This window comes from Ochotona curzoniae, unplaced genomic scaffold (assembly GCF_017591425.1).
Source record: "Ochotona curzoniae isolate NIBS_2020 unplaced genomic scaffold, NIBS_Ocur_1.0 contig_883, whole genome shotgun sequence".
Taxonomy (NCBI): Eukaryota; Metazoa; Chordata; class Mammalia; order Lagomorpha; family Ochotonidae; genus Ochotona; species Ochotona curzoniae.
Genome location: NW_024466599.1, coordinates 5,076,950 through 5,358,315, shown reverse-complemented (window position 1 = coordinate 5,358,315; position 281,366 = coordinate 5,076,950). Strand labels below are relative to the sequence as shown.

Sequence of the window (281,366 nt, the reverse complement as noted above, 5' to 3'; positions counted from 1 at the left end):
ATTTACTGTGCTCTTCACTCTCCTCCCCCCCTTCTTCTTTCTCTGTAATTCTGATTCAGACAGAAAGCAAATCTTTACCCAAAAAAGGCCCAATATCTTTACCCTCTAAAATACAGCCACATATGGCACATTTTCTTTAAAAGTGCAGTGTCTGGGCGAGTGTTGTGGCACAGCACTTGAAGCTGTCAGTCCCAGCCCTGATTTCAATCCTGCTTCCTGCTAGTGCACACGCTGGGATAAGGCACATGATGACTCAAGTGCTTCAATCCATGCCCACCGCCTAGAAGACCAGATGCAGTTCCTGGTTCCTGGCTTCAGTCTGGCTCAGCATCAGCTACTCGAGAAACGTGTAAGCCAGTGGATATCAGATCCTCCCTCTCTTCCCTCTCAAATTCCTTTTTAAATAAGTTCAACATGTGTCTGAAAAAGGAGGTCCAAGTGCAGGAAAAGAATAATGAAGGGCACTTAGGGAGGGCTCTGTCATTGCCCTCGCCGGGCATGGAGGAGGGGTGGGGGAGCAAAGCTTTCCCGAGCCTGGACAAACCATCACAAACCTTCCTCTTGGGATTGCCAGGTTTCGGGCTAATGCTGAACACCTCAGAGGTGCTAGCTCACTTCTTCCTGGCAGGCACCCCAGGAGGCAAGTTGGTTTCCAGATGGGGACGTTTAGGTGTGGAAGGTGTGGCTGCTGAGGTCTCCCATGGATGTGGGCACCGTTCTAGCAAAGCCAGAGCTAGATACTCCTGATGACACAGCCCAAGCCCCCGTGGCCTGCACCTGCAGCACGTACCTGACCCACCTGGTATCTGCTGCCCTGTGAGTGTGACTGGAGGGGTCACCAAACTGGATCATTTCAAAAACAAAGGCTTCCGAGAAAGGAACCCTTTTTATGATCTCTTAACTGGTGATTGGTAGAGGGAACCTGGCATTGCCCACCAGCCCCTACCACTAGGGCCCCAGGAGGCAGACCTGTTTGGCGATTTCTGCTCTTCTCTTCTGTTTTTGCAAATCCCTCCATACAGAGGATGGGGGATATTGTGGTGCAGCAAATTAAACCTCCATATCCGTATCTGCCTGGTTCAAGTCCCAGCCACTCTGCTTGCAACCCAGCTTCCTGCCACCGCACCTGGGAGGCAGCAAATGGTGGTTCACTCAGCTTCCTGCCACTCATGGAGGAGACCCAGCTGGAGTTTCTGGTTCTTGGCTTCAGTCTGGCCTGGCCCTGGCTGTTGCAGATATATGAGCTAAAAGATTCTTTCTCCCTCTGTCTCTCTCTCTGTGTATGTGTGTGTGTGTCTTTCTGCCTTCACTCAGTTCTCAGAATTTCCCAGGAAGGCGGAAGCACACAGTTTCCAGCCTGCCAATATTTGCCAGCTCTGCAGCCTGCGCCTGAATGGAATACTGATGAGCTCGGTGGCCTCTGAAGGTGACTCTCAAGAGCAGGAGCGATCCAGGAGCAGCTCAAGCAATGACAGTGACAGCAGGAAGGGAGTCTGGAGAGGGTCCCATAGCCTGCAGGTGGATGTTTGTCACCTGGATAAACCACTGAGCACCTGCCTGGCCAGCCTCAGATGGGGAGGGGGCTTCCATGGGGACACAAAAGGAGGCCTCGTGGCTGAATTCTGCTTGTGCACGTGTAAAGGAAGTCCACAGCTCCCCTAATTTTCTGGAATTCGCAAGGGAGTCCTGAGTATGCTTTCCTAGCCCACTTTAGTTCTAATTCAACTGCAGTTTAATTCTGCCTCTGGAAGGTTTGCTTTGTACACACTGGATGAAGCCTAGAGATCTGCATTCCAGTCTTGGTGTTGTCACTAACTAACCCAGAGCTCTCTGAAACCATATCACGAGTTGATCCACTTTATTCTCCTAGAAAATAACTCCAATTATGTGTGGTATCCACGACTTGCTTTTGAGTTAGCAGAACAAAGGGGCATGCTGTTGTGGAGTGGGTAATGTTGACACCTGTAATGCCGACATCCTGTTTGGGTACAAGTTCAGGTCCCTTCTGATCCAGCACCCTGCAGAAATGCCTGGGAGGATAAAGGACTTGGGTTCCCTGCCTAACTTTCATGTGAATTTTCATGAGCTTTTTTTGAAGATTCTTCATGTGAATGGAGTTCAATGTTTTCTTTTTTTAATCAAACTGATTTTTAAAAAATGGTCTTTTAATTCGATTTGCAGGAATTTAACTTTTTAAATTTATTTTCATTTTATTTCAAACGCAGATACAGAGGCAGACAGAGATCGTCTATCTGCTGGTTCATTCTCTAAATAACAATAGCTATGAAAGGGCCAGACGAAGTTGGGAGTCAAGAACACCTCCATCTACTGGTTCACTCCACAAATGGTCACAACAGCTGGGATTTGTCCAGTCCAAACCCAGGAGCCAGGAGCTTCGTCTGTCTCTCCCGTGGGTGTGGGGGCCATCTTCTGCTGCTAACACACACCTTGAGAGGCAGCAGGTGTATGCATGGGCCCAGGCTCCTGGCTTTGGTCTGTCCCAGCCCTGGCTGCGGTGTGAATCAGTGGACAGGAGGTCTCAGTCTCTCTTGTGTCTGTTTCAAATAAAATGAAAATAAATTTTAATATGGTCACAAGAAGTCTCGTGGTCAATAGAACACATTTCGGAGCAGCCTCTTGCTGTTGGAGAATCTTTGGTTAATGCAGGTCACCTACACAGAGGCAAATTTCTCTTACAAAGGGACAGATTTTTAGAGCTGCTCCTATGCAGCTTCTAAGAATAACCCACTCAAAATCCACCTGAGGGGCCTGTCACAGTAGCCTAGTGGCTAAGGTCTTCACCTTGCATGTGCTGGGATCCCATATGGGCACTGGTTCACATCCTGGCTGCCCCACTTCCCTTCCAGCTCCCTGCTTGTAACATAGGGAAGCAGTTGAGGACAGCCCAAAGGCTTGGGACCCTGCACCCATGTGGCAGTTCTGGTAAAAGCTTCTGGTTCCTGGATTGCAGCCACTTGGGGAGTGAACTAGTGCAGTGGCCATAGCTGAGCTGATCCAAGACCAGAAGCTTCTTCTTGGTCTTCCACATGGGTGCAGGGTCCCAAGGACTTGGACCATCTTCCTTAGCTTTTCCAGGCCCTTAGCAGGGAGCTGGATGGGAAATAGAGCAGCCAGGACATGAACCACACGGATGCTGGCGCCAATTGATTAGCTAACTAAGACATTGTCCTGATATTTTACCCAGAAGACCTGTCTACCACCAAAGGGGAGCTCCAGTGAGAGTCAGGGAGAGCAGACACAGGAGCTGCAGAGACGGGGTGCTGTGGTCGCAAGGAGAGATGGGGTTCAGCCCTTCTGCACTGCCAGATGCAGCAAGAGATTCTGGCAGTATAAGTGGGAAGGAAAGCACACAGCTCCTGAGGAAGCCTGGAAAGCGTGATGTGAGGCCAGGGAAAGCTGGGAGAGGGGAAAGGGAGGAGAATAAGGCTGTAGAATAATCAGGGCCAAGGCTTTGGGGATCCAGGGGGAGGCCACAGCAGCAGGAAGGGTGGGACACTTTCTTTCATTCTTTTAGATTTTTAGCTTTTTTTTCTTTGACACTTTCTTTCAAACACACCCCACCCCTCAGGCACACTGCAAGGTGCAGGTGTCAGCACTGGCCGAGGCCTGGCCTGTCAACACAGCACAGCAGCCAACACGAGCATAACGCTGTGGCTTAGACCTAACGCTCTGTGCTTCTTGCTTCACCCTCATTGGTCACTTTGCTAAAGAGGAAACAGGTGCAGCAAGGTGGGGTCTCTCCCTGGGGTCACATGGTGGTAAGCAGTTGAGTTGGGCTGAAAGCCAGGTCTCTGGAGATGCACCTCAACTTCCACCCCAACTTCCACTGCAGCCAGCTCTCCTTGGAACACAACTACAAGTACTTTTCTTAGCACAGATACAGTTCTGAATGGCCATTACACATCTAACAAACATAAACTCTTCAAAACAATTTATTTTTATTACAAAGTCAGATATACAGAGAGGAGGAGAGACAGAGAGGAAGATCTTCTGTCTGATGATTCACTCCCCCAAGTGACTGCAACGGTTGGTGCTGAACCAATCGGAAGCTAAGAGCCAGAAACTTCCTTCAGGTCTCTCATGCAGGTGCAGGGTCCCAAGACTTTGGGCCATCCTTGACTGCTTTCCCAGTTCACAAGCAGGGAGCTGGATGGGAAGTGGAGCAGCCAGGATTAGAACCGGTGCTCATATAGGATCCTGGCTCGTTCAAGGCAAGGACTTTAGCCAGTAGGCCACTGTGCCGGGCCCACGACCATAAACTCTTGTCAATAAATCCTTTATGAAATAGATCAAAATGTGTAGTGATCAAATCTGCCCCCCCCCCGATTGTCTCAACATTGCACCCTAAATATGTGGGGATGTTTTTTTTTCCATCTCAGTAGGCTGTAATTCTGAGAAATCTGTGAGTAAGTAGGGTCAGAGGATTATTTAAAAATCAATTTGGCAAGAAAACAATTCTTTCTCTTCCTTTCACAAGAAGGGTATAAAACAGGAAGATTCCCTGGAGTCATATCGAACGGCTCTCAAATCCATCCCTAATCACTGCACTTGCCCTCACCCACTGCCTTGGGCACAGTCTCCACTCGGCCCTTCTGGAGTTCTCAGCAGCCACTGTCCACCCCATTCCTCCCACCTCTGCTGCCCCGTGCAGCCAGAAAGAGTCTTCTAAAACTTCATCACCCTCTTGCCTTATTAAAAGTCTCTGATGAGGACAGAACATAGGCTGGAGTTTGTCAGGGACCAGGGGAAGAAGACAATGGAGCAGGGAGGATGTTTAAGGGTTCAGAGTTTCTGTGTGGGATGATGTGTGATGGTCAGGCACCACAGTGCACATGCCTTAATGTGTCTACACCTGGCAGTGGCTACAATGGGGGCAGGCCAGGGGATACCATCTGGGACACTCGAATCAGAGTGTTCTGGCTCTGCTTCCAATGCCAGCTTCCTGCCAATCACACCCTGGGAGGCTGCAGGTGATGGCTCAAATCATGGAGTTCCTATGGTTCAAGTGGGAGACACAGCCTAGCCCAGCCCTGGCTAGTACGGGCATTAGGGAGCGAACCAGTGGACAGAAAATCTATCTCTGTGTGTCTCTATTTTTCCACTTCTGACTCTGCCTTTCAATCTCTGGGCTGCACCCTGGCTGGAGACTACCCTCTCAGTCACAGCAGTGGCTGGGTGGAGAGCACCTCATGGTATACCACTAGCTGAGCAGGGTAGAGACAATTCCTCTCTCCCCACGGCTTCAGATGGAACAAGCTTTTATGTATTCTGTTTAGGTATTTGAAACCCCTGAATTTCTTACCTGGGCTAATCATGATTCAAGGAAATCCAGGAGAGAAATTGCCCAGCTAGATCTAGGGAATCATTCACATTCAGACAGCTCTTTCTTTTGCAAAACTTTGCTGGGTTCCCATTTTGTTTGCAAACTTGGCCATGACTGAGGGGGAGGACCATTAGGGACCACCTGCGTCTTCCAGCTCCTCCCAGCGACAGTCACAAGTGTTCCAGCTATGAGCTGGGCCCCAGGACAGACCCTGGAACCCTCCAGCCAGCAGCCTTAGCTCACCCTGGCCTTGAGGCCCTACACACTGACCAGGACTCCTCTGCCCAGCCTGGATGAATGTATCTTTCAGCCATGCTTTTGTCAGCATCTGGCGCATCTGCCAGGCACTGGGGCCACACATGCCAGTGGCAGAGACAGAACGCCCTGTTTGTTGTGTCTTCACCCCGGTGGGCAGACAGATCAGGAAAATTGGGGACAGGTGTCTTATTTACTAGGGGAGCATGGGACACAGGGAGCTCACCTGGCTTCCTGGAAGAGGTAGTGCTCCCCAGTAAGATTTGCAAGATGAAAAGTAGTCAGGGGAGGATGCGACCAAAGTAGGCAGCAGGAGCAGAGCCCAGAGCAGGCGGAGCCACAGAGGAGAGTGCTTGAGGGGATGTGTCCAGGACAAGGTGGCCAGCAGGACCCCAGGAGGTAGCCCTCGTGGCCGCAGGGCAACTGAGGCACAGGGCAGCCAACTAAGCTGCGTCCAGTGAGTGGTGCAGCCAGCATTTGAACTCAGATCCTGCCTGGCTCCTGAATCTAATAGTGCTAGGTTACTGCTCACTGATGGGGGAGGGTTTTAAGTAGTAAAGTCACATAACCATCTGCCATTTTTCACAGGATGGCCCCTGACTGCCAAGGGCAGGGCATGGTCAGTCTCTCCAGCATGGCCTTAGGCACTTGGTGGCCCAAGGGCCCTGGGTGGTCAAAGAGGGAGAACAGAGGCCGCCCGCTCCTATGGGGTGCTCACTCCCACATCTTACCCCAGGGCTCAGCTATGTCCCCAACCAACTCCAGGCCCTGAAGGAGCACCCATGGCTTCCTCTGCTTGCACCCATGACTGCCAGGAGTGGCTGGCAGGGTACCAATGCAGCCCTATCAGGCCAGCAGCCCCACCCCCCCAGCCCCAGGTCTTGTACAGCCACCACCCTTCCACTGTGCGGCTTCTAATGCCTGAAACCCACCCGCAGCAGCCCCACCCACGGCTCCCATCTTTCCCTTGCCCCCCGTGGTGCTGATGCCGAGTGGCACACAATCTGCTCCAGTGTGCATTGTTCTCGGGCTGTTTTGTATTCATTCACCCATTCAGTCATCCTGAATTGTCTGGAGATGACTCATAGCTTGGGAGATGGTAAAAGGTTTATAGTTTATGTGCCGAAACAAACAAACAAAAATCCCAACACTCTGTATATTAAGTATATGCATGCACATGCTGGATTTTTTTCAATAACAACCAAAATAAAATGAGAGTATAATAAATACTTCATGTAATGAGAAAGGCCCATGGCTACGTGGAAACACACAGGCCATTACCTCTACATGAATGGGTGCCTGCTCCTTCTCTTTGTCTCAGCTCCCCGTAGGTTTGCTGTCTCTGCCCAGTCACGTGATGGCCCTACATTGGCTAGGGAAGTGTCTGCATCTCAGGTCAGCCCGTAGCAACCCGCCTGGGCTGGGTCCAAACCCCAGCTCTTCCTCTCCTTAGGAAAATCTGTTGGCGAAGGTGACTGGTTTCAGAGCACAGCCTGGGGTGATTCTACCTGCCACATAACTTTTCGAAACCATGTCTCAAGCATCGTGGACTACAGAGAAAGGGACCTCCTCGGCCCTTCCCTGGCATGCAGGCCACATCCCTCCCTCTACGCTCTGCCAGGCTGGTGGTGGGCAGACTGTATCTTGGTCACTCTGGGAACTCCAGCCCCTGAGATGGCCTTGGGCACATGACGGATGTCAAGCACTATGCTGAATGAATGAACAGGAAGTGGGGTCTGGCTTAGGGCTTGGAAAGTACTCCCCAAAGTCTGCTGTGTGTGAACTTTGAGGTGCTTTCCTGATGGTTCTGGGGCCTTCTGTTCGACTTTGAGGATCTGGGCATGCTCTTGTGAGCAGTCCCAGGCTGACTTTATGGAGCGTCTGTCCCCTGCTTTGTTCTGGACACCTCTGGGCAGGTTTGCCACTGGCCTGGAACTCTCCATAGGAGAACATGCCAACAGCCTTTTTGTGGGAAACGCATCCTGACAGCACTTGACTCATTCACAGACTCAACCTTGCCTGCATGCCTGCTGCCGTCGGCACAGTCCCCAGGGTCATGGGGATGAGCTGCAATGTGTGCTGTGCCCAGATTTTGTGATTCCCCAGAAAATCATCAGGAATTCATAAGGGCTAACCTAGGCTCCTAGCTGCCACCTCTGCCCAGCAGGACGGGGAGCAGTGACAGCTGAATCAGCATCAGCGACATAAAGGGCAGAAGAAGGACTTGGGTTCGAACAGCATTGGGTTTTTATACATTTCAGGCCAATTCCATATAATTATTTAGTCATGATTGGTCAGTTTATCTGCTAACTTTTAAAAAGAACAAGTTGGCAGGCTTCTATTGGTGGGTTTGACGCAAGCGACTTTCAAATAGTAAAACTGGTGGGCTACAGGGCAGTGAGCAGCTTAGCTGACGAGCACACCTGGGGTCTCCTTCCTGAGGCGTGCTCTGCACACGTGGCCCGCCAGGTGTCACCTACACTGTCAGGCTTAGAGTCGAGTCAGCCCCCAGCCAAGTGAGCAAGGCAGAAATCACGAAAGCAGAAAACACCTAGGTTCTTCACAGCGCTCCCTGCCCACGAGAGGTTGGTAGAGGAATGCGGGCCAGACCCAGGGCCTCTTCCGTTGTCAAAGGCTCGAGCCTTCCACAGGAAAACATCAGCCGTTGACTCACTGGGAGATGCATGCTGCTGCCCACCAGCTCCAGTAACTCGACACTGCTCCCGGGCCCACGGACCTCAGAGTGCCTCCCTTCCATGGCGGGTGGCACAGCGTCTCATTCGTGCTAGAAGAGGATGCCAATTAGGCAGACAGGCAGGTTGTGAGCCTGAAATCCAAAGCTCTCCTACTTCACCTCCAAGCCCCAGCCCAGTTGGTTATCAGCGATGGCAGTTCATCTCGGCCAGCTGTTGAGAAGTCTGGGCAGACAAGATCAACAAACCCTCGTCACTGAGAAGGCTGCAGTCAGCTAAGGGAGAGAGGAGAGACCACCACACAGAGGAACATTTTAGGCCAAGCCAAGATCTTCCTCTCTCTCGTGGAGGGAACGTATTAGCTGTGGGTGCTGCAGCCGAAGTGGACAGCCATCTGACAGAGAACCCTTTCTCGTTCAGTGGAGTCCAGCTTTCATGTTCTAGCTGGGCCTTTGACTGATTGGATATGGCCCACCCTTGCTAGGGTGGGCTATCGGCTCTACTCAAAGTCCCCCCGACTTCAATATCGATCTCATCCACAACACCCTCCCAGGAACAGGCAGCACTATATCTGGCCACATGACCATGGTGACCCAGCTAAGGGGACACAGGAAGTGAAGTGAACCATTGTATGGAATGAAAGGAATCTGATTTCAAAACTGGGGGGTTAATGGGGTGACATCCCTGCTCAGGATGCTTGAACTGAGCAAGATTCCCAATTCCACAGACCCCCTCCCTTCGGCACCTGCTACCCCCACCCCGGCACAGCTGTGAAGTCCATGGGACTTTCTCCACTCATTACAGCAAGGATCCAAGAGGCTCGCTGAGCAGCCCAGGCTCACAGCTGCCAAGCGCTGAGGCTCGCGTTCGAACCCAGGCTGCTTGGCTCCAGAAGGGGTGAGAGCGAGATGGTGACGGGAAAGACAACAGGTGTGCTCCCGTCACCAAGCCAGGAGCAGCGCCCATCACGTCCAGTGGTGGGCAGCCTGGCCTGGAGGGAATGGTCCCGATTACAGAAATCTCTAGTCAGGGGAGCCCGCCCTGCTCACAGTTGTCCCACTCAAGACTCCGTCTGAACTCTGACTTTCTCATCACAGCTCCCAGAGATGAGGCAACAGACAAGAGGTGCAGTGAGGATGTGACTTCTGCTCCTTACTCCTAAACAGCACCAGAACTGAGCCCCCTCCAGGCACATCCAGCTCCTCAGGCCCCTTGCTCTACCTGGCCCTTCTTGCGAAGGCCACAACCCCGTGCTCATTCACCCAGCACTGCCTCTGGCAGGGACCCCGAATACATTCTCATCATGTCTGCCTCTTTGTAACCCCATGGTAACAACTGGTGAGGTGCATTTAATGAGACTCTCAAAGTTGCGCTCACCCATCCCTCAGTAGAGGCAAAGACTGCTGACTGACACCCAGGGTTTGCCCACATGGCAGCTCCCTAGACAGCTGCCAGGAGATCTGTCTGAGGTCCCAAGGACACCAGGCACGCACCGTCAAGTAAAGAGCAAAGTGTTCTCTCCGACTTCAGCAGCCGTTTTCTCAGGTGAGGCAGAAAACACGAAAAGAACTTCCAATAAATATGGCGAGGACTTCTCAGTGGCTCCTTTGTTAGCTGCCTGCTCCCTGGAGCTCTTGGCCGTGACCTTGAACATCTTTACTAGGCTGCAACTCCTGGAGGACAGACAGCGAGAGCTGGTGGGAGGCTAAGCGAGGCAGCCAAAGAGGAGGCCCAGAGGGAAGTGTTGGCATGCCGTCCACTAGCCCCGCAGCCACATTCGTAGCACAGCTGCTTGCTGGCTGTGTGGACCAGTATGCCACAGTTGGCCACCCATGCCTCCACGTCCTCATCTGCTCAAGGTGATCGTCATGGGCCTACCTCGTCATGGCATTCTGCACTCAAACGTGGCCATCCTGGCTGAAGGCTTAAACTGTGCTGGACACGCCCGATTGTTCAACCACCATGAACTCATTCTGCACCCAGTGACCTCAAGTTCCCAGAGTCCTTTGGGATGCAGGTGCCTCTCAACAGTCGTAAGGTCCTTCTGGAACTTTCTAAAACGTGGGTCTGCACCCTCATCTGAAGGTAGCTTCCATCCATGACGCTTCTAGACCGTCACAGTGGTGATGAGTAATATTCAGTCATCTGATGAAATGAAAGCAGATTTCAGGGACTCTGGGACAGACAGCGGCAGACAGGAGCCCAGCACTGCCACAGCAGCCTGAGATTGTCACCACACCGGGGAGTTCAGCCCAGTGTTCCTGACAAGCAGTGGCCACTGCGAGCCCCCTCCTCCCTCCCACAAGGATTCAAACCCCCCACCTAAAGCAATTCACCCTGAGGGTCTTTACACCCCAACGACCTCTCCACCCCCACCCCCACTTTGCTTGGGACTGTCTAATTTTGACAAGCTCCAAATCCACCGGTCATACAGAAGGCGTTTTATCTGAACGTCCCCCATGCACATTCCTTCCACTGGGATTTCTCAGCATCCGGCTGCAGCCCAGCCCACAGGACCATAAACACTCATGTGTCTGCAGTGCAGCCCCGGGGATTCCAGAAATAACAGCAGGGCCCTCCGGTGGAACGCCTGGAGACAGTGAGGCATTTCTGCGCGGAGACGTGAGCCTCTTCCAAGCCGGGCGCTCCCAGCTCTCAAAGCACAAAGCCACCTTCACCAGCGCGGCAGGGAGGGGCCGCGCGAGACTTTCTGGAAAGAGTGCACCCCCTCCCATCTCCCGTTCCCTGTGGTGCTCTGGGTCCTTGCACATCCTAGAATGGGGTCACAGAGCCTGGGGTGGGGGGAGGACATTAAACACTCCCCGCCCAAGCCAGCCACACAGTCACCTTCTGCGGAGTGGGGATGCTGGCAGGAGGGGACAGGGACAGGATAGCGCTGGAGAGGACCCTGCAGTGGGGAAAGCTGCCTGGCTTGCTCACTGCCTGGAGAGAAACAGAAAGCAACGTGCAAGAGGGCCTTTCTAGCTCTGCAAGCGTTATTCACCACCAACTGCCGGCGGTCACTGACCCATCCTACAGACCTCGGCACCTGGCCTGGCAGGACACCGGCCAGGAGGTTCCCGGCTCCACCTTCCGGGCTTCAGGCGCCCGTCCGAAGGAGTCTGCGTGGGAACAGCCAGGCAAGGACACTTTCTCCACGCACTGATCCCTCCTGAATGGGGATGGGATTCTCCCTAACCGCCACGTCACTACTAAGGGCCGGGGTTAGCCTCTCCAGCTCCACACCGCTGTCACGAATAGAAGATGGAGGAAGGACAGGCAGGGCCGCTGAGGGGTCACCCTTCCTCGGTCCAGCCTCTTCCCGGAGCCCCGACCTGACGCCGCGCCTCTCGTGTGCCGCGCCCAGCAGTGCCGGGGCCGGCGGGGAGGAGAGGCGGGTTGGTAACAGCATCGCCATGGCAACAGTGACGTCCTTTTACCCTGGATCTAATTGGAGGAAACCCCGTGGCCGGAGCCGCAGCCTGCCGGCCAACCGAGCTTGGCCAAGCCGACCCACCCTCCAAAGCCTCCGCTTCCTTTCTCGCCCCGCCCCTCTCGCCCCCTTCCGCGCGCTCAGCTCTCATTGGTCAGCCGCGGGGCCGGAGGCGGGACTCTCTGAGGAGGCCCGGCTCGCTATTGGGCGGCGACGCGCCCCTCGGCTCCGGAGTAGGCTGAGACGGGAGGGTCCTCGGCTAAAGCCCCAAGCCGATGCGAGAGGTGGGACTCGCGTCGCGGCCGTGGAGACGTGAAGGTGAGGAGCGATGATGGCGGGGCGACGGCCCGCGGGCCTGCTGCGGCCGGCCGGGCGGGGGGCCGGGGCACGCCGGCGCGGGAGCGGCCGCCGGGCCACGCCGTCCTCGGCCGGGACGCTCCGGGCGGGAAGGCGCGGGGCCAACGGCCGCTTCCCTGTCGGGGCGGCGGGAGCGGGCCGGGGGCCGCGGGCCGGGGGGCTCGGGCGGCCGCATTGTCTGACGCGCCGGCCTCGCTCCTCCCTGTGCCCGGCGCCCGCCGCGCGCAGCTCTCGCCCTAGGCCTCCCTGCCGACCCGTCCGCGCGGCGCCCGCCATGGAGAAGACGGAGCTGATCCAGAAGGCCAAGCTGGCCGAGCAGGCCGAGCGCTACGACGACATGGCCACCTGCATGAAGGCCGTGACGGAGCAGGGCGCCGAGCTGTCCAACGAGGAGCGCAACCTGCTCTCGGTGGCCTACAAGAACGTGGTCGGCGGCCGCCGCTCGGCCTGGAGGGTCATCTCGAGCATCGAGCAGAAGACGGACACGTCGGACAAGAAGCTGCAGCTCATCAAGGACTACCGGGAGAAGGTGGAGTCGGAGCTGCGCTCCATCTGCACCACGGTGCTGGTGAGTGCCCGACCTGGCCCTCTGCGGGGCGCCGTCCCGGGACACGCGTGGGGTGGCGGCTGGGGGTCGCCCTCCCCGAGGTGAGACAGGCCTGTGATGCAGTGTGCCCCCTCGCCCCGGACCAGGGGCTGGTTGGTTCTCACGTGTCGGTCCCACGTCGCGTTGGGAGGGCTTTGAAGACAAGCATGCCGGATCGGGGGTTTGTTTCAAAAGGGAATCGAAGCAAAACAGCTCCGTGCCCACGAGCCTCTCGGTCCGAGCCGCCCGGGGACGCGGCCGTGTCTGCTTCCCGCCGGCGGGCACTGCCAGTCCCGGGGCGGCGGGCACTGCCAGTCCCGGGGCGGCGGCGCTGCGTGCTGTGCCCTGCTGCCGGAGGGACATTGCACAGGAGAGCTGGCAGACTGTCAGCTTGCTCTGATGGTGATTAACATCGTCTATCATTGAAAGAAGCATCCCATCGGTTAACCACATTTTCTGTATTCGCTGGCTTTGGGCACTCCCACAGCATGTTTAAAACTCCGTGTAGTTATTAGTTTACTGTTTGTTCGTTCTCCTGCCACGATTCAGCTGGCCCTATATTTTTCCCGTTTGAGCAAGTTCGCTTTGAGCCAAAGCAGCGCTGGTTTTGTGGCGCTCGTGGCGTGGGGTCGCGGTGCTGGGGGGCTCGGTGGGCGTGGGGTCGCGGTGCTGGGGGGCTCGGTGGGCGTGGGGTCGCGGTGCTGGGAGGCTCGGTGGGCGAGTGCCCTGAGAGCCCAGGTGTGACAGCAGGCCGGCCTGTGCGCGGTGGCGACTGAGAACATCCGCGAACATCCGCAGAGGATTCCTCCCAGGCACCAGTGCGTGAAGAAGATGCTTGCAGTTAACACACTCATTTGGCTTGATGGCCAGTCTATAAAAAATATCCTAGGAAAACACAGCTCTTGCATTGGCAGCTTTCTTCTTGATGAGAGGAGAGTTTGTTTCAAAAAGCTGGTTTCTTGGTAAGAGATGCCTCTGGAGCTCCCACGGCGTGCACAGCCCCCGGGGAACTTCCTGTGTGGGAGGCGGTGAGGCTGAAGGCGCCCTTTGCTCTCCGGGAAGAAATTTCCCAGGGAACATAATACAAGGTGATTCCCGTCAGATGTGCTGAATGAAATGCTTAGTGTTGGAAGGCAACAGAGACCTCTGGGAAGGCTTCCTGAGAATAGTGGTTTTGGGGGTGATACCCTGTGGGCGGAGGCTGGGGGGCGGCTGAAATATGCAGGGGTGGAGGTGTGGGGAGAATGCGCAGTGTGAGCAGTGGGTGCTGAGGGGCTCCTGGGGGGACAGCAGGGTCTGGGCGGTGTGTAGCAGCAGCTAGGATTTGCAGTTAGTTCTAATTTAAGTAGCCTGTTGGATCTTTCAAACAATGGACTGATGTGTCAGACTTGTGAACACGAGTAATAATTGGCATTTTGGCAGCTTAGTAAAGGGTCTGTTGAAATCAAGAATGAATAAGTACTCCTCAAGTTCTAAGCATACATGCTTAAAACAGGTTTTTTTTTTTAAACAGGAAGGAGGATTTGGTAAAGGAAGTGGGTATAACTGACTTTGTAGGAGACTGAAGAGTAGCTTTAAAGGATAGTGAAATTTCACCAGAGATGGCAAGAGATTCTCAACTCTCAAATTGGGGATATAATATTTGTATCACTTAATCAAAGTGACTCTGACTGGTCAACTCAGACCCTTTGCATAAACACCAGGTTGATGTTATTGAACTGTAGAAGTGAAGAATGTTTCACTCTCAGTGAATGGTTTTTACATGGAAAAGGGAATTGAGAGCACCACAATGGCCCAAACCACCAACTCGATGGAAATCTGGGAGAAGTTAGCGATTTCCCCAAGTTGTCTGTTCCTCGCTGTCAATTGTAAAGCCAGACGTTGTACTGAAAATTTCTGCACCTTTTCAGGTTGAAGAATGTGTTGCCAAGCAGTAAATAAGTTGTTGAAAAATTGGTGATATTGGTGAAGTGAAGTGATGTAAAAGTCATGTGTTATCTTATGGAAAAGCACTTTAGGGCCTGGCATCATGTCCTGGTGCCTAAAATCCTTGGCTTGCATCTTCTGGGATCCCACATGGGCACCTGTTTGTATCCTGGCTCCTCTGCTTCCCACCCAGCTCCCTGCTTGGGACCCTGTACCCATGTGGGAGACCCGGAAGAGGCTCTGGGCTCCTGGCTCCAGATCAGCTCAGTTCCAGTCGTTGCGGCCAATTGGGGAGTGAATCATTGGATAGAAGATCTTCCTCTCTGTCTCTCCTCCTCTCTGTATATCTGACTTTCCAATAGAAAAAAAAAATCTTGTGAAAGAAATACAGGTCTGGTTCTACAACCACAGTGTAAGCCCCCACTTACTTGCCCAGCAGTGTCCCCTCCCCAGCATGTGAGTGATGCCTGCTGATGTGAGCTGGGGAAAAGGACCCCAGCATAACGGCACAAAAGGAACTGAAGGTTTGCTGCCAGGCCTGCTTTGAGCCGTCCTCGACTGCTTTCCCAAGCCACAAGCATGGAGCTGGATGGGAAGAGGGGTCACTGGGATTCAAACCAGCGCCGATGTGGGATCCTGGCATGTTAAAGTGAGGACTTTAGGCACTAGGTTACCGCACTGGATCAAAGGTTAGCATTTTCATCTCTTCCTAATACCAAGGCAGAAAGCGGAGTTGTCACGTGTGGAATGCTTGCATTGTGGCCTTTCAGGTTTAAAAAGCAGACAGCTCTCGGAGACAGTAGGTCTAATTAGCTGATGGCCAGAAGTGGTTCAAGAACTGTCTGTGAACCTTACTTTTCCACAAATCTTGGTTCCCCATTTATATTTTTTTCTCTCCACGTGAATAGTATTCCATTATTTCTTTGTTATCTAGATCTTTAAGGATTTATTTTATAAGAAGCAGAGTTACAGAGAAGGGGGTCAGATCCAGAGAACTAGGAAGAGCTCTTCCTTCCACTGGCTCACTCCCCAAGCAGCTGCAATGGCCTGGCTGGGCTAGGCTCCAGTCCTAAGTCAGACACTTCATCCGGGTCTTTTTTTGTTTACTTGTAATGCTTTTTTTCCCTTCCTTCCTTTGCTTCTTTTTAAAAAGCCTTTATTTATTGAATGTGCAAAGTCAGAGTTAACAGAGGGGAAGAAAGAGAAGGAGAGAGATCTTCCATCTGCTGGTTCACTCCCCAAATAGCTGCAGCTGGGCACCAAGGGCTTCTCTGTTTCCCATGCAGGTGCAGGTCTCAAGGACTTGGGCCACCTTAACCACTTTCCTAGGCCACTAGCAGCAAGCTGGAAGGGAGTGGAACAGCCAGGAAATGAACCTGTTCCCTTATGAGATGCCAGTGCTACAGACAGGATTAGCCTGTTATGCTTCCGTGCTAGCTCCTGCAATGTTTTTTTTTTTTTTAAAGATTTATTTTTATTATGTTTTTATTGGAAAGGCGGATATACAGAGAGGAGAGACAGAGAGGAAGATCTTCCATCTGATGATTCACTCCCCAAGTGAGTGCAACGGCCAATGCTATGCCGATCCGAAGCCAGGAGCCTCTTCCGGGTCTCCTACATGGGTGCAGGGTCCCAAAGCTTTGGGCCATCCTTGACTGCTTTCCCAGGCCACAGGCAGGGAGTTGGATGGGAAGCGGGGCTGCCGGGGATAGAACCGGTGCCCATGTGGGAACCCCGGGCGTGCAAGGCGAGGACCTTAACCACTTGCGCCACCGCGCCGGGCCCTCCTGCAATGGTTTTAACATTGTGTATACTATCTCCGACAATATATGATCTGCAAAAAATATTTTTTTGCAGCAAAATAGTTCCTCCCCCCCCCCAAGATTTCTTATTTGAATACCAGAGTGATGATTCACATCCCAAATGGACACAATAGTAGGTTCCCAAGAACTTCATCCTGGTCTCTCATGTGGGAGGCAGAAGCCCAGTTCTTGGATCTCCTTTTGCTGCCTTCCCGGGCATGTTAAAGGGAGCTGAACAGGAAGAAAAACATCCAGGATTCAAAAACTTGCTCCAGTATGGGATGCTGGGGGTCACAAGTGGTGGCTTAACCTACTGTGCCACAGTGCCAACCCAAACCATATTCTATCTAGTAGTTTTATTAGGATAGAACAAGATTTGACCCATATGTGTAAGCTAGCAATGCAGTTTTGACCTGTTTTTAATTAATAGAATATTCTTCTATTATAGATCAGTTCTTAAGCCTGTATGATTTGATTGTTAATGTTCAAACCAGGATTTAGCTTTCTGTTCTCCCTTTTTCCGGAAAATACTTGGTTAACATCCTTTACCTTTCTTTCACAGATCAGTGACTGAGTTAGCTTCTTGATCTGATAAACTAACTGCAAGTTTTGAGGCAGGAGTTACAGGTTGACAGATTTTGAGGATACTGCATATAGCGTCACCAGTTGACATAGTATAACTGTCTCTTTAAACTTGCTTACCCTTAGCAACCTTTGAGCAAAAGGTGTAACCTTTTTATATTGTGGTTGTGGTCACTCGGTACCCAGCTTTAAAAATATAATTGCAGACAGAAGTCAGAGATTGGCTATTACTTTTCTTTACTTTTATTTCTTTTCTTTTTTTTAAGATTTATTTTTATTATTTTTTCATTGGAAAGGCGGATATACAGAGAGGAGAGACAGAGAGGAAGATCTTCCATCTGATGATTCACTCCCCAAGTGAGCGCAATGGGCCGATACTATGCCGATCCTAAGCCAGGAGCCTCTTCTGGGTCTCCCACGTGGGTGCAGGTTCCCAAAGCTTTGGGCCGTCCTCGACTGCTTTCCCAGGCCACAGGCAGGGAGCTGGAAGGGAAGCAGGGCTGCCGGGATTAGAACCGGCGCCCATATGGGATCCCGGGCGTGCAAGGCGAGGACCTTTAACCACTTGCGCCACCGCGCCGGGCCCTACTTTTATTTCTTTTTAAGGATGGATTTATTTGAAGATGTCACTGTGTCTGAAAGGCAGATGCAGAGAAAAGGAGAGGCAGAGTTCTTAAGTCTGCTGATTCACTCTTCAAATGGCTGCAACAGCCCGAGTTGAGCTTTCTCCAAGTCTCTCACTTTGGTGCAAAGTCCCAAGGACTTGGACCTTCCTCTACAAGCGGGGAGCCGGATGGGAAGTGGAGCAGCTGGGACACGAACCAGCACCCATGTGGGATGCTGATGCCACAGGGTGGAAGATGAGCATGGTACACCACAGCACTGGCTCCAATAAGTAAATCTTTAAAAATAATAATCATTGCTTAGAGCACTCTTTAGCTTTTTTTTTTTTTTAAAGATTTATTTATTTATTGGGAAGTCAGATATACAGAGAGGAGGAGAGACAGAGAGGAAGATCCTCCGTCCGATGATTCATCCCCCAAGTGACTGCAATGGCTGATGCTATGCCGATCCAAAGCCAGGATCTAGGAACTTCTTCTGGGTCTCCCACACGGGTGCAGGGTCCCAAAGCTTTGTGTCGTCCTTGACTGCTTTCCCGGGCCACAGGCAGGGAGCTGGGTGGGAAGTGGAGCTGCCAGGACTAGAACCGGCGCCCATATGGGATCCCGGCGTGTTCAAGGTGAGGACTTCAGCTGCTAGGCCATGCCGCTAGGCCCTAGCTTATTTTTTTTTTAAAGATCTATTTTTTTTTATTGGAAAGGCAGATTGATTTATGGGAAGAAGAGACAGAAAGATCTTTCATCTGCTAGTTTACTTGTCATTCTGAATCCAACAGCCTTTTCTGGGTCTCCCACGCGGATGCGGGTCCCAAGATTTTGGGCCGTCCTTGACTGCTTTCCCAGGATGGAAGCAGGGAGCTGGGTGGGAAGTGGAGCTGCCGGGATACAAGCGGGTGCCCACATGTGATCCCAAGACTTGCGAGGTGAAAGTTTCATCTTTGTGTCGTCACGCCGAGCCCCTCGATCGCTTATTTTTATTTTTGCTATGACTGTAGTGGTACATGCCCCATTGACTCTGTGAAGTTTGTGTTAATACTTACTCTGGAATTTTCCCTGTCCAGTCAGAATGAATAAGCTACAAATAAGCATTTCTGGGTGCCCTACTTATACAGTAGTGTAAGTTATGGCCCTAGCTGGTGGACTGTGAGAATGATGGATTCGTCATGATCTGGCCATATCTGTTACCCTTGGGGATTCACAGGAGCACTCACCTCGTAAACACAGCAGTGGCCAGAGGCTGGACGTGGGCCAGCCCCTATCCCTGCTGCTGCAGGCTCAGTGCAGCTGGCCCAGCGTTACGGACTGTTGTGGACTCCTCCCCCCGCTCTGAGTGGGGCTGCACATCATGCTAGTGTTCATCTTACCTTTCTCCTAGCTATTGCCTGTAGTCCTGGTGTGCTACTGTCACAGTGCTCTGTGTGTTGGGTGCTTGGAGTACCACTTACATGTGCGAGAGGCACCTTACTGTTGGCTTACGCTCCTGATAGAGGTGAGGATGGTGCTTGTCAACCTCTGCCTATGTTTTTTTCTTTCTTTCCTTTTTTTTTTTTAGGATATATTTATTTTTATTGCCAAGTCAGATATACAGAGAGGAGGAGAATGGAGGATCTTCCGTCCAATGATTCACTCCCAAAGTGGCTGCAGTAGCTGGTGCTGCGCTGATTCATAGCCAGGAGCCAGGAGCTCTTCTGGGTCTCCCACATGGGTGCCGAGTCCCAAGGCTTTGGGCTATCCTCAACTGCTTTCCCAGTCTGCAAGCAGGGAGCTGGATGGGAAACAGGGCTACTGGGATTAGAACCAGTGCCCATATGGGATCCTGGTGCATTCAAGACGAGGACTTTAACCACTATGCCAGGCCACCAAACTGGATCCAACCTCTGCCTTTCAAATCAGTAAAGCTAGAGGGTGAGAGAGACAGAAATGAATGTCTTCCCTCCTCTACTTCACTTCCCAAACTGCTGCTGTTCCAGTCTGGAACCAGGAACTTCTTCGGGATCTCCCACACGGGTTTGGGGAGTTGGATTAGAAATGGAGCAGCTTGACATTGATCTAGTGCCCATTTGGGATACCAGCACTGCAGGGGGTAGTTTTACTGGCTCTACCACGCACTGGCCCCACTCAGTAGAAATTGACAGCATCATGGGACAGGGAGTGAGTGAGGAGGAGTCAAGAGGTTGCAGGGGGCCTGGAGAACCAGGAGTTCTTGAAGAAAGAACATGGTAACTGGTAGAAACAAGTCATAGACTTGAAAAACAGGTTTGCAAGTTAATTGATTTCTGTTTAGGGCATATCGAGATAAGCATATCCACTGTGTTGTAAAATGCAAGAGGATACTTGGGACTTGTGTTGTGGCTCAGTGGATGAAGTGCTGGTTCAAGTCCCGTCCTTCCGAAGGTAGCAGAAGATGGTCCAAATGCTTGAACCTCTGCCCCTGCTAACCACTTGGAGAGACACAGCCACGGCCATTTGGGAAATGAAACAATGGACAGAAGATATTTGTCACTGGGCCCGGGTACGATGGCCTAGCGGCTAAAGTCCTCGTATTAGACACACTGGGATCCCATATGGGCACCAGTTCTAATCCCGGCAGCTCCACTTCCCATCCAGCTTCCTGCTTGTGGCCTGGGAAAGCAGTCAAGGACGGCCCAAAGCCTTGGGATCCTGCATCTACGTGGGAAATCTGGAAGAAGTTCCTGGCTTTGGCTTTGAATTTGCACAGTTGCAGTCACTTGGGGAGTGAATCAGACAGTGGATGCTCTGTCTCTCCTCTTTGTATATCTGACTTTTTGATAATCTGTCACTATCTGTATGTGTCATTCTGCTTTCCTAACAAATCCTGAAAAGGAGGGGTGGGGCTGACTCAGGTTGGTGGGAAGAGATTGCCTTTCTCTGTGAGCTTGTTTTAGCCTTACGAACTTGTAGAAAACCTGGGTACAGCCATTTTGCAAGTGGGACTGGTATATAAAACCTACAGTTTATTTGCTTGTAGCAAAGAATGACCAGCACAGAGCTTGCGATGTTCCAGTTGGCGTGATTTGTTCATACTCTTTCAGAGGCTGTTAAGCTCATAGGAATCGAGTCCTGACCAGGATGTTGCTTACTAAATGTGGCATCATAGCAATGGAGAGATGGCTGTGCAAGTATTTAATGGGCATCTCCACAGCAGGAATTTGTTGGATTGAATTGCACCTAGACCCTATTGGATCTTTTTTCTTTCACTGTGTGTCCCTTTTTGTTTCTGTGCCTGTGATCAGTTCATTCTTGTCTTTTAAGACATATTTAGTTCATACTTAAATCTTGCATAGGTAAGTCTTGCATTTTGCAGTGTCAGAGAGGGCGGAAGAGACAGGGACAAAAACTTCCGTTTATTGGTTCACTCCTCAAATGTCAACGATGGCCTGGGCTGGGCCAGGCTGAAGCCAGAATTTTCGTCCAGGTCTCCCACCTGGGTGCAGGGGCCCAAACGCTTTGGCTGTCTTCTGTTGCTTTCCCAGGCATATTGGAAGGAAGCTGAATCAGAAGTGGGGGATGGGGAAAGGGGCAGTGCTCAGATTGGAAAGGTAGATTAACAGAGGAGAGATAGAAAGAAAAATCTTCCACTGCTGGCTTACTCATGAAGTGGCTGCAGTGTCCAGAGTTGAGTCAATTTGAAGCCAGGAGCCTCCTCTGGGCCTCCCATGCAGGTGCAATGTCCCAAGGTTTCGACCCGTCCTCTATGCTTCCCCAGGACATGAACCAGTGCCCAATGGGATCCCGGCACTTGCAAGGTGAGGGCTTAACCAGTAAGCTGTTATGCTGGGCCCTGTCTTGGATTCTTAAACCTAATATACAAATGCTTAATCTGGGGAGCCTAAAATCTTTTCCTTGAGTGACTTATAATTGACAGAGCAATCTGTTCCCATTATACACTGTACTTATCTGAGAGATTTCATAAGTGCATTCTTGAGTTGCTGGAGAGATTACTTGTAGGAATTTGGGTGAATACATCCAGAAGCCAAGGAAGTGGTGGGGTGACTGTTTGTTTGTTTGTTTGTTTGTTTGTTTGTTTAAGATTTATATAATACAGAGGAGGAGAGACACAAAGATCTTTCATCCAATGGTTCAGTCCCCAAGTGACTGCAACGGCCGATGCTGCGCCGATGCAAAGCCAGGAACCAGGAACTTCCTCCAAGTTTCCCACACGGGTGCAGGGTCCCAAGGCTTTGGGCCATCCTTGACTGCTTTCCCAGGCCACAAGCCAGGGAGCTGGACAGGAAGTGGAGCTGCCAGGATTAGAATTGGTGTCCATATGGGATCCTGGTACATGCAAGGCGAGGACTTTAGCTGCTAGGCTGTTGTGCCGGCCCGCAACTGGTTTCTGTATGGGCAACTGGATTCTTGTCCTGAGACATTTGTAGGGGAGGAGGAGAAGCAATAGTAGATTGTTGGAAGAACAAATTTAATTTTTTTTTTTAATGAGTGAAGCTTAAAGTCTCGCTTCATGCAGTTATTATGGGAGGCACTTGCTCTGGTCTGGTGTGGAAGAGAAGGAGCTGTGTCATAGTAGGTAATCCCAGCACGCCGAGGCTCCCGAGATGGTTGGTAAGTCCTTATCTTGGAACAGCTCAGTCTTCCCACATAAGGACTGTTGTACTTTTAACCATCTCAGGTAATGCTTTTTGCAAACATGAAATAGAACCTGAAGTAATACCAAGCTATGACTTTTGGGACAGTGGCAACTCTTCACAGATTGTGACCAAGACAGTCTCGGTAACTTGGTGTTTTAGTGACTGTTAATATTGCAATTGGTGGCTTCCTTCTCTTTATTTCAAGTCTGGCAATGTTCTGTTCGGTAAGGATCTGTGAGTGGGAGCTTTTGTCTACCTGGCAATGTCTGTCTGGTTTTTTTCCCTTTGTTTACGGAGGGTGGGGAGTGGGTCTGCCACCCACTGCTTCGTCTCCTGTAGGAGATGCTTTGTCCGCATGCCCCATTGGCAGCCCCTGTCCTGGTGTACTGTGGCACTTTAACTGGTGGTAGAATTCTAGCTGGCAGGTGTTTTTTTCAATACTTTGAAAATACTTGTTTGTTTTCTGATGAAAAATCCACTGTCAGTCATATTGTTGTTTCTTCCTTTATAGGTAACGTGTCATTTCTCTGGTTGCTTTTAAGAATTTTCTTGTCTTTGGCATTCTGCAGTTTTACCATGATGGTCTAGGTATGGATTTATTTTTTTCTTTCATTTTGTTTGGGTTTTTGTCTGCTTTTCAAATCACAAGATTATTATCTTTATCATTTCAGGGAGATTCTGAACCATTTTTTCAAACGTTTCTTCATTTTTACTCTCTTGTCGAATTCTTATTGGATATTTTCTGTTTGTGTATTGTAATTTGCCCCCATTCTTTTCACCTACATTTGTCTAGATTTTTAGGAACTTCTTCAGACATGCATTAATTTTTTCTTCATCTGTCTATAATTTTTTTTAAGTGACTTATACAGAGAGGAAGAGAGAGAGGAAGATCTTCCTTCCGTTGATTCGCTCCCCAAGAGGCCCCAACAGCCAGAGCTGAGCCGATCCAATTTGAAGCCAGGATCCTGGAGCCTCTTCTGAATCTCCCAAGCGGGTGCAGGGTCCCAAGGCTTTGGGCTGTCCCTGACTGCTTTCCCAGGTCACAAGCAGGGAGCTGGATGGGAAGTGGAGCAGCTGGGGCCCAAAACTGGTGCCCATACGGGAGCCCAAGGTGTGCAAAGTGAGGATTTAGCCACTGTGCCATTGCGTGCAGGGCCCGGATGCTGGTGACATCTTAAGCAGTGGTCTAATCTCCAGAGCCAGAGTGCTGACCCTTGTTTTATTATTTGCTTGGAAGAAGAAAAGGAGAAACAGAGAAAGATCTTGCATCCAGGGGTTCGCTTCCTAAATCCACATTAGGAATCCAGGACTGAATTTAAAGTACCTTCCAGGATGCAGATAAGCAGAAAGGCAGAAGTTGGACTCGCACCAGTCTAGCGCCCTCTATGGGATATAAGTGTCATGTTAACTACTTCAGCATCTGCCTACAAGGCAGTTTTCAAATTCTTGGAAACATGGTTCTTTGCTGATGGCACACCTGGGCCTGCACGGTGGTGACCTAGTGGCTAAAGCCCTCACCTTAAACGCGGCAGGGTCGCATTTGGGCACTGGTTCTAGACCCAGCAGCTCCACTTTCCATCAAGCTCTCTGCATGTGACCTGGGAAAGCGGTTGAGGACAGCCCAAAGCCTTGGGACCCTGCACCCGCGTGGGAGACCTGGAAGAAGTTCCTGACTCCTGACTTCAGATGGGCGCAGCATCAGCCATTGCGGTCACTTGGGGAGTGAACCATCAGATGGAAGATCTTTGTCTCTTCTCCTCTGCATATCTGACTTTGCAATTAAAAAATAAATCTTAAGAAAAATAGTAAAGAATCAGAACCTGAGCAACTTTGTCATTTTTAATAGGATGGAGATAATTTTTCTATGAATTGTGGCAGTATCTAGCTACCTAACTCTAACTTTCTTTTTTTTGTTGTTTGTTTGTATTATTTGAAGTAAAACCTCTCTGTTGAGGTTTACAACCCAAATGCCTGCAGCAGCTTTGGTATTATTGTAATGTGACTGTTGAGTTTGGTGGTGATCCTAGCACAGGACCATGCTAATTTCTGTATCGTTCCCTTTTAACCACAAAGCCAAATAAATGGCCTGCATACTTGTTTTATTAGCTTTCACGTCTTGAAATACAGATATTTTTGTTTATGTGGATTCGTAGTGTATCCAAAATGAATTGAAAGTTTGAATAGCACCTTCACTGAGCATGGATTTGGATGTCAGTTTTTCCTGGGAACTAAACAGTCTCTCCTCCCAGAAATTCAAGAAGTAGATGACTTGTTGGTCACCCAGATCGGGTTTTCTATTTCTGTTAGCATTTAGAGTGTGTGTTTTGTGGAAGGGATATTCTGCTTTCTTTCATTCTCCCTGTATTGCAGAAGTAAAAATTTATGTTTGTACAAATCTGTTTTAAGATTGTGAGTTTTATATCGTAAATAACCCTAGAGTTGGAGGTGTATATGTATTTTAACATAAACCAGTTGGTGTTCTGAAAATGACATTTAAATGTCCTAAGCATTTGCAGTGGCCAGGTGGGCAGTACACTATACACAGATTTGTTTATTTATTTATTTCTACTGGAAAGTCAGATATACAGAGAGGAGGAGAAACAGAGAAAAAGCTCTTCCATTCTCTGGTTCTCTTCCCAAACAGCCGCAAAGGCCAGAGTTAGACTGGTACAAACAAAGCCAGGATCCAGGAACTTCCTCCAGGTCTCCCATGTGGGTGCAGGTCCCAAAGGCCCTGGGCCGTCCTCGACTGCTTTCCCAGGCCAGAGGCAGGGGCTGGATGGGAAGTGGAGCCGCAAGGACACAGACCGTTATGAGATCTGGCACGTGCCACTGGGCCATCGCGCCGGGCCCCACAAAGGCACTTTAAAAGGAAAGGACATGGGGCCCTGGTGTGGTGGCGCAAGTGGTTAAGGTCTTCGCCTTGCACGCCCGGGATCCCATGTGGGCTCCAGTTCTATCCCGGCAGCCCCGCTTCCCTTCCAGCTTCCTGCCTGTGGCCCGGGAAAGCAGTTGAGGACCGCCCAAGGCTTTGGGACCCTGCACCCACGTGGGAGACCTGGAGGAGGCTCCTGGCTTCGGATCGGCATAGTATCGGCCGTTGTGGTCACTTGGGGAGTGAATCATCGGACGGAAGATTTTCCTCTCTGTCTCTCCTCTCTATCTGCCTTTCCAATCAAAAAAATAATAAAAATAAATCTTAAAAAAAAAAAGGAAAGGACATGGAGACAGCATTGTGGATTAACATGTTAAACCGCTACCTGCAATGCCTGCATTCCATATGGGTGTTGGTGTGAGTCCCAGCTATTCCACCTCTGACTCTGCTGGTGGCCATTTGGTTCAAAGTTCAAACTTCCTGGGATTCAGAAATAGTAAGATACATATTCAGAAATAGTAAGACCTGACTTTGCCTTCAGGGATGACAGTTTAACACTTTGTCCTAAGGAGTAAACGTATACTTTATGCATCATTAGAAATAACCAAAAAATGGAAGCAACTTAAGTACATATTTAGCAGAGGGGAACAAATGATTGGACCGCCCAAACAGTGGGCTGCTGTGCACTGTTAGGTGTTTAGGGTGACACTTTAACAGGTGGTCTCCGAAAGGTTATTAAATGGCAACATTCCAGTGAAGAGTGATGTGGCACACTCAGGAAAAGGGAGATGTACATGGGAGGGCAGTGGAGGATGAGCCAGGGCCTTGGCACCCACAGAAACTTCTGGCGTTGGATCAGCTCAGCCTTGGCTGTTTGTCTCTCCAATCTCTGTAAATCTGATCTGCTTATCTTCATCCACTGATTCTTCAAACGGCCTCTATGGCCAGAGCTGGGCAGGTCTGAACCTGGGACCAGGTAGGTTCTTCCTGGTCTCCCACGTGAATGTAGGGGTCCAAGGACTAGAACCAGTGCCCATGTGTCCATATGTATGTAAGCACCAAAGGTGGAGCACCAGCTTGATGCCACCCTGCATGGGCCACGCCACCCCTCCCCCACTGCAGTTTCTTTTCTTTTTTTGTTTTTAAACATGCTTACATAGTTGGCCAGGCCAGGGTGAGACCATTGTTTCCAGATATTTCCCTTCTTCCTCCCGAATCTGACGAGAGGAAGTAAGGGGGAAAATTATGGGAGAATCCTCCCCGCCATCGCAGTACCTCAGGATGGGGAATGGCCACCCAATGTGTGCTACATTTTATGAATAGAAAATACTAAGGAAGCTTTTAATTTTTAAGAAATTTATTTTCATTTTATTTGAAATGCAGAGAGAGAGATTTCTCATCCATTCCTTCACTCTCTGAAGTACCTACAGTAGTCGGCTGTGTCAGGCCAAAGCTAGGAGCCCCAAACTGTATCCCTCTGTGTCTGAACGCGTCCCCGAAGTACCTGGCCAACGTCACCGTTTCCTCCTAGCATGTACCTTTGCAAACAAGTGGCTCTAACGCTGTGATACCTGGATTCAGACTTGCTTCTCTTAGAGGGAATTGTGATTGTCCCAAATGGGAACTGCACCCCAGCCTCCAGTGCTTCATCCTGTTAGGAAAGGTTCTTATCTAGAAGTTGGTTTTCCTAGCAGGCTATCGGGCTATCCTTTTCAGTTAAATTGCAATTAGTATGAATTCCTAAGCTGGAATGTATTTTTGTTATTTTCTAGATGAGGAAATTAAGTGAGGGAACTTGATGTAGACTGTAGAACCAGGTTACCAGCCAGTGCCCATTCCACTGAAACATTCAGATGTAATTCAGAATGAATTTTTAAAAATTTATTTATTTGATAAGCAGAGGCCGAAGTAGTAGGGCCTGCTTCTGCCTCACTGCATATGTTGGCAGGAAAGTGGACCGTGTGCAGAGCAACCAGTCTGACATGGAATGCTCCGAGAAGAGGGTGACATTGATACTGAGTGGCCTCAAGTTAGTGACATTGAATGTTATGACCGAGAGCTCTCTTCCACCGGTTCACTTCCTGCAGGGTTCTAACAGCCAAGGCTGACCCAGATACACCTGGGGGGCAGGGGCCCAAGCACTGGAGTTGGCATAGAGCTGGGACTTGAACTCCTGTGATGGTAACAGTGCCTCATCTAGCCTCTAAACTGCTAGTCTGTATGTTTCCCTGGGTATTTAGTGCAAATAGATGTACAAATTGGTATAGTCTCCAAATGATCCTTCATTTAAGTAAACATTTATATTTATGAGGCCAAATCACAATTTGATTTTAAACAAAAACTTTTATCATGGTTTTAATAACACGGAGAAAAAACCAGGAATGCAACTGAAATGTACAAATGCCTGACATATCTCAAGGGAATATTGTCTAGATGTGTCATTTTTGATGTTTGAACAGACTGTAAGACTATGCAAACTTGTTTTTGCCTTCCTGGTAATTTTTAGAGGCAAACATGTAACTATATTATATTTACCCTTTAAACACATAAATGATTATATATTGAAATACATATTACTTTTCTGTAAATCCCTTTGACTCCTAATAGGACATTAAGTTAAATTTACATTTTACTTAAAGATTCGTTTTCATTTTATTTGAAAGGCAAATGAAGACATATTAATCTTGCCTAAGCAGCCCATGCTGAGACAGGCTGGATTTAGGAGCCAGGAGACTCAGTCTGGGTTTCTCACGTAGGTGGCAGGGGCTCAAATGCCTGAGCCAGCCTCTGTTGGTTGGGATTGGGAGTGCTTCAATACAGAAAGCAGACATCATAGGTGCTGTCGTAAGCGCTATGCCAAAGCGGCACCCCCTTTGACAGACAGGACTCAAAGGAACTGTCCTTCGTGAGAGACAATATTTCATCACAGGAATTAGAGTGATCTTGGTGTGAACACTAGGTAATGTGACAAGTTTTAGTTGCTTATCTTCTAAATATTGAAATAATACTTTGAATTATATTAACTCTCCTTATCTGCAAGGTGATCATATGTTATCTTCCAAAGAGGTGGTTCTAAAAATAAAAAATGACCCTAATAATTATACTGGGACAAGTTTAAACTGGGACAGTCCTGGGGAGGACACAGAATCAACTTCTTCAGCATACCTAATTGTTTAAATTGATTTATTTGTGCAAGTTTGGAATTTGGTATAGAATTAAGTGAAAAGTTTTAGCCTTGCATGTATATAATAGGAGGATGCCACTGTGCCACAGCACTGGCCTCTCAAGTGCACATTTTGTGTGGCATCAGGGACAGAAGACACAGTAACTGAGTCTTCTGAGTACGTTCAGTAGATGCAAAATTTTTCTGGCAAATTGTGCTGTTGGTTTCTGTACCTTGTATCTCTTTGGCCTTTGTTCAGTTGGGCATCTGAGTGCAGGGGGCACTGCTGGCTGCTTTAGGCCATGCTAGGTTATTCTTTCTACTGTTTTGTTTTTTAAAATTTACTCATTTTTACTGGAAAGTCAGATTTACAGAGAAAGATCTTCCGTCTGCTGTTTCGTTCCCCAAGTGGGTGCAACAGCTGAAGCCAAGCCAATCTCAAGCCAGGAGCTTCTTCTGGTTCTCCCACGCAGGTGCAGAGTCCCAAGGCTCTGGGCTATCCTCGACTGCTTTCCCAGGCCACAGACAGGGAGCTGGATGAGAAATGGCGCGGCCAGGACACGAAGCAGCGCCCATACGGGATCCCGTGCAAGGCCAGGACTAAGCCCCTGGACCATCGCCTGGGCCTGCTGCTGTTCTTCAACTGATGTCTTCACGCCTCGTGATGTGGTTGCATATCTCCGTTTTTTTGCCCTGTGCATTCTGCTGTGATCTTTGACAACTCAAATAGCCTTTCGCTGCATGTCTGAGCCAGAGGCCCCCTCCAGCAAAGCCAGATTCCCACTCTGTGCTTCCGTGGCATCTTGTTCCTGATGTTAGGGTATAATCAGTGATGGGTGAGTTCTTGAGGGCTTCTGCAGACCTGCTCTAGCCAAATACCTGATGCTGGCAGGGGTCAGCACACGTTTGTTGGGTGAGCACGAGTCCTTTGAGATGGTGGTGTTCATGTAGTGTGACCTTGCCATTAGAAACAATGTGTTACACCTTGTCTGACCCTGCTGCTTAAGGACATGTTTCAAGTCCAGGTTGGCAAGGTGCATACAGTGTTGACTGTGATTCAATTACGTGATAGGCAGAAGCTTATCATTTTCAATTCTTGTTCATAATTACATAGCTTTTACTAGTACCTATTTTTTTTTATCTCATTTCAGGAATTGTTGGATAAGTATTTGATAGCCAATGCAACTAATCCAGAGAGTAAGGTCTTCTATCTGAAAATGAAGGGAGATTATTTCCGGTACTTGGCTGAAGTTGCATGTGGTGATGATCGAAAACGTAAGTATGTTTGATTTCTGGTGGAGTCAGAATAAACAGATGGCAACTGAGAAGGTGGAATACTTCAGCTGTTCTATACTCCCCAGATTGGTTGTTACTGAAGAAAAAAACCTGTAATCTGTGCATCACAGAAACAGTATCCTTAACATTCTCAAATCAAAATAAGCATACATTTTGGCACAGAGGACCCAACACGGTAGCCTAGTGGCTAAAGTCTTCGCCTTGCATATGCTTGGATCCCATATGGCCACCAGTTCTAATCCTGGCAGCCCCACTTCCCATTCAGCTCCCTGCTTGTGGCCTGGGAAAGCAGTTGCAGACTGCCCATCCCCTGGTTTACTCCCCAGATGACCACAACAGCCAGGGCTGCACCAGATCAACACCAGGAACTAAGAACTTAATTTGAGTCTCCCACACGATCAGTGGCCCAAGTATTTCACTTTTCCCAGGCATTAGCAAGAAGCTGTATCAGAAGAGGAATAACGAGGAGATAAATCGGGGCCCATATGGGATGCCGGAGTCACAAGTGGCAACTTTTCCCAGCATGCCACAACACGAACCCCTGGGTTCAAGTTCTCATTCTTCCAATTTCAACTTCCTGCTTTTGCATATCCTGAGAGAGAGTGTTGATGGCCTAATTTTGGGAAAGTGGGAAACCTGCGTTGAATTCCATGCTGCTATCTTCAACCTAACCCAGCCCTGGCTGTGGTGGTCATTTGGGAAGTGTACCAGAGGGTAGAAGATCTCCCTCTGTTACTTTGCAATTCAGTTAAGTAAAAATTCATCCAAAATATAAAATCTGACTATGAAATATATATACCCAGCTTGTTTGGGCTGGTACTGTCACCGTAGGCTGGGCCTCTACCTGCAGTGCTGACATCCCGGATGAGTGCCGCTTTGAGATCCAGCTGCTCCACTTCCCATCCAGTGCCCTGCTGCTGTGCCTGGGAAAGCAGTGGAGGCTGGACCATGTGCATGAGCCCCTGGACCGTGTGCATGAGCCCCTGGACCTGTGTGGGATACCCAGGAGAAGCTCCTGGCTTTAACAGGCTCAACACTGGCTGTCGCAGCCAAGTGGGGAGTGAGCTGGCAGATGGAAGATCTCACTGTCTCTCCTATCTTTGTAAATAAATTGTTTTTCCCAAAAACAATAAGTGAATAAATATGTGTGAGTTTATTAAAGATTTAGGGCTTGGCATTTGAAGTATTCTGTATATGCCGCATAGAAAGAAGTTGTTGCTTTCCCCATTTGTTGTGTTAAATTCATTGTTGCATGTTTTTAAGAGTCACAGCATTCCCAGCTAATTACATGGAATACCCAGGATAAAATAGATGAAATAATAATCATCTAAGATTTCAGCAAACAAAAATATTTTAAACTGTCATAGAAAATATAATAGGGGACAGATAATCAAATCATCTAACTTGGTTATTGAAAATAACTAAAAGTCTATTTGTAGTGAACTTAAATCTCCTAGAGTGTAGTAACATTGTACAGATCCTAATAAATTTTTGTATGTCCCTTTTATCAGACTTACCAAGTTCTAGGTGCAAGTACTCCTGAACTTTAAACCTTCCCCTGCCCCCCGTATTATTTTCTAGGTTCTCAGTTTTGCTCCTACTAAAAAATAGATACTCCAACTTGAATACTGAGTTACTAAGAAGGGACAGTTAAATATTTAGCATCCTGAATATTGGTATGTTTGCACTCTAAAACTGTTTTACCTTTAATGGGAAAATACTGACCCAGAAGTAAACATTTACATGTCAGTGAATCTGAGGACTGTTTGGGGGAAACTGGAGCAAGCTCTGGCTTTGTTCTGCTCTTGCTGCTTGTGTCTCATTGGCAGTTGGTTGAAATTCCATTGTCAGTCCTTCAACGGGACGAGTTGTCTTCACAGCCCATGCTGTGATCCTCCCTGGGTGTCAGACAACAAGAGCACCTACTGTAAGAGCTGTGATTAGATTAATGCCCATTACAGAGCAGGGAAATGTGTGTTCAAACCGGTAAGCTGGATTTCTGCTGTCATTGTCTTTAAAGCTGTGTGTAGGTCCAGTGCTGTGGTACCAGATGGGTACCTGTTCTGGTCCCAGTGCTCCACTTCCCATCCAGCACCCTTGCTGATGTACCTGGGAGATTAGAATGCTTTTTTTAATTTGTAATTTATATAATGTAGGGGCTGGTGTGGCATAATGGGTAAATTTACTGTGGTGCCTGCATGCCATGTGGAATCCAGTTCCTTTTTTGTTCCAATTTTAGTATATGTGCTGCAGAAGCGAGCACTAGTTCCTTGCTAATGTGCTGGAAAAACAGTGGAGGTGGGCGGAGTGCTTGGGCCCCTGCACCTAGGTGTGGGAGACCTAGAAGAAGCTCCTGGCTCCAGCTCAGCCTGTTACCACCCTCTGGGAGCAAATGAGCCAATGGAGAGCCTCTCTCTTTTCCCCACCCCAGGCTCTTGCCTGACTTGTAAAATGAATCTTTTTAAAGACAGGTGCTTGATGTTTTTGCAAGTTTAAAAAGAAAAAACTGTTGAATCAATGACTGTAAATTAAAAAAAAACTCCTTTTTTTCTTTACTACTTTTTTTTTTAAGATTGATTTGTTTTTATTGCAAAGTCAGATATACAGAGAGAAGGAGAGACAGAGAGGAAGGTTTCTGTCCAATGATTCACTTCCCAAGTGAGCGCAACAGCTGGTGCTATGCCAATCCAGAGCCAGGAACTCCCTTTGGGACTCCCATGCGGGTGCAGGGTCCCAAGGCTTTGGGCCGTCCTTGACTGCTTTCCCAGGCCACAAGCAGGGAGCTGGATGGGAAGTGGAACTGCCAGGATTAGAACCGGTGCCCATATGGGATCCTGGTGCGTTAAAGGCGAGGACTTTAGCCACTAGGCCATGGCGTCGGGTCCCTCTTTATTGCTTTTATTCAGTAAATTAAGCAAATTTTAAAATCATTGTACTTTGATCAGAAGACAGCCATTTTCAAAGCACTTATAGTCAGAAGGATGCTGTTCATGCCCCCTAAATGTAGTAAGTCAGTATTGCTCGGGGCATATTTTGTGTTTATGTTATTATTGATACTTTATATTGTATAACACAAAACAGCAAACATCTCAATACCAATTATGGATTTTTTTTTCAGAAACAGTAAATAGCAAATATAGAGAAAGTTTTGTGATTGTGGTCTTTGTAAGATATTTTCAGTTAGGGAGCATTCCAGGCAAATTTTTTTCTCAACACTGTATTTCCAAATAATGAAAGATATGAAAAAAGAAAATAGTTTAGCATAATTGGTGGCAGTATACTGTCTTTAACCGATAAGCAATCAGCGGTTACAAACTAGTTGTAAGTCCAAAGCAGAGTAAATGGTTTTAGTTTGCTGCTATTTTGGAAGAAGTTGGAAAAGAGCTGGTCTGGTTGAGGGGAAGGTGATTGAAAGGATTAAGTCTCGTGCTCTTATTTAATTTCACAGAAACGATAGATAATTCCCAAGGAGCTTACCAAGAGGCATTTGATATAAGCAAGAAAGAGATGCAGCCCACACACCCAATCCGCCTGGGCCTGGCTCTCAACTTCTCCGTCTTCTACTATGAGATCCTTAATAACCCAGAGCTTGCCTGCACGCTGGCTAAAACGGTAAGGTGTTCGTTCTTGATTTTGTTAGTTGGATGCCCAGGGGTGGTTGTGTTCTGTGATTATTCACTGTCTGCCCGTCTCAACACCTCACACTTCCATGATTCCAGTAAGCAGCAGTGTCTAAGGAGCATATGGGCAGAGTAATTGTAGAAATATGAATAACTTTAAGAGGGAAATGTAAGATTAGTAAGTTGTAGCGGCCAGCTTTGGTCACAGCTGTGGCTGTTTTAGTTGTGTCCCTCAAGCAGGAGTGTTGTGGAGGGTTTTGCAAATACCTCCTAGCTCTTAGTGGTTACATGTATGTTGCCCATAACTGCTGTATTGCTGGGAAATGTCTGGCCTAGGAACCATTTGGTTCAGCCCTGACATGGCAGCCTCAGGCAGAACGTGAAATTATTTCAATTTGTAATAACTCAGATTTTTTTTTAGATTGATAATTTTGTCTAACTAGGAGTTTTATCGTAAGTAATCAAATAGCCCTTGGCAGGAAAAAATTTTCTCTACTCCTGCTAGAAGAAAGAGAACCAATAAATCCTTGCTTTTTAAGTTCGTGCGGCTTTATAAATTTCAGGTCACATAAGTTCTTAAACTTGTGATCTGGGAGAGTGGCTCTAAGGAGTTCAGTGTTGACTGATAATGAACAGAGTGAACGCTCGCCTGTCTCACAAGCGTGCTTCCTGACTGGGCTGGCGTTTCCTGTTGTCATTGCTGAATTTTGTTATTCATCAGGCTTTTGATGAGGCCATTGCAGAGCTTGATACACTGAATGAAGACTCCTACAAAGACAGCACCCTCATCATGCAGTTGCTTAGAGACAATTTAACAGTGAGTTGTTCACCTTTTTTCTTTTTCTGTCTTTTAGGGATAGTTACATAATAACTACACTCTTAGAAATGATTGAGTAAACAAGTTAATGGAAATATTAAATATCTTAATATTTTGTGTAAGTTAGCTGTTTTGCAATCATTAGAATTTATGTGATTTCTGTATTTTCTTTCTTTGGACAAATAAGTTACAGTGAATTAAGGATTGTAAGCTTTTAGACTCATAAAATTGCATGAAATGCTAATACAGAACCAGGAACTTCTCTTACGTGGGTAAAGGAACCCAAGGTTCTTCCACTGTTTTCCCAGTCTGTAAGCAGGGCGCTAACTGAAAGTAGAGCAACCAGGACACGAACCAGCACCCAGTGGGCAGAGGATTTACTTGTTGAGCCACCATGCTGATAAAAGCAGTTAGTTTTAACCTCATAATTTAAGAACCTTTTGCATTCACATGTGTATTCACATACATACACATTTTGTTCCCTAGCTTCTGTCACTCAATTTTTTTAAAAGACTTTTAGTAACATAAAATAAGTCATCTTTTTCTGTGTGGTAGTCTTTTACATACTTGGAAATCACTACCATGACCATGAATTTTCTTCTGAATAATATTTGGCCTTTCGGTTGGAACCACCTTCTTCCAGTCATTTTCCAAAATGAGGAACACAGAGGCAAAGAGGAGAGCCCCCTGCCCTCATGCATGTTCTCCAGGCCTTTCAGAGAACCAGGGAACTGTTCTGGTCACCACGGAATGCCCCGCCAGTGTCGCCATGGCAACACTGGAGGAGTCTGCTGTGTTACCCAGCATGCCGCTGGCGCTGGTACAGCCAAACCAGGGCGAGTCCTGCCAGGAGAGTGAATGTGTGTGTGGGGCATAGTCAGCAACTAAGAGCTGTGACGGCTTCCTGAGGCAGCGAAGGAAGATGACCAGGAAAGGAAGCAGAAAGAAAGGTTCCAGGGTCGGCTGCAGCACCAGCCTGCTTGGCTGGAGAAGCCCTGATGTCTGGGCTGAATGAGCACAGCAGCCACAGGACCCTGCCTACACAAGCATGGTGGAAAAGTAATAATCTCCTGAATTATATTTCATGGTGTTTTCAAGAAGAGCATCATAGTGCTAAGAGTGGAGAAAGATTTAAATTCTAAGGATATCAGTGTTTTTAAGCTGTATGAATGCTCATAGTGTATGTGTATGGAGTGTGGCAGAGGCTGTTGTGAAGAGGCCTTGCTCGCTCCTGTAAAGAACTTACTGCTTTCGGAATTAGCCATAATTGTCTGACTCGATGCGATTCTCTTCCTAGTTATGGACGTCAGACAGTGCAGGAGAAGAGTGTGACGCAGCGGAAGGGGCAGAAAACTAAACGGATACAGGGTGTCATCCTTCCCTTCACGAAACCTTTTTACACATCTCCATTCCTTCCTCCACTCGGATTTCCTAGAGCAAAGAACCCGTTCATGTGTATGGGATCAACTGTTTATAGTCTGTTCACACTGCAGCTTCGGGAAAACTCCATCCCTTGGTTTGTGTTTGTCTGGGCCTGCTCGGGGTGCAGTTACTGCTGTAGGAGAGTATTAACAGCTTCATTTTATGTAAACACAGGTAACTTCCACACTTATGTAGAAGACTAAAAATGTATCTGGTATTTAAGTAATCTGAACCAGTTGCAAGTGACTGTGTTTTGTATTACTGTGAAGACATGAAAGTGTAGTTAATTGCAATTGAAAGAATGTTCTACATAATTCTTAGTTTCTACATTCCCTTTCTTACTCTTTTTCAGGGGTTTCCTTTCAGTAAGCAACTTTTCCATGCTCTTAATATATTCCTTTTTAGTAGGAGTCCAGAAGTATTAGGTTGAATGGAAAAGCACTTGACAGTTGTGGGATGGGGGGGGGCGGGGTCCACAAATTGGAATGCCTCTTGTATCATATCACAGAGGTCACGGATAGGTGACAACAGGGAGTTTCCTTATTCACTCTTTGTTTGCTGCTGTTTAAGTTGACAAATTCTCCCCCAATAAAAATTCACTTACACCTCCTGCCTTTGTAGTTCTGGTGTTCACTTACTGTGTTTTAGAAGTAGCATGTCGCTGCATTGCTTTGTCGGATTAAAGTGCGTGACATCTCAGACATGCTAGAAAGGAGAAGTGAAGTCCACCAAGTCCAATTCCAAACCTTTAGTGCTTTTCCATGCAGATTCGTGCATGTGGGAGGAGGTGTCCAGTTGGTCCTAGTGATTGCTGCTTAGAGTTGGACCACTATTGTGTGGCTAATCATTGACTCTGGTCCAAGAAAGAAGCCTTGTGAAAATGTTATGCTCTATGTAACAGCAGAGAAACGTAAAATAAAATTACGTTTTATAAACCATTTACTATGGCTTTGTAACAACTGCATACCTGTATTTTAAGAGACAGGTAAATTTACAACTTTCTGAAATTTATTGATACTTCTCTCTTATGTAAAATGTAATGATATCCATATTTTTGCATTGTGATACACTTGGTTCGGTACGCCTGGAAATTTGTATAGAATTGGACTGCATTTCTTAGAATGTTTTCCCATAGGTCAGTTTCCTGGGCCATCTGTTGCTCAGATGTAAATGATATCCGATTCAGTGTTAGGGATAAAGTGGACATTTTAAAACTAGAAAAGCTAATTGTGTGATTGTGAGTGCCTTGGCTACTGTTAGAATGATGTTTGGATATTCAAATGGAAAAAAATATGCATTTGAGAGGTGGAAGCTAGAAGATTGTTCTGCAAGAAGGATACATTGGCCAGTACTGAGTTATTAGCTACTCAAGTAGCCACATTTTGAAAGGCAGATTTTTCATCTGGTTCACTGCTGACCTGGTGACAGGCTTATTGCCTCCTCTTCCCATGATTCACGTTAGGAACCCAGAATCAAAGGTGAAACTAGAGCTCCAAACCAGGCACTCCAACATGGGCTGCAGGGCACCTAGGCAGTAGAACTGCTGCAGCCCACTGTCTTGCTGTGCCGCTAGCTGTGGGGGCAGCCTGTGTCGTCTCCTTTTGACACTTGTTGGGCCTCCCTGCACCAGCGCAAGGACGTTGGTAGAGCACAGCCCAGAACTCAGGAGGAGTCGGCTCCTTTCCTCGGGAAGAGTAAGTCAAAGAATTGGTGGTGAAGGCACGATTTAAAACCACATCGGAGTTCTGTTTATGAGAGAGTCATACAGATCTTACAGCCACTACTTCACTCTTCAAATCCCTGCCAAGGTCAGACAGACCAGCATGCTACTGTTTGGGACATCCGTAATGGGAGCTTCTAGGTTCAAGATCTGGCTGTACTGATTCCAGCTTACTAAGGAATACTCTGGGAGGCAGCGCATGATGGCTGGAGTTCTCGGGTCCTCCCTGCCACAGGAGACCTTGAGGCAGCTCCAGGCTGCTGGCTTCGGTTTGGCCGAGCTCTGGATCCTTGGAGGGCAAACAAGAAGATTAAGAACACAGTCTTAGGGCCCAGTGCGGTGGCCTATCGGCTAGAGTAATCACCTTGAACACGCCAGGATCCCATATGGGCATCAGTTCTAGTCCCAGCAGCCCCGCTTCCCATCCAGCTCCCTCCTTGTGGCCTAGGAAGGCAGTTGAGGACAGCCCACAGCCCAAAGCCTTGGGATCTTGTGCCTTGGTGGGAGACCTGGAGGAGATTCCTGGATCCTCCGGTCACTTGGGGAGTGAATCATCTGACAGAGGGTCTTCCTCTCTGTCTCTCCTCCTCTCTGTATATCTGCCTTTCCAATAAAAATAAATAAATCTTGAAAAAAAAAAAACAACCCACAAGCCTCTGCCTTAGACAGGAGCTAGTGTTTGGTGCAGTGGATTAAGCCACTGCTTGGGACACCTACATCCCATAAAAGTGCTGAAATGTGTCGGGGTTTTTTTTGTTGTTGTTCTGTTTTGTTTTGTTTTGTTTTTACATTGCATTATGTGACACAGTTTTATATGCTCTGGGATTCCCCCGAAAACCCGCCCCCCCCCATGGTGGATTCTTGTTGCATTACTGCAGTTCAGATTCAGTTGAGATTCTTTCCTTGCAAGCATCTACAAAGCATAGAGTCCAGCATCTTATTTTCCAGAAAAGTTCAACAGTTTCTTGGGGAGACCGTCTCTGGTCTGAAGGTAGAGCCGAGAGAGTATCATCCCAATCAATTAAAAACCCCGACATTACATCAGTAACAATTTATAACATAATGGAATTAGTTGACATGGTATTGTGTAACCAGCATGTTAAAAGAGAGAGAGAGAAAAAAAAAAGTGCAAGTTCTGAACCACATCCTATGACTTCTACGTTGACATTACAATTATTTATATACAACTGAGTTCTATACACCTTAAACTGGCTATAGATTACTATTCAGCTGTCTCATGTCTATTTTAATTTTAGTATTTAGCAGTTCATAGCGTTGATGCATGATTTTGCAGAAAAAGTGCTGAAATGTTCTTGCCTGATCCTTGTCCCCACCCAGCTTCCAATCTAGCTTCCTACTAACGGTGCCTGGTTAGCAGCTGGTGGGCCAAATACCTGAGTCCCTGTCACAAAAATGGGAGATCTAAATTCAGTTTATGCTTTGTGACTGGCCTGGCATAATTTGAGGCATGAACTGGCACATGGAAGATTTTACTCTTTCAAAATAAAATGGACATAAGCTTTTTTTAATGGACCAGTATTGTATGCTTGCTGCTTTAATACAGTGTCTCAGGCTCCAGGCCATGCTTCCATGACCAGGCACTGAGTCACAGCTGTGTTAGCAGGCATTGGTTTTTGAACATCTTTGAAGATAGAAGTCAGTTCCATGTTTCTCCTGGTCTGTGGGTGAGGAAATGGGTGCAGAAGTTACTGCTTCTGTCCTGGGCTTCAGGAGTCAAGGATAGCACCAGAATTTGCACCCAAGTCCTCCCTGCTTTAAAGCTGTTAGCTCTTACTATGTGTGCTAACCCTTTGTTTTATTATTATTATTATTTTTTTTTAGCTTCAAGTAGTAATACTAGATGAGTACTTGAAAAATTCTAGGTCATTCTCAGTGGACACTTAATGGGTTGCAACTAGCTTTTAACATTTTGAATGGAATGGGAAGTACGTGTACAAGGACTGTATTCTGTTTAAACAGTTCTGCTGTATATGAATGGTGGGTTGTGACGTGGAATTGGTTTTGGGTGAGCCTGAGAGTTGTTTCCTGTTGAGTGGTCTTGTGAGGGTTCCTGCGTGCCCGCTGTGTTCTCAGCCTGCCGTGTTCTCAGGCTGTCAGGTGGTGTTGGGTCTCTGAACAATGCTGTGTGCCTTGCAACCTGACACTGCTAGTGAGGAGGCGTCTCACGAGGACCTTCACAAAATGCGAATCGGTAAGCGGGGCTGTGACTGGATTTCAGCTTGAAGTTCCAGAGTGCTGAATTGTTTATGGGCGCAGTGGGGTTTCCTACTGGGTGCTCATCAAGAGAGCTGTCTGGTGACTGGTGTGAACTGAAGCTTGTAAGCACTGTCTTGTACTTAAGGGAGTGAGGTTGTGTGCAGTATGGGTGGTTGCAGTGCTGGCTGTGATGAGCTGACAGTCCCTTTCCGTCGGTGTTGGCTTTGTTCTCATTCCCTGCGCATGCTACAGAAGATAGTAGCTGTCCCTAGTTACTCATTTTTAGCAGTAGAAACTTGCCCATGGGTAACACCATTTTTTCCTTGACAGCTTACAATGAAAACTAGGAAAGTTTTTCTTCATTCCACTAGAGGTATAGAGGAGTTGAGCCACATAATAAAATCTGGTTTAACCTTCCCATTGTTTTTAAGTCAAATTATTTGTATATATTTGAAAAGTAAGAGTGATGGATTTTCCAGCTGCTGATTCATTATCCAAATGTCTGTAACATCTGGGGTTGGGCTAGGCCAAGCTCGAAACCAGGGACTTGATTCGGGTCTCCCCTGAGGGTGACAGGGACCCCAAGTATTAGGTATGGCTTCGGGGTATGCATTGTGTGCATTGTCAGGAAGCCAAAAACAGTAGGCACTGGGACTGGCCAGATGGCTGTGCAGAGCGGCATTTTGACCGCTATGCCACACCTGCACGACCAACCTCTTTCAGTGTGCCCCACAGTGCCTCGGAGAGCCAGCCTCCAACCAGTATGTTTGAATAGCTTGGGTCTTTAAAAGGGACCAGACTGCTTGCTTTTCATTTTTGGCCACATTACAGATGTGTGGAGTTAGGCAAATACCAAGTGCTCTTAGCAGGCCTGTGGGTGAGGATGGGGATGCGAAGAGACCAGGTCCTGGGTTGTAGCCATTGCGGCCATTCTTTGAGTTAGCACCTTCAGAGAAGCCACAGCAAAGGCACACCACAACTTGGGAACTAGGAAACTAGTGGAATACAGTTAGTGACCCTTCTTGACGATAGATTTGTCTGCAGTGAGCTAACATGAGTGTGACTGAGTGGCAGGAAGAGGATTGGGGTAGATGACAGGTCTGCCTTCCATGTGCATTGATTATAAGTTGGGTCACACTAGGTTGCAACACCTTTGAAAAATCTATTCATTTATTTGAAAGGCAGAGAGAGAGGGAGATCTTGAAACAGCCCAATCTGGGCCAGGCTGAGGCCAAGACTGGAACCCCAGTCTGGTCTTCCAAATGGTTACAGGGGCCTAGTAGTTGGGTCCACATCATCTGGTGCCTACCAGGCACATGAGCAGGGAGTTAGATCGGCAGTGGTGTTGCTGGGCCTCGAACCTGCACTCCAGTAAGGGGATGAGGATATCACAAGCAGGGGCTTAACCTGCTGTGCCTCAGCTGCCACCCTCATGCCAGGTACTCACCTGGTTCTGTGATAGGTACATGGACTCTTAGTGTGAGTCGGGGTGAACATGTTTCTAGGCATAAAAAGTTGTGGAAGAGCAGGACAACCTAATTTTGGAACTAGAAAGTTGTAATAAGGAGACCAGTCTTGCGGGTAGGAAAGCCAACCACCCTACGAGCAGACCTATTGCCCTAGATTTTCAAGGACATAGACACAAAAAGAAAATGACAGTGTGACTTGGGAATGCAGAGTTTAAAAAACTATTAAGCAATGACTTTTCTTCTAATTAGCATCCTCAGATGGAATCCATTGGGGAAAGGTCACTCTGTTGAAATAAGAAAAATTAGACCCAGAGAAAACAAGCCAAGAAGGATATGCCTTTGTTTCTAGTTGGTCAGGAGTTATCCTGCGGCAGTAGTTCTCAGGCTTGAGCATGCATCAGAGGCACTTAGAGGAGCTGCTGCAGTGCACCCCAGGTTTCTGATTGAATAGGTCTGGGTGGGCCTGCCCGTGTGCATTTCTCCCAAGTCCCTGGACCTGGCCCACCAAGGACTGCCGCTTTAAGGAGACGTGGATAGTGAAGGCCAGAGAAAAGATCTACTGAGTGGGACCCAGCACAGTAGCCTAATGATCCTTGCCTTGCACGCCTGGGATCTCATATGGGTGCCGGTTCATGTCCCAACTGCTCCACTTTCCATTTAGCTCCCCACTTGTCCCTGGAAGTGCAGTCAAGGACAGCCCAAGGCCTTGGGACCCTGCACCCACGTAGGACACCAGGAAGAGGCTCCTGGTTTCTGGCTTCTGATCGGCACAGCTTTGGCCGTTGCAGTGGCTTGCAGAGTGGACCAGTAGATGGATGCAAGATCTTTCTCTTTCCTTCTCTCTGTGTATCTGCATTTCCAAGAAAAATAAATAAATACTTAAAAAGAAGAAGATCTACTGAGTGGAGCCAATGATGCCAGCATTCCATAGGAGCCACTGATTCAAGTCCCAGCTGCTCCACTTCTGACCCAGCTCCCCACCAAAGCTTCCGGGAAAGCAGTGCGAGATGGTCCCCGTGCTTGGACCCCTGCCACCCTATGGGAAGTATAAATGGAGTTTCTGGTTTCTGCTTAGGCCTAGCCCAGCCCCTGCTCTTTTGGTCCCTTGGGAAGTAAGCCAGCAGATGGAAAGAGCTGTCTCTCCTCCGCACCTCTCAAATACAGTAAATCTATAACACACCAGCTGATGGGTTTCATAGCAGAGCAACACCAGGAGGTTCACATTAAAACTGCCTATTTAGGCTTCTCTTGGTTGTTTTCCATACTCATTATTTTGCACTGAAGTAAGGAAACTTTATTGAAGTCCTGACCAGGCAGGTTGCATGGTATGCCAGGGACTGAGACGATGGCTTGAGTTCATACTGATCTTAAGACCTGGTAAGGGGCTGTAGATGTTGCTGGCAGATGTATATGTGGTCCAAGATCTGCCTTCAGCTAGTGTTGATACTGGGGACCAAGTGTTGATGGGAGACAGGACCAGAGCTTGGGGCAGGAGGCCAGGGGTGTACCCTGACAATGGGCAGGAGGCCCAAAGGTTTGAAGCTGGAGCATCCTGAGAACTGAGCAATGGCCTTGGAGGTCATGTGGATGGAGCCAGAGCCCCAGTAGTCCTGGTGTGAGTTAGGCCATGTGACATCATCACTCCATGACTTGCTGCCAATCCCTTTAGTTCCTGAATTGTTGAACAGAAGCAAGCACTTTTAAAAATGTAATAAAAGTAGCACGTAACCGTTTTGTGTTGAATTGACATAACTTTGTTTGCTCTTAGGGTTCAGGGCTATGGAAGGATTTTCCAAGAGTTGCATAAGGACAAACCCCAAGTATATAGGTAACTTGGATTATCTCTGCAAGTATTGTTTAAATTTCTTTTAAAAACTATTTTTATTGAAAAGGCAGATATTCAGAGAGGAGATACAGAGAGAAAGATCTTCCACCCACTTGTTCACTCCCCAAGTGGCTGCAACGGCCAGAACTGAGCTGAGCTGATTTGAAGCCAGGAGCCAGGATCTTTTTCTGGGTCCCAAGGCTTTGGGCTGTCCTTGACTGCTTTCCCAGGCCACAAGCAGAGAGCTGGATGGGAAGTGGAGCAGCTGGGACATGAACCAGTACCCATAGGGGATCCTGGTGTGTGCAAGGCGAGGACTTTAGTCACTAGGCTACTGCACCAGCCCTAAGTTTTGCTTAAATTTCTAACAGAACAGATAATGAATCGGTGAAAATGATGTTAAGGTGTTTATTGTTAACCACTTAGTACTTTTCCAAGGCTGAGTCTGGCAGTGAAGGGTGTAAAGAGGGGCTGCCTTTGGAGCTGCAGGTTAAGCTGCCACCGTCGGTGCCAGTTTCCCATCCTGGACTACCAATTTGAACCCTGGATGATATAGTTATCATCCAGCTTCCTGCTGAGGCATCCAGGAAATCTGCAGAGAATGGGTTGGGAAACCCAGATGAAATTCCTGGCTTCCAGCTTAGGCCTGTCCCAACCTGGGTTCTTGAGACCATTGGAGGGTGAACCAGTGAGGGTAGGAAATCTGTCTTCCTCCTGTGGCTCTGCCATTCAAGTCATTTTTTCCCCTGAGATTTATTTTTTGTATTTGAAAGGTAGCTGGCTCACTCCCCAGATGACTGCAATGGCTGGAGCTGACCTATCCCAAAGACAGGAGCTTCTTGTGTGTCACCCACGTGGATCCAGGAGCTCAGGCATGTGGGTCATCTGCTGCTTTATTAACAGGGAGCTGGATTCAAACTGGCACCCCTGGCACCAGCGCCTGAAGCAAATCAGTCTCAAGGGCCAGTGTGTCGTTCTTGCTCAGAGCAACTGTGTAGGACAATGCCCTCGCGTCTGCCTTGAATGTTGCTGTAGATGCTCAGCTTGAAAACCATGTCATGGCAGCTCTGCAGGGGGCCCTCCAGCTGTCCCTTTGAGCCTGCTCTGCCTGTCAGGTGGCAACCAGAAACTAGCCTGCCTCCACCGTGGCTCGAATCCAGGATTGGTGAGAAGAGGAGCCAGACTTGGTGAGATGGAGGAGCCCTGGGTTGTCTGTCCTCCTGCCACTCACTGTGGCATCAGGACAGTTCCTGAAGCTTTTTTGTCTAAACTCCAGGGAGATGCAAGGGCCTTACTGGCACACTCCATACCCCATGGATTGGCATGGATAGATTTTATGAATGATACTCTGCAAAATCTTGTGGAACTGGGGTATTACATACAGGTCAAACCAAAATCCAAAACGGAGCTGGAAAGCCTCATGGGACTAGATGGCAGTCATATTCATGTACATTTCTGCTTCACATCTGCCACCGGCTGGATGACAAAAGGGTGTCTGCTTTGAAATGATTTCTGGAACAAGGCACAAGATAACAAATCCATTGCCATGGATACAGTGCCAAGGGCCTGCCAAATCCTGCTCCTGTATCCGCTGCCTTGTTTGATGTGCACTCTTGCTGAGGAAGCTACTAGGCGGCTGCTTAAGGTTCTGGCTTTTGGGGGCAAGCAGTCCCTCAGAAGAAGCAAAGCGGATGAGCACTTGGGGACATCTAAGCCCCACTCTGTACCCTACTGTGGAGACAGGCACAGGTGTCTGCATGTCTCCCTCTAGCAGTGTGGAGTGGGGAGAATGCTCCTGTGGTTCCTGTGGTGGAAGCTGTTCTGAGCAGGCCTCATGGCTCACTGGGGACCCCTCTCGCCTCAGCTGAGGCTATGGTGTCTGCTGGGGCAAATGATCCGTTCTTACGTAAGGATGTCCAAGCCCAGGGACTGTGTGCCTCCTAGTTCAAATTGCTACTGAGCACACTCCATCTAAATGAAACACCACCCTTGTTGCCCCAGATCAGCATCTCTGCAGGTTGAAAACAGACCACTGCCCCAAGATCCTGCCCTTTGAAGGCCCTGAGTCCCCAGGCGTGGCTGCTACATGATGGCTTGGCATGCTGCTGAGCAGGCCCAGGGAGAGAGTAGGACAGAGCCAGGCACATGGCTCTTGTCCGTCTCAACAAAGTGAGCCAACAAGGAGGTCAGCTTGCCTGGCTCAGGGGACAACTGGGAATTGCTTGTGAGTTTTACTGTTCTCCCTGATGGCCAAAGGCAAAGAGCAAATCAGTCCAGACTATTAGCGATTTTGTTTCCCTGAGACAGACTCTAGAAATAACATTCCTCAAATGGAGTCACTTCCATGCCAGCCCCAAGCCATCTGACTGCTGACTGGCCCAGGACGGGGCCAGCCTTCCCCCAAGTTCTGAACACAGGCGGAGAACACGGGAGGAAACGAATGCCCAGCTGGGTCCACCCACACTGTGCCCTGACTTCAGGGGTCACAGTTGTGGAATAATGATCAGATAGCCACAGATCGAACAGATATAGACACAGAAGAAGAGGGAAAACGTGAACATTCCTTCCCATTGGTTGCTCTGCCTCCGAGTGTTCTGTGGCCTCAACAAATAGTTATTATTTAAAAAATTTTTTTTAAAGATTTATTTATTTTTATTGGAAAGGCAGATATACAGAGAGGAGAAGGGACAGAGAAGAAGATATTCTGTCCGATGGTTCACTCCCCAAGCGGCCACAATTACTGGAGCTGAGCCAATCTGAAGCCAGGAGCCTTTTTGAGCTGTGCTCGACTGCTTTCCCAGGCCACAAGCAGGGAGCTGGATGGGAAGTGGAGCTGCTGGGATTAGAACCTGTGACCATATGGGATCCTGGTGCATTCAAGGTGAGGACTTTTTAACTGCTATACTATCATGCCAGGCTGTTATTTTTGTTTTTTAAAAGATGTATTTATTTTTTATTGGAAAGGCAGATTTACAGCAAGGAGAGACAGAAAAATCTTCCATCTGCTGGTTCACCCCCCAAGTGGCTGCAACAGCTAGAGCTGAGCTGATCTGAAGCCAGGAGCTTCTTCTGTGTCTCCCATGTACGTGCAGGGTCCCAAGGTTAACATGCTTTACAATACCACCTCTACTTCCCCACATCTCTGCCTGCTGGAGAGGTTAAATGATGGTGCCAAGTCTCTGGCTGCCAGGCCCCATACCCACACTCTGGCTTCTAAACCGTAGGGCACCCACAGGAAACAACAGAAAGCAGAACTGGGTGGTGTGCCACAAGGACAAGGCCCAGGGCCTGGGCCAGATGATGGCAACGCCCCTGCCATTCTCTCCCAACCCCCCCATTGCTAGGAGGGCTCCCTGCTGTGGGGAATGGCAGAGTATTTGGCAGAAACTGGGTAAAATACTGAACAGAAGACAGAATCTGCAGGAGGGGCTCTGTGTATTGGGCTTGGAATAGGGAACTGCCAAATTCCCTGGCTTTTGCTTAGGAAAAGGGACAGGCTGCTTTGGGCGGTTGGCATCAAGCTGCCACTGGGACATCCACTGCTGGGGTCAAGTCCCACCTGTGCTTCCAGTTTACCTTTAGACTTGCATGTAGCGCTGGAGGCAGCAGGAGATGGCTGCGCTACGTGGGTCCCCGATGCCATTATTCCCGTTAGAGGTACTAAAACCTAATAAGTGGGCCTGGCGTGATGGCTCAGTGGCTAAATCCTTGCCTTACACATGCCAGGATCCACATGAGCACCGTTTTGTGGCCTGACTGCTCCACTTCCCATCCAGCTCTCTGTTTGTAGCCTCGGAAAGTAGTAGAGGACGGTCCAAAGCCTTGGGACCCTGCACCAGTGTGAACCAGCACACACCAGAGCTTTCTCTCTGCCTCTCCTCTCTGTAAATGTGCTTTTCCAATAAAAGTGAATCTTAAAAGAAAAAAAAAAAGCGTGAAGCCAGGAGCCAGGCACTTCCTTCGGGGCCCAGAGGACTTGGACCATCCTGAGGTGCTTTCCCAGGTGTCAGGGTGCTGGATGGGATGTGGAACAGCCTGGACTCCAACTGGCATCTCTGTGAAATGTTGTGTCCCAGGTCATGGCTTTACTGCAGTATGCACAGCTGTGGTCCCAAGAATGTATTCTTTAATTATGTAATCTATATTGTTTACAAATTCAGAGAAGAAATGTCCATTTTGTTGTCTATCAGAGAAACTGAACACATCGCCATGTTTTGCAGATTTACTTGTTTGAAGGCAGTTAGAGGCCTTCTATCGCTACTCTGCAATGGTCCAAACAGACGATGCTGCATCAGGCCAAAGCCAGGAGCTTCTTCCCTATCTCCCAGAGGAGTGCAGGGGCCAAGCACTTGCGCCATGGTCAGCTCACTTCCCAGGTGCGTTAGCAGGGAGCCAGATCTGAAGCAAAGCAGCCAGGATACAGCTTGGCGCTCCCATGGGATGCTGCCATCTCAGAGGCTTATCTCATTGCCCAAGGCCCCCACATGCTTAAGAAAACTATATACAATGTTTGTACTTTCTAATTAGTTGTACCATGGACGCGTCTTTAAGATGCATGCCATGTTCAGCTGGTATAAGACACCCAGCCAGTGATTAGTATAACTGTGAGGGAAAAAATGCTGAGAACTGAAGTCTGGCCTGGTACGGTGATGTATTCTCAGTTTACACCATTCCTCAGAATATGGCTGTCCTACTGCTCCTAGGAGCTGGTGTGTGTGTGTTTTAATTAACACGATTACTTATTTGAAAGGCAGAATGGGCGGCTGAAGTTAGGCGCAGGGGCTGTGTCCTTTCCCCTGAGTGGACCACAAGCGTCTGCTTAGGTCGTCGTGACGGGAGGGGCTGGAATCTACCAGAACCTGCCCAAACCAACCATCCCGGAGGCGCCACCACACGGCCCCCGCGTAAGCCTTATTGTAATAAAAATAACAACTTGCATCCAAAGTCGTTAAGTTTTATTTAGCACCACACACGGTAAAGCCACACCGAGCTAAATTCATACAAAGCACTGCAAAAAAAAAAAAAAAAAAAAAACCCACAAACTGCCTTCTGAAGTTTCTGGTGAAATGGAAGTTTCTAGCGGAATGGACCAAGACGACTGAAATCTGGTTTTTGGATTCTCGGCTTACCTGCCCTACAGCGGGGCCAAGCAGTAAACAGGCATTTGGGGGAGCGCCTTTTCCGTGGACAACGGCCAAGTGGACATTCAGCCCGCAGCGGCGGCGTGGGGACACGACTCTCGGTAGCCCTCGCTCTCCCACCAGAAACACGGGTTGGGAGCAGGTGGGGTCCGCCCATGCCACCCCTCAAGGGCCCTCCTCCTGCCCCAGGCCGACCAGGCTGGGCACTGCAGCGTCCGCTCCCTGCGGCCACCCGGGACAGAGGCGCGGCCAGACCTGACCGGGTCAAGCGAGGACGTGGCCGGGCCGCGTCCAGGCAGGGGCCGGCCGGAGCCCCACGGGCGGAACGGGCGGGGGCAGCACAAGATGGCGGCCAGCCTGCAGCCGGGGCCGGGGCGCGGCCACCCCGAGCTCCCGGCGTGCCGCGCGGCGCCTGCCTTCCGCCGTCTGAGCCGGCCTCTCCGGGCGCCGCCTGCACTTCCGGGGGCCTCGAGTCTGGCCCGAGAGGGAGCCTTCCCGGAGGCGGCACGGGCGGGAGCCGGGGTCGGAGGGGCCGCGCCGCGCGGGGACCTGCTAGTCCCCTCCATGTGAGCAGTTCTCCGCAGCCCGGTCAGGCGAGGTCTGCCCGCAGAGGGACCATGAGGCCGCGGCTCCTCTTCCTCACCGGCTTGGTTCCTTTGGTGTTGGCGCCGCGACCTCCGGACGGCGCGGGGTTCGACTCCCACCCGCGACTCGGTAAAGCCCGGGGGCCGGCCGCCGGGGACGCGCCGCCGAGGGTCGGGCTGGGACGGGGAGCGGGCTGGCTGTGGGGTTTCTTGGGGGCGGGGTCCCCAAGTTTTGTCTGTAGGAAGGGGGTGTGGCGCTCTGCGTTTGGGGAAGGAGTTGGGGAGACCGGGGGCGGCTTGTCTCTGGAAGGGAAAGGGAGTGTCCGAGGGGGCCGAGCCGGGGAGCGGGGTGTCTGCCCCCCGAGTTCGTCGTTCTGGGGTTCGGAAGGCGCGAGGTCTGGGGCTGCCCGGCTCCGCACAGCTGTTCCCGTGGGGTGTGTGTTCCTGCGAGGAGCGAGCTCGAATTTCAGCTGTAGGAGGGACTCGGGAGGCGGCGCCCGGCGGCTTTGCTGCACGCGCCCCGCGTGGACGTGGGGCCGGCGGTGGGTGAGGGTGGCGGGGCGCGCCGGCGGCAGCTCGGCCTCGTAGGGTGCTGGGGCCCGGGCCGAGGCTGCCGCTCGCCGGTACGAGAGCTTCTCGGGCTGCGAGAGTTGCCAGGTGCCACAGTTTGGTTAATTGGGAGCAGAGCGCCAACAGTGGACTCCGCGGTGTGCCAGGCGGCGGCCCTGCCCTGTGCCGGCGTCGCCTGGGTGCCTGGCTCCCTTCGTGCCCCCAGGGACATGCAGCGCAGTGGTGTGTAAGATGCTTCCTTCTTAGTTTGCCTGTTTTCTTGCTCCGTGGACAGAGCTGTACTTGGCTGACGAGGGTGGCAGGGGTGCCCCTGGTGCTGGTCTTGAGTTGGTGGGTGACAGGCAGCTGGCGTGGTGAACGGCGAGGGCTGAGTCCATGGGGACTGAGGGTCTTGAAGCAGGGCTGCTCTGGAGGGAGGAACGTTGGTGGAAAGCGCCATGTTGGCGCCTATGTATTGAGGCGCTTAAGTCCCTTTTTCTTAAAGATTTGTTTAGTTATTTGAAAGAGTTACAGAGAGAGAGAGAGAGAGAAAGATGGAGAGCTTGGGTTTGCTGGTTTGCTTCCTCTGGCCAGAGGCTGGAGCCAGGAACTTCCTCTGGATCTCCCACGTGGGTGCAGCTGCACTTGGGCCATCCTCTGCTGCTTTCTCAGGCACACTAGCAGGGAGCTGGATGAGAAGTGGAGCAGCCAGCACACGAACCCGTGCTTCTATGGTTTCCCGGTGCGTGAAGGGCAAGGACCTCAGCCGCTAGGCTACCATGCTGGGCCCCATTTCTGACCTTTTTTTTTTTAAGTAGATTTATTAATTTGAAAGGCAGAGTGACAACGAACAAAAGATATTCCAGCCATTGATTCATTCTACAAATGTCTATGATAACCAGGGGTGGACCAAGCTGAAGCCAGGAGCCTGGAACTGAGTCTCCCATGTGGGTGGCAGAAGGCCAAGGACTTAAAGCATTGGGTGCTTGCTGCCTTGGCAGGAGCTGGGTGGGAAGTGGAGCAGCGAGCTGGGATTGGCACTTGCATGTGGGTTTCAGGCCTCCCCAGGCAGCAGCTGCACTTGTGCTAAACACACTGGGCAGCTGCTGCGCCTTTTAGAGATTTATTTACTTGAAAGGAAGTGTTAGAGGAAGGAACGCGGAGATCGCTCACCTGCTGGTTCACTTCCCAGGTGACCAGAGCAGGCCAGCGGTAGAAACCTGGGATGCTGGCCAGAGCTCGTGTGGCTGCAAGCACTGGGCCGGCCTCTGCCGCACTCCCCGGCCGGGAGCAGAGCTGTGTGGCTGCAAGCACTGGGGCCGGCCTCTGCCGCACTCCCCGGCCGGGAGCAGAGTCGTTGGGATTCTGGCACCTATGTGGGATGCTGCTGTTACAGGTGGTGGCTTAACCTGCTGAGTACTACCAGCCCCCCCCCCCCCCCCGCCATTCGTTTGTAAAGTGGAGTTCATTTGTGCAGGAAAATTTGCGACTTATCTGTTTAGTCATCAAATGTTTGAGGTTCACACGCTACCTGCCAGTTGTGCATCTTTCAATGCTGATGACTTGGGCCTGGTACGGTAGCCTAGTGGCTAAAATCCTCACCTTGCATGCATCAGGATTCCGTATGTGCGCCACTTTGTGTTCTGTCTCTTCTTCACTCTGTAAATTTGACTTTCCAATAACTAAATCTTTTTGAAAAAGATTTATTGTTTTTTATTGGAAAGTTAGATATACAGGAGGAAGAGAGACAAGAAAATCTTCTGTCTGTTGATTCACTCCCCCAGCAGCCAAAATGACCGGAGCTGCACTGAGCCAAGCCAGGAGCCAGGAACTTCCTCCAGGTCTCCCACACAGGTGCACAGTCCCAAGGCTTTGGGCCGTCCTCCACTGCTTTCCCAGGTCACAAGCAGGGAGCTGGATGGGAAGCGGGGCTACCAGGATTAGAGCCAGCGCCCATGTGGGATGCCCATGCAAGGCGAGGACTTAAGTTGCTAGACTATCGCACCAGACACAAAATAAATAAATCTTAAATGAAAACAAGTGTCAGAATTTAAAAGAATAAAAAAAAATAAATGCTTGTGGCTTAGTGGGATAGTGATCTGTACAGAGATTTAAACAACAGGAAGGAGAGCTTAGTGCCCCGAAGGTGGTGAGGGCTTCCTGGGAGAGGTTATGAAGAGACAAGGACACGCCTGGTGGGGACACGGTCGGGAAGGATGTGGGAGGAGTTACGGGTCCCGGGAGGCTCCGAGGATGCGGATTTACAGAGTGAGCAGTGTAGCATGCTTGCTAGGCGTTTGAAAAATGCCTTTGTGTGTTTTACAGCCCAGGACATGTGTTATTCAACCCTGCTGCCATGTTTGAGTTGACAAGCAGCAGTGGTAGTTTCTGGTTAGAGTGTGGTTTATCTTTTGCTAGCCTACTTGTTCTGCAGCTCCCATCATGGCAGCACTACGTTCTGACTAGGCACGTGGCAGCCTTTTGCCGAAGGCCGTGGCACGTAGCGCGTGCGTGCTGGCGTTGGAGCGCTCCGTGGGTCGCCAAGAACGACTTCCGTGAGCTGTTAGCTGTTGCATAATTCAGGAAAGTTGTGAGTCATGCCAGCTTCGTCATGATGGTATCCTGTGGAAGCTGCAGCTGGGTGTGGAAGTCTCACTCCGATTTCAAAATAGTTTCCCTTCTGTTACTTTTAATGAAAGAGGATGTAGTGGGTGGAAAAAAATACAGGTCAGAGAGGATGGATTAAAGTTTGTGTTTGAAACGTTTTGAAATGTGCCTTGAGATGACTGACATGGGGGTCCTCCACGTTACAGTGCGCAGTTCATGACCCGAGCACCATTTAACGCAGTATTGCAACATCTGGCTTTTGATATTACATTAACTTGTAGCTACATCTCTTTGAAACCCCAACTCTTTTTTTTTTTTTTAAAGATTTATTATTTTTATTACAAAGTCAGATACACAGGAGAGATAGAGAGGAAGTGGAGCGCCAGGATTAGAACCAGCGACCACATAGGATTCCGGCTCATTCAAGGCGAAGACCTTAGCCACTAGGCCACGCCGCTGGGCCCGAAACCCCAGCTCTTGAGCACATGTTCCAAGTGAGCCTCAGTGTGTGTGTGAGCACTGTGTGTTAGAGGAAGAAGCGGTCTCCAGTGTGTGTGTGTGAGCACCGTGTGTTAGAGGAAGAAGCTGTCTCCAGTGTTGGATGAAGCGCTCCGCCGAGCCCGTGACGGGTCACTAGAGGACTTCTAGACTACAGCCAAGTGTAACGGACTTCTGGATGCTTCCGGGGTTTGTATTAGATGGTGAGTGTCTGCAGCTGGAAATAGAGGCAGGCAGCCGGCGCTGAGTAGGGAGGTGAAATTCGTGGCTTTTCACGTGCTGAATCTCCGTTTTTTCCTGTCAGCTTAGGAGGAGGGTGTCTCCACCCCTCCTTCCACTCCTCCGTTTCCTTCTTGCTTCTTTCTCTAACCTACGCTGTCGACTCTCAAGACCTTGTCGCTTGCCTGGACTCCCTTACTGTCCGCCAGCTAGAACATGTGTTCCAGCTTCGGTGAGGAGCTCTTGAAAGGGGATTATGTGAAGTAGTTCGTAGCCTGTCCTCCCTTACTGAGTTTATGCTTCATGTTATTTTGTAGAAACTTTTTTTAAAGATTTTTTTTAAATTAGAAAGTCATATTTATAGAGGAGGTAAGACAGATGACAGATCTTCCATCGCTGATTCACTCCCCAAGTAACCGCAGCAGCCGGTGCTGCGCCGATCCAAAGCCAGGAGCCCGGAGCTTCTTCTGGGTCTCCCACTTGGGTGCAGGTCCCTAAGGCTTTGGGCCGTCTTCAACTGCTTTCCCGGGCCACAAGCAGGGAGCTGGGAGGGAGGTGGAGCAGCCAGGATACGGACTGGTGCACATATGAGATCCCGGTGTGTGCAAGGCCAGGACCTTTGCCACTAGGCTACCACGCCGGGTCCAGAAACTTTTTTTCTTAAATTTGGGGAGGGGGGAGGTTGGGAATTTTTATTTGAAAGGCATAATTACAGGTAGGAGAAAGAGAAAGAGATCTTCCATCCACTGATTCACTCCCCAAATCACCACAAAAGCAAGAGTTGAGCCACTCGGAAGCCAGGAGCCCGGAGTGTCTGCCTCGTGGCAGCAGGGGCCCAAGGACTTAGCTCATTCTCTGCTGTCTTCCCAGCGTATAACAGGGAGCTGGATGAGTGGAGCAGCCGGGACTAGGCCTGGTGCCCATGTAGAGTGCTGGCGCTGAAGGTCGGGACAGCCTGTTATGCTACCGTGCCTGTCCATAGGAACGTTTTGATTTGCCTATTTGGAAGCCAAGAGTGACAGAGTGAGAGCGAGATGTCTTGTATCTAGTGGTTCAATCCCCTGCAATACCTAGAGCTGGGCCAGACCAAAGCCTGGAGCCCAAACACTTTCTGCATCTCCTATGGCAGTGGCAGGGACCCAACTACTTGGGTCTATGGCTAGTGCCTCCGCAGCTGTGTTAACAGGAAGCTGGATCAGAGATGTAGTGATGGGGGTGAATGGCACACAGCTGTGGATGCTGTTGGCTTCACCGCTGCTCCACATGCCCTGACAACCTCTTGCTTACAGAGAGGTCTTCCGTGCAGTGGTTCACTCCTTAAAGGACTGCAACAATTGGAGCTGAGCTGCTCCAAATCTGGGAGCCAGGAGCTGCTTCCCCGTCTCATGTGGATGCTGGGTCCCAAGGACTTCGGCCGTCTGCTGCTGCTGCTTTCTTAGGCAATAATAGGGCTAATTCAGAGTTGGTACAGCTGGAATGTGAGCTGGAACCTGTCAGGGATTGCCAGTGTTAACAGGTGCCACCTTGGCCCATATATATAGTTTTTTTAAAAGCCTAAAAGTTAGATTTAACTTAAAAATGTTGACTCTGAGTTTGGTGAAGGAATTAGAAGTCATTGTACCAAAAAGTCAGTGGCCATAAAAGCTTATCTGAGACAAACCAGTTCAGGTGTCAGGGTGAATGGAAGGGTTATCGGGCTCCTGTAGGCAGTCCACATCCTCCAGCAGAAGGCAGGACTATTGGCAGTGTGGAGGTCAGGCTTTCTCTTTGTGTTTAAGAACACTTAGAGCGGCTAGTGCTGTGGTGCACTAGGCTGAGTCTCCAATGGTGGCACTGGCATTCGTCTGGATGCTCATTCATGTCCTGACTGCCCTACATATGGCCTGGGAAGGCAGCAGCACCCGCGTGGGGACCTGGAAGAAGCTCCTGCCGATCCTGCTTTTGGGCAGTGAGCCAGTGGATGCAAGAGGTCTCTTTCTGTGTCCCTCCTGCTCTCTAATTCTGCCTTACAAATAAAAATAAAGTGAGCTCCCCACAGCCCCCCAAAGAACATTTAGAAGGCTCAGGGTATTAGCTGCTTTTTCCAGTTGGTGTTTAAGTTTGCTCTCCTTGCCAGAATTCTAGCTTTTCCATAGCACAGCTGCAGACAGGCGATGACACGGTGCACAAGAGCTTTGTAGGTCAGTGTGCCTGCCAACAAGATGGAACAGGACGTTTTAGGATCCAGCGTCCTGCTGTCCTGTCAGCCCCTGCCCTCAGCTTTTGTTTGTTTCTCATGGAATGAGACTACTCTCCACCAGTCTGCACGCCAGAACCCCAGATTCTTTTAGTGATTTTTACCTGATTTGCTCAGTAAGTGATAAGCTGATATCCTGTTCCACGTTGCTGTAATAATGAGAATTACAACTTTACCTCTTGCTGTTTATGCAGTCAGAATTCTTAATTTTCTTTCATGGCCTTTTGTGACCTTAACATTCTTAATTGTTTTATTTTTTAAGATTTATTATTGGGCATGGTGCGTTAGTCTGGTGGCTAAAGTCCTTTTCTTGCATGCCCTGGGATCCCGTATGGGCACTGGTTCATGTCCCTGCTGCTCCGCTTCCCGTTGCTGCCACTTGGGGAGTACACCAACGGATGGAAGATTTTTGTCTGCCCATCTCTCTATACAGCTGACTTTCCAATAAAAATAAATAAAATTTTTTAATTGCAAAGTCGTATGTACAGAGAGGAGGAGAGACAGAGAGGAGGAGAGACAGAGAGGAAGATCTTCCGTCCCCACTTTAGAGAATCCTCTGGGTGCTGATCTCGTGCCCAGTGTGACAGTATGGGAAATGCTGCTTTTTCACTAGTGCCTGAAAAGTAGGCGGACCTTAATATTTGCTAAATAAATGAGTAAGGAGGTCTGGTAGGAAAAGGAGGAGGAAGGGGGCAGGGGATGGAAATGGCACTGGGAGGGCAATGGGCATTTGGTGCAGTAGTTAGAACCCTGCTTGAGGGTCCATGTGGGAACCCTTGGATTCACCTCCACTCGGTTCCGACTTCCTGTTTAGATGCTTGTGGGAACAGCTGATGGCTTTGGTTCTTGGATCCTTGCTACCCACGTGCCTTGCCTGCACCAGGATCCCATGTGGGTGCTGGTTCTAATCCCAGCGACCCCACTTCCCAATCCAGCTCCCTGCTTGTGGCCTGAGAGGGCAGTCGAGGATGGCCCAAAGTCTTGGGACCCTGTGCCCATGTGGGAGACCCTGAAGTGGCTCGTGGCTTGGATCGGCTCAGCACTGGCTGTTGAGGCTGCTTGCGGAGTTAATCATCGGACGGAAGGTCTTCCGCTCTGTCTCTCCTCCTCTGTATGTTTTTCAGTTAAAAAAAAAAAAGATTAATAATAAATAAAGCAGCAAAGAAGTAGGCTAGAATCTCTAAGGACCACTAGGCAGAGGCCAAGGGGGGAAGCTAAAATGGAACTATTGGTAAGAAGAGCAGGGTGGGGTGGCCAGGGGCAGGTAACCGAATATTCTACTCTGGCCATTTGACTTGAATTATATCTGCTTTTTTTTTTTAAAAGTATTTTTCATGGAAAGAAAGCTTGCTTTTATTTTTTCTAAGCCTATTTTTATTGTTCATTTAACACTTATTTTGTTTAAAAGGTACACAGATTTTCCATCCGTTGACTCATTCCCAAATGCCTGCTGTAGCTCAGGCTGTGTTAGGAGCCAGAAATGCAGTTTGTTTCCCGTGTGGTGGCAGGGACTCGAATCCTCCATCCGTCACCTGCCGACTCCCAAGGTGCACAGCGACAGGAAGCTGAAATTGGAAATGAAGTGGGAGTCAAATCACTTTGCCAAATGCCCGCCCCGTAGGCATGTGTTACTCCTGGAGAAGAGCATGCAATGTAAATAGCTTTTAAAACGTACCTTTGTTTAGATAACATTACAGCATTTCCCTGTTCCTAAAAAGCTGTTGCAAACTACATTTTATATCTTTTCAATTTTTCCCCTATCTTATCTAGTTATTCCTCTGTTAATAATTTATCTTGTTTCTAATTTTCTTAAAAAATAATGCAAGGCTGGATACTTTGAGCCCTTTCTGTTAGCTTTGGTTGGTGCTTTTCAGACACCTGGGAGCCAGCAGACTGCCAGGCCTCAGCCTGAGGATTTGATTGAGCAAGTCTGAGCGGAGACCTGCAGAGTTGCGTTTCTCGCAGGTTCCCAGGTGTTGCTGTGCCGCTGGGGTGAGCACCTCGCTCTGAGAACTGGCTTGTGTCACTGACACCGAGACTACAGTATTGAGGTTAAGTGTTGGCAGTCGCAGTGATTGGGATCTTGCTGAAACTGAGCTCTTGTACCGACCTGCAGCGGGGAAGTTGGAGAGCTTTCTGGAAGCGCTGGCAGCTGTGCACTGAGAATTCGTGTAGGTTAGGAACGCGAGTGCTGAAGTGAGCAAGGCTCTGAGCTGGATACGCAAATGTAAAGAACCTGCTGAGGACAACAGCACCTTGTTGGCCATTTGATAATCTTGTGAGATTATATAACTGAAGAGTGACAGCAGAAAGGTGTGCTTCAGAAGTCAGAGGGAGACATGTCGAAGTACTAACTCAAGGTGTAGAAGCTCACAGAACTAGGACTTTTTAAGAGATTCAAAACCATGACATTATTTAAGGTTGGGTAATTCAATCAAACAGGTCCAAGTTGAGAACCTCATTCAAGGGCTGATGTAAAACAGTAGGTAAAATGTCTGCCTCATGCCAGCATCCCATAGACTCGCCCATCCTAGACCCAAGCTGCTCCACTTTGAGTTCAGCTCCCTGCTAACATGCCTGGGAAAGCAGTGGGAGATGGTCCAAGTGCTTGGGCCCCTGCACTCACGTGGGAGGTTTGGAGGGAACTCCTGGCTTTGCCCGAACACGGCTCTGGTCATTGTGGCCATTTAAGGAAGGTGTAGGATGTCTGCTTCAGTCTCTCTCTGTCTCAAACTGTTTCAAACAAAACAAAACAAAAAGCCCCATTCAGTACTCTACTAGCTTATGCTATTGGACAAATTCCTTGGTCTATTTCTTCATGTATGAAGTGGGAATAATACAGCAGGGAAGTTTGTGGAGATGCTGTAATAAAATACCTAGTCCAGTACCTTGCAGGGAACAATGAAACATTGTTAAATGGTTAGCTTCCTGAAAATTTCTATTGGTACCCGTGGCATAAAAGTGCCTTCTGAGACAGCTTGCCATGGATTAAATTTTAACAGAAAAGGAATATCTTCTGAGTGTGAAGCTGTTGCCATTTTATTTAATCTTTTCTTGAGTTAGGACCTTGGACATTGATAAGCATACCACATGCATGCTTCCTCCTGGCTTTCTGCAGCCTTGCCAGCTTATTACAAACACTGAGGCCGTTTTCCTTCCCACTCCCTTTGGTTTTTATCTTGCTTTCACATCCGTGCTGTGACACATTACACACTTTCTGTGCTGTATTTCAGCACTTAGAACAAGGCCTAACTCCAAGCAGTGAGTTAGAACTAAGAGAGTATTTGGCAGAAAGTGGAAGAAACATATTGGGTAGATACCATCTTTTTAAACTGTTTTCGTGAGCACATTTAACATCAGCAATAGACATGTATTTTAAGCATCTGCTGCTGTATGGAGAACGTGGGAATTCCTTTGGCGTGTTTTGAATACCTTTTCAGTGATATTTGTTAGAGAAGGAAGATATCTGTTCAAATATTTTTAGGCACCTTTAAAAAAAAGATTTATTTATTTTTATTGCAAAGTCAGATATATAGAGAGAGAAGAGAAAGAAATATCTTCTGTCCGATCATTCATTCCCCAAGTGACTACAATGGCCGGTGCTGAGCCGATCTGAAGCCAGGAGCCAGGAGCTCTTCCAAGTTTCCCACATGGGTGCAGGGTCCCAAGGCTTTGGGCTGTCCTCACCTGCTTTCCTAGGCCACAAGCCAGGGAGCTGGATGGGAAGTGGAGCTGCTGGGATTAGAACCCATATGGGATTCCAGCATGCACAAGGTGAGGACTTTAGCCACTAGGCCACCGTGCTGGGCCCTTTTAGGTACCTTTTTAAAGACACTCAAGTCACACAGGTTTCTTCTAAAAATCCTGATTGTAGAGGCAACAGCAGTGCACCTTTGATGAAAAGTGATTTTTAGGTATGACATGTATTTTGTTGTGTTTACTCTTGGTCTGCACCAAATCAAAACTTGCTATTTTTCTGTCTTGGGAGACAAGTCCATCTTTTCCTGGGTGCTGACTTGGTCTGGTCAAGTGCTTTGTGCTGTTGGGATTTTCTGTAGTAGAGGTTTGTTGGTTTTGTCACTTCTCAGTGGTGTTGATGGCCTGATGCCCTGTGCCTGCTGAGGGCAGCAGAGATAAGCATGCTACCACGTTGCTGTTCTTTAATTTGGAAGATGTGACTTTTCTAGAAAAGATTTGTTTTCCTGGATTAGGTTACTTGGGCATTTGTTTCCCTCTTTGTGACACATCAGCCGATAAGGAGTTGCTATAACAACATTTTGGCATCTATACCTAAAAAAAGAGGAAACTACACTTAAGTGTCTTTTAGAGGTTATCCTAATGCATAATGTACTCTGAGAATTCCGAATGACTGGTCTCTGCCGGAATAGTCCACACTCACACGTCCCTCTCCCTGTCTCCCCATAGCTCGTTTATTTGTCCTGGAGTCCCAGAGGTTCACACACTGCGCTTGCGTGTGTTCCTGCACCTGTCGGGTTTCTGCCCCTCCCTCTTCCCCGTGCCTCCTGCTTCCTGAAGAAACGGGTTGTTGGTACTGTAGAAATTCTGGTTGTTATTTAGCTTGGCCACATCTGATCGTTCATGTCCCAGAAACTGGCACTTGGGTGCTCATCAGACTCAGGTTCTGTTTCTGTAGGGATGCTCCGTATGCACTGCGTCGTTCCGCAGGAGGGTTTGGTGTCTGGCGCTTCCCCGAGTGGTGGAGTGGTTGGTGAGTGGTTTGCATGCTAACAGCCTTTTCACCTTTGTTTCAGAGAAGCTTGATTCTTTGCTCTCAGACTACGATGTCCTCTCTTTATCTAGTATCCAGCAGCACTCGGTAAGGAAAAGGGATCTACAGGCCTCGGCACACTTAGAAACACTGCTCACTTTTTCAGCTTTGAAAAGGTAATTGGGGTTATTTGTAGAATGTTAGGCAGATGGGGGCTTGGTGTGGCAAAAGCAGAAAAATAGAGGTATCCTCTGGAATCTTTGGTAGTAACACTTTAAAGGTAATTGATATAGTCCTTCATATTTGATTGTTATATTAAGACTTCTAAAACGAAAAGGGACAAGTATTTTAAAAAAGTAAATGGGTTTGCAGTTTTTGTGATATCAATGTTTATGAATTTCATGACTGCTTCTAGAACCGTAAATTTTTGGTGCTATTTTAGAACCATCAACTTTATGCTGAATGTGTCTTTCTTTTGTGTGTGGAGATGCTGAGGTGTAGAGATGGAGCTTTTGTTCAGGATCCCCAGTATGACGGCAGACTGTCTCTAAAATTTAATATGCTTGGAGTTGCCCTTCCTTGCTAAGATGCGTTGATTGGGCAGCAATTTTTTAATGATTTATTTGATTGAAAGGCAGAGTGACAGAGTGAGGGAGGGACAGACATCTTCCAGCTGCTAATTTGCTGTCTAAGTGGCTGCAGCAGCCAGGGCAGTCAGAAGTATGACAGGTGCAAGACAGGAGCCGGGGCCTTCATCTCTGGTCCCACGTGGGCGGCCCGGTGGTCCCAGTCAGTTGCATATCCTACCTCCCTGCAGTGGAGGCAGGGAGACCGAGGCTGGGCCTGGGCTCTCACGGGGTGTTGGCGTGAGGCCCATGACAGTCATGGCAGTACTGCTCTAGTTGCATGACCAACTTCAGTCTGTTCAGTCATTCTCTGAAGACTTTTTAGGAAACATCCAATAGCAAGGACAGAAGCTAGGAAGGGTATGAATGGGCTGAAGTATTCTCTGTTATAGCCCTTCCCCTTCTTAGAAAAAAAGCAGCAACTAGTATTATATAGAGTAAGTTATTTTTTTTTCCCTTACTGACTTTGAGTTCCTAGATCTAGAGAGGTTTCCTTGGTTAACCTCAGGAGTAGCTGATGTATATTTTTTGCATGTAGACTTAGGAATATATCTGCAGCTATCTGCCTGTATTCACGAGCTCTGCATTTGTGGATTCAACCAACAGTTGACTGAAAGTATTTTGGAAAAAAATGCTGTCAGACTATTTTTTTCATAATTCCATAAACAATATGGAATCAGCAGTATACAGAGTGTTTATGTTTTACTAGGTATTGTAAATAGTCAAGAGACATTTCAAAGTATGTGGGTTAAGTGCCTAGCTTACATGCAAGGACGACACCATTTTATGTGCTGGGTTTGAACAACCGCAGATTTTTGCTATCCAAGAAGGTCCTGGAACCAGTCCCTGCAGTCACCAGGGCTGGTGAAACCAAAGTGGGGAACATCACACACTCAGACTGGCACTCCAACGTGGGATGCTGGTGCAGGCAGCAGCTTAACTGTGGCATTCCATTGCCAGCCCTCCATCTGAAATGTTTAATAGGAAATGCACTTACTAGTCTATGAGACTTTTGTGGCATGTGATGGTTTCATTTAACTCTTAAAACCATTGAGCAGGTAGGCAGTTTTATATCTGTAGCTGGATAACTGTGTTGTGAGATGATGACAAGGTGGGAGGGGCCTGCATTGTGGCGCTGCAGGTTAAGCAGCCACCTATGAAGCCAACATCCCATGTAAACACTGGTTCCAGATGCTCTGCATCCGATGCAGCTTCCTGATAACAGAAGATGGCGCAAGTCCTTGGGCCCCTGCCACTCCTATGGAAGACCTGGGTGGAGTTCCAGTGTCCTGTTCTGCCTGGCCCAACACGGATGTTGTATCCATTTTGGGGAGGGTACTGTGGATGGAAAACCCTTGTCTTCCCCTTTGTCTGTGTAGCTCTGCCTTTTAAGTCAGCCAGTCAACCAATCTGTCTACTGAAGACCAAGATGCAAGGTTTGAGCAAAATTTGTCAGACTCCAAATCCCATACCCTGCCCCACATTTTCTTCCTTCCTTTACGAAAAGATTTATTTTTATTTGAATAAGTTACAGAGAGGAGAGGCAGAGAGAGGTGTTCCATCTGTTGACTCACTCCCAGAGTGGCAACGGTGTCTGGAGCCGTGCAGATGCGGAGCATTCCCTCCTGGGCGCAGAGGCCCAAGCACTTGGCCGTCCTCTGCTGCCTTCTCAGGTGTATTAACAGGGAGCTGGATGGGAAGTGGAACAGCAGGGACAGGAACTGGCGCCCACACTAAATGCTGATGTCTCAGGCAGAGCATTAGTCTGGTATGCCATGGTGTTGGCCCCTAAACCCTTCCCTTTCTATTATATTGTGTAAGGTTTTTTTTTTTCTTTTAAAATATTTTTTGGAAAGCAGAAAAGAAAGAGGGAGAGATAAAATGAGGTAGCTGAAACAATTGGTTTATATTAGGGCTGCATTTACTTGTCTGAAGCCACTCATGGTTGGAAAGGTGGAGGGGACGTCTGTTTTTGGATAATGGGGGTAGTGTGGGGCAAAGTCATTTAAACCAGATCGAAGATGGACTCCCAATGAAACTTTTAACTGTATCTTGACAATAGGATGCTGGACTCTTTGCCATTGTCCATGCCTGCGATGATGAAAATATAACCGTTTTTAAAAACTATACTATAGTAATAATACAGGGGAACTCAGTGGCAGGGGTGGGCAATTAGGAAGGGATAAGGGAAATCCGAGGACCTATGGGAATCATAAAATGATAATAATAATTTAAAAAGGCAAAAAAAAAAAAAAGAAAAGAGGCAACATAAAGACATTTTCAGACAAAAGAAAATGTAAATGTAAATGTAAGGTAATTCTTATTGCTCAGAGTATAAATTATGAATGTATTTTTTTTCAGACATTTTAAATTATATCTGACATCAAGTACTGAACGCTTTTCACAAAATTTCAAAGTCGTCGTGGTGGATGGCAAAAATGAGAGCGAGTACACTGTGAAGTGGCAGGACTTCTTCAGCGGACACGTGGTTGGTCAGTATGGAGCTGATGTCATTGCCTTACGTGGGTGCTGGGTCCTTGAGGCTAACTTGATTGCATATTCCGTTTTAGTGGTGGTAGGGAAATGGTTCCATGTAGGTGCTGTTCTTTGATGGTTTTATTTGAGCAATGTAAATTTGGAAGAGGAGATATTCTCGAAGGAGGCAATAGACCTTATCTAGCAAGTCATACTGGCTGGCTGACTTAATGATTTAAAATTTCCGCTCAGGTAGTAAGAATTTAACCTCTTGTCTTCAGGCGGGCTTCTAGGTTTTCTTTAGAGATTAAAAACATGTTCACTTTATTTGTATCGAAGAGAGGGAGAGATTGGGATTGTCCGTCTGTTGGCCGAGAGCAGATGGAAGCTAAGGGCCCGGAGCTCCAGCTGATGTCTGGTTGAGAGGAGCGCCCCTCTCTGGGGCCTCTTAGTAGGAAGCTGGGAAATTATTTACCATGTGAGCCGATGATGTATTTCTGTGAGAAGATGCATGCCATACCTGCAGTTTGCTTTTTAAAGTTTTTATGCAGTAAGAAAAAAGAAATGGCACTGCAGTCCCCAGTACAGCTCAAGAAGTGCATTGTGTGTGTTCTACACGCATGCTTCCTGCTTTCTCTTAGTGCTTTCCCACTGAAAGCAGGGGACATGAATCCGTTTCAGATGCTTGGGTCTGCAGCTGCTCTTTGCAAGGGGATTGCCTAGCTTCTCTCTAGGGCTTTGGTTTCCTGATTGCAGAGCACCAAGGAAAATTCTGTTCTGCTGGCTTTGGTTGATTTATTGACAATAGTGCATAGCTTACTTAATGGAAATACTTTTTAATTAAAAAAATTTTTTTTCTCTAAAGGTGAGCCTGATTCTAGAGTTCTAGCCCATATCGGAGATGATGATGTTACAATAAGAATCAACACAGATGGGGCAGAATACAATGTAGAGGTAACCGCCTGTGATCTTCTGTTTAGAAGCTGTCTCCTCTGGTTTAAAGGTTGCAAGGATGAGTATTGATTGTATTTGTTTTCTCTTGTATTTGGTTTTTTAAGGAAAATCCGTGACTTTCAAAGGAATAATACAGTTACATCTTTGAGGAGTTGACCTGAGATATCTTATTATTATTGTTTTTAATATTTGATATTGCTTTTCACTTTTTCTGACTAGGTTCTTTTTTAAAAAATTTTATTTAATATTTATTTATTTAATAAATTTTTATTTATTTTTGTTGGAAAGTCAGATATTCAGAGAGGAGGAGAGACAGAGGAAGATCTTCCATCCATTGACTCACTCCCCAAGTGCCTGCAACAGCTGGAGCTGAGCCAATCCAAATCTAGGAGCCTTTTCCGGGTCTCCCACATGGGTGCAGGGTCCCAAGGCTTTGGGCCGTCCTCCACTGCTTTCCCAGGCCACAGGCAGGGAGCTGGATGGGAAGTGGGGCAGCTGGGATTAGAACCAATGCCCATATGGGATCCCAGCATGTACAAGGTGAGGACTTTAGCCACTAGGCTGCTGCACCAGGCCCGTGCACTGTGTATTTCTAACAACCACAGTTGAATCACCTGTGTGGTACGTAGAGGTAGAGAAACTTTTTCTCCCCAGATTCATTTTTTCTTTGTCTTCTATTCCTACTGTTTAGTGTAGCCATTCCCAAAAATGAGGGTGAGGTTTATCTTCTCCATTTCTCTCTGTGCTAGACAGAAATGCTGGATCAGTTATAGACATAGTTTAGGGCCAGAATTGTGGCATGGCAGATAAGGCTAGCATCCCATGGGGGCGCAGGTTCATGTCCAACTGGTTCAGTTTTGATCCAGCTCCCTGCCACTGGCCTGGGAAAAGCAGATGATCCAAGTGCTTGGACCCTGCTGTCCATGTGGGCACCCTGCATGAGCTTCAGTCTAACTCAGCGCTGGCTGTTGCAGCCATCTAGAAGTGAGCTAGCAGTTGCAAGATTTCTCTTCTCTAACTCCTTCAGATAAGCAGATTTTTTTTCTTAAAGATTTGTTTATCTGGGGTCCAGCGCTGTGGCCTAGCGGCTAAAGTCCTCGCCTTGAACGAGCCGGGATCCCGTATGGGCGCCGGTTCTAATCCCGGCAGCTCCACTTCCCATCCAGCTCCCTGCCTGTGGCCTGGGAAAGCAGTCAAGGACGGCCCAAAGCCTTGGGACCCTGCACCCGTGTGGGAGACCTGGAAGAAGTTCCTGGCTCCTGGCTACGGATTGGCACAGCATCGGCCGTTGCGCTCACTTGGGGAGTGAATCATTGGATGGAAGACCTTCCTCTCTGTCTCTCCTCCTCTCTGTATATCTGACTTTCCAATAAAAATAAATAAATCTTAAAAAAAAAAAAGATTTGTTTATCTGAAAGGCAGTTAGAAGGAGAGTGAGAGCGGTTAATTTTCCTCTGTTGGTTCTCTAATGGCTGCATTGTCCGCAGTGGCTGGTCGGGCCGAAGCCAGAAGCCAGGGCTTCTTCTAGGACTTACACTTGGGTGCAGGGGCCCAAGCACTTGGACTGTGTCCCGCTGCTTTGCTAGGAACATTAGCAGGGAACTAAATCAGAAGTAGAACAGCCGGGACTTGAATGGTGTGCTTTACCTGCTGTGCCACAACATTGGCTCATAAGTCATTCTTAGGAAAAAAAAAAAAAAAGCTGTGGCTAGCATGGTATGGGTTCCAGTTGGTGTCCCGGCTGCTCCACTTCAATCCAGCTCCCGGATTATGGCCTGGGGAAGCAGCAGAGGGTGGCTACTCATGTGATTTGTTTTCACATTTTCTATTCAGCCATGTAATTGTGAACATCTTTTCATGTTCGTATAACTCTTTTAGTCTTTAGTTAAACCACTTGCTAGTTGGTTGTTTTCTGATTTCTGAAGTAAATTCTCTGGTGGGGCTAGTGCTGGTGCTGCATATTAAGCTGCCGTTTCATGCCTGCATGTCTTCTCCGAGTTCCTGGAATCGGGTCCTGCCTCGGCTTCTGATCCAGCTACCTGTGCGTCCTGGAAGGAGCAGATGATGGCTCAAGTGCTTGGGTTCCTTCCCCCCATGAGAGAGACCCAGTTGAGTTGTGTTGACTTGCTTGACAAATGTCTGCAACAACCCGGGCTAGCCTAGTCGGAAGCCAGGAGCCTGGCCTATTTTGTACCTTCCCAGGCAGCAGCTTCACCCACTGCATAGCACTGTCAGACGCTAACTGTTGATTCTCAAGTCTGTCTCTGTGAATTATACAAAAAGTTGGACATGCACAGTCTCCAATGTAAGTTTCTTTTTTTTTTTTAACTTGATAACAGTGTGAAAAGAATGTGCATTTTGTAGAAATGTACTTCAGAATGTAGCCGCAGATGCTGTGGCGGTGCGGGCAGCAGCCCGAGGTGCAGCAAGGGAAGGTGCTCAGGCACACGGGAGGGGAGGCAGAGCTGCGTGTCGTGGCTTTCAGCTTAGTGTGGGCTCCTTGGATCCCAGCCACAGGAGCACATCTGTGTGCGTGTGTGTGATAGCTCTGTGAGATAAAATTTATATACTTTACTGTTTACCCATTTAAATGTACAGTTCCTTGGGTTTAAGTGTATTTGTTGAGGCATGCTACCACCACCGTAGTACATTCTAGAACCTTTTCATCACCCTGGATCCTTTAGCCAGCCTTACTCTGTTTCTCTGTAATGCTCCCAGCCGTAGGGAATCACTAACCTGTCTGTAATTTATTTTGTTTTGGATTTATTTGAAAGGCAGAGACACAGGGAGAGAGTGAGCGAGGAGGGGGAGAGAGACAGGGGTAGATGCTGTGATCTCCCGTTGGCTGGTTCACTCCCCAGATGTCACCAACAGCCAGAGCTGGCCAACCTGGCCAGGAGTTGGGATCATCTGGGCCTCCCGTGTGGATGGCAGGGCCTTCACCTACTCCCTCCCTGGCACCCTGCAGGGGACAGAAAGGAAATGGAGGAGCTGGGGCTGGAGTTGACCTTCAAAGGGTGTGGGTATCCTGTGCAGTGGCTCAGCCCTCTGGCCCACAACATCTGCCCCTACTGTCTTTCTAGATTGGCTTGTTTCAGTCATTACATATAAACAGAATAATATAATATGGACATTTGAAAAAAAAAAGAGAGAGAGAGTTTCCATCTACTGGTTCACTGCCTGGCAGTCTGCACTGGTTGGGGCTGGGCTAAGATGAAGCCAGGAGCTTCATCCAGTCTCTCACTTAGGTGGTAGAGGTCCAAACTCTTGGGCCATCTTCGGCTGCTTTTTCTGGACACTTAGCAGGAAACTGAATTAGAACTGCATCAGCTGGGACTCGAGCTGGCCCCAGATGGCATGTTGACATCACAGGCAGTGGTTGTGCCTGCTACACCACAATGCTCACCCCAACATTTGAGCTTTTCTGTTTGACCCCTTTCACTTAGAATAATGTATTCATCATTCATTCATGTTTTAGCATGCATGAGATCTTCCTTTCTTCTTATTGCAAATAATACTCCATTGTTTGGAATGCCACATTTGGTTCATTAATTGATATATATTTGGGTTGTTTCTACCTCTGGGATGTTATTAATGATGCTGCCGTGAACAAGCTTCCATTTCTCTTGGGTGAATGCTTGGAACAGAATTGCCGCTCATTTGGTAATTTTGTTTAACTTTTTGAAAAACTGGCAAAATGTGTTTCCGAGTGATGGCGCTATCTCATGTTCATGTCAGTGCATGTGAGACTTCCGATTCCTGCACTTCCTTACCAGAGTTTGATGTTGTCATCCTAATAGATATGAGTAAGTGTCTCAGTTTGATTTGCCTTTCTCTCACGAAGCAGGAATACAGAACTCTTGAAAACCGATATTGAAAAACAGAATTAAAGTTTATTTTGGTGCAAAAAAAGTTTTGAAATCCATGCATAGTTTCTGTCATAATGTACATTATCCCTGAATTTTTTGAAGCCTATGTGTGTAAACTCTTTAGTCTTACAGTCTGACTCTGATGAGACAGTTCACTACAGAGAAGTTTGTTTTATAGCGACAGAAATGTCCTTTTGACTTGAGTGACCTTGGGAGAACTTTACTTGTGTTTTATTGTGGCTTTGCAACAGGGTGAATGCGTGGTTTCAAATTACTTTTGGGGGCTGGTGCTGAGGCACAGTGGGTTAAGCCAACGCCTACAAACATTAGCATTCTGTACGGGCTCCAGTTTGAGTCTTGGCTGCTCCACTTGCATTCCAGCTCAATGCTAGTGCCCCTGGGAAAGCAGCAGGTGATGGCTCGTTAGATTGGAACCCTGCAACACATACGGAGACCAGAAGTAGCTCCTGGCTTGGATTATACCCTGTCCGAAGCCTTGTAGCTGTTTGGAGAGTGAACCAGTAGGTGCAAGAACTCTCTCCTCTCTTTTGTTCTCTGTAATTCAAATACGTAATTAAATCTTGAAAAACAAACAATAACAGCTTGCTTTCCTAGGGCAGTTTTTTAACCTGAAGGTTAGAAGATAGCCACATCCTAGGCTGGTGTTGCAGTTCAGCCGTTGCGTGCAGTACTGGCATTCTGTGTGCGTTCTGGTTCAAGTCCTGCTTGTGTTACTTCTGGTCTAGCTCCGTGATGATATAACTGGGAAAGCAGTGGGGGATCCCCAGGTATTTGGGGTCCTGTCACCCACATGGGAGATCTGCGGGGAGACCAGCTCCTGGCTTCAGCCTGGCCCAGCACCCATCCCATGTGGCCATTTGGGGAGTGAGCTCACAGAAGGAAGATTTCTCTCTCTCCTCTATATTCAAATAAATAAGTAAAATCTTTTTTTAAAACGTTGGAGAAAAATTCTGACCACATCATATATTGGGATGCTTTGCTGCCCTGTGCACAATGGGAAGAGGCAGGTGACAGCTCGAGCGGCTGGGTCTCTGCTCCAACCCTGCTAAAGGACTCCTGGGTCCTTGCTTTGGCCTGGGTTCTTTGCACATGGCAGCTCATGCTGCCTGGCTGTCTGTGTCTCTCAGCTTCTCCCCCAAAACAACCAAAACAACCAAAAAAATTGTTTTTTTTCTGAAACCAGTAATAGATTCCAGGCAAAGTGTTGCAAATATTAGGTCTTCTGTGAAATGCTTATTCTTTCTTGTACTTAAAATCCAGCATGGCAAAAAGAAGTCAAACACCTAAATATTAAAGAAATTAGAATGGAAATATCACTTGAACAAGAAACTTCTAATCCTGGTGGTCCCACTTCCATCTAGCTCCCTGCTTGTGGCCTGGCCTGGGAAGGCAGTCGAGGACGGCCCAGTGCTTTGGGACCCTGCACCTGTGATGGAGATCCAGAAGAGACTCCGGGCTCCTGGCTTCAGATTAGCTCAGCTCTAGCGGTTGTGGCTGCTTGGAGAGTGGATCAAAAGATGGAGATCTTCCTTTCTGTCTCTCCTACTTTCTGTATGTCTGACTGCCCAGTAAAAATAAATAAATCTTGGGCCCAGTGGCGTTTCCTAGCGGCTAAAGTCCTTGCCTTGAATGCACCGGGATCCCATATGGGCGCCAATTCTAATCCCAGCGGCTCCACTTCCCATCCAGCTCTCTGCTTGTGGCCTGGGAAAGCAGTCGAGGACAGCCCAATGCTTTGGGACCCTGTGCCCGTGTGGGAGACCTGGAAGAAGTTCCTGGTTCCCAGCTTCGGATCGGCACAACACTGACTGTTGTGCTCACTTGGGGAGTGAATCATCGGGTGGAAGATCTTCCTCTCTATCTCTCCTCTCTGTATATCTGACTTACCAATAAAAATAAATAAATCTTAAAAAAAATTTAAAAATCTTTTAAATATATAGATATACACATTCTAAAAAATTCAAAATGGGGCCCGGCGCGGTGGCGCAAGTGGTTAAAGGTCCTCGCCTTGCACGCCCAGGATCCCATATGGGCGCCGGTTCTAATCCCGGCAGCCCCGCTTCCCTTCCAGCTCCCTGCCTGTGGCCTGGGAAAGCAGTCGAGGACGGCCCAAAGCTTTGGGAACCTGCACCCGCGTGGGAGACCCGGAAGAGGCTCCTGGCTTCGGATCGACATAGTATCGGCCCGTTGCGCTCACTTGGGGAGTGAATCATCAGATGGAAGATCTTCCTCTCTGTCTCTCCTCTCTGTATATCCGCCTTTCCAATGAAAAAATAATAAAAATAAATCTTAAAAAAAAAATTCAAAATGTACACAGTAAATCTTTTTTAATAGATAAAATAATGAATAAATAATCCATGTATTTATTTACCAGCATAAAGATTCCATGTGGTAAATATTGAAATGTTTATTTTAGATAACATGACTGGTCAGTATACCTAACCAAGAAAGGAATGTTATCTAAGAACAAGCAAAGATTATTGCAAAAATTTAATATACTCTTTAAGAATTGTATTTTATATCTCAGCCTTATTTCCCTTTGTAGCCACTTTGGAGATTTGTTAATGATCCTGCCGAGAAAAGAATGTTAGTGTATAAATCTGAAGATATTAAGAACGTTTCCCGTTTGCAGTCTCCAAAAGTGTGTGGCTATATAAAAGTGGATGGTGAAGAGTTGCTTCCAGAGGGGCTCATGGACATGGAGCCCCCTGAAGGTAAGACTGCAGTGGCACATTGTGACTGTTTCAATCTAAGGTTGTACTTATTTGGTTTAAAAAAAACCCAAAAAACCATGTAGGGCCTAATGCAGTAGTCTAGTGGCTAAAGTCCTCGCCTTGCATGCCCAGGACCCCAATGGGCGCTGGTTCGTGTCCTGGCTGCTCCACTTCCCATCCAGCTTCTTGCTTATGGCCTGGAAAGCAGTGGAGGACGGCCCAAAGCCTTGGGACCCTGAACCCACATGGGAGACACGAAAGAAGCTCCTGGCTCCTGGCTTCAGATCAGCTCAACCCTGGTAGTTGTGGCCACTTGGGGAGTGAATCATCAGATGGAAGATCTTTCCTTGTCTCTCCTCTCTGTATATCTGACTCCCCTCTGCCCCCCAAAAAAGTAATCAAGGAACTATATATTACATGACAGGAAAATGATTTGATTTTGAGAAATTCTTTGTTTGTAACGTGTGAGCTAAAAACTTGTGGCAGAAAGGAATTCAAAAGAAAGTGTTAACGGAAATTGAATAACCAGAGGAAGTCGTACTGCAGGCATTTCGAAATGACAGTGTTGTTGAGGTCAAGATCATTGGTCTCAGGACAGATGTGTTTAGGGACGTTTACAAAGCAAGTGTGGAGCGGCTTTCTGTCTTTTTCGAAGACCTTAGAGCATATGACCGTTTATTATAAAGACAAATACAGTCTGGTTGAAAGAGTTCCTGTTCATTTTTAAAATTTTTATTTTTGATGATTTTTACATAATTGATTAGAGTGATAAGGGTCAAGGGCTACAGGAAGGTGGGTGAGAGCTCTGTTTCCACATTCTCATTTTTTGGAAGGAGAGAGAGAAAGGGAGAAGCCACTCCCAGCCTCCCAACCACCCCAGGGTCCCCAGTGTGGAGCATGCTCCGAGGGTCCTGCTCAAGAGGTTTCGATAGTTCAACAGTTCTGAATTACTGCCAGTCTCGCCACTCCAAGCATGAAAAAAATCTCTCCAGAATCCACTGGTTGACATAGTCCACCTTAGAGTCTCCGTCTGCCCAGATACTCACTGCTAGTGCTTGTCTGGGGTAGTTGATTTGGGGCAGGTGAATTGTTCTGTCCTCCATCCTCTGTTGTGGTACCAGGTGTCCTCTGCAGGTTCCGATGGACTGTCATATCCTCCATATGCACCTAAACATGTCATCCTCTGCTCCATTTGACACTGAGGAGGCCCAGCTCTGACATATGCACTCCACGGTCAGACCATGGAACCTACAATTCTCTCCAAGGTTGGGTTCTGAGTCCAGCAGTTCAGCTGGGGGAATCCCCAAAGAAATTTCATCTGAGGTGATCCCAGACCTGATTCTTGTGTGTGCTTGCCAGCACAGGGTCCGGCACAGTCCATTGCCCCATTCAGCTTATGCATGTGCTGTTAGTTGCAATTGCTGGGTCACTTCTACTTCCAGCCCTGACTTCTGTGTAAACCAATGGGTGTTGTAGCCCAGCCCAATCGGCCCACCACACACTCAGCCTTCACGTACACCAGTGGTAGCTGCGGCCTAGTTAGAGTGACCTGTGGTAACCCCCATCAGGCCCGCTCCATGCCTGTTTCTTTTTTTTTTTTTTTTAAGAGTTATTTATTTTTATTGGAAAGTCAGATATACAGAGAGGAGAGACAGAGAGGAAGATCTCCCATCTGATGATTCACTCTCCAAGTGACTACAACAGCCAGTACAGGGCCGATCTGAAGCCAGGAGCCAGGAGCTCTTCTGGGTTTCCCACGCGGTACAAGGTCCCAAGGCTTTGAGTTGTCCTCGACTGCTTTCCCAGGCCACAAACAGGGAGCTGGATGGGAAGTGGGGCAGCTGGGATTAGAACCAGCAGCCATATGGGATCCTGGCATGTTGAAGGCGAGGACTTTAGCCACTAGGCCACAGCGCCTGGCCCATGCCCTGATTCTTGTGCTTACCAGTATATACAGCTGGCTGGTCCTGTCTGTCCCACATCCCTTCAGCTCTCACGTGTGTCAATGGGCCTTGAAGCCCAGTTCAGCCCAACTAGCTCCCCTGTCCAGCCCATGCATGTTCCAGCAGGTGCCACTCTCTGTCTAGCCATGCCTGCCCAAGTCCTGGTTTTTATGCTTACCAGTTGGAGTGGTTACCCAATAAGGAGGTGCCCTCTCTTTCCCTACCGGGCCCACTCCCACTCCCGGATCCTGCACTCTGCAGGTGGTTCTGCAGTTTAACTTGACAGAATTGGCCCCCTGTGCCAGCATCTGCCAGCTAATGCTGTGGCAAAGCCCAACCAACCCACACCCACTCTCACTTGTGCTTGTACCAGTAGGAACAGTCAACCTAGTCTGGCTTTCTCCTGGTCTAGCTCACATGAGGACAACAGGTGTTGAATCCCTGCCTGGCCTGGTCTACCCCCATCCCAGTGGGAGTGGTGGTCCAGCAGGTGGGCCCCATGCAGCCCCCCTACCAGCTTCGCCCCTTCCTCCGTGTCTCACGTGTGCGGTTGAGTGCTGCGGCCCGGTCTGGCATGGCCTGCCTCACCTCGGCATTTGCCAGTGGGTGCTGTAGCCTGGCCCACGCCAGCCCTCCCCCAACTCCAGCTCACACTGGTGGGGACTGTAGCCTAGCCCAGCCCATCTGTTCCCTAGTCTCAGCCTTCATGTGAACTGGTATGCGACCCAACCCAGCCTGACCCACCCTCCAATCTGGTGCTCAGATGTGCCAGCGGGTGAATTGAACTGGCCCAGCTTGGTTCACTCCCAATCTGTAATATAATCCCGGTTTTCACAGAGAACCTTGACCTTTGAGCTGTTACTTCAATTCATGGCTGCTTTTAAAGGAGCACACCTGCCGGCTTCATAGCCCACTAGTAAGCAGTTGTTTTACTTTGTTAAGCACTTTTTAAAGCTTCTGATTTTAGTAATTAAGATGGTGATTGCTTTTTGAATTTCTCATTTTTTATTTTCTGTATTCCTCTAAGATTTTTTTGTTCAGATTTTTTTCCCTTAAAGATTTATTTATTTTTATTGAAAAGTCAGCTATACAGAGAGGAGGAGAGACAGAGGAAGACCCTCCGTCTGCTGATTCATTCCCAAAGTGAGCGCAACGGCCGGAGCTGTGCTAATCCAAGCCAGGAGTTTCTGGGTTTCCTACACGGATGCAGGGTCACAAGACCCTGGGCCATCATCCATCGCTTTCCCAGGCCAAGAGGAGAGAGTTGGATTGGAAGCAAGCCATCGGGACACAAATTGGTGCCCACATGGGATCCTGGCTCGTGCAAGGCAAGGACCTCAGCCACTAGATACCGTGACTGGTCTTGCTTAGATTTTTGAAAAAATGATTGTTTGAAAGACAACATTTACACTAAAGGAGAGAGAGAGAGGGAGAGAGAACCTTTCATCTGCTGGTTCACTCCCCAGCTGGCTGTAACGGCTAGCACTGGGCCACCTGAAGCCAGGAATCAGGAGCTTTCTGAGGGCCTCCAGGTGGGTGCAGGAGGCCAATCACTTGAGCCATCCTCTGCTGCTTTTCCAGGCTGCTGACAGGGAGCTGGATTGGAAATAGAGCAACTGGGACTCAAACCAGTGCCTGTATGGGTCGCTGGTGCTGCTGGGTTACTCCCTCAATGGCTACAATGGCTAGAACTGGTGTGGCACGAATGTAGGAGCCTCTTCCAGGTCTGCCATGTGGGTGCAAGGGCCCAAGCATTTGGGCTATCTTCTGCTGCTTCCCCAAGTGTATTAGGATGGATGGGAAGTGGAGCAGCTGGGACAGAAAGCAGCACCATTGGAAGTGGCTTTATCTGATTTGCCACATTCACAGCCCCTCAAATAACATGTATTTCAGAAGTATACTGCGGTGTTATGTGAAAAAGAAAATCTGCCTTGTTGCGATGAAATTTGATTTACTAGTGCCTACAAATTCCTTTAGGGCTTGCTCACCGCGTGAAGAGGCGAGCTGAGCCAAACCCCATGAAGAACACGTGCAAACTGCTGGTGGTCGCCGATCACCGCTTTTACAGATACATGGGCAGAGGGGAGGAGAGCACCACCACCAACTACCTGGTGAGCACTGGCGGGGCGGACTCCCTGCAGGTGGGTGGGTTCTTCTAAACCTGAGACCACAGCCATCACCCGTGGAATGAAACCCAGTCTGTTCGGTGCTCAGATGTTTCTGAAGCATTTGAGGGACGTTGTCTGGTTCCCACGTTACTGTATGGAAACTGTAGTTTCAAATTTCTAAAAATGTACTTTATATTTGAAGTAATATTTTCTGTATGTTGTAACTTTTATGCTAACTGGGAAAATTTGTGATGCTGTCCTTTATTTAAATGAGGGAGCTCTTGAAGAACGTGCCTGCGCCAGTGGCCGTGACCCTGTGGTGTCGTGACCCTGTGGTGTCGTGACCCCGTGGTGTCGTGACCCTGTGGTGTCACGTGTGCGGCTCTGCTCCCTGGTCGGACAAGTATGTCTTTGTGAAGCTGTGTGTTTCAGAGAACAATGGCCGTGTTGGTCGGCTGTGTTAGCGAGCTGAGCGTTGGACTGTCCAGCCAGGGGCAGAGAGCTTGTAGGAAGCATTGGCCCTGCAGCTTTAGGCATGTGCTATTATAATTTTTAAGGTTAGGGGAGTAATTTTTCAGGGAGATTTTTGTTACTGTGGCCTCATTGGTCATGATAACTTGGCACCGACCAAAATGTTATTGAATGAATAAAAGAAAATGGAGCTATTCATGCCCACCGCCTGGTACAGGACAGTCGCCTGTCTCGGTGACTTGCTTTCCCCATTCTGCCGCTTTTATTGGCACCCATCACCCTTTTTTCCTCCTGCTTTCAATGATTTTATTATGAGGATTGTGGCAGTCACTCTAACTCTTGTCCTGAACTGACATTCTTTTTGGCAAAGCTTCTCTGTCTCTCCTTCTCTTTTTTAAAAGGCAGCCTCTTTTTTTTTTTTTTTTAAGATTTTATTTATTTTTATTGGAAGGTCAGATATAGAGAGGAGGAGAGACAGAGAGGAAGATATTCTGTATGTTGATTTATTCCCCAAGTGGCTGCAATGGCCAAAGCTGAGCCAGTCTGAAGTCAGGAGTCAGAAGCTTGTTCTGGGTCTCCCACGTAGGTGCAGGGTCCCAAGGCTTTTGGCCGTCCTCAACTGCCATCCTAGGTCACAAGCAGGGAGCTGAATGGGAAGTGGGGCCACCGGGATTAGAACCGGCGCCCATATAGGATCCCGGCGCATGAAAGGTGAGGACTTTAGCTGCTAGGGTATTGCGCCAGGGCCAAAGCTTCTTTCTTAGTACGAGTTTTATATTGGGGGACCTGATATGTTACTTCTTTGTTCATAACACTATGAAAATAAATGTAAAGAAAAATCTAGTTTGTTTTTTTAAGGAATATGTATTTTTAAAAATATTTTTATTTGAAAGGCAGATTTTACAGAGAGAGAAGGAGGGATAGAAAGATCTTACATCTCTGACTCACGGTTGACCACAGTGATCAGAACTGAACTGATACAAAGCTGAGCCAGGAACTTCTGGGTCTTTCCATGTGGAATGTTTTTGGGACCCTGTACCCAGGTGGGAGACCTGAAGGAAGCTCTTGGTCCCTGGCTCCTGGCTTTGGATTGGCTCAGCTCTGGCCATTGCAGCCATTTGGGGAGTGAAGCAGCAGATGGAAGATCTCTCTTTCTGTATCTTCTTTCTGTAAAGTTGTCTTTCCAGTAAAAATAAATAAATCTTTTTTTTAAAAAAAAGTATACGAGTACCTGCCGCCCTGGTGGGATATCCGGATGGAAGTTCCTGACTGCTGGCTCCTGGCTCCTCCCTGGCTTAGCACAGGCTGTTGAGGGCATTTGATGAGTGAGCCAGTGGGTGGCAGGGCTCTCTGCCTCTTCTGTGCCCTGTCTCTGCTACTTTTTCAAGTCAGGCCGTAAATCTCTACACTTCCCTATTTGGTGGACTGTGTGTTAAGCAGGCCAACGGCCGCCTCCCCATCTGGAGCCTGCTCGAAGCCCTGTTCTTCTCATCTCACTTGTCACACTCTGTTGTTCTTTCAAATAAAAATGAATATTTTTTAAAAGAGTGATAAAAATTTTAGAAGTCTATTAGAGAATATTTTGGTCTCAGATGTAGTTGATTACCCAAAATTTACTTGGAGTGGACTGTGACTTTTGGTAATGACATTCTAAGTTTGTGAGTAGGAGTAATTTCTTTGTGTCATCAGTGATAGAAGTTAGTATTTTAATGATAGGTGTTATAATTAGGACCTTGGGCCAATTACGTTTTTCTAAGCTGAGAGTTTTGTGTCTGTTTCCTATTACGTTACGGGGTGGTAAATGCGCACTGCGTAACGGCTGCTTCCTTTCTACACAGATAGAGCTGATCGACAGAGTGGATGATATCTACCGGAACACCTCGTGGGACAATGCGGGGTTCAAAGGTTACGGAGTGCAGATAGAGCAGGTACTCACCCACAGAGGAGGCTCATGTAGTTGGTGACGTGGCGCCATGTGATGTTGGTCACCTCGGGCGTGCGTGTTCTCAGATGCCGCCGGGATTCTCGATGAGGTTACGGCGGTTCTAGAAGATGAAGTTTTCGCTGTCCATCATTTATCCTGCTCCCGCTCCCCCCTTTCAGCTTGTGATTCTTTTATTCTCTCAAGTGTTTTCCATTTATCTGAATTTAGTTTCAGTTCTCAAAAGTTTTGTTGAATCCTTAGAAAATTTACTCAAATACACTGTGCAAGGCATTTATGTATGCAAAACTGTTAGGTTTCTTGCCCTTAAGTGTCTCCTGATTCCTTGTAATCTGTTAATAGCATGTCTACCATTGATGTGTTAATATTTTCTTGATTCTGTCTCAAAGCAAAATGATTCCGAATTGATTAATTAAAGAGACTTGAAATCACTTTGAACAGAAAGTAGACATTTTGATATGCAGATTAGTCATGTTATAGGTTCTATCAGATGGAATTTAGAGATGTAGGAAAAACCTTTTAATCACATATCATAAATATTAAACCTTGATAGTTCTCATATGAAACTAAGAGAATAATTTTTCCCTCCTTTTTGCTGTTTTGTGTTTTTTTAAGTTATCACTTGTTAGGTAATACATACACAGTACAAAACCCAGGGAAAAGTAAGTGCACGTTCTCTGTCCATCGTCACAGCCGCTCCTTCCGCTGCGCGCCCCGAGCTCCGTGTGTCTGCGAGATGTGTGCATGCACGGCCATGTTTGTGCACGTCTGCCTGTGACCCAGTGCTGGTGCGGTGCTCCTTGGCGTCTTGGAGATTATTCCCTGTTGATGCGTACAAGCCTGCCTTACCTTTGAAATGCCTGAATCAGGTTTAGGGGGGCCACTCAAATCCCTTTCTTCCTTAGGAGCGTGGAACCAGTTGAAAATATAGAAGTAATTTGAGAGGTAGAAGCTTTAGTCCTTGACATGTGGTCAAAGATGAATTGGAGGGTGTGGTCCGGGTGTGCAGTCATGGTGGGCTTCCAGGTGGTTCCCTCCAGGATTGGCTGGACCACCCACCAGCAGGACTACTGCGCCTGCCCCACTGAGCCTATTGCTGGGTAGCAGGGCGGATTGGAGTGGGCCCTGCAGGCAGAGACTTCGAAACTGCTGCAGCGGGGACAGCTGTGGGAAGCCTCTGTCACCGCTCCGGCTTTGGGGTCATACAGATCTGCCTGAAACGCATGTAGGACATCCCTGCTTCTTGTACTCTTTTATTTCTGTGATGTACAGAGTGATTTATCCGTTGTTACTCTTTATTTCTAGATCATTAACTCTAGTTGTAAATATTTTAGGCTCGTGTAACTCCAAGTCTAATGTTTTCCAAGTAAATGTGGAGGATATGAAACTATAGCACATTTGTACCTTTATAATTTGTTCACATCCGTGTTTTCCATACCATATTCTTTTTAGTTTGTGTTAAATATTGTGTACCAATGCTGAGAATGTGTGGCATTTCGGTGCTAAACTTTTTTCTAGAATGGCATTTTTTTTTTTTTTTTAGGATAAAACAATGTGATTTTTTTCTGGAAGTGTTCTAAGTGTATTATCTCTTTAAGTATAGATTCGCATTCTCAAGTCTCCACAAGAAGTGAAACCTGGAGAAAGGCACTATAACATGGCAAAAAGTTACCCAAATGAAGAGAAGGATGCTTGGGATGTGAAGATGCTGCTGGAGGTGGGTCCTGGGACTCTGGGGTGGAGTTGGCTTTGACATGGCTTGCACCTGCGTTAATGCAGGGACATGTTAGAGAAGATGCTAGAAAGCCGGGGTGTCTGCCCAGCGCTGAGCCCATCTTCAGAGCAGATGGCAACTGGCAAAAAAAAGTAAGGGGAGGGAGGGGAGGAGAAGAATGTGAAGAATTTCATAAAACAGTGTTTCTTTATCTTTTCTATTTATTTAGTCATTAATAAGGCAGAGTGACAAAGAGTGGGAGAGATTGTTCGTCTGTTGGTTAGCTCCGCAGAGTCTACAGCAGCTGGAGCTGGGCCCGGCCAAAGCCAGATCTAGCAACTCCATGTGGGTCTAGTACTTGAGTGTGTGTGGGCTGCTCGAGTGCCAGTGGGGCAGGCTGCACCGCAGACCCCCTGGCATGGGATGTACCCAGCACCCACTCCTACAGCAGTGTTGCCTTGCTGGGTTTGGATCTGAGCATCTGCTGGGCGGGAACATGAAAGTCCTGTCCATGCAATCCTTGCACACTGGTTTGTTAGCTCGGGTCTCTCTGAGGTTTTACCAGTGAATCTCTTTGTTTTTCTAGAGATTTATTTGTTTTTATTTGAAAGGCAGATATTCAGAAAGAAGAAGATACAGAGAAAAGTCTTCAGCCCCCAAGCGGCTTCAATGTCCAGAGCTGAGCCGATCTGAAGCCAGGAACCAGGAGCTTCTTCTGGTGTCCCATGTTGATGCAGGATCCCAAGGCTTTGGGCCGTCCTATTCTGCTTTCCCAGTCACCAGCAGGGAGCTGGATGGGAAGTGAGGCAGCTGGGACACAAACTGGCACCCATATGGGATCCCAGCACGTGCAAGGCCAGGATTCCAAACACTAGGCTACCACGCCAGGCTCCTCAGTGAATCTTTTAAGACAGTAATTATTAAACAGGCTATGAGTAATTGGAGAGTTGAAATGTAACTGGGAGGACTCAAAGTTGGAATTTCAACTTTTTCTGTTTTTATTCTGGTATTCATGAAAAGATCGTAATTTGGAGTCTCAGTGTGTAGTGCTGCCTCTTTGTGGCGTGATCTCCGATGGGTTCGCGTTCTGCTGTGCTGCTGGCAGTCAGCACAGAGAGCTGCTTGCAGCTACACCTGGTGTTTCTCGCCGAGTTCCCAGGGCTCGCTCTAGGCTTAGTGTGACTCATCTGGATTCTGTCTAAGGTCTCACAAGGCCACAGCCAAGTTTAAGCCTGAGAGGAATTAAAGCAGGTTCTCAATTCTTTATCCGTGAGTCTGTGTGACACTGACACACCTCGTCTGATTTCCTGTGCCAGGCCCCCTGAGGGAAGCTGAAGAGGGTGCGTTAGTGTGGTGGAGAGGTCCACTGAGGGGCGTCGGTCAGCGTGGGCTGCCCTGACGCAGGGCCACAGTCTGGGCATTTTTTCCTTGCACCCCTGGAGGCTGTGAGTGATGCTCAGGTGTTGGCCAACCGTGTGTCCTTTATGGCTTCTCTCCTGGGCTCAGAGTGGCTCCCTCTCCCTCTGGCCTCACCTGGCCGTCCCTGGGTCCAGGCTGCACAACTCTGCCCGTGGGTGGCAGTCATGGTGGATTGGGTCCATCCAGTTCAGATGGCCTGTTTATCTGAGTTACTTGTATAAAGACCCTTACTCTAGACGCAGTGGCCTTCAGAGCTCTGTGAATTTTTCTCAATTTAAGACTTTTTATTTTTACTTGAAAGACTGAGAAAGAGAGAGACCTTCCATCTGCTGGTTCACTCCCCAGATGGCTGCCACGGCCAAAGGTGGGTTCATTGAGGTAGAAGTCAGGAAGTTCTTCCCGTTCTCCCATGTACGTACAGTGCCCCACGACTTGGGCCATTCTCAGCTGCTTTCCTAGGCCACAGGCGGGGAGTCGGATGGGAAGTGGAGCAACTGGGACATGAACGAGCGCCCGTATGGGATGCCCGTATAGGATTAGCATGCTAGTATAGGATTAGCATGCTAGTCCACTGTGTAAGCCCTGAGGTCTATGAATTGGGAGTGTCATTGTTAGACCCTGACAAGAGGGCTCAGCCACAGGGTGGGGTTGGTTACCCAGCCAGCAGTGCCCGAGATAGAGCCATGTGTGCCAGTTCCCAGGACTGCTGACCCGTGCGGCCAGGCTCTCGGGGGGCCTCCCTGTGACTGTCGTGGGAGGAACCGAGTGGCGAACCGCTGCGTGCTCCTCTGCATTCGTCCCTGTGGCTCCTCTTCCTGACACCGCACTGCTCACCACTCAGCTGCCAGCGTCGGACGGTGGCCGTCTGCCATCCCGGGAGCTTCAGACCTCTCATGCTCAGTCATTGAAGTCAAGGCTGGGCCCGGTGCATTAGCCGATCCTCAGCTGGCTAATCCTCCACCCCGAAGCGCCAGTGTCCTGCTTGGCTGCTGGTTTGTGTCCCGGCTGCTCTGCTTCCCATTCAGCTCCCTGCTGCGGCCTGGGAAAGCAGTGGAGTGTGGCCCAAGTCCTTAGAACCCTGATCTACATGGGAGACCTGGAGGAAGCTCCTAGCTTCAGAACAGCTCAGGTCTGGCTGTTACGGCCATACCTTTCCAATAAAAATGAGTAAATCTTAAAAAAAAAAGTCAAGGCTTTTTTAGTGGGAGTACCTGACCTGTTATGGATGAGATTTTACATATGCAGCCCTTTGAGGGGCAGGAATGTCTTTGTGAACCTGCAGTATTGTAAGTGATGTGATTTTCCAAAAGTTTGTTTATAGCTGCTGTATATTACCAAGTTTTAACATAAAATTGTCAGGCCCGGGCCCGGCGCGGTGGCGCAAGTGGTTAAAGGTCCTCGCCTTGCACGCCCGGGATCCCATATGGGCGCCGGTTCTAATCCCGGCAGCCCCGCTTCCCTTCCAGCTCCCTGCCTGTGGCCTGGGAAAGCAGTCGAGGACGGCCCAAAGCTTTGGGACCCTGCACCCGCGTGGGAGACCCGGAAGAGGCTCCTGGCTTCAGATCGGCATAGTATCGGCCCGTTGCGCTCACTTGGGGAGTGAATCATCGGAGGGAAGATCTTCCTCTCTGTCTCTCCTCTCTGTATATCCGCCTTTCCAATGAAAAAATTAAAAAAAAAAATTGTCAGGCCCAGCACAGTGGCCTAGCAGCTAAAGCCCTCACCTTGAACATGCCAGGACCCCATATGGCCGCCGGTTCTAATCCCAGCAGCCCTGCTTCCCATCCAGCTTCCTTCTTCTGGCCTGGGAAAGCAGCCGAGGTCGTCCACGTGGGAGACCTGGAGAAAGTTCCTGGCTCCTGGCTTCGGATTGGCGCAGCACCGGCAGTTGCGCTCACTTGGGGAGTGAATCATCGGATGGAAGATATTTCTCTCTGTCTCTCCTCCTCTCTATATATGTCTGACCTTGCAATAAAAAGAAATAGATTTTTAAAAAATAATAAAAAAATAATAAAATTGTCTATGAGACCGACTGCCCTGTGTTTCGGCCTGGGTGCTGTGCCAGCCTTGTGGAATGGAAGCGTTCCCAGCGTGGAGCTGTGTAACCCCAGGGAGGCCTGGCGGGAGCGGCACGGGGACCGAGTATCTGGCCGAGCCTCCACATGCTGCCTTGCTGTGCCTCCTGTCAGATGGTGGCCTTGGCTTCTCTCCTGTACGCCTGCCTGGGAGTGCCCTGCTGTGTGATAGCGGCCAGTCCCAATGCTACTCTTCAGTGTCTAGAGAAGGCATCTTTTTTTTTTTTTTAAGATTTATTTATTTTTATTGGAAAGTCAGAGAGAAAGATCTGTCTGCTGGCTCACTCCCCAAGTGGCTGCAGTGGCCAGAGTTGAGCTGATCTGAAGGCAGGATACTCTTCCAGGTCACCTACATGGGTGTAGGGTCCCAAAGCTTTGGCCCGTCCTCGACTGCTTTCCCAGGCTACAGGCAGGGAGTGGAAGGGAAATGGAGCAGCTGGGATACAAACTGGCGCTCACATGGGATCCCGAGGGATGCAATGCAAAGACTTCAACCACTAGGCTACCATGCTGGGCCCAGTTATGTTCAAGTGGCATGCCATCTCCTATGTTAGAACTCACTGTGGAGCTTCCAGTGGTCCAGAAGACGAGATAGGAGATAACCTGTCTGGTTCTGGTGCAGCAGCCTGATAGGCCTGATAGGTGTTCAGCTGGCTCAGGGGTTGTCAGACTTGCCTTTGTGAATCAGCCAAGAAGCTGGTCTTGCTTGCAGTGTGTGCTGAGAGCAGCACCTACCCCCAAGCTCTGGGCCCTGGGCTTGGTGCTCCTGACCTGGGTGGGACCAGCAGGACGTGCAAGGCTGGGCTGCTGGCCGCCAGCAGAGGCCCCTGGCAGGCCCTATCCCCAGCTCGCTTGGGCCAGGACCCCTGCTTCAACCCAGAGCTTACACCCTGAGGAAGCAAATGTCTTTTATGTACCTTTCAACCTAATTACTTTTTTTTTTTTAATTAAAGCAATTTAGCTTTGATATAGCTGAAGAAGCATCTAAAGTCTGCCTGGCACATCTTTTCACTTACCAAGATTTTGATATGGGAACTCTAGGACTGGCTTATGTGGGTTCTCCCCGAGCAAACAGCCATGGCGGTGTATGTCCCAAGGGTAAGGCTCCTCATTTCATGTGTTTACGTTGCTGGGATTTTTACCTGGCTGATTACATTAACATCAACATTAAACAAGTGGCTTCTGTTTCCTGATACCTTAGCTTACTATAGTCCTGTTGGGAAGAAGAATATCTATTTGAATAGTGGTTTGACCAGCACGAAAAATTACGGTAAAACCATCCTTACAAAGGTATGTTCTTTTGTTTTAAAAAGAATAGTTTTGGTGTTTATTGTTTTACAACCTCATTATTATATGCTTACATAAGATATCTTCCAACAACTAATATGTACTTTTACTTTGGTGGCTGAGCGGCTCCCCAAACAGGATGGAGGCGTTGTTGTAGAACCCCCACACTTTGTCCACTTGCCTGATGTGCAGAAAGCCCATCATTGGCTTGGGGGTTGTAGAAAAAAGTAGGTCTTTATTGCGAAGTGCAGAAAAAGGAGCTGGACAGCTACTGCTCAATTCCCTGACTCCCCAAGGAGATGAGGTTGCAGGTTCTTGTGCATTGGGAGTGGGGCCGAGAGGTGCAGGATCAGCTCGTATCCAAGTTCCTGTTGATCAGCTAAGCTCGTGACCTTCCTGTGATTGGTCTGTGATGCTGTGCTCTCGAGGGAATTCACGATGGCAGGTGGGCTGCTGCTGTTCTGGGATCACTCAGACACAGTCCTTACATGTTCTCCCAGGGTCTGCCTGCAGTCCTCAGGGGGAGCCTGGCCGTCAGCGTTCTGCCCTGTAGAGTCAGTCAGTGTTGGCGAGGACCTTCTAGGGGCAGCTGTACCCTTTCCTCCCTTCAGTGACTTGCCAAAGGGCAGACAAGGACACTGTGTGCTAAGGGAGACAGACAGGAGGCTGGGGCCTGCTCTTTAATAAGAAATATGATAAAGAGAAGCATAAACAGGAAAATTCCTGTGACCTGTGAGCTTTCATTGAAGGCGGTTGGGCTCATGGCTCCCTCAGCCCCTCTGCCCAGAAGCCCCGCCCGGCACTGGCTGGTCCTGCAGCAGCATGCTCTCACGTGCTGCAGGACGCACACGTGGGCAGATTTGCTGACAAACCATCATTTACCTTTTTCGTTTATCAGCACCATGCTGTGTTCTCTTAGAAAATTGTGGTATGGTTTGTGAATACAGTTATGTAAAATTGATTTAAGTTGATGTTTATAATATTTTGTATTATACAGGCTATACATTCCTAACCTGAAATTTTGAATTCTAAATTGTTCTCAAATCTAGAACTTTTGAGTCTGATAAGCAAAAAATTGGCATTATGAAATCATACTTCATGCAAAATATTATTTAAAGCATTGCATAAAATCACTATCAGTCCGTGCTTAAATTTATTAAGCCAAGATGTCTCATTATAGGATGCATATATCCCAAAAATTAAAAAAAAAAAAACTTTAAATCCCAAATTTTTCTGGTCCCAGACATTTTGGTTAATGAATACTCGTCCTGAAATAAGTAGAATGTCACAGACACTGTTAAATAAAAGACATCATAATTGAGTTGTTATTCTTTCATTTGAGTGAAGAAAGGGCTTTAATAAGATGGTGTGGGTCCAGCTGGCAAAGTAGCTGGCCGAATGGTAGGGAATAATGTTTTCTTTGCATCTTCTCTCAGGAAGCTGACCTGGTTACAACTCATGAGTTGGGACACAATTTTGGAGCAGAACATGATCCTGACGGTTTAGCAGAATGTGCCCCGAATGAGGATCAGGGAGGAAAATATGTGATGTACCCCATTGCTGTGAGTGGGGACCACGAGAACAATAAGGTACGCCTGCGGGGGGCCTTGCAGGGGTCATGCTGAGAGCTCAGCAGGTGCTCCGCAGCTGTCCCTGGGTGTCTTGCTGTGGGGGAGCTGCACATGGAACTTGCGTGTGTTTTGGATTAAATCATCTCCTGTCTAATGTTTTCCAAGAAACTTGGGAATAACAACAACTGTTGTCCAAGTTCTAGATTTTAGGGTTTGGTGGATCAGGCCTTTTTTTTTTTTTAAATTGCAAAGTCAGATATACAGAGAGAAGGAGAGGCAGAGAAGATCTTTTGTTCGATGATTCATTCTCCAAGCGACCGCAACAGTTGGCATTGTGCCTATCCGAAGCCAGGAGCCAGCAACTTCACTTGGTCTCCCATGTGGGTGCAGGGTCCCAAGGCTTTGGGCTCTCCTCAGCTGCTTTTTCAGGCCACAAGCAGGGAGCTAGATGGGAAGTGGAGCTGCCGGGATTAAAACTGGTGTCCTGGGCCCGGCGGCGTGGCCTAGCGGCTAAAGTCCTCACCTTGAACGCTCTGGGATCCCGTATGGGCGCCAGTTCTAATCCCGGCAGCTTCATTTCCCATTCATCTCCCTGCTTGTGGGCTGGGAAAATAGTCTATGACGGCCCAAAGCCTTGGGACCCTGCACCTGTGTGGGATACCTGGAAGAAGTTCCTGAATCCTGGCTTCAGATCAGCACAGCATCGGCCGTTGCGCTCGCTTGGGGAGTGAATCATTGGATGGAGGATCTTCCTCTCTGTCTCTCCTCCTCTCTGTATATCTGACTTTCCAATAAATAAATAAATCTTAAAAAAAAAAAAAACTGGTATCCATGTGGAATCCCATTGCATTCAAAAGCGAGGACTTTAGCTGCTAGGCCACCACGCAGGGCCCTGCTCAGGCATTTTTTAAACTGTTCTATTCATTTATGAGTTGTTACTCATTTTAATGCTATAGTACTTCACTATTTGCATATCTTTTCATGAATATTTATCATAAAACACATACAGTTTTCCGATAGACCTCATGTGGGCGTGGTACTTCTCTGTCTTGTTCATCAAGTCTGCAGTGCCAGCTATGTGGTCAGTTTATGTATACCTTTTGGTATTCTCAGTAGGAATACCTGGAACACAATAAATGCTTGTTGAATGAATACATGAGATGAATTACTGCTGGGGGCTTCTGATGAAGTAGCCAAGCTGAAGAGTGGGTGTTGGGGCACAGGTTGAAGCACCACTCCTGGTGCCCACATCTTCTTTCTGCATGCTGGTCCTCGTTCCCACTCCTCCATTCCCCATCTCGGCTGGCAGCAGATGCCCCGAAGTATTCAGTTCCTGCTACCCCTGTGGGTGACCTGAGTAGGGTACCAAGCTCCTGGCTTTGGCCCTACCCTGCTTATTGTCCATTTTAATTCACTAGGAAATGAAATGATGAAATAATTGAGTTTCATTGATATGTAACACTGCGAATAAGCCCACCAAATTACCAACTGCCTAAGCCCCAGGTTGCAGTAAGCAGCTCATTCAAACATCTCCCCTGTAAAACAGAAAGGTGTAGAGGTGATATGGCGTGTGGGTTAAACCATGCTTCAGTTTGGCTTTTCTGCTTTGCTTCGGATGGAAGATCTTCCTCTGTCTCTTCTCTCTGTATATCTGGCTTTCCAATTAAAGTAAATAAATAATGGAAAAAAAATTTAGAGACCTAGCACCATGGCTCAGCAGTGCTGGCATTTGCTGTAAGATGGTTCAAGTCCTGGCTGCTGTGCTTCTGACCCAGCAGCAGAGCCAGTGCACGTGCTTGGGCCCCTGTGTCCACAGGGGAACTCACATGGGCTTCCAGGCTTGGCTTCGGCCTGCCCAGTAGATGGATGAACTCTTGACCCTGTAACTCTTGACTCTGTACCTTCCCAGCAAAGAATTTCTTTTTTTTTTGCTATATTATTTTTTTATTGATTACATTGCATTATGTGACACTGTCTCATAGGCTCTGGGATTCCCCCAACCCCTCCCCATGCCCTCCCCCCATGGTGGATTCCTCCACCTTGGTGCAGTATTACAGTTCAAGTTCAGTTAAGATTCTTTCATTGCAAGCATAGAGTCTAACATCCTATTGTCCAGATGAGTTCAACGGTTTCTTGGGGAGACCATCTCTGGTCTGAAAGCAGAGCTGGCAGAATATCATCCCGATTAATTAAAAGCCAAAACATAACATCAACATCAATTTACAACATTATGGAATTAATTGACATGGAATTGAGTAACAAATATGTTAAAAAGTGCAAGTTCTTAACCGCATCCTCTGATTACTTCATTGACATTTCTATTTTGGTTTGTACACAGAACCGGCTGCCATACACCTTAAAATGGCTATAGGGTACTGTTCAGCTGTCTCGTGGCTATTTTCATTTTAGCATTCGGCAGTTTATAGTGTTGAAGCTTAATTTCCAGCAAAGAATTCTTAAAAGGTAAAAATAAGTAAGAAGGCCAGCAATTTTGTATAGACTGGGATTTCCCCCCCCCCCCAAGCTCCCACCCCCCAACAGATTTTCCCCATTTTGCTATAATGGTATAGTCCTTTGTAAGGAATCATAATTCTATCAGTCTCTTAGTTAAGTGTACCTCGACATTGCTGGTGCAGACTTTTTTTATTTATTTATTTTTATTGGAAAGTCAGATATATAGAGAGGAAGAGAGACAGAGAGGAAGATCTTCTGTGTGTTAATTCATTCCCCAAGTGGCCTCAACTGCCATAGCTGAGCCAATCCGAAGCAGGAGTCCAGAGCATCTTCTGGGTCTTCCACACCGGTGCAGGGTCCCAAGGCTTTGGGCAGTTCGCGATGGCTCTCCCAAGCCACAAGCAGGGAGCAGGATGGGAAGTGGGACCATCAGGATTAGAACCGATACCCATATGGGATCCCTGCACATTCAAGGTGAGGACTTTAGCTGCTAGGTTACTGCACCAGGCTCGAAGCTATCTGTTTAAATTGACTGTGCAAATGGGGCTGGGGTAACGGAGCTGCAGGCCTGACGGAGCGCACAGGCTGTGCACTGAGCAGGTCTGACAGAGCGCACAGGCTGTGCACTGAGCAGGCCTGACGGAGCACACAGGCTGTGTACTGAGCAGGTCTGACGGAGCGCACAGGCTGTGCACTGAGCAGGCCTGACGGAGCACACAGGCTGTGTACTGAGCAGGTCTGATTCCTTTTGGTCTCAGTGTTTTTTTTAAGGTTTGGTTTTTGGACCTGTCGCATTTGCTCAGTGGCTACATCTGTGCCTCGCACGTGACTGGATTCCATGTGGGCACCAGTTCATGTCCCGGTGGCCCATTTCCTATCCGACTCCCTGCCTCTGATCTGGGAAAGTATTAGAGGATGACCCAAAACCTTGGAACCCTGCACTCATGTGGGAGACCTGGAAGAAGCTCCTGGCTCCTGGCTTCGGATCAGCTCAGCTCTGTCCATTGCAGTTACTTGGGAAGTAAAGCAGCAGATGGAAAATGTTTTAAACACTCAAAAAAATTTTTTTAAGATTTTATTTTTTATTTTCATTACAAAGTCAGATATACAGAGAGGAGGAAAGACATGAAGATCTTCCATCCAATGATTCACTCCCCAAGTGAGCGCAACGGCTGGTGCTAAGCCAGTCCAAAGCCAGGAGCCAGGAGCTTCCTCCAGGTCTCCTACATGGGTGCAGGCTCCCAAGGCTTTGGGCCATTGTCGACTGCTTCCTCACCCCACAAGCAGGCTGCTGGATGGGAAATGGAGCTGCCGGGATTAGAACCGGCGCCCATATGGGATTCTGGTGTGTTCAAGGTAAGGACTTTAGCTGCAAGGCCACGGTGCCAGGCCTTAAATTTTTTTTAATTGGAAAGGATTAGAGACATCTTTCATCTGGTTCTCTTCCCCACATGGCTGCACTGGCTCCAGTTAAAGTGGTACAAAGCCAGGAGCCAGAGGTTCTTGCAAGTGTCCCAAATGGGTTCAGAGGCCAAAGCACTCAGGCTGTTGTTCACCACTTCCTCAGCCAGCTGGGACTGGAACCATGGGATGCCAGAATGGCAAGCATGTGCTTAACCCACTACTCTATGGCACTGGCCCCTGGTGTCCTTATTTGTGTCACTTGACTTCATGTGAGGAATTTTGGGTCTTCACCCAAGCACATGCCAACCGTTTGCAGCCTCGAGGGGGAGGCATCAGAGGTGATGACGGTCTTGACACATCTCCAGGGTAGCTGCAGGTCGTTTGTACATCAGCCCTGTGTTCCTGTCGAAGAAGTGAGAATGAATGTTTATGTTACTTTGGTCCTTGGGGCCTTTTTTCTCTTAAGATGTTTTCAAACTGCAGTAAACAGTCCATCTATAAGACCATCGAAAGTAAGGCCCAGGAGTGTTTTCAGGAGCGCAGCAACAAGGTGTGTGGGAACTCGAGGGTGGACGAGGGTGAAGAGTGTGACCCTGGCATCATGTACCTGCACAACGACACGTGCTGCAACAGCGACTGCACCCTCAAGGCCGGCGTGCGGTGCAGGTGAGGCTGCTGCCCGGGCTTGCGGTGCAGGGGAGGCTGCTGCCCGGGCATGCGGTGCAGGGGAGGCTGCTGCCCGGGCATGCGGTGCAGGGGAGGCTGCTGCCCAGGCATGCGGTGCAGGGGAGGCTGCTGCCCGGGCGTGCGGTGCAGCGGAGGCTGCTGCCCCGGTGTTGGCAGCAAGATCAGAAGTGCAGGCTCTTGGCGGGAGAGGGGTGTGTGCTGTGTGCTTGTGTTTAGCTCCTGCCTTTGATGGTGTAAGAATATCCGCTTTCCTCTTGGTCTACAGCGGGTCAGAGGATGTTTCTGAAGGAATTGATGTGCCACAGTGATGATTAACAAGCATTTGTGGTTACAAACTGCAAACAAAATGATAGTCCTGGGATGTCAGTTTGTTACTGTGTGTTGCAGAATTCTGTGAATGACAAACTAAAGGTGTAAGAATCGTGACAGGTTAGGAATTTCCTGCATTTCCAGTTGCGTGCACAGACCGATGAGCTTGGCCAAAGGGGCAGCTCAGTCTGGTGAATAACTGAGGTAGAGCTGTGTGTGGTGCAGACCTCCACAGGAGCACCCTGGCTGCCTGTCCTCAGTCCTGGGGCCTGATGGGCCCCTGGCTTCCTGCTGTCTTTAATGAATGTAGTGATGAAAGCTGAGGAGGCCTTTCAAGATGATGCCTCTGTGAAGCTGTGCTGCTGAAGCGTGGTGTTGATGTTAGCTCACGCACATAAAGAAGGGGCAGTCGGTGGGCATGCTGTGGCTGCAGCCGCAGCAGCGTCTCCTGCTCTAAGGGGACTGTTGCATTTATGGGCGAGTGCAGTCTTTGTTGAACATTCCCTGTCTTTGCAGTGATCGGAACAGTCCTTGCTGTAAAAACTGCCAGTTTGAAACTCCCCAGAAGAAATGCCAGGAGGCTATTAACGCTACCTGCAAAGGCGTGTCTTACTGCACAGGTACGGGCCTGCGCTGTTGCTTGGGTGAGGCTGTGGCTCGGGCCACTCAACAGCAAAGAGGAATGCAGTGTTGCACTGTGGCCATGGGTGTGCACCTGCAGGACAGGTGGCTCTGTTCCCTGTCCAACAAGGCACTTGTTGGTCTTTGCTTCCAGGGAACAGCAGCGAGTGCCCGCCTCCAGGCAATGCCGAGGATGACACGGTGTGCTTGGACCTGGGCAAGTGTAAGGATGGCAAGTGCATCCCTTTCTGTGAGCGGGAGCAGCAGCTTGAGTCCTGTGCCTGCAACGGTGAGTGCAGGGCCGGCTCGGCCTCTGCCCGCTGCGGCTGGCCCGCGGGGATTGCTGGGAAGCTGCACAGCTGCGGGGTGAGAACTGTCCAGTTACTTTTTTGCAGCATCCGGAACTCTTGGTTGGCTTTGAGGGGGCAGCTGGGAGGCGGGAGCTGTGTGCTCCTCAGCTATGCGGAGAAGCCCACCAGGTCCCCGCTTGCACTGAAGGGGGTCTGTGCTGTGGCCGGCAGGGCTGGGCTGCTCCCTCAGCTCTCCGATGGGGCAGAGGAGCCTCTCTCACTGGCACCTGCACTGTTGGACTGCGGTTTTTTTCCCAAGCTCTATTTCTGGAGCTCCTGGGCCTGACCAGGGGCCCCAGGGACTCGCTGGACACAGAGTCCTGCAGAAACTCGGCTGGCCTGGGCTCACCTCCTGTCCCTTGGAGTGGGTGAGGAAGAGAGCACGCAGTAAATGCCAGGGGAGAGAATGGCTGGGTGCCCTGGGAAGGCACGTGGGAGGTACAGGAAGTGCCCAAGAAATAACAGCTGCGTGAATGACGAAGAGGGTTTTGCTTTCTTGTTTTCTGTGTTCTGCTCCATTTCTTTTTCCCTGAGTAGAAGTAGATTTTCCCCTGGGTCTCCTTGGTTATGCTGTGGGCTTGACTGCTGATGCCTGTGTCACCCATGTGTGTGCCCGTGTGGCTCATTGGTGCCCCGCTGTTGTTCTTCCCCCGGTGGGAACATTTGGAGCTGCTATTGAGAGAGCTCACCCCGAGTGTGGGCTGCGGGATTCCTGTGCCTGGTGGGCCACTTGGCACCGCATGATACCATGTTGGGTGTCGGTCAAGCTGGCAGTATAGTCAAAGCATTGTGAGAGGCTTGGTGAGGGAGGGACTCAGGCCGCCCACGTGGGGGGTGTGCACTGGTCGGTGCAGGGCGTGAGTGGCACCGTGTGTTGCCTCTGGGAGCACTGATACCTACATCCATGCTGTGCTGTGTCTTTCAGAGACAGACAACTCCTGCAAGGTGTGCTGCAGGGACCCTTCCGGCCGCTGCGTGCCCTACGTTGACGCTGAGCAGAAGAACTTATTTTTGAGAAAAGGAAAGCCCTGCACAGTGGGGTTCTGTGACATGAACGTGAGTGTGTGCTGTGGACGGGCAGCTTTAGGTTGAAGTGCTCTGTTCTGTTCTGGCACAGCCATGCCGTGTGCTCTCACCTGGTGTCCACTCGGGCACAGACATGCCATGTGTTCTCACCTGGCATCCGCTCGGGCACAGGCCCGGGCACAGACACGCTGTGTGCTCTCACCTGGCGTCCACTTGATTTTGCGGGGCTTGGTCAGGTGTGTTTGAGTCACTGAAGCCAGAGGGGCCAAGTGCTTCCAGGTCAGCAGAGTTGCATACCACCCTCGCCCTCCCGCCTCTGGCGACAAAGGGGCAGCTGAGCTGATGGAAGGAGCTGGCGACCCTGGTGGTGGAATGCTTGGTCTCAGCAGTGTTTTTCTTTTCTTTTCTTTCTTTTTTTTTTAGTTTAAAAGATTTATTTACTTGGAAGGCAGAGTTGGAGGAAGTAGTTTCTTCCTCTTGCTAGTTGACTCCCCAAATGGCTGCAGTGACGGGCTGGGCCAGGCCAAAGCCAGAAGCCTGGGACACTGCTCTGGTTTCCCACGAGGGACAGGGGCGCAAGCCTTTCGGTTGTCTGTGCTTTTACAGGGAGCTGGGTCAGAAGCAGAGCTAGCTGGGACTGGGCCCAGCACTCTTACAGGATGGCAGCATAGGAGACAGTGGCTTAATCCACTAAGCCACAGTGGCAGCTCCTCAGCAGTAGATCTTAACGGTTTTCCTTGGTTACTTTACAGATACAGAACTGGGAATTGGGCAAGGTGTGATTCTAAAGCTGAGACATTGTAGGCTATTCTTCTTGACTCAGTGAGCTCTTTTTTTCCACAAAGTGGAGTGATGGGCGAGGGTCCCAACAATCAGACCCATTTTAAAGATTCATTTATTTGAAAGGGAGAATTAAATAAAGGAGAGACAGATCTTCCATCTTCTGGTTCACTCTGCAGCTGGCTGCAATGGCCTGGATGGACCAGGCCAAAGCCAGGAATAAACTTCTGAGTCTCGTACATGGGTCCAGTGCTGGAGCCCTCCGCTGGATCGTAAGTGGAGTAGCCATACCTCCAGCGGGCGCCCATATGGGATTCCACTGTCGGAGTGGTTTACCTCCCCACGCCACAGCTGGTTTCCTTACATGTTGCATCCAAGTAATTCTGAATTCCCACTTGTGACCTGTAACAGTGTGTCCTCCTTGGTGTGTTACACTGACATTATTGTGTGTACACACATCTTGGAAGGTAGAGGGACATGGTGTGCACATATGTGGTTCATTCCGAGGTCACCATGACAGCCAAAGCAGGCCAGGCTCAAGGCAGGGGCTGGGACCTCTGTCACGGCCTTCACGTCAGTGGCTGCAGCTGACGTGGTTGAGCCGCCATCTGCTGCCTTCCAGAAGGCACTGGCAGCACTGGCACCTGCGCTCTGGTGTGGTGTGAGTGTCCCATGCAGTGCCCGTCCCTGCAATGACATCAGCCCAGGCTGTGGTCTGACTCACACACTTCCTTGCACACTGCTTCTGGGGATAACATCTCCTCCTCTCTGTAGGGCAAATGTGAAAAGCGTGTGCAGGATGTAATTGAGCGACTCTGGGACTTCATCGACCAGCTGAGCATCAATACTTTCGGTACGTGCCCTCCCAAGATTGCTGGGGACAGCAGAGAAGTGGGTCTGCAGGGTCTGTGCTCCACTCCCGGAGAAGGCGGGATGGCTAACACAGAACTCTGAAAACTGTTGGCTGCAATGAAATTGAGCCCTTTTATTTACAGTGGGCCGCGGGATTCGCACAAGGATGTGCATTTGGAGTTTAGTTGCAAACCATCAGATGTCATCTTGAATACTTGGTGGTCTTGACAGCAGCGTTCTCTGTGGTTAGCGTGCAGTGTGCCCCTGTCACCAAGAGCACTGGGTGGGACAAGGTGGCCATATCAGGAGTGTGTGTGCAGACACTGCTCGCCGTGCTGTCCTGGGGACTGGCTGCAGGTGCATGGTGCAGGATGCCTGGGCCCTCAGCACTGCGTGTTGGGTGTGGCACGCTCAGGACGTGCGCCCACTCACTGTCTGCACTTGCTTGCAGGGAAGTTTTTAGCAGACAACATCGTAGGCTCCGTCCTGGTCTTCTCCTTGATATTTTGGATTCCTTTCAGCATTCTTGTCCATTGTGTGGTAAGTCACCATTTTTTAAAAAAGAATTTTAATTTTATTTGAAAGTCAGATTTACATAGAGAAGGATATACAGGAAAATCCTCTGTCAGCTAGTTCACTCCTCAGGTGGCCACAATAGCCAGAGCTGAGCCAAGAACTTCCTCTGGGGGGTCTCACATGGGTGCAGGGTCCCAAGGCTTTGGGCCATTCTCTTCTGCTTTCCCAAGCCACAGGCAGGGAGCTGGATGGGAAATGGAGCAGCCAGTGCCCGTGTGGGATCTCATTTCACTACTGAGCTATTGCACAAGGCCCAAGTCATTTAAAAAGTTATTTTTATCCATTTGAAAGAGCAATAGGGGGGAAGAGAGGCCTTTCATCCGAAGGTTTAACACTCCAAATGCCCTCCATAGCCAAGGCTGCACCAGGCCAAAGCCAGGAGGGAGCTGAGCACACGTGGGAGCGGATGGGACTCAAGCCTCGTGGGGGTGTCTGATGTGTCTGATGTGATGTAACTTGCACCTCAGCATCCATCCACATCAGCCCAATTAAACATTAGAATTCTGCAAAACTCCAGCTGTAATTTGTGGAAAAGATGAGGTTTCTTATTAGCAAAGTCTGCCTGCCCCTGGAGAGCTCTATAGTGGAAATCTCAGCAAAAGGTCTCTTAACAAAGCTGTCACGTGTGTGTGGCTGTGAGGGACTTCATAAACTGCAGAGGGCCCGGCATCTGGCCTAGGGTCAGGACGTCCATGTCCTATGTCCGAGGCCCCGAGTGGCTCCCGACTCTGGCTGTGGATTCAGTTTCTTGCCCCATGAGGTACCGACCACTCAAATGGTGGGGGTCCCTACTGCTTCTGTAGGAGAGCGGTGGAGAGTTCCTGGTTCTAACCCCCAACCCATCCCACTGCTCTGGGCACTTCAAGTTCTCGGATTCAAAAGTTCATGGAAAAATGGGATAAAAAGATAATGTGTATTTCCATGGACTTGTTGAATTTTGAACTTTTATTTAACATTTTCAGACTGGCTTGGTTATCGCAGGGAACCCACCCCAGGCGTCTCCATAGCCCTTACAGGCTCTTGTTCTCCAGCAGTCAGGGAGAGCAGACACTGCTTCCTGTTCTTACTCAGGCTGAGTTCACAGCTGGAAGTTGAATTAGCCTTTGAAGAACCCTAGGTGGTTTGTAAATTTGACCTTGGAAATCCCCAAGGAGGCCACCAGAGCCAGGCTCCTGGCGTGTTCCCAGAAGTTGTTAGGTGCCCCCCTGAAGCCAGGGAGCCCCACCTGGCTGGTATGACCAAGGCACTTCTTCCTTTCCACCCCTGCCCCTCTGGCCTCTTTGTCCTCTGTGAACAGCTTGGGCAGGGCCAGTGCCAGGGTGGGGGAGTGGGTATGCGTGTGGGCCCCATGGATGAGCACCGAGGCTGTGCCAGATGAGGAGGTGACTGGGGGCGATGCTGTCAGGGCGGCGTTCACTCCTCTGGGTGGGGGGAGCTGCGGGGCCCTGTCCGAGTAGACTTGCTGACTGGAGGGAGGGCCACGCAGAAGCTGCACCGACTCCAGCTGCACACAGGAGTGAGGGAAACAGCTGGCTGGGGCTGGTACCTCCATCAGAAGGATGAGATTGAGATCTGTTAGCAGCACAGGAGCTGTGGAAAGGGCTAAGAAGTGCCTGGGGCTCTGGGTGGGGCCCCCCTGAGGCAGTGCAGCCTGGGAGAGGGGAACAGAAGTAGCTCAGCAAGTAGCCGTCAGCTGTGAGGCTGACACCTGCAGGGCCAGCACTCAGCCCTGCGGCTCGGGAGCCTGCTGCAGTTCCTCCCGGACACAGACACGGGAGGACTTGCAAGTTGGGATTCTGTGTAGGAGTGAGCTCTTCTCTTGCTCTTTCTAGGACAAGAAGCTGGATAAGCAGTACGAGTCCCTGTCGCTGTTTCACCCCAGTGTGAGTACTGCATGGTGTGGATGACAACTTCTGAAACAGGAGGGGGGCCTGCTAGACAGTTCCTGGATTCCGAGTTCTCCCTGTGGTTGCCTTGGCCGGGCCATGCTCAATGATGGCTCCACCCCGTGGAGGGGGTCATGCCCCTGAGCCGACAGTGGGAGTCGGGGTGCTGCGCCCTTGCTCCTCCTCAGTGCCCCTCCTGTCTTTCCAGAATGTGGAAATGTTGAGCAGCATGGACTCGGCCTCGGTGCGCGTCATCAAGCCCTTTCCCGCGCTCCCCACACCAGGCCAGCTACAGCCCATCCCCGCGATGCCGCCCGTGCCTGTGGCGCCCAAGCTCGACCACCAGAGAATGGCCACCATCCAGGAAGACCCCAGCACAGACTCACATGTGGAGGAGGACGGCTTCGAGAAGGACCCCTTTCCCAACAGCAGCGCAGCTGCCAAGTCCTTTGAGGACCTCACAGACCACCCAGTGACCAGGAGCGAGAAGGCCGCCTCTTTTAAGCTGCAGCGGCAGCATCGCGTTGACAGCAAGGAGACGGAGTGTTAGCGTGGGTGCTGGGACTGAGCTGTCAGAGGATGTTTATTGAATTGACCTGCAATCATAGCCTCTATTTTGTGAAGATTTGGGAGACAGAAGGAAGTGACTTAATGGCAGATGCTGGTCATGTGTTTGAACTTCCTTTTTGTTTACCACAGTTGCGTGGGTTGGCCCTTTTCCTGTTGAAGAGGTAAGGTACATCTAGCTTATTTTGAGGCTTTCAGGTTTAACTTCTTGATCTTTAAAGTGTCCCTTGACCTGTGGTACCAAAGCAGAAAATACAGCTGGATGAGGTTTGAATATTTACATTTTTGTAAATTAACCTTTTATGTTGATGACGCACTGATCAGACACTGTAGTGACCCACCGAGTGTTTGCCTGTGCGGGCAGCTGGAACAGTTATTTATTGTTTTGCCTTCAAGTCAAGACAAAGGCCCAAAGTCCTTGACGTGACCTCCAGAGTGCGGGTCCTTCCATGCTGCCAGCATGGACAGCTCAACTCTCAATAATCTGGGTTAATGTGGCTTTGCATAAACCTAATTAAGGCTGGCACTGTCTAGACTGAAAATAGTCGAATCTGCAGATGCTGTATGTAGCAAGCACCGTGGCACAGTCCACAAGATGGCCGAGGAGCACGCCGTCTCCCAGAGCAGCGCGTCGGCATCAGTGAGGGGCTTCGTGCCCTTCGAGAAGGTGCTTCTGCCCAGGCTCAGGGCTCATGGGCCTGCCTGGAGGGCCCAGCCCAGACGCCCCTTCCTTTGTGCCTGCCTCCCAGTGGGCACCTGCGTTACTCCTGGAGCGCGCTGGGACTCGGGAAGGCCTGTATTTACCGTGTGAAGGCTCCAAGCCATTAATCTGGATTCCGGTTCCTATAAAATGATTAAAACTAAAGTGTGCTCATCAGCCAACCCGTTAACCAAGAGAGCTCACGAGTGTTAAGGGTAATTAACCAAACCTGTGACGCGTGTGTGACAGCAGATACTTGTTACACTAATACTTGAACTTGTACCTTACGGTATTTGCTATCTAACCAGTCACAATATCCTTACATTAGTTAACTTTCAGCGGCAGCAGAGTGAGTGTGTGTGGGTGGACGCATGAATGAAGCCGTTCTCAGCAGAATGTAAACTTTTTTTGTATAAAATTTACTTTTTAAAAAACAACATTGTCTTGGCCATTCATAAACCGAGCAAGCTGCTCAGGGAATGTTCTGTACCTGTGGCACCCACGATGCCCGTGTCACTCAGCGCCTTGGCTGTGACCGTAGCGTGGCACTCGGAGGCAGCCGGCGGTCTCCTGGGCTCGTTTCCTGGGCTGGCTGCAGCGTCTAGTGCTCGCCAGCGCCCAGCAGGCTGAGCTCTGGCTTGGCTTCAGCCACGTCCTGCCAGTACGGAAGCAGCCAGTCCAGAGAGGCGACCTTCCTCTCCAGCAGCGGCCAGAGGTGGGAGAACACGAAGGCGTTCCCCTCCGGAGACAGATGCAGGCCGTCTGACAGGTAGGCGGAGAAGTCCTGCGTGGGAGAGCGCACAGGTCAGGTGTGGACGGTCTGCGTGAAGTGTCGGGTAAGAGCTGGCTTGGACAACAGCGCCCCGCCGCGCTCCCCAGGGCCCTCTCAAGGGATTATGGTCCATTCACAAAAATGAAATTTTGTATTAAAGAGCTGAGCACAGCGTTTGACTCAGGCACGAGACCTTGGCATTGTTCAGCCCTGAACTCCAGGACACACCGCCACACCACCCCTCTCCTGGGGAAGTGGTTCCCCGAGCTGAGCTTCTGGGTGACGGCTGGCCAGCACACTCGGGACCGGTGCAGACCAGAGAACGATTCCAACTGGACCCTGTCCCCTGCCCTGGGTTTGCTCATCTAGACAGAATTGATGCCTAAGGAAAATTTTCGGAACTCTAGGATCTTGGAAGCAAACCCAGCCTGATTTGCCTAACCCAGTCCAGGTGCCATCCTGACAGGGTGCTGAACTCTGGCTAGAGATCTGCCACAGCACAAGCAAGCAAGCTGCCCTCGTCACTACCTGAGGTTCTAGAAGTTGTAGACTGCAGCTCCGGCTTACTCACGCAGAGCTGGTGGCAGAACTGGCCCCAAAGCTAGGATCTACACAGATGGCCCCTCTGAGTGTCCACCTGGGTCAGGTCTGCATAAACCACACCGGACTGATGATGGATGGAGTGGTGTGGCTTAAGAACCGGAACAGCCAAGACAGGTCAGCTGGGGACTGTGAGCCTTCCTCGCGGACTGTACAGTATGGGTTTTCCATGAAATTTTTGGAGCCTCACAATGTATAGATTTCACTTTGCACCTAAACAAACATTTCCACAAGCTTTAAAAGTATCCTCCCCAAAGAAAGGACCAGGGGCTAGTGCTGCAGCTCACGGGGTAAAGGCCACACGTGTTAGCAGGGAATCCGTGCTGCCAGCTCCGTGCTAAGCTGCCTGGGTGAGCTCAGGGGGCTAAAGTACCAGGGCCCTGTACCCTTGTGGGAAAATTGAACATGCTTTGGCTTCACACTGGCTCTGGCCATTTTGGCTATCTAGTGTGTGAACCAGTCTCTACCTCCCTCTGTAACTATGCCTTTCAAATAAACGTACAGATTATATATGATTTTTTTTATTGGAAAGTCAGATTTTACAGTGAAGAGGAGACAGATCTATTGTCTGCTGGCTCACTGCCCAAGTGGGTGCAACAGCAAAGCTGTCTGAAGAGAGAGCATCCTTTGGGTCTCCCACATGGGGGCAGAGTCCCAAGGCCTTGGGCTGTCCTCTGCTGCTTTCCCAGGCGGGAGCTGGAAGGGAAGCGGAGCAGCCAGGATACGAACCGGTGCCCGTATGAGATCCTGATGCACACAAGGCAAGGAGTTAGCCGCTGAGATTAGAGCCCCATGCAATGGCTCAACCGACTAATCTCCCCCTTGAGATGCTGGGCTCTCTTCCGGGTGTTCATGTCCCGGCTGCTCCACTTCCCATCCAGCTCCCTGCTTGTGGCCTGGGAAAGCAGTCGATGATGGGCCAAAGCCCTGGGACCCTGCACCCACCTGGGAGACCCAGAAGCAGCTCCAGGCTCATGGTTTCGGATTGGCTCAGCTCTGGCTGTTGCAGCCACTTGGGAAGTGAACCAGGGGATGGAAGATCTTTCTCTTCTGTAAATCTGCCTTTATGAGGGGCTGGCTGATCCACAGGAATCAGCTTCCAGGCTTTGAAACAAAACTATTAGAACTCTTAGTCTCAACTGTGTTAGCTGACAGTATTTTCTTTAAATTTCTTGTTGGAATTTTCCCCCACACCATACACTGAAAAAACACCCATGATATACATGCCATTAAATCTGAACGCTCATGGGCCAGGCCACACACAGCCCACTGCTGCAGCCTTCCTGGCTGGCTGGCTGTTTTTGGTGGAGGTGTGTGTGTTAAGTTTGTTTGAAAGGCAGAAACACAAGACAGATGACCTTCCATCGGGTGGTTCACTCTGCAAGTGACCACAACTCAGCCCCTTGCAGGGAGCTGGACCAGCAGAGGAGCTGGGAAACAAGCTAGTGCCCACACAGGGTCAGGGTGCTGCAGGTGGAGGCCCTGACGTGGGTGTGCCCGACTCCCGCTCCCAACAGGACAGAGCAAGGCACTCACCTGGCCGTCCTTTTGCATCAGCGCCCACAGGTTAAGGACGTCAGTGCCACAGTCCTGAGCCACGCGCACACATGCGCTGGCGTATTCACCAACAACTGAGTTCCGGCGGTTTAACCTGCAGCCTGTTGAAGAGAAGGAATTCATGCAGCAATTGACAGAATCAAACTCTGGTCGCCATTGCAGGTTCTACTGAATGTATCGGGGCTAGCACAATGGCTCAACAGGCTAATCCTTTGCCTGTAAGTGCCAGCATCCCTTATGGGCAGTGGTTCCAATCTCAGCTGCTCCACTGCCTATGCAGCTCCATGTTATGGCCTGGAAAAGCAGCAGAGGATGGCCCAATCCTTGGGACACTGCACTTGCCTGGGAGGCTCCTGCCTTCAGATCAGCTCAACCCCAGACACTGTAGCCATTTGGGGAATAAACCAGTGGATGAGGACTTCTCTCCTGTCTCCCTCTGCAAAATCGGGAAGTGCTATTAGAAGCAATGCCAGCACTGTGGTGTAGTAGTCTAAGCCTCTGCGTGTGGTGTCAGCATCACATGGCTGGTGGTTTGAGTCCCAGCTGCTCTGCTTCCCATCCAGCTCCCTGTTTGTGACCTGGGAAAGCAGCAGGGGACGGCCCACAGCCTTGGGACCCTGCACCCACGTGGGAGACCTGGAGGAAGTTCCTGGCTCCTGGCTTCTGAATGGCTCAGCTTCGGCCATCGCAGTCATATGGGAAGTGAGCAAAGAGATGGAGGATCTCTCCGAAGTTCAAGTAATAAATAAAACTTTAAAAAACAAACAGATGTGGGAACAAAGAAGGACCCGTGCCAGCCCAACCTGCATGTCTGAGGGAGAAATTCTTCCATGGTTCCAGTTCATCCACGGGACAAATCACTTCTTGTTTATCAACTTCACCCAGATTGGGGCCAGCGTGGTGTCACAGCATGCTAAACCTCCACCATGACATCCCTTATGGGCTCTGGTTCAAGTCCCAGCTACTCCATTTTCCATTCAGCTCCCTGCCTGTGGCCTGGGACAATGCAGAGGATGGCCCAAAGGCTTGGGACCCTACACCCAGGTGGGAGACATAGAAGCTGCTCCTGGCTTCGGATTGGCTCAGCTCTAGCCATTGCAGCCACTGTGGAGAGAACCTGTGGATGGAAAATCTTTGTCTCTCCTTGTCTCTGTAAATCTTTCAAATAAAAATGAATGAATCTTTAAAAATAAAATAAAGCAGGCTTAGGATGGCCTGTTCTTGTATTTGAGGCAAGCAGGACCGCTCCAAGATGTCCCTGTTAAGTGTCAGCATGAACACAAGAGGGCATTCTCTCCACGTCAGACCAGGCAGAGAAGGGAACGCCCACCGAGTGGGAACAGGTGAAGGAAGCCGTGCCTTCCACGGCAGAACATCAGCTAGCACCCCAAACGTGCACCTGCCACTCACAGGGTCATGCCCAGATGCCACCTGCTGCTCTGCCTGGCACTCTGTGGGCAGACGTGGCAACCACAAAAGCTTACTCAGAACTCACTCCCTTTTTAAATTTTTCAGCCACTTGAAAGGCAGGGAGAGACAATCTTCCACCTGCTGATTCTCTCCCTCCCCACTGGTTGCTCCCCAACAGCGGAAGCCAGGCACCCGGAATTTCAATGGGTCTCTCCCAGGGTGGCAAGGGTCCACCACCCAGGCAAGGATGCCCTGAGCCAGCAGCTGGCTCAGAAACGGAGGGCCAGGGGGTGGGGGACCCCACCTGTGGCCCCCAGGCTCGTGTCTGCCATGACTGACATTGTATGACGGGTCCCTAGACGCCCCCTCCACCAACACGAGCATCCTGGTGGGGACCTGCGTGGCCAGACACTGCTTACCTTTGGCGAGGCACTCCCTTTCCCAGGCTGCTTCCCAGAGTGGGGGCGGCGTGATGAGCACGACCCGCTCTGCGGGGACGCCCACGGACTGCAGGTACTGCACCATGCTCTCCAGGTTCGCCCCGAACTCGTCTAGGGGCACATGTTGCTTGATGTTCTCTTCTGCTCAAAGTGAGAACAGAGACACCTCACCCCATGCGTGCCTGCTGAGTGCCACGTGCTCCCCCCATGGTGCTCAATGCCCCATGCCAGGCCTCAGAACATGGGTGCCCGAGACACCCGTCCACAGCCTGTGCTGGGTGGCTGGCACTTTCTCCTCCCCCACTCGGGTGCACGAGGTTGGAGATGGGAGAGGCAGGGAGAGAGAGACTTCCACCCACTGCGCCAGCCCCAGTGCCAACCGTGGCTTCGCCATCAAGCCCTCACAGGACCCAACACGGGCACCTGAGCTTTCTGAACCCCCGTTCCCCCTGGAGAACGAGAGAAACCAAATGAAAAGCCTCCTCATGCCGTTGTGACAGTGCCAGAGGCAGGTGGCCATCCTTCAAGGAACAAACTGGTGCCCACATGGGGTCAGGGTGCTGACCCTGCAAGGCGTCTCCGTGGGCCATGCTCTCTGTGGGCAGGCCGAGAGCTCCTGCCACGCGGACAGCCGTGGCCGGCACCTGGGACTCTTGCTGTCCCTGTCAACAGCTCAGGTTGTTTTTCCCTACCTGACACTTGAGCACTTCTGTGCGCAGGAGGGGGACCAGCATCACAGCCCTGTGCCCCCAAGCCCGCGGTGTGGCAGGCCGCCTAGCCCCAGCTGCCCCCAGCAATGCTTCCCGTCCCGCTCTGCTCCGGGTCTGTCTCAAACTGTTCTGCTGAAGTCCTTGTTTTGGTTTTTCACACATTTCCAGATACGAGTGGGCTGTTAATGTTCTCTGTGTGAACAAGCACTTTCTGCCCATTTCTCTGATGGATTTCCAGGTTACACGATCCTTGCTAAGCTGCCTCACGCTCCAGACGCTTCCCGTTTCTTTTGTACACCTTTTTGGGATCCTTCCTTGCCAACTTCCTTCACAGTTTTTAAAACTTTGGAGGGATTTTCCTGGTCCCAAATTGGACAGAAATTCCCTGCGGAGCTTTCTGTCTGCTGTGATGGTGGCACGTGTCGTCTTTCTCCTGCACACGGCAGGCCCGAGGCTGACCGCTCGCCCTACCGAAGGGCTGCTGCCTCGCCCTGGACCGCTCAGCGGGCGGGCAAGAGGAGGAAGATGCTGGCACGTGGCCGTGAGCCCAGGGCCAGCAGCACGTGTCCAGAAGGCGGTAGGGACATGCCAGTACTGCAGCTCCGGGACGCAACCCAACCCAGGTGAGCTCAGCAGTGCCGCGGCCTGTACTCTCAGAGGCGCCTCTGCTGCCCACTGTGGCTGTTGAACCTCAGAAATGGCCCCAGCATGTTCTAGAAAACTCCACAAGTGCCTTCAGTTGTAGGCCTTTATATCCGACGTGGGCACACCTGGATTGGGAGTAAAAGCCACTATTTTAAAGAAACACAAAACTCGTAAGGGTGGCGGCCTCTTACTACTGGGAGATAAAGAGCTGAAGCATGTGACAGGAAAGGAGTTTGTACCAAACAGCCAACCGAGCCAAGAAAACGGAAATGACGTCACCTTTCAGGGCACTGTCATTGGCACCAAAGAAAATTGTAACTGCTACTGGGCTGTCGAAACCGCTCTCCTTCCTGAGTAATCTTGGAAGGATAATTCTGGCCCATCTGGTATTGTAACCTGAAAATCCACGGTTCAGGACATCACATTTCCTGCAATGAGAAAGTGTTCACAGATGAGTACTGGCCGAGGCCTGCGGCAGCTCTCAGCAGTCAGCTCCTGGCAGGGTGTCTGGGTGCCGAGGTCCCCAGGACTGCGTGCTGGCACAGCCCTGGCTCCTCCGGAATAACCAGACCCTCCCCCAGGCATGCCGGTCTGCCCCTTGCTCCCACCTGGTCCCTCACTGCACAGACACAATCTGTACGTGGGGCCGGCAACGTGACCCTTCTCGGGCCTGAGACCCAACAACGGCTCGGCAGGGCTGCAGGGCAGAGAACTCCTCAGATTTTCACTTCTGTGATCTGAGGAAAGACCCCTTTCCGCTTAGCCCAGCCTGTCACCAGGCAGTTTCCAACTCTTCTTTAAAAGGCAGACACACAGGGCTGTATGTGGGCAGGAAGACCAGGCGTGTGGCCTGAGTAACTGCCCACAGGTGTCGCCGCAAAGAGGACTTAGGCCCGGTGCAGTGGCGCCCCCTGCAGGCCAGCCTCGGGAGAGGCCCAAGGCCAGGACCTGGCCTTTACTTCAGGGCAATGGGGGGGGGAAGAGGTCACTAGACTGTTGTTTGTAGAAAGCTAATAGCTATAATTGCCTTTTTAATTAAAAAAAAAAATCTGGGTTTCAGCTTATGATTACTCATTTGAAAGGCAGAATAAGAGAGGTTCCATGCGTTGGTTCACTCCTCAAGTGGCCAGGCCCCCACACCCCTGGGCCTTCTCAGGGGCATGACCGTGAGCTGGACTGGACGTGGAGTGGCCGGGACGTGAGCAGATGCCCATGGGTGCTGGTGCGACGGGGGGGCGCTCCACCCCCCGCACTGGCCCTCACATCCCTCCACTAAGCAGCTAAGCTGAGAAGCTGGGCACCAGGAAATAACTGCCAGGGCAGCATGCCAGGCAGCAGAGGGGGCGCCTGTTGACAGCTATACTGTGAAAGACGTAAGGCAGTTCAAAACTCCAGGAGCACTGTGGCAAGCTGTCCCGGGCCTGTTCCATGCCATGGTGCCCAGGGTAGGTGACAGCTACAGCAGCTGCCAGTCCGTGGATCCTGCAAGGCTGCAGGGGATGGCTGGAGTGTTGAGATCCGCGTGGGACACCGAGAGTGGGGTCCCGGCTCTGCCTGGCCAGCTCCTGATGTGGGTGCCGGGGACAGTGGGGGATGGGAGCCCCTCTCCACTGCTCGGCCGTTAGTGTGTGAAAGGAAAAACGGGAACCACACTTCCAAATCAGAATCTGAGCGTTCTGATGGAAAACAGCTGACACTGTCCGGGGGCGCTCAGCAGAGGGTGGCGGCCGCTGCCAGGTCCCCTGGGGACCGCTGCCAGGCCCCGCTGCCAGGCCCCCTGGGGACGGCCAGCAGTGCAGCCCTCCTGCCCCTGACCAGCAGTTAGAGGAAAATCAAGTTCGGGCAGCCAGTAAGGGGCCCCAAGAAATACAATGAAAAGCAGAGGACCACAGGCCTCCTGGATGAGGTGGCAGGGAGGCAGCCGGCGCTGGGCGGCGGGGAGGAAGCCACGGGCAGCCCAGCCCCTGCAGCAGAGGCCTGGGCCCTGCCGTGCCCGGGGAGACCGCGGCCATTCCCCCGCTACTGCGGCCGCCGGGGGAGGGCGCCGGGAGACCTGGCTCTTCCTCTGCCACTCTTTCAAATAAATCATTTTTTTAAATGGACGTTAAATAACATTTGCTAAAGTGCTTTTCGTAGTTGAGAATAGTAAGGTCTTGTTTAAAGCCTAAAGCTTGATATCACCAGCTGTACACTGAATTCCAAGTCCCAACTCTCTAACTGTGGAGAAAGCAAGGAAAACTCCAGAGCCGGCACCCTGGCAGCTCAGCCCAAGCCGGGGGCCCAGGAACACCGCACCAAGCTGATGCGGCCACCTGCGTGGTGGGTTCATGCCACTGGCCTCGGCGTCCCCGACACCTCACAGGTGGGAGGCCCCGGTGCACACGGGCAGGGAGGCCGCGCAGCGCCCGGGGCCGCGGGGGAAGGCCAGCTCGGGGCCGCGCGGCCCGTCCCTCCCTCAAGGCCTCCCTGGTCCCGCGGCTGCGCCCCAACTCCCCCCACCGCTTCCTCTGCGGCAAAGCTGCTTCCCGGACAACCTCCAGCCCGAAACATTTTCAAGCGTCCATCTGGAAACTTGTCTCACCTGGCCAGCCGGTCAGCCAGCGCCGCTCCCCATCCGCCCGGCTGGAAAGAAAACTGCGGAGGAAGGCGCGGGGCTGGAGCGCGCGGGGCGGCCGGCGCTGCCTCCCCCGGGACCCCGGCCGCCCCGCCGCGCCCCGGGCACCTGCGTGATGGAGTCCCCGAAGAGCACCAGGCGCGGCCACAGCAGCGAGCTCCCCGAGGCCGCCGCTTCCCGGAGCGCCATGGTCCCGGCCGGACTTCCGGGGGCGGGGCTCGGTCACGTGACGGGCCGGCGGGTCACGTGCGGCCTCCCGCGGCACGTGGGGCCAGGACGACCCGCGCCTCGCACGGACCCAGGCTGCGTGGGTCCTCCTGCTGGCCGGCCCGCCCGTGGCCTGCGACGGGCCCGCCATGTCCTCGCTGTGGACCCCTGTCATGTCCCCGCCCGTGGCCGACGTGGGCCCCGCCATGTCCTGCGATGTGGACCCCCGCTATGTCCCCGCCTGTGGCCTTCGACGGGCCAGCCATGTCCCCGCCCGTGGCCGCCGTGGACCCCCGCCACGTCCCTGCCATGTCCCCGCCCGTGGCTGACGTGGGCCCCGCCATGTCCCCGCAGTGAGGTCGGCCACGTCCCCGCCCGTGGCCTGCGACGTGGGCCCCGCCATGTTCCCGCCCGTGGCCGCCGTGGACCCCCGCCATGTCCCCGCAGTGAGGTCGGCCATGTCCCCGCCCGTGGCCGCCGTGGACCCCCGCCACGTCCCTGCCATGTCCCCGCCCGTGGCCGCCGTGGACCCTCGCCATGTCCCCGCCAGGGCAGCCGGCCGCGCACGGGGCTGGCGGCAGCAGATCGGCGCCCGGAAAGGCCACGGGGCGGCGGCGCTGAAGGAAGGCAGGCGAGCCGGTGTCCCAGAGAAGCAGGCGTTTATTGCGGACGGACACGCGGTCGGGGTCAGTGCGCCGGCGTGAGCGCCTCGTACAGCCGCTGGGCCGCCAGCTCCACCATCTCCCGCAGCGACTCGTCGTCCTCGCTGCCTTCCTCGCACTCCACCGTCTGCAAGCAGAGGCCTGGGTCACCGGGGGCGGCAGCGGGGGCGCAGCCCGCCGCCCTCCCGCCACCTACCCGCGTCTCCAAGTGGATGTTGGCCGTCTTCCCGTCCACGGTGACGCTGAGCACAGAGCCGTCTTTGACACTCACGCATTCTTCTCCAAAGATGTCCCTTTAACATAGACAAAGGAGCAGCAGTAATGGGACAGACGGGCTTGACAGAGTTGTGGCAACAGTAAAACTGAAGTTCCCGTTCTAAAACAGAGCACAGACCTTCCCAGAGACACTCCTTACCTGACCTAAACTACTCATAAAACAGGCACTCTATAGGTACACGGTTATATTTAAAGTACTCAGTTACAAATGCTTCATTCAGAAGCTGGTGCAACAGTGCAGCACGCTAAGCCTCTGCCTGTGGCACCAGCCTTCCATATGGGCACCAGTTCAAATCCTGGCTGCTCCACTTCTGAGCCAGCTCTGTGCTTGTGCCTGGGAAAGCGGCGGAGGATGGCCAAAGTCCTTGGAACCCTGCACCCTTGTGGAGACCCAGATGAGGCTCATGGCTTCTGCCTTCAGGCCACCCCACTCCAGCTACAGTTCAGGGAGTGAACCAGTGGATGGAACATCTGTGCCTCTGTCTCTCCTCTCTGTAACGGTTTCAAATAAAAATCAATGAATCAAAAAAAGCAAGTTTCCCTGAGCAGGTGCTGTGCCGGGCACCTGACACACCTTGCAAGCATGCGCCCAGCCGGCCACCGTGCTGAGGATCCCTTTACCCACGAGCTGAACGCCAGACAGAAGAGCTAAGAGACATTCTTCAAGCCCCGTGCCTCCTGGTGTTCAAATCCAGATTTCCAGATGGAACTGGTGCTTCCACTCATTTTCCAATGTCTCCTGGAGCAAATCCATCTCCTTGTTTTTTTTAAGGTTTATTTATTTGAAAAGAGTGAGAGAAGGGAGCCCCAGACGCTGGCTTTTTCCCTGCAGCAGCAGGTGCTGAGCTGCCCAGAGGTCCATCCAGGTCTCCCAAGGGGAGGCAGGAACCCAGATCCAAAGTGGAGTGGAGGCTGGCGGCTTAACCCGCTGTGCCACACCCCTCGTCACGTCAGTACTGGCCAGGCATCTTTGTGCTATGCCTGCTGCGGGGAACAGAAATGACTGACTGTCTAGGTCGCTGAGGAGCAGGGGTTCCACTCTCAGTTGTAGAGCGACAGTCAGGCGACAGTCCCACTGCAGGCTGGCTGCAGATAAGCACAGGGAGCCAGGGACTCAGTCACCCCTGGAGACACTGCCAAGCCGTGGGCAGTCAAGTACTGACCACACTGTGTCAGAACAGAGCGCGGGAAGGCAACAGCTCGCTGTTTGAGGCAGTTCCTGTACTCCAGGGTGCAGCCTGGCACAGCGGTTCGCACACTTCCTGGAATACCAGCATTCCTGATCCGAGGGCCTGGGTTCGAGTTCTGACAACTCTGCTTCCGATTCAGCTTCCTGCTTAGTGAGCCTTGGGGCAGGAGAAAACGGCTCATGGCCTTGGGCCCTGCCACTCAGCCGGGGAGACCTGGCCTCCTGCCTTCAGCCTGGCCCAGCCCGGCTGTCCTGCTCATGGGAGGAACTGGCCGGCACATGGACAATCTGTGAGTCTCTCTTCAAAGAAAGTGAAAAAGAAAATGTTCAAATCAACTTAGCTGGTTTTCCTAGTACTAAGTAAAAATATCTTAAATCCAGAGATAAAAACAAAAGGGCAGGAAAAAGGTTTTGTTTCATGTAACCGTTGGTTCTTACAAGCCAGTCGGCACTGATTAAGCATTCCCATGACCCCATGACCTTAGACAAGCATGGACGTGAGCCACACTGCTCAGGCTGCTGACTCGCAAGCTCACGCATGGCAGCCTTGCATTCATGGTGGTGACACAGGTGCTGCTCTGCCCTGCGGCCCTTCCCTGCCAACTGAAGGGTTGCCATGTGCTGGTGGGAGGTGGGCAGAGGAGGCCAGGAAGTGATGCCGAGATCTGGACACCACTTGAGGGTCACCCCTGCTGGGCTTAAAGGGACGGGCCCAGGCTGGCGGCGTGGCCTAGCAGCTAAAGTTCTTTCATTGAACCTGCCGGGATCCCATATGGGCACCAGTTCTAATCCCAGCAGCTCCACTTCCATCCAGCTCCCTGCTTGTGGCCTGGAAAAGCAGTCAAGGCCGGCCTAATGCTTTGGGATCCCGCACCCATGTGGGAGACCTGGAGAAGTTCCTGGCTCCTGGCTCCGGATCAGCATGGCTCCGGCAGTTGTGGTCACTTGGGGAGTGAATCATCAGAGGGAAGATCTTCCTCTCTCTCTCTCCTCTTCTTTGTATATCTGACTTTATAATAAAAATAAAAACCTTAAAAAAAAAAAAAAAAGGGACAGGCCCCAGCAACACTGCCCTTAGCCCAATACCTCTGGTTGTGGTGCGAGAGCGGTGCCACCAGAAGCCACGGGCGTGCCGTCTCTGGGATCCTCAGGACTGAACTGCTACCAGCAGAATTGCCCGTCCCACCCTGGGCAGGCACGGGAGAGCGGCATGGCTGTTTGCTGGGGCGAGGTGGGCGGAGGGTGCCTGTCTCAACCTTTGAACACAGGTCAAGCTGTGTGCCTCTTCATGTGTATACATGTATGTATACATGTGTGTCTAAATACATGTGTGTGTATGTGTGTCTCCTGCTCCCTGCCAGGGACATGTCCATGGCTTCCCTAGCCCACCAAAGGGCTACGTGATCTCCATGGTAGCATGTAGATGCCAAAGCCTGAGCCGGGTTCTCTGAGGACGGGGGGAGCCAGCGGGGCCCTGCAGCAGGCATCAGCATCCCTGCAGCAGATGGAAGCTCTGTCATTTGATTTTCGAATCAATTAAGTAGGCGAATAAATTTAAACAGTGTGAAATTTGGAGTAGAGGAAGGGAAGGCAGAGAGGCCAACATTAAAACCTTCCGAACATGCAGAACATTTTATTCTCTCATGGCGCCTCCCTTTCCGCAGTCATCTTACTCATCAGTACTGGACGGACTACGTAAGGCATTGTGCTGAGGTGCTGAAACTGCAAAAACTCCTTTCTTGGTGTGATGCACTCAGAGGAGTCCCCGCTGCAGAATTCCTGCCTGAGGACGGCCTGACTGGAAGCTGTTCTTCATGAAGTCACAGCTGCAGAAATATGTGAAGCCATGCTAAAATGTGCATGGCACCTGGCTAGCTCTGACCGCTGCGCCTTGATGACACTGCTCTTTCTACTTGTTATCTGAAGAGTGACCACCTGCTGGTTCCCTCTCCAAATGACCTCACAACCCGGGGAACTGGTCAGGCTGAAGGCAGGACCCAGGCACCCCCTCTGGGTCTCCTACATGGCAGAGGCCCAGGGTCTCAAGGGCATCCCGAGTGCTCTACAGGTTGGCCGCAAATGACTGACCACACAGGCCACACACTTGGAACTAGCTGGAGCACAGAACTGAGAGGGAGCAAATCAGACTGTTCCCTGCCCGGCAGGAAAACCAGGCCCTGAAGCAGCGGAGCCCACCAGCCCCAAGCCAGACTCCAGGCCCCTCGGCAGCTGAGCCCACTGAGCCCGCTGTGCCCACCACCCAGGCGCATACCAGGCCCCATGGAGGATGAGCCTGCTGCGCCCGCTGCCCAAGGCAGACACCAGGCCCTGCAGCTGAGCACCGACCCCTTGGGGCGGAGCCCGCGGAGCCGCCCAGGTGCACACCAAGCGCAGGACTCAATGCAGCAGCAGAGCCCACCAACCCCTTGGGGCTGAGCCCACTGAGTCCGCCCGCCTGCCGCCCAGGCGCACACTAGGCCCTGCAGAGGCAGAGCCCACTGACCCCTTGGGGCGGAGCCCGCGGAGCCGTCCGCCTGCCGCCCAGGCACACACCAGGCCCTGCAGCAGAGCACCGACCCCTTGGGGCGGAGCCCGCTGTGCCCACCGCCTGCCGCCCAGGTGCACACCAGGCCCTGCAGCAGAGCACCGACCCCTTGGGGCTGAGCCCGCGGAGCCGCCCGCCTGCCGCGCAGGCGCACACCAAGCGCAGGACTCACTGCAGCATGATCTCCAGCCTCTTGCTGTAAACGTGCATTTCCAATTTTTTAGGGACCTTCTGCACTGCACCTAGGGAAAAGAAAACAAGAGTTCAGTTTATGACAAAAAGTTCAATTTCCAAATTCCCATCTACAGTAACTCCCAAGCAGAGAGTCAGAAGGCAGTGGCTGACAGCTCGGAGAGCGATGGCGGGCGTCGTGCTTCCCGGGACTGGCATGTCTGGATCAGCATGCTACGGCAAGTGGATATTTTTCTTTGTTTCTCTCCTATTCTTATTAAAAAGCCACAGAAGGCATTTAAGACTATTTTTATTTCCAAACATTCTCCCATTTGTGAACAGAGGTGAGCAACCTTCAAACCCCAGACGCCTGGCGGGTACATCCTGCAAAGCCCCGCGGCTTCAGTTCTGCGTGAAAAACTGCCAAGTCAGCAATCCACTGCAGGGAACACAACTGCTTATTCTACCAAAATGAACACTGGGACATGACTAAGGCCCCCGCACCCCGCAGAATTGACCTGCCGGGGCAGACACACGAGGCATCTTGTGTGTCAAACACCTCCCCAAACACCTCCCAGCCTGTCACCAAACTGCCGAGTTCGCTGGCTAGCAGTTCCTCAAAGTGTGAGACTTAACTCTGGATCCAGAAACACTGCTCCTAGCTACAGAGCCAAGGAGAGGAGAGCAGATGTCCACAGACTGCCTTCCGAGGACCCAGGGCCGCGGTCCTCCTGAGCTGAAGGGGAGGCCCAGTGTCCATGAGCTCGGGAATGAGAACTGAAACGCCCCCACGGGAAGGGCAGGTGGCAAGGAGCTCATTCATGCCGAGACATGGACAGGCATGGATACACTGAGCTCAGAAGGTCGCATTATATATAAAATTTGCTCAGAGTAAGGGCCTGGTGCTGTGGCCTAGCGGCTAAAGTCCTCGCCTTGAATGTGCCAGGATCCCATATGGGCACCAGTTCTAATCCCAGCAGCTCCACTTCCATCCAGCTCCCTGCTTGTGGCCTGGAAAGGCAGTCGAGGATGGCCCAAAGCCTTGGGACCCTGCACCCGTGTGGGAGACCTGGAGAAGTTCCTGGCTCCTGGCTCCGGATCAGCATAGCACCGGCCGTTGTGGTCACTTGGGGAATGAATCATTGGATGGAAGATCTTCCTCTCTCTCTCTCTCCTCCTCTGTGTATATATCTGACTTTGTAATAAAAATAAGTAAATCTTTAAAAAGATTTGCTCAGAGTAGGCAAATTCACTGAGGCACAAAGTAGGGCAGTGATGGCCTGAGGTGGGGCAGGGACTGCCTGGAAGAGCAGTTGCCCTGAAATTTCTTCCTGGAATGACATGAGGGTTTAAAGTTCTCAGAAGACATTCACACTGCTGAACTGTGCACTGTGAGCGGCAGGAGTGCGTGACTCAGTCACGGACTGGGACAGCTGCTCGGGGTCAAGCCTTGGCTGCTCAGAGTGGCCCTCTCTATCAAAGCTGGTTTGGGTCCCCCGTCCTACTCCTGAGCCGAGCCCTGCCTCAGCTGCTGACCCTCCCCGAAGGGGCTGAAATGTCAGCTTTGGGAAGGATAAAGGCACACGGCTCCGTAACATGTAAACACAGCCAGCTTCCTCAGGACACAGGACTGTCCCGGGCCCTCAGTGCTTCCCATCTTCGGAAGGAGCCGTGCCAATGATTCAGACTTCTGTCACTCAGCTCCAAGGCTGCCAGCTCCCGCCCCCAGGGCACTCCCTTCTTCTGGGGCAGTCTCCTGTTTCCCTGCCTCCCTCCCTGCAGATCTTTCTCCTGGTAACACTGCAGGGCTCGGCGGAGTACCCAGAGAACTGCACTAACGCCCAGCGGGCTGCTGGGGAGACACATACACTCCAGGCTCACCGGCCCGAGACGAACACCTGCGGGCCTGCGCGCCCACAGGTTGGGCTGGAGAACGGGGGCCAGAACAGCGGAGAGGCGGCCCTGGGATGGGGCCATGTGTGGTCCTCCCTCACAGCACACATGTGGCCACCCAGGCCAGCCTTGCTGGTCTCCCGCCGAGCCAGCTCCAGGACATGCGGCACCTGGGGTGGCACAGAGCATGTCCACCACATGACACAGCCGGCCACACAGCAGCCAACTGGCCCCCAACTGCCAGTGCTGCACAGAATTGCGATTTTTCTAGAAGGCTATCCAAACATATCATCAGTTAGCCATATAAGAGACTTCATCTTAGGAAAGCATTAGGAGAGCAAGCAGATGATGCTGAGGCGCTGCAGATACAGCAGAGCTGCGAAGAACACAGCATGTTTCCCTCGCCTTCCTCTGCCGTGCCCCATCTTCCCGACACACTGGCTCGGTCTCAGCAGCTGCTCTGGGCAGGACTGTCAGCAAAGGGATTGTACCAGAGCGTTCACCGCACTGAGCCCTGGACTGTATAAAGGGAGAGCCAGGACAAGAAGTGACACCCTGGCAGTGATGCCTGGCAGCATACGGGGTACAGGAGCGTCGCCATGTCAGTCTCCCAGGACTCTGGCTGCCTTCGGGGACTGGCAACAGTGAAGCAGTTCGGTACCTTTCCTGATTTTTGGATTTGACTGGACTTCCAGTATGACTGTCGTTACTGTGTCTGCATACATGTCGTTGGAAGGGTTGGCCAGCCACTGGAAAGCAAAAGGCAACATCAGGGGGAGCACGTGTGCACAGTGGCACGCGCCACACTCGCTCCCCGCCCACCCAGAGCTGCAGCACCCGGCGGCTCCCTCGGGCCTGGCTCTGGGCCACTGCTCCCTGCCCCTGCAGGCCAAGAGCCACACACAGGCTGCGCCTGAAAAGCCCCGGGCTTGTCCTTTGGTCCTTTGTGTTAGCTCCAGATTCTCACAGCCAAAGGCCCGGAGGCTCTGGTGTGAGTTGCATCATACGTGGGTGCTGGGATCCCTAGCCAGGGCCCCGATCCCCACGAGGGAGCCGTACCGAGAGGTCCAAGACCCGTGGCCACAACTGCGGCTCTCCCGGGCAGCACACGCCCAGCCGCGAGCCTCACGGGGCTCCTGCTGCGTGCGTAAAACAGCAAGCCAAACTGATATCTAAAATATCAAGTCTCAGCTGTGAGGGCTCTGCAGAGAGTGCCCAGCTATATTATATTTAGTTTTACAGATAAAAAATCCCCGCACATATCCATATTTTCCAAATACTGTTTTTTCCTATTGGGAAGAAACTAATTTCCTTTATGATTGCAAATGAAATCTTGGAAAATTTTGTTTCTTCCTCGTGTAGGTGAGTGATCTTATCTTACTTCTAATACCACCATGCCTGGTTCCTGTATTACAGTAATATTTTTGAACACTTTCAGAGCAGGTTTTTCTTGAATTTCTATTTCTTCTACATCACCTAAAGGAAAAAAAAAAAGCAATGACAGATATGTATAATCCAACACATTCCAGAGCTGCATTTGTTTGCTTATAAACAGCTGAAGTAAGGCTGCTGCACAGAGCCGGCAGTTCATCTTGTAACAACTTTAAACAACAAAGTCGGTGACTTGCTTAGAGCCCCGAAAGACCTCAACACACACGAGCTAGTCCAACATCTATGTAGAGAAGAGCCTCTCCCTTAGAAACTGCATTCATCTGAAAGGCAGAGAGGTCTTTCATCTGCTGCCTCGCTCCCCAAACACCACCAGGCAGGGCTGGATCTCCACCTGTCCCCCCCGGGGGCAGGCCTCAAGCACCGGGACCCCGTGGGCTGCGGGCAGACGCGTGCAGGCTGCTGGGTCAGGAGCTGGCAGGAGTCGGATGCGGGACACAGGCGTTTGGCTGAGTCCTCTCACTCCAGTGCCGCCCTTTGGCTAGGACCTCAACAACAGGAGACTGCCACCCAGTCACTTCAACCTTCTGCCTTCTTACTAGCATTTTCAAAAACAAAAAAGATTTAGTTTATTTTATCTGAAAGGCAGGGTTACAGAAAGAGAAGCATTCATTGGTTCACTCCCCAAATGCCTGCCACATCTGGACCTGGACGAATCCAAAACCAGTTTCTTCCAGGTCTCCCACTATTGTCCCAAGCTACAAGCAGGGATCCTGGATCAGACAAGGAGTAGAGAGCACATGAACTGGCACCTACTTGGGATCCTGCCATCGGAGGTGGAGGCTTAGCCTACTATGCTACCATGCTGGTCTAAGTTTAATTATTCTACTGTTGGGCCCGGCACTGTGGCCTAGTGGCTAAAGTCCTCACCTTAAACACGCTGGGATCCCATACAGGTGCCGGTTCTAATCCCGGCAGCTCCACTTCCCTTCCAGCTCCCTGCTTGTGGCCTGGGAAAGCAGTCAAGGACGGCCCAAAGCCTCGGGACCCTGTACCCGCATGGGAGACCCGGAAGGAAGTTCCCGGATCCTGACTTTGGATTGGCATAGCACTTGCCACTGCGGTCACTTGGGGAGTGAATCATTGGATGGAAGATCTTCATGTCTTTCCTCCTCTCTGTATATCTGACTTTGTAATTAAAAAAAAAAAATCTTTAAAAAAAAATTATTCTACTGTCAAAGGTGAGACATTTCTGATCTGAGCAGTGTCCATTGTTTTCTCCATCATCAGGGCACTAATTCCAGTCCGGCTGCTCCACTTTCAGCCACCTTCCTGCCACGCACCTGCAGAGGCGGTCGAAGCTGGCCCAGTACTTCCTGATGCGAACCCAGCGGGAGTGTGGGGCTTCTGGCTCCTGCCTGGCCTGGCCCTGGACACTGAGGCTCTTAGGGCAGTGAAGCAGCGGGATGAAGATCTAACTTTCAAATCACTCGTAATTTTTTTTTCTCCTTTCTGCCTGCTTTATTATGTGGAAGGGAGCGAGCTCAGTGATGGCGTGTGTCCTGACCTTATCAAAGCCTACACTTTCGCATTTAGGGGTAATATGGAAACAGGACGTGCTGTCTCACTGCCCCTGCTGGGGGTCACGAGCTCTTCTGAAGCCTGTCACACCCAGAAATCCTCATGAAACCGGGGAAGAACAAAGGAAAAAAACCATGAAATTTTAGGACACAAAGATTAGTTACTCCTCACTAGGGTTTTGAAGATTTCTCTGCACACCCCTCCTAAAATCGTTCACCTAAACTGTTGACATATGTCTTGTTACAGTTATAGAGTTAGACTACCCGAAAAACAGCCAGGTTCTGCAAAATCATGCTTCAACGCTATAAACTGCTAAATACTAAAATTAAAATAGACATGACACAGCTGAATAGTAATCTATAGCCATTTTAAGGTGTATTGAACCCAGTTGTATATAAACTAATAATTGTAATGTCAATGTAGAAGCCTTAGGATGTGGTTCAGAACTTGCACTTTTTTTTTCTCTCTCTCTCTCTCTAACATGCTGGTTACACAATACCATGTCAACTAATTCCATTATGTTATAAATTGTTACTGATGTAATGTCGGGGTTTTTAATTGATTGGGATGATACTCTCTCGGCTCTACCTTCAGACCAGAGATGGTCTCCCCAAGAAACTGTTGAACTTTTCTGGAAAATAAGATGCTGGACTCTATCCTTCGTAGATGCTAGCAAGGAAAGAATCTCAACCGAATTTGAATTGTAGTAATGCAACAAGAATCCACCATGGGGGCGGGGGCGGGTTATGGGGAGGGGAGGGAGGAATCCCAGAGCATATAAAACTGTGTCACATAATGCAATGTAATCAATAACCACCCCCCCAAAAAAAACAGTTGAAATAGAGGTGTAATGACTTAGAATTTTAAGTGGATTGAGGATTAGACATATAGAGGTCTTCTACAAGTTTACATTTTCAGGGGTTGGCACTGTGGCATACAGGCTAAGCCTATGGCTGCAACTCTGGCATCTCATACGGGCACAGGTTGGTACCAGCTGCTCTACTTCCACTCCAGCAGCAGGAGATGGCCCCGATGCTGGGGACTCTGTACCCACGCAGAGACCCGGATGAAGCTCCTGGCTGCTGGCTCCAGGCCAGTCCAGCCACTGTGGCCATCTGGGGAGTGAACCAGCAGATGGAAGACCTTTCTCTCTGTTTCTCCTTCTCTCACTGTAACTCTGCCTACCTTTTAAAGAAAAACAAATCTTTGGAAAAAAATTTTTACATTTTCAAAATTTTTGCCTAAGTGATTACATGACAGTAACAACAACAAAGAGTAAAGTAGAAGTAAAATGCTGTGATTGAGACAATTAGCAGAATTAAACGACATCATTTTCTAGATACAAAATTACCTCACTGAAAAGTACATGACTTTCGATAAGCATACCTGTCAATTTCTGTAGTTGGTAATAGAGCAAATTAAAGGGGCCAGTGTAGGGAATAGCTTGGGTCTGTTTCACAGTGCTCATGGCCAAGTCGGTGTAATCTGAGAAGAAAACCAGCACACCTGAACAAACAATACTGTCCCCCAAGACAAGGACACGCACGGGCTCAGGGCACAACACTGTCCCCCAAGACAAGGACACGCACGGGGTCAGGGCACAGCACTGTCCCCCAATTCACAGCCTGCAGACACGCACGGGGTCAGGGCCGAGACACACAGGCAGAGCAAGCAAGCAGGGGTGTCGCAAGGGCACCAGGCTTTTCACTGACCCCCCAGGCCCACCCCTCCAGCCGCAGGAAGACCCCACTGGCCTGAACACAGCAGGTGCTTGGCGGCCTTGGGGGCAGTGCACCAGCTGTCACCTGCCTCTTCTCTGGTTGGCAACTCCTTCAGCACCCAGCACAGGTGCCAACCAATCTCCAAATTTTCCTCAACTCTAGGCAAGGCTGCCCGCATCCTTGTGTGGGTTTCCATGTCACCCAGCTATGCCACGATTAGCTCCTTCATGGGACTGAGGTGAGATGTCAGTGCTCCAGCACTGAGCTCAAAGCGCATCTGCCACCATGATGGAGGGACAGGGTGGACCTAATGTGCGATGGCCAGACAGCCAGGAGCTGGTGACACAGACACCAAGATGGCTATTTCTGTCCTTCAGGAAGCACTTACGGCAAGTACAGCCACTCAGTATTGACTTGATTAGTGTATTTATTAGGAAAGTAATTGCTACTGATGTCTTGACATGTAGACATTGAACTCACGGGGACAAGGAGCAGTTGACACCCCACCAGCGTAGCCTGGTGCACCGCTTTTCCTACGGTTACATTCATGACACACTTCGGCCACACACAGTTGGTGTTAATTATTGGAATGATGAAAGAAAATTCCAACACAATAAAAAAAAGTAGGCTTTATGTTAACATTTTCCCCTTTTAAATGGAGGAAGGTTTTGCTCTGTGCTTAGGATTATTCTTCTGGAGCATGAAGGACAGATAGGCCCAGAGGGCAAGACTACACGTCCCGAGAACAAAACGCCTAAGTCACAAATTGAAATAAAACCCCGCAAGCGGCCATGAGCTCAGTCAATGGGCACGCTCTCCCCTTTGTAACAGCGCAGTCCCAGGCACACTGCGGGCTCTCGGAGTCCAGGGCAGAAGGAACTACATCTCGTTCATGACCAACCTTCACCTGCTCCTATTTTATTACTTGGCTGTTACTCGAAACTTGGCGACGAGGTCAAGAAAGTTGTCAGAGACTTCCCTGCAGTGCTAGGGCCGAGTCGTAGCCGACACCAGCAATATACTTACTGGACAGGTCACAAGGAGACAGGATGTGATAATTAAAGTTTCTCTTAACGAGTATTCCTGAGACCCGCTGGCCCTGTTCTGGCTTCTTGTCTGCCAAAAAGCCCATGACCTGTTAAAAAAAAAAACAACAAAGATTTTGAAGAGAACAGATTCTTGTAAAATGCACTTAGTATTTAGGCACCTAATGTTTGACATCTGCACTGTGAGAACAATGTCTGACTTACAGCAGCAACATCTGGGGTTTTGCACCTCTATGACCGGGGCAGTAACCCAGTGATGTCATCAAAGAGAGCCCTGGCATGGACGGCCAGCCTTGGTTTAGTTCCAATCAGCCTAGGAGGCAGTGGGGGCAGGCAGGAAGTGGCCATGAAAAGCACACGCTTCTGCAAGCTGGGTCCCAAACTGGGTACGCCATGAGCAGCAGGACAAAGCAACGCAGGGATGCGGCATCCACGGGGCGAGGGAGATGCTCCTGTCAGAAGGCGACGCCCATTTAGAACAAAACAACACTGGCCCAATCGCAGACCACTGTTGTGGAAGAGAACTCGTCTCCAGCACAGGGGAAGGAGCAAGAGACAGACACAGGGCACGGCCCTTGGCTCACCTGCAACCAAGAGGGCGCACAAGCCGGCAGCCAGTGGCACACTGCCGCCACAGCTCTCAATGGCAACAGCTCCATGTCCCATGAGTTCCTAACAGTTTCTCCTTCAATGAGCGACTTGGGGAAAGGGAGCCGGCTTCCTGGAGGCTGTGCTTGAGTAAAAGCCGGAGCTGATGACATTAACAAAGCAAGGCCGCACACTGGGCTCCTCTCCATCACTTCCTGCACAGCTTCCCCACGCTCCACCAGCAGTTTGGGAAAACAGTTCTCACTCTCAAAGGAACACGCTCCTTTACAGGAGCAAGAAAAAAAAATCCTTGAATGGGGCCGTGCAGTATCCTGTGAGCAGTGAGACTCTGCAGGAAGCACCAATATTCCTGAGTTTGCTCATCTGTTTTTGTTCTTGTTTTTCAAGAAAATAAACTGTGGGCCCAGTGGGGTAGCCTAGCAATTAAGGTCCTCTCCTTGCACACGCTGGGATCCCATGTGGGTGCTGGTTCTAATCGTGGTGGCCCTGCTTCCCATCCAGCTCCTTGCTTGTGGTCTGGGAAAGCAGTGGAGGACGGCCCAAAGCCTTGGGACCCTGCACCTGTGTGGGAGACCCGGAAGAAGCTCCTGGATCCGGATTGGCAACGCTCCAGTTGTTGTAGCCACTTGGGGAGTTAATCAACAGACGTTAGATCTTCCTGTCTGTATATCTGACTTTCCAATCAATCAATCAATCAATCAATCTTAAATCCCTCACAAGTAGCCTTAAAAAAGTTTTTGACTAATAGCATCCCTCTAAAATCTTGAGTAGGGTTTTCTTAACTATCTCAATGTTAAAATCAGAAAGCATTATATTTTATCACTAAAATTAGTTCTTTTAAGTCTATTTTGTTTCATTGACACGAAGCAGCGACTGGGGACAGGCAGCAGAGGCAGATGGAGAGAGAGAGAGAGGGAGAGAGAGAGATCTCAGGACCGACTCAGTCCCTCAGAGCCTGCTGGGGCTGCGGCAAACCAAACTAGGGGTAAACTCCATCCTCATCTGCATGGAGGTGGCAGGGGCCCAGGAACTGGGTCACTGTCTGCAGCCTCCCAGGGCACAGCAGCAGGGAGCTGGATCGGAGGCGGCTCTAGATCTGGGAGCCAGTGTCAAGCAGCAGAGCTTAACCTGCTGCAACACGCCTGTCTGCGGTCAACTCTCAACAAGACACTTTTAACGTTTCCTAAGACATCCGCACCGAGACTGCTTACCGACAGGGGCCGATCTCCAGATTCGTACGAAGAGAAAGAACCCAGTGCTGTACCAGTGCAGCAGAAAGCAGGCATGAGCACGAGCTCACGCTCAGAAGCAGGTGGGAAAGCACAGGGCCGTGGACTACAGAGCCCCCCAATTCAACTGCGCCGGAACTCATCTATCTGGAAACTTCCCATGTGAAGAAAGGAACCAGAGAAACCCAACGAAGCCCAAAGCGGAAATTCCCTTGGTGGAAACAGATGCAGCAGCTGCTTTCTCGCGCAGTGCCCTTTCCCAGCTGCCTACCTTAGCAAGCTTTTCTCCTCTGAAGTTCAGGGTCACGGCCTCCGTGTTCCGAGGGTTGTGCACCTCGATGTGCACCTCCTCGTTGTCCTCGTACTCTCGGATCAGCGCTGCCTTCAACCTGGCCATTTCATTCTGCTCACCGTGGACCAAAATCTACAAGAAAGTTTAAGAGTGGGGGAGCATTCTTTACCTACATTAATAATGGCCTTTATCCACATTGAACACATGAGACGGGCACACCTGAAGCGACGAAAATACGTTTGTTTCTCCAGTCTCTGCCACTAACACCACCGGCATCTTTCCTGTTTCGATGGTCACCAGAGCAGGTGGCCTCTGGGGTTGCTTCCGGGGCACATGATGCTCACATAAACAAGCTGCTACTTGTACTATCTCAAAAGGCACTTTTAGCTTTCTTCAGCTTGTTAAGATTTTCAACAGAAGCTTTTTGTGGGTGAAAAACAAAGCCTTGGGGCCCGGCGCCATGGCCTAGTAGCTAAAGTCCTCTCCTTGAACGCGCCGGGATCCCATGTGGGCGCCGGTTCTAATACCGGCAGCTCCACTTCCCATCCAGCTCCATGCCTCTGGCCTGGGAGAGCAGTCGAGAACAGCCCAAAGCCTTGGGACCCTGCACCCATGTGGGAGACCCCGGAAGAAGTTCCTGGATCCTGGCTTCGGATCGGCATAGCATCAGCCGTTGCGCTTGCTTGGGGAGTGAATCATTGGAGGGAAATCTTCCTCTCTGTCTCTCCTCTCTGTGTATCTAACTTTCCAATAAATAAATAAATCTTAAACAAACAAACAAACAAAGCCTTCTATTTTCTTCTTTAATGAGAACCAGCAAACATGTTATTTCAGAACCAGAGTTGTTCCAGTCCCCGTGACAGCGACAGGTCTCCTGCCTGCTGTTACAGCACGTTTCCCTGCGTCTGGATTCTGTGGATGGTCTCCTGCCTGGCCAGTGGCACCCACGGTCACTCCCCAGGCTCAGGCTTCACTCCTGGCCCTGTTGCCTCCCAGCTAAGTCATCTTCTTACTGGTTTGAAAAGATCTACCTACTTACCTGTCTATTTGAAAGTAAAAGCAACAGAGAAAGAAAAAGCCGCAAAGATCTCCCATCTGCTGGGTTCACTACAAATAGCAACAACAGCCACTCTGGGCCAGGCCCCGCCCAGGAACTCTGACCTGGTCTACCCCGTGGGTGCAGGGCACCAAGTACTTGGGCTATCTTCTGCTGCCTACCCAGACACGTTAGTGGGACAGCTGTGCAATTCTGACAAAATTAGCTAACATGTCAGTTTTCTCATGTACAAAGGTCCTGCTGGTAGGGAATACGAAGCAAGCCGATTCACGTAACACTGGCACGATGCTGGCAGACGGTAGGCATGAGGTAAACGCCTCCTAGTACCAGTGACTACTGCCAATGCTGCTCATCTAACTCGATCGCACTGCAGGAAGGCATCAGGTCCAGTGACACGAAACACAGCTGAGAATGAGGTGCTGCTATCGCACACAGAGCAGCATGGATCCCCCTCCGTGGAAAATCATCCTTGGAGCGGGGGGCAGGGACCAGAAAACCACAGACACGAGAAAACACCTGCAAATAGCCTATGCTGCCAGCAAATGCCTCCTGCTCAGCTCCGACACTCAGAGGGTGGTCACTTCCAGCAGCGTGCACTCACCAAGGGCCAGCAGCACCGTGGGGACGTGATGCCGGGAGGGCACGACCACAGACCAGCCCTGACAGCGGGGCACCCTCTCCCGGGAGACACCTAGAATTAGCCAACTGCGGGAGCCAGCAGGTAGTTTAGATGGTAAGCAGGGCTGGGGGAGAAGAAAATGGCACCCAAGTTCCAGATGAGCAGTGCTGAGCTTCTGTTGGGGGTGATGCGGACAGGACTTTACACTTGAAATTGTCCAAACTGCAAATGCCATGCCATATATACGTGAACAAAGATATTCACAAAACAACAAATAAATATAACAGAATTCCACTTTCTCCACATGATGTGAAACTCCCAGAGAAGGTAATTCATTCAGCTGACTACAGAGCCACGTTTTTTAAGTATTCCTTTAGTTAAACACAGGCTGTACTAACAAGAAGTTATAAATTTCCCATTTAAGTTTTAGATTTTCACCTGGCATGACTTATCATTTCCACCTCCACAGATGACCCTGGCACTGCCTATCCATGCTGTGTGAGCCTCTCCTGCAGTGTCCGCAGCACCTCCTGCTGGGCAGTCAGTCCTAGTCACAGCAGGGTCATAGCCGGGCCCAGAGCAGTCAGAGATTCGTCCAAGGGTCAGAGCTGTTCTAAACCAGGAGCCATACTCCACGGGGCAGCAGGGAGCGTGCACAGCCTGCACTGGGCAAGGGGAGCTGCTCGCCAGACCTGAAGGTGAGGGCAGAACTGACCACCCCAGCCTGGAGGGGCAGAACCGACCACCCCAGACTGGAGGGGCAGAACCGACCACCCCAGCCCAGAGGCACTGACTGACCACCCCAGCTCAGAGGCGCTGACCTACTAAGCCAGGGCGCCTGCTTCACGGTATGCTCTTCTCCCTACAATGTCACAAGTCAAATTCAGAGACTAACCACATGAGGCGGTTTCAAAGCACGGATAAATTCGCTGGTTTGTTGGTAATCTGTGTGAGCAGAGAAAGAAATGTAATCAACAGACATTTTCAGCGGTAACTTCTGTCCAGACATGGTGGTGATTTCTTCAGGTTCAGACATGATATGCTGTGGAAAACAAAGACAAATAACAAAATAAAACAAACAAATATCCAATTAGAACAGACACATTTGCATTTGTTTTTTCATGCAGCCATTATAACTCCTGGATTAAATTTAGGACCTTCAGCACAAAACCATTTGGAACACTTTGGTTTAGTAAACATCAAATGCTCAGTTTTCCAAATCAAGTGTTTAGTGAAGAAACTAATCAGGTTAACTGAAAACCAACGTTCTTAAGAGCGCTGCCAGTGAAAGCCGTCCTTACGAGCGCACAGGCAGCCCTCTCCCCAGCTGCGTGCTCTGGTCACGTCAACGTGAGCATGAGGAGCACACACATGTTTCCGACACGGCAACACTGCTCCTACAGCACTTCCAGAATCAGTCATCAAAACGATCCTGAAGGGAAACCACGTCCTAAAACCAGAGAAAACGCTAAGAGGATGAGGACGTGAGTGGAAATCCAGACACAGCCTGCAAGCTTCGGGCATCTTCCCTACAGCGCCCATATCCCGAAAATCAACACCAAGTGCTTCTCACCAACAGGAGGCTTTGTAACACAATGTGTTCCATGCTGAACGTCCTAAACCTGAAAACCCGAATCCTGAAAACTCGAGACTGCTTGAGCTCTGCCACCACACAGTAAGGAGAAATTCCACGCACGGCCTGCGTGACGGCTCACACTGAGAACACAGGTCCCAAAAGATTAAACTACCTTCCTGTGATGCCAAGATATCTCGTCATGCATATGCAAAGAAAGAAAAAAACCCAAATCACGAGATCACTCGTTTGCACTGGGAACGCTCTTCTTCACTGGACGAGGGCATTACACATGAGTTCATCTCAAGGGGCCTTCAGCCCTGTTAAACTGACAGAGTATTTCTCAAACTTTAATGGGCACACCAACCCCCTGGTGCTCTTGCTGTGTGCAACTCTGGCGCCCTAACTCCATCCTCATTTTAAAAATCAAAATTCACAAAATAATGTGGTGGAAAAGCCCGCGAGGCTCATGCCTCCTCAAGCTCTGCCGGGGAAGAGCGAGAGCCCAGGACCTAACTAACCTTGGCGAGCGTTCCTTCCACACAGTACCCTGCTATGATGACGCCGTTTCTCTTATCAGTGCACCAGCTCTCAAAGAGCTCTCTGGACAAGCCGCTCTGCATCATGCCTGGGGACGCCATCACCACACTGGGACCAATGTCGTCGAAGTGGTCCATGCTCTGAGAGGCAGAGGAGGGGGAGAGCGCGTCAACTACCACGAGTCACAGCATTCCTTAAAGAATGACCAACAGTAGCCAAAAGATCAGTCCCACTTGACAGGGCCTGGCAAGAGAAGCAAACACGAAGCACAACTGTCGAGTTTCTAGCAGTTTGGCTGGAGTAACAGGAAAAGAAGTGATGAAAAGCAGTAAGTTGCGGCTGCTGTTTTGGCACAGTGGGTAAAGCTGCAGCCTGCAATGCCAGCATCCCATATAGATGTTGGTTTGTGTTCCACCTGCTCCACATCCTGTCCAGTTCCCTGCTAAAGGCCTGGGAGCAGCAGTAGAGGATGGTCCAGGTATTTAGGCCCTTGCTATCCACATCAGAGTCCCAGAAGAAGCTCCTGATTCCTGGCTTCAGGTGGCGTAGCGCTGGCCATTAGAGCCAGCTGGGGAGTGAACCTGCACAGGGAAGATCTCCCCCTGCTGTAATTCTGACTTTCAATATAAACAAAATCTTAAAACAAAAAAGCACTGATGTTCAGATTTCCCATGGACCTACAGGACCACTGCAGGCAAGCTCAGTGGGGACACATAAGGGATCTACCCACCCAAGGCAGAACTTGGAGAGAACTGACACAGGCTCAGCAGGCTGAGTACACTGCATGAGCATTTCCACCCAGCCTGTCATTCTAAGTTTGTTTAAGGATTCATTTATTTACTTGCAAGACAGAGGCAGAGAGATCTTCCGTCTGCTCACTGGTCACTTGCCCAATGGGCTCAATGGCTGGAACTGGGTTAAGCTGAAGCTGGGAGCCAGGACTTCATCTGGGTCTCCCACAAGCATTTGACCACCTCCACTGCTTGCTTAGGCACGCTAGACAGGAGCTGGGTCAGAACTGAAGCTGCTGGGACTCAAACTGGTGTGCACATGATACGCCAGTGTTGGCTAAACCCACATGCCACAACATTGGCCTAGCTACTTGGCATTCTCCCCTCCTTCCCATTTTGATAGTGTTTTATGTAATTCCTAAAGCACTATAAAAAAATTCACACAAAGTTGCTAGAAGAATATTATAATTTCCAAAAATGTCCTGGCTTTTGTTATATCCAGTTTTTCAAGGATGAATTTAACTTGGCAATCCAGACAAAAAGCTTAATAAAATCTTAAGCAACTGACTAAAAAACATAGGTTTTAAAAACAAAGCCTAACGTGGCTCTATGGCTTACTTGGTTAAAGCGCCTGTCTCGTAAAAACAAAGCCTATCTACAACTAGAAGATCATTCAGAACTTAAATTATTTTGGTCGTTATCATAATTGAGGCATTAATTCAAATAAAATTATCTTTTTTTAGTTAAATAAAATCAGACTTATTGAATGCCTCTGAAAGGTAAATCTGAGAAACAGATGATCAGGTGTGTGTGAGAACGGGCATTTAATGTGTAATACAAAGTATCTTTGTCTCATTAGAACTTTTATTTCTACAGCAAAAAATCCAAGCTAGTTAGCAGCCTTAAGCTCCGAGAACAGAGAAGAGACCTGGGGGAGGAGGCTGCAATTGTCCATAGAAATAAAGATGGCTAGTCTCTGGGAGTTTCATCTACTGCAGAAAAATGCCACCTGCCGGAAAAGAGGGAAGCAAGGAGGATTCACCACACCATCACCATCCCTGCCGCACCAAGGCCTGATGGGACAGCACATTCACCCTGGTCCCTCCTTCTCCCACAAGTGCTTACCTTGAGATTACTAATGTGTTTGAAAACAAAGGGGTTGTTGATGTTGATCTGTTTGCGGATCTTGTCATTCATGGCGTTCACGTAGGTCTGGTACACTGCCATGCACTTCTTGGCCAACGATGACGCATAGTATATGGGAATGTCGTGCAGTTCTGGGTGATTCTGCCAGTATTCATCTAGAACGATTTTATAAGAAACAAACACTGGGTACGGTGGATAAATAGTTCAAGTAATTAGGTTTTCAAAATCCAGACAAGGAAAAAATGAATTAAAGCATTTAACTAGCTGGGTCCTTATTGAATTAAACTTACAAATTCAAAATTTACTTCATACCACCCTTGGAAAGAGCTGTGATCACAGACCAAGGGGTGGAGGCAGCAGGCTCTGGGTCACCGGCTAAGCTGCTGCTCGCGAGGCCAGCATTCCTTGTCCACGTGTTGCTGTGAGTTCCATTTGCCTTGACACCAGCCCAGCTTCTTGCTTACATGCCAGGGAAAGCAATGAAAGATGGCCCAACTGCTATCATCATGGGAGACCTGCAGAAGCTCCTGGCTCCTGGCTCCAGCCCAGCCCAGCTCTGGCTGTTGCGGCCATTTAGGCAGTAAACTACTGCATAGAAGATCTCTGCATCTCTCTCTCTGGAATTCTGGCTTTTCAGAAAACTAAGGCATCTTTACAAAAAACATCAAGAAAGTGAAATTAACACAGGTGGAGTGACTTAGCCAAGGCCCCATGATCATCTTGATAGGATGATGTGAGATTCAGACATGCTCCCAGATGAAAAGGCAGGCACACCTAGAATCAAGAGCAGCTCCTGCGCTCTTCCGAGTGCAAAGACAGGGATGAGCCCTCGGCCGCCTCTGTTCACGATGTCGTGCACGGTGTTGCAGAAGCGTGCTTCTCGCTCCTCACGTTTCTCGTGGATGTGGGTCCCGTAAGTGGACTCCTACAGAACACGGGAGAAATGTGACTCCAAGGTCAACCAGGCCCAAGGATTTACAGAGTTAAACAGTGGTGAGACTGCTGAGGCAGACAGAGCACTCACTTCTCTTGCAGCGTGCCATCTACTCCAACATGTTACTAAGAGTATGCATCAGCAACAGCCACAATGAATCAGACGAGGCAGTGAGAACTCCCCAGCAGACAGGATCCGGACAGAGTCCAAACACTGTCCAACAGCACAAAATCACTCTTCCTCTCTCAACATAATTTTGCTGTCTTTTACAAATTCTTTTAGCCATTTGCTTCCCACCAGGAAGAGAAGTCAAAGCTTTAAAATCAGAAATAGGTATTATTTCCTACACTTCTGCCCCAGAGCATCTCCTAGAGCCGCACTCTGTGTAGAGCGCTGACCAACCACACAGCGAGCCCAGGAAGCTCACCCTCGCCCTCAGCGCAGCACAGCACGGATGACAGCCAGTGACCGGGCCACGGGCACTTACCACTGGACACACACTGCTCCGTGCTGCCAGATCCCACGGAAACACCTGCTCTTCCCAAGTTCACTCTAACCCGCCACAGTGTGTGGCTTAAGGACACCAATGCATGCTGGTGCTGCACGTGCGGCCAGCCACAGGGTGCTCTTTCCACCCTAGCAAGACACATCCCGTGTGCCTAAGCACACTAGACACAAGAGATCACGCCCAGTCCCTGACCTCACACAGCTGGGCATGCGCCCTACAGAAGGCCCTATGCACAGTTCTCTCTCATTGCCCTGGGATGTGAAACCTAGCCAGACAGGACATAACAAGAAACAATGTGACAAAGTAAGCATGTGACAAGGGGCAAAATGCCATTAGAGCAAAGGCAGCCGGGATAACCCTGGGGTGGCAGTCACACGAGCAAAGGCAGCAGGGGTAGCATGTAACCCTCGGATGACGCCCTACAACTGCCACAAACACGGAGGGAGACCCACAATCTGAGACAACCCTGTTTCTGATGTTAGACTAAACATGCTCCACAGAAGACAAAGCTCGGGCTCGGCGCCATGGCCTAGCGGCTAAAGTCCTCACCTTGAATGCACCAGGATTCCTTATGGGCACTGGTTCTAATCCTGGCAGCTCCACTTCCCATCCAGCTCCCTGCTTGTGGCATGGGAAAGCAGTTGAGGACGGCCCAAAGCCTTGGGACCCTGCACCCACGTGGGAGACCTGGAAAGAAGTTCCTGGCTCCTGGCTTCAGATTGGTGCAGCACCGGCCATTGTGGCCACTTGGGGGAGTGAATCATCAGATGGAAGATCTTCCTGTCTCTCCTCCTCTCTGTATATCTGACTTTGCAATAAAAATAAATAAACCTTAAAAAAAAAAAAAAAAAAAGACAGAGCTCAACTGCCAAGAAAACTCCCTCAGAACATTCTTTACAGTGAAAAACAAAAAACAGAACAAAACAAAAACCCAAGAAAACACATATATTGAAATCCACTAATATATAATAAAAATGAGTTCACAATTTTTTCCTCTAGAAAATTCTGCCTTTAGTAGACTACTACCACACACTATTACTTACAATAATAAGAATATCTGGTTTAATATTCGGAATTTCAGCTGCCATTAAGTGTCTGTCTTCTTGTCTGGAGAAGTCGCCTGTGTATAAGAGCTGTGGGAGACACAAAGCCAGAAAGTGAAGAGTTGGGGCGCCCTCACCAGCTCGTGAGCATGGCAGCAGGAAAATGAGGAATGAAGCTAAATGAAATAGCCTACAACCAGCGAAACCTACAACTGTGTACAAGTCACTAACTCATCCAGGGCTCCACTTACTGCATCTAACTCAAGATAACCCAGGAATGACCAAGCCCAAGGAGCGCTCCTGGACTTGTGCAACAGGGGAAAGGAACGCCCCCAGGTCCTGGGAGCACAACAAAAAGGAAGCACACGTGACAATTCCAGAATTCAGCACGGCACTCTTGCAGTCTCCTGCTTAACTTCTGTGCCCTTGAGTAAACGGAGAGAGGACGCAGTTCAGTGATGGACTGCACAACACGGCCAAGGTTCAAACACGGACATGTGAGTAGATGTAAAAATTACTGCACACCAGAATCACTTAGAAAACGGGAACAGGAAAAGGCCAGAGCTGGTGTGAAGCACAGCAGGCAGAGCTGCCACACGTGGCACCAGTATCCCGTGTGGGCACCAGTTTGTAGTCCAGGTTGTTCCGTTCTGAGTCAGCTCTGTGCTAACGGCCTTGACAAAGCAACAGGGGCAGAGTGGTGTGCTGCGGTGTGGAGTGGTGTGGTGCGTGTGACTTTTTCAAAGCATCAGTGAGCAGCTCGGACCAGCTCCCCTGGTGACGTGACTAGCCGTCCCCAGGGCTGGTCTGCACCAGTTCAAGTGTCCTGCTGCACTTTTCACTCAGGGAGGGCTGCACAGATCCTGTCGGGGGCTTCCCTGTGAACATGAACCTCAGCCTGCTCACACACACAGATGGCTGTTCACGAGCCACCCCCTCAGCATCTGGGGACTGGTTCCAGGACCCTCCCCGGGAATAAATGTTGCTGTGTAGGTAAAATCATGTTCAGATGAAGTGTACTACCTAACATGCTGGGGCAGACTGTATTTCTGAGGATGAAAGGGGAAACCACACAAGTCCTGTACACATGCCACGCCCCCTATTCTCCATCTGCACACACGCCACGCCCCCATTCTCCACCTGCACTTTCACCACGCCCCCTATTCTCCATCTGCACACATGCCACGCCCCCTATTCTCCATCTGTACACATGCCACGCCCCCTATTCTCTATCTGCACACATGCCAGGCCCCTATTCTATATCTGCACACATGCCACGCCCCCTATTCTCCATCTGCACACATGCCACGCCCCCTATTCTCCATCTGCACTTTCGCCACGCCCCCTATTCTCCATCTGCACACATGCCACGCCCCCTATTCTCCATCTGTACACATGCCACGCCCCCTATTCTCTATCTGCACACATGCCAGGCCCCTATTCTACATCTGCACACATGCCACGCCCCCTATTCTCCATCTGCACACATGCCACGCCCCCTACTCTCCACCAGCAGCTGGTCCAGTCGATGGAGGTGAATGCAGGGGCGTGCACTGCGGTGTGTAGGGCATTAGTAAGTTCTGACTCGATGCAGAGTGTTATGAGGAAGGGAGGAATTTTCTGTCCCAGTGTTGGCCCCTCTGCCACATGGTGGCACACAGCTGTGACACAGCTCTCAAGGGAGAACAGGGCCAGAGCTAAGTACCTTCACTCCCGCAATCTCGATCATGAACATGGCGGCTCCCAGGACGTGGCCCGCGTGGTAACACCAGAACTTGATCCCTGCAACTTCCTTAACTTCGTGAAAGTTGATCGTTTCAATTTTGTCCATGCTTTCCTCCAAATCTGTCTCAGTGTACAGCATGTCATCTGCTGATATGTTACTAAATGGTAAAGAAGACAACAAAGAGTTGCGTTACTTTTTTCTAAAGTCTGCCAATCTTACTATACAGCGCGTCTCAGGAATTTTGTGTATTTTTTCACTCTGTGATAATAGAAATGTTTACATAGTGTAGCTATACGGGGCTGAGGGCCGTGTCTCATTCACGCGGGATGGAGTTGTTAAATGATGGTTGATATTACTAACGATAACTTTTCCACTTCTAGGGACTTACATATAAAGAAAATAACAAATAGCATCTTAGCTACCTTTCAGAACAGAAACACCAACAAATCCTGGGAGGTTAATGATTTGTGTTGTAGATATCAAGAAAATGCTGGAAACCTCCCAACAGGGGAATGCATCTTCCTCTTACAAGTGGTATAAATTTCCTAAGGGAAATTTTAATTTAAAATGTCAATTTTCTTTGATCAAATAATCCAAATAAGAATTCAATATATGCCACTGAATAAGATATCTGGTCTCAAATTCTCAAGTTCCAAAATTCTATTTATAGAACATCTTAAAAAAAATCTTTATCATGCCTTGTAACTCTTCTAACTCGAAACAAAGTTTTTTCTTTTTAAATCTATTTACAATAGTTGAGAGGGACGCACAACCATATGGAGCTCTAATTAGGGTGGGAAGGGTCAGCACGGAGGAAGGAGGGTGGGACAAACCTTGCAGTTTTCTTCTCTGTAGCATGGGGAGGGGGAGCAGGGAGGGGGGGTCACTCTGCTGTCAAACTACATCAGCACCGAGGGACGGAGGACAGTCCCAGGGACGGAGGACAGTCTGAGGGACGGAGGACAGTCTGAGGGACAAAGGACAGTCCCAGGGACGGAGGACAGTCTGAGGGACGGAGGACAGTCCCAGGGACAGAGGACAGTCTGAGGGACAAAGGACAGTCCCAGGGACGGAGGACAGTCTGAGGGACGGAGGACAGTCTGAGGGACGGAGGACAGTCCCAGGGACAGAGAACAGTCCCAGGACGGAGGACAGTCTGAGGGACAAAGGACAGTCCCAGGGACGGAGGACAGTCTGAGGGACGGAGGACAGTCTGAGGGACGGAGGACAGTCCCAGGGACGGAGGACAGTCCCAGGAATGGAGGACAGTCCTTTGCTGACGTCTTAGAGAAAGGAGGTGTCAGATATTCAGGGGAGTGTGGCCGAGTTCCCTGTGCATCCAGGGTGCACCATGTCCACAGATCGCATCATGAGCCACACGCCTGCATCCCCTCCCAGCAGCACTTTACCTAACTTTCACATAGTCGGACAGCAGCCATCTGTAAATCGCTTTCGTCGCATGCGTCATGAAGGTCCTGCCCTTAAAGCTTGTCTTCTGCAGGAACCACGGCAAAGCTCCACAGTGATCCAGATGGAAGCTCAAAAGACACAAGGAGAGCGTGCTCGTTACAGCGTGCCAGATGACAAGACCAGCACTCACTCCACAGTTCCAAATGACACGGACCATTGCTCATGTACCACAACACCTGCCCAGCAGCTACACCTGACAGGTTCAGGAAGCTAAAGAACAGTACACACAACTCCAGGGCAGCAGAAGGATTTCCCAAGGGGCAAAAAAAGAGAAAACCCTTTTAATTAAAAACTTATGTATCTACTTTCCCTTTATTTGAGAGACAGAGACATAAGCAGAGTTCCCACGCGTGCACGAGTTCACTTCCCACATGCTCACAGACGCCAGCACTGGCCCAGAGCTCCACCCAGGTCTCTCATGTGCTGGCAGGGCCTCAACGACCTGAGCCATCACTGCCGGCATTTGGGGAGTGAACAGCCAGCAAAAGATCTGCTTGTCTGCCTCTCAAATAAATTAAGGGATAATTTTTTTAAAGGTAAGTTCATTTTTGTGCCAAAAATTCTGAAATCCATGTATGCATACTTGCAGTAAAAATTCTACCAGTAAGCAATTTGAGTGAAGAATACTGCCAAACCTAAGCATGACAGCTAGTTTCAAAGATCACTGCAGAGGAATGAAGGTGAAACCATCTTCAGAAGTTGTGGAGACAGGGCGGTAGGACAGGGGCCTCCGGGCACACCCTGCAAGGCGCTTTCTTGGTCTCAGGGGCTAGGATCATCCCAAGTCAATAGCAACCCCTTCCAGTTCCGGGGCACACAGGTGCAGTGAGACAAACAAGCTGTTCACAGCAAACCCTCCAGCCTGGTGCTCACCCAGATGGGACAGCAACAACCTGTCTGCCTGGTTTCAGACACAGCAGCAGGGAGTTGAATCAGAAGTGGGGCAACCAGGCCCTGAGTGGGTGCCCCTATGGGGTGATGCATCATTACTAAGGGGAACACTTACTGACTGATTAACAGGAGGTCAATTTCAGCTGGGTCGATTAAGTCGATGTAAGGAAGAGCGTCCATTCCCTCCAGGCCGGGGTGGATCCCACAGTCCAGCTCAAAGAGAGAAAAGAATCACAATCTCCTACATGCTTTATTAACACTCACTCGGAAAACCAGTTATAACTGTCACCAGCTGTCGCCCACACAATACAAACACCACTGCCTGCAGTTAATTCTTCCCCAGCTCCAATTCTTATGTGATAAATACTAACAACCCCCGTGGCAGAAGGTTAACGCACAGCTCACGCACAGGCTCAGAGGATGCATGACACCCTGGTTTCCAGCTACTGCTGGCAGTCATCCTATGAATGGATGAACTCTTTTGAGCATTTATTACATGTTAAGCATTTTCCATAGGTTTACTGTAAGACTGAACTGGGAGAAAATAATTGGAGATTTCCCTGACTGGGCTAACTTGTGTTAACACCCCATTCCTTTACCCCTGGAAGAAGTTAGAGGAACTGACGAGCATGGCCAAGGAGAGAAAAAAGGCCTAAAGTGAGAGCAGCCAGCACTGCCTGGTACTCAGGCTCGCCCAGCTGCATCAGCCCCTGCAGGTGAGCCTACCAGGCCTCAGGCTGCTGGAGTCGTGGCGCCCTGGGGCTTTTGCTGGAGCAAAGCCTCCGGACTGGGATAAGACAAGAGTTCAGCAGGTCTGACTGATTGATAATTTCAGAACCTTAGAATAGGAGACTACTTCAAAGTTTACAGAGAAATGCAACTAAGGGCTAGCACTGTGACACAACATATTAAACCACTGCCTGTAGTGCCAACAGCTCACAGGGCACTAGTTCAAGCCTGGCTATTCTACTTCTGATCTCGTTCCCTGCTAATACATCAGGGAAAACAGTAGGGGATGGCCCGGGTGTGTGGGTCCCTGTACCCATCCAGGGGACCCGGATGAAGCTCTTGGCTTCAGCCTGGCCTGACCCCAGCCAACATGGCCTTCTGGGCAGTAAACCAGCAAATGTAGGCTCTCTCTCATCTCTCATCCTTCCTTTTGGAACTCTGCCTTTCAGATAAACACATCAACCTTTTCTTAAAAAGTGGAATTATATTGTAAGTTTATTTTGGTGTAAAAAAATTTAAAATCAATGTACAGTTGTTTCATAATAATACTTTCTGTGAATTTTTTGAAGATCTCGTATATATGATTTCAAAATTTTGCACAAAAAAGCAGTTTATCCTTTCAAACAAATTTTTCTTTATTTTTATTTATTTGAAACGCAGAGAGAGAAAGAGGCCTCCCAACTGCTGGTTCACTCCTTAAACCCCTGAACAGCCAGAGCTGAGGCAGGCCAGAGCCAGTAACCCAGCACTGCCTCCGGGTTCCCCCCGGCAGGCACATGTAAGCAGGCACTGCCCAGGAAGCAGAGCCCGATCTTGAACCAGGTAATCCGATATGGAGTGTGGACATTCCAAGTAGCACCCCACGGCCACTGCAGGCTTGCGGTTCCATCAGCCCAGCAACTCCACACATCCTCTCAGCTTATTCAATGCTTTTCAAATCACCAAGCAGACATGTGTACTAGTTTTCCACATGAACATTTTGCAGCAGGAATGGGAACCGTTCTCTGCCCAGGACCATTTGGAGCTTCACAGCATTCGTGACCACACAGAGCCAATTACTGAGACACCAGCCTGCTAGGAATCTACTGAACTCCAAGTCCTGCCGTTGGTTGCCCTGACAGACCCGGACCAGCTGATTCTGTGAACTCAGCACGTGGGCCAGCCGTCCTCGCTCTGTTCTGCAGCAAGGTACTAACACAGTACTGTTAACATGCTTCTGGGAGGTGACCAGCCGGCCGAAGACCTAACACACCATACAGACAGAGCCACTCAATGCACAGAAATAGTAATTACCATGATTTTTCTTCCTTTGAACTCCAGAATAATACATGATCTTCCTACTTCCTGTCCAGCTCCCCTGTAAACAGAAAGATAAAAACAAATTCAGAACAGTCTGGATGGAGCCCTACAGATTTAAACCTTTTAACAACTTACACTGTCACCTTTGATGATGACGACTCACTTGAAATTTCTGCCAGTGGGGAGTTCTACAAATGGTAATGACATGGACAGATGAAGGGTGCTGCAGCCCAGGAGGGCAGGCCTTCTGCAGCTGTCAGAGGGTGCTGCGAGCCCCGGAAGCCCAAGGTTAAGCTCAGGCTTCTGAATGTCAGGATCAAACTAGGAGAGGCTTATGTGTCCACCAGCAGTGATGCATAAAGCAGGCCCTTCAGAACCCCTCGACCTTCCACAGGGCCCAGCATGCAGTTGCCTTGTGAATTCCAGTCCCTTTTCAGTCAGTTTCTTGGGAAACTCTTGGAGCAGACAAGGGTTCCAGCTTCAACTGGGCATGTGTACGCACTCGCTTTGTGAACCCCTCCCTTGTGACACCTTTCCTCTCCCAAGAAACTCAACCTGCAACAACCTGCTCCCCTTGCCAAGGAGACAAGTGTGGCCCTTGGGGACCCTGGCCTCAAGGAACTCCAGCCTCCTTGAAGATCGATGGCCAAACCTGTCCACCCTCAAGCTGCCCGAGCTGGCTGCAGTAACCACAACCGAATCACCACCCGCCCACGTGACCAGCTCGCTGGGGGCACCCGTGCCCTGAGCTCAGCTTCACATCAGCTTTCCAATTTTCTTCTTTCCCAACCCTTGTCCTCTTCTTCCCTGGATTCAGAAGGATGGCTCACTGGACAAGTTCATCCCCTCAGCCACCCACCAGCCCCTTTACCACATGACCTGCAATATTCTAGGCACTCTCCCTCCCCAAAACTCCAGGTTCCTTCAGCTCCAATTCCACTCCTTCCCAGTCAGCTTCTAAAGGAACACACACTCCATGTCCCTTTGCCTTCCGTGGACTCCACTCCCTACAATTCGGTTTCTGAAACCGTCCCTCTTGACAGTGCAAACAGCCACTTCATCACCTAGCTACTTGTTCCTTATCTGAAAGGCAGTTAGAGAGCTCTTCCACCTGCTAGTTCACTTCTCCAATGGCCGCCACTGCCAGGGAGGGCAGGCCAAAGCCAGGGGCAGGAACTCCAGGGGGTCTCCCACATGGGGAGCAGGGTCCCCCCAGCAACCCTCTGGGCCTTTCTGCCTCCATGCTCCAATCCGGAACTTTCTGGGTTTCCTTCCCAAGTTCAGGTGTCTAGCCAGGGAGTGGCCCACCCTTCAATGCTGGTGTCTCAGCTTCTCTCCTGGGCCCTTTCTCAGTCTTCCACATGCCAATTTCTGCAGAGTCTCCACGGCCCAGACTGGTCTCGTCAACCTCAGAGAGCACTAAATGCCCCTGACATCTAAGAGCTGCATGCCATGCTGCATCTGTTCTCTCACCCCAGGGGCTCTTCCCACAGATACTGGCAGGATGGGCCCTTTCTATCATTAGGGTCCCGCTCACATGTCGCCTTCTCCACAGCGTTCCACAAGTCCCTCACAGCACAGCACATCACAACGCAGCACAGTCTCTCACAGCACAAGCTATTCACAGCAGGTTTCAAGAGACTGCAGCACCTGAGGCAGTAAATCTCAACATCTGCAAACTAAAGAACTTCTTTCAACTCCTACACATCCTCCTCGGAGACAGAAAAAAATACAAAACCCCTCAAGTTAGTAGGCACCTGCCAACCCCAGAACCAGGGCGGGTTCAGGGGGATGGAGCCTGGCCCAGAAGGATAATCCAAGGAATGGAGCCTGGCCTAGCGGGGACCCCAAGGATGGAGCTTGGCTGAGTGGGGGTCCCTGGGGATGGAGCCTGGCCTAGCGGAGACCCCGGGGATGGAGCCTGGCCTAGCGGGGACCCTGGGGATGGAGCCTGGCTGAATGTGGGACCCCGGGGATGGAGCCTGGCCGAGTGGGAAACCCCGGGGATGGAGCCTGGCTGAATGGTGGACCCCCGGGGATGGAGCCTGGCTGAGTGGGGGTCCCTGGGGATGGAGCCTGGCCTAGCGGAGACCCCGGGGATGGAGCCTGGCCTAGCGGAGACCCCGGGGATGGAGCCTGGCTGAATGGGAGACCCCCGGGGATGGAGCCTGGCTGAGTGGGGGTCCCTGGGGATGGAGCCTGGCCTAGCGGGGACCCCAAGGATGGAGCCTGGCCTAGCGGACACCCCGGGGATGGAGCCTGGATGAGTGGGGACCCCGGGGATGGAGCCTGGCCTAGCGAGGACCCTGGGGATGGAGCCTAGATGAGTGGGGACCCTGGGGATGGAGCCTGGCTGAGTGGGGGTCCCTGGGGATGGAGCCTGGCCTAGCGGGGACCCTGGGGATGGAGCATGGCTGAATGGGGGACACCGGGGATGGAGCCTGGCCGAGCGGGCGACTCCGGGGAGCACATCAGCTCCAGGGACCCTTCCTCTCCCCTCACCCAGCCCGGGGCTCCCCTTCCTCTCTCGCTGCTCCCTTACAGGGGTCGGATCAGCAGCTGGTCGCTCTCCTCAGCAGGAATCGAAGACATCCCGGCTATCTGAGGGAGCAATGCGGGGATGGCGCAGGCCGCCGCACTCCTTCCCGAAACCCGGACACAAGCCCTGCAGCCCCCAAACAGGAAGCACCGGGCCCTGCAAGAGCACCACTTCCGCCTCCCTGGCGCGCTCAGGGCTGAAGCTCCGCCCGACTTCCGGTCCCAGAGCCGGGAGCGCGAGGTTCCAAGCTCCGTGGGGGCCAGGGCGTTAGGGGCCAGGGCGTTAGGGGCGGGACCGCGCCTGCGCGAGCCCGGGCGAGGCGGGCTGGAAAAGCTGGCGCTGGAGTGGGAACTGGAGTGAGCCGGCCGGGTGCCCGCGGCTGTGCCCAGCTCCGAGCGCCGGCGACCCCCGGGCTGGGCCCGCGGCGGCGAGGTGAGCGCCCGGGGCATCGCTCGGGCGGGGCCGGCGAGCGGGACGCGGTCCGGGGGGCAGCCGTGCAGGCGGATGGGTGGGGTCGCTGGCCGGGCAGGGCTGGGTCCCGTGGCCAGGCCCGCGCGTGTGTGCCCCCGAGCGAGGCGAGGCGTGAGGGCGTCCCTTTCTGGTGCCGTGGCCTTCCCCGCATCCCGCTGGTGGCGGACACCCTGACAGGTGTCAGATCCGCTACAGCCTCGGGGATCCGCGGCAGAGTGAGCGTGGACACTCCTGCTCCTGTCCCCCAACCCAGCCCTTCTCTGGCAGAGGCGGCAACCTGCAAGGTAGGAGGTGACAGGTGACTCGGGGCCAGGTGCTCCTCGGGCCCCAGCAGTTCTGCCTTCCGGGCACTGTGCAAGGTGACAGGGGCCAGGACCCCCCGAGGCAGTGGGCTGTGCAACTACAAGGTAACTTCCCGGGATGGAGGAGGGAGGCAAGATGAAGTATCCAGCTTTGGAACTTTTTGCATGTGAAGTGACAGTAGTATCGTGGGCCTAGTGTGACACAGAGGGTAAAACCGCTACTTGAGCATTCTGTGTGGGTGTTGGTTCACGTCCCAGCTGCTCCACTTCCAGTCCAGCTCTCTGAGCCTGGAAAACGGAGGATTGCCAGGTGCTTGGGACCCTGCACCTGCATAGGAGACCCCATGAAACTGCTGGATTCAGCCTGGCCAGCCCTGGCCATTGCAGCCATCTGCAGAGTGGCCCAGCAGATGGTTGGAGGATGGTAACTCCTCTGTGTAGCTCTGACCTCCAAATAAACAAACTTTTTAAAAACAAATCAGTGTGCTTAAGAAGGTGCCTCAGGTCAGCTATTGGCGATGTAATAAATGCTTGTTTTGAGAGGTCTGGGACAGGAGACTTGAGGGGCTGCGCAGCCTTAATACGGGGTCATTTCCAAATCTTTCTTGTGTTCTGCAGACCCGAGGAGGTGCTTTGGGGTTCCCCTCACTGTAGACATGTCTGATTTCATTCAGTCAGTGGTACGACTAACTGCACTTCAGCGTGTAGTCGGCGCTCCCCATCCACAGTCTGCCTGTGGGGCACCAATCCTGGGTCAGAAGCAGTCAAGAAGACAAACTGCATTTGTCCTGAGCATGTGGGTGTCCTGTTATCCTGTGGTGACCACTCCTTGCTGATCACATCGAAAGCATTTCCCTGGTGTCACACGGGTCAGCAGTCCAGAGATGACTTGCAGCACACAGATGGTCTTCCTTCGCTGCCTCAGGAAGCCGTCACAGCTCTTGGTTGCTGACTATGCCCCACACACACATTCACTCTCCTGGCAGGACTCGCCCTGGTTTGTCTGCACCAGCGCCAGCGGCATGCTGGGTAACACAGCAGACTCTTCCAGTGTTGCCATGGTGACATTGATGAGGCATTCTGTGGTGACCAGCACCCACTCCCCTGGTGTCTGCACGTCCCCTGCCTTGTCAGGCCGCATGTGTGGGCAGGGAAGGGCCTCTCCTCATGCCCTCTGTGTCCCTTGTCCTGGGGACTCCCCATCGGCTGGTGCCAGTTCGGTGCGGTCCTAGGCCCGAGACCTTCCTGCCACCCGTCTCGTGGCCTGGTGGCTGGGCTCACTGCCCACAGTGGGGCTCCTCTCGGCCCTTAGCCATGGTAGGGCCGAGTTCCCTGCGTGGAGGCCAGAGTTGTTTCCTGGAAACTTCCTGTTGAACCCCACCTCCAACCGTGACTGTCCTGGGGGCTGCAAGTCCGTCTGCCCCACAACCTGCTCTCCTGCCCTGCCCCGCCTCACCCCAGTGACCAGAGAGCCCCCCACTCCTGCACTGCTCCCCCACCTTGTGCAGCTCCCCTCTTTTTTCTATCTAAAAAACTCTCCCTTCCTCCCATCACTGCATCACCCTAACTTGCTTTCCTGGACTATGAGGCTGATAGACAACAACTTGGCAGGTGTCTTCGGTTTGGGGTGTCTCCTCCAGCACGCTCAGGGGCTCTGTTGTCTGCTGCTGTGTCCCTGGCACCGAGTAGGAGCTTGCTGAGAAGGAAGGAATGAGGAATGAACGAAATAGGTTTCTTAGATACCCTACAACTAAAGAAAAAACAGAAACTGGACAATGAGGGGGCTGGCACCATGGCGTAGTAGGTTAAGCCTCCATCTGTGGGGCTGGTATCCCCTAATGATGCTGGTTTGAGTCCTAGACGTTTTACTCCCAATCCAGCTCCCTGCTAATGACTCTGGGGCCCAAGCAGTGTGGGGGGTGACCCACGTGCTTGGGCCCCAGAACCCAGAGGGGAGAGCTGGAAGGAGCTCCAGGCTCCCAGCTTCTGAGTTTTTGGAGAACTGGATGGCTTCCATCTATTGCTTAGGAAAAACACTTCTCGCTTTTCCCTCCCCGACCCACCATGTAGGCTTCTGGCTCCCCCTCCCCTTTGATTAAGCTGATTTGTGATCCAGTAGGAAGAAAAGACTGGAGAAGCCTAGTGTGTACTGAGGTTGTTAAGAGAAAGAACGATCCGGAACCAGAGGGATCCATGTGGCTCTTCCTGCAGGGACTGTGACGAGCACACGTGTGCTTGCGGGGGAACCTCTGGACCATGCAGTGGTGAGAATGTTCCGGAAAGGCAAGAAGCGGCACAGCAGCAGCAGCTCCCAGAGCAGCGAAATCAGCACCAAGAGCAAGGTGAGGGGGAGGGGAGGGGGAGGGGAGAGGAAGGGTGTGTTTGGTAGAGAATGTCCAAGAAGGTAGGCCTCTTCCGACGTGGGGTCTCATGTATTTTTTCTCTCAGTCTGTGGATTCCAGCCTGGGGGGCCTCTCGCGATCCAGCACAGTGGCCAGCCTTGACACAGACTCCACGAAGAGCTCAGGTGGGTGCCAGCGGCGGGTCCCTCCTGGCCGGCCCTCTGCGTGGCCAGGTGGCCTCCCCTGCAGCACAGTGTACCCGTATGTGTCTGCCGGGTCTTCCTTTCCGCCACCCCTCTGGACAAGTTCAGGAATGGACCCAAAGGTGGAGAGAAGTGGGCTGCAGTGAGGCAGGAGGATGTGGGTTTGGGTGAGGTTGGTGAGTGTGGGCTGGGATGAGTTGTGGGGTGTACATGGCTGGGGTGAGGCAGGGAAAGCCAGGGCCCTACAAGTTGGCTCCGGCCTCTGAGCAGACTGCTCCTCGTGAGCCCCAAAGCAGAATGTCTGAGAGCATCCTGAGGAGATAGCTCAGAGCCAGCGTGGGCACAGGATGAATATCTCAGTGGATGGAGCACAGCTGACAGTGAGGGCTGCGTCTGTTGGCACCTCGTGCAGACACTCCCAAGAGAGCTAATAGGGCTCCCTTAGGCACTGCTCACTGGAAATGCCCTGCAGCCCTGGCACGACAGAGTAATGGCTAAATGCTTGCCTTGTAACCGCTGGGATCCCACATGGGTGCCAGTTTGTGTCCCCGCAGCTCCACTTCCTATCCGGCTCCCTGCTTGTGGCCTGGGAAAGCAGTAGAGGACAGTCCAAAGCCTTGGAACCCTGCATCCATGTGGGAGACCTGGAAGAGGCTCCTGGCCCCCGGTTTTGGGTTGGCTCAGCTCCGGCTGTTACAGACACTTGGGGAGTGCACCAGAGAACAGAAGATCCTTCTCTGTTTCTCCTTCTTTTTGTAGATCTGACCTTCCGATAAAAATAAAAAAAGAAAAGGCCTGCCTCACTTGCGCAGTGTATAATCCTGCTTCTCTCAGCACAGGGGAGGGGAGCTATGGAGATTCTGTGGTGTGAAGTCCACCTTGCCCTCATTTCTGGATTCCCTTAAAGTATCCAAACCGCAGGTGGCAGTATTTGTGTACATGCTTCCTGAAGGAGTCACATGGCACTTCCTGTGTGCCGGACTCCCCGGGTGGGCCCTTCCATCCGTCCAAAGTGAGCGCTATCCGCCCTTCCCTGACTGAACTGTGGACAGAAAGCAGGCTTCCGGGATCAGGAAGGGCAAATTCCCGGGAAGAGGAAGAAACTAAAAAATTACCACATCCCTGGCCTTGTGAGGGTCTCAGGTGTCTATCTTGTAGTTGGCTCTTTGCTTTCTCTGGCTTGTTCTAGAATGAGTCCATCTTTACCAGCCCACTGCTGAGCCCTTCGGTCCAGTGAGGTTACCGAAGCGGCAGGTTCCTTTTTTCAAGTAAAGCAGCTTGGCCTCTGGAACATTTAGAATTCACGGCAGGTCTCTGGAGGGACCCCAGGGTGCTCTGCCATGCGATGCCTCTGCTGAAGCCTAACATGACACTGTTTCTTTCACCTTTAGGACAAAGCAACAATAATTTAGACACCTGTGCAGAATTCCGAATAAAATACGTCGGTGCCATTGAAAAACTGAAAATCTCCGAGGGGAAAAGTCTTGAGGGACCACTGGAGCTGATCAACTACATAGACGTTGCCCAGGTCTGAAAGTTGCGGCCCAGCCTCTGGCTGCTTCTGAGATGGCTGCAGGGACACACACGGGGCTCTGGGAGGGGACATTTGTTCTCCCGGGCTCCGCTCCAGGAGGGGGACAGTCCTCAGTGGCCTGCTGGAGCCATACGTCACAGTCACACACACCCAGTGTGCTCTGTGGTCATGAGTGCATGTCACATGGGAACAGACAAGGTGGTGAGACAGGGTGCCTGGGCCCTCTCCAAAGGCCCGCCACGCTGGGCGAGGCCGAGCTGGGGGCAGAGCTCCATCCAGCCTGGCCTATGGGCAGTCTGCACTGCAAGAAGCTGAGGAGCTAGGTGTCCATCCTGGCCTCCTCATGGGGGTGAAGAACCCCTGACCACTGGGCCAGGTGCAGCCCGCCTTCTCTGTCTTACAAGGCTGTTCTGTGTGGTCTGAATGAGGGGCTCAGCCACAAGTAAATCTCCTGAGACAGGCTAAGATAACTGTGCCATCCATCCCAAACAGTCAGAGGCACGGACACAGCTGGTTAACTGGTGTTTCCACAGACACTGGTGAAGCAGAGCATGCCTGCTGGCCAGTGACGCCTGGTTTACCCGAGAGAGGACAGATCAGACAGAAATCACAAGGTGGCACCGGCTGTCTTGTTTGTAAATATTTCAGAACACTGACTAACGTTGTTCCCCACCAGTCCCTGCCAGTCTGCAGCCCTGGGGCAGCAAGCAGTGGGCAGGTGCTCTCCACTGGGAAGCTCGGTGTCTGCAGTCCGCCTTCCACGTGCCCTGTGCTGACACCCACCTTAACTTTGGGGATGTTCACATCCAAGTCAAGCCCTTCTGTTTTCTGCTGCAAGGATCCTAACTCCACCAGGATCCGTGAGAAGGATGTCAGCTTGTAAGGAGGGTGAACAGGAAGACAAAGGGGACAGAGCATGCGCTGTCCTGTCCCTGGAGAGGGCCCTGCTAGGCTGATGTGGCTCTCACTCTGGTGAGGGTGTGGCACCCCCAGTGACAAGTCAGACTACCTACATTTCATGTCATGTTATCTTTACTTTAAAGCAAGATGGAAAGCTGCCTTTTGTTCCACTGGAGGAAGAATTTATTATGGGAGTTTCCAAGTATGGCATCAAAGTGTCCACGTCAGATCAGTATGTAAGTAACTGTGAGGGTGGGCATGTCCTAGCAGAGGCAATGTGTGTGGAGCAGCTGGTTGGTAACCTCCAACAGCCAGTCCTAAATGTGGCCGCTTCTTGTGCAGGGACAGGGGTGTCCTTGATGCACCGCGTAGGTGCAGCCCATTGGCGGGGGACCCCATGCCATGTCTTATCATGCCACATCGCATCAGAGTGGCCAAGAGCGGAGCTGGGAGTCTAGGGAGGGAGGCATGGTGCTGCAGACAGCCTGCCCTGTCGGTGAGCCTACAAAAGCGTCCTGGGTGAGGACATGCTGCGTCCTGCGTGGGGAGATGGGGCTGCAGGCACCCAGAGCAGTACTGATGTCCCTGTCTCTGTGCTGTCCCTGCCACAGGATGTTCTACACAGGCACGCCCTGTACCTCATCATCCGCATGGTGTGCTATGACGACGGGCTGGGGGCGGGGAAGAGCCTCCTGGCTCTGAAGACCACCGACGCAAGCAACGAAGAGTACAGCCTGTGGGTGTACCAGTGCAGCAGCCTGGTAAGGCCTGTGTCCTTGGTCAGCCTCTTGCCCTCAGCCTGGGGGTCTCGCCTCCCAGTCAGCCCCTAGTCCTCAGCCAGTGAGGCCTGCCGTCCCTCAGTCAGCTTCTAGCTCTCAGGCTACATAGCCAAGCCTAGAGGCTGTCAACAGACTGCAGAGGACAGGAATGTACCATCCATGATGTGGCTGGTTCCTGGCCTGGCAGAAGCCCTAGGTCAGCTGCCGCCTAGGCCTGGCGCACCTGGTGGGAGTGGGGGCCCAACAGCAGCGCCCACTTGTGCCTGGACCCTAATGGGCCAGGGTGGACCATAGCAGATGGTAGGGCTGCATCCTGCATGGCCCAGGAGCGCTGTGGCTGACAGTGTCTCCCTGTCCCCATGACCATGATGCTCATGGGCCATGGCACCCATGTGCTACTGGTGTCTGCTGTGCTGTGGGGGAGAGCAGGCGGGACCCCCCGTGCGCAGGCCCACCCCGGCTGGCATAGATGTGTTCTGGCTCACACGGCTGCCGGTCACAGGAGGCACAGGCAGACCGAGGACTGCTGCTCTGTCTCCTCCCTGATGTAGGAGCAGGCACAGGCCATCTGCAAGGTGCTGTCCACCGCTTTCGACTCTGCGCTCACATCTGAGAAGTCTTGAGTCCTGGCAGCCTGTCGGTGTCTGGCTCGAGTCTGAACCCGGGTGTCTGCAGTGCTGAGCTGTTCCGGGAACATGAAGTCATCCTTTGTCCTCACGTCCTGGGGAGAGTGCAGCGCTGACACTATTAATTGTTTTTATATTAAAATGCCATAATGACTCAGTGAAGTTCTCTTCTTTCTGGGATAAAAAAAGAAACCTCATTTGTAACCTTCAGTGCAGGTAAGCCTCGCACCCAGGGCCTAATGTCCCTGCTGTGACATTCCGGAACTCTGTTCCTGGGGGAGGGAGGTGGGCGCAGCTTCCGGAGGCTGCATCCCCGACCCAGCTCCTGCTCCTGTGGAATGACACCAAGTTCAAGGGTCCATTTGTGGAAGTATATTGCCATGTCACAGTCCCTCGGTGCAGGTCCTGGCTCCCCCACTTCCCGTTCCAGCTTCCTTACTGTCCACCCTGGGGACACAGCAGGTAGATAGCCACAGTGCTTGGTCTCTGCAACCCACGTGTCGTTGCTGGCTCCTGGCTTTGATCTGCCCAGCACTGGCTTTTGCAGGCATTTGGGGGGAATGAAGCGATAGATGAAAATCTTTCTGTCTTCCAAAAATTAAAATAAAAGGGAAGATAACACGCTAATGAATTCCAGTGTTCTCGTGAGAATTAAGAGAAGCTTAGAAGATGACGGTTCTTACAGAAATAACACAGATTGAAGAGTAACCACAGTGTGCTGTGCCTTGTCTAAGGACTGGCAGACTCACATGTGTCACAGCATGTTAAACTGTTGCCTGTGACGCAGGCATCAAGTATGGGTGCCAGTCTGAGTATGGCTGCTCCAGTTCAGATCCAGCTCCCTGGTAATATGCCTGGGAAAGCAGTGGAAGATGGCCCAAGTGCTAGGGCCCCTGCATCCACTTAGGAGACCTGGAAGAAGCTTCTGGCCCCTGACTTTAGTTTGGTCCAGCCCTAGCCATTACGGACATTTTGGCAGTGAACCAGCGGATGGAAGATACCCACCTCTTTCAGTCTCTCTCACAGTCTCTGTAACCGTGTCTTTCCAAAAAAAAAATTTTTGAATAAGTTTGTCAACATACAGCACTTCAAAGATGAAAACCTTACAAATGAACCAATATCCATTTAAAAGTATTTTATTTTTTTTCCAGTCAAATGACTAGTTAACAAGAGGAGTAAACTTTATTAGACATGCTCTAATTATAAATCAATGCATTAAGGACAATGAAAATAAGAATCAATCTAGGTTATACAATATATACAGTCGCGCTGCAACTAGACCAAAGGAATTGAATGAACTGAATATCATACACCTCAGGACAGTGTTCCAAGCTTCACGTCCCGTCACCCATCCGTCTCCGCGTGCGCCATGACCAAGCCAGCGTCCCCAAGGCTGGAGCTGGGGAAAGTGGCACGCGACATGCCGAATCCTACAGCCCAAGTCCATGAAACATAAACTTTAAATATAAATAGATATCTACAATGTTTTCCTTTCTCTCTCTCTCTCTCTCTTTTTTTTTTTTTTATTTGCAAAGAGCAAATAAACAGGAAAGGATGTTAGCAGGGAAGTTAGTATAATTTCTCCACTGGCAAGAGTACTGTTCATTGCTGCACAATAGCACCACAAAACTGTCGACTGGGAAAATATTTCTTAGATATGTATGTACCAGCGAGCCTGACAGGTTAGTCTGGGGACTGGATCAGCCGTCCAGCCGCAGCCCCGGCTAGCCTCGAGGCGAGGGTGCAGATGCAGGAGCACTGAGAGAGGCTTAAGAAGTGCACTGTGCAAAATACATCCGCTTACCCTCTTCAATCTGCGAGGAAGTTAACTAAATGGAGGGTTCAAACAACAGAAATTAACAATTAGTGAAAATACATGTAGTGCTTTAAAAAGAAAAAGGCTAATTACACATTTCACCAGAACTTTAAAAGGAGAAAAAAAAAAAAAAGCTATGCAACATCATAAAATATTCCAGTTTGTTCGGTCTTCCTTTATGATAGCAAACAAAAGCTACAGTGCTAAGAAACTGAACAAAAGCTACTCTTGGAAGTCTCGCCTACTATGCCGCTTCCGTCCAATGTACCATCCCACAGCCAGCACTGCTGCCTTGCTCTCCAAGCCTGGACTGCAATTTGTCCCTTTACTTTTGTTAAAAACCCAAGCAGGCACCAGATACCCAGCTCTTCTCAAACAGTGCCAAACTTTCCAATATTCCTACAGGAATCGCACGCTCAACAACTGCAAAGAGGTATGACAGAGTTCATCAGACTAATGAGTTTTGGTTTTATCACATACAAGCTAACCCCACCCTTCCCCAAGCAGTATATGTGTAGGGAATGCTACGATGGCTTTTAAAGTACAACTGGGTTGTGGGAGGACTCCACCCTCCGGGACCTACGGGGTCCTGGCAGGCACTCAAAGCACACACAAGTGGACAGGGTAGATTTCCAGACAGGTTTCCTGTCGACACGTTCTATAAATACACGACACGAAGCTGAGGGACTTTCTCGGAGCTAGAAGAAAGGGAAGCAGTGGGATCTCACCGGAGCCAGCAAGGAACATGAGCAGCCGGCACGGACCGTGCTGGAGTGCTGCTCGGGGCAGCTGCCGTCTGAGAGCTCAGGGAGGTAAGGGGAACAAAAACACCTGGCTTGCAGATGCGTTGCCAGGACACCTGCAATCCGTCGTCCCTGGCTTGCCACTGGAGTCAGGAACTGCAGGCCAAAAGCCTCCCAGAACGGCCTTAACTGGCATGCCCGCCCACCACCCTGGTGTAGGTTAACAGAGCATCAGTAGTTTAAGTATGATTGTTCACAACAGGTCACACACATGCAGAATATAGTGATGGCTCCACCCTCTCAAGCCGGGACTAGGAAGGACAAGGCCTGTGGGTACATTTCCAGGTTGCTTGAAGCAAACGTTGAGTGGGTTTCCAAGGACTAGATGTGTTTAGAGGTGAACTAATGGCAAGTATCAAAGTCCAGGGCTGGGCAGTGGACCCCTGAAATGGCAGTTAACTGGCTCCCTAAAATACTAGTTGCACTAAAGGTCGCCAATCCCATAACTGGGTGAAGGGGAGCAAGAAGAGTTAATATCCAAAGCTCTTAGGATTTTTTTGTCTGAGCACACTCTAGGGATGTGTAGTTAAATTGTGCACACTCTAGGGATTTGTGTAGTTAAAATAACTCTTCTGTTCACCTTTTTAGGTAATTTGGTTCTCCCTAAGAAAGGTATAGCAATGTTTCATGATAATCACAAATTATAAAAACCACCAAGATATAAAAAACGACCTTCGAGTTTGTAAAACAGAACAGAGGTGTTTGAAAAAAATGGGCTACTTTTCAGTTCACGAAACCGGTACCTGGGCAAGGGTGTCGGTACCAGTGACGAAAGAGGGACAGCTGGGAAAAGCGCCACTGTTTGTTCCGCAGCAGTTCAGTCGGTGGTAAAGTGCACAAATGACACGGGGAACGCTCCTTTGCGGCTGGGGTCTCCGTCGATGTGGCCGATCTGCAACGAGTCAAAGGGTCGGTTGTTGGGGAGATTTCCCAAGGCTCCCAAGGGACGCTCCCAAGGGCGTCACTGCACTTGGTACAGACCCTGCTAACACAGACTTGCCAGAAGCAGCTGCACTGCTGAACCTTTCTCATCCCACACACAAGGCTGGACACTCAGGCCGCTGGGACACATGGCATAGCTACCTTTCCACGTGCCTGGCCCCTGAGGTTTCAAAACAAAAAAGTGCCCAGGTAGGACATGTCGTGGCTCTATTTGCATTTTGCCAAGCTTCGGTGGAAGGTTCAGATCCACTTAATTCTGCTCTGGGTAACCTGTATGAATGATACTGAGTATGGTCCCAACCGTGTGAAACGTGCAGGCAAAAGGGAATCCAAAAGGTGGATGGGCGGGGCTGTGTGCGTGGAGCTCAGAGCTGGGAGCAGGACTGGGATTCTGGGCAACAGCTGCTTCTCTCTACACCCACCATTACACTGCAGTCCCACCGCCCTCGGGCTGCAGGCCTGCCTGCCTGCTTATGCTGGCCAGTGGGTCTAGGGGTACAGATTGGCCTTCCCAGCCCCGGGCAGCTCACAAGTGGCTGGCAGGGGCTCTCTGCAGCCTGTGCTGAGCACATGGATGGAAAAGGGACCTTGCCAGCAGACACTCCCATCCCTCAGGGCAGGGGCCACACCAACGACCACACTTCTGCAGGGATGGAGCTGTGCCAAGGGCAGCAGTAGCTTGCCTTGCACTTGCCACAGCAGAGGGCCTTCTGAAGTCCTATAGGAGCCACAACTGGCACTGTTGAGTCCCTGAGCCCCTGGGTGCAGCCTGGACACGAGGGTGACCATGTGGCAGGCTCTGCCGGAAGCTTTCTGCAGGTTTCTTCCTGGGGTCACTCCCACCCCCCTTAGTGGTGCTCAGGGAAGGGTACGGCGACTCCTTTGCTCCAGATGCTGAAGTGTGAAGACCTATGTGACACAGCCTTGGTTCACCAGCCTTGGAGTGGCTGAGTTTGAACTCTGGGGTTCCCCAGGGAAGCCCCGAGATCCCCCGGCACCCATGTAGATGCCTGAGCAGCCAGCAGGCATGAGCACCTCTGGCCTCTTGGCAGCTCTCCCTGCACTAACGTAGTGGTCTCCCCTGAGACCCTCCCCGGGGCTCTGGACATCGCAGCCAGGGTGGCCTGTTAACCAGCCCACCATGGAGACACATCAGTTCCCTGAGGAAGTGTGTGTGCATGAGCAAGAAGGTGGAAAGACACCAGGGACAGAGTGGACCCTCGGGCCAGAACCTCGCTTTGAGCCAAGTGACTTGGGGTGCAGCACAGTCCCAAGCTCCTGGGGACACAACCCCGACTCACCCACCACTCCTGATCCTCCTCGCCGTCCACGACAATCACATCGCCCTCGGAGAAGGTCAGCTCGTCCGGATTGTCGGCCACGCAGTTGTAGAGCGCCTTGACTCGCTTGGGCTTCCACTTGGTCTGCATGGGGACGGGAGGAGGCAGGTGTTGGTTTGGCAGTGGCCTGAGCACGGGGCCAGAGGACGGGCCTCACTGCTTGGGCTGAGCTCAGGAGGCCCAGGCCTGGGAGACCCTGGACACTGAGGCCAGATAGGTGTGCAGTTCAGGAGCCAGGGAGGGAAACATCTTGGCTGAGTGAGAGGCCAGGAGGGAGAGCCGGGAAGCCAAGCGGCCGGGCCTGGCACTCCAGGAGGGGCCTGTGCTGGGGCTGCAGCATGAGGGCCAGCCCAGAGGCTGACAAGAGCTGAGAGGCTGGTTACCAGGAAGCAGTCCCAAGGAGGAGGGCCCTGGGAGAAGCCCTGTGCCGCTCTGGCCAGCCAAGAGGCCAGGAAGGGTGTGACGCCAGCTGCTTACCGCCTGTGACTTCCTGGGCATGGGCGCAGGGGGCTGCAGGACCATGGCATTGGACAGAGTACCCAGAGCTTCTGTTCCTGAGATGTCTCCTGCCACAGGGCCAAGAGGAAGCAACATTATAAGATGCCCTGGCGATCTCTAAGGCAGGAAGCCAACTCAGGGGTTCGGGGGGGGGGGGGTGTCTGACAACCCACTTCCCCGGATGTGCCCCTTCTCAGGTGGGGAAGGACATCATCCTCTACCCTCCCCCGTCCCCCATGTGCCAAAGAACCTTCTGTCTCAGACAGGCCTGTGAGTGTCCCGGGGCTCCCCAACCTGCTCATGTTAGCAGGAGGGGCCCGAGAAAGAGGCACCAGCCCCAGGAGCCCGGCTGCCCTGGCCCGGAAATGGTGGGGGCCCACCCAGGCTCATCACCCAGTTGCAAGTGTCCCCACTCAGCCCCCAAAAGCCAGGCCTGCAGGTGATAATTACCAGGTCCCCTGGACTGGCCCTTGTTGATCAGCGGGGTTGACTTGTCAGCCCTGCAGAGAAGAGAAAAACAGACACACTGCAACCTGGGGCCACCTGCCCCTCCCTGTTCCTCTGTTGAGGGAGCCGCCTGAGGTCAGCCTGCAGGAGGGGACGGGAGGTGTATCAGCTGTCTTTTCTCTAAAAAAGGTAAAACTAGAAGTCCAGAACAATGTGTTAGATCCAAGGCGCTAACACCAAGGCTCACCCAAGGCACCCTGTCTGTGGGATCCGGGCTACGGGCTGCGCACAGGCACCCAGCTCCACTGCTGGCATCCTTGTGGAGCTGGCATGGAGCCAGATCAGGAGATGGGGAGGAAAGCCAAGGATGAAAGTCTTGCCACACCTGCCATGTCTGGTGGGCACTTCTTAAACCACCCAGAAGGGACCTGCCTTGGTCTGTGGTGTCCACAGGCTGGGAAGGAAGGTGAAGACGTGACACTGGCTGGTACCCCCGTCTGATCTCCACCAGTGCCTGGGTGTGGAAGCCTTGGTGGACAATCATTGTCCCCGGCCCCCAGCACTCCCAGCCTTGGGGGAGCCCTGGGCCGGCTTGGCCCCCTTAGACAGTAGCCTGCATGAATGGTGAGGCTGTGTGCCAGCACTGCCATGGGCACAGGAGCCTGAGCTCCTTATCATCTTCATAGCACTATGCATTTGGCCAGTAAAGAGACACCCATGTGCCATATCACAGTGCCACGTTGAGTCCCAGTGGCACTCCTGAGGCCAGCTCCCTGTTCACGTGCGCCACAGCAGGGGGAAGTGATGGCTCGCATGGTTTCTTCCCTGACTTTCACATGGGACACCCACACTGACTTCCTGGTCCTTGGCCCTTGGGGGCCTTAGGGGAGTGAAGCAATGGATGAAAGCTCTCTCTGAATCTTGAGGAAATTTACAAATATGCTCTTGATTTGTTCCCAACCATTTACAAACACAAAAGCCATTCTCAGCTCCCATGACTTGGAGAGCCAGGTAGTGGCTGGATTGGGCCCATGGGCCAGTGTTTGTGCTAAGTCTCATTTCAGCATGTGTATTAAAGATCTACATTTTAAATGAAACACTCACAGCTCACAAAATCCTTGATGAGTTTAAGACCTGGCAGGTCAGTTACACGATGCCCGAGTTCAGCCACTGCAGCACTTAGAAACTCGAGAAAGCTCAAACTCTCATGCAGGGACCTCAGCAGTTCTGGGAAAATCATGTGTGCATTTCAAGATTTCTCTTAATTGCATTTTCCATGAACCACCTGAAGCCAGGATGGCCAGAGCCTGGGCCAGGGCTTACCCAGGAGCCGGCTTCTTCTGGGGGAGACGGCTGGGCGGCTGGGGCGGCAGGGGTGGGGCCTTGCTCTGCGAGACCCCAGGCTGGGTAGGCTTGCTGGGCTGGCTCAGGGTGTCCATCACGCTGGGTGTCTTGGCGACGGGAGGGGGCGGCGTGGGGGTAAGAGGATCTGCAGAGAAAGGAGAGCAGTGTGGAGCAGCTTTCTCCAGGATGGCTGCCCCTGCACCAAGGCCAGGCTCCCAGTGGCAAACCTTGCAGTGTCTGAGACTGGGCTGGCGGGGGCCTTTCCAGACCCACCCAGACGTGTGGCTCACGCTGAGCTATGTACCCATGACAGTGTTTTCTCAGCCTGGACCCCGAGATAGCCTAGAAGGCTGGGTGCTCCCTGCCCCAGGAACTGGCCATTCTTGGGCACCCATCATGACACTAAAGTGCCAGCATCATGTGGGCATGTGGAGGCCAGGGCGTTGGCAGTCACCACAGCTCTCAGACCAGGGGCCGTGGCTCCTGGGCTCTTTGCACACTGGCTGTCGTTGTTGGAGGTGACGACTGGTGGTTCTGGTTGCAGCCCCAGCCCTGCAGCTGCACATGGCTGTCTCCACCGGATCCCTTGTCCCACCCAGGGCCAGGGCCTTGGGCAACCTCTGGAAGATGCTCTTAGCCACTTATCCCTGGATCGGCTGCTGCCTTCTGCACACGGGGCACCTGAAGCAGTGGGGCCAGGACTATGATTTGTGTCCCTGGGCCTGGGCAGTGCCTCCTTGCCGGAGCTGGGGCAGAGCAGGAGAGCTGCAGGGGCAAGTCTACAGCTCACTCCACTGGATACAGTGAAGTCAGCTCTGTGCAAAATAAGCTGGACAAAGGCCTCTTCCATCCCTGCTTCTGTCTGGAACATTTGGGAACTTTCAACCACAGGTTGACAGTTAAAAAGAAAGAAACAGCATGCTAGATAACGATTCCAATGAGCACCTCAAAATACTGAAAACTCCCCAATGACAGCGGGGGTCCTGGGACAGTTAAGTATCGAGACGAAATGCAGCTAGATCTTAAGGAAGAGAGCGGGCACACCGCCTGGACGCTTGCAGCTGAGGCAGTGGCCAGCAGGTTGGGGGACAAGGCGGAAAGCCGGGGCTGGCCACACTGCCGTGGACACCTGGTGCGTGTCTATGCAGAGTGTGTGTGTGGCCCAAACCTCTCCCCGAGGTGACTGCCGACGGTGCCACCCCTCTTTCAGATCTCAGAGCCCCCTGGCAAGAAGGAAAAAAAAATAAACGTACTGGTAGACGTGACGCGGAGAGGGGGCAGCGGCGGGTGGACAGCTGGCGGATCTGACGAAGATCTCTGCCTGCTTCCCCCGTCCACGCTCACGGCGTTTGTCTTCCACAGGGCGTTAGCAGAGGCTGCCTGAACTAAACCCGCACGGGCACGCACATGCACACACACGACACAAAACAGAAATAAACACCACGTTATTGATTCTCTGGCTTACAGCATGGCCAATATGGCCCTTCCAGCCTGGCCAACAGAGCCCCGAACTCCTGCTCCCATCCCTGGCACCGGGGAGCTGCCCGCAGCCACACACAGAAAACCAAAGGGGCTGCTGGCAGCATGCCAGGCTGGCTTTCTCCATCTGAGCATTGGGTCTAAAAACTCCTGATTTCATTGTTCAGTCAGGCTGCAATTTCTGGCACCAGCAAGATTGCCAATGTCAAGAGATCTGGGTGGAGATTGGTACAGACCCAGCCAGTTCTACCGTTCTCAGTCTGATTATCCAAACTGCGAAAAGCTGCAAATTCAGACACTTCTGGGCATCATGTCCACACTCACAAAGCTCCCGATCTGGTGGAGCAGGAGGCCAGCCTGGTGACTGACACACCCCAGTCCCACGCTGCATCACACAGGTTCGGGTCCTGGTTCTGCCTCCTGCCTTGCACCTGAGAGACCTGGGCTGCATCTTTGGATCTGCCTCCTGGCCCCGGCCTGATGAGGGCTTTGGGAAGTGGAAGAGCAGGGCGGGGCTCTCTCTCATCTCCTGACTCTGCATTTCTAATGCAAGGTTTTAGGTTTCTGGGTCAGGATGCCCACCCTGAGTAAGTACTGGAAGGGGAAGACAAAGGGATGCTCCGGGTGTCCTGACCTCCTGCCCTTCTCTGCCCTTTCCACAGGCAGAAGAGCGCGCTGTTCCCAGCTCCCACAGGCGCAGGGAAGGCGTGAGTCAGAGACAAGGGGAATGGTGCTCTCAACGGGCCTCCTGCAAATCAGGAGGGGACACAAGCCATCCGCAAGGGAGATGGTGTTTCTCTGGTCACAAGTCCTTCTGGCTCACGAAGCTTGCTTTGGCACCTACGCAAGTGCCCAGGGCACAGGAGCACAGGGCCTGTGCCTGAGGTCCTGTGTGACCCAAGGGCAAGGCCAAGTGGGAAGGTGAAAACAGGTCACACCTTCCCTGGGACCAGCCGTGATGACACCCACTCCTGTCCTATCCCTCTGCTATGCAGGAATTCACCTCGGAGCAGGGGCAGCTGGCAGCAAGGGGAGGCCCACTGAGGGGTCAGCATGAGGTGCCATCGCCTCGCCCCAAGGGGAGGTGACGCCGAGTCCGAGTGGCAAAAGAGACATGAAGAAGAAAACAGGCAAGTCCTCTCACTCCAGCAAGGTCAGAAACCCAGACATGAGCGCACAGAGCTCACCCCTGCTCCCCAGCCCGGCACAGTCCAGCCTGCCTTGTCTGCGAGGGACCCTCACAGGTGGTGAGAGCCACTGCAGTGAGGAATCCCCTTCCATGTGGGCCTCCATGACCCACGATGGCGGGGAGCGGTCACAGTTGCCTTTCTCAGGGGTCGGGGGGCAGGGGCGCAGGCTATCTTTGGATCTGCTGCTGGGAGGTAGGGAGTGACTCAGTGACGGAGGTTTACTGAGCCCTCTCTAAGCTTCCCCAGATGGACAGAGCCTGCAGGGGTCCCTGAGGTACCCCACCAAGTCAAACAGCTGCATGCTTACTCCCCAGACGGCTGGCTTTTCAGCCACCTGCGACCCTGCCCCAAGTGCAACCTGGGGCCCCTCCACGCAGAAAAACCTCTGAAAACCACAGCCTAGGGCCAGAGCCCCAGGCCATGGCCAGACAAGTCTTTTGGGAGCCTGGTGGCCAGCCAACCTTCAGTACATGGATGGATGAACTCTGGCACCTGCTGGAGCCTACCTCGCAAAGCTACAATGGAGCGGTGAAGGTGGATATGGCTTCCTGCACGGGGGACACCACTGGGAGTGCACAGGGACAATGCTTTGTGTGCCGGGCGAGGCTCTTCAAGCTGGTGTCCCTTGTTCATTTTGTGGGAATCAGAGACAGGGCCTACTGCAGCTACTCTGAGGTGGCATAGAGGCAGGTGCAACGGAAGCTCAGCAGGAGCATGTCCTGGCAGTGGCAGCCGTGGCTCTGGGAGCTGACCACAGCTCTGCCCACAAGAACCCAGGCAAGGCACACTGCACACTGCCACCATACGGCCTTATAGTCATGATGCGATTCTTTGAGGGGGACACAGAGAAAACAACTATAAAATAATAGCCACAGACGCTTCCTTCCTGGGTTCTAGCAGCCCACGACCCCCCAGAGCACAGACACCGCCCACCCCCGACGATGCATGTACAGGGATCGCCAAGATGCCATACCTTTGCCAACATTCCGAGGGGGCAGTGGGGGGGCGCTCGTGGTGCTGGGAGCTGAGGGCTGGGCAGGGGGTGGGCTGCCGCTCAGGATGGCACCATAGGTCTCGTTCTGCAAGATGCTGGGCCCGAAGCCCCTCTGCTTGTCCTTGGCAAGGCTGGTGGTGTCTCGGGCCAAAGAGGCAGAGTTGGACGGCAGCTGTCCAGATCCCAGTTGATAGAAGCTGACGGGCCGGTCCTCTCGCCGGTTGGGGCTGGGCTGCAGAGGGCGGACAGCGGAGGTGGGAGGTGAGGCCACACAGATCTTTTTTTTTTTTTAAGATTTGTTTATTTTATTATAAAGTCAGATATACAGAGAAGAGGAGAGACAGAGAGGAAGATCTTCCCTCCGATGATTCACTCCCCAAGTGGCCACAACAGCCGGTGCTGTGCCGATCCGAAGCCCGGAACCGGGAACTTCTTCTGGGTCTCCCACATGGGTGCAGGGTCCCAATGCTTTGGGCTGTCCTCAACTGCTTTCCCAGGCCACAAGCAGGGAGCTGGATGGGAAGTGGAGCTGCTGGGATTAGACCCGGCGCCCATATGGGATCTCGGGGCATTCAAGGTGAGGACTTCAGCTGCTAGGCCATGGCGCCGGGCCCGATTACATGGGTCTTGCAGGAAGAGCATGCATCAAAGCGGAGGGGGCTGCAGGTACCCTGCAGCCACTGGGCAGGTGCCCTGCAGCCACTGGGCAGGGGCCAGCTCAGCTCTTGATGGCTGGGCCAGAGGCAGGAGTTCACACCAAGGCTCTGTGAGCTCAGGGTGCAGGTGGACCCTCCAGTAAAGGCATGACCAAGCGCTGGGAAGGGTTTCCAACTCGAGCTACGTCCGCTCACTAGCCAGAACCCTCTCTTTCTGGCTTTGAGTGTCCTCGCCTGCTTCCTCATGGTCCACAGTACAAGGGCCCTGGCCCTCAAATGTCCACAGCAGCTGGGGAGACCAGGGGGCACTCAAGTCAGTCTCCCACAGTGGTGGCAGGGACTCCAGTACAGGAGCTGTTACCAGCTACCACCCAGGCAGGCAGGGCTTGGCCGAGGTGGGGCACTGACCCAGGACACTGGCCTCCCAAGTGGTTCCTTAACTGCAAGCCCAGCACTTGCCTCCACACAGATCTCTAAAAGCTGAAAGACCCACAGCTGAGGACAAACCACGCCTGCTACTTGGCTGCAGACAACAGGAGGGGCTGGCAGAGGGTCAGGACATCACAGTGGAGCCGTGGATCATGCCAGCTGCGTCATCACTTACAAAAGGGAACATGATGTGCCTGTCGAACAGCCACCTGGGGTGGGCAGATCTGAACCTGTGTGCAGAGCAGCTAAGCCAGACTAACCCACTCTTGTCACTCTGATTCTGAAATGGTGGTGCAGGTATTTATTAGCCTTTATTTTTTTCTTAGAACAACAACAAAAATACTGCTGGGCCCAGCAAGGTGGCTCAATTAGCTAACCATCTAACTCCAACTGTCAGGATCCCACCTGGGCGTCGGTTCTGTTCCACTTCCCATCCAGCTCCCTGCTTATGGCTGGGAAAGCAGTCAAGGACGGCCCAAAGCCTTGGGACCCTGCATCCACATGGGAGACCTGGAAGAAGTTCCTGGTTCTCGTCTTTGGATCAGCTCAGCTCCGGCCACTGTGGCCACTTGGGGAATGAACCAGAAGACAGAAGATCTTTCTGTCTGCCTTTCTAGTAAGAAAAGTAAACCTTTATGGAAGAAAAAAAAAGCTATTATTTGACAGCCATGGAGGGAAAGAAGAGACAGGAGCGAGAAAGAGAGGAAGAAGAAGAGGAAGAAGGGAAGGGAGGGGAGAGGAGAGGAGAGTGAGATATTGATCATTCTACTGACTCACTCCTCAAACGTCCCCATCTGTCCTGGGCCACAGTGGAGGCTGGAAGGCAGCGATTGCAAGGGGTGCAGGTATCCCAGCGACAGTCAGGTGTCCTGCCTGCGTGGCAGTGGCTCTGTGACTGCTGCCTCCCAGCAGCGGAGCCAAGCGCGGCCTCCAGACCCTCGGATATGGGACATGGGCATCTTCTCTTGTTGTTTTAAGATTTACTTATTTGTTTGGAAGTCAGAGTCACAGAGGACAGAGAGAGCCAGAGATCTCCCATGTGTTAGATCACTTCCTGATGGGAGAGCAGCTAAGGCTGAGAGCTGCAGCCAGGAGCCAGGGGCTATACCTAGGTCTCCCATGTGGGTGGCAGGAGCCCAAATTCTTGTGTCATCTTACGCTGCTTTTCTCAGGCGCATTAGCAGAGAGCTAGAAGTGAAGCAGCTGGGACTTGAACCAGTGCTCATATGGGATGCCAGCATTGCAGGTAGCAGCGTAACATGCTATATCACAATGATGGCTCCAGGATGCGGGCATCTTAAGTGCTAGGTCAAACACCTGCTGTTAGTTGAAATTTTAACAGTCAGTGGGGCTGGCACTGTGGTCTAATAGATAAAACCAGGGCCCACATGCTGGCATCCCACATGGGTGCTGGTTTGAGACCTGGCTACTCCACTTCTCATCTAACTCCAGGGAAAGCAGCAGAGGGCAACCCAAACCATTTGGGCCCCCACGCCAATTGAGGGGACCCAGAATCGCCTGGATTGGGTTTAGCTCATGTCTGGCTATTGCAGCTATTTTGGGAGTGATTCAGTAGATGGAAGTTTAATCTCGCTCACTCTAGCTCTTTCATAAATAAATAAATAAATAAATATTTCCTTTAAAAAGCATTAGTACAGGAGCTGGCATATGGTACAGCAATGAAGCCACTGCTTGGAGTGTCTGTCCCTGCTGTGCCTTTAATTCCACATCCAGCTCATGTGCACCACGCCAGGCGGTGGGTGATGGCACCACACCAGGTGGTGGGTGATGGCACCATGCCAGGCAGTGGGTGATGGTGCAAGTGCTTGGACCCCTGCCACCCACACGGGAGGCCTGCTTGAGTTCCTGGCTTGTGGTATCAGTTTAGCCCATCGTGGCATTTTGAAAGGGAACAATGGATATATCAATGCTCTCTCTGCCTTTCAAATTTAAAAAATATATATATATATATTTTCTAAAAAGAAAAAAGAAATACTAAATCCAGACATTCACTGTTTCCTGAACAAGAACAGGTCCACAAACTTAGGAAGTCCGTCTACATTTATCATGTCTACATTGATATGTTTACCCTTCCCTCCTCAAACGCTTTAATGTCCAACAGGAAAAACAAAAGTAGTTAGGGGTTGGCATTATGGCATACCAGGTTAAGCCTTGACCTGTAACACTGCATCCCAAGCGGGCACCTGTTCAAGCCCTGGCTACTTCGCTTCCAGTCCAGCTCCCTGCTCCAGTGACTGGGAAAGCAGCAGAGGAGGGCTCTAATACTTGGGCCCTGACTGACTCAGGGGAAAAGGAAGTAACTCCTGACTTCTGGCTCTGGCTGGCCCGGCCCTATCCACTGCAGCCACTTAGGGAGGGAACCAATGGATGGGAGACCTTTGTCTCTCTTTCTAGCTCTGCTTTTCAAATCAATAAGCCTTTAAAAACTAAAACAATTGGGCCCGGCGCGGTGGCGCAAGTGGTTAAAGGTCCTTGCCTTTCACGCCCGGGATCCCATGTGGGCGCCGGTTCTAATCCCGGCAGCCCTGCTTCCCTTCCGGCTCCCTGCCTGTGGCCTGGGAAGGCAGTCGAGGACGGCCCAAGGCTTTGGGACCCTGCACCCGCGTGGGAGACCCGGAAGAGGCTCCTGGCTTCGGATCGGCATAGTATCGGCCCGTTGCGCTCACTTGGGGAGTGAAACATCGGACGGAAGATCTTCCTCTCTGTCTCTCGTCTCTCCTCTCTGTATATCCGCCTTTCCAATGAAAAAATAATAAAAATAAATCTTTAAAAAACTAAAACAATTTAGGGTCTAGCATGATAGTGTAGCGGTTAAAGTCCTTGCCTTGAACGTGCCAGGATCCCATAAGAACACCAGGTTCTAATCCCAGCAGCTCCACTACCCATCCAGCTCCCTGCCTGTGGCCTGGGAATGCAGTTGAGGACGGCCCAAAGCCTTGGGACCCTGCACCCATGTGGGAGACCCAGAAGAGGCTCCTGGCTTCGGTTTGGCTCAGCTCCAGCCGTTGTGGCCACATGGGGAGTGAATCATCAGACAGAAGATCTTCCTCTCCATCTCTCCTCTCTGTATATCTGCCTTTCCAATAAAAATAAATCTTAAAAAATAAAACCTAAAAATTTAAATTGCAACATGGTGTCTACTGTGGCATTCAGAGTGTGCACACAGAATTTCAGTAGTGTCTCTAACAGGTCATCCTGAGTGTGTGTCTATTCTGACCATGGGCCTAGCGTGGTACTGTGACAGTGTCTAACACAGCACTCCAACTGTGGGTGTTAAGGTGGTCTATTCCAACTTGGATTCAACACAGAATGTTGGTTACCACCCCTCACTTCACATGGCTAAAGGTAGATGGAGGATGGTCTCAGCTAGAACTATGCACTTACTGTCAGACCTCCTAAATTTCTCCCTCTGCACCAAAAGCCACACAAAGGGGCTGGCCCTTGGGCGTCTTGGGGGTCAGTGCATGTGCGAGGCAGTGAGTGGCAAGGAGGGAGCTGGATGGGGAGCAAGGGCCCATATTTTTGCTCCCAGGCCATCCTGGGACAATACTTAAGTCAGTTTCTCTCGAGGTATGAGGAAGGATCATGCTAGATTGTGAGCTGTAAGGGCTGATTCATGACTATGGTCGAGATTTTAAGATCAGCAACAGACCCCATGGCCCAGCAGGCGGACATGATGATCCTGGTGGTACAAGAACAACTTGGCCCTTTATATTCCACGACCACTGTGAGGGACTTCTCTAAGCCCCCCTTGAATCCGAGCCTCTCGATGTTTCCCTGGCAGCAAGGGTGGGCAGCTGCCTATGAGCAGATAACGTGTCACTCTTGTAATGCATGCGGAGCTAGGAGACAGGGGCAGGAGTGGGAACGACAGGCCCAGAAACCCACAGGAAGTGAAGGGCAAGCCCTGTCTCCTGCTCTCGGCCAGGTTCCCCACAGCTGTGCTGGGCAGCCTGGCACAGACCTGCAACTTCTCGTCCATGTCGTCATCACTCTCGTCCAGGTCTTCGTGCAGCAACCGCCATTCATACTCCACATGGACGTGAGAATTGAACCTTCCGGATAAGGCCTGGTTCAGCTGAGAGGAGGAAAGTGCAGTCAGAGGGGCTGCTGGCCTGGCACCTCCAGGTGGTCAGACAGGCGGCACAGGGGGGCGGGGGCCTGTGTTCCTCCCAAGGCCGGCTCATTGGAGCCCCTTGACCAGAGGCACAGGACAACCTCACAAGTTCCAGTTAAGTGCAAAGTGCTAACAAGGGGATGGAAACGATTACGTCCTACCTGGGGGTGCCAGCCCCGCAGAACCCCAACCTCAGCACTGTTCGCCCACGTTATGTCTCCTCCCTGTGCCTACCCCTCAGCTGTGACATAGTCACAAAAGGGACCCAAGAGTTACTGCGTCATGAACAGTGAATGAGTTGATGGTAGGACCTGCTGTCACTCACCCCACATGTGGGTAAGGTTTATCAATGAGCTCCACCCGCTCGGCATTACCCTGGGACAACTGCTTGACAGAGCTTAGCAAAAACCCCCTCAGCAACTTGCAAACAGGTGCAAATGCCTCTGCCTTAGCTGCAAGGCACCTGAGTGGCCTCCCTGAGCTTACTGCTAACCAGGCTGCTCGGCCCGGGATGCTACAAAGGCATGAGGCCAGAGCTCATAGGCGCAGGAGGATGGGCAGCAGGGCACAATCTCAGCTCAGCTGCCCAGGCGATGCCAGGGCACCTTCCACACAGCCACCTGCGTGTCCCGCAAGGAGGCGGCATTCTCCTGTGAAGACTGCCCGGGACACGCGTACAGCAGGGCTAAGATCTGCTCCAGAGCCCCGTACTGTCTACGCCGGGGTGGGGGAAGACGACGCTCACCAGTTCCTCACAGTGCTCGTGTTTGAGGCGCTTGGCAATGTCCAGCGGTGTCTCTCCTGCCTCGTTGGCTGAAAATCAAGGGCGAGGAAAGGCCATGTTATGGCAAAATCCAGCAAAGAGGCGACAGCTTGAAATCATTTTAAAAAGACATAATTGGGGGGTCAACATTATGGCTCAGCAAGTTAAGCCATAGCCTGATTCTATAAAGATGCCAGGTCGAGTCCTGGCTGCTCCACTTCTAATTTAGCTCCCTGCTAATGTGCATGGCAAAGCAGCTGAAGATGGTTCAAGTGCTTGGACCAAGGCATTCATGTAGGAGCACTGAATGGTTTCTGGCTCCAGGCTTCAGCTTGTCCCAGTATACGGGGAAAAGAACCAGTGCTTGGGACATTTCTGCCTGAAAATCCACTTTTCAACTAAATAAATCTTAAAAGATAACACTGAAGGCTCGATGCAGTAGCCTAGTGGCTACTTTCCTTGCACGCACTGGGATCCCATACAGGCACTGGTTCTAATCCCAGCAGCCCTGCTTCCCATCCAGCTCCCTTCCTGCGGCCTGGGAAAGCAGTTGAGGATGGGCCAAAGCCTTGGGATTCTGCAACTGGGTGGGAGACCCAGAAGACGCTCCTGGTTCCTGGCTTTGGATCGGTTCAGCATTGGCCATTGCAGCCGCTTGAGGAATGAACCAGGGGATGGAAGATCTTTCTGTCTATCTGACTTTCCAATAAAAATAAATACATCTTTAAAAAAAAAAAACAGTGAGATAACACTGACTAAACTGAAGATTAATGAAACCCAAAGTTGGTCTGCTGTGGACAGCTAAATTTCTCTCACAACTACATAAAAGATTAGCTGGCTGGGCCCAGCGTGGCAGCCTAGCAGCTAAAGTCCTTGCCTTTCATGCACCAGCATTTCATATTGGCACTGAATCGAATCCCGGTGGCCCCGCTTCCCATCCAGCTCCCTGCTTGAGGCCTGGGAAAGCAGTCGAGGACGGCCCAAAGCCTTGGGACCCTACATCCATGCGGGAAACCCAGAAGATGCTCCTGGCTCTGAATCGGCTCAGCTTTGCCCATTGTGGCCGCCTGGAGAGTGAATCAATGGACGGAAGATCTTCCTCTCTCTTTATATCTGACTTTCCAATAAAAATAAAGAAATCTTGAAAAAAACAAAACAAAAAAACCAGCAAGTTGGTGGAATCAAATTTTGAGCTAATCACAAGAACAAAGCTGCTCAGCCAATGAGCTTCAATCAATTGCCAAACTATGTCACTGAAGTAAGGCGGTTTATCCCAACTATCCAGCGGAAGCAGAGCCAGCGCAGGCCCGTGCCTCTGATGGCCGCCTTTATGCGGTGTATGGGTTTAGAGTGTGTTTTCTTCCACAGACATCTCCGTCAATGATGCTTACTAACTTTATTAAGAACAAGGACTGTGCATTGTAACAAGCCCCTTTTCTACTCTTCCCTGTTGTGAGAAGGTACATTAGGGAACTGGCTGGCGGGGGGAAGAACGCATGGCAGAGGGCGGAGCGAGGTTCCACGGGAGTCAGGGTACCAGCTGAATGGGTCTGATGTAAGTGAAAGGGCAGGGCAGGGAACAGTGTCTCCCCCATAAGCTGTCAGGACCCGGAGCCAGGCAAGGGGCTGAGTCTGGAGAGGGTGCGATGTAGCAGTGTCTCATGAGCTGGCGGGACTCAGAGCCAGGGGAGGAGCTTAGTCAGGTGCAGCAGGGGGTAGGATGCTCCAGGTCTGTGAACAGGTCCTAATTCCTCAGCTTCATCCTAATTCAAACAGCCCTAGTGAACACAGCAAAGCCCAGCCTTGGCCTCCCTATGAGGCGCAGAAGGCTTGCAGATACACACACAGTCTGGGGGGACCAGCACCCAAGCCAAAACAGCCTTATAAAGCCGGCTGGGGCAGGTGGGGAGCTGCCTCCCCATGCAGGCAGCATGCCCTTCCTGCTCAGCTCTCGCGGGAGCCCATGTGGGCACACGGGCAACGTGGGCCAGTAGGGCCGCCAGGAGCTCACCTATCTCGATGGAGGCCTTGCCCCGGAGCAGCAGCTTGAGGCACTCGTTGTTGTCCGTCAGGCAGCAGTAGTGCAGCGCTGTGCTGCCCTTCCCCGTCTGCTTGTCCAGGTTCCCACTGTTCGCGGACGAGGAGAAAGAGAAACGATGGTCAGTCTTGGGCGCAGAGACACAGGTTGGGAGAGGTGGCAATGAGAATCCCTGGGTGTGGAGACAAACACTGCAGCTGTGGATGAGGGGACATGGCACAGAACACGGGGCTGGTCGGGGAGGCACAGCTCTTGCACTGCGGCTGAGTAGGGGTCCTGGGGTACAGGGCACCGCCAGGGCAATTCTGGAACCCTGGCATCCTTTCCATCAATCCTTCGCCTGCCGGGCTGCACTCAGGCCCCAGGAAGCCTACAAGGGGCCAGGCTCAGCTTCCCCATCTTATCCTACACACCTGCCAGGAAGGGAAAAGTCGTGGTCCCAGGCTCTTCTGAGCTATTTGTGGGACAGTCTGTGAAACTTCCCCCACAGCCTTTTCTGAAAAGGTGCCAGTGCTCTGCAGACACAGCACAAACTCCCCAGGGCGCAGCGTGCAAGCGCGGCACCAGCACACTTGAGCCAGGACAGCAGGTTTGTGGTGCTGGGGAAGACACACAGGCATAGAAGGAACATCAGGGTGTGGGGAGCCCACTGCTCCCATTGGGAACCTGAGATCTGAGAGTAAAGTCAGGATTTCTCCTTGGGGCCCTGGAGAAGCCAAATGGAGAGAAGTGTCACATGGCTACTTACTCACTGAGCTTCAGGTGCCCGACGCCTGACACGTCTCCGCCAGGAGTCCGTGTTGCAGGCCTGAGGGTGGACAGCCCTGCCCCGAGCCCTCTCCTGTCTGCCCTTTGTTTTTCTATCTGAGGACAGGGAAAAGCAGAGGACACAGAAGGTAAACTTCCCCCACCATTTTCACAATGCACAACTGCCCATTCCACCTGCAGTGGTTTTCAACTAGAATGTGCTGACCACAATCAAAGAGTCAAAAGGACATGCCAAAGGGTCCTGGTGTCAGCTGCCAGGCAGGCAGCACACGTGCAGGAAGCACCATGTGCCCAACAGCAGGTAAGCCAAGGCGAGGTGTCCTCAGAATGTGAAACAGGGCCGGCCCCATCATGGGCAAATCCATCGCCTGTAGTATAGGCATTCCAGATGGGCACCAGTTGGAGTCTCGGCTGCTCCACTTCCAATCTAGCTCCCTGCTAATTAATATGCCTGGGAAAGCAACAGGATGACCCAAGTGCTTGGTGGGTACTTGGGACCCTGCGCCCTCAAGGGAGACCTGAAAAAGCTCCTGGCTCCTGGTTTTGGACTGGCCCAACTCCAGCCACTGCAGCTATATGGGGAGTGAATCAGTGGACACAAGGTCTCTTTCTGTCTCTCCCTCTGAAACTCTGCCTTTCAAGTAAAAAGATAAATTGAAGCAAAGGAAGAGGAAGATAAAGATGATGATGAAGAAGAAAAGGAATAAGACAACTTCTCACCCAAAGCACCCAGAGCTGGGGGTGCGCAATGCAGGCATCGCTGCTCTCCCAGGGCGCCTGCTGCTCAGGACGCTTTGCTGGGTTTATACGCTAGACCCACCTTGGGGGACAAGGTGAGAAACGTACCTGTGCCCGGGTGCTGATCAGTCATTTGTAGTTGGGTCTTACAGACATCACCAAGCCCAAGGGTTCCACTCTCACTTCCAGAGCTTTTTTTATTTATTTTTTTTTAAGATTGCGTGAAACACCCCTAACAGCCGGCCACCCCGTTCAGTTCCCCGGCTCCCGGTTGGACCTGCACAGGGAGCTTCCTGGTAGTGTGTCTCCCCAAGAGCCCTAGCAGTCATGACAAATACCTGCAGGATACCCACCTGTTCTGAACCAGAAAGTCCACAATGTGGAGCGATGTCCGGTCCACAGATCTGACAGCCAGGTGCAGTGCCGTCTCGTCTGGCTCCTAGAAAAGCAAGCAGAGCCTTCCAGGACCCCGGCTGCAGCCACCAGCTTGTGTCCAGCTCAAGAGAACTCACACACTTATCTCCCCTGACTCCTCAGTCCTTTCCCCCAAAGCTCTCATCTCTGCTCTACAGACTGTAACGCTGACTGTGAAGCTGGAGCTCGGCATGTGGGGGAGGAGAGGACGGGGCGGGTTCTAGGTGGGCAGCGGCCCAGACAGCTGGAGGGAGGGGAGCACTCACAGAACAGGGCATGAGGAGCTGTCCTCTACCCACCCAGCCACTCCCCAGAGACAGCACCAGGAGGGGCGTGGCCCACGCACAGCCCTGGTGTGTCCAGGCCGGAGGCGAGGCTCAGGGGAGAGATCTCCCACCCTCAACCTTGACAGGAAGCTGCTCAGCCGGACTCGCTGCCCATCTCAGGACAGGAGTGTTCTCGCTGCAACACACACAGTGTGCATGAACTGACACTATTTGTTCCACAAAGCACACCTGAGTATCACATTGCACCAGGAAACATACAGCCAGGGCTGCCTGAAAGAGAAACTACTGCCGTGCTCCTGAAGAACGCAGAGCTGTGTCCTTAAGAGGACCACGCGGCCCTGGCCACAGTCCCCTACGGCTCCCCCAGCTTGCTTACGTGTCCATTGGCCAGCGGGATCTTCTCGGTGAGGTCCACCCCGTCGGCGCAGGCCTGTAGTAACCCAAACACGTCTCGGGCCTTGACGGCCTCGCACAGGCTATGTAGCTTCGCCGCGTTATCTGTGTGTTTCTTCCTCGCGAACCTCCTTTCAATGTACTTGGCCGTGATGTAGTCCTTCCTTGCGTTCCTGAAACCAGACAGGCCTGCCATGTCAGGCCACCTACCCCCAACACTGAAACAATACTGGCAACAAACAGTGACCACGGAGGCCTAGAGGTCTCAGCCTTGCGGCGGAGCAAGGGCCAGCAGGCCAGGCGGCCGACACCTGACACACTGGATCTCTGCTGCGCTCCCGACCTCCCCAGGTTCTGTGTCCTGACCTCACACACATCTCCGTGCCTGTCCTAGTGGCCCCTCTGCTGGCTGGCCCTGCCTGCCCCGTCCTGCACCGACACCTGCTTCCTGATGGCCCCTCTGTCCATCCACAGGAGCACAGACCATGCATCTTCCTGTGGATGCTGTGCCTGGCATAAGAAAGAGGTGCCCAGCCACTTTCAGAAGACTCAAAGTGAAGGGCAGGCTCCCTCGTGTTGTCTTGCTGGTCTTTTAACGACTCTGGGCTCTGACCCTGCCCATCCAAGCAGCTGGGAGGACAGACATCCTGAGTGCTGAAGGCTGGGACTTGAACCAATGTTTCACTTACTGTAGGGCTCAAGCTTTCGAATTTGTGAAAGGGACATAACAGAACCTCCTAGAGCTGTGAGCAGAACACACACAGCTACAGACATACCACAGGACTTGGGGACTCAGAAACAGCAAATAAACTTAGCTGCCCACAAGCCCAAGGTGGTGCACGTTACAGTCCCAGCCACAGTAAGACAGCAGGTGCAGTAAGTGCTAACAGGCTTGTTGCAGTCAAGTCACAAATGCTGAGCAACAACCCAATATATCCACAAGCCAATGAGTGAAGAAATACAAAACCAAGTTGATCAGCAGCACAGCAAGGCAGGCTAAGCATCCACCTGAGGCATTAACAGCCTCTAGGGGCACTGGTTCATGTCCTGCCCACTGCTTGTGGCCTGGAAAAGCAGTCGAGGACCGCCCAAAGCCTTGGGACCCTGCACCCGTGTGGGAGACCTGAAAGAGGCTCCCAGCTCCTGGCTTCAGATTGGTGCAGCTGCGGCTGTTGCGGTCACTTGGGGAGTGAATCAACAAACGCAAGATTTTCCTGTCTCTCCTCCTCCCTGTATATCTGTCTTAATGATGAAAATAAATCTTTAAAAATTTTCTTTAAAAAAATTTGAGAGAGAACACAAATCTTGTCACCTGCCAGTTCAGAGGCCTGCCATGGCTTGGGTTAGGCGAGGACAAAGCTGGGAGCCAGGAACTCAATCCAGGTCTCCCACCTGGGTGGCTGGGACCCCTTCACCCCATCACCCAATCACTGGGCGGCTGGGACCCCATCACCCCATCATTGGGCGGCTGGGACCCCATCACCCAATCACCAGGTGGCTGGGACCCCATCACCCCATCACTGGGTGGCTGGGACCCGATCACCCGATCACTGCAGCCTTGCAGGGACTGTGCTAGCAGCAGCTGAGCAACCCTAGGCACACGGACAGGGGGTGTGGGCATCTTAACCTCCAGGCCAAAAGTCCAGCACAAGAAAACCATGGGAGACACAGGGAGGCTGAGCACAGAGAAGGGCGTGTGGCACCTGGGGCAGATGGCCAGCTCTCAGAATACTCAGCATGGGCTGTCGGGTACCCAGATCTCCAGCTGCCTCCACCACTTCCTGCTGGGTGGCCATGACCAAACTTCCCGTTCAGGGCTGCTGCAGGACTGGGTAAGGACACATCCCCAGTGCTGGGAGAGGAATCCTGGAGCCTGGCTCAAGTTCTGCTCAGGCGGCAGTGTGTGGAGGGGGCCGTGGTGGCCTGGGGCACAGGCAGCCTGCGCGGTCAGCTCTTCGCAGCCCGAGCACCGCTCTCTTCCAGCTTACTCCTGGGGCTGTGCCTGCTGCACTTTCATTCCTACTGCTCAGGCACTAAGCCCCGCACGGCACCACCTCGGGGTTGCAGCACTGTCCTGGAGGCTCTCCAGTTCTATGCTGATGCAAAGAAGATGGCCCTGTTCTGGGGCCCCTGCCGCCCACATGGGAGACCTGGATGGGGCCACTGCCACCAGCTCTCTCTTTGTCTCTCTCCTCTCTGCCTTCCAAAATAAAGAAAAAGTGCACTGGTCATCTGGCCAGGGCTGGGAGTCCTTTGCGGGCAGTGTGGGCACAGCACCCCCTGGATCACAGCACCCCTGAACTCAGAGAGGGAGCCTGCTCTGCAAACGCATTCCACCTCCTCCTGTTTAAAGGCGTGGGCTCTGGCAGCAAAGCAAGGAACTTAAGGCAACGGCACATTTGGTGTTCAGAGGCAGGGACACAGAGCGTGCAGTAGGTCTGAATTGCAGACAGAAACAGTCCTGGCCCTAACCAGGCCACAGCTGGCCTTCCCCTGCCTAGCACCACCCACCCGGCGCCCCAGACTCCACTGGGGAGGTGCAGGCCACTAGTCATGGCTGCAGATGGTGTCGGCTCTAAGAGGGAGCTACAAACCCACGCGCCTAGGAAGCAGGCACTTTCCCCCGCCTGTCGATTCATTCAATATCTGCGGAACAGACAACATAGCAAGTGTGGTGGGGAACAGAAAAGTGAATAGGCAGCTGCGCTCTCCCGGAACACCACCAATCCACGAGAATACCGAGGTCTCAGGGAATGTGGAATCGAGTGTCACAAGCCAGGGCCACGGCTGCGGGGCCATGGAGACATGGCGCGAATGGGGCATCGTGTCATTACACTGACTGCAGCTTTAAAAAGGCAGGGGGACATGTAGCTGCTGTTCAGTGCTGCTGGGGCTGGGGGTGGTCACCATGCAGGTAGAACGTTCTTAAGCAAAGTTTTTAATGTTGATTTACTTCCACCTGCTCAGAAGGCAGAGCGTGAGAGATCTTCCATCCATATGTTTGCTCCCCAAATGTCTGCGCCAGTTAAGGGCTGGAGCAGGCTGAAGCCCAGAACTCCATCAGGGTCTCCCATGTGGGTGGGAGCAGCCCAGGCACTCGGACCATCGCCTGCTGCCTCCCAGGTGCACGCTAATAAGGACGCTGAGTTGCAGTTGGAGCAGTCACTGGACTGGTACTCAGATAGGGCCGAGGGCGCCCCAAAGGACAGGTTAACCTGCTGGGCAGCAGGACCCCAGCATTCACTTCTCAAAATCTTCCAGAACAAACAGGTGCTCTGACTTGAAAGGTGTTACCCGCACTTGGAAGCATGCAGCAGACAAGAATCCCCAGCATAGGGTGACACGCAGAACCACAGGCTGTCCCTCCCAAGCAGGGCCACGTCCGCCCCAGGGAAGGCATCAACTGGAGGAGAGACCCCTTGGTTTTCAGGGGGTGGGAAGTCCACAGGGTACGCAGGTGTTCTCTGCTGCCCACCCCAGCTGAGCACCAAAACTACACTGACTGATTTCCTCAGGGCACACAGAGGGCGTGGGCTGTTTTTTCACAGGAGAGGAAACTGGGCCTGGGGCCAGAGGAGCTGAGCAACTGTCCAGTGACCAGGCAAGGCCTGAAGCCTGAAACCTAGGCCTCCACCCACAGAGGAGCCTTCGTCCCGCGGTCTACAATCACACCTGTCCAACCCCTCAGGGAAAGCTGCAGCACGATGCTTGCCTGGACTTGAACATGAACTGGCTTTTATTTGGCACCTGCTGGAGGGCTCAGCCGTGATACCTGATACCAGGAGGTGCCTCTGGGGCATATGGCACAGCCCGTTTATTCCCACCAGATGTCCCTGACCAATGTGCTATTCATTTCTAGCAGCAGAACATAGCACAACTTGGGGCCTGTAGCCTCCGGTTCCCCAAAGACATGCCCCAGGTAACACAGATCCAAGTTCTCAGAGCTTACCATAGGCCCAAACACCCCCACCCATTAATAAGGCCGCTCGAGATCTTTCAAGGGGGACCGTTCATTTCATTTCAGGTTGAATACTGTCTCTAATTCCATTTTCACACATTCTCACTTTCCCCTGACTTGCCAGAACACATGGCTCCACCCTGACCACTTAAAAGCATGTGCTAGCTCTTTGTTTAACTGGCCCAATGACCTCTCTGTCCTTCCGTCTGCCTTGCTTCATAGCAGCCCGCAGAAGGCCAGCACGCTGGACAGGGCCGAGGCCGCGGGCAGGCAGTGCACATGTAAGCCAGCTAGTCTCCCGGAGGACCTCTGCTTTATTCACTGAGACCAGCAAGCAACTTCCGTGCTGTAAACTGTGGCTCAGGGAGCCAGCTGCACGTGTGAGAAGGCCCAAGGCTTTATGTCAACAGGAAAACAAACAAAGTGATTGCTGACCAAAGTGAAACACATTCTGCGCCCTGACAAGGATGCAGATCCAGGGCATGGAGGATGGCTGTGTCTCCATGACAACAAAGTTCAGACTTTGGACCGATGTATAAGTGACAGGAGCAAGCGCCAAAAAAGCCACAACTGAGGTACCCCCCAAGTCCTTCCCTCCCTAGCACCCAGGTGCAGGTTCCTGCAGGGAGGCAGGGGCAGCCTGCGCCACACTCACATGTCACTGCCAGGGCTGGGCTTGACGGAGCCCTCGGCCGGCAGGCAGCACTCCATCACCTCGTTGAAGCCCGCATTCCCGATGTTCTTGGCGAGCTGCAGAGACAAAATGCAGGCTAAGGGTTTTCAATTATTAACACGCGGTCCAGGCGGCTCATGATTTATTCAACAGCCACTAAGAAATACAGCAGTCAAGTGGTTTGCTTTTAATGAAGACAGACAAAGCTCAGAGCCCTAAGGTACCTACGGGATTAGAGCTAGTGGCGACGGCCTTCTACAGGGGAGCACTTGAGTGAATGCTCCCGAGAGTCCCTGTGGGCACAGTTAAGAGCCGGGATTGGCCTGCTGTCAGTTTCTACCCTCTCCATCCTAGCCCCTGTGCTCCACTGGAGTGGGCCCACCGCACAGCCCACCGACAGCCTTGATGTATGCCACCCACAGGGCCACTAAGCCAAGACCCGGTTCTGCCGCTGACTCCACGACACCACAGCAGCCTGTCTGAACATCCAAGCATGCATGAGGCAAATGTGGACGGCCCCCAACTCACAGGGCTGGGAGGAAGTGGGACCACCTGGGTGGACGCACTCAGCAACCTGAAGCACTAGAGAGTGGCCGACGTCTGAGCTCGAGACTGAAGCCTCGGTGTGCCAATCCTGACTATGACACATGCACACGCTCTGGAGGTGGGCGACACCCTGCACACCCCGCTACCCTGGAAATGTGGTGGCAAGCTTGGGATTGAGGGCCTGCAGCACAGACAGGCTCCCGGGAGTGGGGCCACCTCACCCCGCTCCCAGCCTGGCACAGGTGCTTTGAGAACAAGACTTGAATGTCCCCATTTAGCGGGATGTATATGCAGGGTCTGGGACTATCCAGTATCTCTACAGGATGAATGCAGATGCCAGGGGAGACCTGGCTGCACCCCAACAATCTTCTCTATTCTGGCAGGAGTGGTGGGGTGCAGGGACTGGCTCACACTATCAGAGGGGTCTAGGAGAGCGACACTCAGCTTCCTGGTGGCACAGCTCAGCAGCTGTGAAGTGGGACCATTGTGAACATGACAGTGGATAGACAAAGGAAACAGGCGATGTGACCTGTTTCGAATGACAGCTGACAGTCAGTAGTAATTCCGGTGAGCCTTCCTGGTTTAACCTTGTACTTGAGACACACACGGAACCTCCTGATGGCCCAGAGCATCAAGACCACCCCACCTTCCTGCTGAGTCCCACCTGGAGGCCTGCAGCCCAGACAGGCTAACTGTCAAGACAGCACACTAAAGGTGACAACTACCCAAGCAACCTGAGGCCGAGGGGCTGGGAAGTCTCGGGCACAGCCGGGCATGCTCCAATGCCTGTCACAGCCCAGTGCAGATTCCATTCCCTGGACAAGTATAATCATTTCCTGAAGGTGCGTGCCAGAGCGGCAGTCCGCTCCACCGGCGAGGGGCCACCCTGAGGCCTCCCAGTCCGTGCCAAGCAGATGGGAGGTGGGAAGAGGCTTCCCCTGGGAGAGGAAGCTGCTTCCCGTCTGCTGCATTCGGCTGCTTTACAGGAGCCAGCTGGTTCGGGGAGCCTCTGCATCCATGTGTCACACGCATCCAGTGCTGGCGAGCCAAGCCAAGCCCTGGCTCTGCCAGGACCAGCTTCTGCTTCGGCCAGCAGAGGAACACCTCCAGACTTGCCAACAGAAGCAAGAGTCTTTACAGGGCTATCAAGAAAATGTGCAGACACTGAGGGAGAGAGCAGTGTCAGCCCCCCGGGGGCCTCGAGGTCAAGTGCCTCGCCCGTCACTCAGCATGCAAAGGCCACTCTGACACCAGGCTAGCTCTGAGCTTGTGGCCAAGGTTGGAGTGCATCAGACCCTCACGTGTGCCGGGCACTTGGCCCAAGCTTCCACCTTGCTATACAGCAACTCTGTCTGATGACGCAGATGAACCAGGAAGAAACATGCAGCGTAGAGTCGGGATCAAGGTTGAAGGGCAGGGACGCCAGGCCCAGAGGAGCAGGGCAGGCAGGTGTCCCAGCACTGCTTTACATGAGTAAGCCTCCATCACTGCTGAGGGACCCCAGACTGTTCACCCCGTACCTGCCGAGCGGCATCCACAGAGTTCCAACATTCACCTAGAAACAATTTGTGTGTGGGGTGGAGGTCACCCCATTTTCATGCTTTCTGGGGGGGGCACTCAATCATCCTGACATTTCCTGCCGTCCTTGCTGGGAATGAGTCCAGGAGATGGGGACAGGCACAGATTGCCCCACCCACTGGTTCAGTGTGGCTGGGTGGACCTCCTCAAACAACACACTGGGGTCTGTCCCTCCAGCTGTGGACCTGGGCACTTGTCCACACTCAGCAGGTGAGCACAGCTATTGAACCTAGGACCTACCCATCCCACTGTCCCTTGCCAACAGGAGACCCAACTCCTGATCCCTACCTATTCACTTGGCTACCAACAGGAACGTCCACATCAGGTGTTGTCAACAGGGCCTCTGTGAGCCAGCAGGGTGGAACACACACCCTTGGCCATGCTGCAACTAAACTTTGGGCCAACAAAGGAGCTGGGCTGGGTGGCCAGTGCTAGGGCTTGAGTCAGCTGTGCCCGCCCAAAGGCAGCAGGGAGTAGGAACAAGTTTACATGGTATGTTTTTAGCTGAGCTTTAAGGATGTCTATTTTGGGGGCTGGTGTTACAGTGCAGCACGTTAAGCTACAATTTCCAGCAGAAATCCATATTGCAGAATGCCAGATTGGATTCTGGTTGTTCTATTTCTGATCTCCATTTCCTGGTAATGTGTCTGGAAAAGCAAGAGAAGCACTTGGACCCCCAGCATCTGCATGGGAGACGAGGATCCCAGCTTCAGCCTGGCCCAGACCCAGCTACTGTGGTCATCTGGGAAGTGAGCCAAGGAACTGGAGGATTCATATTCTGTCACTTTTCCTTTTCAACAAATAAGTATTTCTAGTATTTCTGTAAACAACCTATTTTCGTGCGTACTTTTTTATGACAGGATTGTGGCTTTCTGGTTCATGAGTAAGAAGTAATTCTAAAAAGCAGGAAGACTGAAGAATAAAAGTTTACTGGTAACTAGCCATCATCAAGCAGGCTGGCAAAACCCATTTAATTGAGGTGGAAATTACATGGCTTTGAAACAGAAATGAAACAGAAACGGTGAGGTGGCCAGAGTTCACCACCCAAGGGAGCTGCAGACACACACACTTGAGGACAGAGCCTCTGACCACGTGGAGTACACGCAGCCATATGGGAACATGGGAGTGATGAGCCAGAGGGGGAGCATCTGCCAGGCCAAACGGAAAAGGAGCAGGCGATCCAACCAGGCTCAGCTCACCGGCCACTCGGCCTCCCTCCCCCGCTGCACCAGCACACACCCACAGGAGAGACCACGGCAGCCCCAGCAGCTCCCGCACAGAGAAGGGGACAAGGGACAGGGCAACCTACAGAATGCATCTCAAGAGTGGCTGATGACCCATGCCGCTGAGGGCGGGAGATTGATTCCCTGTGGAGATCTGTCCCCTGAACCAGACCACTAAGTGTTCAAGGGACCCCGAATCTCACCCTTGGCAGACTGAATGCAGCAGAAGGCGGCAGACACAGCCTGCCCGGCGAGGAGTGAGGTCTCCACCATCATCTTCCTCGTCCTTTAGTGAGTGTGGCCTCAACTACCCGAGTACAAAGTTCTGTTAGATCTGTTTACCAGTGTTGGTTCCTGTAACATGTTTGCTCACACAGCTGCTGGTAACTGTTCCCCTAATCCCTTATGATCTGTCGTTAGAAGCAGCTTACATGCTATCATTGGTTAACTTTTTTTTTTTAATTTTTCAATTTTATGGTACAACTTCATAGAGACTGGGATTCCCCCCGACAAACTCCCACCCCCCGACAGATTTTCCCCACATTGCTACGATACTGTAGTCCTTCATAAGGAATCATCATTCCATCAGTCAGTTATCTAAGTGTGCCTCGACATTGCTGGTACAGTGTCAGACAGTGCATCATCCCACTGCCCACACATTTCCAACAGCTTCACTGGAAGTCCATCTTGGATTTGGAAGCAGGGATGCACACTGCATTGCATCCCCACATCTGGATATGGTAGTCTCTATGTTTGGTTAACTTGCAACTTTTACCAGCCTGCTTGCTTTGCAAAAAGAAAGAAAGAAAAAAAAGGTATAAGTTGCCCCCAGAAAAATTCAATAAATTGTGAATTGGTTCGTCTTGCCTCTGGATCCCAGTGTCCTAAGTTTCTTCTTGGTGAGGACATCACACCTCAAGTCCCGGTCCCCACTAGAGGGACCACCGAGAGATTAAGGAACACTTCTCCAGAGAAAAGCTACACACGGCCAACAGATAAGCCAGACATGCAGGGAGAGGGACATCAAAACCACAATGAGGCATCAAGGTCACACCTACTAGAGGGGATGGGGCAACAGCACTGTCAGTGGGTCCTTACAGCACAGACTGCAGGCTCCTCGAGCAATCCAGAACAGAAACGCCCTGGAATTCAGCAACCCAGCCTGTGTCTACACTGAGATGTGAGGTCACACTCCAAAGACACCATTCAGGACAGCCGAAAGATGGAATCAACTCAGAGTCCACCCACAGAGGAATGGATCAAGAAAGAGGGGTGCACATGCATGGTGGAATACTGCTCAGACTCCCCTGGGGACTCCACAATGAACCAGGAGGGCAGCTAAGTGAAATCAGCAGAAAGCATCTCAGGGCCAGCGCGGTGCCTCAACAGACTAACCTTCTACCGGCACGGTGGCACTCCACATGGGCTAGGGTTCAGGTCCCGGATGCTGCACTTCCCATCCAGCTCTCTGCTTATGGCCTGGGAAAAAAGCGGAGGATGGCCTGGGTCCTTGGAACTCTACACCCAGCGGAGGATGGCCTGGGTCCTTGGAACTCTACACCCATGTGCGAGACTCAAAAGAAACTCCTGGCTCCTGGCTTTAGATTGGTTCAGCTTTGGCTGTTGCAGTCATTTGGGAATGAGCCAGAGGGTCTATTTCCCTGTCTCTTTCTCTCTGCAAATCTGCCTTTCCAATAAAAAAAAATAATAATAATCTTTTTAAAAAGAGAGAAGCCATCTGCAACTCCAGAGGCCAGGGACAGAACTGTGGTAGCCAGCAGGGGAAGCACATGCTGGTGCAAGGAGAGGGCATGCCATCTGCACGGCGGGGTGGAGTCCGCAGTGGCTGTGTAGGGACCAGGGTGCCTGAGAATGCTGGATGAAGTCTAAGGTTCTCCTCACAACACATTTTTTAGAGTGTTGAGATGATAGGTATGTGCACAGTTTATTCCACACTGCACACGCTATACCAAAATACCACACTGTTCCCCATAAACACATCCAGCAAAAACAGAATAAATAACAACAGTTATCTCTCTTCTGCCACAGTACATGACTGTGTCACGTGGCCATGCTGGCATTTATTGGAGGGATGAGAACACTGCTGTGCAAACAGCTTGTCCAGGCTGTCCCCACTGAGTTCCTCAACTGGGGGACCTAAGGCCCAGCGCTAACTATGCTCAAAAACGCTCTTCGAGCCTAGAAGCCCAGGGCCTGCTCACGGCTCCCTCAATCAGAAAGGTTTCAGGACAGAACAGCCAACCAGAGGACAGCTCGTGGAGCATCCCTGCACAGCCACGCATTAAGGACAGGGAAAGTGTCTTCCTAAAAGGGCTTTGTTAAAATCATCTTGGAGGTGATAACAACTCACCAGTAAGGGTACCGCTCTTGCCACAGGCCTGATATAATTTCAGACACACACACACACACACATACACGGAGAGAGACAAGTGCCAAGAGTTCAGGAAATCCTTTGCTTAGGAACCTCCTTGTCTAAGCGAGACAAAGTAAGGAACTGTGGAAGCAGGTCCTAATGACACTGCATCCCCTGTCCTGGCCCACAGGAACTGGGGACTGTCCACCTCCTGTGAGCCACCAGAGGACTGGCCACCATCTGGGCCCCGGCAGAGGGCACCTCCTCACAAGGTGTGGGGGATGGAACTACAAGAAGCTCATATATTGGTGCAAAAACCTTTCATGAGCCTTGCCTGTCTTTTTCACAATCTGCACGTCCCGTATGCATCTCAAAAATGTTTTGCACCAACATAAACTTTCCTATGAACTTTCTTAAGCTCCTTCACAAATTCCATGCAAATCAGTACCTTACGGGAATCATATAGGAAAAGAGGCCTAGATTAGGGGAAGGGGAGTGGAAAAACCACAGAAGAAATTAGATTTCTACAAATATCTGCAGATATTAAGGGTCCAAGTCTGCGTGATCTCTCAAACGGAGCGAGAGCTGTCGAAACTCCAAACTCTGGCGAGAAGAGACCCAAGATGGAACCCCCCTACTCCGGTCCACCTCTGCTCTTTTCTCTTTAGCAGGCAACAGCATCTCGGGAAGATCATTCAGAATATTGTGTTGAGAAACATTGAGGAGGTTACACCGAAGATGGGAGTTAGGCTCTGACCAGCTCATGAAAACCAACTTCAACTTTCAGGAGCTTGGCAAGCCAGCTCTTACACGTTGCTATGATGAAAAGTGATGCTATGGAACTTCCCAAGTCAGTTATATCAAAACAGAGGCATATGAAACTCAAACGTGTGGCTTCCTAATAGTTTTAGTATATATTGTGAAGTAATCCGTTGCAGATTGTTGGTACAGTCTGCATAATACACTCATGTATGTTTTCTAACAGCACACCCAGAATTCACATGAGTAGCTTGAATTTGGGCATGGTGGGAGAATTCAAGGCCATCGGGTTACTCTGAAGATCAAATGAGGTACTGATAAAATGGCCTCCAAAGTGCGTCACGTAAACACCTCCAGCACGTGCGACATCACCAACTACCCAAGAGTCCTCGCCAACATGTAAACACCTCCAGCACGTGCGACATCGGCAACCATCACAGTGGGGAACGGAGAGCACACGGCTTGGGTCTCGCCAAGTCTAGCTTCATTCAAAGCTAAAACATCAAGGATGCTACTGACTAGCACGCTGTCTTCCCAGATCATAAAGGAATTTCATGAAAAGCTGGGAAGATTCCAAGTGACAGTTCAAAAGGCTTCATTACAAGTTCTGACATTGGACCCAGAGTAGTCATCAATAAGATGTACGGCCCCTTGAGAGCCATATGGACCACAGCGATTGATTTTCTGTCAAGACTATTGCTCTCGACATGAAAATCAGCAGCAATCAATATCCACTTAGTATTTACAGTCCAAATCCCAGCCTCCCCAAGGAAGAGTTTACCCAATGCTTTCTCATGGCAGTGATGGGCTGTGAAGACAGCCCAGAAGCTCACATCTCAGGAGCCAGCAGCACAGCCTGAGCCTGAGTCACACGGTACATCAGGGGGCCAAAGGCTGCTTCACAGGCAGGGCTCCCCTCTCATCTCTCCACCACTGAGCCAAGAAGAAAGCCCCCTTCTGAGAAACAAAGGCCAGGCTCTCCCTCAAGGGGAATGTGGGCGGTAAGAGGAACGTCTACAGTGGACAAGTGGTGACCATAGCTTTGGCAGACAACTTGCTAGTGACTCAAGAAAATTCCCTCGCCATCTTTGGGCTTTGGTTCAAATGGGGTGAGTTCAGCCGAAGCCACCACTCTACCCCAGGAACAGGATTCTTACATCAGCTGCCACGCTCACTTGGCTGGCTTTGAAGTCAAGTCCAGCAACACAAAGTCCACTGTGGCACCAGCAGCTGAGGGAGCACCACTGAGCTCCTGATGACTCAAATCCATCCAGCTACAGAACCACCAGCAGCCCGCTGCAATGTCAAAGAGCCAAAACGGACTAGAATGTGAAACTAAAATCTTCATCTTTAGCTACTAATTTCCCATCTAAAATCAAAGGTTCAGAAGTTACCAGTAGCTCAGATGTCCCCAGTACATCCAAGGTAAGAGACTGCATCCTGGAGTAGTGGACCCCCAGCTCGCGGTGGATTCCGGAACACTCAATGCACGTCAGGATGCCCAGGTTGGTGGAAAGCCACGTGGGATCTGCCAAAGACAAGAGGCCTATTGGAGCTTGCATCCGGAAGTGGGTTAGGATTTTCTTGGCAGAGCTGCTGAACATCGAGTGGCGTATACTCCTATACCTGCTGATCCCTGACAGCTGGAACCCTGTTCACCTGCAATGAACCATCAGTTTACACACAGGCACACATCTGTGCACCCTCCTACTTTCTCCCTACCTTTCTCTTCCGTTAAGAGACAGGACCATTGCACAGAAAAATAAAGGATACATAGCATTAGAAAGACCATGAGCTTAACGATGGGTCCCGAATACAAACCGCCCCTTCTCCACCCAATTCTCACAGCCAAGCAGGAGAGAAAGGTTGACTTGCTCTAGTACTGTAAGGGGAGTGGTCTTAACACACACATGTCTACAGGGGCCATGACAAGGAAAACACTTTCAAGACGCTGTCCTCAGCACTCGGTAGCAGTGCAGTCTGCACGTGAGCAGCCTCAGAAACTAAACAGCATTTCCAGATCCAGGCCCACCTCAGAGGCCCGCAGCAGGCTTCTTGTTTAAAGATGGAAGAAGGGCCCGGCGCGGTGCCACAGTGGTTAAGGTCCTCGCCTTGCACACCCGGGATCCCATATGGGCGCCGGTTCTATCCCGGCAGCCCCGCTTCCCTTCCAGCTCCCTGCCTGTGGCCTGGGAAAGCAGTCGAGGACGGCCCAAAGCTTTGGGAACCTGCACCCGCGTGGGAGACCCGGAAGAGTCTCCTGGCTTCGGATGGGCATAGCATCGGCCGTTGCGCTCACTTGGGGAGTGAATCATCGGATGGAAGATCTTCCTCTCTGTCTCTCCTCTCTGTATATCCGCCTTTCCAATAAAAAAATAATAAAAATAAATCTTTTTTAAAAAAAAAAGATGGATGAAGTGATGGGTTGACCTACTCACTTACCCACTTCCTTACTGTTAGAGGCAGAGAGAGAGCCAGAGATCCGCCACTGACAGGTTCACTCCCCCAATGACCCCAATAGTCAGAGCTGTTGTGCCCAAGCCAACAGTCAGGAACTCTGCCCAGGTCTCCCATGGGGATGGCAGGGAGCTCCAGCACTCGGGTCAAATTTCACCGCTCTCCCAGGCACATCAGCAGGGAGCTGCACAGAAAGCAGAGCAGTGAGCATCAGAGCCAGATTCCCTGAGTCACAACTCAGGGCAAGGGTCTTTAACCCAACACGTAGCCCGGGCTGCTTCCAAGCTCACATCAAGTCTGCTGATGGGCGCGAGGCCGACAGGGGCTCAGAGCACACTGCCTCCCTCATTGAAGGGTCCTCCTTCGTGTGCCCTGCACACACCCAGACTCCAAGAATGCCAGACAGATAAAAGCAGAGGCTACTAAACATCGGGAATTAAACAAAGATGAACTTGAGTGCCTCTCTACAGGATTCTTCAGAGCTGCAGTCACAGCCTGGGTTGCGAAGGCATTGCCAAGGTATTTTAAAATGCTAAAGGCTAGGGCCCGGTGCTGTGGCCTAGCAGTAAAAATCCTCACCTTGAACGTGCCGGGATCCCATATGGGCACCAGTTCTAATCCTGGCAGCTCCACTTCCCATCCAGCTCCCTGCTTGTGGCCTGGGAAAGCAGTCAAGAATGGCCCAAAGCCTTGGGACCCTGCGCCCCGTGTGGGAGACCTGGAAGAGTTCCTGGCTCCTGGTTTTATTGGCTCAGCTCTTGCCGTTGCAGCCACTTGGGGAGTGAATCTACAGAGGGAAGATCTTCCTCTCTGTATATTTGCCTTTGTAATAAAAATATATATTTTTTAAGATGTTCAAATTAGAAAACACTTTACCCACGTTGGGAGACTTCTGGGCCTCTGTGCTTGTGTGTGTGACCAGGGTAGGACTCCCTGCCACACCCATCAGCCACGTCACCTCACCCTTTCCCACCAACAATGCACACAGCTTCAGTGCCTTCCTCCACGTACAAGAAAGGCAGGATGTGTCATCCTGCTCTATGTCAGAACACATGGCTGGAAGAATCCAAGATCAAGTACAGCCTCCAGGGTAACCAGAGTCTATGGCTCACCCAATTTTTTTAAAAACCTGCCATAGCATCAGCGGGATGAAGAGGTTAACTGACCACTTCAGCCAATTCTCCATCTTCCTGTTGTGCGGCTTTCCACTGCACCCTACTTAGAGCACCGGCACTCCTTAAGCCTGAGACACTAGTTTAACAACGACGCCACTGGGGGCGGCTGCTGCCTGCAAGGCCAGAATCCCATATCAAGGAGCAGGGGTGAGTCCCAGCTGCTGCTCAACATGCCCGGGAGAGCAGGGGAAGCTGGACCACATCCTGGGAGACCTGCTGTCCACGTGGGAGACCTAGACGGAGCTCCAGCTCGGTCTAGCCTGAGCCTCAGACGTCACTTGGGAAGGGAACCAACGTGTGCCCTTTCTCTAACTCTGTCACTTTGTCTTTCAAATAAATAAAAACGTTGTTGTTGTTGTTCAGATAAAGAAAGCCCTGAAGAGCTTTACCAGAATACAAACATGAGCACTCATCTCAGAGAGCAAGACGCCTCACGCGGCTGTGCCTCGTCCTGCAGAGCTGGAGGGCAGAGACAGGACAGCAGAACGCTGGCCGGAGCAGGCTGTGCCCCTCACTTCCCATGTCTCAAACCCTGGAATTTCTTCAGCAATATCAGGCTGGAGGCCCCGTGGCCGTCGGGCAGCTCATTAAGCTTTCGTGTCATGGGGTGGGCTGAGGCTGAGTTGCGTTTTGCGTCTGAGCCACAGTGAGAAGCGAGGGGTGGGTGCGCGGGAAGAGGGGTGCGTGGGGTGCGTGGGGCGGGGCGCGTGGGAGCCGCGCGTCACCTGGCGCCCCGCAGTCACAGCACACGTCGTTGCCCGGCATTCTGCGGACCTCGGAGATGATCTCCTTGGTCAGCTCCTGCACGATGTTGTTCTCCCCCGCGCTGTCGTCACCCTTGAACGCGTTGTTGAGCGCCTCCTCTTTGCTGTTCTGCAGCACGGACATCCAGCTAGCGGGCGACAGTGGTGCGGGGTTAATCTGTTGCCAACTGCCGCGTCCCACCCGCCACCAGGCCAGGCCAGGGCCACCTTCCCTTCCGAGGGACTCACATCTGACACTCCTGCTCGTCTTCGGCCTGGAAGTGGTACGTCCTGTCGTCTGCACAGAAAGAGACACTCTTCAGTTGCCAGGCCAGACAAAATCGCTTCTAATTTTCCTCAGGCACCACCTCAATGCTCAGCTGGGAAATGAGCCATCTGCATACAATCAAGTGGCTGCCTACCGCTGTGTTAACCAGGGTTTTCTGATGCAAATGAGCAAATCTGCCCAGCTCCCAGTCTCAGTCTAGAGGGCACAGTTTCCAAAACACTGAGGCTATGGGTTGAAATGTATCACTACCCTCTCAGGAATGTCATTTAGCTATCAGCTGCACCCCCCCCCCCCGAAAAGGTGACAAACCCTGGGAAGACTAAAAACCTTTCCTAAAACCTCAAGAGGTTCCCTGGCTTCCTTAGAAAAAGATGAGCGTGAGGAACTTGAGAATCACATGCTTAGGGAGGCTTATTTCACAAATACAGCAGAAACAAGGGACTGTCTCTAAATAATGGTCTAATGCAAAACTATGAATCCCCAGCCACTGCTGGCCTGTGTGCAGAGGGAGGTGTGGGTGGCACAACTTCTGTGCTGTTCCGCCAAACGCAGGTGGCCTCAGCCCAATGATCAAAACAGGGTGCTGGAGTTGTGGCGCAGTACGCTAAGACTCCGCCTGAGGTGTCAATATCCCATATGAGTGCAGGTTCAAGTCTTGGATGCGCCCCTTCTAATCCAACTTTCTGATAACAGCCAAGTGCTTGAGTCCCTGTACCCATGTAGGAGACCCAGAGGCAGTTCCAGGCTCCTCGCCCAGTTCTGTTCATTGTGACCACTTGGGGAGTGGATCAACAGATGAAAGAGCTTCCGTAATTCTGCCTTTCAAATTAAAAAATACAAAAATCTTAAAAACAACAACAACAACTGGGAAACATTTAATGAAAGACTGGGTGGACATTCTTCAAAGTGACAGGGTCCTGGAAGGTAACAGGGGTCGAGGTCAACAATCAGGGGCAGCGTGGGATACCAGCCAGCTCCACAGAGCAGGAAAGCACGCACATGGAGAACTGCACACATCTGCAGGATAAGGCTTACGAGAAGCATGAACCTGACTCTGAGTCCAGTGCCAGGGCTGAGCCACTCTGGGGTGTGCAGTGGAAGAGCAGCACCTTTCCTCCTGCTCCTAGGGACTGGGCTGGGGACCTGGCAGAGGTTGGTTAGTGTTACCAAGCACCCTGGGCCAGGTGGTTAGTCTACGAAGAGGGTAGACTTGGGGCTCCTGGAAGTTAGCTGGGCGTGGGGAATGCCAGCACCCTGGATCTAACACTGAACTTCCTGCTGGCCAGAGCTGGCGGAGATGTGCAGGCAGCCACTTCCTCCGGCCAGTTCTGCCTCAACTGGAGAATCTGGAAGTGCGGCTCTGAGGACATCTCCAAGAAAGAACCACCCTCCCACCCGCTCTCTGGAGATACCCAGATCACAGGACAGCTTCCAGCAAAGTAAGAGGGCACGGAGTGGAGAGCTGGACCTCCACTGTGCTGGCACCTGGCAGGGCTGCCTGCAGCTGAGGTTCTGGCCCTGACCAGCCAGGAACAAGCCACATGGAGAGTTACCAAGTCCCTTTGCGTTCATTCTGCTCAGGGGAGTGGCCTGCTCACCCCGCGGTCCTCTGTTACCCCATCTCAGCCAGTCGGCCAAGCCCCCTTCAGTCTGGGTGGATGGGTGAGTCAGTCTGAAGTCCCAAGGTTGGACAAAGCCCACCCTCCCCGAGAAGCCCGTGCCCACTGAGCTGTGGATCAGAACAGGAAATCCCCACCTTGGGAACAAAGAGGGGACAAAGAGGAACTTGCAGGAAACAGCTGAAGGTAGCGGGCAGCCTGCTTCTCTGCTGGCTCTCTGGGCAGATTCCAAGATGGCGTGGCCCAGCAAGGATCAGCCACAAGGGGCGACTCAGATCTGGGCCATCACTGTCGTCCCACTAGTCCAGCTGAAGAGGAAGAGGATGTGAAGGGGGCGAGGCAGCCGGTCCCAAGTCAGGACGGCAGACACTGACCCCAAGTGCCCTGCAGGGAACCCTGCTCACACTAGACTCTCACCGTCAGGTGGTGGCCCCCCCGATGGCATCTGCCTGGCTTCTGGGCATCTCTACAGCACCCCAAAGCTACACCGCACTGTGCTGCACAAAGCATTCTCTCTGCTGATATCCCCTTGAGCGCTGCTTCTGAAAATCTGAAAACCCAGATCACTCAAGAAATTAGTGCTTCTGAGTGTGTGAGCTGGGATGGCCTCTCCCCTGGAGAAGCCCTTTCTTTGCAAGATGACAGTGGCGCCCAGCAACTGCCTGGGACCAGGCTCAGTGAGCCCCTGGATGGCACAGTTTGCAGTCCTTCCGGAAGGGAGATATCCTGCTATGCGTCAGGTTGCAGTTAAGGCACAGATGGAGTCTTGGCAAATATTTACTTGCCACAGCCCCCATATGTGACCAATTTCTCCCACGTCAAAGGGACCCACAGTCTGAGCCGGGTGTACCAGTAGCAGCAGTCCCTGGGGTCTGACTGTCAGGGAGGTAGAGGGTCAGGGAGGCCCTGCACAGGTGGCACCAAGCCAGGTCCTCCTGCAGGGACTAGAGGTGACCAAGCCCCGCCTTGCGGGGTGAGCTGGAATTCCTGGCTGTGGGGCACTCTGAGGGTGACACTGGGCTCACCATGGGTCATAACCTCAGAAGCTGGAACACACCCACCAGCTGCCCTGGCAGTCCCACCCTTACTCCTTCACCCCACCCCCGGCTTCACATCTCCCTGGAGCTTACTCTGATCTTCAATACCACTTGTCAGTTAAAGAGTTTCACATCCCCTTCCATGAAGGAGCTGACAGCAAGCCTGGCTGAGAAGGGGTACAGGAAACTGGGACATCATGAGACTGAAGCAGTGAAAAGTGGCCTTGTAGCTTCCCAACCAGGCTAGAGCCCACAGGACAGAGGAACAGGCACCAAGCTGTGCGTGTGGGGCCGAGGGGACATCACCATGCACTGAGGTGGGAGGAACAAGCTGACGCACCCGTGCCACCAGGCCACCCCATAACTAACAACTCTCAGGGGCGGGAGTCAGCGACCACTCAAGAAAACCATGACAACAGGCAGGTGCTGAGGCAAGTAAGATCAAGGAAGATGCCCGCCCCTCCCCTCCCCGCCTTCCACCTCGAGGGCAATGCTCAGACCCACCAAATGGGGGCGCCTGGGCCTTCACTCCCAACAGCTGCTGCTTGGTTCCCCAAGGACAAAAAGCTAATTAAGGCAGACATCCCAGGCAAAGGGTCTGAGTTTAGATGGTTCTGAGGGGATTCTGCAGTTTATGCTGGGAACGGCAAAGCGGAGAGGTGGAGGCTGAGCTGGCGGAAGTGCATTTGGGCACTAAAGCTCCAGGCTCCCCTAAGCACCCAGTCACGTGGGCTGCCAGCATTCCTAACTGGGAGTGGAGACACCTTGGACAACAGCATGGTCCTTCCTGTGTGTCTCTGAGATTAGAGGTTGGAAGGCTTATCTGGTACAAACAGGAAAGCTGAGGGCCACGGGCCTGCGAGTGCCTGGGCTGGCCCTCTGCTAGCCCCGGCACGCGTGACCTCTGGCTGAAGGGCACCCCTCCACGCAGCGTCTGGACCGATGCTAGAGAAGCAGAGTCACAGCGGGGTCTAGGTTTGGCAGGAGCCTCACGTGAGATCAGGTCGAAGCATTTCTTCTCCTCCGGGTTGGTCTTCACTTGGCAGGTCAAGAGGTTGAGCTTGGCAGGAGGCCGGTTAGCCTGTTCGAAAACACACAGAAAGGGGGTGGCTGGGAAGGAAGCAAACGGCTGCTGTACCGCTCCTGGCACACAGTGGGGCCAGAGGCGGGCATCCTGCGCCCTGGGCCCTCGGCTGGCAGAGCACTCTGCGGTCTGCACAGCGGGACCCATGGTGCCAAGTTGGAGGCCCCAGACAGTGGACTCCCTGCAGCTCAAGCCAAGCCCTCACTCTGCCTCCTCCTGGCGGCTCAGAGAGCTTCCTGGGGGCCTGGGCACCCACTCAGCTACTGGTACTGTTTGTACTTGGTTATTAACTGGCACATAAAAATTGTACAAAATGACAGAGTACTTTGTGATGTTGCTACAGACAGCGCACTGCACAATGTCCGGTCGCATCTACCATAACCATCTCTAGCTCCTCACTTATGGTGAACACACAACAGTTACTACAGCTTTTATTTATTTATTTCTTTAAGAAGTGGGTATCTATAGTCAGCCTCTGTGGTCTGATCAAGTGTTTCTCTGAACGTAAACCTCACTTCCAGCGGAAGTCATGTCACAGGACAAAGATGGCAGGGAAGTCGTTTTTCCTACTATGTGCAGTGATGACACACTAACCACCCTTAATGCCAACCAGGACAGTCCCTGACTTTCTAGTAAAACACACTTCTCGTGTGTATATAACCTCCATCCCTATTCACCTCCACAAGAGATCAAAACACCTCACACGCCATCAAAAGTGCATTAAAAAAAAAAAAAAAAGGCCGGGCCCAGCGCCATGGCCTAGCAGCTAAAGTCCTTGCCTTGAACACACTCAGATCCTACATTGGATGTCGGTTCTAATCCTGGCAGTTCCACTTCCCATCCAGCTCCCTGCTTGTGGGCTGGGAAAACAGTGAAGGATGGCCCAAAGCCTTGGGACCCTGCATTTACGTGGGAGACCTAGAGGAGGCTCCAGCTCCTGGCTTCAGATCAGCTCAGCTCCAACCACTGCAGTCACATGGGGAGTGAATCTACGGCCAGAAGATCTTCCTCTCTATCTCTCCTCTTCTCTGTATATATCTGACTTTGCAATAAAAAATATATAAATCTTTTTTAAAAAATAAAAAGAATATCTTGGGGTAGGTGGCGTTTGGTGCAGTGGCTAAGACCCCATTGCATGCCCACAGCCCGTAGCAGTGTGCCTAGATTTAAGCACTGCCTCCACTTGCTAACCAGCCTTTGCCGTACAGGAGGCAGCAGTCAGATCCTTGCCACTCAGCTGAGAGACCCAGATTGAGTTCCCAAGTTCTGGCTTTGCCCTGGCCCAGCCCCAATAGACATATGCAGAGTGAATTAACACTGCCCTCTTTCTGCCCTTCCAATAAATATACATACCAATAAAAAGCTTAAAAATGAACATCTTAAATAAAGGTCTACTTTTTTTGTTCCCAACTTCCTTTATCTACCAATCAGTTGCTTCAAATTAAAATTCTTAGATGGGGAGGGTGTGGTTAACCTAGATTTACACAGCTGTGTATCTACAACTGGACAGACCCAAGTGCTTATAGACCTAGCAGATCCAGTCCAGTAACTCCACAAAGCCTGGGTGGCCGTGGAAGCTAGCCTCCCTTAAACTGCAGCAGAGAGGACCTGGGATGGATAAAAAAAGTCTGGAGTGTGGAAGCTGGATTATCAGGGTGTACCTCTCCGATCCCAGCCTCACCTACATAAGTCATCCGATACCCTCTGTAGACATCCAACAGAAATCCTCAGAAACCAGCACCAGGAAACTGGGAACCCGGAACGTTCCAAGTGAAAGTACTGCCAATTTTGGATCTTTACCAATAGGATTATGACTGGTTCAAGTGACACGTTTCTACTGTGACAAGCAACCCAGCACTTTAACACGGGTCAATGGGCGCTGGAGGGTGTCTGTTCTGGCAGCACCCTTAGTGCACACACTGGAAATGTGCGCTGCTTAGGGCTGCTTGTGTGCACTGAGCGCTAAGACCCAGGAGCAATCAGAGGAAGAATGCACAGCGATAAATACAGATGCGCCTTTCATGGACAAGCAGATGAGAACAATGGGAGCTCTAGTCACCTAGCCACTGCTGCCACATGCTTAGAAAAGGTGCCATGCTAAACATTTTCCAGGAAATAAATCATCATCCCATCTTCTCTCTTGGTAGGAACCACTCCAATTTTACAGCTATGGACTAAATGACCTGACGACTGCTGTACCCATGCAGTGGTGGGGAGCAGTGAGGGTGGGCAGGCCAGTCTGGTTCCAGGGCTCAAGCACCCTAGCAATATTTTCCATGTCCTTCACATGGTATCCGTGGAAGTAAAATAGCTATCTGGACTTCTGCTGAAGAGCAGCAAAGAACAGCAACTTGAATTACGACCACACTTTCTCCTGCCCCACGTCCAGGGTTCAGTGCTTCCATTCCCCCGTGATATGGGGAGAGCTATTTGTTCCTGATGGGGAAGCCACGCCCCAAGATGGATTTCTTACTGCACAGTACATGTGCTCCACTAACAAAAAACAGAAAGACATTCTGTGTCTATCTGAACACAGAAGAACTGTAATGGTATAAGCGTGGCTACACACTAAAAACTAGCAAGTGTAAGAAAAGGTCCAGAAAGGACTGGTGGTGTAGCCTACCGGGTGCAGCTGCTGTCTGAGGTGCTGGCATCTCATAAGGACACCAGTTCAAAGCACGTGAGCTCCATTTCTGATCCAAAAACCTGCTAATGCGCCTGGGAAAGCAGCAGAGGTTGGCGCGAGGGCTTGGACCCCCTGGATGGAATTCTTGCCTTCGGCCTAGCCCAGCCCCAGTCACTGTGCGGCTGTGCCCGTTTGGAGAGTAACCAGTGAACGGAAACATCTCTGTGTCTCTCCCTCTGACTTTCAAATAAATAAATCTTTTTTAAAAGAGGGGGAGAGCACAAGACATAAGCTGTCAGCCTCCAGCGGGTCTCAGCCGTTCTGATCTCACATCGCTGCTTGTTCATTCAGAGTAAGTAATCAGTTAACTGCAAAACTGAAGGGAAAATGTTTTGAAGAAAAGCCTATCAATGAAATTCACTCCCAGGTACAGCTTTGGAGAAACAACGCCATGACGTAATTCAGCTACAGGGTGACTTTATCCAGTTCATAAAGATCGACATTCCCCGAGAGCCCCGTTTCAGAAGCTCTGGTTCCGTGGCAAACTCAGGAGACACTGGGCGGAGGGGATGCCTCTAGCCTTGGCCACAGGGATCTACCCTTTTCAGTCATGGCATTCTCTTATGTTTCAGCCTATTGAGTTTCTCTCTCTCTCTTATTTTTTGATACAATTTAGTTGGCACTGGGCTCTCCCCTCTCAACCTATCAAGTTTTATCAGTGCAGATTCCCTCTGAACAAGCACCCTCTTACCTTCGGATTGTGTAGTAACTGGTGAATGTCTGTTTCCACTAGCTCAGTGCCCTGGCCGTGGCGGTGTGACCACACCAGGAGTCTGGCAGACAGAGCCTAATGAAAACTACTTCATCCCAAGGACCCCTTCTTCCCCGCTCCAGAGGTCATCCAGTGCCCCAGCTGGTGGGGAAAGTGCTTCTCAATGAATCCATTAGGAATATCCCCACCCTGGAGCAAATCCAGAAGTCCCCATCTCAGTCTGGGGGATACCTAATCCCAGAAAAGTTTTTCCTAACAGTGCAGCCACACATCATGCCCTTCCCCGAGTCCACTCAGTCAGACCTTCAGAAATACGCCCAGTTTTCCCCCACAATCAACCAGCTGCTGGCAAGAGAGATAGATCAAATAAAACAGAGCCGAAAAAAAAGGCACCAGTGAACACTCCTCTGGTTTAGATGAACTCCCATCACCCCACTGGGAGCACTGGTTCTGTGGCTGTAGCCTTGGGGAGGGGTCTTCAGGACTCTGATTACAGGAGTATGTACAGCAACAGAGGCAACAAGAAGGAGAAGACTTGACACTGAACACAGGGCTGCACACCTAACCTTCTTAGCTTCCCACAGGGCAGTGGGCAGTGGCCCAGACAGAGCCACCTCCCAGGCTGGCAAGCAACGGCAGCTGAATGTTAGGGCTGTGGGATGTATCTGCAAGTAGCAACTCCCTGAAGAGAAGTCGTGCACATGTAGTGCATGTCCCATACACGCAGGTCGCGCAGCAAGCTGAGCCAATGCCTTCCCAGAGCAGCTGGAACCGTTCCTTCCAGCAAACAGCGACCATCCGGCATCCCAGAACACAGAGCCTCGCTGTGTGTGGAGCTGAAGCTAGCGGATAGGAAGTGCCTGCAGCCACACATGGTAGGCCCACTCTCACCCACCGGGAAGGCAGGCCCACCCAGGGGCTCCTGCGGAGGCTCCAGGCCTTGGGGGACCCTCGAGCACAAGAGCCATAGGAGCATGAGGTGAAGGTGTTGGTTATGACAGGTTCAACACCGAGGCAGTCACTCGAGTTACAACAGGTATCCAGACCCACAGCTGTATGAATCACAGAGAATACAAAGGGATCTTACAGGGGCCAGCGTGGCGGGGTGGCAAATTAATCCTTCACCCCCATGGGTGCCGGTTCAAGTCCCCATCCAACTACCTGCTAATGACATGGGAAGGCAGTGGGGCATGGCCCAAGTCATCAGGGCCTTGCACCTATGTGGGAGACTCAGAGAAGGGTCCTTTGGATCAGCTCAGCTCTGGTTATTGTGGTCATTTGGGGAGAGAGCACTGGATAAAAGATGTTTCTAGCTCTAACTTCCTTTTTTTTATTATTGTATTTTTATTGGAAGCTCAGATTTATTAAGAGGAGAGACAGACAGGAAGATCTTCCATCCACTGACTCACTCCCCAAGTGGCCATAATCGCTGGAGCTGAGCTGATCCAAAGCCAGGAGCCCAGAGCCTCTTCTGGGTCTCTCACGTGGGTGCAAGGTCCAAGGTTTTGGGCCATCCTCGACTGCTTTCCCAGGACACAAGCAGGGAACTGGATGGGAAGCATGGCCACCAGGATTAGAACTGGCACCCATATAGGATCCCAGTGTAGGCAAGGAAAGGACTTTGGCCACTAGGCTACTGCGCCGGGCCGCTAACTCTTTCAAGTAAAAATAAATAAATCTTAAAACAAAACTAAACCCAAAAAGGATCCCCTGCACATACATGCCTGGTTTTCAAAACTTTTTGTACCAAAATAAACTTAGCTTTCAGTGCTATTGTGAAGTTTCCTTAGAGTTCCAGACTCCAGTGGAACACAGTCTTGGCTGCAAGTAGGGTGGTCCTCCACCTCCTCCCGCATCAGTGTCGAGAAGGGCTGTCCCTGAGGGCTGCATACTGAGCCACAGCCTTGTGGGAGGGCCCAGCAAACCCAGCCCCCGTGCTTGACCTTGACTGGACCCCAGCAGAGGTGCGAGGGCGGATACTCACAGTCCCGTGGGAAATAGTCAGAAAGCCGTTCTTCACGGAGCACTTCCTCTTCTGCCACACCTTCCGGATCCTGATGGGTGAGTGGGCAAAGCAGTGTGGGTTATTCAGACCCCAGGGAGCCCGCGGCCACCGGCCGTGTATCCCGCCAGCGTGGCAGCGTGTACCCACCCGTCACTCTTCTTGTAGAGGCTGCCACTGCGCTCCGTGCCATGCTCCTTGTTGCCCTGCGGCTGATGCAGACTGTAGGCCGAGCTCTGGCGGAGTTGTGAGTCCTGAAAGATGGGCAAGATGCTGCTTTTAGCCCTGCCCACAGCTAGCCTTTTTTTTTTTTTTGGTAAAATAATACACAAAAGAAACAAGAAACATATGACTTTAAAAAAAATTAGAGATTTTTTTTCCTGTCTCGTCATCCTCCAATAAGGGACACAGGCTCATTCATAAACAGGAACTCAGGAAGAGAAACCAGCAAGAGCCTTGAGTCCCTGAGCACAGCACGGAGCCCTGGGAATAACAAGCACAACCATCCCCCAGGAAGGAACGTGAAGGGACATGATCGGGTGGAAATGCCAAGACTTAAGGCAAACACTGGAAGCTGTCTGTTACCTGCCTCTACCCCAGGCTCCTTGCTGGACACACAGGAGCACAGCCCAGGTGGCAAGGACTGGCTGGTACACAGTAGTTCACCCATCCCCATGTGTCAACCTCGGGGGTGGGGGATGCACTGAGCCCAGCCGCACCCAGCCTGGACCAGCAGGAGCCCCATTCCCAAGGCAGAGCACCCAGGTGGCAGACACTGTGGTCAGCACACTCCACCCCGGGAGCTTCTCAGGGCAGGGACCAACGAGGAGTCCCCAGGCTCCCCAAGGTCCTGGCCAGTGTCTACCCTTCAACAGGTGCTCCACTGGAGTTTATCGTGGCAGAAAGGAGCAGGGCTGCCAGGGCCATCATTGGAGATCCTGGCAGACTGGACAGAAGCAAGCAGAAAGAAGACATGAACCAGCCATTCATGGTCAAGCAGGCCACGGCTGAAGGCTACTTGCTTACTGAGAACTCGGCCCAGCTCACTGATGACGGACAGAACACAGAACCAATGAGAGCAAGTGACGAGCAGCTTCTGCCTCCCAGCCTGCCATCCCTGCTCCTCCCTGTGCTTCACACTGTCCTTGCAGGGGGAGCTCCTGAGAGTCCAGGACCAGCGTCCCCAGTGCCATTAGGCAGCTGAGTCCCCTGAGGGATGCTCTGTCCATGCTTGGACCAGAGAAACTCAGGCCTGCAAGTTAGCATGATGCAAGTGGGGAACAAGTGCTCTCAAGAGCCAGAGTGCAGAGAAGAAAATCCCAGGGAGAGACAGGTGGGGAGCAGTGGCAGGGAACAGGCATGGAGGTGCTGGAGGTGAGGGAAATGGTACGTGAGAGCCATGGCCACTACCCAGGACTGTTGCTCAGACTAGGGGCAGGTGGCCTGATGCCCAGGGCAGCCTTCCTCCAAGGGCTCCCGGAGCTCCCTGCGGTCCTGACAGCGTGAAAGACTTTAGAAGCACAAGTTTTTCTAGTTGTGATAAGGTCCGCTCGAGCTATGGGTTACTTTATCATCTGCACCTTTGAAGCCATGTGAGAACTCACTGCCTGATCCACGACCACAACCATTCACACCTGTATCTCTCTCCCAGGCGCTGTAGAGTGTTCGCTGGCTGGGGGTGACCAGCAACAAGAGAGCAGGTACATGTGGGACTCCATGAGCCAATCTCCCCAGGGCAGGACCCCCAGGAGCTCAGGGTTGGGGGAAGCAGGGAAGCGGCCCCCAGCAGAGGCCAGACTCAGGTATGACAAAAAGGACAAACCCAGACTGGAAATGTCAGGGTCAGAAGCGACCATGGCCGGGATGGAGATCTGCTGCCTAGACACCACACACCGTCAACCACATCCCGCAGACGGGGACACTTGGGGAGATGGAAGCCCGGCTAAACATCTGCCAACTGCAGGATGGAGCACTCCCCGTGCTCCCTGCGCACAATCCCCTCCCCGACCCCAGCCCGCAGTCTGAGGTCTCTGCATCAGTGACGGCTGTAGGCATGCCTGCAAGGGGCAGCTTTAGCCACCCATCCTGGCAGCGTCTCAGCGAGACGCACAGACCCAGCGGGACTGGGGAGGCTGACCCCGAAGCCCAAGCACTAGGCTGCATCGTGAAGTAGTCACAGCACAATTCTTGAAGCAAACAGCATCCCCTTGAGAGAAGGAGAACAGAAAACATCAGGAACAAAACAGGAAAGGTGTCTTGCAGGGGAGAGGTGTCCTGGGACCCTAACGGCCCGGCCCACATCCCAATCACAGCAGCCAGGGCCATACGGAGGAGAGCAGCTGGCAGTCCCCACCAGCAAGGAAGTGAACAGCAGTGGCTCAGCCAGCCCACCAGGCCACGTGACCTCATCTTCAGGCACTGACATCACATGGTCACAGCCAGAATTCCTACGACCCTGAATAAAGCACCCAGCATCCCCAGCTGCCCGAGTCTTGGACAACACCGAAGGCCAGGGGCAAGAGCCCCGAGGGCCCATTTCCCGTGTCCGTTAGAGGGACACAGAAGGCAGCCTGATGGAGACGTGACTTCACACCGCGTAAAACCAAGCCAGTTCACACTGACTTCTTCCTGGCACCTGTGCCCAGGGTGCCCTTTTGGCTGGATACCGTTCCCAGAAACCAACACAAAGTGCAAGACACAGAAATGACATCAGCTGGGGCGGGGGGCAGAGCCGGGTCTTGGCAGGAGTCTGCTGGGCACGAGGGGAGAGTCGACGAGGACCGACTGAGCCAACTGCGGCTCAGACACAGTGGAGCCCAGCAACAAAGCCACAACGACAAAGCAAGAGGCACTTCTGGTTGGCACCACACAGTTCATGCTTCCCACAGGTGAGCGAAGCTGAACGGAGGTTGTCTTTCCAAAACTCCTGATTCTGTGCAAAACAAGCTTGGCCTCTGCACTGGGCCCCAGAGAGAACAGACTCAAGCCTGCCACCCCAAACGCCCAGCTTTCATGACAGCCAGGCCCCTATGTTCTCTGCACTCCAAGCTTGCACTCCCCAGCCCCTTTTTTGTGCTTACATCCATCTGGGAACATCAGAGCACCGGGACCTGTCCATGCTCTGTAGGCTGAGAAGGAGGCCCAGAGTCAAGGGTAATGCCTTGGCCCTGTGCATGACCCTCTGCTGGTCGCGCTCTGAGCTGACCCGGTGATGCCTGAGGCCTCCAAGAGGACACCCCACTCTCCAGGGAGGAGGCTGGACAGAGGGCAGAGGGCTGCTCTCAACAGCGGAGGCTGGGGTGCGTGGAGGCGGCTCCCCCAAGGGAGGGTCCTCGGTCGGACACGCCGCTCAGTGGAGTCCAGCCATGTGGGGGTCAGGCTGCCTCCTCTTCACCAGGAGCCATAGCCAAAGTGTGTAGACAGTAAACTCAGGAAATGTCGCTTTTACTAACATATCTGTGCCTCTAAGCGCTTTACCTCTAATCAGATCTACTGCAACAAATGAGGATGGGTCAACACGAAAAATGCTACTATCACACACACATAATGAGTACATCAACTTCATGGATACATGCAGAATTCTCCGATTTATGAAAATACTGAACTACTTACTCTCCTAGACTTCGGTCACCAAAGGTAAAGGCATTTGGGGAGAAAAAAACAATATTCAGTTATAGAACAAGAACTTGGGAGCCACACAGCACAGGTGGCTGCTAGCAACGAACTGGACATTCTGCCGGGCAGCCCAGTCATTTATCTCAACTCTTCCAGTTGCATGTTCAAACACATCCCTCTAACAAGTAAGGAAGTGGTATTCTATTAAATCAGTGTAGGGGACATGTGAAACCACGTTTGAAATGTACAGCTTACCATGTTTCTTTGTTAAACAAAACCTTCACATCACAAGTCACCACTCCTGATGTGTTAGTGCAGTCAGCGTGTGAGCATGATGAGGCCCAGCACGTGTCTGCGTGAGGAAGGCCACCTGCACATGGCGTGCGGACACTCTCGGGGCTGGACTCACAGGGACACATCCACCCTGAGCAGGGTGGGGAAGCCATGGAGGCCCCAGCCCAGCATCAGCGGCACCACCGCCTCAGGGACCCCCAGAGCACAGCAGGACCAGGCCAGGCTGGAGCTAGCGCTGTCCCCATGAAAGTGTGTGTCTGAGATGACTGTATTCACCCGGAACTGAACGGGCAGGCTCAGCATCACCACATGAGCCGCTGCAGCCTCGGGGACAGCGGGCGAGCCACCTGCACACACAGCAGGGACTGTCCCAAAGTCAATCTCCTCACCTCCTTCTGCTCCACCTGCAGGGCCGACTTCAAGATGTCTCGGAGCTGCATCAGCTGCCGCCTCTCTTCGTCCTGGGCCTGCTTGATCTAGGGAGGCAGAGATGATGAGGAGAGAGTCTCAGCCAGGCACTGGAGTTCCCTGGGCACTGCCAGGTGATGCAACAAGCGCCACCCTCACTGGCGAACCCTCCGCACGACACGCCCCCACCACTCCTTTCCAGACACAGGCACGGCATTTAACGGAAGACGCTCGTGGTATACAAAGATGGCTCCAACACCACTAGGTGGGGGTGACCACTCACCGTGTGGAGATCCGTCGACAGCGTTTCAATGGAAGGTTTGAGACTTTCCACAGCTTTCAGTCCATCCTGGAAAAAACTAGGGGTAGAAAGAGGCACTGCATGAGGCAGCCTCCAGAACGGCCACCAAGAACACAACTTAGCACCTATGCGAGGAAGTAAAACGTGCACCGTGTCAACGCCCTCGCACTCACTCCCCAGGAACAAGCTGAAGGGCCCTCAGCCGTCATCAAGGAGGCAACGATTCAGTTAGACGGAGAAAAGGCTTCTCCCCAGGAAAACGGCCAGGCATTTCTAGGGGGACAGGGAGCTACACGGGGCGCACAAGCAAGCAAGTGCGGTGAGCCTCGCGGTGGCTGCTCTTCCCAGCCCACTCGGCACGCGGAGGGCACTTTCAGGAGTGAGTAAGCAGCAAGACTCTGATCCCCGAGAGGGAAGGCTCTGGAAAAGCCACAGGACCAGCTGACCAAAGCCGGCTGCGTTCCACCTGCAGAGAGCAATGGGAACCCAGCCTGTGGGGGAAGGGGGGCGTCGGCTTTGATCTCTTTGCTGCCCCGGTCTTTTGTAGCAAGGGATTCAGCAAGTCAGCCAGCCACACAGCTGCACTCCAAGAAGGAGCGTGGGATAAAGCCCCGAAGCTCTTCCACACCCAGGGTGTCTGCCTGGGCTTCCAGCCTTAGCCTGCTCATTTACGCTGAACACCCACCACCCCACTTCCCTGCCCCCGGCCCGACCTCTGCTCCTCTCCCACAGCTTCTCCTGGCATTCTCCCTGCTTCTCCCACCGAGCCCCACTTCCTCTTTCCTACTGCCTTCTTGGTGAGATAGCCCATGGTCCCCTACGTTCTCAGCCTTTCAACATTTAGTTTTCATTTTATTTGAAAAGCAGAGAGACAGGGAGCTTTCGGGTGCCAGTTTGCTCCCCAGCTACACCCACCGGAACCAGGACTGGGCTGGGCTGGAGCCAGGGGCACACTCTGCATCCCCACGTGAGCGGCAGGGGCCCCAAGCAAGGAACTACCTGCTGCTGCCCCGGGTAGCCGCACAGAAAGCCAAGCAGCCCAGACTCAAATCAGACTTGCCACATGCAGGCATGCTCAGCTGCTGTGCCACCTCGCCACGTGCCAACCCCAGACTGCCCTGCTACAAGGGGCTTCTTCGCTGTATTTTGGCAGACTGCTGCGGTTTGTTTTGAAACTCCTACTGTGTTCATCAACACGATGGCTAAGATACAATTCTCCCATTCTAAGAGGGCAGGTGCAGCAACCACACGGCCAGGCACACAGGGTGCTCTGGGTGCAGAGTGAAGGGAGGGAGACGGGAGGGAGAAGGAAGAGCAGCAGCCTGGGCCAGTTTGTGGGGTCAGAGTCCCACACGCACACTGTGAGATGGTATTTGTTTCCTACACACTCGAAATGGCCCTGGGAGACATCCCACACCAAATGTGCCGTGGGAACCGGCCCTGCAGCCCGACAGCTGGTCACCAGAGGCAGTTCTTACCTCCATCTCCAGCTAATTTGTGTTTTCAGAATTATGGAAAGGGGTGGAGGGAGAGACACAGGCTGCAAGCTCGACCACCTGCTGCCTAACTCCCCAATGCCCGGGGCTAGGTCACTCCAAAGTCAGGAGTCCAGAACCTCTGTGCACAAGTGCAGGGAGCTGGATCATAAGTGCAGCAGCCTGGACTCGAACCAGTGGCATGTGGGATGCGGCATTGCACATGGTGGTTTTACTGTGCAACACGTCGACCCGTCTCCAGATCATTTTTTATTTTACCGTTGAGCCCCTCAATGTCACCTGTTTGCTTTCCTGGCACAGCGTCTGTATCACATTACGAGGCTCTACTCAGGTATGTGCTGCCATGGCTAGGGCAGGAGTGCCACCTCCCGCCCCCAGCTTGGCAGCCAGCACGGGGAAGATGCTGCTAAAGAGAGAGGAAACTCGGAGGGAACAGAGGGAACAGATGCAGAGTGAGCGAGAAGCCGGGCTCTTCCGCTTGCCGTGAACACACCTACTTCTTCCACTTCATTTACGCTTTTCCTTTGTGAGATTATTTCCACTTCTTGTGAAATGGGTTGGAAGGGGGTGGGGAGAGAAGGCGAGAGAGCTGGCACTGGGTGAGGCAGGCAGAAACGCCCCCTGGGTAGCGCTTCCAGAACCTTGCAGCTCAGCTCATACCATGGGCGCAGCCTGTCACCACCAAGGCCATTCCTGCCTTCACCCCAACTGCTGCACTTAAACAAAAAGGAGGATTTTGGGCATCAGACTTGCATTTTGTTTTTGTCACAGCCAGGCCGATCTTAGCCATCTCTATTTAAGTGGAAGCCTCCTCCCTCCGGTCTTTAATCCTCGTGTGTGCCTTCCTCCCTTGGGCCGGTGTGGACTCTGGGGAATGATCTATCACGTCAGGAACCCCGAGCCTGGGCAGCAGGAGCAGCCGCAAAGCAAGGGGACAGAGCAGCTGGCTGCTGTCACCTGGCACCATGCCCCGTGCAAGAGTACAGGAATTCCTCCTCCATGCGTCATGGACCTTCACAAACCATGCTACCGCATCAACCTCGGGTTCTAGTTAGCAAACATTTCTGAGCCCGCCCCACCACTCTCAGACCTTTCTGGTTCCCCTGGATCCCAGGACATGGGGTCCCCTCCCACATCTACCTGGATCCATCCCTCCATCTCACAGGGGCAAACAAGTTGACTTCATCAACTCCATGTCTGAAGTTCCCTGAGCAGCGCTGTTCCCGTCTATCCCAGCGGGTATTCATGCCAAGAACCTGTCCGCCGTGCAGGCCGCATCCCCCCTGGGATGTACACTTAGGATCTGAAGCCCACCTGCTTCCACACCCTGTGCAGGATGGGCTTGTCCCATGGTCTGCTGGCAGCGACGCAGTCCCTGCCCTCACACGGAAACAGAGGACAAAGAATGTGACATACTCTGCCTGCAGGAGCACTTGAAGTGGAAAGTGAAACAGAGCGGAAAGCAGGTCCTGCTGAGTCCCCCTCCCTCCACCATGCACATGACACACAGCCGCCCCGCACATCACACAAGGTGACAGAGAGGAGAGGGCGTGGAGTGTGGCTGGGCAGGCAAGTGGTGCCCACCAGGACACAGAGCCCTGACCACTCAAGACTCCCACGAGTGGACACAGGCCTGGCTCAGAGCTCTTGATGACCCCGTCCATGAATCTGGGCTCCATGTTGCAAATGAAAGGTGCGAAAGTGAGCGGTGAGCAGAGTGCAGTGTAGGCAGACATACCCACCCCCCCACACACCCACGTACAAAAATGCGGCCAGGAAGATGGCTGCATCCCGAGGTTCCTGAGCTCAATTCCATAAAAGGCCAGCTCACTCACTTTCCACAGCTGGGCGGTTGCTACCCAACCGATCAGTTTGGGCCAAATAAAGGGGAGGAAAAAAGGAAATCCTAGAATAGCTTTTTCTTACAAATATCAGCAAGGAAGCAGCCTACTTCCTAAACGGCCTCACACGGGGTTCCCAGGATAAATGCTGATGGACCTGGCCTGCTCATCACCCAGGCAGAAGTACTGCGTCTGCCAGCAAGAAGCCGGCTTGAAAAGTCTGTGCCCTGGGCTCTCCCCAGTGACTGGGCAGTTCTCCATCCCGGGCCTCCTCTACCCTGGGCACCAGTCACTACTGGGAACACAGCAGGGCCGCTGCCCCATGTGCTGGAGCCAGAAGACATGGGAGTCGTGGCCACCAGCCAGGCTCGCATCCATTCCCGGCCTACCTGGCTCCATCTCAGTACCAGGAAGTCGTCTCTAGCTTTCCCCACAATTCCTCAGCCTACTCACCTGCAGCTTGCCCTACTTATGGTGCCCCAAGATCCTAAAGCCCACAGCAGGAAGGATGTGACACCCTGCCTTGGCACACACTCCAGGGAGTCCTTTGCGTAAAATGGTCCACAGTCACCAGATAAAAACCCAAAACCTCTAAGCAGGCAGCTGGGCCGTCCCCACCTCCAAGGCTTCCAGCTTCGTGCTGCTGTCACCTAGCTCGCGTACACCACCCTCACCTTACAACCTGCTGTCTTTCTGAAACATTCTGTTCCTATCTGTTCTACAGACCTGGCAGGCCCGCAGCTCCCTCAAGCAACACCCACGTCCACTCTGGGTGCTGGGAGCTGGGGCTCTGCCTGCTGGTGAATCCAGCAGGGAGCAAAAGAGGAGAAAAAAATCCCTCTCTAGATCTCCATCCACATCCTTCCTTTCAACTCTTAACAGTCCTGCATGTTAGAACACTTCGGAACACTCCAGTTCTCTTTTTTCCCCCCCCTAAAGATTAATTTATTTGGAAATGAGAGTTACATAAAAAGCGGCAAACTTAGAGAAAGATCTTCCATTTGTTGGTTCACTCCCCAAATGGCCTCAATAGCCAGGGCTCAGCCAGTAGCTTCTCCCAGGTCTCCCACGTTGGGGCAGAGGTCCAGCACTTGAGCCATCACCTGCTGCTTTCCCAGGTGCTCTAGCAGGGAGCTGGATCAGAAGTGGAGCAGCTGGGACGTGATGCCCATCGGGGATGCCAACGCTGGTCCCTGAGGTGGTCCTGACCGTGGCAGGGATTCCTGCTCTTCCTCACACACCTCCCCTGGCCCAGCACGGTCATCCACTTGGATCAAGTTAATGCATTCGCGTCATCTCAGCTCTCATTCAACAAGCAAAAACCATCTAAGAATTGTATTGTGTGCTGGACAAAACTGGTTTGCTCCTCTGCAAAGTCAAGGTGAGCAGGTGCGGGCATTTGGTGGAACAGTGAACGTGCACTGGAACGCCCACACCCGCCTCAGAGTGCGTTCCAGGTCACCAGCAGATGACATGGGAGACACCCACAAGGGAGACCTGGATGGAGGTCCAGGCTCCTGGCTTCAACTTAGTCCAGCTCTGGCTGACACGGGCATTTGGGGAATCAACCACTAGATGAAACATTTCCTGTCTACTTGTTTTTTGCCACAGTGGTGCCCCACCACTATAGACTTACATACTGCCTACTTATATTTGTTTTTAAAAATCAAGCTATAACCCTCACACTATAAGCTTTACCCTCTGGGGAACCAGTGATGTGGCCCAGTAGGTCAAACCTCTATCTGTAATACCAGCATCCCAGATTGGAGTACTGGCTTGAGTCCCAGTTGTTGCAGCTCCCTGCCTGTGGGAAAGCAGCAAAAGACGGCTCAAGGGCCTGGGCCCCGGCCAACAGTGGGAGGGCCAGAGGGACCGCAGGCTCCTGGCTTTGGCCTGGCCAAACCCTAACTGTTGCAGCCACCTGGGAAGTAAACCAGCAAATGGAAGGCTGGTTTCTTTCTCTGTTGGTCAAATTTATTAAATGCTTTTTTTAAAAAGTGTCATTCTTTTAAAGTGTGCAATTTCATTAATTTTTGGTACACTCAAAAAGCTGTATCCAATCCCAGCAGCATGTGATCTCAGAACACTCATCACCCCAAAAAGCAACCCCGCATGCATCAGCAGCTACTTCCCACCTTCTCCTTCCCCAAGCGGCAGTCTCTCACGCGGCCTTTTGTCAGGATCTATCCACATCCCGGCATGCATTGGCACCTCATCCCTGTAGATTTAAGCTTAGCTTTTCTTTTGTTTTTTTCTTCTTTCTTAAGATTTAGCTATTTTCATTGGAAAGTCAGAGTTACAGAGAGGAGCAGAGACAGAAAGATCTTCCATCTACTGGTTCACTTCCCAAGTGGCCACAAAAGCTTGGAGCTGAGCTGATCTGAAGTCAGGAGTCAGGAGCCTGTTCTGGTCTCCCATGCGGGTGCAGGATCCCCAGGTTTTGGGCCGTCTTTCACTGCTTTCTCAGGCCACAAGCAGGGAGCTGGATGGGAAGCAGGGCTGCTGGGACAGGAACCAGCGCCCACATGGGATTCCAGTGTGAGCAATGCAGGGACTTCAGCCACTAAGCTATCATGCCAGGCCCTGAGCATTTATTTTCTTTGACACAATCTTAACAGATCTACTCCCTGTGAGAGGAAAAATTACAAATACCATCAAAGAACTTACTTGCACTGAGCGTGGAAATATTTGATGAGATTCTGAAGCAGATCCACTCCCTTTTTAATCTTGATTTCATTGACTTTCAGCAGATACTGTTAAAAACAACACACAGAGAATGTCACAGGCAGAAGGACACTTCCAGGGACACGGTGTGACATCTGCCGCAGAGACAGCACACGGCAGAGGCTTAGTGCTTCCAGCTGCCTGTCTGGGGTCACTGCCGCAAGGGCTCAACAGTGAGGCAGGCCTGTGTCCACTCACCAGGCCTTCTGCCGCAGCAGGCTCTGCTGCAGAGCCCCAGGGCAGTGAGGGTGCTGAGGCAGCAGCAGCATCTGTGCACCCTGACTCTCCCAGGTTCCTCTTCCTCCACACCGACTGCTGAAATTTTGCAGCTAAGACCTCTGTCCCCTTGTGGCACATCCCAACATATCCCTCCCTCACCAAAACAAAACCAGGCACTCATTACACACAGCACACTGAAATGCAGTACGGCACCTTGAACCTGGGAAGTGCATTCAGAACCACTAAACATCAAGGAGCCCCAGGAAGCTGGGAAAGCCAGCATCAGGAACACACTTGCTTTTCCCAATCTGTGGAATGAGGTCTCGCGAGCTCCCTGCCCTCTCACTGCTGGGGGAGGGGAGTGCCCGGAGAGTGAGGCATCCTGGAGAGAGGATGACCCTGAAACAGCCATGGTTGAGTCCCGCAGTACTCGGATCCCACACAGGAGTGGCCTCTGTGCACCTGCTCTCGTAGCATTGTGAGCCACGAGGAGGAAGAGAGCTCCTCTGTGACCCACAGAAGCCCTTTGCGTATAACAACCGCCAGCACATCCTCGCCTCTCTCCCTTCGGATATTTATCCGCTGCTAACTGGATGAGATGTTTGGCAGGGAATCAAAGCGGTGACATCATTCATAAAATGCTGGGCAGTGTGTCAAAACCTGAATGTGTGCTAGGGAGACGGCGTGCACAGCTGAGCAGAAACGCCTCGCAACAGTGTGTGCAGGACGTGCAAACACAGCATCACTGAAAGGGTGCTCGATGGGCATGAGGGACGGCACCTCCACGCAGGCACCACGCAGCCAGTGAGCCAAGGACACAAGGACACTGTAAGGACAAAAGACGCCCTCCACAGGCGCAAGCGAACGCTGCCGGCACGTGGCAAAGCATCGGCAGGGAGCAATCGATTCAGAAAAATCACTTCAAAGGCCTCTTGATTTTCCTCTTACTTAAAAGGCATGAGAGAGAGACAGACAGACAATGAGAGCTCCCATGTACTGGCTCACTCCCCACAGGCCTGCAACAGCCAGAGCCGGGCCACAGCCAGGAGCCCAGAACTCTATCCAGGTCTCCTATGGGGGTGGAGGGAAGCAAGCACTTCAGCACAGAACACACACATCAGCAGGAAGCCGAAACAGGAAGCGGAGCTAGGCTTAGAACCCAGGTTCTCCAAGAAAGGACACGGGCAACCCAGGCGACGCCCCAGCCTCTGAGCCATTCATCTCTGGGGGAATCACTGTTATACATGCATTCACAGGGACACACGGACAACACCTTGCTAACCACGCAGCTGGCCGTCTCCTGACGAGCACAATCTATGATGGCATGCTCCTCGGTATGCCTTCCAACATGGCCGAGTGTCCTACAAGCATATACGCCACTTTCATATGCACTACACAGCAAGGCAGTCTGCCGCCCCTCCTCCACTCGCAGCAGCTTGGAGCTGCCTGTGCAACACACAGCGTTTCTGCTTGAAATTCATTTTGGAGCAAAAGTTCTGCAGCTTGCAGATAAAGTCTGGGGGCTGGCAACATGGCATAGTAAACTTAGCTTCTGCCTAAGGCACCAACATCCCATATGGACTCCAATTCCCATCCACCTTCCTGCTTATGGCCCGGGGAAGCAGAAGATGACTCAAGTCCTTGGGACCGTGCACCTATGTGGGAGACCCTGAAGAAGCTCCTGGCTTCAGATCAGCTCAGCCCTGGCTGTGGGTTCGAGACCCCAGCTTCCCTATCTCCAATCCAGTTTCTTGCTAATCGCCTGGGAAAGGCGACAGAAAATGGTACATGTCTTTGGGCCCCTAACACTCCAACAAGAGATGCAGCTGAAGCCCCTGGCTCCTGGCTTCGATCAGGCCCAGCACCAGCCATTGTGACCATCTGGAGAGTGAACAAGTGGATGGAAAATCTGTCTCCATCTCTCCCTCACTCTCTGTGGCTCTGACTTCCAAATAACTCAGTCAGTCTTTAAAAAGCAAAAAGGAAATAGAAGAGATAAGTTGCTAGGTTCCCAGCAGGAAGGGTAAGTGTGAAGGGGGATGGGAACATTCAACCATCCTACACTGGACACAGGCATGAAACGGTCCCCCGAAACACAAGCACGTGCAATGAGAAACAAGAATGAACTGAGCTGCCTGGCCTTCGGTTTGTGGGGTCACACACTGTAACCAAAGCAGAGGGAGAACGCTGCATTAACTCCAGACACAATACATGCTCAGCTTTCCACTGCCACCCCTGGAACTGCTGACCACGCAAGAGTTTGCTCTAGGGATGGACGCCCGGGTTAGCTGTTACGATGCCCATCTGCCCTAGCAGAGTCCTTAGCGCCCACTCTCACCTCTAACCCTTACTGCGGTTCCCTGCTGATGAGCACGGCAGGAAGCAGCAGTGACGGCTGAAGCAGTGAGGCCCCGGCCTCTCGTGTAAGCTCTGGGCTCAGCCCCAGCCACACAGGCACTGGAGAAGTGGGGCAGCTAGGAGGGAGAAGGACCACTCAGCCCAAGGGCTTTGATGGCCCTGCCAGGGGTAGTTGAGCAGTGGTGGGGGCTGTCCCACAGGTTGTGAGGAACTTCAGAATCAAAATTCCAAACATTTGTTCACAGCTCATTGCTACTAAGAAACTTTGTGATCTTGCAGGCCAGATGGCATTTGTGACCTTTAGCACCAATGGGCTCCAGTTTTCAAGAATGAAGGCCCAAGTCTGGTTATCTCACAGGCGGCTCCAAGTAATTAAGTGGGTGGTTCCCTTAATTGCTGGACTGCAGAAGAGCCAGGCACGGGTTGTCCAGCCAGAGAGGTGGGGAACGTGTGGTATTTCCCTTCACCTTGCAGACTGTTGTGGATTGCCCCTTTTCAAGCTACTGCGGACTGCCTGTGAACGGGCTGCTCAGAGCCGCACTCTGGTAAAGGGTGTTGGTCCCGGCTGGCCGCTCAGCCGCTTGGTCAGCCAGCTGCCTGCTCTCAACCAAGAAGCTTGAGCTTGAATAAACCATCCTTGTGCACCTGCATCGACTTCAGACTCCTGGTGATTTCTGGGGATCTCAAAATCCAGATGCAACAGCTCTCGCCTGTGCCTGCACCTGCAGCGAGGCATCGAGACCTCACCACCACATGGTCCCTGGGCTCCTAGAGCCTCTGTCCAGCCGCTGGCCTTCCCCTGGGTGAGGCCAAGGTCACTGGGGAAAGCAGAATGAATAGGAGCCAACCATGTGGGCTGCTGGCCTGGGTTTGAGCCCCGCGCTGAGCAGGGAGGCCGGGGCAGGCATGAGCAGGGGCAGACACAGCTCAATGAGGCTCAGGGAGCACCGAGCTGCCTCTCCACGACCAGGCCTTTGCCCAGCTGACTTCCAACCCCTGTGCCCCTTCACTGGCTCCAGAGGGACAATGCAAACTCAGACAGCTTATTATAGCCTTTTTCTTTTCCTTTTTGGTACAGTTAAAAAAAAAAAAGGTGGTGAGCTGGAAAGAGTGGAAAGAGTAGGGCTCAGCAACAGGAGAAAGGTCATTGGTTACTTTTTCAACACTTGGATGTATTGAACTCCACCCTCCCCTGCAAATCAAGGGACCAACCAGTGGAATCCAGGAACGTGCAATAGGAAGCAATGAAGCCAGTAGCCAGGCCAGGGATGGCCCAGGCTGTCCCTAGCTTGTCCTGAGGCTCCTGCTCTTCCCAGGCAGGCCAGGGATGGCCCAGGCTGTCCCTAGCTTGTCCTGAGAGTCCGCCCTCCCCAGGCTCTGACCTCACACATCTGCAGCTGGAAGAACCGCCTCTCCTTCTCCATCTCTTCGGCGATCTCCGCCCCGCTGATCTCAGTGCGAATCATCCCGTGCAGCTTGGCGTGCTCCTTCTTCTCCTTCTCTATCTTGGTTCTAAGCAGCGGGGAAGGACAAAAAGCAAGGATTGGTTGACAGTCTCTTGGCATGACCCCCTTGCTAGCCGGGAAGCATGGTTGGTTACCAGCTGGCACACGCCAGGCACACGTCAGGGCTCATAAAACACAAACCTGGCCTTCCCACTGCTTATTCAAGCACCTGCCCCCACCAGAGGAGTGTGAAGTCTGCACGTGCCTCAGCTTCCTCAGCACCCCGAGAGGCCCAAGGGAGCCAGCCGGCCAGCAGCTCCCCAACGCCAGCTGTCACCCAACCCGGGCTTACATAGCTCAGGCAGACAGAAAGAGACAAAGGGAGCTCACAGTCACACCGTCTAGCAAGGGCTTGAGGGGCCAGTGTGGTGGGAAAGCTGCAAATTCTCTGCCTGCAGCAGCGTTATTCCATATGATCACCAGTTCGTGTCCCAACTGCTCTACTTCCCAGCTCCCTATTTGTGGCTAGGGACAGCAAGGGAGGATGGCCCAAAGCCCTGGGACCTTGCACTCACATGGGAGACCTGGAAGAAGCTCCTGGCTCCTGGCTTTGGACTAGCCCAGCTCTGGCTACTGCGGCCATTTGGAAAGCGAACCAGTGGCTAGAAGAACGCTCTCTTTCTCTCTTTCTCTGCTTCTCCCTGGGTAACTTGAGACTCTCCAAGACTTGAGGTGGCAACCGTGGAAACTCCGGGAACCAAGCTACAGCCCCCCACATGCAAGACCTGGACGGAGACCCCAGCTCCAAGCCTGGCCACCACCTGTGGATGAAGGCTCCATCTCCTCCGGCTCTCTGTCACACTGATCTGTCTTTCCATGATGATTTCCAGGCCTCCACCCTGGGCCCTGGGACACCGGGGCACGTGCGGGGCGGCAGACTGAGCATCTACTTAGCGCACCCAGTCCCAAATCAGAGAGATGTTGGCCGAGTTCTGGCAACTGCACTTCCTGTCCAGCTTCCTGCTAACGCACCCTGGGAAGCAGCAGATGACCAGGCCCGGGCCACCCACGTGGAAGACCCAGATGGGGTTCTGGCTCCTGGTGTCAGCCTGGCCCAGCCCTGACCCTGTGGGCATTTGAGAAGAGAACGCAAGAACAGGAAATCTCTCGCTGAATTCGTACACAGGGAGGCGGTGTGAGAGGCCCCTGGACTAGAATTACATGACTCCAGCGCCCTTCTGACACCTCCTCAAAGGGACCAAGCCACAGGGCAGACATCGGCCACGCTGCCGGGCATGTAGGCAACTGCTGCCCAGGAAGTGTGACACGGTCACGCTTCACAAGGGGTACATGAGTCACATGGGTAAATAATTACTTCCTTGGGGCCAGTGTCGGGGCACAGAGGTTGTTTAGCTGCCACCCAGAAAACTGGCAGCCCATGGGGTACCAGTTCAAGTCCCGGCTGCTCCACTTCCAAGTCAGCTCTCTCCCAAGGCATCTGGGAAACGAACAGAAGATGGCTCAAGTGCATGGGAGCTTCAGCCTGGCCCAGTCCGGGGAAGCAAGCCAGCAGATAAAGATCTCTCTCTCTCTCTTTCTGTAATAAACCTTTAAAGATGATTCCCAAGGAAAGACCAAGAACCAAAGGCTTGCAGCTCACTTTGAGCGCTGTAATGCTCCCCAAAAGCTGATTTAAAAAAAAATCAATAAAAACATCTGAACTAACTTCCCCCCTCACACCTCTTACTTCACCAGATGGCTTCACACAAATGTTCACATTTCCACCCAGAAAACCCTGTGTTCCCCATGGCACAGCGTTTACAAAGTAAACACGAGGTGCTTGGATACAGTTCGCAAGTCTCCAGGCACTTGAAGTGATTAAAACTTGGAGTCCTCACATCCCAGCTCACACCTGGCTGGCTATGGGAAGGAGACCAGAAGCTCCCGCTGGTCACCAACTACGGCCTGTGTTCACCAGAAACCAAGGTGCACACCCAGGACTCACCAGCGTGAGCCAATGAGTTCTCTCTCCGGCAGGTCAAGCAATCAATCCAAGGTAGAAAGAGGGATCAGGAGGTGTGGCTAACTCAGCCACCTGCAGGTGTCGCCGTGGTAACCACAGCCATCCAGAGGCCGGAGGCAAAATTCTTTCCAGGATTAAGTTTTACTTAGAAAATCCCCCCTGAACAATAAAAACCTGGATGAGACCTGAAATCACAAAATCACCTACGCACGTGAAAACACTCACATTTTTGTTTCGTAGTCCTTCCACGCTTTGTCAAACGGCTTTTTCAGATCCTGTCAACAGAGAGGCATGCATGAGGCAGGGCTGATCGCAAGCTACTATGCAATTAAACTTCCTTACCCTAGGCTAGTCCTGAATGGAGCATTAACTTCTGCAATAAATGATGTGTGTAATCTCGTGAAAAACAAAGCAGCTATGGGGCAGGCTTTTAATGAGAGGAGCACTGGCCTTTTCCTTTGTTTAAAACATGTGGCACAAAATGTATCCAACGCATACAATGGCAGAGACAGCACTGCAACAGACCCTCACCCTGATACAATCCTGTGGCTTATCTTGTATCTTCTGCACCCTACTGCCTACCCTAGGTTTGTTCTGAAATTAAATCTGCAACGATGACATTCAATATGGAAATATTTCAGTTCAAAAGGGACTCAGACGGTCTATGAATCTCCCCAACTGCAAAATAAGAGACTGTAATCTCTCCAAATGCAAAATACAGATGGAGGTGAGCACAGCTCATAACATGAAAGCCACGCCCCTTCTCCTGCACTCTCTTCTAGAACTCATCTCTTCATCCTCTCGGAAGAACTCCAAATAACCCGAGACGGGCCGGCTCTGTGGGCAGGTGGCTAAGTGAGACACTGCCATCCCACGTCGATCCAGCTCCCTAGTTACTGCACCTGGGAAAGCAGCAGTGGAGGATGGCCCAAGTACCTGGGCCCTGTCATCCACATGGGACACCTAGATGAAGTTCTTGATGCTGGATTAATCCTAAAATAATAACATTTTTTTTAAAAAAAGGGAGCCACTAGAGATTGTATTAACTGGCTCCTACCTAGTTATACTCCCCTCAAGGTGAAACTTTTAGAAGGGGAAACTGCTTTGTTTCACTTCGTTGTGTTAATGTTGGCATGTATTTAATTCTTTAGTCTTTCCAATGCCTCGTGACATGGCCTTAGCCCCAGAGCTTTATTGTCCACGACTCTGGTGCACAGGTCTGGCCTGTTTGCCTTCCAGTGTCCCCAGCTAGCCCAGCAGGCCTCCTCCTGTGAGATGGGCAGTGTCTCCAGCATCCTGCAGCCCTTGGCTCCACACCCAGCAACATCGAAGTCAGGCTCTCTCTGGGGGCCCCAGGCAGGGCCGGGCCGGGCTTCAGGTGTGCCCAGCATCCCAGAACTCCAAAAACTGCCCTCGGAGAGCACAGTCGTTCGCTCAGCAGCTGGTACTCAGCAGCCCACACCCAGTCCTGAAGGCTCATGCACACTCCGCCGAAGGCTCTCAGCCTGCAGGACCATTTCTCCACAGAGGGAATGCCAGCCCTGCTCGGGTCCTCCCTGTGGGTGTACTGCTGGGACTCCGGCTAAGAGCCTACACCTTCCCACGGGACTCCCACCCACCACAGCGGCCCACCCCAACAGCCCCTCCTTACCGCCACACTCCCTCCCTCCCTCGGCTTGTGGCATCACACAGGTCAGGAAGGCAGCTCCTCCCACCTCCCCACCCCCTTGCGGTGGCACCAGCTCTGCCCTGGTGGTCCCGGCTCAGTCATTACCCCCTTCACGCCTTTCAGATCCCCTTTCAGCAAACTGTCCAGAGGGAAGGAGATGATGTTGTTCATATTTTGAATCTAGAAAACAAAAAGAAACAAGACCGCCTCACTCAGACGCCATCGAAATCTGCCGTGGAGAGGGCCGAGATCGGCGGGCACGTGGCGCCAGGTGGGGTGGCGTCAGAGGCCTCACCCACTTGGGACACTGCCTCTCCATCGTGAACTCGGGACAAAGGAAGCCTCCCAGCTGTCGCTTGGCACCAGAAAATCACAAAGCTCCTGACAATCAATAAAATCACTCCATGACACCTTCATCTGAGTACGTGCTGCGCGGACCCGGCCACTTCTGGCTCTCACCTGGGCTATGCCAGGCCCCAGACCTGCTTCCCACGCCAGAACCGACTGGCAACTCAGTGTGTGTGTCATACAAGTGTCTGGGTGAGAAGGCAAAGGATAGGAGGGACGAGCGGGAGTGTGTGGACGTGACGGAGGCCTGACCATTAGCTGTGTGCACATGGGAGTGTGTGCGTGTGTGTAACTGTGAGCAAGGGAGGGCTGAGTGTGAGTCCTGGGCCCCAGGACAGCCCCTCCCTTTGCAGAAAACACAAACGCCTTCCCTGCCAGTGCCCCCCATTCAGACCCTGCCTGCACCCCAAGCTACAGCTGGAGAAGACTACCATGATGAGCCTCGGGAGGGAGCCGCAGCCTGGGCACACTGTTGAGACACCATGACTCCCACCCACCACACAGTACTGGGAGGGTTCAGACAGAGGGCGGGGCACCCAGCACAGCCTTGAAGAGCCTGCCTGAGGAAGCCCAGCAGGAAGGGAGGTGCTGACTCACAGGTGAACTCCTGGGTCCCCTGTGAGCCAGCAGGAAGGCGCTAGAGCAGTGCAGGTGGAGACCTGCCCTTGCCCCAGAGGCATCTTCCTCAGTGCCTCACAGCTGAGTCCACACCTCTACCCGCTGGGCACTCAGCCCAAGGCCAGGCCTGGGCTGTCTTCTCCACCCCGTCTCCCCAGCAGGAAGTGGGCCCCAACTCCTCCAGCAATGTCCTTTCTCTAAGTCTCTCAAGGCTGTGGCCTCACTTCGCCAGCCCCTCCCCCTGAGGGCACACCTGGGCCCAGGCAGAGGCAGTGAGGGAAGGCACCTGTATAAACGTGGCATGGGGCATCCGATGCCCAAGAGGCCGAGGGATCACAGGTGCGGCTTTGCTCCTGACACCCAGCACACACCTGTGACCTCCTCAGCTCAGGTGTCACAGGAGCACTTCAAGCCTGTTTAGAGGCGACAGCAGCTGACCACAAGGGCGCCTGCCTGCTCTCTCCCTGCACCCCAGGAATTCCAAGAATTCAAAACCCCAAGGCATCACGGCCCCCAAATTACTTTGCCTGGCTCCTGCATCCCGCATCTCAGAGCTGGCCGAGACCAGACAGGCAGGCGGGCAGGCAGGCTGACCTGTAACTGTCCCAGCTACTGACCCTTGAGACAAGGGCCATTTGTCTGTATGAGCCATAAAACCAGGGTCAGAGCTACGGGCGTGGGTCAGGCCAACTCTGAACTCCCTGCCTCGGAACCGTGCTGGGCCACCTGGGCGACAGCAGAGTCAAAAGCGCTGCACCAGGCTCCGGGTCACAGGTCCTACCACGCTTTTTACGCAGGGCATGAATGAGCAGGAAGGGTCCCTTGAGTGAGTGGGAGGAATGAGATACTCTGCAGCAGGGAAACAAGTCACCGCCAAGCTTCTGCATCCAGAGGGAGACCACTCCTCATTCACTCTGCTTGCAACAGATACCAGGCTGGGAGTGGTCAGCAGAGTGTGGGTGCCCAGCAGAGGGCAGAACAGGCTGTGCATGTCCACACATGCACAAGCAACGAGTGTCCATCTGAACAGTGACTGTGGCCATCCTGTGATGGACATGGGACGGAGCCTAGAGGCTCAATGTGACCCAACTGGCTGGTGGCAGTCATGACGGCCACTGGAGCCTCCAGCATCAGCAGGTGGCACAGACCGTGCTCAGAGCAGTCCGTGTCTCACATGGCTGCCTAGCAGAGATTCTGAGAAGTGGAGACAGAACACTACAGGCTCTGGCTCAGGCACCAGGGCAGTACTTGCTGACCAGGAGATAGGAGACCAAGTATCAAAGACCAGGGGAGAGCAGGGGGACAGGCAGTGCAGCATGGGGGTGACAAGCTAGTCAGCCCCCTGCAGGACAGCCAAAGGGGACGGCCAGGGAAGGCATCAGGGAAGGCCAGGCCATATCTGAGCCCTACTCAGCTACAGTCTCCTTTCAGAGCTAATTAAGTGATCTAAAATAGAAAATGAGTCCTTTCCCAGTCTGAAGGGAAAAAAGTGAACCAGCGGGAACTGGAGCAGGGGCGGGGGTGGGGACGGGGATGCCGACAGGCTGAGGGCGGGAAGCTCCTGGCAGGAAATGGAGGTGCAGCCCTGGCTGCACCCCTGGGTGATGTCACACGGTGTCTCTGATCCGTGATGCCTGCAGTGTGGGAAGCGCACTTCCAGGGCCAGCGCCATGGCACAGAGCATTGGGCCACCACTCGTGCAGCCAGCATCCTGTGTTGGCGCCTTGGGTTCAAGTCCCGGCTGCTCAGTGTCAATTCCAGCCCCTGCTAAAGCAGCAGAAGATGCTCCAAATGCTGGGGTACCTGCACCCACACTGGGGGACCAGGTTGGAGTGCCAGGATCTTGGCTTCAACCTCGCCCACCCCCAAACTTTGTGGCCATTTGGGGAGTGAACCAGTAGGCTGAGGGAGAGACCTATCCGTCTCGCCATCCATGCCGCTCTTTCAAATAAACAACTAAATAAATATTTTTTAAAAAGATGTATTGACTTTCTTATGAAGGACTATATTATTGCAGCAATATGGGGAAAATCTGTTGGGGTGGCAGTTTTGGGGGAGGAATTTCTATATGAAATTGTGCCACAAAATTTGAAAATTCAAAATAATATATATACACAAAAAGATGTATTTATTTGAAAGAATGACAGACAAGCTTCGGTTGGTTCACTCTCCTGATGGCTGAAACAGCCAAGTTTGGGCCAGGCTGAAGCCAGGAACCAGAAGTTTCTTTCAGGTCTCCCACATACATAGATGGCAGGGGTTGAAACACTTGGGCCACTGTCCACTGCTTGTCCAGGTTTGTTAGCAGGGAGCTGGACTGGAAGCAGGCAGCCAGGACGACAGCACCCATTTGGGATGCTGTTTATGTCAGGTGGCTGCAGTATTTGACATGGCACAACACCGACCCCAATTAAATGAAGTTCTTAAAATACACATACCCATAAATTATAGAAATTGTTACAAATATAACTTGCATCCCCATCACAGCTTCCCCGGGAAAGGTGCCAGTCTCCTGGCCGCTGGCTGCCTGCCTCTGGGCAGTCACACATGAGCAACATGACTCAGAGACCTCCCAGGGCCTAGGCTGAGACAGAAAAGAGAGGCAGGAGTTTCACGTGGCCAGGGCAGGAGCACGGCAGGTGCACCTGCATCATGGGGGGAGTGGGCTCTGAGTGCCCCCCGCACCTGTGTGCCAGGATAACCTCAAGCCCACGCCGAAGGCCCCCGTCCTCAAGTTGTGGCCCTGAGAGGTGAAAGCCAGAGCTCGGAGACAACTCGCACTTCCCTCGTGCTTGGGCGGCTCCGCCTGGGTCCGTGACTACTGCAGTGTGAACGAGAATGCTGTCCTCTCTGGTTGACTCAACCAAAGCATCGTCCTTCCCACCAAAGCAAGCACCGTCCACACACACGTGAGGTCAAGTGGCCTTCTGCCACGGCCAAGTACAACCTGCATGCAATTATACTTGTTGCTGCTCCAGCTGCTACGCCTGACAACCCTCCCTCTTGTTCCTCCCGTTCACCCTCGGCATCTGAGCTCACTTGGACCAGCCAGACAGGATGAGTCAGGACAAGGTCAGCGGCTGTGTCATCTCATGAGCAGGAATGAAGGGGCTGCATCCGGATGGCAGCACCGCCTGCCGCTGCCCAAGGCACTAGCTGATTCCGTTTACCAGGGAGCTAGCAGCGAGGGATCCATGGACACGCCCCACCAACCTGGGCAGGGCTTCCCACATGGAAGGGCAGCACCAGCTCCAGCCCTCACACTAGGAAAAATCAGTCTTCCCAGGCCCCCTGACCCAAACCCTTACACAAGTCCACATCTTTCAAGAAATAATCTCAGAACTTCCCAGAAAAGAACATTCCACAACTATATAGCACAAACCATGCCGTCTTATTTACCTATTGGAAAGGAAGGTGACAGAGGAAGAGAGAGCAGAGGTGTTCCTTCTGCTGGCTCAGTCCCCAGTGGCCACAGTAGCCAGGCCAAGGTCAGGAGCTTCCCCTGGGTCTCTCACACAGGTGGCAGGGCCAGGCCTCATCTGTTGCTTTCCCAGGCGCACCAGCAGGAAGCTGGATTCAAAGTGGAGCAGCACTCTAACATGCGAAGATGGCTTTGCAGATGGCAGCTTAACTTGTGGCTTCACAGTGCCAGCCCCTTGATTTAATATGCCCAATTTATAAGTTGTTTCAGCAGAAGACAACATCACGCTGTGAAATCTGGAGACAGCTGCTTCTCTTTTCATGTGCAGCCAATACCACTCAAACACAAAGTCAATGAGTAAAATCCAAGACAAGCCACCTGCCCCATGGCAAACAAACCTTCCTCCTCACGGCTTCAATGAGAAGCAGCCTGGGCAGAGGTCTCAGTGCTCACAATTGTGGCCCTGTGCTGCCAACTTCCGGTCACTTCCAGAAGTGGGAAGCTGGGGGCCTGGATGTGCGAGGCAGATGGGGTTACTGGGTCAGGTCTGCTCCTGAGCCCTCAAAGAGGCCAGACACTAGCTCACCAAGTCACACTCAACTCGAGGGACTGGCTCTCCACTCACAGACAAGGAAGCAGACAGGGGCCAGGGCACTGTGGGCTGAGCCGCCACCTGCAGCACTGGCGGCGCAAATGAGCCCTGGTTCAAGTCCAGGCTGCTCCTTTTCCAATCCAGCTCCCTGTTATTCTAAGGCTGACTCAAGCACACAGGCTCCTGCACCCATGTGGGAGCCTGGGAAGACGCTCCTGATACCTGGCTTTGGTTGGAGCTTGGTGCAGCCCCGGCCACTGTGGCCATTTTGGGGCGTGAACCAGCCAGTGGAAGAGCTGGGCAGAGTCAGGGCAGGAAGGTGCAGCCATCACTGCTGTGGAACTGGGATGTGCTTTTAAACACATAGGGCAGGGGAGGGCAGGAGCCAGGCGTTGAAGTGGCCAAAAACAGGAACAAAAATAGGATATGAAACACCAAACATGATTGGAGAATTTCCCTGTGGTTGGCTGACGCTTAGCCACTGCGTGGCCACAGCCCCTTCCACAGGTCCTGGGCTTCCTTGGGTTTTTACAGCACCCACACCTGCGTGGGCTTGGGAACAGGCCCACGGCCCCGGCCTTCCGCCTGGCTCCCGGCTGCTGGCACTGGGAGCTTTGGGTCGCTCAGCCTTCCATCTTCATTTGCCTAAACACATCCTGAAGGAGTTCCAGCCACAACACGGGGAAGCGAGACCTCGCGCGTCTTATGTGACCAGAGATGCCTGCACGTCTCCTCTCACGCTTGGCTGGCAGGCTCGAGGTGAGCGACTCTGCATGGGATTCCAAAGTCTACTGCATCTGCTCCCACAGCCTCTAGGTGCTTTCTGGAAGCTTCTAAAGCCATCTGCCACTTCATGCGCAGCTGTCTCAGGGTGGGCTTTTCCCCTGTTGTGGCGATCCTAGGTGAGGCCCCGTGGTGTGCAGGCTGGGCCCCTCCGGCCTTAACTGTGTTTACTGCGGTTGCCTCAAAGATGACCTCTCTCATTTAGAAATCTTTGAAAGATGTATTTGAGACGAGAGAGAGAGAGAGAGAGAAACATATTCCTATCCACTACTATGTCCCCCAAATGCCTACCTGGGCCCTTGGTTGAGGCTGAGGCAAGCAGCTAAGAACCCCAGCTAGTCTCCGGCATGGGTGGAGGGAACACAGCCACTTGGGCCACCCTCGCTGCCTCCCAGGCCCTGCCTTACCAAGGAGCTGTGGTCAGGAGCTGGAGCCGAGGACCCAGACCAGGCCCTGGGATCGGGGATGTGAAACATGGGTCATGGTGGGTGACTTAGCTGCCAGGCAGGCAGTCCAGCCGCCTCCACTTTTCCACTTCTCATTTTAAAGTGCTCACCCACGCCAGTTCAGTAGGCTTCACCCAAGTCTGTTATCACTCCCATGTTTAACCCCCTCTACTTCCTGTCCCGCTTTCCCCAGTCCTTCCCCCCACTGCCTTTGGTCCCTCCCATTCATTCTTCAGCTTGAAGCCCAGGAAACTCAGGGACTGCCCTGGGAGCATGGAAGACACCTGCGCCCACGGGTAGGCTGGGAGACTGGTGTGTCACCAGGAGACCTCCCCTCCACGGCAGCTCCCAGAGTCACACCCCGGGAGCCTGCAGCCCCAAAACATTCCTTTGCTAAGATCTATCTTACCTTTGACTCTTCTGAAAGGCAAAAAGACAGAGGGAGAGCCAGAGAGACAGACAGACCATCCACTCCTTGGCTCTGCACGTGATCACAACAGCCAAGGCTGGTCCAGGCTGAAGCCGGGAGCCAGGAACGCCACTCCGGCTCTCCCACATCGGTGACGGAGGCCCAAGCACTTGGACCATCCTGTTGCCTCCCCATGTACGTTAGCAAGGAGCTGGATCAGAAGAGGAACAGCCAGGACTCACACTAGTTCTCTGATGTGATGCCAGTGCTGTAAGCACCAGCTTAACCTCACTGTTGAGCCAAAACATCAGCCCTGCAGATTCAACAGGTTTTTAAAAAATGTTCCCAGGGCTGGCACTGTGGTGTAGTAGGCTATGTCTCTGCTTGTGGTGGCAGCATTCCATAGTCACAGGTTTGTGTCCCAGCTGCTACACTTCCAATCCAGCTTCCTGCCTATCTCCCAGAAAAGCAGCAGAGGATGGTTCAAGCCCTTGGGACCCTACATCCACGTGGGAGACCCAGAAGAAGCTCCTGACTCCTGGCTTTGAATCAGCTCAGCTCCAGCCATTACAGCCACTGCAGCCATTTGGAAGTGAACCAGCAGATGGAAGACCGTTCTCTATGTCTCTGCTTTTCTCTGTAACCTGGCTTTTTAAATAAAAATAAAACAAATCTTAACAACAACAAAAAAGTGGGCCTGGCGCACTACCTAGTGGCTAAAGTCCTCGCCTCACATACGCCAGGATCCCATGTGGGCTCCAGTTTGTATCTCGGCTGCTCTACTTCCCTCCCAGTTCCCTGCCTGTGGCCTAGGAAAGCAGTAGAGGACGGCCCAAAGCCTTGGGATCCTGTACCCACATGGGAAACCTGGAAGAAGCTCCTGGCTTTGAATCAGCTCAGCTCCAGCTCTTGTGGCCACTTGGGTTGTGAATCAGCAGATAGAAGATCTTTCTCTCTGCCTCTCCTTCTCTCTGTAAGTCTGACCTTCCAATCAAGATGAATCTTAAAAACAACAAAAACAAAAACAAAAACAAACAAACCAAAAAAACACCTTGCTCCCATCCTCTGTGACTCAACAGCGAGTTCTCCGTGTGCATGTCTGACAGCTTCCGGGGCGAGGGCCTCGCTGTGCAGCACGCAGCCACAGCCCATGTGGGACAGTGTCCAAGGGCAGTGAACTTCACCCATGCCCCACAAGACTTCCGAGTGCAAAGTGCAGCCCAGCAACAGCTTCTGGTGTCTGCCATTTCCAACAGAAGTAATTTACACACAGAGATGGGGAGGGAGACCCAGAGCCTGCATGACCTTGTCCCCGGTGGGTCCCTGTTCCTGCCCTACAGAGGCCAGACTGGCAGCCATGCCGTCGTCACCCATGTGTCACTTTTTCCGAGCTTGCTGACAGCAGAAATGAAAGACGCTGGTGACTGTACGCTTGCCGGACGGCAGCTCTGGGCTCTTGCCTGCGTCTCCTGGGAACTTGGGGAGAGGCGAGAAGACAGACAGGAAGGGACACGGGGCTGCCACCCCGGCTGCCTCCCTGCACCCCGCATCCCCAGGTCCCAGGAAACACGCTGCAGACCCCCTTTGTGTCTGCTGCTCCTGTATGAGGCCTTCTTTCCAGCCCTGACTGCTCTAGACTCCGCATCTGGGGGCACGGGCAGCCTTTAAACACTCCCAGTAATTCCAGTCCTCTGATTATAGGTCACCTGGCTGTGTACAACAGTTCTGAGCCAAGTTCATTACACATCAGTAATGTTCGGAAACATAGACAATGGCACACAGCGCGGAAGCCCCTGGAAACAGGAGCTGAAGGAGGACAGACACACTGAGCCATTAGGGACCACAGCTCTAAATAGCAAATGCTCAGGTTCAAGGCTAAATCTCGGTGCGGTAGAAAGCTCCGCTTTAAGTTTTATCCCAAACAGACCAAAGTGTGATAGAAAACATTAATTCATTAAGTGCCTGAGGCATGATGAAAATTCCTAGCATAACAAATCAACTGTCATTAGCCCCATGTTGCAGTTCCCACCAACCCAGCCCCGTCCTGCCCACTGATCAGTCCCCATCATGCCTACCAACCTAGTACTGTCACCCCCACTGACCCAGCTCTGGCATGCAGGCACCTGCTGCCGGGTGCACACTCACCAGATTCTTGAAGAGTGCCGTCAGCTCCTTAGTGAACACGGAGAACTTGAGGAACGCACTCCCCAGGTCTGGGTCGTCCCTGCACACACAGTTGCCCCCAAACTTCTCCAAGGCTTGGGTGTACTGCTCCTCATTCTCCACGTGTGCTGTAAGACAGGCAGGGGAACTGTTGGCCACCAAGCACTGGGCCCTGGGGCTCAGCGGGGAGCAACTCCCACATTGGCAGAAGCGGGACTGGGAGGGCCAAGCCGTCCCAGGAGCCCATGCCACTCTCCACACTGCTATTCCAACAGCACCTGCAGCCCAGGGCACCTGTCTCCACCCTTCTCCACACCCTATAGCCTGATGACGGGGGAAGCCCCCAGTGAGCGGACCCAGGCCTCTCCAAACGCCCAACGAGGGATGGCCACCTGCAGCGTGGACCACCAGGTGAAACCACACGCCTCAGCAACCTCCCCCTCCTAAGCAGGGGAGCAGCGGGGGGGCTTCAGCTTCTGGCCATCCCTCAGACGCGTGGCCCTGCAGGAAGCTCATGGGCCTCTGTCCCAGGTTGCAGGGATCTGGGTTGGAGGCCCTTCTGTCCTTGTACTGAGTCTGCGCTTCTGAAATGCAGAAAGGGACTCAAAGGTTCAACATACATTAAAGGCATTCTGAGCCCACAGTCAGCCAACAAACTCAGACACGCACACACTCAGCACACGCACACCATGTGTGCAAACACAGGAAGAGCCTGGGGATGCACGGGCTTCAGTCCTGCAAGTCCCGGAAAGCACCTGCATGGCAGGGGAAGCCACCCTCACCTGCAACATGAAGGACAAGGGCCTGTTGTGGACCACCCTACAGTTCAGGGGAGGACTCCACAAACCAGGTCAGTGTTGTGGCACAGTGTGTTAAACAGCACTTGCCACCCACATCATATGGCACCCCACATCGTATTGCCAATTCAAGTCTCAGCTATTCCATTTCCCAGCCAGCTTCCTGCTAATGTGCCTGGGAACGCAGCAGAAGACAACTCAAGTGCTTGAATGCCTGCACCCTTGTGGAAGACCTTCTGGGTCTAGTGCTGGCCCGGCCCTGGCTGTTGTGGCCATTTAAGGAGTGAACCAGCAAAAGGAAGCTCTCTCTGCTTCTGCCTGTATCACCCTGTCATTCAAATAAATCAATCAATGAAAGACACCTGTACATAACCACAGGCACCTGCCATATTTTTGGAGCCCAAACGTAGCACTTTTTTTTTTTTCTGTGCTTCACAAGATGTGTCAATTCCCATCGCGCTAGCAGCAGGCCAAGCAGCACGGCCTGCAAGTAACCAAACCATGGCTGAGCTGCGGCTGAAATTCCAACAGATCTGAGCGTCCAGGCTACTATTTGCCAAAAACAGCCCACCTGGCCCAAACCAAAAGTTCCCCAGTTGTAGCAGTTTCATGCATGGATCACTAAATCTTCCTGCTTCCTTCTATTTATAGCTGTGCACGCGTGGTTAAAGCTGCAGGGCAGGCCTCAGCCAACCACAGGCTATTTTTTTTAACTATCTGAAAGCTGTGGTCAAGACAGGCAGCCCACCATGGTGTCAGGAGGGAACTGGTGGCCACGGTCAAATGTCGGGCTGTCTGGGCCGAGCTGATAATTTGGGGTGTGGGGGACAGAGGGATGCCAGTCCTACTGCCCAGCCCTTTCCCCACGCTGCCCTGCTGATGCTAGTGGCAAGGGGTGAACTCAGAGGCTGCCCCTGTTCCTGACCACTTGCTGCAGGGGCAGGATCCACATGGAGGGAACAGGCTGCCTGGCGCCTTGGACTGACGTAGCTAGGCAGCAGGGTGGCCTAGAGGCCAGCGCCAGCCCACACGAGTGTCGAGGGGTGGAGCTCATTCTGCGTCTGGGCAAGCTGCTGCCCGTACTTAGCCGCCTGCTGTCCACGGGATCCACCAGCATGGCACAAACACCTCCAGGATCGCTCCCCTGTCTCCTTCACAGACCACATGGTGGGGGTCTGGGTTTTTTCTTTTCTACAAACTTCTTTTCTCGGGCCAGTACAGCATGCTAATCCTACATCTGCAGTACTGGCATTTCATATGGATGGAAATTCCTGCCCTGACTACTCCACTTCCCATCCAGCTCCCTGCTTATGGCCTGGGAAAGCAGTAAAGGATGGCCCAAAGCCTTGGAACCCTGCACCCACGTGGATGAAAGACCTGGAAGAAGATTCTGGCTCCTGGCTTAGGATCAGCTCAGCTCTGACTGTTGCTGCCACTTGGGGAGTGAACCAGCAGATGGAAGATCTTTCTCTCTGTCTCTTCTCTCTATATATCTGACTGTCTAATAGGAATAAATAAGTCTTTTTTAAAAGTTAGTTAAATCTGTTTTTAAAAAGCATTCACTTCCCTTCTAAGTTCGCAATATCATGCCCAGCAACCTCAGAGTGATCCATGAGGGTTTTGGCGGCGCCATCACCATCACCTCATGCATTTCTGGCCCAAGTCCTTCGGTCAACTATGATGATGACAGCCAGGTGTTTAACGCCCAGTACAGCAGGGGCCCCTTCAGGTGGGCCCTGCAAACATAAGCAGCGCTTCTTACACAGTCCATCCTGCTGTATCTCTCCGCTTCTCCCCTGAGTACCTGGTGCAAACACGCCACGAACACACAGCAAGCAACAGGGCCCTGTGTGAGAGACCTGCCTACTGACAAGCAGCAAGGAGTGGAGTGCTTTAATTTCCCATTTGCCAAAAACACAAACTTAAAAGCAAGAGCCTAAAATAAGTTGCCTGGGAATAAAACTTCTGGAATTATCCCAAACTGGTCTACCAGCTTTTATTTACAGCTTGAGGACAGCTGTTCTTCCAAAAAAAAAAAAAAAAAAGAAAAAGCACTTTCTCTTAAACTCTGGCACTTGCTAATGGTCCAGAGGTAAAAATCTCTGACCCAGAAAAGACCCTGGGTCACACCAGGACGAGGGCCCCCTTTCCAGCTCGTTTTAACCCAGCAGCCGCTCCCAATCTGATGTGCTCGATCCACCAGCCCCTCTGTCCAGGAAGGGAGGACACGGGCATTCTCGGCTCAGGGGCAAGGACTGGGACTTGTCATGCACTTTTTTTTTTTAAGAGTTATTTTATTTTTTTATTGGAAAGGCAGATATACAGAGAGGAGAGACAGAGAGGAAGATCTTCCGTCCGATGATTCACTCCCCAAGTGAGCCGCAACGGCCGATGCTATGCCAATCCGAAGCCAGGAGCCTCCTCCGGGTCTCCCGCGCGGGTGCAGGGCCCAAAGCTTTGGGCCGTCCTCGACTGCTTTCCCAGGCCATAGGCAGGGAGCTGGATGGGAAGAGGGGCCACCGGGATTAGAACCGGCGCCCATATGAGATCCCGGGCGTGCAAGGCGAGGACCTTAACCACTTGCGCCACCGCACCGGGCCCTGTCGTGCACTTTTTAAGTTTACTTGCTTCTGTCATTTTAGAAACTGATCTCAAAGGAACCAGTGCTGTGGAACAGCAGGTTAAGACACTGCTCCCAGTGCCATCCAGCTCCCTGCCAACATGCCTAGGGAAGCAGTATGCGGCCCAACGTCACTCCCAGTGCCATCCAGCTCCCTGCCAACATGCCTAGGGAAGCAGCACACGGCCTAAGCACTTGGACCCTACCACCCACGCGAGCGACCTGGATAGAATTCCTGGCTTCCACCTGTGCCAGCCCCAATGCCAAAGCCATTTGGGAAGTGAATCAGCAGATAGAACATCTCTGTCTCCCTCTGAGTCATTCTGCCTTTCAAGTAAACTTTAAATCTTACACACACACACCATCAGACAGATCCATTGTACATGGATTAAGCATAACTTTGTGGATCCCAAACAAACGGTGGCTGTACTCCTCATTTCTGTTTAGTCGTGTAGACATGTGTTTGACAGGTCAAGGTGGCACCCTGCCCCGTGTGAAGCACGCAACCAACACAACACTGCCACCAAACCTGCTCGGGCCTCAGACGTTCCACTCCCTGTGTCCGGGCCAGCCACAGGGCTTGAAGGATGCCGGGAAGGGTGGGATGGGTTCCCGGGGGACACATACTTCTGGGGGCCAGCATGAATGGCCGGGGAGAATGCACAAACCGAGGTGCTGACTGCTGCCACCATGCCAGGCCATACAACGGACGCCCAGGTGAGACGCTCCAGCGAAGCAACAGGTGCCGGCAGATGTCCACCCAGGTGCACTCAGGCAGCTCCACAAGTTCAGTGGTAGCAAACACTTCACTCCAGAGTGGCCACTGCACCCATCTCTCAAACCGTCATGGGCAGCAGAGGTCTCTCGTCCCTGCCACACCACCACGGTTCTCTCTATGGGACCAATCCCAGTACACTCCCTTTACAGTTCCAGAGACAGGGCAGCAAGGTGCCCAAGGTCACACAAGGTCACAAGGCATATGGCAAGTAGGAACTAGAACTCCTGGGTTTATACACCAAAGCGCCACTCTAGGCTGACATGGGTATTACAGCCTTGAAACCCAAAGAGAAAGAGGGTGCAAGCACCAGAGCACCTTCCAACCTAGGTTCCTGGTCACACCTCCGGCCACCCAAGGACAGGCTGGGGAACAGCCATCTGCCAACACCATGTGCCAACACACATTTCAGCCACTCAGAGTCAGCTTGGCTCAGGGACTCCTGCACAGGAGTCAGACACACGACACCGCAGTGGCTTTGGGAAGAAGATGCTTCCAGTGATCCACCTGCGGTATAGACGTCCCGCGAGAGAACCATTCTCAGAACTTTAGTTCCGGACTCATCCATTCTATCTGCTGGCTCACTTCCCAAATGGATGCAATGGCCAGAGCTGGGCCGGTTCAAAGCTGGGAGCCAAGAGCTTCATCCGGGTCGCCCGCATGGGTGGCAGGGGTAAAAACATTTAGGCCATTTTTTGCTGTTTTTCCTAGACCATCAGCAGGGAGCAGGATCAGAAGTAGAGCAGCTGGGACATGAACTGGCACACCTATGGGATGGTGGCACCAGAGGAGTGGCTTTACTTGCCACATACAGTGCCAACCCCTTAAAAACATTCCTGCCAGCTCATAACTGCACCTTTAGACTCCAGGGGATGAGACACACACACAGATGACGGGGCGTCAAAGATGGCATTGGGGCAAGCACTGCGGGGCAGTGGGTTAGGCTGCTGATGGGATGCCCACTATTCCCGTCACAGTACCTCAGAATGAGCCCACCCCACTGCACTGGGGTGGTGGGGGGTGAGGGGGAGCAGCAGATGACGGCCCAGTGCTGTGGTCCCTGCTGCCCGCGCAGGGAAGCCGGACGGGATCCTGGTTCCCCTGTGGCCTGGCCCAGCCCTGGCTGCCACGCACATTTGGAGGATTTGACCAGTTGGTGGGTTATCTCTGTCTCTCCAAGCTCTGTTTCTCTCTCTGTCTTTAAGTCAAATAAATAAAACTTACAAGAAGTTTTCACAAACATATTGAACCCCACAATATCAAAATGGTTAAGCAACAGTCTGTCTGCAACGTGGAATGTAGTGCTGGTTTTTCTCATGGTCATATAGGACGAGCCCATGAGCCAGCTGAAAACACGCAGCTGGATAGGTAGTCCTTCAGTCTGTAGAGATCAGAGAAGGAATGTGAGAGACAAAGACACCAAAATGCTGACAGCACTGGCACACACAGCAGGCGCTCAGTCAGCTGTGGCTGCGGCACAGCACGTGCTGGGCCGAGCACTCCTCGGCATCACTTTCCCTTAGAACAGCCAAGGCTGGGCCTGCCAGAGTGCAGCTGGGGCACAAACCCAGGCATCCTGGGAGTGGGCGTGCCCAGTGGCACCACCGGGGCCTCACCTAAGCCTTCCCCTCCACAGCCGGGAACACTACACACCAGCACTTTGCCAGCATGCCACCTCCCCATGTGAGTTCAGAGGTGGGCTAGCCTTGACCACTCCCTTCCTGGGGCCTCCTCTCCTGGTTGCTGGCCAGTGAAACCTGGTCAGACCCACCCTTGGCCCAAAAGCTCCTCTGAATCTTCCAACCCACACTTCTACCATCTTTGTAACACAAAAACAATACATAGAACACGTTTTTAAAGCTCTGGGCATCCGCTACAATGACCTGCTGATTTCGGCTCTCTCAACCCGAATCCGTCAAGTTTACTGGCATCTATTCACCTCCACCAAAGCTGCCCTGAACAAGCTGACCTGAGGAAGGTGGCCTTGAGGCATGTGTGTGGATCGGCTCCAATGCAACACACAACCCCTCTGAGCTCTCACTTGCTCTCGGACCCCAGGACCCTCCCTCCCTGACTTCCTCCAACTCCCTGAGCCCTACTCATTTCCAGAGGTGGGCATCTATCATGGCAGTTAATACGCTGGCAGAGATGCCTGTGTCCCCCGTGGAAAAGCCCAGAACTGATACCCCCTGCTGCAGTTCCTTCCTCTAGCCCCGTGCTCATGTGCACCCTCAGGGGAGGCGGCAGGTGGAGGCTCGCAGAGCCCAGAGGCCCAGACTGAGGGTGACCTCAACCCCCGTGGGTGATCAGCAAGGCAACCGGTGCATGGAAGACTGTTCTGAGTTTCTCTTCCTCTTGGGTCAACAAATAGTTTCTAAAGTCTAAAACAACAGCTTGTTTCCACCAAGCCTCTCCTAGGGCGTCCCCCCAGCCTTTACCTCTGGGGAGCCCACCCATGCTGGCAGGTGTCATCAGAGGATGTCCCCTGCCTCTGACGCCAGTGGAGTTGGGAAGGGCAAGGTGCGGCTGCCTGCAGCTGCCTGGGCCCAGGAAGTCCCATGCTCTCCAGTCCGGCCTCCTGCTGATGGTCCTTCTCTTGCACAGCCAGCGGGAGACCTGGGTGAGCAACTCAGCACAAAGCTCCCACTGTTTGCAGCAATGTGCCGGCATGTGAGACAAGTGACTGGTTGGGATGAGCAGCCTGTATGCTGTTAGCCATGTGGACCCCTTTAGACCAGGGCTGGGGAATGCCCAGCCGCCTGTGGCATCAAGTCTGGTCCTGTCAAGACAACTACAGGCAGGCATCCAAATCCAATCCATGTATAGCAGGCTGATTCTTAAGTCGGTGTTCTTGTATGGCCTGCAAATGATGTTATAAGTACCATGGTACTTGGCAGAAAAAAGCTACCTGCCCACCTGGCTTTGAGAACACAGGCTGTGAGCACAGGAAGGTATCACCCGTGACACTACCATCCTTCCCACATGGGGACCTGCTCCAGTCCTGGCTTCTCCCGTTCTAATCCAGCTCCCTGCTAATGCATCTAGAAAATAGCAGAAGATGGCTACGTGCTGGGCCACCGCCACCCGCATGGAAAATCTGGTTGAACCTGCTGGGTGCTGCCTTTGGCCTGGCCTAGCCTCTGTCATTGTGGCCTGAATCAGTAGATGGAATCTCTCCCTCTCTCTCTGTAACTGTCTTGTTTTCAAATAGATAAGTAAATCTTGGTGTGTGGTGGGGGGGGGGGGCAATCCTATCACATGGCAATTCCCGATGAACCTCAAGGGACTGGCTCCCATGAAGAGTCTCAAACGCAGTAATGGGGTGGCAAAACCACCAAGGCCCTAGCCAGCCACTCAGGGTGGCCAGATCTCAGGTGAGGCAGCAGAGGACAGGTTAGAGGCTGAGACAGGGCCAGGCAGTGAGGCCTCCATCACCCCTGGGAGAGCCGAAAGGTTTGAGACAGACAGGATGGGACTGCTCTTCTGAGAGATGGATGTGGAGGAGCCAGAGAGGGGCAAAGCTTGAAACTAGCCAACATGACAGAGAGAGACAATGACACACACACACGGCCACCCACCGTGCATGTACGCCCGGGGAAGCCAGTGGCCACCAAAGCTGCTGCAAATGGCAGGTGCCACTCTTCTCCCTGGCGATAGACCTGCAGAGATTTATGGATGAGAAACCAGGTCTGGGCTGTGTGCAGTCATCGGGTCAACGGCCCGCAGTGGGGGAGGCTGGGAGCCAGCTGGGGGATGGCTCTCAGGCTGTCTCCATGGCTCTTCGGTGTCTAGTGGTCCCAGACACCAATAAAACCAGACAGTGCTTAATGGTGGGGGCGCTGGGGGGGGAGGCATCTCACCAGGAAAGAAACCTTTTCACAATATTGCACAAGTCAGAGAATGCCCACAGACCCAAAACACAGGAAAATACCCAGGCTGGGATAAACTCAAATTTCCTACAAAAGCCACAGAAGGACCCTGAAGCTGAGCCACGCGAACCCATTCTGAGTCATAAACTATGATGGTTCACCTGCTGCTTGCTGGGGAAGGATCCCACCCAGTGCTCCAAGCCAGCGGAGGCCAGACAGGTGGCTGCGCTCAGGCTCTGCACCCTGAACTTCCCAGGCCTCGAAAACGTCCTTGGGGGCATGGCCACCAGGCCAGGCTGACCAGCTGACCTCTGAGGCTGCCCACCAGCTTCCCCAGCCCAAACCTGCTCTCAGGAACTCAGGAAACTGCCCCCTGGAGAGGGGCAGGCAATGGGTCTAGCATCCTTCCCCCACCCAAAGAAAGCCCCTCAAACCCGTCCTCTCCCCTTCCCTTCCCACAACCAAAGGGCTCAGGGCTCTGTAACTACCCCGTAACTAAGTTATCCTGGAACTTCCTCTTAAAATGCTGCTCTGACAACTCAACAACGGGATAATGATGTTTTTGCTTGTTTTTTTTTTTTTTTAAATAAAAGGATGTATATATTTATTCAAAAGGCAGAGCTACGAAGAAGAGACAGAGAGAGGACTTGCCTCTGCTGATGCAGCTCCCCAATGCACACAGCAGCTGGGACTGGGCTAGGTCAATGCTCAGAACTCCATCTGGGTCTCCCACATGGGTGCCAAGGACCCACCCTGAGCCTTCACCTGCTGTGCTCCCTTGCTTTGCATTAGTAGCAAGCCAGAATTGAAACTAGCCAGAACTTGCTGACCCAGATGTGGGCATTCTGCAGTATCTTAACCATGATTCAGCTAGTTTCTCATCTGTAAAATCACATCTGATACAGTACCTTCTTAATGTACAACAGGACTTTTTCAGGGGTGGCATTGTCGCATAGCAGGTAAAGATGAGGCCTGAAGCAAGGGTATCCATATGGGCACCTACAAAAGTCCCAGCTGCTCCACTTAAGATCCAGCTCCCTGTTAAACCGTCTTGGAAAACAACACTTTGGTCTCTGCTACCCATGTTAGGAGACCTGGAGGAAGCCCCGGCTTTGGCCCATTCTGGCCATTGTGGCCATTTCAGGAGTGAATCAGTGGGTGGAAAGTCTCTCTCTCTCTTTCTCTCTCTCTTTCCACTCTGCCTTTCACATAAATACATCTTAAAAGCATCTTAAAAGAAGGAAAAAAGAAACAATTCTCTACACCAATTTTAAGCATACTGTCTGCTAATTAGCACTGCAAACGTCAAGGAGACCACGTGAAGTGTTCCCATCTTGGCTGGAGGGGAACTCGACACCAACACCGCTTTCCTGGTCCTCATCTCGGGATGACAGTCTGTCTAGGCGTTCAGGCCGATGCAGAGATGACACCACTGGGTGAGAACACTCCATCAAGCCCTCAAGCAGTCTGTCTAAAAGAAGTGAAAACGAGCGCCTTGCGGCTTTCTTGTAGGTGGAAATGAATTCCCCACCCACTGGGATGTCAAACAGAGATGAAAGATGTTAGCTGCCGCTCCCTAGCACAGGGAGCGGGAAAAAGCCACCTTTGGGCTAAGACAGAGCTTGGGAAATTTTGGATTAATAAGAGTTTAAAATAAAGGCAGACTGTTTTAAGAACAGGTGGCAGAAAACAGCTTGTCCACAAGTCGCCTCCACCTCTTCTGCTAGCCTCCACCCAAGGGATCCCAGAACACCCACCTGGCTGCGCCCTCATCCTTGGCAATCGGGCAGCCAGCACAACTCACTTGGTGCAACGTTTTCTTTAACCCTGTTTCTTTGCAGATACATGGGACTTCCTGACTTTCAGGCCCAGTGTGATGTCTACAGCACAAACAGGTAATACAAGCGAGCGTTCACCAAGCACCTGCTATGGGTGTGCCCACCTGGGCCAGCACGGCAGTACCATGCAGGAACACACCTGCAGGTACACACTCTCGCTCCTCACCTGGGCCCAGGGCTCTGCCTGCCACCTGTTCATGCTATCTCAGCTCATCCTCCCAAACTATGACCTCACTCCAATGCCCATGCAGACCACACACTGGCAAAGGACAACCCAAAATACGGAGGAAACTGAACTCAATCAGCTGGGCTTGGGCTGGAGTGATTGTTCCTGGAATATCTGGGGGTCTCGTGGGCACTCAGTGGGCAAGAGAGACAGTATTCACTGTGGCCCCACTTGTGTAACCCCAAACTCTTACCCTCCCTGTAATGGTCTCTGGGGTTGGGGCTAGGCGTCACTCAGCAGGTGTGGATGAGGTCATGTGTGGTGGGGGCCCTCCCACAATGAGAGGGGGCCCTGCAGAACTTGCCTATTTCCTCTGTGTGCTATGAAGACCATCAGAAGGCAGCGTCCACACCAGAACCCAATGAACTGGCACCAAGCTCAGTCCTCTAGGCCTTGGCTTACTCTGGGCAGCCTGGGCAGACCAGGTGTCAGAGTGACACAGCATGAGGAAGACTTGACCAGGCCTCACTGGCCTTGCGCATAGAAGGGGTCAGCAGCCAAGGGCAGCCTCTAGGAGCCAGGAGTACAGCAATGGTGTCTCCCCCCACAGCTGGGGTTCACCTTGCTCTTGCTCCCTCTGCCCCTAAATACGTGTGGGAAAGCTCTACCTGAACAGCTTCCGGGAGGATCCTGCCTCAAGGAGACCACACCGGGCCTGTCACCGGCCACAGTGGCACCAGCAGCTGATGCAGACTTCAGGCAGCTGAGGCGGACAGGTGTCATCCTCGTGCCTGGGCCAGCGGGCATGCTGACAACCTAGGGCTGGGCAGAGACTCACTCGGCTGCCAATGGAGAGCCTGGGGGCTGCCCAAGTGGTCAGTTCAAAACGAACTGGCAATTCTGGGTCACCCAAGAACCCTAAGAGCATGAGGGTGGAGGGGGTCAGCCTGTGGCAGAAGCACTCACTCTTACTGCTGACTGAGCATAGAACACCTGCTCTGCCCAACCACAGGGTCACCCAGGGACCTAACCTAACACTGGGAATGCACTGGGTACCCCTCCTGGGACACCACCGCCAGCCAGCCGAGGCAGCCAGCGGCTCAGTCCCTTGCTTGCTGGGTGGGCTGGACCTGGTAGCTCATGCCACAACCTCCCCCTCGCAATGATTCAGAAGGATGTGCTGCGAACAGCAGTTCAGGAAGAGAGTTCCCAAAGGATTGTAGGTGACGTCAACAATGCCCCAGGGACAGGGAGGGTCTCCCCAGGTGACTTCTCTAAGTCTGCTGTGTTCTGAAATAGATTCCAGGATCACCATTCTGGCTTTCAGATAGAAAATCATTCTCACGACTTTATATACTTGGCATGGCACAAGAGGGTAAGAGGTGACACATATGGGAGACCCCCCCTTCAAGACTATGGGGAGGGCCAGCCTGCTGGACATCGGGAGTGAACCAGCGGGTGGAGATTTTCTCTCTGTATCTCCTTTTCTCTGCGTATCTGTCTTTCCAATAAAGAAACAAAAATAAATGAGGTATTAGCCATGCAGTAAGCAAAGGAACTCTCAAGGTCAGGTCCTCTCACAAACAGCGGGTGCAGGCTGCCTTGGCTGGCTGTGTCCTAGGAGAAACACCTGCTCCCTGGCACACACTTGATCTTCATGTCCCCATCCCTTCCAGGCTCTTGCCTGGAACTCTCAGCCCTCACCTTCAATGTGGGGTTCTAAGCAGCAACACACCGTCACTGGATTTGGCCATAGGGCACTGTCCCTGAACAGGGGCAGGAGCAGGTCTGTGCTGTGCACTCAGTTGCACAGGCCAGGAAGCAAATCACACACAAGTGCCACCACCCTGGGCAAGACCTGGCCCAGTACCACCTCTCTCCCTCTGCACTCCTGCTTGTGCAAGCTACACCACGGGGCAGTGGTCGTATAGCTGCCCAGCGGCCCCATCACTTGCCCAAGAAGCAGATGATCTCATCTTTATTGCTGACCAGAAGAGAAATGACTGCTCTTCTATAACACGTGTAACAACCCACATTGAGCCCAAGAGAGCACACGAAGAACCAGGCATTTGTTAACACAACTGAGTGTCCACTCCTTAGTGGCCTCCTGACACCCAGGGCAAGTCCTAGTTGGTCGGGCATGGCCACAGCTACTCAGGACTCAGCCACAGCCACCCAGACACCAGCCAGGTACCCAGGACACAGTAGCAGCCGTCCTGACAGTCACGGCTGCCCAGGCACACTAACATTCAGGCTGCGGAGCTCCAACCCAGCAGGGCGACAAAAGCAGGGCCAAGCTCTGCTCCCGTCACGGTCTTCTTTCTGATCCACAGGTCCTCACCTGGCCAAGGGGAGAGCTTGCTGTTGAGAGGAGCACTGTGTACAAGCAGCAGGAGAAGTGCAAAAGTGCTGAGGACTAAAACCTCCCCAAGAGGCCCAGGACTCCTTCCTTTCTTCCCCTGCGGGGATTCTGGATGGAACTGGGGTGATCGCAAAGTCCAATCTGGGGGGCAGAGTTAACACTGCAGTTCCCATGGACTGTGATGCTCTGGTCTGCAAGCCACAGCTGGGGAACACTGCTCTTGCTCCCTCTGCCCCTAAACACGCGTGGGAAAGCTCCACCAAACAGTGTCTCGCAGCTCAGATTCTCCACCCACACACCCCCACCTGCTCCACTCACACTGTTCTTCTTGAGAAGGGGATCAGGGAATAGCACATGCCCACAGAGGGAGGCTGAGGGGTGGGCTCCCAGCCACGAGCCTGGCCCTCTCAATTCAACTGCAGGACCGGGCTCCGGCTGGAGGACCCAGGGGTAAGCAGCACGAGGGCCTGGGACCCTGCACACAGCAGGAGATTAGCCACAGGACAGGGCTCTGGCTCATGGACACACGGGTGGGGGGAGCAGGGCGAGGGCCTAGGATCCTGCACACGGTGTGCTCCACAGGACAGGGCTCTGGCTCACGGACACACGGGTGGGGGGAGCAGGGCGAGGGCCTCAGGGCCTGCACACAGCGTGCTCAGCATGAGGTTTCCAGAAGGCAGCTGTGAACTCACCCAGCCCAGAGAGGTTAATTGCCTTCACAGACTTCTTCATCTTGTAGAGAACCATCCGGTCCACATCCAGAGCCTAAAACAAAGGAACAGAGACGCATCACCACGTTGGCTCCACGCAGTCCACAGCACGCGATGCCCACAGTGCAGTCGGCATTGAGACAGAGAACCAACTCCAGACCACCAAGCCTGGACACACCTTGACGGCTCTGCCCTCACAGCTATAGGAAGCCCAATCCTCTCCTGCCCCGGTTCACCACCACAGAAATTTGGGGATGCCAATGGCAAGCAGAGGCAGAGAGCATTTGGGAGCTGGGATGTGGCACAACTTCCTGGTGATGGTATGATGCAGGTGTTACGCATCCCAGACACTCTACAACAGCAGTGACTGCACAGCAACGTCCCAGGGCACACAGGTGTGGCTGCGATGGTAGCAGAGTGCACATCATAAACACAACCATCAAGGCCAGGTGAAATGGCTCAACTGGCTAATCCTCCTCCCGCAAGCACCAGCATCCAATGAGGCATCAGTTCGCATCCCGACTGCTCCACTTCCCACCCAGCTCCCTGCGTATAGCCTAGAAAAGCAGTGCAAGATGGCCCAAGGAGATCCAGAGGCTGGCTCCTGGGTTTGGATCGACAGCTCTGGCCATTGCACCATCCGGGGAGTGACCTGGTGGATGGGAGATCTTCCTCTCTCTCTCTATGTTGCTCTCCCCCATGATGGGGAGCTATTGTGTGCCAGCCCCAGTGCCCACCAGGCAGCCTGCCCTGGACCCCAGAGCAGCACTGGGATTTCCCAGGCAATAGCAGGGGTTCGGATGCCAGGCTACAGTTCTTCAACTGAGCCCAGAGGGGAGAGGGAACCACTGTTCTGAGCGGAGCAATTCTGGCCACAGTGAGACTGGCCAGCAGGCAGGCGGGCCGTGAACCTGCAGAGACTCTAACACCCAAGATGAGGGAACTGGCTAGGATCTGTAGGGAGCCAGAGCTCAGCATCAGACAGCAGAGTTCTAGAAAAGTCAGCCCGGGGACCACTCTGCTCCTCTCCGCCAACCACACACCCTCTGGTCTTTTAGGTGACATGGATGACGCACAGCCCGAACCCCCAAAGTTCAGGCTCACTCTCTTTGGTGTGGACAGCTGCCCTCTGACAACACCCTCCTCCTACCCCCACATCCTCTACTGCAGGGAAGGTTTGCAAAATACGCCTCCTTGGGCAACCTGCTGCATACAGTCACCGCTGTTTCTCCAGCCTCTTACAGGAGAAGGGCAGGCAACAGAGGTGCTGGCAATTAATCTGTGTCAGGAAAAGCAATTCCCTCCCTGCCAAACACTCCTTCATGTAGAGCACAAATCCACAGTGAAAGTTAAACTGGGTCAGGACCAGCCGGCTGCAGGAACCAGTGGTTGAGTTCTCTACCCAAACTGGCTGAGATCTCCAACACATCGAGCAGTCACCTCTCCCCGGCCCGCATCGACACTAACACAGCAAACAGCAAGGACAGGGAGGGCTGCGACGTTTGGCAGAATGTGTGTAAAAGCTGGAAGCAGCAGGAGCAACATGACAGCTCAAGCCTGGCCAAGCTCATCCAGCACGGGGAGCCAGGCTATCGCTGACCTTCCGTGGGTAGCACGAGATATTTATCCTTGGCACTAGACAGCAGGGAGGTGCCCCAAACATCCCTAAGCAAAATAAATAACTGTCTCCAGGCATCCTAGAGAGATACTGGCTGCTCACTACACAACACACAGTCCTTCTGGGGTCTCTGCTGCCTTGAGCCATGGCTACCGGTGCACGGCTGGGACAGGCGCATTGAGGGGTGTATGTGGGAGGGGGAGCGGAAGGGGCCGCCCCGGGATTGCCTACTCTGTACTGCTCACACCTGGCCATGGCGACTGTCTCAATCAAAATGAACAACAATGACAAAAGTGCTTTTTAGCACCTCGTTCTTGGTGGCCTGCTGCTATCCTCGGGAGCACCTGCCACTTATGAAGGAGGGGACCAAGGGCTTCAGACCAGTGCCCCTGCTGCTTACTTGCTTCTGCATATCCAGGAGACCCCACTTTCAGGGCGCCTGCCACACATCTCCATTAGCAGTGGGCCTATTTCCCTGGAGACTCGGTCTCCAGTTTACTGGAGGTGGCATCCTGACTCAGAAGGGCGAGCAACAGCCAAGGGCAAAGCCAGCCTGCTCTACAGCTGCAGGTTGAGGAGTTCTCCAAGTGGACACATCCACCTGACACCGAGACAGGTGGGAACCTGCGCCCCACCTCAAAGAATGCTGCCCCTCCCAAGAAGGCCACTCGCGTCACCAGGGGAGTCCAATGCAAGCGCATCTTGTTTGCAAAATGTGTGACATCTACAGAACAGCCTCGGTTTTGCCTCACCTTGCAAGGGCTGTAACAGTCACCACGCAACTCCTTACACCTACTGCTTGCCAGCCACCACTCACAAGGCTCTCTGGTGCCATCAGTCAGCACGCCCCTTCCCCACCAGGCTCTGGTCGGTTGGGTGCCAGCAGCCAGAGATGGGCCAGCATGGTGGGAAGGGGCTGCCATCCTCCTGAAAACCCCAGGATGCTTCCTGGGGGAGAGGGGCCTGAAGCAGCCCAGACCGCCCTACTCGGCTGCCTTGACTCACTTCCTTGGCTCTGCACCCTGCCAAGCCAGCCTGAACAGAAAGGACATTCCTGAAAAGAGAGGTGACAAAACAAAGCTCCCCAGGCTTTTCCCCAGGACAGTGGGGCCAAGAAAGTCACACACACTCTGATGGAGTCAGAGAGCATTGCTGAGGGCGTCCAATGCAAAAGCCTCAGAGCATGGGGGCGTGCGGGCTACTGTAACCCACAGGCCTGGCCAAAAGTCGCAGCCATAATGGATCCTCCTCCTTCTAGAAACGCAGGGAGACCAGGAGAAAAGCAGGCGTCACCAAGAATTAGGATCAAACACCACCCGAGCTCCAGCTCAGCTGAGGATGAGCCAGAAGCCACAGCTCCCCGTTACCATCCATAAAATCCAAAGTCCGCATGCCCAGGGCGCAAGAGACAAGCACGGTGCTCCCGGTGAACCTAACCGCCTGAGACGGCCACTGCCATGTGTCCACACCACACACAGCTGCAGGGCGATGGGGTGGAACCACTCACCCACCTAGAACACCAACGGATCTGGTAGCGCATGAGGCCAAAGAACACACAGAATGCAGCACCCGTGGGTTAAGCTGACATATGCAATACCGGTCTCCCATATGGGCTCCAGTTCGAGTCCCAGCTGCTCTACTTCTGACCCACTCCCTGCAAATGTGCCTGGGAAAGCAGCAGAGGATGGCGAAAGTGCTGGGCCCCTGCAGTAACGTGGGAGACCCGGAAGAGGCTCCTGGCTTCAGGCTGGCCCACTGCGCCCAGGATGAGCAGGGGAACGCGCAGCCACCTGTGTGGGCTTTGCCAGTACTGCTGTCCTCCAGGAAGGAAGGAAGCTATGGACTCATCCAGGATTTTCTTCAGGAGACAGAAGAACTCTGGCAAGCCGTGAGGGGGCAGAACACATGAGGTGGGAGACACCTCCCTCCCCACCCAGCCCCTGCCCTTAGGGAAGAGAGGCTCAGACAGGCGGGTAGTACCGCCCCTGGGGAGAACCACAGGGGGCAGAAGGGCCTGGCCAGGTCCCCTGACTCCTCTGATGCCCATATCCCTGGGCACTACCACCTACGTCTGATGGGGTGTAGGAGAGCGACAGAAAACGGTTCTCTCTGAGGAAGATTCGCTACCTAAAGAGGCCAGGGCAGGTTACCCAGGTGGAGGGGCACTAGCAGGCTCAGGGGGCAGTCAGAGTCCTGGCAGAGCTGCAGCCAACTACAGGAGAAGGCGGGGTGACCTCCAGCTGGCAGTGAGCTCCTCCAGCGCCAAGACAATGGGATTCCAAGTCAGGCCCATTTCCCCAGGAAACTCTGGCTCTGGCTCCTGCTGATAAACAGGGGAAAGGAGCTGCGAGACAGTGGGGTGCTCCCACTGGCCCCAGGTGGAGACAGGGTGGACGAGGCTTCAGAAGGTGGCCTGGGCATCCTGTGCCTCCCCTTCCCTGGGGCCCTTCTGTGGATACCTTCCTGCTGTCCCGAAGTGTGTCACAAGCACATCACCCCCCAGAGTCAGGGGGCAGCAGCACTAACCCCTACAGCTCTCAAGCTGTCCCCAGGAACAACACAGCCACTATACGTGTCACCCAAGGAGGCACATCGAGCAACTGAGAGAACCGTGTAAGCCACAGAGACAGCAGCAGGTGCAGAGTCAAAAGAGGTGCTTATGGGCTCCAGGTACCACGGAGCAGGGGACACACAGGGCATGGTCGCTTCCATGACGCTGATGGCAACATTCACTGCGGCTTCTAAAGCCCCTCCAACTTGGAGCAGAAGAAACGGACCTAAAGCACAAAAGGCACTTGGCTAAGGTCACCACCGACTTGGCTCCCAAATACCTGGCAGGGGTGGGGGAGCCTTTATCTGTGCGGGCTGTTCAGATGTTGATAACAGCACACAGGACTGGCCTGCCCTGGATTTACTCAATTTCCAGTCCTGCCTGTGGTTGTCTTGGCAGGGCCAGGCTGGATGACTTTGCAGTTTGCTCCCCATCCCTGAAGGAAAGGCTGCTGGAGCTCCAGATGGAGGGGAAGCAGGGAGCAGCTTCCAGAAGGGCTGGATCCACAGTGGGTCCGCACAGCCTGGCACGCCCTGGCTGTGCATTCCCTGGGCACCCCAGCCCCTACACCTGCTTCATTTAATCCCTTCCCGTTCACAGCCAAAGCCTTGTCCAACTCCCACTCCCGTGCAGAGAATGCCATCCACCCACGCAAGGAAGAAGCTGCCACCACCCCGGGGACACCTCCGACGCACAGTGCCCAGGCATTTATCAGACCTGCACCATGACCAAGTCAAGGTGTCAGGGCCTCCCCAGGGGCCATCGGGGAGTCTGGGGCCGCGGGAGTGGGTCCCGATGCACACACATCCGGGATGCACAGTCTATTCCTGAGCTCTCCAGGGGCAACATGAAATCATTGCTATCTTTAGTCTTTCATGTCTCAGTTCCTATTTCCTGTCCAAGAGACCTGGCCCCATTCCCCTAAGATGGATTGGGAAGCAGGCAGGAGGGAAAGGCAGGAAGGAGCCCTGGAGGGAGGGAAGGAGGGCGGTGGCTGGAGCCTGAGCAGAGAGCTGGTTTGCAGGAAGCAGGAGGGTGCAAGGAAGGGTTGGGGTGGCCCAAAGCAGTGGGGACTCTGCGCCCCAGTCAGACCACAGATCCTGTAGCCCCACCCCAGCCCACACCCCATGCTGGCAGGAAGGCAGGGCAGCCAGTATACAGGACACAGGAGCTGCTGGAAGCCCTGGCATTTGGAAGGTGTTGAGAACTGCACAGAACGCAGAGGTTCAAACCTCAAAGTCTCCACTAAAGGTGCAATCAGGCCAATGGTGGACAGACCAAGGTGGGGGCGAAATCCAACCCTGGCAGCCTGAGGCGGGACCTGCTGGGGCTGCCGCTGGCAGGGATCTTGAGCTGTGAACCAGAAGCTGACCCACACAGGAAGCACCCAGTGAAGGCAAGGTCCTATCTCACCAGCTCCCTCCCCCAGTTATCAGGATGCCGAGACTGTCTTGGCTTTCTAGATGGGCTCCACTGACCACACAGTCCCCAGAGCAGGGGAATGGACACCTGGATTTCACCTTCTGCTCCCCTCAACCTTGGGACTGCACAGATCCCGCAGGGGAGGGAGGCACGAGGAAAGCGTCGGGGGATTCAGAGCAAGCCCCCGCCCAGCCCAAGCACACAGGACCCCTTTCCACGCTGGAGAGTGGGTCTGGACAAAGACCTCCTAGTGGAAACACACACTCCACCGGGCTGCAGGCAGCTGTCTGAAACGGGAAGGCAAGCCCTTGTGAGTGCCACTGCTGGCCAAGGGGCCGGAGAGCCACAAGGATCATGGTGGAGACAGATGAGCAGCCGCCAACAGGTGGGCGATCCGCTCATTTCTCTCAAGAGTTTTGGCTGAAATTACTGTGTCAGTGGGGCAGCATCCACCCACCTGAACACGCAAATGAAGCTGGCAAGGAGGGACCGAGGCACAGAGCAGGGTCTGTAGGGAACAAGGGGATGCCAGCTGGGGCCCGGGATCACGGGTGGGTGGCAGAAACCAAGGCGCGGGCAAGCTGTGTAACTTCCAAGGCCACGAATGTATAGACAACGCAGGTGTCACCCACCACCCCGTATTCTCATCTTTCAGCTCCAAGGCCACCTTCCCGTCTCCACACTGGCTGTGTCCTCTGTGATCAAGGCAAACCTCTGGGACCAAGAGACAGCCCAGGGGCTCGCCGGCACTGTGGTACAGTGCGTTAAACCCCACACCTGCAGCACTGGCATCCCACTCAGGCCTGGCTCCAGTTCCAATCCTGCTCCCTGCTAACATGCCAGGAAAGCAGCAGAGGATGGCTCCAGAGCTTGGGCCCCTGCAGCCATGTGGGAGACCTGGAAGAAGCTCCTGGCTTCTGTCTGGTCCAGTCCTGCTTGTTACAACCATCTGGGGAAGGAACCAGCAAATGAAGATCTCTGTTTTTCCCTCTTTGCAACTATGACTTTCAAATAAATAAACACATAAAGAAGCCCTTGGAGAGCGTGAGAGAGCACCAACCCAGGGAACAAAACTGCTAATCTCTAGGAGGAATAAGTTTTAGTGTTCTGTGACTATTCCACAGCGCTCTCCAGGCAGGTGCACTCTTGTTCCCAAGATGACTTTGACCACAGTCCCAGCTTTCAAAGAACTGACACTTCCCAAGGTGACTGAACCTGCAGTATAAAAGGCGAGGTCCACGGGGTGGGGTGCCTGACACACAACGGCTCCGCCCCCGGCCACCTCCGCACTTGGCCACCACAAGGCAGGCTCTGTCAGGGTAACACCATCATCTCCTGAAGAAAGCGACAGTGAGAGGCCATCAGCAGGGCACCCAGCAGGAGCGTGGGGAGAGGGGAAGAGGAAGGTCAGAGAAGGCAGGGAAGGCGGCTGAGAGAGGCCGCCCTGCATTTCCTGTCACACAGAGTGACAGCACTGATGTGTCCACACAGAAATGCCCAGCCACTCCTACACGGGCTTTTTGGAAAAACAAAATGCAAAAAAGCTTAGAAACAGTAAGTTCAGCTCCATCACCACCGCCTGACATCTTCCGGAAGTCCTCACCCAAGCACCTGCGAGGCCCGGATGGCCTCCCGAGGGCCTGCTATGCGCAGCACTAACACCTACTCACAGCGGGTCTGGTGTCTGCCTCACCTTTAACGGCAGGCCGTGTGCATGCAATGCACATGCACAATACACACAAGAACACGCACACGCACGCATATACTCACACGTGCATACTCACACACAAAGATCCACTGTGTACTGTGCTATGCACGTACACTTACATTCACGCACACTCATGCTCAGCCCACGTGTGCACTAGCATAACACGCACGCCAAACACCAACTACTAACATCCGGGTCTCACTGGTGTGCTTGGCACAAGGCTGCCACTCATTAAATGTTGTCTCAGACTGCCTAGGTCGCTGGGACGAGCAGCCTCCATGACTTGGTCCAAAGCTGCCAAGGTGTCACAGGGAGGGTGCTCAGAGCTCTTCTGAGGGCACACAGGCCTACCCAGGCAGTCCACCCATCCTAACCACCTGTGCAGGGTCTACCCACACAGTCCACCCATCCTAACCACCTCTCTACAGGGTCTACCCACACAGTCCACCCATCCTAACTGCCTCTCTACAGGGTCTACCCACGCAGTCTACCCACCCTAACCACCTGTGCAGAGTCTACCCATGCAGCCCACCCATTCTAACCACCTCTCTACAGGGTCTACCCACGCAGTCTACCCACCCTAACCGCCTCTCAGCAGGGTCTACCCACACAGTCCACCCGCCCTAACTGTCTCTCTACAGGATCTACCCAGGCAGTCCACCCACCCTAACCACCTGTGCAGAGTCTACCCATGCAGCCCACCCATTCTAACCACCTCTCTACAGGGTCTACCCACGCAGTCTACCCACCCTAACCGCCTCTCAGCAGGGTCTACCCACACAGTCCACCCACCCTAACTGTCTCTCTACAGGATCTACCCAGGCAGTCCACCCACCCTAACCACCTCTGCAGAGTCTACCCATGCAGTCCACCCATCCTAACTGCCTCTGCAGAGTCTACTCACGCAGTCTACCCATCCTAACCATCTTTCTACAGGGTCTACCCACGCAGTCCACCCATCCTAACCGTCTGTCTGCAGTCACACCAGTACATGTCCCTGCATGCCCAGTGTGTGGTTGACAGAACAGCAGCAAGCCCGAGGGTCACGCCCTAATGCAGCTCATGGGGAGCCCCAAAAGCTTCAGTGCCATGGCCTCACAGGGCACACATGGGTCAGCGTGGTCTCTTCCAGACACTCTCCAGCCATCACCCGCAGCATTCAAGATGTTCCAGAAGCACTGTGGAGTGTGTGCAGGCATCTGCAGGAGCCCCTGGGTGGCCACTCTGGTTCCAGTCCTTTCTCCCTTCATAATCTCACGCAAATCCTTCCATCACCAAGATGGATCTCCAAGAATCCCATGAACCCAAATCCCTGGCCCTGAGTACACTGGGACACCACAGGCAAAAAGCACACAGGCAACACTGACCATCACCTCCTGTCGAGGAAATATGGTGCGATTCTGCCACACACGCACTCCTCAGTGCGATGTGTGAGATGACCGCAAGCTGAGATGAAAAGCGGTACAGTCTGCAGCTTCACTCATCACAGCTGAAAACTGGGAAGACCCCAAAAGCTGTCTTGCTGGATTGATGACCAGCCACGGTAGTCCCACGCAAATGACTCAGGCATGACCTCAGCTACACGAAACCCTTGCACCAAAGAGCTGCACGCTGAGGGCCACAGATCACACACTCCACTGCCAGTTCAGCAAGAGCCAGGGCCAGAAGAGGGCGCTGCAGAGGGCTGGGGCAGCTTCCTATATGGGCAGTGTCCAGACTAGCAGTGGGACACCCAGGCCCAAGTCAGACCGATTTCCATAGCTGGCCCCACCCTTGGGCCCACACATACCCTGGCAGGCGACAGTGATGGCTCAGGGAAGTCAGGTCCCTGCCCCCACAATCTGCACTGAGTTCCCAGCTTGAGCAAGGAGCTCACACACCTTACACCACTCACCTGTCACCACTCAACAGGCAGAATCCACTCTGTGGATGCTATGGACCTGGGGGTTTTGTCCTGCCAACCACTGTTAGAAGCCCCAGGCTTCAGCACCTGCAGGGAGGACAGCGCCCCCAGGCTGTGGCGGCAGAGCCAGTGCAAATGCAGCAGAGTGCTGACAAGGAGGGGCAAAAAAAAATCTAAGACATAAGGCCTGCCCTTCCCACCCCAATCGTCCCCCAGCGCCGGGCTCCCACAGGAATGACAGCAGCAGCAGTGCCCACATGGGTAAGAACTTGGAATATCAGGGACAGAAGGACCCCTGATGGGAGCAAACCACACAACCTCCATGTCAGGGTGCAATGCAACCCGCCAAGTAACTGACAGGCAGACAGGAGCAACACCCACACACAGGGAAAGCCTCCTGGCTCCAGACAGCCACCACGGGTAGTGGGTTCTGTTCCACAGGCGGACAAGCCGGGCTCTTGCCAACCTCCCTGCGAGAATAAGGATTCACCCAGGACATCACCCAGGACAGCGTGCCTCCACGCCCCTGCCTTCCCACTCCGCTCCAGGGTTTTCCTCATAATTGGAAAACAAAAGAGCTCCAGACCCATTAATTATCTAGAACCACTGACACCAGAATACCAGAGGGTTTTTAAACAAAACATCTCAGTCGGCAATCTCGCAGAGAGCAATTTTCTGTTTCATAAACAGAGGGTGTTGAGTACAGTTCTGCTATGATGCCCATGGGCCCAACGAGTCTTGCTCACAACACTGGGCGTGGAGCTGGGAGGCACACCAGGCCACCACCCAGCCCGGCTCTGTGGGGCTTGCAGCTGCGCCCCGGCCGCCCCTCCTGGCTATTGGCCTCTCCTCCCCTGGGCGTCTGGCCAAGGATTCGACACAGCTGAGCTCAGGGGCTTTTCCCACACACCAGGAAGCAGAGGTAACTAAGGGTCCTCCAGATGAGGCCCAAGGGCCGGAGGCCACATCAGAAGGATATGGGCAGTGTGCAGGGCAGCAGGGAATGGGAAAAGCCCACTTCCGGGACCCATCGAGCCTGGCACCAGACTTTTAAAACCAAGACACACCAAGTAAGGAGAAAAGGCAGACACCGAGCACAGAACTTCACACATGCGAAACCCGAGCCTGAGCTCCCCAGACTCGACACCTCCTCCATGCAGGCCTGTGGAGGCGCCTTCCAAACACCACTTCATCTGACAAGGGATTTCACAGCCCTTGTACATCCCCACCCACTGGCTTCCCGGGGCCCCTGCTGCCCAAGGCACCTGCCAACAGCAGCTGCCCACCAGGGCAGCGCTCCTACCAAACAACCAAGTGATGGCCAGGAAGCAGTACACAAAGGCATGGGGTCCCGGGGAGCACCAGACACCCCCTCGATGCCAGGCCTCTCCTGTGAGGGTGAACCCTTTGTAATTCAGGAACCGAGCACTCACCTGAGTAGGGTTTCCAACCAGCCCTGGCTGATCTGTGCAGCAGGGAGCGTTAACTCACAGACAACAGACTGCAGTGGCTCAGAACCGTGCTGCACCACTTTCCTGCACATACTGGACCAAGGCCTTGTGTGGAAAAAAGCCATTAGGTGCTCGGGGTCGAACCTGTGCACACTGGGGAGCCACGAGGAGCTGAACAATTTGAACGTGCAGACAGGCATCGAGAGCGTGAAGGACAAAGAGGCCACAGACGCGTGTGCAGTGCCACAGCTGTCACAGGTGTCCTTGTTCTCAGCCGGGAAGGGCAGCTTCCCCACAGGCTCACCTGCTCCGGCCAGTGAACGCCCACCAGAGTCAGGCAGCCATCCCAAGCGGCTCAGCCACCTGCTCCAATGTTAAGGGAGCTGAGCAGTAAGGAAGCCAGGACTGGAAACCAGTGCAGAGAAGCCCACCTGCACCTCAGCTCACGCAGGGCACATCACCCTCCAGGCCTCCTCTTGAACGTAAGCAACCTCTTCATGTCAATCAGGACTTCATCACCATCACAGGTGGGCTCAATGTTCAGCATCAGACCCCACAGTCAGCATGGTGAGACACCTGCTGAGAACCAATGAGGTCCCAAAGGCAAGCTCACCAGAGCCACCATTCTCACAGGGGGCCAGGCTGGCATCCCCATACAGAGACATGGACCACGGGCCGACCTGTGCGTAGGCAGGGCCATGGCAACAGCAGCACTTTGCTGGTGAGGTGGGAAGGAAACTGAACATGAGGCAGGACCCAGGGGTCTTTGTTGGGGGAGAGAATAAGCAGGGAGACCAGGACAAAATGCACAGAAAAGACCAAGAAAGTGCAAGTGATAGCACTTGTCACTTCTTGCAGAAATGACCAAAAACTGAAGTGGGACTGACAACCTGGTCCATGTTGACAGAGCACAGCACACCTGGCACAGGGACCAGAGGCATCAAGTGGCTGGCAGCCTTCTGGCCGAGCCACCCATCCCACCCCAACAGCCAGCAGCCTGCCTCCTTGCCCAAGGCTTGAGTTGGGAGGACCCAACTCTCTGGGCCCCAAACCAAGCACAGTTCCAGGATGTCTGAGCAGCAGGCGTGTCACCTGCATCTGGGGCGAACACCTGCCAAGGGACACACACACAACACCACGCTGAGTCCTCCAGAATCCTGCGACGCGCCCCAGGCCATCCCACCAACCAGAGTGAAAGGGTGCGTCCAAACCTAGGCTCCTGTGACTCATGCATTTACCTTAACTATCAAGGTAGGTGTCCCACCCATGAAGGCCAATGCTACAACAAACAGGTTCCTCTAGACTAAGGAATCAAGTCTTAACCACTCTTACGAAAACAAAAAAAAAAAAATCATTTTTATTTGAAAGGCATAGTTACAGAGAAGGAGAGATAGCAAGATCGTCTATCTCCTAGCTCAATCTCCAAGTGGCCTCAAGGGCCAGAGATGGGCCAGTCTGAGCCAGGAGCTTCCGCCAGGTCTCCCACACAGGTGCAGGGTCCCAAGGATTTGGACCATCATCCGCCACCTTCCCAGGCCATAAGCAGGGAGCTGCATCGGAAGTGGAGCGGCTGGGACAGACTGCAAGCTCTGGTTCCTCATGTCAGTTTCCTGTCAGTGTAGACCGAGGGAGGCAGTGCTGCGGCCTCAAGTGGCTAGGTTCCTGTCACACCCATGTGGGAGACCTGGATGAAGGACCAGGCACCTGGGTTTGGCCGGGCCTAGCCCTAGCCATTGCTGACATTCAGGAAGTAACCCAACGGTTGGCAACACTGTGCGTGGCTGCTCCTCTCTTTAAAAAAAAAAAATTTTTTTAATTTATTTTAAAAAGCCAACCTCAGAACTGCCAAAATAAAGCAAGCATGCAAGGGGCCTGTATTGTGGCACAGTGCGTTAAGCTGTTGCCTGCAAAGCCTTCATCCCATGTGGATCCCAGTTCAAGTCCCAGCCACTCCACTTCTGATCCAACTTCCTGTTCATGCTCCTGGGAAAGCAGCAGACCGCCCCAGTGCTCAGGCACCTGCACCCATGTGGGCACCCAAGACTTGGATGGAGCTGCAGTCTCCAGGTTTCAGCCTGACCCAGTCCTGGTCATTATGGCCATTTGGGGAGTGAACCAGTGGATGGCAGATCTCTAACTCTGCCATTACTTCTCTTTTCCTGTTGTTAGCACAGTATCTGCACACAGTAGGTGCTTGGTAAATGTTGGCTGAGCTGAGGATACACATGCCCACAACTGGAAAACGATGGTCCATTCTGTTGCTGAGGCATCAGCCTTGACGGACACCAAAGGGTTGTCATAACACATTCGGCCCAAGCCGTGAGGGTCCCAGGATCTCAGAGTCACACTGTGACTTAGCAAGCCAGTGGCAACTGGACAAAGGCCTGTCTCCTTGCCCATCACTGAAGGTCAACAGGCCAACCAAAAACCCCACATCGCTGCTGAGTAAGGCATCCACCTGGACCAAGACAGCAGCATGAGGCCCTCAAGATGAGCACCCCATGTCAGGGGTGTCTGGGGTCAGCTGGCCATTCAGGTGAGGCTGTGCAAACCCCATCCCGGTTGCTGTCGGCAACCAGTGTGGTCATCCTGCCTTAACTCCTGTCTACACACCACACCCCAAGTAGCTGGGACAGCGGGAAGAACTCAGCTTGCAGATTTAACTTCTCATCAGCCCAGGCGCTCTAAGGAAGTGATTTAACCCTCTCTACAGGAATGAGGATGGGCCTCCAGTTGACAGAGTGGGCTAGAGCACTTGGCATACACATGGTGCTCACTTAGTGCTTGGCGAGGAAGAATTCATGTGCCTCAGTTGCCCCAGAGAGCAGCAGCCCCCTCCCTCACCTGTAGAGGAAAGGGAGTGGCATCCACAGTCTTGGGCAATAATGACTACCAATGGGTGGGGTGGACCAATGCCTGGCAGAGGGCAGAGACTACAAGAGGGTCTGCAGTGACCACACCTCCCCCCACAACACACACACACACACACATACACACACACACACACACACACACAGAGTTCACCCTTCCCAAAACACAACACAACGGAGCTAAGATCAGCAGAGCTGTTGGGAGCTAGGCTGGGCCCCATGGGGTGACTTCAGTCCCTGGGAATGCTCTCCTAGGAAGTGAATGGCTCCCCCTGCAGTCCCCGCCACTGGGGGCCCCCACTCTGCGCTCACCCTGCACAGAAGGCTTCCACAGAGTCACCACGTTAAAAATGTCATGGAATTCACCAGGCTAATGAGCTAAAAGAGGAGAACCATATGGTTCCCCCTACACACACCCTAATCGATGCAAAAAAGCACCTGCCAAAATGAAACACCCATTCATGATAAAAACTCAGCCAACGGAAACAGACGGGGACCTGCTCAAGGGCAGCCCCCACCCCCCAGCCTATACCACGTGCAACCACAGAATAGACGGGGTGCCGGCCCCACCACTGCCGTCCTCAAAGGCCTCGGGGACACAGGGTGGGGACAAAGAGAAAGACAAGCAGCGGGAAGGAGACAGCTGTGGGAAATGCCTGCACGGAGGTGAGGGTGTAGGTGAGCCGAGCACCCACCCAGGGAGGTGAGTACACAGGATTCCCACCCAGAAAACCCCCCATGGATGTGAGCACACAGGAGTGGGGGAGGAAGTGAGCACAGGACCCTGGGGGAGGGGGTACCCCCACGTAAGGCCACAGTGAGTACGTGACCATGAGCTCGCCTGGGCTCATTAGCAGGCACTCATAAAATGGGCCCATTTTGTCATTTGTAGATGACACCATGAGCAATGTGAGCAGGAAAGGAAACACACACCTCCCTCTCCCTTATCTTCACGCTGCAGCCGGCTGCACCTCTGCCAGGGAACACACACACACACGGCACCATCCACATGTAAACCAGGAGAGGCAGCTCTAAACACTGCCATGGCTGAGGGTCAGGGCGGCCACTGCCAGGTCGGCCGTGCACAAGGCGAGGCTGTGTCCACAGACTCCTGGGGGTGTCAGGACTGAAGTCATCAGCTATCAGCCCCCGAACAACTGGGTCTATGTTATTACAGATTTGGAAACTGCAGCGTCACAAAAAGGAAGTGACTGGCCACGGTAACGGACTTCATCTATTTGAAAAGCAGAGTTACAGCGAGAATGAAGAGCAACACAGAGAGGGCTCTCTCATCCTCTGCTTTCCAACTTAAAAGATCAAGCTAAAACCAGGAGCCCGGATCTCCATCCAGGTCTTCCACATGGGTGCAGGGGCCCAAACACTTGGGGCATCTTCCATTTTTCCCACATGCACTTAGCAGGGAGCCGGGACCCAAACCAGCACTCCAGCCCCAACATTCAAATTTCTACCAAAGACCAGGAGATGAGCTTTCAGCTTTGTACAACCCTAACTTTAATTCGTGTGCACAATCAACTCATGAATTCATGGAAAAGGGCACTAAGCAGCCTGCCGCGTGACAACAGGCCTCTGTTGACGACCTGTCACTGTGACCAAATACTCAAGGCAGGGGTTCCTTGTTAAGGAAAAGAGGTCGACCTTGGCTGAAGGTCTGAGGTCCAAAACTCCAAGCTCAAGCAGCCCCATTCGGCAGCTGGCACCACAGGGTGCTGGACGCAGCAGGTGGCCTTGCTGGACAACAACCTGCTTCCCCGCTGAGGGATCCTGTCCCACAACTGACCCACTCACACAGTGGACACGAACCCCGGCTGAGGGATCCTGTCCCAGGAGAGCTGACCCACTCTCACAGTGGACATGACCACCCGCTGAGGGATCCTGTCCCAGGAGAGCTGACCCACTCTCAGTGGACACGAACCCCCACTGAGGGATCCTGTCCCAGAACTGACCCACTCTCAGTGGACACGAACCCCCTCCCGCTGAGGGATCCTGTCCCAGGAGAGCTGACCCACTCTCAGTGGACACAAACCCCCGCTGAGGGATCCTGTCCCAGGAGAGCTGACCCACTCACACAGTGGACACGAAACCCCGCTGAGGGATCCTGTCCCAGAACTGACCCACTCTCAGTGGACACAAACCCCCTGCTGAGGGATCCTGTCCCAGGAGAGCTGACCCACTCTCACAGTGGACACGAACCCCCACTGAGGGATCCTGTCCCAGAACTGACCCACTCTCAGTGGACACGAACCCCCTCCCGCTGAGGGACCCTGTCCCAGGAGAGCTGACCCACTCTCACAGTGGACATGACCGCCCGCTGAGGGACCCTGTCCCAGGAGAGCTGACCCACTCCTGTGGATGGGCATGAACCACTTCCTGGGGCAGAGTCCCCTGCCCAGCCCCAATACAGCCTGTCAAGGATCTTTCGGGGGAAGAAGCCGCCCCTCCTCTGCACCCCGACCACTTCCCACAGCTGTAGGTCCCTTACCATGCCCCCCCCCACCTCGGAACAGGCACCAAACACAGAACCTGCCCTTTCACCAGCTTCCCTCAAGATCACCAAGCACCCCCTGGCTCTCACCGCAGCGGAGTGGGACCCGTCCCTCTCTCCTGGGGGTTCAGGGTCAGGGGGCCAAGTGGATGCTCCCTAAATCCCAGAACGCCCTGAACCATCCTCATCTTCTCCTAGGCAGACTACAGGCAGAGGCCCTGCTCACTTCCTCCTAGAAACCAAAAGTGAAAACTCAACGCCAGCCACAAGACCATCACGAAACTGGGACTTCCCCACCCGTGCTGTGTGCCTTATAAACCTTGCACCTACTCAGATGAGACGAGGGGTTCTCCGGGATGTCTGCCCCCTCCCCAGCACCCACTGCCACAGGAGAGTCCACTGCTCCAAGCCACCCCTGGGGCTCAGCCATGAGCCTGCAGCTTCTGGAGACACCCCTCCCCGCTGCACTGGGCTCTCTCTTGGCGCCCTGCCCCAGTGCCGAGCTCCGAGGCTGCCCACAGCTCCGGTGGGGCGTGACCCAAGCCTCGGGTCTGAGCTTCAGGCAGAGCATTCATTAGCAATAACCTCGGGCAGCTGGCACACCTTTCAGAGGACGACAACAGCCACACTCCTTCCACCCAGGAGTCCAGAGAAGGCACACCGAGACAACCACCCATGCACCTGTAAGCACACCGTGGGTCTACACCCGGACACAGCAGCTCTTCAGCCTGTCCATCTTTCACTGGTTAGCTCGCAGGAAAAGGCCCTCAGCCCTGCACAACTATTGAGGAGTTTTACACACACAATAATCGGAAACTGAGTGCAGGCTGTGTAGGAAGGAGGCTTTAGTCAGCCTCAGAACTGAAGACAGCGGCATTTTCTCGCTTCCCAAGAGCCGAGGCTGGCAGGCCGTGCAGCACAGGGCTCTGCGAGGCCCAGCCTCTGGAGCCCACTGGTGGACTGGGCAATCCGAGACGTCACCACTCCATTACCGTAAGCTCTCGCTTGGGAAAATCCCGCTCACCTGCTCCACCTCAAAGCAGCTCAAGCAAGCCAAGCTACCCCCACTTTTTCCTCTAGGACACAGGGGCGGGGTACAGAGGGTGCCACGCCTCCCGCTGGGTGCCCCCAGTCCCTTCCCACTCCTCCCCTCACCAGACAATCTCACAGCCCTGGCTTCTCAACCAGACCCATGGGTAAGGGCATCCTGTGGCCGTGGAGAAGCCTGTGTGATTAGTCCCACACGTGACTCGGATATTTCCCAGTTCTGCCAATCACACCTTTGCAGGTCACAGGTCCTCTGGCAGCAACACTACCCAGGCCTGGGGGCTCCCTGCCCCGCACTCTAAGAGCCCTTTCTTTTCCCAAGGCACCCACAAAGGGCCTGAGACTCCCAGGTGGGAGGGGAAAAGCAGAGTGATGGCAGTTCACTCCCTAAACAACCACCGCTGCCAGGCTGGGCCAGCAGAGCCAGGAACTCCACCCTGGTCTCTCCTACAGGCAGCAGGGCCTGAGGATGTGGGTCAGCCTCCACTGTCTTCCCCAACGCCTGAGCAGGAAGCAGAATGGGGAGCAGAACAGCTGGGACTCGAACCAGGACTCTGACAGGGGATGCCTGCAAGTTCTGCTGTCCCCCAAGCCTGGTCCTCTAACCACCACACTTGAAGACTGCAGTTCCACGGCAGAAAGGCCAAGCTGTAACCCGCCGGCATCACAGCCCACAGGGACACTGACACGTGGTGGTCTAAGCTGCATTAGCTGGCGTGCCGAGCTCCTCTCACAGGACAGACACTTCCAAACACCCGTGACCTCAGAGTGCTACACGTGCGTCACAGATGAAGACAAAAACCCCTGGCCTCTCCCCCCAGGTCTAACAGAAGGTTCTGCAGGGATGGGCTTGGGGCACAAGGGGCAGGGGTCCAGAGTCCAGTGGTCTCGCATGTACAAGTTAAAGGTCGGCTCTTTCTCTGCACTGGACAGCAGCAAGATCCAGTGTGAACCTAAGGACAGGGAAGCAGCCCAAGGCCAGGCTCACAGAGGCCGTCACAGCCCAAGGGGACACCCTGGGTGGGGCCGTCCCTGGACCTAGGGCAGCTGCAGGAGTGAATGCTAAACCTCCGTGCTGGGAGAGCAGTGGCGTGATCCCTGGGAGCCCTGGGCCAGGGCGAGGCCAGCGAGCAGGAGGCGGGGGCCAGAAGGGCAGGTGTCCAGGAGTCCACAAACGACAGCAGGTCCAGCTCTACTGGGGTGGGGGAGGGGAAGCAGGCAGAGGCTTCCGGGAGTCCCAACCGAGGAAGAGAGAAGGTGGGAGATGCTCCACCCCCATCCCACCTCCCCCAAAAACCCTCCCAGGAGAGAGCTACACCCAGCCCTTCCCGCTGCGCTGGCGGGGAAACAGGAAATTCCTGCCGCCCAGTCTGGCAGAAGAAAAAGGAAGGAAGTGGTGCAGGGAAAGTGCCCCAGGAGCCGCAGCCTAGCCAAGCCGGGAGCCAAGCCGGGAGCCAGGCCGGAGCCATGCCGGAGCCATGCCAGGAGCAGGGGTCTACTCCACACCTGCGTCCTGCTCCAGCACCAGTGCCCCATCACACCCCTGGAAATGTTCCCCAAGAGGAAATGCTCCTATGCTCTGTCCCTCTGCAAGTGTGCAGGCACCAGCTGGACATGTGGGTGTGTCCTCCCTCCAGCCCCGCCCTCTGAGGCTGCTGCACCAGGACCCTCCCCACCCCGCCTCCACAGGATGCCCTGGGGCGGGGACATGGGGTTGGTGCAGCCAATGCATGGCTTCGATTCACGGGCATCAAAGATAGCCCAGGCCCTGGTGAACCTGCTCAACCAAGCTCAGACAAGGTCACCATCACCAAAAAGCACAGGGAGGGTTGGTCCCCTGAGCCATGGAGCCCTGTTCACTCCTGTGGGTGACAATGGACTTCTTGTTGTCATAGCAACAGCCTCTGTAGCTCCCATTTTTCTAAACCACGTGGTAATCGGTTGTTTACACGTCCATCTGCCTGCCAGCTCTGGGAAACTGTCCCCTCCCGGAAACCCATGACTCCCCAGGCCGACCTTCCAGGAAGGACAAAGCCGTCTGCAAGCGCAATCCCTCTCCTTTCCTCCCAGAAATCTGGACGCTACCCGCAGCCTGTGCCTCCCTGACCCCTCCAGCCTCACCCCTGCACACTCATCTCCACCCTAGACCACGTGGACAGCATAGGCGCTGGCTGTCGTTAGCCACTGCAGGCCACCAGCGCAAGCCTCACAAGGTGCAAGCACCCATGGGCCTTACCAAGCCCCTGTGGGTCTCCCACCACCACCACCCCCGATGCCTGCATTCCTATGCAACCCTCCCAGCCACGGCAGCAGGCCAGCTGCTTCCACACAGGCCACACTGTCCCAGCTTCCTCCACACAGGGGCCCAGCTTCCCGAAGAGCACCAAGAAGCAGCATGTGGGTTGCTGGACAACAAATGGGGGAGTTGGAAGGGTGACAACAGAGGGGGTGCGTGCAGATGTGGCCCTATACTCCATGCCCCATGTCCCTACAATCAGAGGAAACACAGACTAAGTGGGGTCCCCTGCAGGATGTGCCACATTCCCACAGCCCTGCGGGCAGAACCCTCTGAATCTTAAGGGCGTCTTCATCCTTGAATTTGATGATCCCGGGCGTGGAGATCAGAACACAGTTTTGAAAAGAATTGGGCCAGTGCTCATGGCATAGCAAGTTAAACCTCCACCTGCAGTGCCAGGATCCCATTTGGGCAGTTCAAGACACGGCTGTTCCACCTCCACTCCGGCTGCCTGCTAATGTTTCTGGAAAAGTGCTTGGGCCCCTGCCCCCACGTGGGAGACCAGGGATGGAGTTCCAGGCTCCTGACTTCAGCGTGGATCGGCCTCAGATAGTGTGGCCATTTGGGGAGGAAACCAAAGGACAGAAGATCTCTCCCAGCATCTCTTCCTCTGTGTAACTGTATTTCAACAACAACAATAATAACAGCATATAGGACCCGGTGCAATAGCCTAGTGGCCAAATCCTCCTCGCCTTGCTACAGCCAGGATGCTGGTTCATGTCCTGGCTGCTCTACTTCCCATCCAGCTCCCTGCCTGTGGCCTGGGAAAGCAGTAGAGGCCGACTCAATGCTTTGGGACCCTGCATCCTTGTGGGAGACCCAGAAGAAGCTCCTGGCTTCAGATCAGCTCAGCTCTGGCGATTGTGGCCACTTGGGCCACTTTGAACACATTGGGATGTATCAATCTACACAGACTGGGAACTCACAAGAAGAACCTGCAACTGGGTGCAAGCCCACACATGTCCTGCCGTCCCTGTGCCAGTGGCACTACCACTTCTCACCAACGTGACAGAGGGGAAAGGGACCACTCGCCCAGCCCAGCACAACAAAAACACGGCCTGACATCAACCCCCGCCCAGGGTCCCAAAGACCAAAGTCTGACAACAACAGGAAGCCTTTCCCTGCCCTGCGGCTGAAAGCCTCGGTGCAACAGGTGACAGGGAAGGAAGATAAGGAGTCTCTTCAGAGGATGTTTCATTCCAGCTCGCCTCCTCATCAGACGCACGCCTCGCACTCTGCCTCACAAGAAAACTCGGCAAGTACTCAAACCTGACAGTGAAGGATCCGCCACCCCCAATGCATTTAAATTATTCATTTGCCTCCACATTTGTAATGTCAGCTGGATTTTCCAATCTGGCTTCTGCTATCTTGTTATTAAGAAGGGGACACCAGCATGTGCATAAGCCGACTGGGACGACAGACTGTGCCGGACCCTGTACTGGCATCACACGCGACAATCGGGTCTGGGATCACACAGACAAAGTTTCTTTAGGGACCCCTCTAACTGAACTGCTGATCTCAGAATCCCAATCATTAAGAGAAGCGCAGGTTCCATGGTCTGGTCATGGAGTGCATGTGTCAAAGCTGGGCCTCCTCAGTGGCTCACACAGAGCAGTGGACAGCATAACCAGGTGCACATGGAGGATATGGCAGCGCATCGGAGCCTGCAGAGGACACTGGTACCACGACAGAGGACAGAGGACAGAACAAATTGATCATCTACCCCAGCCCTGTGTTGGCAGTGAAAATCTGGGCAAACGGAGACCCTAAGGTGGACTGTGTCAGCCAGTGGATTCTGGAGAGATTTCATCGTGCTTGGAACGGCGAGTTCGGCAGCAATTCAGAACTGAACTCATAAAACCACTTGAGCAGGAGCCTCGGAGCATGCCCCACATCGGGGACCCTGGGGTGGTGGGAGGCTGGGTGGGGCTTCTCCTTTTGTCTCCCCGCCTTACCCTAGATACGAGAGAGAGAGAGAGAGAGAGAGAGAGAGAGAGAGAGAGAGAGAGAGAGAGAGAAGAAACAATGGCCTTACCCACTTTCCTGTAGCCCTTGACCTTTTGTGCCCTAATCAACTACATAAAGAGTATCAAAATAAAATAACAATTAAAAAATAAAAGGGGGGGTGATAGAGGCATAATGGATAAAGCCAGTGCCGGCAGCACATGCATCCCACACAGGAACTGGCTCATGTCCCGGCTGCTTCACTTCCCATCCAGCTCCCAGCTGACGGCCTGGGAAGGCAGTGGACGGGGCCCTTGCACCAACGTGGAGAGCTGGATGAAGCTCCCGGCTCCTCCTGGCTTCAGTCTGGCCCTGCCCTAGCTGTGGCAGCCATGAGGGCTGACCCAGAGGTGTAGATTCTCTCTCTCTCTCTCTCTCTCTCTCTCTCTCTCTCTCTCTCTCTCTCACTTTCACTCTGTAACTCAGACTTTCAAACAAACAAATCTTTTAAAAAAAAAAAAAAAGGAAAACCGTGTAAGAGGGGTAGGTGCTATGGTGCAGTGGGTTAAGCCACTGCCTGCAATGCTTTGCTCTAGTATCAAGGGGTCAGTTCATTACTCGTTTGGTAATGCATCCTGGGAGGCAGTGAAGGATGGCCTAAGTGCTGGGGCCCCGTCACCTGTGTGGGAGACCTACATGCAGTTCCTGCTTCTGGGTCAGCCTGGCCCAGCCACAGCTACAGGCATGCGAAGGGAAAACCAGTAGGTGGATGACCTCGGCCCCTTTCTCTGCCACTCTGCCTTTCAAGTAGATGAAACTAAATAAACATTAAAAAAAAAAAAGTCTCCCAGAACAGTTAATACCACCAGTATTAATAGAACCCAGTGCTATTAACTCCTCTCTGACCTAAGGTGCAGAAAGCTTTAAATTCTCCATCCTCCCAAGTCATTGCTAAAGGCGGCACACACAGGGCACTTGGACCACAGCGGGAGCCCCGTGCACTCAGAATAGCACCCCTAGGTCACAAGCACTGAGCGCTCCTAGCTACTTGGCAGTCCTGGGTGACAGAGACCCCTTGCTGAGCCAGAGCTGCCACATCCCAGCTCTGTCCCAGGGACACCTCTTGCCAACTGCGTCACAAAGCCACATGGCCTCTGTCGGGCCGCTACTGTGCATACGGCCTGCCCAACCCAGCACTCCAAAAATAGTCCTGCATATTCATTTCTTATCACTGGAGCAAAAAACACCCACAGCAAGCTAATTTTACAAAGAAAAGAGCCTTACTCGGCCTTGTGATTCCGGAAGTCTTGGCGCCAGTAGCCACCTCAAGTGGTACAGGGCATCACACGGCCCAAGGCAGGAAGTGCACCTGTTTGTGTTCCTTGGAGAAAACCCTGGGATTCAATCCCAGAAACCCCACTCTACATGTCAGGGTCCACTTAAGTGACCCCACCTGCCTCCGACCAACACCACACCTCCACCCAGGCCTTAACTTCAAAGTTAGGGTAAGGGCTGTCCCTAGCGGGTCAAGACACCCACCTCCCAGGTGGGAACATCTGCATTTCAGATCTGGGTCCCCTATGATGCCAGCTTCCTGTTAACACAGACTTGGGCAGCAGCTGGATGAAGTCATCCCCAGCTTCCATCTCGGCACAGTCCCGCAGTGAAAGATCTTGCTGTCTCCCTGACTCACAAAACAGAAAACAAGAATGGATGCTGCTGGCAAGACATACGGACTGCTGGGGCACAGCAGGACAGAGCGGGGGTGCCTGCCGGTCCCACACATAGCTCCTTCACACCAAGCAGCGGAAAGGACCACAGCCAGGAGTTCAGCTCTCGTAGCCCTCACCTGCTGGCTCCACTGTGCCAGCTCCTCCCATGGACACCTACAAGGGTAAGCCAATCCCGTGCAGCAGGTGGGCAAAGGCTGGCTCCTGAACAAGGTGGCTGGCATCTCTCCACACCTCCAGCATCTTCCATCCCTGTATGAGCTAGAAGAGAGGTGGCAATCCCAAGCCACCCCTCGCAAGGCCTCCTTGGCTGTCTGTCTAAGAAGGACTGTGGAGAACCACGCCCCCCAGCATCACAGCATCTCAGGTCTGCCTCAAGGATGGATGATGGCTCCACACCGGGACAGAGGGCTAGGTGGAAGAAACGGCCACACAATGGATGCAACAGCAACTGCTTCAAGAGTCTAGCAGCGAAAGCAGCTGTGACGAGAGGGAACGGCAGGAAAGGTTATACAGAAGGAAATGGACAGCCGAAACACGTTTCTACATTTACTTATCTCAGCGGTCAAGTGATGGAAGGCGAACAGGAGACCGAGCAAGATCTTCCATCTGCTGGTTCACTGCCCAGAGGGACAGGCCAGGGTCACAGGCCAGGATCAGGCTGAAGCCATGCGCTCCACTCAAGTCCCCAATCACTGCGGCCTCTTCCGTTGCCCATCCAGGCACACCAGCACGGAGTAGATGAGAGTGAAACATCAAGGGCTCAAAGTGGTGCTGGCATCCCGAGCGGCAGCCTAACCCGCTGCATGGCAACCTAACCCACTGCACGGCAATGCCAGCCCACGAGGTATTCTCCACGCAAGAAATCAGATGTTCCTTAGGATGCTTTCGTGAGTTAGGATCTCAATAGTTCTAAAACATCTCCCTGCTTCTCCAGTGACTTCAGCAGATAACATAGCGAGCCTCGCCCATCCAAGCAAGTGTATCACCTTCCAGCACACACGGAGCAACCTTTTAAAGGAACAACTGTGAAACCACAAAATCAAGACGGGCTGCCGAACCCTGACGCTCAGCAACACTTCCTGAGCAGCTGAAGAGAGGCAGGACTTGGCCCCAGCCATGAACACACACACACACACACACACACACACACACACACACACACACACACACACACACACACACACACACACACACACACACCAGCAGGAAGGGGGACCACAGGAAGACTCAGAAACCACAAACGGGGGACCTCTGAGTTTGAAAGCTCTGTGACCCCAGAAAGGAAGTGGCAGAGTACTCTGAGGTCACACAGGAAACCGCAGAGGCAGCCCAGCCACCTGGCAGACAGGCCCCCTCACGTGTGCATGTGTGTACACATACACCCCAGCAGGCTATCCATGCTGACCTGCCTTGGCCCAGCCCCCCAGGAGGCCGCATGCACACCTGCCAGACATGGGTCACCTGCACTCCCCACACTCCCCACTCTAGGCACCTCCACCCCGTGAACTCCAGCGCCTGTTGTCCTGGAAACGCACCTCAAGGCAACATGTACTGGCTGCCAGAGCCCAGGACCTGAGTCTGACTCATGGCCGTGACTGCCCTGAACTGCCAGGGCTGGCAGAGCCTCGCGGGAGTGCCCACGGGGCAGGCGGGCCACACCTGTCTTCTCGCCATTTCCTCGTCCTGCTGGCCCCAGTGCTCCTATCTCATGGTGTGGCCTCATCCGGGAGCTTGGGGAAGGCAAGGCCCTAGCACGTCGGATACATTCTTTCTGCTTTACTTCAATACTCTCTTTCTCTTTTTCAATTACTTATTTGAAAGTCAGAGTTACAGAGAGAGGACACAGAGTTACACAGAGAATCTTCCACCCAGTGGTTCACTCCCCACTGGCTGCAATGGCCAGGGCTGGACCAAACTAAAGTCAGGAGCCAGAAGCTTCTCCAAGGTCTCCCACACTTGTGCAGAGGCCCCAGCACCTGAGCCATCCTCCACTGCTTTCTCAGGTCTTTTATCAGGGAGCTGGATCATAAGTAGAGCAGCCAGGACCCAAACTGGTGGTGCCTGCATGGGATACAAGTACCACAGGTGGCAGCTTAATATGCTACACCATGGCACCGGCCCTTACACCTCCATGTTTTAAGGCACTTCCAGGGGCTGCCCGCATATTCAAGCCAATACAGCTACCTTTTGAAAAACAGGCAATTTCCAGAACACCTCTCTGCTGCTGCTGCCACCTCATCACTCAATCCCAAGTCCAACAGAGCATCAGAGCGTCAATCATGGCATATAAGGGACCCTGCGCGTTCCACACCAGTCCTTGCTGAACGTACAGATGGCTGAGGGATCCAGGCAGTCCATCAATTACGAGGGTCAATAAAGCCAGGCCCTCAGGCACCCTCAGCAGCTGTGACTAACACATTTTGCCCCAAGAACAGTCCAGCCTCCCTTGCTTTGCTTGGACCAGCAAGGAGCTGTGTGCTTCAGACATTCTATTCCTCCAACGAGCCTACATAAGACCACAAACCACGTCCCGAGGACAGAACCACAAATCTGGGCCTGGGAAGCCAGGAGCCAACTGTCCAGGCCATCCCCGGAGCCACACTCTGGGGACCCTCGGGTAGGACAGCCACCTTTTCAAACAAAAGCTGATGAACCAAGGCAGTGAAGGTCATGGAGAGGGACAGGCAGGGGGCGGGGGAGAAACAGCCAAGCTCAGATGGCAGCCCGGCCTAGCATCCTGGTTCCCAGTGACAAGGTGGCACCAGGAGTGCACATGGGACAGGTGGCGCTGAGGACGGAGAGCTAGCCGCCCACTCAGGCGTCCTACCAAGCCTTCTCTCAGCTGGCATCAGTTCTTCCAAATGAGAAGTTTGCAAGCGGAGAGTTGCCAACTCGGCCATCAGCCACAGGTCCCAAAGGCTCAGTCACTCAGCCAGTAAACACAGCTCGTTCCAACTTGTCCGCCAAGAAAGTAAGTCAATCAAGAGAATTTAACAACGTGGGAAAACCAGGACCCTCAGTAGCCCCCTTCTCTCTCCCAAACACAGCAATCTCCCAGGGCCTGGGGGTAGGGAGGGCAAAGGAAGACAGTGGGCATCTAGACGCAGCCACAGAACACCCTGGGCCAGGTCAACCCCTGAATAACCACCCCAAAACACCTGCCCAGAGGTGGCAAAGTCCCTACACCCATTTGCCAAAGCAAGTGACATTTCCACTAACTGACTTCATAACCAAAGCCCAAGCGGGCAAATTTCACGTTGTGTCCGCGTACCCAGAATCCAAACGGAAAGCAACAAACTGAGGACAGGGTACCTCACTTGTCGTGAGAACTCATTTTTCCAAATTCTGAAACCAGTCATTGAATTACATGACTAAGCCTCTATTCTGTACAAACCGCTGGGCATTCGAGACGAAGGAATGATCCAACAATTAGGCAAGAAATGAAAATCTCCCTGCGTGTCAAAAACCAAAAAAAAAAAAGGAACGGTCTGCACTGGCCGTTATCTCCTCTTCAGATACTCCCAAGGAACACTCGCACGCACACACGAAAACTTCAGAGCCAACAAACAGACCCAGCTGACTGCACCAGACAGACAAGACAAAAAATAATTGTATTTCTATAAACTAGCAATGAACAGTCCAGAAACGAAATCCAGAAAATAATTCTATTTACAATAGCATCAAAAAGGATCAAATGCCGCACATGGAAAGCCATCAAAACATCAAAGACTCGAGTAGCAGAAAAAAAAGAAACAGGAGAATTCAAATTTAGTACAAAATGTTGACGGGGTGTCAAGATGTCCACACTCGGACTGTCTCCAGACTCCACACATCACCCACAAAAATGCTTGCTTGGCCTTCCCCTGGAAATCAACCAAGGGATCCTACAACTCCTGTGGGAATGCTCAAGGGACCCAGGATTACCAAAACCATCTTGGATAAGGGTGGACAACAGTGAAGGTCTCACATACTTGTTTATTTCAGACCTGACCTTAAGTCCAGAGTGACCAAGACCATGGTGTGGGCTGGGAGGACTTGCTCCCGCCCAGTTCTGCTTGGACATTATGATCTCACCCCAGGACGTGCCTAATTTTCAGCTTAATAACAAACTGGGATAGACTGGCTGAATTTCTGAGCCCACCTCCAGTTGTCTCGGCCAGGCCCGACCTCATGTGGCAGGCGAGCAGACACTCCGTTCCCACTATGAGGGTATAAAAGACCAGTGAAAGACAATTCAGAGTCCAGAAACACACCACACAACAAACTTCAATTCACCCTCGAAAATGGTGCTGGGAGACATCGAAGGAGAAAACAGCCGTCGCCGAGCAAAGGACGGGGACAGTGGCATCCACACACTACAGAAGGAAGTCGGACTTCCTAGCTCACATCATGCACAAAAACTAAGACCTGAGGAAAGAAAACCATCAACAGCATACCAGTAAGTCACCACCCCCACCTCCCATGAATGTCAGTTCAAAACCTGGCTGCTCCCGACTCAGATCCGGCTCCCTGCCGAAGCCCCCGGTGGGAGACCTGGAGGAAGTTCCTGGCTCCAGCACGGCCCGGCCCAGGGCATCTGAGACGTGATCCAGTGAAGGCAAGAACTCTGTAACATTGCCTTTCAAATTCAGATAAGTACAGATAAATCTAAAAAAAAACTAGCACAAATCTTTGTAATATTAGGCAACAGTTCCTTAGCTACAATAACAAAAGCAAACAATCAGAGGAAAATGGCTATTAGCTATTTTGTACTTCATCAAAATTTTCAACATCAGGACTCTGAAAATCATTGAGTTAAAAAACTGTCTAAAAATGTTTAAAAAAAAATCTTTACAAATTATATACCTGATTGACTCAGGTACAGGAATATATGAAGTCCTCTCAAAATCCAACAGTGAACACACAAATAATCCACCATAAACATGGGCAGAGGACAGGAACAGCTCTGCACCTGAAGGCCCCAGCCAACGGTCACAGCACCAGTCACCCTGGAGGGCAATGCTCGACAAAGCCAGAGCGAAACCCTCACAGTTGTCAGGATCCCTGTGCTCAAACCCAGAGCGGTCAGCACTGCCAGAGGTGGAGGCGGCACGCTCACACTGCCGGCGGAGGGAAGGTGGTACAGCCTCCCCGCCAAAAACATGCTGGCAGGTCCCCAGATGGTCCAGCAGAGCTGCGCAAACTCAGCAACTCCACCCTGCCACATCCATATACAAACACCCAAGGGCCCCGGGGCGGGGGAGGGTTGCCCCACTCCCCCTCCCCTGCTCCCTCTTCCCGCCAGTGCTAAGGCAGAGCAGGGAGGCCCCCCTACGGTGTCAATATTCCATATGGGCGCAGGTTCAAGTCCTGGCTGCTCCACTTCTCACCACCACCCCTCCTCCCCCAGTTCTTTATAAAGTTCTGGTCTCTTAGCTGACCAAGTTCACCACAGCGTGCATCCACAGACCCAGACAATTGCTGCAAAGGACCTGACGTCCTGGCCCAGTGAGCTGGCTGTCATGTCTCCCGTGTGCATCTGAGCATGCTCTCCACTGCACAGGCATCAGCACCTGGGGAGGCCCAGTCCTGATACCTGCACTCCAAGGTCAGACCACAACACCTTGTGATTTTCCCTGTGGCTGGAGGGTTAAGTCCAACAATCTAGCTGGGGAGTATCCCAAGAAATCTTGCCTGGGTTGACCTCACACCTGACTCTCACGTGCACCAGCCAGAGGGTAAGGCTCAGCTTGTCACCTACACCGAAGCAGAACTGGCAGAGGCAACAGCCCGGCCAGCTCCAGCCCAGCCTCATCTCGAACACAAACCAACAAGAGCAGCAGCCTAGGCTAGCCCAACGCAGCCTGCCACAGGCACCAGCGGGTGCCGTGGCCTAGTCAGGGCCACCTCCAATACGTCCCAGCAGACCCACCCCCAGCCCTGGTTTTAGTGAGTTCCAGCATGTGCAGCGGCCTAGCCAGGGGCTCCTGCACTTCTAATCCAGGTCCCTGCTGATTCATCTGGGAAAGCAGCAGGTGGCCCAAGTGCTTGGGTTCCTGCACCCTTGCGGGACAGCTGGATGAATTTCCAGGCTCCTTGCTCTGGCCTGGCCAAGCTCCAGCTGCTGCAGCCATGTGGCGGAGTGAAGAACTCTTTCTTCTTCTTTCTCTCTCTCTCCTGTCCTCCCTCCTGCTTTGTAACTCTGCTTTTCAAATAAAATTAATTAATTAAAAAAATTTTTTAGGGGTTGGTGTTGTGCCGCATGTTAAAGTGGACTGAAGTGGGGTCCGGCGCGTGGCCTAGTGGCTAAAGTCCTCACCTTGAACGAACCGGGATCCCATATGGGCGCCAGTTCTAGTCCCGGTGACTCCACTTCCCATCCAGCTCCCTGCCTGTGGCCTGGGAAGGCAGGTGAGGACAGCCCAAAGCTTTGGGACCCTGCACCCATGTGGGAATCCCAGAAGAAGTTCCTGGATCCTGGCTTCGGATCGGCATAGCATCAGCCGTTGCGCTCACTTGGGGAGTGAATCATCGGACGGAAGATCTTCCTCTCTGTCTCTCCTCCTCTCTGTATATCTGCCTTTCCAATAAGTACATAAATGTTTAAAAAAAGAAAAATGGACTGAAGTGCTGGCATCCCACATGGGCACTGGTTCAAGTCCCAGCTGCTGCACTTGTGATTCAGCTACCTGCTCATGGCCTGGGAAAACAGGAAGGAGAGCCGGGGTCATGGCACCGCATGGGAGACCTGGAAGAAATCCTGGCTTTGGACTGCTCAGCTCTGGCTGTTGCAGCCATCTGGGGAGTGAACCAGGGGATGGAAGGTTGATTTCTGTGTGTGTGTGTGTGTGTGTGTGTGTGCTCCTCTCTCTGTAAATCTGCCTTTCCAAGAAAAACAAATTCCTTTAAAAAAAAAAAAAGATTTTTTTTTTTTCTTGGAAAAATAGCAGCTGGAGATAGGCTGATCAGAAGCCAGGAGCGTCTACCAGGTCTCTCACACAGGTAAAACGTTCCAAGGCTTTGACCCACCCTCTATTGCCTTCCCAGGCCACAAGCAGGGAGCTAGAAGGGAAACAGAGCAGCCAGGACACAAACCAGTGCCCATATGGGGATCCCAGTGTGTACAAGGCAAGGATTCAGCCACTGGGCCATCACGCTGGGCCCCAAATAAAGAGAAGACTTTAAAAACAAAAGTTAATAACTCCACTTGCAGATCTGGCAGCCATACTGTCTCTGAACTATGACCTCGCCTGGCCTCCTGTCATTCATCCCAGAGCCGTTCCAGATGTGAATAGGGAGATTTTTCCAGCTGGCAAAGGTGCTTAGCGATCACCGAGTCATACCAAATGAAGAGCTGGGGGCTCTGCTAGCACCTTTATGTAAGGAAACCACTGCAGCTCAAGCGTCCAGTCTGTGGGGCGACACTAAGCCCTGTGCCCATTGCCAGCACCTGCTGTGCACCCAAGCACAAGCTTTCCAGGCAGGGCTGGGGAAACGCTTCAGGGCAAGCAGGAGACCTCAGCCAGCAAGGCACCAGGTGGAATTCCAGCCCCGGGTCACAAACCACAAGGAGTGCAGGGATGGGGGTTGGGGAAGGAGGCAGCCCTGTAACCCTGGTCAAATGGGTTACAGGTGATTTTTTTTTCTTTTTGGAACAACTAAGCAGGTGAAGAATAAAGGTGCCAAGAACTGAAAACACACCTGGTGTGCAGCAAGCACCCGAGAAACGTTGGAAAGAAAAGACAAAAGCAAAAGCCACCTACGTGGACCGGTGCCATGCTCAGCCATGCTCAGGACCTCCTGGCAAACCAGTGACCTTGCCAGACACAGTGCTGACCCAAGCAGGTGCTCTTACGCAGGGTAGGAGACGCCCGTGAGCCCTGCCATCGGCTCCCAGGGCAGCCTGGACAAGGCACCCCAGCAGGGCTGCCTGCACAGCTCATGCAGCCCAGGAACCCCATCAGAGGCCGCTGTGCCAACCCCGAGGCTTGCACGGCTGTGGGGCCTGACCCACACCAGACCCCACCTGCACCAAACCCCGGCGCTTCTGGACGCCTGTGCTGACTGCCCTGTCATCCCAACACCTGTTGGGGCACAGTGCCTCTCAGCCAGACCCTCAGAATCAAGTCACAGTGATGACCGAGGGAGCTGCAGGCAGCCTGCTGAAGCAGAGCTGTGGAACACCCAGTCGCTCAGTAAACACCGTCACGCCTGGAATTCTTCCTCTGAATTCAGTCAGGGGTGTCATGCAGCAGGACTGGAAAAATGAACTAGCGGCAGATTTCCCAAGCGTGTAAGCAGAATCCAGCACTTACCCCAATTAGGAACGTGCGCGCAGCCCACTGGGGGAGCGTTCGCTCTAATAAGCGGTACATTCACGCCACTGCACCGTCAGAGGAGCTGGCTCACTGGCTCACGGTACTGCTCCCTCCACCACACCTCCAACACCCAGGCTCTAGCCTGAGAATGAAGGTCTGAGTGAAGGAGCGTACAGCATGGCCTGGCACGGGGTGCAGCGGGTAATGGTGTCTCCTGGGATGCCAGCCTGCTCTGTCGGAGCGCAGGTTCAGGTCCCGGCTACTCCGCCTCCTATCTAGCTCCCTGCTAACATGCCTGTGACAACAGGGGAAGACAGCCCCAGTGCTTGGGCCCCCGCCACCCCTGAGGAGCCCTGGACAGAATTCCTGGCTCCTGGCTTCAGGCTGGCCCAGCCCAAGCTGCTCCAGTTATCTGGGAACTGAGCCAGTGCATGGAAGATCACTTTCTCCCTTCACTTTCCCTTTAACATCCTTTTTTTTTTTTTAAGATTCATTTCTTTTACTTGAAGTCAGAGTTTTAGAGACAAGGAGAACCAGAAAGAGATCATCCATCCAGTGGTTCACTCCCCAGGTGGCTTGCTATGCCAGAGCTGAGCTGACCCAAAGCTGGCAGCCAAGTGCTCCTTCCAGTCTCCCACACGGGTGCAGAATCCCAAGGACCTGAGCCATCTTCTGCTGCTTTCTCAGGCCACCAGCAAGAAGCCGGATCAGAAGTGGAGCAGCCAGGATTTGAACATGCGCCCACATAGGATGCCTCACCACAGGAGAATTAGCCCCGGCACAGGCTTTCATGGTCTGTTAACTGAACCTCACTGTTGGCCTCTGAAATCTGTATTTTATTCCACACATCAGAATATCTTTACAGAAAGAAACTGACTTCTCTAGAGTGTCAAAAAGATTCACAGCACGAAGCACAACTGACACAGCCCCAGACGGTCGGGGGTCTGCGGGAAGAAGCCAGTTCTGCTGTCCATGCGGACACCCGGCACTGGTGTCCGGGAGAGCACACCCAGACAAGTTCCTCCATAAAGAAGGTGACCATCATGGATCACAGCCCAGAGCTCTGGCTGCCGGGGTGCGTGCTCCACCTGACACAGCAAGGCAGAAGCCATGTGAGAGACAAGGGGCCCAGGGCGACCCAGTTGGAAGCCCTGACACCGTGGAAAGGGGGTGAGCAGAGGGGAACATCCCTGCCATGGGGTGATGTCAGCCCCTTTTTAGCCAGGCAAGAGCAGCGTCTGGGGAGCTGATGTAGGGACCATACTGTAGGCACCTGACCCCTGCCAAGCTTTCGTCGAGAAAACGGCCAACTCGCCCCTCCAGCCCCGCCAGACAGCACGCCGGCCCTCATCAGCACCACAGCACAGCGCGACTGGTCCCCCACCAGCTCCTGCCGCCAGCCCGCCAGGCAGCACACACTGTTCCCTCCTTCAACTGGCCTGCGAGCCGAGCTGGGCCGAGCTGGGCCGAGGCCTATCCTGGGGCAGCAGCTCTGCTGCTCGCCTCCCGCCCCAGCACGCAGCAGGACTACGCAGGCAGGTCCCAGCTGCTGCCCCCGCAGCACGGGTCTCCACGGGCCTCCCACCCCACCATGCCAGCCCTCTCCTCTTGCCTGGATTCCTGCCACAGCTACCGCCTGGCTGGTTCCTCTATGGTCTCTGCATCACTGGTCCATTTCCCAGGAAACAATCACAATGATGTTTCTAAGATGCAGTCAGAATTACGCACACCCTGCTCAAAATCCTCCAAGGACTTCCCAGCATGAAGTCCACAACAGAACTCAAATGCCCTCCCAGAAAGACGAGGCCCTGAGCCATCTGGTCCTGCCACAAAAGCCAAGACTACAGGCCGGGACAGTGGTATAGTATGCTATTCCTCCACCCGTGAGCACCGGTGTCCCATACAGGTGCCGGTTCTAGTCCTGGCTGCTCCATTTCCCATCCAGCTCCCTGTTTATCAGGCCTGGGAAAGCAGTGGAGCCCAAGTGCTTGGGGTCTCTGTACTCACCTGGGAGACCCAGAAGAAGCTCCTGGCTTCAGACAAGCCCAGCTCTTATGGCCATTTGGGGAGTGAACCAGTGGAGAGGAAACTTTTTCTCTCAGGAAAATCAGCTTTTCAAACAAAAAATATAAACAAATCTTAAAAAAAAAGAAGTCAAGCCTCCAGGCCCCACCCAAACTGATGAAGGGAGAATCCAGGATCCGCCACTGAGTTCTCAGGGGAAAAACTCACAGGCAGCTGGTCACAAGGCTCTGCCTTCTGTTCCATTTGAGGCAGAGGCAGGGAGATGGGAAGACAGCAGCTCTGAGCCACTGCTTCATTCTACAAACACCCACAAACATCTGGGCTGAGACAGACCCCGTGGGATGGACAGTACAGGTCTTGCACACGGGTGGCAGGGGCCACCATCAGGGCCTCCAGAGGGTGTGAGGCAGGATGCTGGGCTCAGCAGCCAGAGCCAGGAACCGCACCAGGCTCCACGAGGTGAGTCAAGGGGCCGTCACCATTAAGGCTAGACACACGTCCGTGATCGGTGCATGTAACAAACTCCCAGGAGACCACCGTGCTGCTGCCAGGCACGCCATCTGCAGTCCCCACAGGGTCGTCTGCATGGCCCAAGCACTGGAGGTGAGCCAGCCGACCGCAGGTCCAGCGTGGGGAGAACCACTCCTGCCTGTTTCTTGTCCCATGACCTGACACGCAGTGTTGCTGAGCCCTGGGCGAAGGCCTAGGAGCAGCACTGTCACCCTGGAGGACGCGAGTCCCCAGAGGATTGTCTTCTCTGGTGCTACCGCTCCTTCTGTCCAGATCTCACCACTTCACATTCCAGCACCCTGGGGCCAGTGTGTAGCACACTAACCCACCACCTGCAGCACCAGCAACCCACAAGAATGCTGGTTCGAGTCCCAGCTGCTCTACTTCCAATCCAGCTCCCTGAGAAAGCAAAAGGCTTTGGGCTTCTGGACCCTTGTGGGAGACCCAGAAAAAGTTCCTGGCTCCTAGGCTCAGACCGGCCCAGCACTGGCCATTGAGGGAGAGAACCGGCAGGCGGAGGACCTCTCTTTCTCTGACTTTTTCAAGTAAAATAAAATAAAACCTAAAAAACATAACAGTGGCCCCGTGTGCCCCATGCTTCCAAAGCCAGACACAGCGGGTGAGGGGGTGTCTTGCAGGTGGCAGAGGCAGGACACGGCTCCCAGTCCAGGAGCTGGAGTCACCGGCCCCAACAAGCCACAAAGGGCCCTGTCTGCATCAGAATGCGCCCGGTTCCCACTGCCACTGCCAGCAGGGGCCGCCTGGGGACAGCAAGCCCCTGGGCTGTGACCGCACTGCAATTTCCAAGGGAGGCAAGGACAAACAGGCAAGAACCATGGCCCCGGAAGGAAGTAGATTACACTGGAAGACTTGTAAGTCAACATCAAATTTATTTTTAAAACTACATGCTCCTGGCATGTCAGTGAGCCAGAAGGGTCGCGCTGCACACACAGACACCCCACATCTGCCAGATTCCCCCCTGGTGTGAGATCATTCCAAAGTGCCCACAGCTCACACACAGCAACACAGATTCCCACCACCAAAAAAAAAGAAGAAAGAAAGAAAGGAAAAACGCTCACTCTTCAGATTTATACCACAATGACTTACTTTTTTTCCACCAATTGCAAAACATGGGGCCGACTCCAGACTTGGCAAAGCTTGTAAAAACTGCAAAATAATTACTTCACCCGGAGAAAGTGACTGAATCAAAACTTTAAAACACAGCTCGGTGGACTCACTGCCAAGACAGCAAACTGGTTTAAAAAAAAAAAAAGAACCCACAGGGGTTAATCCATGAGTGGGTTTTCCACTCACCCACAGGCCCTCCCGTACGCCAAGTCCCCACCCAGGACTGGGCATTCCCTGAGGGATGCCTTGGCAAGTGCTGGCCCTGACTAAGCCCATGACGCAGGAGGCACCACGCGCCACACTGCATGGTGTCTCTCTCTATGCAGACCTTAAAACCGAGCAAAATGAGAACACGCAAGTGGGTGATGCAGACTGAACTTGAACTCGGGTTAACAGCATGGAGCAACTGAAAGCACTCAGCATGACGAAGAAAAGGGTGCCACCAAGTCGAAAGCCACGCGGAGCCAAGTTCAAACTCTGTTTCAGTCCTCCACAGCCTGGAACAAACGACTTGACCTTGTCCCCAAAGACTAACCACGCCACGCGAGGTCTGTGGAACATGGCAGGGGACAGGGAGCGGGACCCCATGGCTGCCCATCCAGCAACACGCAAACAAATCACACCGCACGAGCCAGTTCTTAGCACAAACGACCTACATGAGAAATGACAGAGGTGAATTAGTTTAAAATTAGTTTACCAATTCCACCAGTCATGTTGGTAAACACAGAAACAAGGGTTTCACAATTTTAAACTTATTACAGGTTAAATGAGTGATAGTCACCTCGTCTGAAAACAAAATATTGTGAGCACCAGACACAGGTCAACTGTTTTTCTGGGGGGGGGGGGGGAATGGACCTGAACATAAAACTCTAGGAAAAGAACAATACGGAAGGGAATCTGCACGGATTCCTCCCAGAGATAAACAGCTTGCACACTTAGGCCCAAGTATGCGCACCACCACCATCACAGCAGGTGCACTGGACTTAAAGTAAGATGAATCTGCAATGACTTCAATGTTTCCATTTCTGGAACTCCAACTAAGGGGCTGGCACTGTGGTGCCACCTGCATTATGCCACCAGCATTAAGCTACCACCTGCAGCAACAGCATCCCGTAGGGTGGTAGTTCACATCCTAGCTGCTCCATTTCCAATCCTGCTCTCTGTTAGTGTGCCTGGGAAAGCAGTGGAAGACGGCCCAAGCACTTGGGCCCCTCTAGGTATGTGGGAGACCCCAGGGACGCTCCTGGCTCCTGGCTCCAGCCTGGTCCAGCCCTGGTGCTGCAGCCATTTGGGGAGTGAACCAGTGGATGGAAGATTCTCATTCTCTCCCCCTCTCCATGACTGAGTTTCAAATAAATAAATTCTTTTAAAAAAAAAAAGCATGAACCAATTTTTGTACTTAGATGACAACATGCAGCAAGGTTGCAACTTAACAACATGGCCAAATCCTGTCTCTTTTTAATCTGCTCAGTCGCTAAGCTCTGGGGGTAATCTCCAGCCCAGCCTACAAAAAGAGCTTTGGAATTATACGCTGCACACTAAAATTAATTGGAGAGAGGGGGCGCCCATCTTAACAGCACTCCCAGTCCCTATCCGGCTTCAGGCGGGAGCCAGCGACCCTGGCTCACACACACACCCCACCAAGCAGCTCCGTGAGGCCGAGGCCCTGAGGCCGGGGCTGCCTGCCCTTCTGGAACCTTCTGTCCCTCTCCACCTCTCCACCCACATCCCCAGCGGTGTCTTCTCAAGACAGCCGGCTCTTTTGCCTTTTCCCAGAGCCACCTCCCAGGCCACGTCCCACCTGCCCCGTGGGAAGGCATCATTTCCCGAAGCCTTTCAGATAAAAGTAGAGTTTGGTGTTCTAGAGAAAGCTGGGCTGACAGCAGCTCATCTCCACACAGCCTCCTTCTGGCCAAAACCAGGGGAGGAGGCCGGCCACCGAGTCAGCCGAGAACAACCAAGTCCGCTGCTGCCCAGAACCACGACCTGTGTCTTCCGCCCCTCTCCTGCGGACCTTCCACGTCTACAGAGAACTCGCCACCAAGGGAAAACATTCTACATCTTTTTCTCGAGGGATTCTTAATAGCAGATTCTTTGTTTCAGTGGGGGGGAAGGGGTAAGTGAGTCCTGGCCTGGACTGAAAGCTCTGGGCGCCCCTCCCCCCAACTCTAGCCAGGCACTTTTGTGGGGTTCCCCCCCTGCAATACCTAGACTACATACCCAAGTTTAAAAATGCAACCTGCGACCTGCCAAGGGGCCCAGAAACAGTGAGCTGTGGATCCCGGCCACTACACACCAGGGTAAATAGACCAACCCTCCCCCCAGGGAGCCACAGGGAGGGCAGTGCACCCACACACCGACAGGTGAGGAAGGTGAGGCTGGAGCGAGGACCTGCCCCGAGCCGGCCTGCGGGCGGCATCTGTGTCCCAGCCGGAGCTGCAGAGCCCCTCGGCGGCATGACGGTGCACCAGCGCTTCCCTAGATCCAGGCCTCTCCTAGGTAGGCGAAGGCAGCGGCCCGGGGATCCCGCAGGTGAGGCTCAGGTAACCCCGAGCGGTACCGCAGGCCTCCAGGCTCCAGGCGCTCCGTACCCGCACCACCATCCGCACGGTGCGGGAGCGCCCGGCCTCCAGGCCAGGCTCCCCGGGACGGACTCACTGCCCGGGGGTCTGCGGAGAGCCGGGCACACAGCGCGGAGCCTCTCTGGGGACCCGTGGGGGGTCTGCACCGGCGACCTCAGACCCCGGGTCGCCGCTGCCCCCCGACTCTCTGCCCAAAGTTGGCAGCGCGGAAGGAATAGGCCCCGCCTGGGGACTCCGAGAGGGAAAAGGGGCGGGGGTCCCGCAAAGGCCCGAGGCGGCCCCGGACCGTCTTTTCTGAGCCCCCCGCATCGAAACAAAGGGCTTCTGTCTCGGACACGGCTGGCCCGGCCGCGGCCGCAGCGAAGGAGAAGAAACTTTTCCCAGCCGCGAGTGCGGGAGTGGCGGGGAGTGGCGCGGGGCGCCGACCCGGGCGCCGATCCGGGCGCGGCGCCGCCGGTCCCTGCGGCCGGAGCCGCCCCTCCGAGGCCGCCGCTCACCTCCTCGATGGCCGCCACTGTGTTCCGGCACTGGGCGGTGCGCGTGGTGAAGCTGGAGGCCGTGGGCGCCTTGTAGTCCTCATGGGTCTCGGCCACGAATTCCGACACCGAGATCTGGTCCGGCATCGCCGCAACGCGCGGCCGCGGGGGAGCCGCCGCCTCCTCCGCCTCCTCCTCCTCCTCCTCCTCCTCCTCCTCCTCCTCCTCCTCGTCCGCCGCCGCGACCGCCGAGGGCTCCGGCAGCCGCCGCCTGGGCGCGCGGACAAAGGGGAGTGCCGGGCGCGGGGGGCCGCCGCAGGGCGCGGGAGCCGGCGCGGGGCCCGGCGGCGGGAGCAGGCGCGGCGCGCAGCCCGCAGCTCAGCCCGGCCGTCCGCCCGCGCGCGCGCCCTGGCCTCCCGCAACCGCCGCCGCCGCGCGCGTCCTCTCCAGCGAGCCCCGAGGCGGGCGCGCAGAGCCGGCGGGAACTGCCCGCCACCCAGCCGCGGGCCCCGAGCGCCTCCCGCGGAGAGGGGCGGGTCCGGCCGGGCGAGGGGGGCGGCGCGGCGGCCGGCGGGGCGCGGGGCGGGGCGCGCGGAGGCCCGGGCGCCAATCGGCGCGCTCGCCGCCGGGAAGCGGAGCCTGCGGGAAGCAGCGCGGCGCGCGCCCCGGGCCCTCGAGCCGCTCCCGGGCGCCGCCGCCGCGCGCCGCATTGTCTCGGCACCTGGGGCCCGCGCGGCGCGCCGGGGCTAAGGGGGCGCGTCCCCCGGGCAGGCCGCGCCGCGCGCGTCGAAGCCTCTCCCGGCCGGTCCGACGCTAGGTGCGCCCGCGCCCTGCCAGAGCCAACGCCCCCGGCTCCCGCCAGTGCGCGCCCGCAACCCCAGCTTAGCATCGAACCCCTCTGGGGTCCCCAACTGGGGCGCACTCGGGGAAGGCCCGGGCGGCAGGAAGTCGGTGGGAGCAGATCGCCCTCTGCCGGAGGATGCGCAGCGCCTGGGCCACAGCCGGTGCCCAGCCCTGGGCAGGGAGGAGCACCTGACACAGCCAGGAGTGGCGACCCTCCAGGGAACAACTCTGTGGTGTCCGTGACCCTGGTAGCCTTGGGAGAGGGCACCCCCAAATGCCAGGCCAAGGGCTTGATAGAATGCAGCCCCTCTAAAAGGTCGCGTTCATGGGCCCCAGTGTCACTGACTTGTTACCTGAGCTTGTCCCAGGGCAGGTTCCAGGACCCCGGGCCAGACTCCAACCTCGGGGAGCTGAGTTTTCTGCGGAGTTGGTGGTGGAGGGCGGTGGAGGGCGGTGGGGCCGGGCCGACTGAATCCTGACGGTGGTGCGCAGTTAGCTGTAGGCAGGAATCCTGGAGCCTGACTGTGAAGTCACACGCCTGAACTCCCCGCCGGCCATTAAGCTGAGAGAAACACAAAAACCTTTTGTGCATCTGACAAGGAGGAAGTGTGAGAGAAACTGGGAAGACAGTCCCTGTGAGGATTTGCTCTGAAGTGGTGGCCCTTCGGTCAGGCGTGATGCAATGGCCTCTGGTATCTCAGCAAAAATGCCTGTGGAATTTCAGTTTCCAGGATGGCTGTGTTAGTGGGGGATAGCTTTTAGCACTGAGGCTCACTTGGCAACTGGTTCTGTGTCCTTTCTTCCCTTTTGATGTCTCTGGGGCTTCCTTTATTTGTAACTTCATGAATCTTGGAGCTTAGAGTCCTCTGCCTTCGTGGTCACACCCTCTGCAGCCCAGGCCGGGTTCCGTGGCCTCCCACCTGGCTTTCTAGCCATCATCCTCTGTTCTTCTTGGACATGGGGCAGTGTCCACCCAGAATAGCATTTTGGGACTCGATCATTGCAGGGCCAGGCTCTGAGGAGTTCAGGAGAGCAAGGTGTGTTCTGCCCTCAGCATCTGGCGTTTGCCAAACTCTTCAAGACCACCAGCCCTCAAGGACAAAGGAAAGCTTGGTGTTCTCTTTCTGCACACTTCTCTTGCTCTTGTTCTTATGTGTCACTTTTACAAGGACAGGAAGTAGCAAAGATGCAATGCATTTTACAAGTGGGTGAGAAGGCTGGTGGAGAAGCAATAGTGGCCGAGACCGTGGGTGGAGCAAAAGGATATGTGGTGCTTCAGAGAGAGGATACAGTTTATTCCTTTACCTCCCCCTTAGAAATCTAAGCAAAGGGTGCTGGTGCAGTGGCATAGCAATCTAATCCCCCACCTGCTAGCACCAGGATCCCATATGGATGCTGCTTCATGTCCTGACTGCTCCACTTCAATCCAGCTCTCTGATTGTGGCCTAGGAAAACAGCAGAGCCTTGAGAAACTGCACCACGTGGGAGACCCAGAAGAAGCCCCTGGCTCCCAAACTCATATCAACTCAGCTCTGTCTGCTGTGGATATTTGACCAGGGAATCAGGGATGGAAGATCTCTCTCTCTCTAACAAAAAAAAAATGCCTTTCAAAATAAATAAATATTTTTAAGCTAAATGAGGGAGCCATGTTGCGTAGCAGGTGGTTAAGTGGCAGGTTGATTGAGCTGCAGTGCTGGCTTCCCGTACCCAAGTGATGATTCGAGCCCTGGCTGCTCTGCTTTCACTCCAGCTCCCTGCCGATGCTCCTGAGAAAGCGGGGGTGGCCCAGGGATTTGGGCTGCTGCCATGCATGTGGGAGACCTGGGTAGAGTGGCAGGCTCCCATCTTCCACCTAGTCTAGCTCCAGCCATTGCAGCCATTTGGCAAGTGAACCATCAGATGGATGGAACCTCTTTTTCTCTGTCTTCCTCTCTCTCTTTCACTTTGCCTTTCAAATAAATAAATCTTAAAAAGGAAAAGAAATCTAAGCAAAGGCCCAGCATTAAAGCCAGGCTTTGGCTTTGACAACACATAGCTAATGCTGTCTGCAGTTAACATGCCAAGTCTGAGTGGTTTCAAGCCCATCCGTGAACAATTGAGAGTTGGATCCAGAAGATGTCTCTCTCTCACACACACACACCACACACACATACACACCACACACACACACACACACACACACACACACACACACACACACACACACACACAGGCTGGCTGGGTGACCCTCCCAGCCCGATCTCTCTCACACACACACACACCTGCTGTAATATATCAAGTGAGGAGGAGCGTGCAGATCACGCCATCATAAGCCCGAACTCCCTCATGCACGAATTTTAAATCCAAAAGGCCCAATGGAGTGGGGCTTGAACTCCTGCAGTTTCAGTGTCACTCAGGATGCTGCCTCCCACTCCAGGAAGCATCATCTCCAACCCTACCTCCTGGCCAGGGCAGGTGACAGCTCAAGTACTCCCTGCCACATCCAGGCGAGACCTGGACTGAGATCCCAGCACCTGACTGCAGCCTGGCCCAGCCCAAGCCCAGCCGCTCTGGACGCTGGGGAGTAAGCCAGCAGATGGACCATCTTGCTCTCTCTCTACCTTTCAAGTAAAATGCAGATTAGCACATCAATGTCAAAAACCCTGAAACTCTTTGTCCTGATGAGAACCCACCACCGCCAGAAAAGAACCCACCTTGTGGGAGAGCGTGTGTGACCCTTGGGGTCCTGTCCCCATGAATGCTTGGTCAAGAACCAGTGACCCCCGGGGCGAGTCCTAGCACACGTTGACTTTGCACATCTGAAACGTTCTGAGTCCACATGTTAGAGAAGAGATCATTCACTGGCAGTTTTTAAAAAATGGTGTTGCAGTTGTATTATTTCCTGAGAAGAAAGGACATTATTCTCCAAAAAGGACATTTTTACAACCCTCAGAGACTGGCCACCAACCCGTTTTCCAAAGGGATTTTCTGCCCACAGTCCTTCACAGAAACCCAGGATGTTTCCACTCTTAGAACCGGGCATAAAATCTGCCCTGGGCTCTAACTGCACTTGTGGGTTGGCTGGTTTGGTGCAAGCTTGTCCAGTTCGGCTGCTGATAACTAGTCAATGATTACTCCTGGACCAGACAGTCTGTACCTTATCAGGAGTGCGGTAAACAGTGCGATGAAATCAAAACAGAATAACAGGAAAAGGTAACCTTTTCCGCACCTGAATGGTCCTCTGCCCAGGACGGTGTTGCTGAGTGAACCCATTTATGCCCAAGGGAGGATGGAGGGATACACCTGTCACAGTTCTTTCCTAGCACTCAGGAACCAGCCTACAAATGGGAGCTACGGCCTTTGGCACCAGCTTTGCTTCCCTGTGATAGTAAATGAACCTCCCTGGCCATTAGCGAACTTCTTTATGAAATGAGAGATGCTGAGAGTGGCTCATTCCAGAGGCTTCCACCTGCCCTGGCTTTCAGCAAGATCCCCTGCTTCATGTCTTCTGTCACTTTGAACACAGAGAAAGAACATGCACCGAGGGCTTCATCGCTGGTCCTAGCTGGTTGAGATGGAGAACGCTTTCGGCTAGAGCTCATGTTTGACAATGTGGTCATCTTGTTTGTTAACAGACACGGGCCTAGCAAACTGCGGAAGCATACTTGAGATCCATTCTTGCTGGAGCAAAGCTGTTTCTGTAGGTGGTGCTGTTGGTGCTGAACTGCAGGTAACAGCCATGGGCACGGGGGTGCCATCTCCCTCAGGGCTGGGCCAGTGGATCCTAAGTCATGGCGCAGATGACTGTCCATGCTCGGGAATGTTGCTTGTGTCGGGACAGCGGGAACACCACAGAGCAGTGTCTCATGCTACATCTCTCCCAGCTCTTTGTTCTTGGAGGAGCAGTCTCACAAGGGGCGTTGGCCAGTGCTAAAAAAACCCTGGCTTGATTTCTTGTGTTTTTGATGGCCTCAACTCAGTGACGGGATGGAGGTATTACTCATGCAAATCAAACTTACCAACGTGTCTTGTCTGCAGCTGCTGCACTGTGAGTAGGGACCATTGCTGAAGCCATATTTTTTCTCTGTTTGCAAACTGTGTGTGATCCTGCCACAAGGTCACTGTGACATTGACAAAGAAATTTACACCTCTGCTCTCTAACCTTCCTCTCGGTCATCAGCACACACGGAGGTCAGCCCACATCCGTGTCACAGCCACACTCATCTGTCAGGGACATGAGCAGCGTCTTTGCTTAGCTGGGTAATTTTCAGCCATAGACTCACAGTCCTGCTTTGTCAAATTGTGGGTGAACAGCAGGCATAGATCAGCTAGGGTGTGAGCATTCAATGAGACGCCGCGAGCCACAGGGAATGCACAAGGAAGTATATCATTTGTCGTTCTTCAAGCCGGTGGAAATTTAGAGACGCTTACCTATGCACATGTGTGCATGCCTTGGGCTGGTGGCTCACTGAACGTTGGCCAGGGCCTGCTGAGCGATAATGCCAGCACGTCTTTCCTTCCACTGCTGGAACCCAGCCCCACGAGGGCAGCCCTCAGGCAGCTGGACTGCAGGAGCGAAGGCAGCCTGCGTCCCTCAACACAACCCATCCTCATCAAGCTGAGGCTGTTTTCTTCCAGTGTTCAGCAAATGCCAGCACAGGGTGTGGTCTGTTTGAAGAAGGAAAAAAGGAAAGACTACTTGGGGCCCAGCTCAGTAGCTTAGTGGCTAAAGTCCTCACCTTGCACGTACCAGGATTCCATATGGGATCCAGTTCTAATCCCAACAGCCCCACTTCCATCCAGCTCCCTGCCTGTGGCCTGGGAAAGCAGTCAAGGACAACCCAAAACCTTGGGACCCTGCATCCACGTGGGAGACCCAGAAAAGGCTCTAGGCTCCTGGCTTCAGATCAGCTCAGCCTCGGCCATTGTGGCCGCTTGCGGAGCAAATCATCAGATAGAAGATCTTCCTCTCTGTCTCTCTTCCTCTCTATATATCTCACTTTCCAATAACAAAAATCTTAAAAAAAAAAAAAAAAGAAGAAAGAAAGACTTCTTAATCATTTCATATAAATCAGTTCTGCTCAAGTTTCTCAGGAGGATGTTCAGCAACAGCTTTTCTCAAGTCAGATCTCCCTGTTGCCCTTGCTGGAGGCACAGGGCTAAAGGCCGTGCACAGGTCAGCTTGTGCCAGCCCGACCTCCAGGTCCTGCTGCCCTTTGCCAGGCGCGCTCTGAGCCAGGGTCAAGCCCTACAGCCTGCTCTGTAGACCCCTTGAGCTAAGAAGCTACAGAGAGAGTTTCTAGTCCCGGGGGTTTGGGAATTGGACCGTCCTCCACTGCTTCCCCAGAGTCTTAGGAGGGAGCTGGGTTGACAGGGGAGCAGCCAAGACCAAAACCGGCATCCATATAGGATATTAGTGTTACAGGCAGCGGCTTAATCCACTGCACCACAATCCTGGCTCCAAATACTAGTTTTCAAAAGAACAGTTTCAACAATTCTACTGACTAAAAAAATAATAATAAATAAAAAGGACAGTATTAGTCCATGACCCACAGGAATGGACCGGGTATCAGAGCTGAAGTTGGCCACTGCCGTTCCCTGCCTCTCATCCTGGACAGCCACATGGGCTGGCTGTGACAGATGCCAGAGCAGCAGCCCTCTCTCCACAGTGCCCTTGCCGCGTGCCCCCAACCACAGCGCCTTTGGGTGTGACCTGAGCTGGGGATGGCTCTCTCTCAGGGTGCCACCTTCCACTGCAGGGAGCTGACAGCGCTCGGCTTCACTCTGGAGATAAAATGCTCCAGGTCCCAAGCAGTGCTGGGAGCTTCTCTTAGAAAATGTTCACATCTCTCACTTCACTGCCACTGCTAGGCCAGGCTCCTGTGACACAGGGACAAAGAGCGTTCTCTCTGCCCCAGCTCCCAAAGGGAGGCACCCAAAGTGCACCCCAGCACTGGTGAGGGAATGAGCAGAGGTGCTGGGGCTGGGACCCCTTACCCACTTAGAGAACTCTGAGAACAGCCCCTTGGAAGATGCAGCCAAGCTCTAATTTCAGCTGCCGGTGGCACAATGCTGTTGCAGTGGAACCTGTCTCCCCTGGCCTGTGCTACTCCAGGTGCGGTCCCTGAGCCAGGAACCAGGGCATCTCCCGGGAGCTTGGTAGGTGACTTACAGAATCAGAGGCTGACTCAGGCATCCTGTGGATGGGGCGTCAGGCCCTCCTCCCCCTTCTCCCACCCGTGGGAGCCCCCTCTCCTTCAGGGCTCTTGTCTGCCAGGTTCTTCCTCTGCTGGTGTGTTTCAAGCAGGGCCGCTTCCCACACAGTTCTGCTGCAGCCTCCCCTTCCTTCCTGCCACTGGACACTCCTGTGGGCGTCCAGGGTTCCCAGCCAGTGCTGACCTCACCGACCAGCCCCTCGTGTCCCTCTGGTGACTGTCACCAGAGGGGAGGAGGGGAGTTGTGCAATGTGCCCGGGTCCTGCTCACATTTTCCACAGGGCTTTGAGCAGAGTGCTAGGAGTCCTATCCTAAACCTTATACTGGGCAGAGCCCAGAACCCCTGGCGGGCCAGACCCGGGCAAACAATCGGCTAGGCAGTGCCCAGGGCCTGGGGCCGCTTGCCAGCTGCTCAGTGCCTCCTTTGTGCCCTGCTCCAGGGAGCTATCAGAATCCAAGAACACTCCTTACGGACACAGTCTCTCCATTTTGAGTTAGAGGAAGCTGTTGCCATCACCCCCATGATGGCACGGGTTTCAGGGTACACCTGACCCATAAGAGGGATGCCTCTGTCCCCTGCCTACCTGCTCCTTCCTGTCTTCCAAAATTCAGCTCCAAAACTTTTCATCTTGTAGGCCACCCTTGCCCCTCCCCGTCCCTTCCTGCCCACTCACCTCCAACCTGGCTCCCCTAATCCCGCCTCTTGTTCTCCCTTCTGTTTTCCGTACTGAACAGGCACCTGCTCCCCTAGACTGTGAGTTCATGGAGGGAGTGCAGTCTGGGACACTCTGAATTCTGTGTCCTCATATCCTGTCACTTACAAGCTGCTTTAAACCTGTTCTTTGGGCACTGGTGTCATGACTCTGCCTGCAGCACCAGCATCACATATGGGCACTGGTTTGAGTCCCAGCTGCTCCACTTCTGATCCAGCTCCTGGGAAAACAGCAGAAGATGACCCCTGTGCTTGGGTCTCTGCACCCGCATGGGAGACCTGGTGGAGCTCCAGGCTCCTGGCTTTGTCTTGGCCCATTTGTAACTCTGTGACTCTGCTTTTCAAACACATAGTTAAATCCTAAGGGGAAAAAAGAAGAGGTCTCCAAAGAGGAAGCTGTGATGTTTTGGGGGGTTTAAAGGATGCTGAGGCCATTTCTGACTGCCAAGATATAGGAAGGCTTCCTGGAGGAGGTGGCATTTGAATGCAGGGAGGGAGACGATCCCCCTCCCCTTGCAGCCCTCTAGAAGTGGCTCCAAAGTTTCCTCTGGAGCTCTGGCCCCAGGTGAATGGCAGGAGGGAGGGGAAGCCAAGAGCTGAGATTGAAGGACACAGGGGCCTCTTGTGGCCCACAGAGACCCCAATGCCACCGTCCCAGGGTCGGCTGTCGGAGAGGACAACAGTTGGCCCCATTCACACACACACACACACACACACACACACACACACACACACACACACACACACACACACAAGCCAGCACCATGCCAATGGTCAAAACCAACTCCTGATCTTATCTTCAGAGGCAGTCAAACACAAAGGGCAGCCTTGGCAGCCGTCAGCCTGGCAGCAGCTGCTTCTGCAGGTCAGGCAGGTTTTACAGCTTGCCAGTCACCACAGGCTTCCCATCCTGGAGGTGGGGCAAACGACCCGTGGTCAGGACCCAGCGCTGTGCATGCAGGCCCTTGGGTCGCTCCCATGGTGCCAGGGGCCAGTGATGAAAGAACTCTGGTTTATAGGCATGGATTTGTGTTTGGCTGCAGCCACTTGCGGGTCTGTCTGGCTGTAGTGTGATGGGGGATGTGTAATTTGGGTGGATTTGCATTTCTGCCATTCCCATTGACTGTGAAAACCCCTTGTGTGGGCTTGTTGGCCGTTGTATGTCACAGCATCTGTTGCACTGGCTTTAAGATGTGAATTAAACCATCACTGGATGAATACCGGCCACTAGTTATCCTTTCGGTGTAAGGTACCTGTTGGGATGGATGGATCAGGGAGAATGTCACATGGCCCCGAGATCTGACTGTTCAGTGGCAGGTGCTTTGGTGATGGGAGGGACAGTGGCAGCTCCCACCCACACACCACGTCTTTAGGAGGCTTTCTGCAACTTCAGGATGGGAGAACCCAAAAACACAGGGGCCAGCCACCCTTCGCTGCTTTCCCAGGTCACTAGCAGGGAGCTAGATGGGAAGTGGAACAGTCAGGACACGAACCACACCACCTGCCCCATCCCCGGGCCCCAGGCAGGGCTTTTAGCTCAGGAAGGTGTGTGCTGGTCAGTGCTCCGTGCAGGGGATCCCTGTGTCTGTGTGTGTGTGTGTGAGAGAGAGAGAGAGAGAAAGAAGCCCATGTGCAGGTTGGAGGAGGGGTATGTGTTATCCATATTGGCTCAGACCCACTTCACACTAAATGCAAGGGTCATTGCTTGCTTTTTCCTGCTATGTCACCCAGCTCGCAGAGTCTCGGGGCTTTCTGAGACTGGAGGGTCCCCGTGGGGCTGCCAGTCAGCACCCTGCTCTAGGTCACACAGCCAGTAAAGGGGAATGCCCAGCTGCAACCTTGTTCCTGGACTCCATGGCTGAGGGCACTCCGGCTCCACCAGGCACCTGTGGGGTGGCTCTGGGCATGCTGACATGCTCCCTGTGGTTCCCACCCAGAACCCCGTGGGGCAACCATGGCATCTGGAACCTAGCCGACATTAGGTGAATGATCCTGCAAAAAAAAAAAAAAAGTGACTTGTGCACAAAATCTATAGACCCCGGGGAACAGGGGAGCTCAGACACCGTGGGCAACCCCTGCCAGGATCCTCTCTGGGGAACTCAGTGTGGCCTAGGGAGCTCAATGTGGCCTGCACCCTGTGGCTGCCTGGGAAAACCACTGTGTTCCTCATGCATTCCCCCCTCCTGATGAGTCAGAACTGGGACAAAGCCGCCTCAGTCTGGCCCTTCCAGGGGAAGCGGTCTGAACAGTGTGGGCTCGCAGGGGCTTTTGACCCAGCTTGGAGATTCTGTCTGAGATGGTGGGGGGCAGGGTGTAGGGGGTGTGAGAGCACAGGGGCTTCCCAGGCTGGGTTAGGAGGAGTGCAACAGTCTGGCAGGCCTCAGCCTCAGCCCCACGTCACCCTGCTCCAAGTTGATTCACCAGGATGCTGAAGCCAAACGAGAGGAGAGAAGGGAGAGGGGAGAAAAGGGAAAGGAAGGAGAGGGGAGGGGAGGAGGGAGAGGGGTGAGAAGGAAGGAGAGGAGAGGAGAGGAGAGGAGGGGAGGGGAGAAGAGAGGAGAGGGGAGGAGAGAAGGAGAGCAGAGGAGGGGAGGGGAGGGGAGGGGAGGGGAGGGGAGGAGAAGGGAGGGGAGGAGGGGAAAGGAGGGAAGAGGAGGGGAGGGAGGAGGAGGGTAGAGGAGGGGGAAGGAGGGGAGAGGAGAGGAGAGGAGGGGAGAGGAGAGGAGGGAAGAGGAGGGGGGAGGAGGGGAGAGGAGGGGAGGGGAGGGTAGAGGAGGGGGAAGGAGGGGAGAGGAGAGGAGAGGAGAGGACAGGAGGGGAGTGGAGGGGAGGGGAGAGGGGGGGAGAGGAGTGGAGGGGAGGGGAGAGGAGGGGAGAGGAGAGGAAGGGAGGGGAGAAGAGAGGAGGGGAGGGGAGAGGAGGGGAGAGGAGGGGAGGGGAGAGGAGGGGAGGGGAGAGGAGGGGAGGGGAGAGAAGGGAAGAGGAGGGGAGAGGAGGGGGAAGGAGGGGAGAGGAGGGGAGAGGAGGGGAGAGGAGAGGAGGGGAGGGGAGGGGAGGGGAGAGGAGGGGAGGGGAGAGAAGGGAAGAGGAGGGGAGAGGAGGGGGAAGGAGGGGAGAGGAGGGGAGAGGAGGGGAGAGGAGAGGAGGGGAGAGGAGAGGAGGGGAGGGGAGAGGAGGGGAGAGGAAGGGAGAGGAGAGGAGGGGAGGGGAGAGGAGGGGAGAGGAGAGGAGGGGAGGGGAGAGGAGGGGAGGGGAGAGGAGGGGAGGGGAAGGGAGGGAAGGGAGGAGGAGGGGAGAGGAGGGGAGGGGAAGGGAGAGGAGAGGAGAGGAGGAGAGGAGAGTGCCAAGTCCAGTGAGTCCCCGGAGGTGCCGCCCGTGACTAGGGGCACTCCTACCTTAGTGTTGCACTGTGCCTCTGGTGTCATGCAGAGGGACTGTGATCAAGCGCTGAATTGGCCCTGGGCCTGTGCCCCTTAGCGAGGGACAGGGCAGGTCGCTCCGTGCTTCAGCCTCAGGTGCCTTGAAGGCTGCTGTGAGGGCTACCTGGAATCAGGCATGGACGGTGCCACCTCACCCTCACTGGGCCTCCCCCCCACCCCCAGCATGTGCTCCCTGTAGTCTATTGGGCAACAGTTGGTCCAAGCTAGTTCCCGGGGTCATGCAGCAGGCAGACCTCTGAACCTGAGAGGACCTGTGGGAATTACAAGGGCAGCGGGAGGGACAGGCACAGAGGACCCGAATGGGAGCTCAGCCCCTGAGTAATCACTTCCTTCCCGACTCTGGGTACCCCACCCCCTTGTCTGCACACAGAAGTGGCCTTTCCAGGCGTACCCTCTCCTCCCTCCTGTCTTACTGACCCCATCCTCCTCCACCAGACTGAGAAGGCCCTGAGGGCAGGAACGGCCTTGCTTCTCTGCCCTGGAGAACAAGGGGCCCAGTACAGGCAGGGCCTCACTGCGTGCTCTGTGCAAGATCAGTGCAAGCTATACAGATCAGTCCTGGGGCAGGGCGGGGTGGAGGGAGGGAAGACTCTCTTGTCTGACTTGTAAACGTTTTCTCTCCAAAAATACCCTTGAAAAGCAATCAACTCCAGCCTTCACCTTGGCTTTGCTGGTTGTTATTGATCTCCCCGGAGCCCGCTTGGGGAATGCAGTAGATGCATTTGCTGCTGGGATTGGCTGCTGGTGATGTGGAAAATGCTTAGCAACTGGCCAGCCACAGGCCAGCCAGAGGAAGGGTGGGCCCCAGGGTGGATGTTCTTGAGCAGTTCTTTGGGAAGGGGCTTTGTGGGCTCTCCCACCTCCTCCATTGGCCGTGATGGTGAGCCGTCACAAGGCAGAGCCCCCAAGAACCCTGTTGCACCCCCAGACAACACTCTGCAAGACTATCTTGTTTCTTGGCTTTCTGCACAGTGGAAATGATGATAGGGGAAGCTGAGGATCTGGAGCCCAACCCCTTACTTTCTCTGTGTGTGATTTGGGGCAAGACTTACCAGGATTCTTAAAAGAGACAGAGAGAGAGAAGCATGGAGTGACTGGCACAGCGGCTCATTGCCAACCCCCTTCCTGGAGCAACAGCATCCCATATGGGCACTGGTTCTAATCCCGGCTGCTCTACTTCCCATCCAGCTCCCTGCTTGTGGCCTAAGAAAGCAAGAGAGGATTGCCCAAAGCCTTGGGCCCCTGCACCCATGGGAGACCAGGAAGAAGCTCCTGTGGGGGGTAGATTGGTTCAGTCT

At 52.7% G+C, this 281,366-nt stretch overlaps 6 protein-coding genes and 1 long non-coding RNA gene across 25 annotated transcripts; 3 read left to right on the top strand and 4 right to left on the bottom strand.

Moving 5' to 3' along the window:
* Positions 1-11,953: 11,953 nt before the first annotated feature.
* On the top strand, positions 11,954-36,008 carry YWHAQ (tyrosine 3-monooxygenase/tryptophan 5-monooxygenase activation protein theta). Of its 2 annotated transcripts, XM_040992812.1 has the most exons (6): positions 11,954-12,043; positions 12,311-12,650; positions 29,395-29,518; positions 32,988-33,151; positions 33,881-33,976; positions 35,274-36,008. In XM_040992812.1, the coding sequence occupies exons 2-6, from the start codon at positions 12,357-12,359 to the stop codon at positions 35,331-35,333; spliced, it is 738 nt and encodes a 245-aa protein (XP_040848746.1). In that variant the 5' UTR covers positions 11,954-12,043; positions 12,311-12,356; the 3' UTR covers positions 35,334-36,008. The 2 variants fall into 2 exon arrangements, with proteins under 2 accessions (XP_040848746.1, XP_040848747.1); XM_040992813.1 differs by lacking the exon at positions 11,954-12,043 and having other exon boundaries at positions 12,264-12,650.
* Positions 36,009-48,258: 12,250 nt separating this feature from the next.
* On the top strand, positions 48,259-96,253 carry ADAM17 (ADAM metallopeptidase domain 17). 4 transcript variants are annotated; one of them, XM_040992803.1, is made up of 19 exons: positions 48,259-48,484; positions 59,236-59,368; positions 62,180-62,310; positions 63,159-63,247; positions 69,683-69,851; positions 73,772-73,905; positions 76,212-76,301; positions 77,919-78,032; positions 82,477-82,621; positions 82,725-82,813; positions 84,247-84,399; positions 88,706-88,905; positions 89,752-89,855; positions 90,011-90,145; positions 91,132-91,262; positions 92,787-92,865; positions 93,316-93,404; positions 95,273-95,323; positions 95,535-96,253. In XM_040992803.1, exons 1-19 carry the CDS (start codon positions 48,388-48,390, stop codon positions 95,874-95,876), a joined length of 2,475 nt encoding a protein of 824 aa, XP_040848737.1. In that variant the 5' UTR covers positions 48,259-48,387; the 3' UTR covers positions 95,877-96,253. The 4 variants fall into 4 exon arrangements, with proteins under 4 accessions (XP_040848737.1, XP_040848736.1, XP_040848738.1 ...); XM_040992802.1 differs by having other exon boundaries at positions 73,772-73,912; positions 76,162-76,301; XM_040992804.1 differs by having other exon boundaries at positions 48,408-48,484; positions 59,285-59,368.
* Positions 96,254-97,005: 752 nt separating this feature from the next.
* Positions 97,006-105,531, bottom strand: IAH1 (isoamyl acetate hydrolyzing esterase 1 (putative)). 3 transcript variants are annotated; one of them, XM_040992809.1, is made up of 6 exons: positions 105,450-105,531; positions 105,309-105,361; positions 103,007-103,155; positions 101,352-101,513; positions 99,502-99,623; positions 97,006-97,377 (listed from the first exon to the last, which is right to left on the bottom strand). In XM_040992809.1, the coding sequence occupies exons 1-6, from the start codon at positions 105,528-105,530 to the stop codon at positions 97,195-97,197; spliced, it is 750 nt and encodes a 249-aa protein (XP_040848743.1). In that variant the 5' UTR covers position 105,531; the 3' UTR covers positions 97,006-97,194. The 3 variants fall into 3 exon arrangements, with proteins under 3 accessions (XP_040848743.1, XP_040848745.1, XP_040848744.1); XM_040992811.1 differs by lacking the exons at positions 103,007-103,155; positions 105,309-105,361 and having other exon boundaries at positions 105,450-105,523; XM_040992810.1 differs by lacking the exons at positions 103,007-103,155; positions 105,450-105,531.
* Positions 105,532-106,190: 659 nt separating this feature from the next.
* On the bottom strand, positions 106,191-137,126 carry CPSF3 (cleavage and polyadenylation specific factor 3). 3 transcript variants are annotated; one of them, XM_040992806.1, is made up of 18 exons: positions 136,960-137,126; positions 134,412-134,475; positions 132,505-132,602; positions 131,438-131,566; positions 130,008-130,185; positions 128,303-128,392; positions 126,592-126,742; positions 125,797-125,972; positions 123,922-124,080; positions 122,723-122,869; positions 120,131-120,283; positions 118,002-118,110; positions 116,641-116,739; positions 113,666-113,760; positions 112,946-113,033; positions 110,393-110,462; positions 106,407-106,503; positions 106,191-106,337 (listed from the first exon to the last, which is right to left on the bottom strand). In XM_040992806.1, exons 1-18 carry the CDS (start codon positions 137,007-137,009, stop codon positions 106,236-106,238), a joined length of 2,055 nt encoding a protein of 684 aa, XP_040848740.1. In that variant the 5' UTR covers positions 137,010-137,126; the 3' UTR covers positions 106,191-106,235. The 3 variants fall into 3 exon arrangements, with proteins under 3 accessions (XP_040848740.1, XP_040848741.1, XP_040848742.1); XM_040992807.1 differs by lacking the exons at positions 106,191-106,337; positions 113,666-113,760 and having other exon boundaries at positions 106,414-106,503; XM_040992808.1 differs by lacking the exons at positions 106,191-106,337; positions 106,407-106,503; positions 110,393-110,462; ... (1 more) ...; positions 113,666-113,760; positions 116,641-116,739 and adding an exon at positions 118,736-118,749 and having other exon boundaries at positions 117,590-118,110.
* Positions 137,127-137,233: 107 nt separating this feature from the next.
* ITGB1BP1 (integrin subunit beta 1 binding protein 1) lies at positions 137,234-144,269 on the top strand. 2 transcript variants are annotated; one of them, XM_040992800.1, is made up of 8 exons: positions 137,234-137,388; positions 137,605-137,711; positions 139,941-140,071; positions 140,178-140,256; positions 141,666-141,802; positions 142,852-142,944; positions 143,320-143,469; positions 144,039-144,269. In XM_040992800.1, exons 3-8 carry the CDS (start codon positions 140,000-140,002, stop codon positions 144,108-144,110), a joined length of 603 nt encoding a protein of 200 aa, XP_040848734.1. In that variant the 5' UTR covers positions 137,234-137,388; positions 137,605-137,711; positions 139,941-139,999; the 3' UTR covers positions 144,111-144,269. The 2 variants fall into 2 exon arrangements, with proteins under 2 accessions (XP_040848734.1, XP_040848735.1); XM_040992801.1 differs by lacking the exon at positions 137,605-137,711.
* A 964-nt stretch (positions 144,270-145,233) lies between these two features.
* ASAP2 (ArfGAP with SH3 domain, ankyrin repeat and PH domain 2) lies at positions 145,234-269,084 on the bottom strand. 10 transcript variants are annotated; one of them, XM_040992790.1, is made up of 29 exons: positions 268,901-269,084; positions 230,798-230,870; positions 217,661-217,806; positions 209,004-209,078; positions 207,455-207,504; positions 205,144-205,273; positions 201,128-201,213; positions 195,106-195,181; positions 194,804-194,890; positions 194,118-194,126; positions 190,656-190,759; positions 190,488-190,557; positions 185,015-185,102; positions 181,326-181,374; positions 181,059-181,225; positions 178,096-178,229; positions 170,204-170,298; positions 165,574-165,763; positions 164,850-164,935; positions 162,964-163,079; positions 160,935-161,002; positions 160,037-160,150; positions 154,946-155,198; positions 152,557-152,688; positions 151,283-151,448; positions 149,963-150,012; positions 149,492-149,580; positions 148,976-149,098; positions 145,234-147,624 (listed from the first exon to the last, which is right to left on the bottom strand). In XM_040992790.1, the coding sequence occupies exons 1-29, from the start codon at positions 269,024-269,026 to the stop codon at positions 147,550-147,552; spliced, it is 3,027 nt and encodes a 1,008-aa protein (XP_040848724.1). In that variant the 5' UTR covers positions 269,027-269,084; the 3' UTR covers positions 145,234-147,549. The 10 variants fall into 10 exon arrangements, with proteins under 10 accessions (XP_040848724.1, XP_040848725.1, XP_040848727.1 ...); XM_040992791.1 differs by lacking the exon at positions 194,118-194,126 and adding an exon at positions 157,369-157,371 and having other exon boundaries at positions 149,492-149,568; positions 152,557-152,700; positions 154,940-155,198; XM_040992793.1 differs by having other exon boundaries at positions 149,492-149,562; positions 194,804-194,881.
* Positions 237,540-247,584, bottom strand: LOC121164670. Its single transcript, XR_005885151.1, has 3 exons — positions 247,501-247,584; positions 244,658-244,663; positions 237,540-237,551 (listed from the first exon to the last, which is right to left on the bottom strand). It is a non-coding gene; the product is annotated as an uncharacterized LOC121164670 (long non-coding RNA).
* Positions 269,085-281,366: the final 12,282 nt, after the last annotated feature.

Excerpts from the sequence above, each read along its gene's own strand:
- YWHAQ (XM_040992812.1), top strand. The coding sequence starts at position 12,357 with ATGGAGAAGACGGAGCTGATCCAGAAGGCCAAGCTGGCCGAGCAGGCC. Across the intron at positions 29,519-32,987 it reads ATGTGGTGATGATCGAAAAC|AAACGATAGATAATTCCCAA; the intron begins GTAAGTATGTTT and ends TTAATTTCACAG. Across the intron at positions 33,977-35,273 it reads TGCTTAGAGACAATTTAACA|TTATGGACGTCAGACAGTGC; the intron begins GTGAGTTGTTCA and ends TTCTCTTCCTAG.
- ADAM17 (XM_040992802.1), top strand. The coding sequence starts at position 48,388 with ATGAGGCCGCGGCTCCTCTTCCTCACCGGCTTGGTTCCTTTGGTGTTG. Across the intron at positions 78,033-82,476 it reads ATGTGAAGATGCTGCTGGAG|CAATTTAGCTTTGATATAGC; the intron begins GTGGGTCCTGGG and ends TTTTAATTAAAG. Across the intron at positions 95,324-95,534 it reads TGTCGCTGTTTCACCCCAGT|AATGTGGAAATGTTGAGCAG; the intron begins GTGAGTACTGCA and ends CTGTCTTTCCAG.
- IAH1 (XM_040992809.1), bottom strand. The coding sequence starts at position 105,530 with ATGGCGCTCCGGGAAGCGGCGGCCTCGGGGAGCTCGCTGCTGTGGCCG. Across the intron at positions 101,514-103,006 it reads CAATGACAGTGCCCTGAAAG|AAGAGAACATCAAGCAACAT; the intron begins GTGACGTCATTT and ends CACTTTGAGCAG. Across the intron at positions 99,624-101,351 it reads AAGGGAGTGCCTCGCCAAAG|GCTGCAGGTTAAACCGCCGG; the intron begins GTAAGCAGTGTC and ends TCTCTTCAACAG.
- CPSF3 (XM_040992806.1), bottom strand. The coding sequence starts at position 137,009 with ATGTCTTCGATTCCTGCTGAGGAGAGCGACCAGCTGCTGATCCGACCC. Across the intron at positions 122,870-123,921 it reads TGGAAGGAACGCTCGCCAAG|CATATCATGTCTGAACCTGA; the intron begins GTTAGTTAGGTC and ends TGTTTTCCACAG. Across the intron at positions 116,740-118,001 it reads GTCTCCTTGTGACCTGTCCA|ATTACACCGACTTGGCCATG; the intron begins GTAAGTATATTG and ends TTTTCTTCTCAG.
- ITGB1BP1 (XM_040992801.1), top strand. The coding sequence starts at position 140,000 with ATGTTCCGGAAAGGCAAGAAGCGGCACAGCAGCAGCAGCTCCCAGAGC. Across the intron at positions 140,257-141,665 it reads AGACTCCACGAAGAGCTCAG|GACAAAGCAACAATAATTTA; the intron begins GTGGGTGCCAGC and ends TTTCACCTTTAG. Across the intron at positions 143,470-144,038 it reads TGTACCAGTGCAGCAGCCTG|GAGCAGGCACAGGCCATCTG; the intron begins GTAAGGCCTGTG and ends TCCCTGATGTAG.
- ASAP2 (XM_040992790.1), bottom strand. The coding sequence starts at position 269,026 with ATGCCGGACCAGATCTCGGTGTCGGAATTCGTGGCCGAGACCCATGAG. Across the intron at positions 185,103-190,487 it reads TGACTATTTCCCACGGGACT|GCTAACCGGCCTCCTGCCAA; the intron begins GTGAGTATCCGC and ends GTTTTCGAACAG. Across the intron at positions 152,689-154,945 it reads CCCTCGGAATGTTGGCAAAG|TTCAGGCAGCCTCTGCTAAC; the intron begins GTATGGCATCTT and ends GTGCGGGTTTAG.